The sequence below is a fragment of the Hoplias malabaricus genome, chromosome 18, assembly GCF_029633855.1.
Source record: "Hoplias malabaricus isolate fHopMal1 chromosome 18, fHopMal1.hap1, whole genome shotgun sequence".
Taxonomy (NCBI): domain Eukaryota; kingdom Metazoa; phylum Chordata; class Actinopteri; order Characiformes; family Erythrinidae; genus Hoplias; species Hoplias malabaricus.
This window is the reverse complement of record NC_089817.1, coordinates 14,469,540-14,739,277: the sequence shown is the minus strand read 5'-3', so window position 1 is coordinate 14,739,277 and position 269,738 is coordinate 14,469,540. Positions and strand designations below refer to the sequence as shown.

Genomic DNA, 269,738 nt, shown 5'->3' with positions numbered 1-269,738 from the left:
TTTAATCGTTTTTCTTACTTTGCCAATTACTTTTTTTCTTTGAAATGTCTTTACTGACTCATTTCAGGCTTGTGTTGTTAACATTGGGACACATGTCAATGTTTTGCTCCAGTTTCTCAGCTGCTGCCTAATTACCCTGTTCCCACCCAGTGTGTAATGTACTAAGAATATATTGCTGCAGTGTGAAAAGGAAAAAGAGGCTCCAAGAGTGTTTTAAAACAGTGTTTCTCAATCCAGTCCTCAGGGATCTCCAGATGGTCCATGTTTTTTTCAGGGATAGAGAGAAATGTGGATTATCTGGTGTTCCCTAAGGGCTGGATTGGAAAAACTCTACTTGAAAAGGTTGGATTTAGAAGTGTGAATTATTTTATCTGATATGTTCCTGTTTCAGAGATGGATTAATAAATTCTGGCCCTTGGGGCATGAATCTCTGAAACCCCTCAATTTTAACACTCCACCCAACAAACACAACAAACTCCAAACCTCACACCCAAGCACACATTCACCATATGACTAGCAATGGTGTTACATTTTGTTCAGTTATTTTATTAGCAGCTGATTACATTTTCACTGTCCCAGATATTCATTACTTCCAGCTAAAGAATTGTATTTTTTTGTAATCATACAAATCCTCTGACTTCTTTTTCCTTGTCCTTTATTGCTTTCATTCACCACACCTGAATAGTAGCAATGCTTTTGGTATTAAGTTGAATTCCACTGATATTTCTATATTTATGTATCATTCATTTGTTAAAATACTAATAGATTTCAGAGATATTTAAATATAAAGAAGATTCTAGACATTTTATGGAAATATATATAGCCGGATTTGTTGTAGTGGTGAATACAAATCAGTGGTGAACACCTATAAAGCATATCTCATAGAAATTATTATGAATTCACTCATGACACCTGAGTCATTGTTACAGTTACATTGGTAAAGTTCTTCTTTATCTAATACATTTCTTGGCAATGAGGAACAAGGACGGAAAAATAGCAGCCAAAGGAAATCCTGTTAACAACTGTGCAATTGAAGAACTGCATTTTTGGTGCCGTAGAGAATCATTTTAAAATATTCTTTTTATATCATAAAAAGTCCTTTTTCTCTTTTATTTTTACACAGTTGATAGTCACAATACTACAAGGCAGAGAATATGAGGTTTAGCATATGCTTCCTGAAAGACAGGTGAAACCGACCATGCTTTTTTTCAGACAGCTGAACACACTTGAAGAAGAAAGCTAAATTCAATATGTTACTGTAGCTAATAAATGGTCATGTTGGCTAGCATTGTGGAGAGTGATAGGGACACACAGAGTGTGAAAAATATAATCTCTTATTCACATTTATCAAAAACAATATTTGAGTGTTCACATTTATATAATCAATTTATAAACCTCAGAAAGAAATCTTAAAGCGGTAGCTGCCAAACCTTTTCTACCATGCTGCCAACAGCCAACCCCCACTCCACCTCTGACATACTCATAGAAATCCTTTCCTTTCAGACTTAAGTGGAATTTATTTTAAACTTTGCCATTCATACGAAATGGTAACTACTTATTGAACAAAACAATATAAAGTGGCAAATAACCTTTGCAGTGGAATTGTTATCAATGGCAAGCATTTTGTTACTCATTTTTTTTGCCTTGCTGTGACCCCCCTGCAGTGGGACCCCCCACTTTGGGAACCAATGTTTAAAGTCTGTATCATGCACCATTTTACATTATAACTCTTGGAATTGCATTATGTATATCACAAAAGGTAATGTATGAAGACATTTTGAAAAACGGATGCAATTACCCTTAAAAATGAGTGCACTGGATTGAGCCAATGGATTGAGCCAATGGATCATCATTTGTTGGTTACAAATGAACTGTATGAATTGCACAGGTATATAAATCAAGCTGTTATTATTCTGTGTTGTTTGAGGGTCTTGTGTGTGGATGAGTCTTCTCTTTACATGGATTTTTAATGCAACGAATATGATCTCTTCAAAAGCTGGAGCCATTTACGGCTCATTAGCAGGCCTCTATGGTATACTGCAGGTTCCAGTGGGGAAGGATAATATAAATATCCCTTTTTAAGGATCAATAGAGTGTAACCATAACCAAACCCACTGCTCTTCTTTCACTTCCTCATTCTCTACTGCTTACCTCTAACAGCCTGCTGCTCATTTGCTTTAATCATCATTTACACAGTAAAGGCCAGGCCCTTATAGAGCTCACTTTCATCAGTTTAGCTTTGTACACCCACATTCAATGGTTAAAGACTGATGAGTGTCCTGTATACAATAACATAATGCTTCCTACAGGGAGATGGGAGCTGTTAGGACAGCATGGATTATTTCGTTAATGCCAGAGCTTGTGGTCATTTTCCCTAAGGATAAGCATTTACACTTCATCAGTATGGATTGGCGCTCAGTAAAACTCCAGTGTGATGGACTGGGGTCTAGTGGTTTTACTGCAGGAGCACAGCAGAGTGCTAAAAGCACTTCAAGTGCCAAGGCAGAATGGTTTACATATGGGTACAAGGGCCCTTGTTAGGGTCACCTTAAAACAACGCACATGTTAAACATCTCACCAGATCACCAGATGACTGGAGTCTGTTACAGTAGCTGGAGGAAACCAGCTTGAGGTGGGTAGGGGGCTGTTCCGATTTCAAAACACACAGCTAAAAGACTAGAGGTATATTTACATTTTGGGGGCAGTGATCTTGTCCTTCATGCTTTCTACCATATCCTCGGTTCTTAGCTTATTGTGCCACTCTCTAAGTAGCCCCTGTGGCAGAGTGCCATCCCACACTTCATATCATTAAACTGCTTTTGTTTAGATGCCAACTCAAGGAGAGAGGCAGTCTGAATCCTAAATGCTCTCCTTTTTGTTGACATATGAAGTCTGGTTCACTAAGCGTTTTGGCTCACGCTGGGGTGAAATGAATATTGCCTATAAATCACTGTAAAATGGCCCTGGCCAGTGACTGACTATGACCATGGGTGACTATTCTCCAGAGACTGACTGTAATACTGAAACTGCATGTACAAATACATTATGTTCTATATAAACAAGGCCAATAGAACAAGTGACTTTTATACGGTTGAACAAGAAGCTATTCTTTATTAGTGTGTATTTAACCTCAAGGTAAGATATTTCATGTAGCTGTCAAAAAAAAAACAAAAAAACACTGCAATATTCATAGACGAGAATGCAAAGAAATACGGCCTACTTGCAGTCCAGCTGGGGGCCACACATCTCTGGAATTTGCTGTGCCTTAGATGCAAATCAGAACAAGGAGACTGCACCCCTGAGTTAAAGTTGTTGAGTTAGTGCAGAATTCAGGGAAAAGGAATTTAAGTAACGTACATATTACAGCTGCAACAATTAGACACTGGATTTATATAGTCGTCAACGTCATTTGATTATGGAAAAGAGTTAATGCATCATCATGATGTTTACTTGGAAACAACAGTTCACTATAATAAGGCTCATAATGTTCATATAATACATATCTAAACAAACGAGCCACTCATTACGACCAATCACAGTCAGGAGGTCTCAAAACAAATGAGGTCATGATTAGAAGTTTTGTTTAGCAGCTGGCACCATGTTGTTCTAGCCAAATAAAGCTCCATTTTGCTTCAGATGTTGTTTCTGTATGAGGTATACACTCTTTTTATGCACACACTTGCCAGCCAATCAGCAGTAATTATCAAATATAATATAAGACATATAGAGGCATAAAGGTAGTGTGCAAACATAGCTGTAGCATGCTTCATATATTGCACAATTGTTACAAGTCACAGTGGGGTTTCTTTGACCTGTATTTTGCTTTCCAAGTTCCTAAGAAATGTACATGTACTTGGCTAAGAAATGTACAGGTTATTTTTTAAAAAGAATAACCTTTTTTCAAAGCATCATTACAAAGGACTCAGACAGCTGGGAATGTATTTGTAAACATTTCTGTAAGGAATGCTTTTAAGGCGTTAAATGCTAAAGACACATGGTACTAGATGTTTTTTTTTCCCTAGAATATCATGTTTTATATTAGACACGTTTTGACCAGTTTCAGCTCCTGTTCCGTTGAATGATAATGAACCTTACGCCAAACACAAGGTTTATGCCAAACACAAGGTGCACATAAGTGAGGTGCAAGGAGGTCCACAAATCACTCAGCTGACTGGAGACACAATGACAGATGGTTTGATTGATTCATTCATTCATTTGTAACTGCTTATCCAGTTCAGGGTTACGGTGGGTACGGATCACCGGGCCAGGACTCTAACCCACAACCTCCAGGTCCCTGGAGCTGTGTGACTGCGACACTACCTGTAGCACCACCATGCTGCCCATGCTTTGATTAATAGTTGCCAATAAAATAATAAATGGTAAAAACCTAATGAAAAATGTATAATTCTGTAAGGAAATATATACAGCAAAGTTGGGAAGTTTATGAACCCTTTAGACTTTCCTATATTTCTTTCTTTTTATGACCTAAAACATCATCAGAAATTCATAGAGGTACTAAAAGTAGATAAAGAGAACCCAATTAAACTAAAAAGAAAAAAAAATCACACATGTTATATAGTTATTGAGGAAAATAATCCCGCATAAATTTAAGTGAGGTGAAAATGTGTGGGAGCCTTTGCTTTCATTATCTGGTGTGAGCCTCTAGTGCATCAATAATTGCAGCTAAAAGTTTCTGGTAACTGCTGATCAGTTCTTTACTGCACCACCGCTTGAAGGAATTATAGTTTATTCCTCTATAGAGAACAGCTTCAACTCTTGGATGATGGTGGATTTCTTGTCCACAAAATTTCTGTTGGATTATGGTCAGGACATTGACTTGGTCATTCCATGCATTAAATTATTCTTTTTTAATTATTCTCTGGTAAAAACTTGCATGCTTAGGGTTTGGTCCTACTACATGACATATGTATTCCTGAGTTCACAAACAGATATCCTGACATTTTCTTTCAGAATTTGTTCATGCAATTCAGAATGAAATATTCCATCCATGACTGTCAGCAGTTCTGGCCCAGAAAAAAAGGACCAAACCATGATAGCAATGCCACGTGTTGGCACTGTTTTCCTTTCTCCAGACATAATGCTTCTCGTATAAACCAAATCTTGGTCTCATCTGTCCACAATATGTTTTTTTTTTTCTTCTTCTGTAGCATTCTGACTCCAGAAATGTTCTTTTTGGAGACTGGTGGCTTTCTCCTTGCTGCCTTGCTATACACACCACTGTTGTCCAGTGTTAGTCAATGTGAAAGATGTCTAGAAAGCACCATGGAAGACTAGAAGACTAGAAGACACCATTTGTGTCTTCATGGATTTTATATGCCTTGCTCTGGGAGCGCTCTTTGTTGAGGGTAACCATGGTCTTGAATTTCCACCATTTGTACACAGCTAATACAAATGTGGATTGGTGAGTCCATATTATTCAGATATGTTTAGCATAAACAATTTTTTTTCTGAGGTCCCCAGAAATCTCATTTGTTCAAAAAATATTACACTTCCACACACATGTGCTGTGAAAGTCAGACATTGATACAACCCTATCCTTTAAATACAACATGGTTAATCACAAACAATCACACGTGATAGATAGCCCATTGACTGAAAACCTCTGATTCTAATTTCACCTTCAGATATACCATTCATATATACACTCCTTTATCATGTTTACACAGGTGCGACATGCTTTGGTTAAAGCACCACAAAGATCAAACCACACAGCACAACCAGTTTCAGCTCCTGTTCCGTTGAATGAGAATGAACCTCTGTTTACACCAAACACAAGGTGCACAGAAGTGAGGTGCAAGGAGCAGAAATACCCTTTTCACAAACTTTTCAGCACTGCTGTACATAATTCCTTACTGAGTTGCAATTCAGATTGCAACTTAGACTTATTTTATTGCCAGTTATAAATTAACTAATTACCATAACCTTTACCAAAACCTGTGATTCTAATTTCACCTTCAGATATACATTCAATCTAGAGGTTCAGATACTTTCACCACTTACAGATATATATTATTGGTGCATTTTCTACTTGAGTTCACAAAGGCTCAAGCATCGTTGTGCAGTCCCATAAGGCAAAACTGTTCCAGTAAAAACAGCTTGTTCAGTTTATAGGAACTGAATTCTCTGACTTATTAGAACCTATAAAGACAGCTTGCCTCATTCAGCCATGTGTGTTACACTTGGTGTATCTGTGAGTTACACAAGCAAATGAAGCAGGGAAAAGTCAAAAGAGTTTAGTCAATCATTTTCCATCAACCATCGGGTAAGTTCAACAGCTCAGGCTTTTTTGAAGTGGTTTTGGGAGGCGTTCCTCTCCATCAGGGCAACGTTTGTCATTTCACAGAGCTCCTAGTAACTCTCAGTTCTCCGTATTCCATTAAAGCCCACAGACTGAGCTGCTGCCAGGATTGCTCACGGCTGGAACGGCCCAAAATTTCTCCCATTCCCCCCTTTCCCACTATTTCTTCTTAATCATCAGTGGCCCGGCCAAAATATTGCAGTCACTAAGCAGTCCAGGTTCAATGTTTGTTTAGTGTGTGCTGCTGGTGCACTGAGTGAAGACGTGATTAAAGGGGCTGTGTAGTTCTGAGCTCAGAGAGGCGAGATTTGGCTGCTCTTGGAAAGTTTGGCGCACAACATGTGTGGCTGAGTGTAGGTGGAGAGTGAGAGAGAGAGAGAAAGACTTAAGGTGACATGACAGGCGTGGAGAAAGAGCTCTTCTCTGGAAACCAAATAACACACACACATGCACATCCTACTGATTCTCTGCACTTGCAGAAGCACTACAGATAAGAAAACACATCTAATATATACCCTTCTAATCTACTCCGTGTTCTGCTTACCTAATAGGCTTATTGAATTAATCCCTGCAGGCTTGAAGGTTAAGACATATAAAGAATAATCTGTCAATTCTGTGCACATTTGAAGTCTACACTGTCCTAAAAGTCTATTCTGCCCTAACACTGGGGTGGCCAGACGTCCATGTTTATGTCCCAGTCCTCTGTCCAGCACAACGTCTGGATGGACGCATAATGGTCCTCCATTTTGGAAGGAACTATTTAAACATTTTCTTTTGGATGGCTCATGTATATATCAGACAGATCATTACATATTTAAAGGCAGCATCAATGATTGTGGGGAAACACTGTTCTTCGTTCAGAAGTTCCATGTCTTTTAAGGTGGAGCAGTATGATTGAGGGAAAAATATGACTGTTGTTCCTACGTGGCCGAAAATTAATTTGTCTGAAAGTTATTCAGAACTCATTTGTCACTCAAGGAACACTTTCAGTCTGTTTTAGTGCTTCCTGAGTTTAGAATCAGTTCGGTCTACAGCAACAAAGAAGTCAATATTACCCACCTATGGAACCGGTATAATGCAATATCCTCATCACTTTTCATGCTTTTCCACATTTGGAGGTCTATGCATTGTCTAACAAAACTGTGTTTCTGATGTGAAGAGCGAGAGAAACCAAGCCTACCAAACTGAGACACTTTGGTTTTGACCCATGTACAGACACCGGGGCTTCTTAAACACATTAGACCAGTTTTGAGTATGCAAACAGATTGAAGAGCAGAATTGTAAGAAAACATTCTCAGAATTTTATGACAAGTGTTTTTTGATTAAAATTATAAATGTCACCTTCAATTTAACAGGGTTATATGACTCTGTATCTCATCTACCGACTACTGCAGAAGCTCTGCCTTTGTTGTGTGTTTTCACTCAGAAGCACAGCATGGAAATATGAGAAAGTTTCTCATGTGTCTTAGAAGAGATCTCTTATATTGTTACATTTACACATTTACAGGTGTAGTAGGTTTAATCTGGCTGGAAATGACATATACAAGTACAATAAGAAAATAAGATATAGGGCAAGCGATGTTAATGATACATTTGTTCAAGTTATCCATAACCATTCTCAGTAATCAGTAACAAAGCCTTCATTTGGCATACAACAGTTGAGCAATAAAACATTTCTTAAAATTGCTAACAAGATTTCTGCATAGCTCCACTCTTCTTTTGTCACAAACCTCATGTTTTTGAGGCTTGAAACCTTCCATGCCATCACTGCGGTCTGTAGTTCCCACCACAGAGTTTGAGCCACCCCCAAATTTACATTTTGGTTCAGTCAAATCTTGACTACTTTAGTTGTATGTTTCTAATGTTTTCCTCTTTATCTTATTGTACACCCACAGTGATGCTGTTTATTATAAACATGTTTCTTGGCCGATTGGCTGAAAAAACATCCCAACGCATTACATTCCCACCAACATATTTAACAGTGGGGATAGTGGTCTTGGGGTTGAAAGTGTCTCCTTTCATTCCCAAAATGAACGCCACAGTCCTGTGTCCAAACAACTCCATTATGTCTCATGTGACTACAGAACTGATGGTTAAAATGGCTTTTATGGTGTGTGGACAGATGAGATGAAAGTGACTTTGTTTGGACACAATGATGCAATTTTTGTTTGGCAAAAGGAAGGAGAAGAATCCATCTCAGGCGGCACGGTGGAGCAGCAGGTAGTGTCGCAGTCACACAGCTCCAGGAACCTGGAGGTTGTGGGTTCAAGTCCTGCTCCGGGGTTTAGGGTTAGGTGCATGCTCCAGTATCCTCCCACAGTCCAAAAACAAATGTTGGTATGTGGACTGGCGACTCAAATGTGTCAGTGGGTGTGAGTGAATGTGTGTGTGAGTGTGTGTCGCCCTGCAGGACTGCTGCCTCCTCCAATGATTCCAGGTAGGCTCCAGACCCACCACAACCCTGAACTGGATAAGCAGTTAGAGACAATGAATGAACAAAAATCCAACTCAAAATGGTCATCCTCACAGTTAGCATGGTGGTGAGAACATTATGCTTTGAGAATATCTTTCGGCTAATGGGCAAAGCAACATTGTCAGAGTAAACAGCATCACGAGAAAAGAGGACTGTACAGAAAGATTCTGGAAAATATCAGAAAGATTCAAGCAAGGGGCTGGGGTCAAGAAATTGTTTACAGAAAACATCAAAATCTTCAGTGAGTCCAGTTATGTCCAGACCTGAAACCCACTGAGAAACCTTTGAGAGATCAAAAGCCAAAGCAATGGCAAGGAAGCAAAAGTGGAGTAAGCAGTTAAAAGAACAGTTTGATTGCAGTTTGATCCACTGATTACTGGGAAATTATATGAATCATTTTGGATGTGGCCATGCTCCCAGTTATTCCAGGTAGGTTCCGGACCCACTGTGACCCTGAAATGGATAAGCGGTTATAGACAATGAATGAATGAATGAATTCTGGATGTGGCCTTTTTTGTAGAAACTTAAAAATTAACATAAACTGCCAGAAAGGGTCACTGTGGTGGGATGCTCAATGATACATTTCTGTATATTTAGTGACCAATAATGTACAGCTACAATACCTTTTTTTAAATTATAGAAATAGTGTCCTTCCATCTTTTGTCACTTGTTCCATGCCAGAAGTAACATTTTGTTTAAGGAAAAAAAATCATTATAAAACAGTATATTGTTGCTGTTAAAAATACTTTCAAATGGGTAACTATTGCAGAAGGCAAGAGATTTTATTTAATTTATATTTGGAGCACTTCTACTGGTCCATAACCCAATCAAGTTTACACACACTGCATGAGCAAATGATGTAGAAAAAAAAGGAAAAAAGAATGCTGAAAACATGAAAATACATGGTTCTCTGTGGAGACTGATACTATTCTTTGTTCCAACTCTTGATTTGGTTTCAACGCTGAAACCGACTTTGTCCAAACTTTTCCAAGCCACAGCCCGCCCCCTTCGTCTGACCCTCTTCCTTTCAGACCTGCGGAACAATGCGTCATTCACATGGACCCTGGTCTGGACAGGCTGAACCATTCTGCTGCCTTTGCTGAAAAGTCTGAAAATAGCATATGCTGCTGTGTGAATTATATTTAGGTTGGAGGTTTTTGGAGTGCTTTTTTCCTGTGGTTCCGACATGGCAGCTCCAACACAGAAAGGGCATTAGTCTGCACCTGACACTGTGCTGGACAATGCAGACCTGGCAGCTGTTTCCATGAAGGCTGTGTCTAGAAATAGTGGTTTAAACCCATTTAATTGTAATGCTTATAGAAATGCACTTACCAATAGCCCTGGACCAACCACACAAACCTAACATTACCATGTCCAAATGCCAAACATTAGTTAGTGGGGTATAAAACCCACCAGCAATGGACTGTGGTGTCATGGAAGAGCATTCTCTGAAGTGATGGAGCACATTAAAATCTTTTGGAATAAAAATGTGATTCAGAACTAATCATAAGTATCAACATGATTTCGTGTTCTTATAAATGTTTATGTGGCTAAGTGCCATTAAATCCTCACAGACATCCTCCAACATCTAGTCTAAAGACTTATCAGAAAAGAAAAGAAGAACAGTTTATCACAAAGTCTGACATATATATATATATATATATATATATATAATTTTTACAATACAATACAATTTCTTTCATTCCCCATGTTCTCCACTTTTTTTTTTCAATAAATTATTTTTTTGTATTTATTGAAATTCTTTTGAATTCTGTTTTTCCTTTTCTTTTACTTCATCATGTATATTTTAATGTATTATATTTTATTTTAATGTATTATTTATGTGTTGCCTCATGTTCCTGGAGGAACCTTTATTTGTATAGCTGAAATGACATTAAAGTCTCTTGAACTCTTGAACTTGATCTGTCCACAGATGAAAGGGCTGATATAAAATACGACTGATGTAAAATAAAGATGACATAGTGTCACTGCAGGTAGTGTCACTGCCACACAGCTCCAGGGTTTTTGGGGTGTGAGTGACTGGGTGAGTGTGTAAGCCAGTGCTCTATCCAGGCCATGTTCCTGCCTTGTGCCTGTTGAATCCAGGGAGGCAAACACCACAACACTGATCAGGATGAAGTGGTTACAGAAGATGAATGAATGGATGGAAAATGTTCAACAGAAATAAAACACAGCACGCAATATTGTGACATTTATGTAAAATAAATTAGAAATGTTCATTATTAACACATAATCCTTGGTACAGTGTATAAAATGACTAGAAATCACCTCACCTTGCCACCCATGTCCTCACCCTCAAAATAATATAACACAAGCCATGTTTATTATTGCATGTTGTCTCTATATTACATGTCTCTCCATTGCTGGGATGTTGTGCATGATGTTAAGTATTCTGCATGTCTGCGCCCTCAAAGCTCAAATGCTTCTCCATGGGACCATGGAGCCTGCACAAATTCACACCATTAATAGTAAAAAAAAAAAAAAAAATATATATATATATATATATATATAATTAATTAAGATTAATAAGACAAAATAAATGAATTAATTCTTTGTCTGTATGTGGAGCATACCTGGAGTCACTAAGTAAGGCAGGAACACACACTGAAGAGGGCACCAGTCCTTCACAGGGCAACACACACTCACACTGTGGGAGGAAACCGGAGCACCCGGAAGAAACCCAGGGAGAACACACCAAACTCCTCACAGACAGTCACCCGGAGCGGGACTCGAACCCACAACCTCCAGGACCCTGGAGCTGTGTGACTGCGACACTACCTGCTGCACCACCGTGCCACCCCTAATTAAATGAATATGATTAGTAAACAAAATAAAACACGTTTTATTAAAGGTTTACAGAGAAATTGTGATTTAATCTTATAGAGTGTTAAAAAATTTAAATGCAAGTATTTGAAAGGTAGTGTCGCAGTCACACAGCTCCAGAGACCTGGAGGTTGTAGGTTCAAGTCCCGCTCCGGGTGACTGTCTGTGAGGAGTTTGGACTGTTCTCCCAGTGCCCGCATGGGTTTCCTCCCACAGTCCAAAAACACACGTTGGTAGGTGGATTGATGACTAAAATAAATGTATCCGTAGGTGTGAGTATGTGAGTGAATGTGTGAAGGACTGTGTTCCTGCCTTGCACCCAGTGATTCAGGGTAGGCTCCGGACCTACCGTGACCCTTAACTGGAGAAGTGGTTACAGACAATGAAAGAATAAATGAATATCTGAAAGGTTGAAGCCTTGGTAGTCAGCGTAAAATGTAAGAAGCTGGTGTCAGGTTTGATGGAGTGTTTTCATATTTGCTCTCACTGTGTATCTGATTATCTCTAAGAGTACAGAGCCCAGAGAGAGAGAGAGAGAGAGAGAGAGAGAGAGAGCAGATGATGTTTTATATCTATATAATATCCATGAGATGCTTTCTGGCTTAGTTTGTCCTGGCTTTCTGAACCCTCTTTCAACACCATCATAGACACACTTCCTCTGGTCTGATACCCAAATGCATTCAGTTAGAGCTCCAGCCAGTGCCACTTTGAAGAAAATAAAGAGACCCCCTAAGCTAATTGAGAACACACAATCAGTGGTATGTTCAAACAGACCCATGTTCTTATGTTCAAAGGCAAAAGGGGGTACAGAATTCTCATTTTATAAGTTTAATAACCTTTAGTTCTTCTCTCATCCTGTACACAGCTTTTTTTAATCAGTTCCTTGCCATAAAGGATGGGTTATGTTTGCAGGGCTGATGTGGGACTTTAATGCATAGATGTCCAGACTGTCTTGAATTCAAAGCTTGTTCTAGGGGCTCCTTGGTCTAGGAACCTCTCAGTAATGAAAGCCAGGGCCACCCTTTCAGTCTCACTCAGCCAGATCTGAGCATGACTGAAAGACTCACAGCCTTGTTTACCCTATTTTTGAACCTTTTTGTATGTATATGACCACCTCCTAGTTTCTACACTCATGGTCCATTCGCTCAGATCCACTGACCAGACAGGAGCACTTTGTAATTCAACAATTAAAGACCATCTGTAGACCTCCTATTGCTCTGCATAAATTGTTAGCCTCTTACCACCCTGTTTTTCAATGGTCAGGACTACCACAGAGCGGGTATGATTTGGTAGTGGAGTATTCTTGTGTTAGTTTGTGTTGCACTGAAATGAGTGGATGAGATGCAGAAGGGCTGCTTGAGGTTTTAAACCCTTCAGTGCCACTGCTGGACTGAGAATAGTCCAACCAAAAATATCCAGCCAACAGAGTTGTGTGGGCAGCATCCTGTGTCCAGTGATGAAGAACCAGAGGATAACCAACACAAACCGTACAGCAACAGATGAGCTACTGTCTCTGACAAAGCAGGTAGGTGTGTCTATCAGAGTGGACACAGTGTTTATAAACTCCAGCAGCACTGCTGTGTCTGATCCACTCATACCAGCAGAACACACACTAACACACCACCACCACGTCATTGTCACTGGATTCATTTATTCATTCATTTTTTCTTGAGTAAGTTCATCTTGAAAATGGATTTGGTGGGTCCAGAGCGGACCCAGAATTATTGGGCACAAGGCAGGAACGAGACCTTTGTCCCACTTCAAGCCGTTTTGGACGTGGCTCGGATATGGCTACTTTATGAAACCATAAACTAAATAATTTCAGAGCTACACTATCTACCTATACAGTTTCAATACAGTCTGCATGTGTGCATGTTGGTGCTAGAAGGTAAGAGAATATGTTGCCTTCAGGATCCATGCATGACTTATATATATACAGTACTGTGCAGAAGTCTTAGGCACCTAAGATAATTATACATATTTAAACTAATGCCTTCTCAGTAAGGGTGGTGCTTGTATAAAGCTATATATAATCAGAGTAAAGTGAGTGTAGGTGTGAGTGAGTTTGAACAACAATGTTTTGTTCAGATTCTTCTTGATTGCATGAATTTGTTAAATCAACAGCACACATTATTTAAAAACATTATTTATTCACCAGTAAAACTAGGTATTGGATGATAACATCAAATAATACGGACTCCACGAGAAGAAAAAAATGTGTTTTATATATATATCCAATTAAACACTGTCTAATTAAAAACATGTAAATCCTAAAACTTCAAAGTCAATGTAAAAAGATTTTTTTTTGAATTCATTCATTCATTCATTCATTCATTCATTCATTCATTTATTCTTTGTAACTGCTGTTCAAGTTCAGGGTTGCACTGGGTCCAGAGCCTACCCGGAACACACCAACTCCTCACAGACAGTCGCCCAGACTGGGACTTGAACCCACAACCTCCAGGTCCCTGGAGCTGTGTGACTGCGACACTCTCAAAAAGACACCACCTCTAAAAAAGATATATTTCCAAGTAATTTTGGAGCATTTCTGTTGATCCACTCATCATGAAATTTTCACAAAATTTAAAGGACATCTGTACTGTGTTCAAATGGTGTGTTAAACTAAATATCCACAAATATATGTCTTCATTCCTAGCACAGGAAAAAATGGTGTACATATATTCACTACCTGGGCAGCTAAACTGGTCAACACTGGATTATGTACTGTTTATGAATAAATAATATTTCAGTCCTGGGTGACACTTTAATATACTTCTTTATGCAAGTGACCTTGTTGTTTTTCAGCACTTGCTTGATATTCACAATGAGGCTGTGTGTCCTGTGTGTATGAAGGGAAATGCTGCCGATAGTATGGTAGGAGTAATGGTCTGAATAAGGGTGGGAAAAAAAAAGCTCTGTGTTTGGGAATGTTGGAAGTAAGGCCCTGCTTCCTTTTAAGGCGGACAGAGAGTGCAGCAGGCCTGCTCCTCCTTCTCCTTCTCTTACAGACGTAGTTTCCTGAGTGTTCACATTCCTCTGGCTCAGAGCAGCAGGAATGAAAAGGGGCTGGGTGATGTAAGAGGCTACAGCCTACATTTCCTCACAACGTCAGACTCAGGCCCATTTCCTCTTTGACGGGAGAAGGACTAGTTTCTGAAGCCAAAGCACCAGGCGGTTTTCCCACATGGAGCTGGGATTCCAGCTGATCACAGCTCTGACGATTCTGGCTGTCTGTCAAAGAGTCTGTCCTTCATTTCAGCTATATCTTCACATATCTGGGTTTTACTTTAAATGGAAATCCTATTCACTACACACAAACATCAGGCTAAACAGTCATTCGGAGTGGTTAGGTGTGAAATATTCCCATTCAGAGAAAGTCACACGTTCAAAAGTAATCACAGTAGTGGTAACAGGAATGACTCATCTGAAAATGTTTTATGCCCTCAAAACAATGAGGCTATTACATGAATTATTATTTGTGACATTGTTTAATGAATGATGAAACATTATAGAAGTAACATATAAAGGCTCACAAGACAAGTGTGAGTTCATCTGTTTGAATGGATATATTTCCATTGCAGATAATGAGACTCTTGGTGACAATTGCCACCACTGTTAATACAATCATTTTAGGGTTAGGTTCTCCCCATTTTTAAAATATATATTTTACATTTTAGGCCATAGCTGAAAAACCCCCCCACAAATAATCACCTCCAAACCATTACATTAAAGCAAGGCTCACTGTCTAAAAAATAAAATCCATTGAACTTTAATTACAGCTGAACATCATGCAAACTAGGTCTATGTTTGAAAAAAACAGCTTTACATTAAGGGGGAGGTGGGGGGTGTTGGCAGGGTTATTAGGCAGCATCTGTCACCGCAGCTTCCTCCTGAAAACAGAAGTCAGCAAGATGTTAAGATAAAATAACGCAAATCAGTGTTATTAGTCCTGATATCTGACTCTTCACTTGAAAATAATAAAAGCAGATAATACTCATTAATACCCATTTATACATCATATATTATATATTGTAATTGTTTCACTTTACACTTTACAAGGTTTGTAAACACAATATAAACACAATAGAAATTATAACAAATGAGCTTTATTTAATGTCTTTTAGATGAGTCGGAGAGGTGTTTGGAATCTAAAATGAATCATTCAAAGTCAGTTCCTGTGTTTGTCAATACTCTCATTACTGACTGCCATCGATTTCTCAGAGAAATGTTTGAGAAAGTGGGAGCAAATCTGGGTGAAGAAAGCAAAAATGCTTCTTTTAATTTTATTTCAAAAGCTATGATACCTCTGAATAATAATAATAATAATAATAATAATAACAACAACAATAATAATAATAATAAATTATTATTATAATAATTACAACAACAACAACAATATTAATAATACTAACAACAACAACAACAACAACAATAATAAATTATTATTATAATAATTATAACAATCATTATTATTATTATTATTATTGTTGTTGTTGTTGTTGTTGTTATTAATATTAATATTGTTGTTGTTGTAATTATTATAATAATAATTTATTATCATTATTATCATTATTATTATTGTTGTTGTTGTTGTTGTTGTTGTTATTATTGTTGTTGTTGTTGTTGTTGTTGTTGTTGTTGATGATGTTGTTGTTGTTGAGACTTATATAGAACCTTTATTGTAGCCTTTCATCGAGTTCTTTTCATATTTTTAGAGGAAAAAAATCAAATCAAAAGTAGTGGTAGTAGGTGAATGGAAATATTCTGAAAAAAAGATTTGCTTTGAAGGAAGAAAGAGATGTACAGTAGTGAAGAGAAGAAGGTAAAGATTTCCAGAGAGACCCGCTACACTGAATGACCTGCCACCCACTGTGGTCAAGCCTGCACCTGGGGAGAGCTGAATGACCAGATTCAGAGGACCTTAATATGTGAGATGGCACATACATATGGAGTAGTATGGTCAGATAAGCAGACACAGAACCATTCAGAGCTTTGAAGGTTAATAGCAGAATTTTATACTGAATGTGTTTTGTTAGCTGTAGCCAGTGTAGCTGGTGAAGGATGGGGGTGATGTGTGCAGAATTCCTGGTGGATACTAACACTCTGACTACAGAATTAAAGATGAGCTGAAGAGGGCTATGCAATTTTGAAGGACAGACCTTAAAAGAGGAATTTGCAGTAGGCTAACAGAGATGTGCTGAAGGCATATGTAACAGGACCTCAGCATCTTTAGGAGTCAGCACAGGGTGAAGTCAAGTCAAAATCACACAGATAGAAATATGCTGAATTACTCAATATTTGTGAGGATTTTTACTTTTAATTGTTACACCTCTACCCAGCCAAGGAAAGAAAAACTACCTATGAACACCATTGATTTGAGAAGAAACTGTAGTTCACAACCTTTTGCCAATAGAGTGTAGGCCTTCTGCTTTTGTCCTCATGTTGATAAATGTACTTTTCCTGTTCTTGTATATAAGGAAGAGCTGAAACGGCTAAATGTATATAAAAAGAAATAATAGAAAAAGGAAGGAAATTAGAATGTGGGCATCTTTTAAAGACTGAGGTTAGAGGCTGAAACTTCAACACGAATAAAATCCAAAAATGGGAAGCAGTTGAACTGTGACATCTTTAATATGTGCTGCATCGTCAGAACTTCACATCAACATTTAACATGACTTTTAATGTCAGATCACTCTCTGAGATCTATGTTAGCTTTATGTGGTGTGAGTTTTATACTATATGGCCGCCTCTGCTTTTGACAGAATACTGATTCACTGCAAATATTTTCTCTGTAACTTACACATAATTGCTTTAAAGACACTGAGTGAAGATGATGATGGTTGGAGTTAAGCCCTGGAACATAATCTTGCAAAGAAGTGATAGCACTTGGTTTATAATATGTGTGTGTGTGTGTGTGTGTGCGTGTGTGTGTGTGTGTGTGTGTGTGGGAGCGTGTATGTAAACTTGCCCCTAAAACCAGCTGCAGCACAGATTAAATGTTGTGGAGTTTTCTGCTTGACCGGATTGTTTCTCGTCTTCTGCAGTTTCCTCTCTGACAACTCTGAGGCCTTATCAGAGCAGCACATGCTTTCATAACTCTTTATATAGCCCCGTTGCCATGGCCGTCACTCTGGTTACGCGATGGAGGGAGGCAGGGTGAGCAAGGGCCATGCAACAGAGAGAGAGAGGGAGAGAGAGAGAGAGAGAGAGAGAGAGAGATAAGTGCACAAAGCTGTAATCAAACTCAGGGCCTCTGCATTACACACCATATCCATTACCATGCAGGCGACTAAATGAAGTGTATTAATAAGTAGTTTTTCCCCATGTGCTGAAGTATCTATATTTAATATTAGAACATAGCTAATAGCTTATTTGACTGCAGCAACAAAAACATTTCTGAGGTCAGCTACTGATGTTAAACTTAGCCCAGAATATTGGCTAGAACTCTGTAAGTATGCAGCCCAAACCTTAAGATTGGCCTTAATCATGGTGACCTTAACATGGGCATTGAATTGGAGTTCCAACCATCCTTTGGGATTATAATGTTTGTGATCCAGAACTAATCATCTGATATCAGTACTTGACATCACTAATCAAATCGTCACAGAAATGTTCTGACATATAGTGTAAAGTCTTCTCAGGGTGTAAAGACAGTTACTGCAGCAAAGGTAAAATAATAAAAGGCAAAATATCAATGCTGTACCTTTAAGGAGAAATATTGGATGACATGGTCTCCTAAAAACATTTGACCATTTGTATAATTTCATGGTGAACTTACTCTAAGACAAAAGTTGCAGGCCAAAATTCTCCAGTGTCTCAGATTTGTTCCTGAGGCCAGGGTTTGGACCCTTCTTTTAAGGGGAAGTAATTTTTACCCTGAATGCAGACTGTAGCCTCAGGAAACTCTATTGTCATTTCAGATAGAGCAGGGTAATGGCCGGCTCCCTCTCAGGCCTGTAGGCTGTATGGCCGGATATTTGTGTTTGTTTGCTGGGCCTGTGTTTATTCTACTGTACCCGCACATGGATGCCTGCCATAGCGTGGGAGCTTCTGGGACTAGAGTAAAGTCTGAGATGAACAGGCAGAAAGAACTGATTCCATTTACACTCTCATTTAAAATTTTACAGGCCATTTTCAGGTCAAAGTTTTTGAAGTTTATAATTCTGATTGGTGAGGCATTGCTTCTAGATTTCAAGGTGGGCAGGTATAAGTCCAAAAATTTAAGGTGCACACATTGTGGACAAGTTGTGCATGCATTGCTTTTATAACATCCCCAGTAATACATGAAAAGCTACCACACTCACTATTAAACATCAAAACCAATCCTTTTGGAATAAGTTGAAATGATGGGTCATCAGTGCCCTTGTAGCTGAAAGCAGTCAAAATCTCACAGAAGAGTTCCACTTATATATAGTCTAAAGTCTTTCTGGAAGAGCAAAGCCTGTTTCTGCACCAAAGTGGGATAAATTCTGCATTTCAGAAGACTGGTGAATCTGCAAGTTCTGGCCATATGGGCTACTGAATAAAATGTATGTACCAAGTTTCAGACCACACATTTGGCTGCATTTCTTAATAATATATGCAGACTAGGTCTAAGGTGTCCAATATTTCCAAATGCATATTACTAGAAGTGCTGGTACAATCTCATCATCATCATCATTTTCTTTTCTGCTTCTCCATTTCAGGGTCGCGGTCTGGTACAATCTGCCTTCTTATTAATGTAGGTCCAGTTTAGTAAGTTTAATGATTAAAAAACTTCTACAATTTATGCAAAGATGTGGTGTTTTCATGAACTATATTAGTTTTGCAGTAGTTCCTACAGGAAATAGGTTTAAGCTCTCAAGCTACATCAGAGGTGGATCCTTGGGAGCTAACTGCTTCTGTTAGAAGCTATCTGCTAGTTTAAGTAGCTCCATTTTTCCTCTAGCTTTTCCACGATTTACTGAATTTATATCAACTGCAGCATGGTGAACGTAGACCCCTGGAGACACAAGTTTAAAAAGAAAAAAAAAGTACTGAGGCTCATGAACACTTCAGTTTATAGTCACTAATATTCAGATTGTAAAAAAAAAAGTCAGAAAACCGGCAACATTTCTTTGGGGTTTTCATCAGATTTTGACCACTTAATTTCAGTACATCTAAATGGTTTCTTGTACAAATTTGAAGGGTTTTCTGTAACAATAAATGATGAAACTGCCTCTGGTTTATTCACTGCCTGAACAGGAAGCCTCCAGATTTGGGTATGACATTTCAGGAGGAAAATGGAAAAAAGGCCTGGATTGTTTAGACTGGCTGTCTTTATCATTGTAAATTAGTAATCTCATGTCATGTTTGATGTATATATTGTCTCTGACAGAACATCCATCTATTCATTATCTGTAACCGCTTATCCAATTCAGGGTCATGGTGGGTCCAGGGCCTACACAGAATCACTGGGCGCAAGGCAGGAACACGCCCTGTAGAGGGTGCCAGTCCTTCACAGTGCGACAAACACTCACACATTCACACCTACGGACACATTTGTGTAGCCAATCCACCTACCAACGTGTGTTTTTGGACCGGGGAAGGAAACCGGTGCACCCTGAGGAAACCCACGCAGACACAGGGAGAACACTCTGACAGAACATTGTATCTCCCAAACAGTAACTTTCCAGGAGAAGGAAAAATGATTAAAAGCATGGATAAGTTTTGAATTATTTCAACAGGTCTCTTCATTATTACGTTTTTACTCAATGTAAAGGCCAGCTGGTATTTGTGCATTCTGTATATTATTTAATATATTATCCCTTGACACCCTCCCCCATAAGCAAACTGTTCTTTAAGATTTGAAATCGCTCTTACATAAGCATGTTCAATATGAAGTAGTGTATAAGGAAACTGCTGACCTGCTGCTGGTATGTTTCTCTGTATTACCAGAAAGCACACATTTCTTGAATCATCACAAACATTGAGCTTGGTAACCAGAAAACCCACACGGCAGTTTTGATGACAACAACTTGAGTTTAGTTCATGTAGTCAGGGTTTCAACAGCTGTGAACTTCAGAAGAGCTGCTGTTTGCTCTGGAGGAACTCTCTCTTCATTATTTGCGTACTCTGTGATTGGAGTGTCTCCCAAATACAGCCAAATAACCACAAATGCTTTAAAAGCTCCATTCTCTGTGTTAAACACCCAGGATTAGTCACTGCTGCTACACATGACTCATAGCCATGCCAGTGAAACTGATCATCACAGTTCAGTAGGGAGTCAAGGCCTCTACTCCACTATGCAAAGCAGAGACGGGAAAGACAGTTTATAATTTGTTACATTGCAGCGCGTCACTCTCCACTGATCTCAGATGGTTTTGAATACTGTGGCTCTGTGTAGTCTATGCTTGTTTGTGTAAGAACTGTGAAACGATGTGGTTTGCTCTTTCAGCACCAGCAGCTGCTTCACAAATTTACCGTAATTCAGTAGGTATTAGGTTCTGTGTACAATTGACATTAAAGGAGCAATAATTTATATTTTCCACCAAATATGAATTGATCCTTTCATTCATTTTTTGTAACTACTCCATCCTATTCAGCATCATGGTGGGTCCAGAACCTACCTGGAATCAATGGGTGTACCATGCACAAGATGCCAGTCTACCAAATGGTGTCATTCACCTACAGACACTTCTGAAAAGCCAATCCATCCACCAACATGTGTTTTTGATTTTGTGAGGAAACCAGAACAGACTCCAATAAACCAGAAAACACACCAAGCACCTCATAGACTGTGACCTTAGATGGGGATTGGACTCACAGCCCAAGAACCCTGGAGCTGTTCTGCACCAGTGCTACCGCAAACAAAATGTAGCAGACAATAATGGCAGTCATTATTTATTTCTAAATGTATTTTAAAGTGTATCAAATTGCTTGGTAATCACTGAATGACCTAGTTTGTGCTCCATGGAGTGGGTTGTACACATGGGGTTAGCAATGTTTAAAACATGTTTTAATACAGAATATCCAGGCCACTAGGTTTCAAGAACAATAGTGGACAACGAGATTGGAACACCAGGCTGTGAATGTGAATAAGCTACAGTATACAATATGTACATGCATCAAAGGGTGGTCAAAAGGTTTTTACATGCACAAACACATACCCAGCTCTGATCAGAACGTGTATGTACCCTGATATAACCACAATGTACTCAACTCCACCAATGTCAGGAGTTAGATCAGAATATAATTTGATCACTAATGCAGTTACACTTGTCCATTGAATACATATACATAACAGAGCCTCAACAGTCTCTCCTGGAAAAGCCTAGTGAAAAGCACGGCCAGTGGACTCTCTCTGCTTCTTGTTTTGACATTTATCTCTCAGAGTCTCTCTTGCTGAATCATTACAACAAGTTTAACCCCTAGGGTCAAGAAAAAGGAAGGGAAGTCACATGCTGAAGAAGATATATAGTCTGCTGATTATCTGGGGTTCCATAAAGCAACTCAGCAATTTTGCATGGACCTCGATCAACTCTATCTGACTTCTGTCTTCTGATTCTTTTTGGCCTTTAAGATTTACTTTCATGATGTAGGCCTTACACTACAGGGTGAGTCAAAAGTTGCAGAACCCCCTTTTATGTCTTTGAAATTCTACATGACCACCTTCCCATTGGAAAAAGTGCCATTGATCCTATCGGTTGTTGACAGGTGACGTCACATGAATGTGAATTTTTTTGTAGCCGCCATTTTGGCCAACTGTAGTCAAGGCAGTACTAAAACTATGAAAATCGGGGCCTTTTCTGTTCACTTATTTCCTTTTTAACAGTGAAAAATACGATCGCTTTGTGTGCAAGATTGCAGTTTTTGAAAATTATGACGAAAAGATAAAAGGCATTACCACTCGGGAAGATTCTAAATCTTTTAAAATCCTTTGTTTTCTGCTTCATAATTAAGACTGTATAGAGCTAACAGATTAAATTATACCATAAACAATCTGGAATATTTTCTGGTTTGCTTCACTCTGTCAAATGTTGAGTTGTTTCATTGACGGAACAACATTGTTTTTACATATATATTTAGGTGAACGGTGGCTCTAGTTAAGACTATGTCAGGCTCTAATAATATACAGTATAACATGATTTCACCGTTGTCATTACCACAGCCTAAATTGGTAGTGTATTCATAAGGTTTTGCTTTGATGCAGATGCAAATTTATCCACAGAGGGACAGTGCGAATGCACAAGAACAACAGTGAAGAGTAAGCAGTATAGTACCACAATATCAAGTTAATACTCTTTTATGAAATGAACACCAACAACTCTCATTCAAGGGAAGTCATTTATTTTCAGGTTTTCCCTTAAATAGACAGTTGTGTATGGATTACCCTTGCCCACACTCAACACAGTGGATTAATCAGATAAACAGAGAAGGCCATGCTCAGCTGCATGATCACACATAGAGATGGAGGGTGTGAGTCACTGGCTAAGAAGTCTTCTGCAAAACCATGTAAACATATGGTCAAATACAGCAGGGTTAAATAGTGTGAGAACCCTTATCTTATTACACAGGAAGTAACAACATCTAATCTATATGCTAATAAAACACTTGCACATATGATCTGTTTGTCACACATCTTAGAACTTACCATACCAAAATAATTTTTTGAAGGGTGTGCACAGATATCGCAATATGTGAGAAAACAATTGAATACAAATTAATTTAACATCTTAAAGTTTTCAAATGAAGACAAACAATTTTTACATTTCATCGTAATTTTATGTATCAAGATTTACTTTTAAATCGCTTGGAATGTTTTTATTGGTCCATTCATCATATCACATCAGTGTTGACACAGTGTAGGTGGCACCTGAACATAGATTTAGACCAGCTCTGGGAAACCACTGCATTTCAGAAAAATGTTCTTTTCAAAATGTGAACTAATGCAAAAATCTCTCTGTAGTTTCTGTTCTATACTCCATCAGCTCTGACAGTAATGTGTGATTTCAATATAGATACTCATGTCAGAGTATATCCCATCCCCCAAATGAGTAAGTTCATGAAAATATCCAAAACACAGACTTTTTCTAAATATTGCTTTAAAGCAGTATGGAATTAAATTAATTCCTGTAGTTCCATAGGTTGTGGTGATATTAAAGAATATAGTTGTTTAAAAAATATGAAGGAAGAAATCTGATATTGCGAAAAGTTTGAAGGCAGCATATCCCAGAAAAATACAAAACATATATGCACACATGACACCTTAGGAAGCACTTACGCACTCCATGAATATATTGTACCACTCCGTACAAACATTCATTCATTATCTGTTAGCGCTTATCAGGGTCGCGGTGGGTCCAGAGCCTACCTGGAATCATTGGGCGCAAGGCGGGAATACACCCTGGAGGGGGCGCCAGTTCTTCACACACACACACACTTTTGAGTCGCCAATCCACCTGCATCGTGTGTTTTTGGACTGTGGGAGGAAACCGGAGCACCCGGAGGCAACCCACTCGGACACGGGGAGAACACACCAGCTCCTCACAGACAGTCACCCGGAGTGGGAATTGAACCCACAACCTACAGGCCCCTGGAGCTGTGTGACACTACCTGCTGCGCCACCGTGCCGCCCTCTCGTACAAACAAAGGGACCCTATTAAATTATAAAGTAAAGCAAGAATGGTATAAATTGTTAGTGTACCACAAAACAAATTAAGCATTTCTATAGGTTTATTAATCAAATCTCAATGTTAATGACAGCTGGCATTTTTCAAGTTATCTACAAACAAGACCTGCTTTGTTCTAACACAGAAAATATACTGACAATATATACATTGTATCTACATTCATTGTCCATTTTTTCAGCTCCACTGATCATACTTTGCAGTTCCACATTACATACAGTGGTTCACCTGTTTCCTTGAAAATTTTCATATCCCCTTTTCACCCTGCTCTTCAAAGGTCAGGACCCCCCCACAGGGTGTAGATGCAAGGTAGGAGTTCCTAATCCGGTTATCTTTCAGTGTGTCATTTAGAGAAAGTACACTGGAATGTACAATTTATTTTTTCTTGTGGTTAGGATTTCATTTCCTTTTCTCTTTTCCTTGTTGCTAAGGCAAAGAAATTTTGTTGCTTGTTGACTAGAGGAAGATCCAAAATGGCATCAGTTCCACTGTGCAAGAGGAAAGAAGTGACTCATCCAAATCAGAGCTGTCTTAAGGACAGTCGTCACTTGTTTGGATCAAAACAAAATAAGTCAGTGGCACATCTGCTTAATTTCCAGCCTTTGTGTTTTTTTCTCAAATTCGATGGGGATTGACTGTGAGATTTTGAGGCCTGAGGACATTGGACGTTGACTGAAAGTTTATTTAGTTCTGATCTCAGCTGATCTCTGCAGTCCCAGAGGAAAGTTCCTTAAAAGTTGCTCAATGATAGCTCAGAAAAACGTAATGACAATTCTTCATAATGTCTCTGAAATTTCTCCTATTTCTCTTTGGAGCTCAACATTCGTCTCCTTTAGAGTTATAACATTCATTTAAAAAAGAGACATGACATCCTTTAGGCTCAGATAAAAATAGTGATAGATAATAGCTCACAGCATCAGAATGGAGCAGGCTTTTCCATCTAGAATGAGAAATGACAGATTTCCTGTCTTTAGCTCTGCTGCAGATAAACATGAGTGTTATTACCTCAGCAAATCTGAGCACATATAGAAGATAAAACTATTGAGATATTAAACAGATCACTTTCTTGTTTCTTCTTTCCTATGGGTTGACTTCAGAGTCAGAGGAGATATTTGAAATGTGAGCTTGGCCTGTGTATTCTCGCTGTAACCGGCATGATGCTAGCAGTGGGAACACAGCCCCGCAGGACATGAACGGCAGGTCATCCGATATGGCGTCTCTCTTATTAAAGCGACTCGCCGTCCTCACACTCGCCAGCGCCAACAGATCCCTGCGCTCCAGGGCCTCGTGTGCATGTCTATTATCAAAGTAAGAATAGAGGGAGAGAGAGAGAATGAAAGAGGGAGAGGGTGTGAGCCATGGCTTATTTCGGCTGCATTGTTATGGACAAGGTCTACATATTGAGCTGCATTGACATACATGCTCTTGTAAGAAATACTAGGCAAGGGAGAAAAATGTACAATCTTATGTAAACTACATTTACAAATGCTTATACACACCCCTTTTAATTCATGAAATATGCAACAGCAAAGCATATACACAGTCCAGTTTTAATGTTATGACCACCTCGTTGTTTCTGCACTCATTGCCCATTGTCTCAGCTCCACTGACCACACAGGAGCACTTTATAGTTCTACAATTACAGACTGTAGTCCATCTGTTACCCTGCATACTTTCTTATCCCCAATTCCAACATCTTTGCTGTGTTTGATCCATTCGTACCAGCACTGCAAACCAACACACCACTGCGGCGTCAGTGTCACTGCAGTGTTCAGAATGATCCACCACCCAAATCATACCTGCTATTTGGGGGTCCTGCGGGGGTCCTGAACACTGACAATCAGGGTGAAAGGCAGCTTAGAATGTTTTCAGAGCAACAGATGGACTACGGGCTGTAATTGTAAAAGTACAAAATGCTCCTGTATGATCAGTGGAGCTGGGAGAATGAACAATGTTTGTAGACACAAGGAGGTGGTCATAATATTATGGACTGTGTATACTCCCTATAGAAAAGCATGACATATATTACAATGGTCTAGAATGGCTGCACCAGATGTCACCATGCCCAATGCAAAGCACATGCTAAAGCCCCTCAATACTGGGCTCTGGAGTAGTGGAACTACATTAAATGGTATTTGTGATCCGAAACAATTTGCCAAACATAAGAAACTCACTTAGGTTCTCAGGAATGTTTCACTGTCTACAGGGTGAGTCAAATGATGCAAGACACCCTTTTATCTATAATACCCCAGCAACTAATGGGTGAGGAGGCCTATATTTTAGGCTATGTCCAGAACATGGCCGCCATCTTGAAAGCCGCCATATCAGTTTTTGACATGTGATTTTCACCCGCGACTTCACCAATGCTCCATTATGGCAGTACAGTCACAATGAAAACAGTGAAGAACATACATTATTTTTATACTGGGGCAGCAGTGACAGCACTAAAACAATGAGCAAAGTGAGAGGATTCCACACCAAGACAAACTCAACAGTGAGACCAGGGGCTGTTACTTGGATAAAAACTGCTGAACTTGCATTGCTGCCTTCAACCTCATACTTGGATATTACCCACCTTTTTTTTAGGGTATAAGTGTGTTTACCTGCTAAAAGTTCCCAAACTATGAATCCCACTGGTGAATGCCACTGGCCAACTTCAAATTTTAATAGGAATGGGCTCCCCCTCATTAAAAGAGAGGCACTGCAAATCAGTACAAAATTATTCTGACTTTTACGTCTATCCAAATGAAACATCTCTATCCTAATATTAGAGGGCTGTTCCAGGATGACAAAGCATCTGTGCCCAAATTAATAGTACTCAGTGAATGGTTTGATGAGTCTGAAAAATATAAACAGTTACCAGATCTCAACCCATTTGAAAAGTGTGGCTAAGCAATCTTCCCCACCATCATCAACCACAAACAGGGGAGAAATTCATTTATTAATCATTGTAAGTTTAGAAGTATGTTAATGTATTCCTTTTAACCAAAAGCTCTGTGGTTCAAGCCCATCCAGTGTCGTAATTTTGGGAAAGCTGTGGCCCAAAGATTAAAGGAGCAGGCTGGAAGCTGTAAGGTCTCTGTCCAGTCCCTTGGATTGGCAAGTCAAAATAGGGGCAGAGAAGAAGCACATTCTCCTCCCTCAAAATGCATTGCTGAAGTACTCTTGAGGAGCACCTAATCCAAACCTGCTCCCTGGGTGCTTTTTTCTGGCTGTAATATGTGTGCTCAGTTCCCTGTAGTATGTGTGAATAACATAACATATTCAACAAAACTGCTCAGCAGTGTGTGTGTGTGTGTGTGTGTGTGTGTGAGAGAGAGAGAATAATAATAATTAGTTCAACTTATATAGCGCCTTTCACAAACCCAAGGATGCTTTACAATCATAGGTGGAAATGAATGTGTTAGAGGCAGGGTGTTTTTTCCCCCAGGGATATTAATACAATATCACTTCTTCAAATTTATTTATGTAATTATTTAATCTTTTTAACATTATTTTTAAATTATTGTATTCAAATGAGTATGTTTATGTGAATACGTAACAAAGCACCCATTTATTACTATTTATTTCTAGGTTGAAAATATAAACTGTCATAACCATATATATATTTGATAAATCCACTAAACACAATTTAATGATAATTAAATGTGCAAATATGTTACTTGTAGAGGATGTTTATTAATTTTTGCCAAAAGTTTTAGCATTGCTGTTCAAGAATTACATACATATTTACAGAGAATTTATTTAACATGATTAACATATTTCTTTAATAAATGATCCTTTAAACAATACGTGTAAACAAGAAAATAACATTGTGTATTTTATATATATATAATATATATATATATATATATATATATTTTTTTTTTTAAATGTGAACAAGATGTATAATAATTTTAATGGCTGCCTAAGACATGAGGACAGAGCTCCAGCAGTAGCCTCAGCATTTCCACTGACTGGAATTTTAAATGATGAAAAGGAAATTAAACACAACGTAAACACAACGCATTGTGATGAAATAAGCGTGATGATTAGTTTCACTCTTTTTATGTGTGTGACTCGGGTGGTCTTCTATTCACCCACGAGGCTCTAAGTCATTAGTTTCCATTGGACATGGAAGATTTGTCATAATTTGATCAAGGTGTTTTGCATATGTTAATAAGGGGCGGGCGCCAAATCGCGTCGCACAATTCCATTCGAGACTCTCCGAGTATTAGGTATGCAAAACAGTGCTCAGTTGTGATTGGTGAAGAGGAGACCCTGTATTTGCATAGTCCCGCCTCTGTCGCGACTTGCCAGTCTTTTAGGCTCCGCCTCTCGGTGACGCCGGAGCGGGACGCAGCCCGAGCGAATCCGCTGTGTTTAAAAGAAACTGATTTAGAAACGAGCTGCGCCCGACAATACAACATCACGCACAAAACCGGGATTTAATTCTCTTTTTAAAACGATTTGGGAAACGATACCCGAGGAATGTACTCCATAGACAGGTCGGCGTGAGTAGATATGTAGTGGAGGTGGTAGTTTCGCCTGTATTTGCGCTGTTTTTCTTCGCTTTTGTTGCGTTTTGATTCTATTGGTGGGAACCTCCTTGCTGCAACTTGGGAACTCTCCGCGGACATTCCCCTCTCTTTGGCAGCTCCTCTGTTTTGCCGCAGTAAGTGTGGAAATACAGAAATATACAGAAAATTGTACACGGACTGAACCGTTGAGAGCTTTAATCGTCAGACGAGTGTGTCTGCTGAGTCTTCACAGCTGTTGAAAGCTGCGTTGTTGTTTTGGTTTGTGCTCGCTGAGACTGCTTTTCCAAATGTTTTCTAAAATGCAGCCCGCACTGAAACTGCTTCTCATTAAATTAAGTTTTTCCCAGAACGCATTACAGATCACTTCCAAGAATTTCCTTATTTTTCCATGCTTTACATAGTTGGAAGTGGGCATTACAATGTTTATATACTACACTCTATACTATATTCATTTATTAAAAGAATGAAAAACGTGCCATGTGCTATATTTCCAACTGCTCTTCATATCCAAAAGTTATGCAGCGCTTTTGCTGATGTTGTTGCTATAGACTAACTCCAAAAGAACGAAATGTCCACTAGAGTCATTTTGGTTCATAAGACAGACCAGCTGCTGTTAAAAGTCACAGACTCCTTTTAAATACTTTAGCGAGAGTTTGTGAAGTTAGTAAAGTTATGCACCACTGGTGTAAAGTAGTCAACTAAAGTGTTTATATAATGTTTCTCAGAAGTGTCCCTATGTAGTGTACCCGTGTTTACTTAGACACGAGCACGCCAAAGACGGAGCTTTACTGTGTTGTCCACAGTGCGGAGGAAATGGCCACCGCTCTCAGTGGCCGCAGTGTGGGTGGACGGGCGCCGAACCCGCGGAAAGGCCGCATCCTCGGTCTCATAGACGCCATTCAGGACGTGGTGGGCCCGCCGAAACAAGCCGCTGCGGACCGCAGGACGGTGGAGAAAACATGGAAACTCATGGACAAAGTGGTAAGAGAGAGACGCACTCACGCCTTGTGTTTACACTTCAGATGGTTCAGTTGGATTCGGTACAGCGAACCGACTCTGTCGGACCATCAGTTCGAATGATTCACAAGTCCAGTCAACTGCTTAAAGACCCCGAGTGAAAATTGTACCTTGTTAACATGTCTGTGGTTTTTCTACTAGAAGAGTCGAGTGAAATAAGCTTGGACTCTGAGCTGCTTTGAAACTGCAGCGTTCCAAAAACATCTCACACAGGCAAATTCAATCAGTTAGGGTCTCCTGCGTCATAAATCTAAGGAACAAAACCTGTTTGAGATGCAGAGAGGTGTGTGGAGATAGAGGTGGACTTATGTTTTCATGGATACGTGTCTACTTTTTGAAGATGATGGTGTAGAGGTATATCTATATGACTTCTAATTTGAAATAATGTCTAAATATATCATTTAGATGAAGATAGATGAGTTTTTTTATGTGTGCTGATAGACAGATACAGTTCATCAAGGTAATTAGAAGCAAATATAACCAATATTTATTTAACCCTTAAGTAAACTGTATGTTGATGCCAGATGCTGGAACAGTTATGGTATATAGAAATGAGTAACTTTTCCACCAGGGAAATACAACATATTTGCCAAAACCACACATTGACTTTTCAAAGTAAAAATAAAAGAAGGATTATCTTAGGAAAATACAGTGACCCTCTGAACATAAGTTTGATAATACCATTCTTCTTATACTGATACTAGCTGGAAGGTGCAATCTCAGGCAGCATAATAGACCTGTGAAAACAGATCTGGGTGAAATTGCAGTATGAGCTTACACAAGAATGTTTGCCAACCTATGACCCATTGTTAGCTCTACAAAAAGCATGAAGCAGTTATTTTAAAATCAAAACACTTTGTCCTTTAAAACCTGCATTTCTCCACCTCTTAGTGCAAGGACATCCTCTGAATGCAGAATATGCACTGTCATGGTCTGTACCAAATGCTTAAAGTCATTGTGTTGTTTTATAGGTAAGGCTATGTCAGAACCCCCGGTTACAGCTGAAAAACAGTCCTCCCTACATTCTGGACATCCTGCCGGACACCTACCAACATCTGAGGATGATCCTGTGCAAATATGAGGAGAACCAGAAACTTGTGCAACTCAGCGAGAATGATTACTTTAAGGTCTACATCGACAGCCTGATGAAAAAATCGAAAAGGGCTATCCGACTTTTTAAAGAAGGCAAGGAGAGGATGTATGAGGAGCAGTCACAGGACAGGTAGGGGGCTCCATTTGTCTGCTGTGCAAACAAGACGTAAAGAATGTGGTTTGCTTTAGTCGGCTTTTTGTCAACACTCACATACAGAGCTGTTTGGTGAAGTTTTTCGATGTTGTGAAAGTGGCTTTCTTTTGTGGAGAATGTGGTGTGTTTTTGTGGCATCTGGTTACTTTGGACACAGTGTTTTTATTCCTTTTTTAGATTTGTTGGTCACATGCTTGTTTTGTGTAAGGTCCTGTAAAAGATGTGCCCATTTTCTCAAATTACAGTTGAAATTCAATCTTTGCATCTAATGTTAACTCTTAATGTTAATATGATTTTCATTTTTATTTTCATGGCTGAACCCAGTATGACCCGTTCTTTAAACAGTGGTCATGGGCAGGGGGCTTTACACATAGAGTCAGGTTTTGTGACTTGTGCTCATTTTGTGGGTTTTTTTGCCTTCTGTTTCATCATAAGCAGTTGTTAATTGACGGGTGTCTGAACCTTACTGGACCAAGGGTCTTACATGTCAAACCTGTGAGACAAACCAGGTTTCTGCTTCATGGTCAGTGTTACAGATGTGTGTGGAACTCTCAGATCAACACGTTTTACTCTGAGATTATTTGCTTGACACTTTTGGATCAATGGCTGTATGTGAACCTCTCTCTGTGTCTTCTGGAAGGCAGCACAGTCGGCAGATCTCAGCTCTGTTCCCCTTGGTCCCTGTATTCAGTAATTTAAGAAGGAAAATCTTAGTCTTCTGGTTTCCTCACAGCCAAATGTAACATTTCCAGAATCAGTTTTAAACTACAGCCTCAAATTTGCAGCCATGCCTGGAACTTGGCCCCTGACGATTTAGGTAAACACTGTGCATTTCGAAAAGGTTTTGTGGCATGCTTTTGCCATTACCAGGAAATAACAGTGTTTTTGGTTATTGGTTTATGTCCCAGTATTTCTCCCTATGGCGTGTGGTGCTGATTATGGATGCGCTCTTGGCAGTGGAGTTTAATTTGAGGGAACTGACAGCACTCCCTCACACTGACCTCAGACTCCCCAGTCTCCGCAGGAGAGAAATAATGGAGAAACCAGGCTTGCAGATGAGGATTCGCCTGTGTCTGTGTGCATTTGTGTATATTTTCAGGATGAAATGCTTGATAAAATGAGAGAAAAAGGAGACAAATGTACCATGTTAAGACTAAAAATGATTTGGGACTAGGGCTGCCCAATGTATAAATGTGAATGTGATTGATGTGCAACATGCAATTCCACATGAATCAATTGAATGAAAAGCGTCATTCTACAACTTCGTTTGCTGTTTGGTGCATGTGATAAACTCTCAAATTTCATATTCCATGACTAATCTAAAAGTGAAGTCTGTCCCTTTTGATTTACCCCAACTTAACCGTTCTTGGGTACGCAATGTATGTTGCGAGTGATGTGCCAAACTAAATCATTCTTGTGTCACAAAATACATTGCAGAAAAATTGCAATGCCAGTTCCTAACAGGATCCTGCACCTGTTCTTGGGACTGCAAAATATTTTGCCATTTTTATTCACGTTGTTCATAGCACACATTTTTCAGTGTTTAGTAGGTCAACTTGCTGCCTTTAAAAAGAGATTCCATTCTGGGACTTTTTTTTAAATAGGAGGAAAAAAAAGAAAAACTTGCAGTGATGGAAAGTTCCTTCTTAAAGGTTGGCTGCAATTTGTGCTTCTCATAATCCAGTTAACTTGACAGGCTCAATGTGCTTAAAAGCTGTCTTGACTGTATACATGCTTGGACTCTGGCTTTGCAGAGGTCTTTCTTGTACATTTGTATGGCCTCGTGTTGTGATGTGGTATAAATCAAACCTGTGTGTTAGTTTGGAGTGATGGAGATGTGAAAACAGTGAGTGAGGGTGCTGAGGGTGTATGGTTGAGTGGGTTTGGGTTTAGAGAGAGGTAGAGGAGAAGGAGTTAGCCTGGGGACTTGGACTGACACGCAGCCATGAAGCCGGAGCCTGTGACACTCCGTGCTTAGAGCAGAGGTTTTGGCTGATGGCTGCCATGTCTTTGTGTCTTAAATCTCGGGGGAGAAGTTCACTGCCCTCCAGGTCTCATTGCACGAGCCACCAAACAAAGGGATCGTTCTCTTTACAGACAAAATGAATGGAGAGTAGGGCATGAGCAATTTATTGATTGGCCATTAATATTATATGATGTTTAGGTACTATGAATTTATCAGCATCACTGAAAACAGAAAGCACTCGTGATTTAGTGGCTTGTTTTATATTTTAGTGAACCTCTGATTTGAAGAAGAGCATTCTGATTTGAAGATATTATTTTTTTTCCCCTCTGTGTAAATGGGTGATGCAGCTAAAAAGAGCCTGTCACAATTCAGTATACACATTGCCCACAATATTCCAGTCTAATTATGCTGCTGAAGTGTTTTTAAATATAAAATAATTCATAGAAATTAACATTTTATATATGTGATGCTGTTAGCCCTTTAATGTTGGCTACAATATGTTTTTATCAGCCTATTTATATATATATATATATATATATATATATATAATTTTTTTTTTAAATATGGTTTAAAAAAAATCCAGTACATTTTAAAAACTGACAGAAGAAAAGGCAGACTTACTGGAGTGTACAACAGCATGCTGAAATGGCTCTCAGTTTGTAGTCTGGTCTCAGCACACTGCACGTGTGCTTTAGTAATTACACTTCACCTCCTGATCCCAGCCATGGGACTCTCTCTGTCTGCTGTAAATATCATCCCTACTGCCAGCTGCCAGGCTCCAGCTTTCTGCTGGCTGGGGATGGGGAAAAACATGCAAGGAAACAAGGAAAGCAGTATAAAACTAAATATTTCTAAGTACTTAAAATCATTAAATCATTGGGCATTAATCATTCATAAACATGAAATCATTAATCATCATAAAATAAATATTTTTAGCATAGATATAGACAGTATTTTTGTCAGGTTTTATGTTTATTTTATAAAAATATATATATTATTACTGACTGTCTTTTCTTGGAAGACCCCATTTATATTTACTTTGTACATGATAATTTTAATAATTAGCTTTTATGTGTGGGTTTTTTTTTAAATTTTTTTATTTGATGCTATTGTTACAATGGTTAGCACAGCCAGAATAAAAGCTGCTCTCTGGTGCTAATTTGCACACACTAAAAAGTCCTTTTGCTGCAAAGGGTGCCTTAATTAATCATACCTACAGCTAATTAAGTTAAAAGAGAAGGTCCTTAGTCCAGGCTAATGCAATTAGCTCTGGATTTGAAATACTCTGATGATAAAAATAATTGCCCCTGTTTATTTATTCATGAAAAACAATTCTGCAACTTTATTGAACTATAACACACAGCAGCAGTCTTTTTGAAATGTGCTGATGGTATCCGTTGTGGTGAAAAAGGAGAGGGTTTTGTTATAGTGGAGGCGTTTCATGTTATATGGCAGTAAGCTGACATTGTCAGTTGGGCTGCATTGAACACTACTGGCTGATTGCTGGCTTTCTCTCCTTGCCTAAGATGGTCTAAATGCATTAGCATCAATTAACCGTGACATTAAGGACTGATCTACCAGCACTCTGCAATATAGATGAATGGAGGAAACGAGTGTATATTGAATGCAGATGCAGGCAAGAAATTCTGAAGAAGTGAAGTAGTACTTTTACCTCTTGTCTCAGTTTATAGTGCATTTTCTGTAGTTCTCCTGGTCCACTCTGAGATCAAGGGTGCGACCAAAGACTCCACAGGAGTCTAGATTCATAATTACTTGCTCATTTTATATTTTATATATTTTAATTCAACATGGATAGACTTACTGAGCACTTACTCTAATCCCATGTCTCCTGCATGCGTCATGTCTTTATTTTTTTGTGATTTATATCTAATCTCATCCTTAAGGTGTAAACATTCAAAAACCTATATTTATGAATGAAACAATTCCAAGTTACTTCCACACAAACCAAGTCACAGTGAAAAATAGCAAACAAATGTAATCAAGAGTAGTCTCTTTTGAGGAGTAACTAGAGCTTACTGCTGAGAAAGGTTGCTGTGGCTTGAGGTGAACTCGGTTGTGAGCTCGTTCAGAAAGACAGAAGGGGGTTATTTTATCATTTGAGCTTACACTGCCAAATAACTGAGGTTTGGCCTTTAAGTAGGCTGGAGATTGCAGAGATGGTCTTTTCAGTCGTCTTGGCGTTCTTGCTTTTCGCTCGCTCTCAGCAGGCCGAGTCTAACCTGTGAAATTGAGCTCTGCATTTACTCTCTCTGCAGATAATGGAAGGACGCGGTGTGTGCTGCGTTCATTCCTCTCTGGCTTCTGTCAGCTTTGTAAGTGGTGTGGGAGGGAGGATTATGCACCCTCAGAGATGGTTTTCTCAGAGCTAATGTACTCTGCCGGCTGTGTGGTGGCAGCCATCGGTTCTCACCCACTTTGCTACAAATTCAGCCACCTTCACTATAAACCATTTTAACTGTGTGGTTTATGAAAGTGTAGTGGTTTCTTGAATGCTTTTGGAGAAGACGCAGGTGCTGTAGAAGCCTCACTTAGATTTTAATACCAATTTGTGAAGCGAACAAGGACAGCAATATTAATTTATATGGAATACAGAATCAGAAAATCCATGGCTCTTAAATGGTTCCTCTCTTCAATGTGTGTTAGAAGGAAAACTTTACGTAATGTATAGTCCTTCAAACTTTTAAAAATCCTCCATTTCACAGTAACCAGAAAAATGTTTTGAGGTCTCGCATTGAACTTTGCAATATTTTATCCTGCGGTTATTTATGGAATATATTTGTATGAGAGTAATAAGTATTATTTATTAAAACCTGAATGTGAGCTGGAGTAAGTCTCTAAAAGATTTTTTATGAATAATTTCCACAGCTGTGCGTTCCCCTGTTGCTCACAAGCAGCTTTGAATATAGTCACAGGGGAAAATATTTTACCATTTATTTCATTACAAAAAAAAGAAGTAGAAATTGACTGCTGCAGCACACTCTCTCAAAAGCTGGGATAGAGGCATGTTTACAAATGAGTACAACACTTTTTCTTTTAATTTTGAATCATTTGGGAACTGAAGATACTAACTGCAGTTTGCAAGTGGACGTTTGCACTTCTTTGCTGTGTACAAGCCTCAAGCTGCCCAACAGTCTGTGGTCACCTTGTTTGATTCTCCTCTTCATAATGCACCATACATTTTCAACAAGAGACAGATGTGGACTGAGGGAGGTCAGTCAAGCACACACTGTATACAAAGCCACCATGTTGTAAGTCATTCAGAATGAGGGCTGGCATTGCAGCCCTTTTCCTGGGAGAAGTATGTTTCTCCAAAATACTAATACATGGCACTTTCGTGTGTGAGTGTGTGAGTTCTTTAGGGAACAATAACAATAGTTACACAGACAAAAAAAAAAAAAAAAAAAAAAAGGACACTTGGAGTGCAAGTGAGTTCAAGTAGATGTTTCTTTTTAGTTTTTGACGATGACTGAGCAATAATTGCCACTTCTGTTGCTTTCTATCTTAACAACCTTCAGGTAATTAACTCACAGCCTGGAGTTGATGGATCACTCAGTTTCCATGTATTCTGTGTGAGTAGGCGTCTGTTCAGTTAAGTGCTCAGCATGCCTGGCCGTGTCATGCCTCTGTGTGTGTCGTGCTCCAGCCCTCTCCACACGGATAAACACATCTCAGTTGTTGTTTGGACCTGCCCACCTTTTCAGCCCTCCACCATCTGCTGTGAGTAAACATCGAAGGTTCAACACGTTGCAAGGCTCTCACCACAACATTGCGCTTGATCATCATCATCTTTCTCTCAGCTTTCAGGAGCACAAACTCATTAGTCACCCACAAAAGATTGCGCTGAGGCCTTATGGTGCTACTAGACGAGATCTCATGCACACTTACAAGAAATAAAATTTATTTATATATGTTTATGAATTCAGAACAGCATAAAAGCACTTTCTTATCTATAAAGGTCAGTGATACCCATAGTAAGCCTCTGTCCTTTATGTAATGTGGTTTTGTAGATTCTAACTAGAATCTATATGTGGATTGCATATAGACCTGACAAAAAATACTTAACCTTAATTCATATTTGTGTAATGTTTGTATTTTATGTTTTCATATTTCTGCTGATATGCACAACAACTTAAATTAATGTGAATAAATAAAATTAATAATTTAATTAAATGCTTATTCTAAAACATCATGGTTCTTAAAATAGGAAAATGAAATGATTAAATCATCTGTGCACAAACTGGACTTGGGCATCCAGAATGCAATGGTGAGGAGTTTTATTTATTTATTTATTTATTTATTTATTTATTTATTTATTTATTTATTTATTCCTCATGTAATTCTCATATAAATTAATAATCTGTAAGTGTTGCTCTCCTAAAACTTGTGTTATAAATGTATTTGTGAGTCAGACACTCCAGCTCTGGTGTTCAGTAGCAAAAATAAATGAATCAAAACATAGCTACGATCACCCACATTCATAATTAATGATTTGTTTGGGTAAAATAAATTCAATAAAACTGTTAACATACACACAGCATGTTTTTCGTATCGTCCTCCTGTCCTGTAGATTGGATGATGCTGTTCTGCGGTGGGTCATGAGAACTGATTTTGTTTGTTTTTGTTCTTTTCCCCCCTCTCCTTTCCTCTTTCTTTCTGAAAAACTTTACAAAGATCTGTCATATGTTAAAATGCTTTCAAATGAAAATGGCCAGGTCCTAAGAAAAATACTGTAATATAAATGATATAGAATTAGCTTTGTTGTCTAACTAAATCACTTGATGCCGTCATGAGCTAGTATCTGAAATCTTGGGGAACCCTTCCTTTTTTCCCTGCTGTGTGTTTGCCTAAGCAATAGTCTTTTTATGTCTTTTTTGGGTTGTTTCTGTACTGTACTTGTTTGTCTACCTCTCTCAAAGGTTCTGACTCAGAGAGCTAAAGATGAAATGAAAGTGCAGATGGAACTGGAAAAAGACAGCGGTGGATGTGAAACTGTGCTAGTCAGTCACTCTGAGACACCAGCTAGGCCTTTTTCCCCCACTCTGATTTCAAGTGACAGCCAGCCAGAAGGGATAACCAGAAGTTAAAGACCTCTGTCCTCAAGTATGAGTTCAGAATGTGCTGGTCTGACCTCTTGTGTACTGGTTATTAGATCCCTTGCTTGTTTAATATCCTCTTAAAGGAATACTCCAGAACTGTAAAGTCTAATCTTTAACTGCTGCAGATTAAGTAAAGATCTGAATGGAAAAAAATTGAAGCCTAAGCTCAACACAGCATGACCCAGAATCTCAACTCATGGTGATTGAATTTGGAAGAGAAACCCAGCCTGAATCCACATGCTTGGCTTAATCAGTAAAAGGTCATGATTAGATGAACAGTATTTATCATCTATATATTTGTGTGAAATTGCTATTTATACCTGACAAAGACCACGTTCATGTGGGTCCAGAGCCTACCTGGAATCATTGGGCGCAAGGCAGGAATACACCTGGGGGGGGGGGTGCCAGTCCTTCACAGGGCAACACACACTCACACCTACGTTTCTGGGTTTTCTGCGAATATGATGATGGAGACCAAGTTCTTTGTGAGACGTTGGTTCACATTATGATTTTTAAACATTTGTGTAACAGTTTAGGACATTTTCAACGCTTTTATTCTTTTAGGGAGCAGCCTTTGCAACATAAACTGCTCTGATTGTTGTTAATTTGGAGTTATTTACAAGCTGAGGCCCTTAAGGCCTTCAAAGTTAATGACCCCAGGAGGGATGAAAGGGGAGTTTGTCCTCCTTCATCTAAGGACCGTCTTCCCAAATAGGCCCCCACACTCTGCACCCCACTGCCTCAGCCCCCGCTACAGCTGTATCCAACATGCACGCACGCACACACACACACACACTCACACCCCAACAAAGTGAAGTTCAAACAACACTGGAGCTGGGGCCCGGTGGCCAGATGTTCCAGCATATAAGATCTGCCCCCTCTTTCATAGACTATTGATTTTGTTTTTTTGTTTTCTTTCTCTTTCATTCTGTTCTTCCCCCTGTATCTACACACTGCATGTTCCTACATGCTGAAGTCTGGATTTGATTATTCTTTCAGTGGTGTCATTTGCTGTGCATAATGAGTGTGGGGTCTGGTTGAATAATATAATACTCCACACCCAGCTGCACACTAGGAAATCCTATCTTTAATTATTGTCTTCTTCTTAAGTGTTACTGATCCTACAGTTATGTATTAGGTTTTGGTTGAATGCTGCAGGGGTTAATTCAGCTCTGGTAAATTAACCATTCAAGCTCTTCTTTCCTCTGAAGTTTCAGCTCCTCTGTTAATGAAGAAAAGGTGGGCCTGGTTCATCAGAGCGCAGCCTCTTTGTAAAAGGTCTTTCAATGCTGAGGGGTTTGGAAATGTAAACTGATTTTATAGAATAAAGAAAAAAAACGTTGTTCAGAAACATCCCAGAGTCACGTTTACTATCATGCAGCACACTTTTCACGTTATGCTCACATCAGATTTTGGGAAATGGGTTTTGTAGTTGAAAGCTGCTGTAGGTCTGAGGCTCATTTCAGTAGAAGGACTTCACCCCTCTCTCTCTGCCGGAGGTCAAGTGTTCTGGGAGTGAATCGAATAAATGCAGTGAGGGGGGGAAAACCCAGTTACATCCTGTTCATATGTTTCCTTTCTGCTTTTACCCTCTTATTATCATCACAGACACACACACACACACACACACACGTGCGGGTCATCACCCTTACATACCTCCTCAGACTTCTCATCACCTCCACTTTTCTGAAATTAAAAAAGAAACACACACGCACTATTTCTTACAAATCCCTCACACAAATTCTGTCACCTCTTTTGGCCTTTTTTCCTGAGTAGTGGGAAGATGCTGTGGGGCTGGGCTTTGGCTGAGGTCATCTGGAAATGTTGACCTCACAGACACACAGAGACAGAGAGCACAGGGCTCCACTAATTACTGAGTGTCTCTCTGCTAAATGTCACAACATCTGTTTTCTCATCTCTGCCTGCTTTCTCTGAAGATTCAACATTCAAAGCTGTACATGACTGAAATGAGCACGGTCTTACCATATTACCACCTTACAGCTGTAACAACAACGACAATATTACAATGACGACATGATCATTTTAAAAATTAATGAAAATAGTAGCGCTCTCTCTCTCTCTCTCTCTCTCTCTCTCTCTCTCTCTCTCTCTATATATATATATATATAATAAATATTTTTATATAATAAAATAAATGGAAGAGAACAATAGAACATAAGACGGAAAATAAAAACACGGAGATTAAAGCAAAACAAGGAAGTGTGTATAAACAAGAGGCACACAGACAAGATAGATAAGAATATGTAAATAGCATCTAATTGAGTTAAAGGCAGATTAGCAATTATATGCATATTTGAAAAGTTTTGAGAAGAGATTTAAAAGAGTTACGGCTGTCTGCTGCTCGTATGTTTTGAGGGAGATGATTCCACATGCGTGGAAGACAGCAGCAGACAAGGAACCTCAATCACCTAGAGTCCTGTGACAGGGCTTTGGTACTACAAGTAACAATGTGACAATGTGGGGTTAAAAGTTCAGAACTGTATATAGAATAAGCACTACTATAAGTGACTCTGTGTGACACAGGCAAGCAGTGTAGGTTTTTGAGTATGGGTGAGATATGTCGGTGTAAGTGGCTGGGAAGCTGTGTTTTGCAGGAGCTGTAGTTTGTAAGGAGAGCATTGCTATAGTCAAGACGCAAAGTGATGAATGTATGTATTAAGGGCTTAGCATCAGTGTAGGGCAGGTATGAACGAATACTAGCTATATATATATAATTACACGTGGTGAGGTAAGTGTTACCCAGTGTCTCTCAGGCAGTGACATGTGAAGCAACACGGGGGGCTGTTTGCCCCTCTCCCATAATCATCTGTACTTTTTCCAGTTTTATAAGTGTTTGATAAAGTGGGATCAGGAATTTAAACAGTCTGAAAAATGTTCTTGTATTATTTTGAATTATTGACAGCGAAGGAGAAAGTGCATGCTTGTCTTCACTTCTAAACCTGCTCTTTTCTACCGTTACTCGGTGGACACTGAGCTGGTACTTAGTCAAGATCTGGCTCCATTATGGATCTCTGATGGTAATGAGATATGGTTTCAGTTTGTAATCTTTTCATAGCATTCAAGTTTAATTCGAGCCTGAGTTCCAGAGATCTGTTCTTACTCTCTGTGATGAGCTGGTTGGTCGGTCTCTCTCTCTCCCCTCTCCCCCTCTCTCATTTTCTCAGAGGTCATGGGTGGTCTGTTATGTGTTGGTGTTCTTCAGTGGTGTGAATAAATGTGTCTGAAAGAGGTGCTCTTCCTGTCTCTCAGTGTGCCTGGGAGTCTAGCCCTAAAGTGTCTCTACATGTCACAATGTGTCTGCTAGCATTGGCTCAATTTTGGTGATCAAGCCACAGAGCAGGTGGGACATCAGGGCTGATTCAGCCCAGCCTGCAGGGGGGGTGCTGGATCAATAACCGTCCTGACAGCTGAACCTCAAAGCATAAAACAGGAAAGATTATCAAAGAGAGAAAGATGGGAGAGGAGAGGAAGAGAAGGGGCCTTTTTTGTGTATGTAAGGAGTCCACTGTGTCATGTCTGTACTTGTGCTGTAGGTTTGGCTGGATTCCTGTTGGCAGATGTGCAATGAGTGTGTGATTCTTTGTCAGGGTTTAGGGTGACGGTAGTTCAGTGTGTGTGTGTGTGTGTGTGTGTGTGTGTGTGTGCGCACTGCTAGAGAAGGTGGGGGCAGTGTGCAATGTTTGGTGACTGTCTCGGCTGTCCATATGAGATGCGTCTTTTTTGACACTGGTCCTCTGGGAGTCTGGCTGACATGTTTGATTTATTGTGATGCCTTCTATACTGCCTCATGTGTGCCCCCAATAACCACATGAAGTGGAGACACACACACACACACATACACACCCACACCCACACACTAGCCCTTAGAGTCTGAACTTCCCACACAGACCAGAAGACCCTCTGAGCTCGGCCTAATCAACAGTGTGGAGATAGAGATCGGCAGAGACAAGCTGCAAACAAACAGCTCTGAGCTGGGGTTTAAAGAGGTAGTTTTAAGAAAACACATTTTGACAAACATGAGCTGAAGCACGGACGTAAATAAGGCTTTAAGAATGCTGATGCGCTTCTGTCCACTTTTGCAGACCACGTACAGTACTCTGTATGATGCGTGTTGTCCTTGTGCTGTCCACGCAACACTGCATTTGTGAAAAAAATGTGACATCATGCTTTATGGTCATTGTACAAGAGAACATCGGAATTTGACCTCTACCCTACATCGTGATTAAGAGCAGTGAAAACACACACCTGGAGCAGCTGGCAGTAACACTCAGTGCCCAGGGAGCACTTTGTGGGTTAGATGCCTTGCTCAAGGGCACCTCAACCATGGATGTTCCAGCAGGTTGTGGGGATTGAGTCTGTGACCTTATGATCCCAGGGCTGCTCCTCTAAACTTTAAGCAAAGGTTGCACCCAGATTCTTTCTAAGAACTCTACAATACTTCCCAATGGTTTGTATTATTAAGAACATTTTGCAGTCAAAAGGCAATTTTTTTTGTTTTAAATATTGTCATCCTATGTGTGAGTGTGTGTAAGAATCTGAGAAATTTGAAAAGAAAGAACACAAGCGAGCAGTTTTTCTGCTTTGAAATTAGTACATTTCTGCTTGGCTTGTGATCGCTGGCTGATGATGCGATATGTGATGTGCTATGGAAACTTTAGGGGGCTCTTTGTTATCATGGTGTGGTCAGACCCAAAGTTAAATGAGTGTGAACCAGGCCTGTAAGTATGTTGTACTCAGCTTTTTTATGTGATCAGATCAGGTTAGCGTTTTCTCTCGCTCTCTCTCTCTCTCGCTCTCTCTCTCTCTCACTCAAAGTGAAAGATGTGTCACCTAGCATGGGGTGTGACGATGTCCCCACAGTGTCAAACCGTGCTACAGACTAACAGGCTCATAAACAGACACACATTTATGCTGTCCACTCCCACGACTTCAGGACTGTTTAACGGCACTTACTAAAATTTATTACATTATTAAAATAAATGCATACTTTCGGGTGTTGTTACAGTGAATGTGGTCTTGCAACAAAAACAAATAAGCATACTCTAGAGATTTGGACTTTGCAATCTGTCCTATTCATTTTTTTAATTCAACTGTTGTATTAAAAGCTTATGAGAGGCCTCCATTCACCTCTGATAACTTTGTCTCTAATGAGGTTAATTAGACTGCTGTGTTTCACAGATGTTTTTAATGAAGTTACATTGCGGAAGTGCTTTGACCTGCACTCTCCCTCCCCTTCCTGTCCTAGTATATTTTGCTGTGTCTCTAGAGTTTCGTGACCGAGAAAACCTCCAGCCGTCACTCAAAGAATGAAAGAAAATGTGTGTGAGTGAGAGTGAGAGAGAAAGAGAGAGGGGATAAGGTGGAGGAGATCTTCGAACAGCTCTGCTCCACTGGAGCTCATATTGATCAGCTGTGGGCGGTGGGGAGCGGCAGCCCATAAACAGCTTCATTACCGGAATGGAGAGAGAGATGCAGACAGAGAAGAGGGATCTTCTCTCTCTCTCTCTCTCTCTCTCTCTCTCTCTCTCTCGTGTGAGAGATTGAGTCGCTTTTGCAACTCTTCAAACAACGGGATCTTCTCAACCTGCCATTGTTATCTGGTCTCACACCACAGGCCAAGCACATCCTTGACATCAGTTCTACAATAAGAATTAGACCTGATATCTGTTCTGGAATCAGAATTGGTTTTCATGTCCATTCTGGTATCAGAACTAGTTCTGCTATCTGTTATAGAATCGGAATTGGTTTTGTTATCCATTGCAGAATCAGAACTGGAGTTCAACAGAAGTTCTTCTAAGGTTTAGATCACGAATTCTGGATTAAGTTGTAATTTCTTAATTATCCAGGTTTGTTTATTAACGTATACATTTTCTGGTTGATTGTGTAAAGTATGTGTGCTTAAGGGTTTCTTCTACTTATAAACATTTAAAATGATTGTATCCATATTCTAAAATACTTAGTTCAGTATATTAATTTGTGAGCTATAGTGACAGTCCTGCTGGAGTGTGCGAGTGTGTGTGTGGGTGTGTGTCGGGGGGATTGGCTGCAGGCATCTCCTTGTCTTAAGGTCCATAAATGAGAATGAGAAAAGCTGCTGCCTCTAACTTACTGCCATTAAACTGCCACCCTGACCCTCATGGCCACTGCCACTTCCTGAAGCGATCACAGCACAATCGGCCCACTTTAATAGCATTGTGCCAGGAAACAGGATGTAGCTGTAACAAAGTTAGCGCTCCTTTTGTTTACTGGCATTAGGAGACTACACTGTAAACAAACAGCAGGACTCAGCTTCGTATGTACACCGTTTGCTTTGTGTACATGCTCTAATTTGTGTGTATGAATGAGACATAGATCTCCATCAAAGATATGCACCACAGAACAGTGTAATTTCAGATTACTGAGAACAGTACTACATTGACACATCCTGTCTTATTTTTTATGACTGTTACCCTGTATATACTGGCTTTATTTTTGTCTGAGTGTGATGATTTATATATCTGACATATTATATCTTCAACAACAGGGTGATTATAAGTGGGAAGTGTTATCATAATTTGCTTTTTGGGGGTCCAGACAAGACATTTTTTGGGGCATTTGTGTGATAATCAGATTACTAATGTGGCTTAATGTAATTTGTGCAGGTGCAGGTATTCCACTAACGTTACCTGTTGTTGGGCTAGCATGCACAGAAATACGTCAGTTATGTAGCTAGCTATTTTGAGAACTGTCAGATTTAACACATTAGTGACATTAGCACTGTTGTTTTTTCCAAAAACAACATATGTGTATATATATATATATAATTTGCAAGACATTGCAAATTATAAGTATTGATTAAATTAATTATTATTAATTATTTTTAGTCATTCTAGAGCACTGGAAATCTGTGTTGCCAGATTAAGACAAATTTTGAAAACCTTGTAAACAGCAGCCACCAGTGACTTCATGCTACATTTTAAAACATAGCTAACTGCTATATATAAGCCCTATTAACCATGATAGAACTGTAATAAATCATATTTACAAATTTATCAAAAACTTTAAGATCACTGACAAATATTGTGTATTGTAAAGATGCAAATAAAATTAAGTATTGCAATGCTTTTATTGCTCTTCACCCACTCTTTATCAAAAATGTCAATTCAGCTCATTGTTAGTCAGACACCTTAATTTTTTTGAAGGACATTCTGTAGTCCTTCTGAGCCTTTAAGTGTACAGTCTGAACTGTGGCATCACACTGACACTCTATTATTCTGCATCCTAAGCAGAAAGTAGCTTCCTCCCAGAGTGATCAGCAGAGAGATCTTATCGTCGTGGATACAGACACTCGCACAGGAAGTAACGATGTCGCAGTGTCCTTCACACGACCGTGATGTCACTGTTTCCTGAGCTTTCCTGGCAGTAGTGCATGTCTGAGCTCTGTCTGAATCCGGGATACAGGGCCAGAGTCTGCTTTTTATATGTTTAGAATAAGAAAGCATGTTAATTCACATGAAATATGCACTGCCATGAGCTTTAAAATCGTACACACCGAACAGGAAGGACAGCATTCTGAAAGTGAGGACACTATCCTAGAAAGAATGGGAGTGGTGGGGGAAACCCCTTGGTCTGGACCCTTTCCAGCACATGCTCACACATGCACACAAACAGGCAGTGGTGGCTCATAGAGGTTACAGAGTCCACATAGGAAGTTTGTTTGGAGGGAGTAGAGGGTGTTTTTGTTAAAGTGGACAGTGACCATTAATAATGCTCAGATGCTACAGGGAAAAAATTCTAAGGCAGTCGATACTGTCTACTGGTAACCCTTTTTAATTCTCTTAATGAAGAATAATTAAATAAAAATCAGATGATATCTAAACATTGGCATGTTCAGAATCCTTTTAAACTAAATGCTGGAAAACTGCTTTGAGAATTTGATTTCATTTCTTTACTACCACAGTTTATTAATTAACTGCTGTAAAGCTAAGATTAATTGTAGTGGTGGTTAATATGACAAGAGATGTAAAATATTGTAATGAATGCAAAGCAGTCTGGAGGCAAATAATATTTTTTGAAATTTCTATAATTTTGAACATAATACGTTAAACTCAATACGTGAAACCACAATGAATGTGGCTGTCTTCAATATGGGTCTTTTTATGTACATTACATGCAATGATACAGAACCTGTTGTGCCCCAAATTATTAAATCAACTGTGTTATTTAGACCCCCAGACCAACCTTAAGTAGTTGGAGTGTGTGGTCTGGTTATGGGCTCTTGCAGTTAGTTAGGCTGAAGAATATCCTTTCTGCATGCTCACAGAGTGCTTATCTTTTATATTTTCCTAAGGGCTGAAGACACACAATCTCTGCTGACTCTGTCCAGAACATTATAATCAGCTAAAACAGCCAGGCACACTTTCCCCTGCCTTGTCTTGGGCAAAATTAATCTTTCTATTTTGAAAATCCTCTTTATTTTAGGACTAGGCTTAATCTGTGGCCAGAGGACCAGCTCAAAGACTCAGAGCAGATTTTTCCTTAAGCTGGCTAATAATAAAGAAAAATGCCTGGAAAGAAGAGATACAGACACTGTGATTCAGTGACTATTAAAGGGGCCATTGCTTACATTTTTTTAGAATTCTGTTTCCTCAGTTCATGTTTTTCCACCTTCATCTACAGTTCTACTATAATTCATGTCTGTATTCCAATCTCTGTGGCCAGGCCTTGCCTTGTAGGGCCATAGTCCAGTGTTTGAGCCACATAAATAAAACAGCACACTGATTATTAAGGTTTAAAATATGCCTTTTATTATGCTAAAATAATTACTACAATTAAATAGAAAAATACATTTTACACACACACACACACACACACACACACGCACACACACAGATGAGCCATAATATTGAAGTATCACTGTTTCTGTGATTACAGACTGTGGTCCTTCTGTTGCTGTGCATACTTTGCATACTTTGCAGCCCACCACAAAGCAGATGTTTTTTGTGTAGTGCTTCATTCTCAGTTTTTAAACACAGTGCCCACTCAGACACACATACCTTGTTGATCTTCAGCTCATTTGCTGCTACACAATTTGTGTTGGTCGGCCTCTAGTCCTTTACTTGTAGTCGCAGGACGCTGTTGGCTGTGCATTTTTGATTGGTGGGCTTTTCTTAGGTCTTTTGCAAAAAAAAAAAATACACAACAACAATAAACAAGTACAGTAGTCTGAGTGTAAGCTGACACGTGGAGTGCTTTGTTAACCCTAATGTGTTGGTATTTGCACACACTAGGCTGGGTTCACAAATACACATGATAAAAAAATGTGTCTGTTACATAGTGGTAAATGAGGGAGCGTGTCTGCTTCACTAGACTTTCTAAGAACTTCGGTGGTCTCTGGCACCCATGAAAATGTTCACATGAAAAGTGTCAGTAACCCAAGACATCTGCTGAGAAAATGGGCAGAGGAGTGTGAGTGAGAGGGGGGTCTTTTTACTCATGCTTGGTGAGTAAGGTTGTAAGGAGGAAATGACAGAGGTCGGGCAGGAGAACAAATGAGACAAGATCAAGGAATGAAGGCGTGAGTGCATCCCAGAAGCCTGAGAAAGTTCTCAACTGTACATGCTTACTCAGAACTGAACCATTCTTCTGCTATGACAAAGCTAAGGGTCTCCCAGGAAGCCCCTGATTATACACACACACACACACACCCACACACACACTCCACAGGGCTGTATGGAATCTATGACAAATAAAAGGTTCTCCCCTCAACCCCCAACCCCACTTACATGCTATTGTTTTCTTATGATCCCTCAGGTTATGCACACACACACTTTAGAAATAACTTACACCAGCAATAATACGTTCGATAATCATTATATTTGTCAGAATTGTTAAAATTTCAAAAACATATAGCAAAATTTAACATTATAGGAACTTGAAGCATCAAGCACCTCATGGAACTGGGTTTTCACTCACATTTTCACTTACTATCAGAATGTTTCACAGGTGATGCTACACTCTGCTTTGCATCAGTGACACCACATACAGGCTATTTGTTAAGCAAATTTAACGTGATTCTCTTATCAGTGTACCTCCTTAGCAATTATGCTCTCATAATATCAGTGTGTCTGCTCCATGTTAATCATATACCTATTTCTTTGACAGCTTTCTAATTACAGTAAGTCCTTTTACATATTAACCTTCAGCTTGTGAACTTTCATAAAACGTGAACGTCTGTGCTCATTTGTTTAGAGCTGTTCACAAGGCAATGCATTGTTACCATCTCGTCTATGACGAAAAGTAGAGAGGCACTGTCAGACACCGCTAGATTGGTTCTTTGAGAGGGTGGATAAACAAACAAAAAAAAGTCTCGCCATGGACTTGAACCAGTGCCATCAACATTAGATGTTACATCTTGCCCTCCGTCTCCTGTGGTTGATGATCCACTTCCACCCACTGCCTCCACCTCCTCCAGTCAGTAACTCATTTCACCTTGCCACTCAAAGCCAGTCAAGTGTATATCAGAGTGCTATATGCCATAGGCTAAAAACAACGCTACATATCTTGGACTTGAAATTAATCGTTTATTCCTTTTCTGCAACAAGTCTTCTGTTACTTTACTAATCATTGGTTTCAGGCTTTGGAACACTGATTCCAAGCGTATAAACTTTAGTGCATGTCAAGCACTTCACGGACATGTGTCAAATTATTAAAGGCTTTTTGGATACAGTTTTGTCACAGGGCCATAAAGGAAGTCCCTCTCAGCAGAATTACACTGTTTCCTGTACCGTGTAAGCCTCTAACACACCAGGACAAAACAATGAAAGTGATTCACCTCTCCACGCTCTGTTCTGGCCACTCTTAAGGGTTCGGGAAGAGCCGAGCTCGGAGTCTGGAGTCCATCTGCTGGGCCGTGAAGGGGTGGAAGCATGCATTGTTGTTGAGACAGCAGTTCTAGCAATAAAGTATCCATTGTACGTTCCAGGCAGTGCCAGAGAGACCTTCTGCAGAGTGTGGGCGGAGGGGTGGGCGGATGTGTGTCATCCAGGCCGTTCTGTTCGAGATTTTGCCCGGCCTGGGAAGGAAATGGACACACACACACACACACACACACACACACACACACACAATCTTTTAAACAGAGTGTGCTTCATTTGTGTTATCATCAGCTTTTGCGTTTATGTAAAGTGAAATTAGGTGTCCTTTAGGTGCTCTCTCTCTCTCTCTCTCTCTTTGCCCCACGCTTGTGTTCTTTGAATCTTTCCCTCCATCTCACTGTATTGACTTTGTTTCTTTTTTGACATAAGCACTATGTGTAATATTCTGAGGTTGCCATCTTCTAGACTGTTCTGAACATGTACCAATTAATATAAACACATTGTTTGTTTGTTTCTTTTTTCTTCTTTCTACTTTGCAGTTGCTCTTTTTCTCATAAAGATATATTTTATATCTCCGTTTATCTTTCTGGCCAAACCATAGAAAGGTAATGACGTCCAGCTACAGCTGCTCCTGAGATGTGATTGTCCGGTTTGAGCGTATTGTTCATGTGGAGGGTGGGCGGGGGTGTGTGTGTGTGGGGGTGATGCAGTCTCAGAGAGAAGAACGAGAGCTGACAGAAGGCTGTGAATATCATTTCCAGTTAATTTCCTGCAGCGCTTCCTGCCTCTGTGGGAGGGTGAAGAGTGACTCTTTCGTTTCCCAGAGAATTAGGGATTATACCTGCGCTCTCTGTCTCTCTCTCTCTCTCTCTCTCTCTCTGTCTCTTCCCTTCCTCCCTCCCTCTCTCCCCCCTTCCTCTTTCCCCAGAGAGTTGTGTAGCAGCCTGCTGCTACATTATCCTAGTTTGCCCAGCTGGAAAAAGGTGTAGGTTTGACAGGAGGCCAAATGCCCCCTAAAAATCTTCACCAAATATCATAATAAGCTGAGCACTGTAATAAATCAGTGAGTTGTATCTTTCTGGGAAAGAGTGAAGCACTTGTGGGGTTTGTGTGTGTGTGTGTGTGTGAGATGGAGTGAGAAAGTGTACGTTTACGTGTGGCTTTGTGGCTGGGTGACTGCGGGGTACTGAAATGAATACTTCTAGCGAATTGACAGTTTATTATTTGATCATGCCACACTAATGCACACAGACACAGTAATACTCTCATCTGTAAGTTACAGCATGTGCACGAGCGTGTGTGCATTCATGCCATTGCATGTGCGTGTGTTTTGAAACAGACGGTCCCTCCCCAGACAGATAAGTGGTGTTGGCTCAGAGAGAAGCAGATTGCTTCTACCTGCTGTTGGATCCTTCATGGCATGGCATGCTTCTACTGTCCCACCACCACTGCTCAGAACGGCCAGATCAGGTAGCCCTGAGCCACTCATGCAGAGAGAACAACAGCAAAACAAGCTAACAGACAACTGCAATAACCTGAATGTCTAACAGCTGTTCTGGGTTGGTCAGTGGCTCACATGCTGCAGCACAAATAGGATATTAGTTACAATGTTAATATCAGATGTGTTGCAGGTCGGTGCCTATTGATATTGGTATCATGTCTCACAGAGGCTACTTCTGTTAGATGTGGGATAATAAACACTGTAGTATCTGTGTATTAATAATGTGTACTAATCTGACTTCTGCAAGATGTTAGCAGACTTGTACATAAAGCATTAATCTACCATTATGAATTTGAATTGATGTTGCAATTAAAATGTATATAATTTCAAATTACAATTTCTGGATTAATTTTTTTTTTTTTATCATGGACCTGTTACTATTTTTGTGTTCTTTTTGTTGCATGTCTTTTAGATGTTCCAGTAGTGAGGTGTTTTTGCTTGCTAGATTTTATTTAACTTTAAAATTAATTAATTAATTAATTATTTTTAGCTTTTTAACCACTCAATACAACAACAGTCAGGTTTTCTAGCTTGTTCATTTGAGAGCAGCCTGTCTGTATCTGATTTAGCCTGTGCTGCATTGTGAATGTTCATTGTTACATGCATATTTTATTTTGTGAGGAATCTTGACTTTGGAACTTTATATATAACACAACCCAAACCCAGATTTGGATTTAGTCTACAGTAGGAACATAAGTCTATTTAGATAATTTCTCAATGCATTCCACTCTGAATAAATCTCCACCTCAATACTGTCTTTCCATATTTTGAGTACCTTCTGTTTTGATGCTGTTTTGATGTATTTTTTTTTAATATTACCTTGAACTTACCAGTAACATGAGGAATTTTGAAGGAGCTCAGATTGAAATTGGCAGACTGCTCGAGTCATGATACATGAAAGATATTTACTTGATTTTGAATGATGCTTGGCATTTTTTTTAATACACTTGATGCACACTGATCTTTCCTTAGATGTGAAGCTGCTTCAAAGCTTGACAGAGGTTTCTGGAATGTTTGGAATCCATGTCAATAAGTTTGTCAGGTATAATATTCACGACTGTACTAGTTATTCGTTTTATAGCCCCTGGATAATAAGGCAGTAGAAGTTCAGTAATATCAAGACCTTCTGATTTCAAATTGAGTAGACATACACACACACACACACACACACACACTGAGAGCACAGTGTGAAGAATGTTTGATTAACTAATTAGCCAAGGCATTTCAGTCTGCAGCTAAGCGCTATTACAGCATAGCGCACAGGCATTTATTATTCATTCAAAATGGCAGCCGCTCCCTTACGAATAAATATTTATTTAGTCTTTCTGGCGACAAGGCCAGATAAACCGCCTGCCAGGCTGATTAGCATCCATCAGATGATAGTCAGAGCAGAAGGAGATTTTTAATCAATAAATCCATTCAATGCGAACGAAGACATTGATTTTGTACAGCTTGACTCTACTGCATCTCTCTCTCTCTCATTCTCTTTTATTGTATCTGTTTGTTTGAATGCTTCCCTGCTTCAACTGATACGCTGCAAGACATGATAACCATGGGACTAACAAGTATATGTTACCAAAATGACTCCATGTATTTGCTACTGATTACTAACCCAAGTTAAAATGAACAAACAGTGTCCAATTCAGCTTCTTTAAAGCTGCACATGTTGTTTGTATCAAACAGAGGTCTATAAAGCCCCCAGAATTGGACTGTGAATCAATGGAAATGTTTTCTTTAGTTTGTGTGATGAAGGGGCTAGATTTAACTGTGTGTCTCAGTTTGTATTTAAATAGTTTTTCTTTTAAATTAACTGCTTTTTCTATTACTTGTGGTAACTGACTAAAAAGGTTTCTTCACTGAAGAGTTAGAGCAGGTGTGTGGGAGGTGGAAAAAAGACGGACCTCAATAATGCAGAATGGAAAACCACTCTAGTAGCTAAAATTAAACCATTTAAGGGGGTTGGTTGTATGTATATTGGGGCCAGTGGTGTGTGAACAATTAGGTAATGAGGCGGGGCGGTGAGCCTGGAGCGGGTGCAGGGCCCAGACTGAGGTTGAAGGAGAGGTGAAACATTGGTGCGCTGTGGGATTGATGCACTTGGATGGAGTTTGCGGGTCCCATGTGTTTGATGCCTCCTTCCCAATGACTTCCCTTCCCCCACGTCTCCTTTGGGACGGGTCTTAACAGGACGGGGGCAGAAGCGACAGAAGCGTGCAGTCTGTTTGAAATTGGCCGAGCCAACTTTTTTTATACAAACACGCCAAATGGTTGTGTTCATAATATTTATACTGGATAATTGCAGCTATATGGTACAGAGTACGTTAGAATCATTAATTGGATGTACAGTAGAATGCATCATATGCCATTGAATTGCTTTCTGAAGCATTGCCGACTGATGCTCACACAGAATAGACAGTCTTTCATATAGGTAGCCCTCCATCTTCAAAGGGAATACAGCCTCTTGGATGTGTTTGCTGAGGTGTGATGTGTGAGGTTTTTATTCGCTTCACACTGGGAGGGCAGCTTGTTGACAATGAAAGTATGGAGTGAAGCAGCCAGCATGAAGCTCTGTGTTTGGGGTTCCACAAGGCTACAGTATAAGGCCTTTCTTCTTTCAGGTCTCTAAGCCACTAAGCTGGACTCTTAATCACTCTCGCATCACTGCACATTTGTTTGGGTGTGTGTGTGTGTGTATGTGTGTGTAAACGAGTGTACGAGCAGTGTTGCCCTCCCTCTGGTATTTTCATCTTAATGGATCTGATTGTTGTGCAACTCGTACTTGCACGTTGCACGTTTGAAATGCCGCGACGAAGTCTGAGCTGCCTCTGCAGACCCATTAATGTCGGATAATGAGCCTGAGATTTTCAGTCTTGTTCTACAACTCTGTGTTTATGAGATTGTCGGTAATTACCGGCATAATGTTATTGTTATCTCTGCCATTCAGCTGCCCTCTGCCTGCGTACGAGGAGCATTTACAGCTTCATACGTGGAATCAATCATTTTTACACAAAGTAGGAGGACTTGATAATGAGCAAATGAAATATTCGGCCCGTGCGAGGCTGCCGAGGGGATTTGCATCTTAAACGCTCTGCCCTAGGTGAAGAAACATGTTAGGATTTAATTATTTGAATACATTTCTGGTCCATTGCATAAGCCATAAATTTGTTTATTTTTGAGTTTGTTGGTAAAACATGTATGGCCTAATGAAATCAAATGAGCGAGGCTCGGTGGCTCTTTTGTAAACGCCCTGCATATTTAATCAAAGCCTTATTGTATCAAAGAACCTCTCTGCCGCAGACACACTTAGGCAATACTAGCGCAGATAGAAATGCAAACGGGAGAGAGCTCTGAGATGAGGTTTAAGACGTCTTGTAACTTCTGAGGGATTGTCTCTTTTCGAAGCCCCCGAGTGATCTCTGAAGTTCACTCCTCCAGCTTGTTTTTTGTTCTCATTGCAAGTCCCTTTTCAGAACGTAGAGTCTCAGCTGTTTTATGTAATCTCTCTGAAGTATGTCAGCCTGTTGTGGCAAGGATGGGAAAGGCTCTTCGAAATATTTGATTGGCAGCGTTTGTGTTTTTCCCAAATCTCAAGCCTTTTCCACAGTGGACACAACTCTGAAATGTACAGTATGTACAAGATTAGTAGCCTTCATGTAATATCAGTGAACAATGAAGTGTTTGCTCATTGTGGACTTAGACGATCAATGGTGCACACACAGCTTTTATCATTTCTAGACGAAAAAATGAGCATAAAGTCTCCATGCTCAATGGCATTTTTTCGAGTATGACTGTCGCAATAACTGCAGTAGGGTGATACCGCACTATTGACCAGCAAACCCCAAGGAATGGATTTTATTTATATTTATTTTCCCTTTCACTGCATGGTTTTTCTTGTTTTACACTTTTGTGTGTGAATGTTACATAAATTCATTAAAATCCTAAAACAAGGTTAGGAGTGTAATTTATTCCCAACTGTTGGCATCTGAAGTGCTGCAGCTGAACGGCTGAGTGTCAGTCTTCGTTTTTATAAAATGGACACAATGGCAGCAAACCTAGTCACAACTTCGACAGTTTGGGAGCATTTCAGCTTTCTACCAAATGAAAAGGGAGCGCCAGACAATTCAGACGAGGCAATATGCAAAATCCGTGCCAGAAAAGTCGCTGTTAAACAAAGAAATGCGAATTTGAGCCACATCTAGCCACGTGTCTGTCGAAGCCCAACTGCCTCCTAAAGGTTAGAGGACCGGGCTTGGTACCGGAAGGTTGCCGGTTCGTTCCCCAGTACCGGCGGGATCATCCATGGCTGAAGTGCCCTTGAGCAAGGCACTGAACCCCCAAAATGCTCCCCGTGCGCCAGGGATGGCTGCCCACCGCTCTGGGTGTGTGTTCACAGCCCCTGGTGCACTAGTGTGTGTGTTCACAGCCACAGATGGGTTAAATGCAGGAGACGCATATTGTTGTACATTGTACAATGACAAATAATTGCACATTTCAGAGTCATGGAGCAGTCTCAAAAGGAACAGTTCAGGACGGTTCTTGGTGACAATGAGGAGTGTAGCAATAGAATCGGGATGAGTTAAGTAATTTGGGATGGTAATATCGCTGTGTTGAGCCCGGACTAAAACAGCATGGGAAATCTTCACCGCCACAGCCCTATTCTCGAGTGACGGAGCACCTCCCGATTCCTCTGAAAGGCTTTAAAGTGATTTTTGTTATCCAAAATGAATCATGTAACATCAGTATCTGAGCTTACTAATGTTCTTCTGACTGAATGCCATCACATCTTCACAGCCATGTTCTTAAATCTGATGTGAAGCCCTCTCAGAATCGCAGCCTGTACGTGGTATAGAAAAGGGGGACAAACGTCTTAGAACCTGGTATTTCAGAAGAAATATTTGGATGAAGAATTTGTGTATAAACATTGTCTACCACTAGGACTGGGATAGTTTAAAATATACACATTTATTTTGGGCTATAATGAGCAGCTTTTTGGGTGTGGAAAAAGCAAAATTGTTAGGTAAAATAGCCCACGCACCAGACATCATGTTTGAACTTGTCAGCAACTTTCCCTGCAGTGTGCCGGCGGAGACTCTTTATTTAGCTCAGCAGTTAATAATTGCTGCTTTTGAACATAAAACTATAACAAAATCCTAGACAGGACAAGGGTTAGTTTGTGATCGTTTTCGTACTGAAAGAGAAGTGCTTTTGCTGTGTTGTGTGTTGTGTCTCTTGGAAATGGATTAACTGTTTTCCTTTTTTTTAAATGCAGCGTTATTACAGCCTGCTCTCTTTATTAGGGTTCTGTTCATTCATCAAATGAATTTAATGTGTAAAGAGCAGGCCAGTGCTTATTCATTAGGGTGGACAATTACACATTCAGGTCTGACAGCATGATGCATTTGACATTGTGTTGATCATAATTAGGCAGGACGCTGATTTGGCTAGGAAATAATTGCCTTTCCCAAGTCTGGCCTATTAATGTACAAACTGTGTGTGTGGAAAAGGAATCAACATTTCTCCCTTATTGAGAAGAGGAGAGGGATAGAGAAAGAGGAAAGGGGATGGTGGGGGAATATTAAAAAGTAAATAGAGAAGAAATGAATAAGGGGGGAGGGCAGAGGGATACGGAGAGATAAGAGTGTAAGTAATAGGATAGAGAGAACAGGGAGGAAAAAGAAAGGAGAGTGACAAAAAGAAAGAGAGAACACTAATGGAAAGATTTAATGAGAGAGGGAGAGAGAGAGAGAATGAGAGAATATATATGAAGCAGATTGACAGCCTGCAGGGGTTGAGGGGAGGGGGCACTGATATATATCTCATCTGTGCCCCCATCCTGACGTGTCCTGCTGCCATCTCTCTCTCTCCTGTCTTGCTGTGAAGCAGTCTTTTAGACAGACACACACACACACACACTGAAGCCGTCGAGCTCTGTGCCAGGTGTTATATTGATGAGTCACACCTCTGTCCTGGTGGGCCAGGTCCTCCTGAGAGCATGCTGATGAAGAGAGGAAAAGTGGAGAGGGAAGTGAGCAGGGTGAAGACAGATAACTAAGGATAGTGCTGGGCCATGTGGCTATATTTCTTATCATAATAATCATGTTTCTTTTTCTGAGCTCTTCATGGATAGTGTCAGTGTTTGCAGAAAACCGACCAATGAACGTTTCATTATAAATTTTAATATAATGAGATTTGTTTGGTTTTAGTTCTTTCTGTCTTTTCCCCCCTCTCCAATTATACGATGCTACCAAGCTGAGAAGGTAAATGGTAGTGTGTGCTTCATTGCAGACACAGGAAACAAGTCTCTACATCTTTTTGATCTGCGAGAGAAGTGGAGCTAAAGAGGGTGGGGGGCTATCCTCTCCATCCAGAGAGAGTGATGTCAGTTATGCTGTTTTTGACAGCTGTGTGTTGTCATGTTTTTCCACAACTTAAAACTGCAGAATAGAGGGTTACTGTGGGTATTGTGGATAAACTATCTATTAATACTCTTGTTTATAGAAGAAATGGGCAAATCATGAATATTTAATAACGACCTTTCTTTCAAAAATAGTGTGAATATTTAATCATGAGTCTAGTATCATGAATTCTCTCATGTTTTTGAGATACGTGTGTCTAAGGCTGGACGATATGTCCAAAATTTATATCATGATCTATTTCTTAATTTCAGTCAATACGATATAAATCCGATATCGATAAGAACAATAAAAAAGCCACCGAATAAAATGCCAAGAACACATGAGAAATATTACTTTCAGACATAAACCTGTCAATATTAATATTTTAAAACTAACTATAAAATTGAGGCCTGTGAACTAGGAATCACCCTGTAATGAACATCAGTCAGTGACAGATGCTTGTAAATATATTCAAATATTAAAAATGTGTTTAAAAATCATATAATTGTTAGTGAAACCTTTTATATTGTGATATATATATGGATATTGAATTGTTGTCCAGCCCTAAGTGTATCCAGACAAGTCCTTTGCTAACCTCTGTGCCTTTTTTAAGTTACAGGAAGTTAGTATTTTACTCAGTTTACATGTGATATCTTTTTCTGTCATACTGAACCTTCACCTGTTGTAGCAGCCCTGCTTGCATGGGTGAGAACACTCCTCTGTTTTCTCAATTAGTTTTGTCAAATAGTTTCTAATAATTAAATTAGTAAAAAGGCAGTTTAGTAGATTTTTAGATTCCAAAGTGCTTTAAAGTGACATACAGTGTGTTTGTCCAGACGTAGCGCTTCCTGTTCAATAGCAGTACTGCATTATTTGGCTCTGTGTAATAAAGTTTTTATGGTTGTGTGTGTAAACCTGGTGGTGTGTATATGTGCGTTTAGGTGCATGTAGGTCATTGTGTGAGTGCAAGAGAACAAAGGGTGATAATACAGAGAGTTGAGCAGTACAGATGTCAGGAAACCTTGTGAATGTCACACAGGCCGTTAGCCTCACTACACAGGTGCCTCTCTCTCAAACACAGACACTAAACCGCCTGACCACACCTCTCTTTTCTTTGATACCTCTTCCAGTGTTGTTGTTTAATTGCTTGCGTGCGCGTGGTGTTTTTTTTTTTTTTTTGTGGGGTTTAGTGGCAGAGGTGAGTGGAGGCACCTGACTACACACTGTGTTTAAAAAAAAAAACAACAAAAAGAAGCTACTCCTCAAGACGAGCCTTGAAAACAAGTGCATGCTGTTCATACTTTGCATACTTTTACATCAGCAGTTAAAACCTAAAAATAACAAAACCAGCTTTCCCATGAGATTTCAGAATTTGATTAGAAATGCCTGCAATGATGCATGTTATCACTTCTGTATAGAATAAGTATTTATTTTTAATTTGCTGAAAGCGTCATGCTCAATCTGGCAACCCGAGCGGGTTTTGAAAAACAGAGGAAACTTTATTTTTTAAAAATAAACTGTTATCTATGGACACCTTGCTTGTTTGATTGGTGTAATATGCAGTTATATGTATTTGAGAACAAGATAAGTAGAGCTACCTAAGCAGAAGGAAGTTTATTTGGACTTCACTTGAAGTTGATATTTGAACTGATATGGCCTCTGCTATTTGCAAGAGTCTTTACAAGCTGAAATAATAAATCCCAATCTCCAGTGAGTTTCTAAACAATGGTTCAAAACAATTCAAGCTAAATGCTAGTGTGTGTGTGTGTGTGTGTGTGTGTGTGTGTGTGTGTTCGTTCATAAGCAGCAAACCTGCAGTTAGTCTAATGACTTTTCCAGATTTTAAATGCTCAAAAACGCCAAATGTATTTATAACCCTGAATGTTTGTTGCAGCCCTCCATTTTCCCTGCTCTTGTAAAGTTACTGTTTAGACGATGTAAACTCTACAACAGAGATAATATTCCTAATGAGTATCAGTACAGGGCTGTGATAAAGGATCACTCTTTCTTAGGCTGAGTGCCCAGGCTATTAATCAAATCAGTGTTTGCTCTTTGCTGTCTCTGTTGGGACTGGCAGCATATGCTGCTGAAATACTGAAACCAGAGTGTCAGAGCTAAGCCTGTCAGACAACCACATAGTGTCATGGTCCATTGATTACTGCGCTCTATGAACATACGTCCAGGCTTTATTCTGAAATCAAGAGTAAACAATAACAGCTTCTATGCTACAGAAAAGAAACATTTCTGTGAGAATTTCAGTAAGGTTAGGTACTAATGTTAGATTATTAGTTCTGGATCACAGGCACCACTTCAGCTCACTCCAGTTGTGTTGAACGGTGCTCTATCCCTCCGGATAAAAACACAGTTCCACTTCTCCACAGGCCAGTGCTGGGAAGCTTTACACCCTTCTAGCCGAAAATGAAGAGCATTTGAACTCCTCTGCAGTTGAGTCTGTTCTTATTGAACTGCGCCACTGCATCTTGTTTTGAAAGGAATTGTAACTTCCCTCTTCACTATGACTGCTATTATTACTAATATCAGTAATCCACTGTTGATGTTACTGGTATTATTGATATTGCTGACATTAACGATGTGTTGAATAATATATGGCCTTTTATGGCTTACTGCTGTGTTGTGTTTGTATGGTCACAAAAGGCTTATATGTGTGGGCTAATGAGGAATAGGTTATTTCTGTGGTGGTATATGTGGGACCGTAGTGTTCAGTTATGATAAATCTATGATGGATTAGGATTATAGAGAGTGGGAGTATTTTTATAATTTTTTTTAAAGTATTTATGTATTTATTTTTATTTTATTTTATTTAGTGTGTGTGTAGTGCAGGTTAGTGTTAGTCTGTTGATCTGCTTTTCTGAAGAAGAGAGTGGTTGTAGCTGTGTGTGTGTGTGTGTGTGTTGCAGTGGTAGGGAGAGAGTGATTTTGAGTTCAGGGCATGTGTTATAAAACACACACACACACACAAAGCTAGGTCCATACCGCTATTGCAGCCACGTGGCAGGAACTGCAGCCTAACCACAACCTAGCTCTTTCATGCCACACACCCCCCTTTAACGATGATATATATATATATATATATTTGAAGTATATATATATATATATATATATATATATATATATATATATATGAGAGAGAGAGCGCCCCTGTGTTACAGAGATAGATGAATGTTAGAGGTTGAAACAGGAAAAGCAGACAGATTGCCTGCGCTTAATTGATGGGGGGAAATCCAGGCAGTGCTGTGTAATTTCATGGAGACTCCATTTCCTCTGGAGATGAGAACAGAGGCACCTTAAACCCTGCACTCTGCCGTGGCCCCCCCCATTATCGTAAACCAATCCATGTTCCAATATGACAGCTTCATGCTCCTGTCATTGCTAATAAGTGATGTTTTGTCACAGACGGCTGGTCTGCTGGATAAAAGAAACGCAGTAAGCAGCGAGGCTCTTTAGATGTCTGGCGCCTCCCTGGTGTTTTAGAAGCTTAAAGAACATTTCCATCTGTGGGCAAGAGATGTTTTATCTTCCAGTGGATTTCAGACGTGATGATATGCTAACGAGGAGTAGGAAGTCTCTTACCAATTTATTAAAGATTTTTCTGTATTCGGAATGCTGTCATCTCTTTGCTGCTCTCCTGATGATTGCTTAACAGTAGCAGACATTTAAATGCTGTAATACATTGGTAAAAATCTGTATTTTAAATTAAAATGGTTTTTAGTTGTTGTTGTTTCACTTGTTAAATCAAAATCTAATTAATTTTGCCAGGCCTAATGTACATGTGAAATGTACAAATAGAAAAATTTAATAGTGTTGTCATGATGCAAGAGGAATTATCAGTGTTGGAATGTTCCTGTAATTTTAGCTCTCTCACACACACACACACACACTCTACCTTGACTGTCTCTGTGTTTACCCCTAGCTGTGACTTGAAGGTGTGTAAGCTTTTCACTGTTAAGAATGCATGTGTGACTTTAATACACACCCTCAAACACATACACAGGCATTTTGAGTCACACAGAGAGCAGTGGCCATAAACATATTGTAATGACTCACTAATTCCCTTGTTACTGAATACGTGGTTTTAGATTAACAGAGGTGTGTGCGTGTGTGTGTTTGCATTTAATGGAGGAACATTAATGAATTGATATACCTCCTGAAAATTCGCGATGTAAAATTCGGAGAGCAACACAACTATTACCACTCTTCCTTTAAGTCTGAAACATATCCGGTTTTATGTGTTCCTTCTACTGTTAGAAAACCACTCAGTGCTATCGATCTGAAAAGTTTTGTAATTATTTTCAAGCAGATGATACTAGGGCTGGACAATACGGTTCAAATTTATATCATGATATGTTTCTTAATTTTGGTTAATACGATATAATTCTGATATCGACAAGAACAGTATAAAATCCACTGAAAAACTTCCATGAAGAAACATGACATCACAACATTGTCAACATTAATATATTTCTATTAAACTTTAAATCGATTGCGCTGAGCTGACGGCAGCGCCCTGTAATGAATGCCAGTCAGTGAAAGATGTTGTAAATAATGTATATTGAAATATTGAAAATATGTTTAAAAATCGTATCATTGTTATTGAAACATTTAATATTGCGATTATATATTGATTTTGAATTATTGTCCAGCCATAGATGATAGTGAGAAAAGCCACACGTTTGACCTGTGAAATAGTGAATCAGCTTGTGTTCTAAACTAGATGCCACAGAGTCCACATCTCAGCATCACTGAAGTTTTTAGAATTACTTTGTAATGTGGAAGAAAGTATTTTAAGATATAAGGGACAAAAACTTACTCCCTGAGTTTTATACAGCACTGTTAATGGGATATGTGTCTTACCCCCAAGTTCTGTCAAGTTATAAAACATGTCTTAAAGCCCCTGGGAGACCATTTTGGATTTTTTTTTTTGTGTAATTCAAAACTTGGGTCTTATGTGAAATGTTCAGCAACGTTTAAATACAAAACAGGTAACACAATTATGATCAATCTCTCCTCAAAAATGGCCAAAATATTCTCCTCCAGAGCTCTCTGAGAATGGTGTGGGCGTGGTCTAATACTAATGACCATGCGTGACTTACAGCTCTTTATCACTGGAGAACAGAATGCTGTTTACATTACCATGGCAACACCCAGCCCTGAGAAAGAGCAGTCGCAGGGTTTTCACTATGAACTGCAGTTGATATTTTACACTACATAACATTACACAATTAAATGGCACAGCCGAGTAGAACTGGCATTGTACAGCTGGTCATGTACAAACCTATGAACGTCTTTAGTCTTTTATGTGTCTGTGGTGTGGTTTTGTGTGATTATTTATAATATCATATGTATGTTAACATATTTGTACAAACTGGACACATTTTGGGTGTCTCCAAATTGGTGCTTTCTACCACTGCTACTCACACAAGTACTCTGGTGTACTTTTGACCGTGTGTAGCTTTTATCCCCGCTGCTACTTTGCTGTACACACCGGCCCAATGTGGCAGCTGTCTCCGCTGTACTGCCGGCTGAGTGGGTCTGCCTTCCCCACAGTTACTCTGCTCTGCATGCCGGCAAAGTGCGTCTGCTATCTCCACTGATACGCCGTTAAACAAGCCGACCGAGTGTTGTTGCTATCACTGCTGTACTCTCACTTTCTCACATTCATGCTTGTTCTGTATTTTTTTTAATGATCTATATGCTCTGTTTATGTCTTTATTTCCCTCCCCATAACTTAGTAAATAGCTGGATAGCTAGCTCGTTTACTAATGGCTTCTAAGCTTTAGCTCACCAGGCTCTTTGACTCAGAGAGGAGGCGTGGCTATGGTAGCCTTGTGATTGGTCAGGGTAATAGTGACATAAGCAATACCCACTTTTAGGATTGCCCATTCTACATCGAGAGGGCAGCAGTCCTGGTCACTTTTGAGGAGAGATTTATCATATTTCTGTTTTGTGTTTTCTATTTAAAGTTTGCTGAATGTTTGACATAACACCCAAGTTTAGAATTATATAAAAAACCCCACAAAATAGAAGAAATGGGTTCCCAGGGGCTTTAAACTCTCAGCTATTTGCCTGCTCTTTCAGATCTTGAGATATTTTTTAGCACAAACTGTGTAAAAGTTGAGCTTCACATATTGACATTTGACATTTTTCCTGTAAAGCTGTTGATCAGTTTTATCACTCACTGCATGATGTGAGTCATATACACTCACCCCTCTCCTCCTGATGACCCCCCAACATGAGCATGCATGAACATGTAACGCACCACACACACACTTTCTACCTTGCTCAGGCTTGCAGAGATATGTTAAAGTGTAGGTAGTGTATTATTTCAGACACCAGGCCGTGCTGACCCCAGTTGAAAGGTGCAGCATTTGGAGAAGGGATCAGATGTAATACATGGCAGGGGTGCTTAGTCTTGTCATGTCTTTAAAACATGCATAATCTCCTTATTTCATTTTTTGGTCTTTTTATGACATGTGTTCTCTATATAGAGTATAGAAAGGAATGATGACCTATGTCTCAGAAAGGCATTAGTGAGACACTGGATGAGTGCTGGGTTTGGATTTTTGAAATTTATGGAATATCAGTCCAAAAACATCCCAGACCAGCTTACACAACACTGCTCTGGATGGCTTAGCGATGTGTTTATGTGTAGGCAGGCATAGCACGCAGCACTTCAGGAGCATAGCAGGAATTAGCATATGTGATGTGTTTGTGCCCTGCTATTATGTTTTTTTTTTCCCCCAATTTATCCTCCCTTGGTATAAGTGCTGTGCAGTAGGATTAACTCACACTGTCATGCGCACACACACAAACACACACACACACACACACCCCATCCTCCAAGGTTCCTATGCATGTTATCAGTCTGTTCCACATACAGATTTTACGATTATACTGTAGGTGTGGGTGTTCATCTCTAAAAGAGATGAAATGTGGAAATAGGCTAGACCTTTCTAAACTGATCTTAACAGGCTCAGTATATTTGAGATATATGCACTAGATTTGTGCAACACACAAATTACAAGAAAAGTAATTGGTCGATATGCCATTTTAAAGGCCGTTAAAAATCATTTGTAACACAGTTACCTTTTTTCATCTAATAGTGAAAGTGCCAGAACTTATTTTAAAAAGTCAAGGTAAAGAATAAGCTTTAGAATGAGAGATTTTAGAATGTGAATGTAGTCATTTCTTGTGTTAAGGTGCACCGCGCTAACATCAGTGTCTAAAAAGACATTCTATCCAAGCTTAATTTATTAAACTTGGTTGTAGAAGGGTTAAATGTATTAACAAATATGTGCTGAAGCTGACAGAGGTCATCAGGAGTTCTTCCTTCATCAGTGGACACTACACATTGCCCACAGGACGCTGTTGGCTTGATACTTTGGGGTGGTGCACTATTCTCAGTTCATCACTGACACGGGGGTTTACAAACTACTGTATATTTATTGCTGTATCCATTGTGAACAGATCTTGAAGTATTGTGAGGTTACGGTTTGTTTGCCACATCACCCAGGCCTACATTGGACATAACAAGGTTCCATTGACACTAGTAACACTATCTCATCTTAGAATTGTTGGTTTTGTTGCTAATATTGATTTCCTGATAGCTCATTCTCACACTCAGGCTGGTGATAATCCTCCAGTATGGAGGGGACAGAGGGATTGTGAGTAAGTGAGAGTGTGACTGTGCAGTGATAGTCATGGTGTTCTGTTGTTTGCAGCAAACGATGCCAACGGACACCTGCTTGAATTTCATCCATTTTTGGATGCATAGCTAAGCTTCCTGTTCAGAAAGAGAGAGTCATACAGCGTATGGTCCTGAGCCACATGTCTTTCAGTGGATTTGAGTTTGAGGATACTTCAACAATCAGTGCATCCAGTTCTAGTAGTCTTGATTGGCTGTTCAAACGCTTGAATCAGCTGAACTTGTGTGTGTTCAAATTTTTTGATTGGGGCACCACTGATATGTCAGTTGGATGAATGTTTTGGAATATTTATTTATTCATTCATTCATTCATTATCTGTAACCGCTTATCCAGTTCAGGGTCATGGTGGGTCCAGAGCCTACCTGGAATCATTGGGCGCAAGGCGGGAATACACCCTGGAGGGGGCGCCAGTCCTTCACAGGGCAACACAGACACTCACACATTCACTCACACACTGACACCCACGGACATTTTTGAGTCGCCAATCTACCTACAAACGTGTGTTTTTGGACTGTGGGAGGAAACCGGAGCACCCGGAAGAAACCCACGCGGACACGGGGAGAACACACCAACTCCTCACAGACAGTCACCCGGAGCGGGAATCAAACCCACAACCTCCAGGTCCCTGGAGCTGTGTGACTGCGACACTACCTGCTGCGCCACCGTGCCACATTTATTTATTTATTAGTTTGCTTGCTTTAAATATCTTATTTAAAGGCTTAATCTGGACTGATATTCCAAAGCAATATTTTGTAATCTGAATGGACAAGACATTAAAGTATTGCTGGACTGCAGTGCTAAAATGTGTACTTTTTAATTACTTTTCTGTTTTTGTAACAACAGAAATAAACACTTTATTTTTCTGTAATGCCAACCCTAATTTCCTAATTAATTTAAAATTTATGTAAAATTTCCTAATTTACATTTTACAAAGGTTTGTGTGTCAGATTGAGCACATATAAAACTTAAATATATTAAATATCAGCACTGACCCGCTGGTAAAACATATTAGCCGGACAATATTTGTATTGTTTAGGCCGCTGATGCCACAACCTTGTCGTCAGCTTTTGTGGTGGTTGTAGAAGGCAGCAGAAGTGAGAGGGGTTTTGATCTGTACACCAGCAGTGCAGAGAGCAGGGAAAGCCATCAGTAGTCAATTTAAGGCCAGGAAATGGAGTGCACATTGGCTGACTGTGGGATGGATTGAGAGCTGCTGGAGCATTTAGGGAGTGGTAGAGCCCTGTGTGAGGAGGGAAATGTGCTCTTGTTGGTCCAGCAGAAGCTGGTAATAAGATAAGGAGTACACTCTGATAACTGGAGCTCTGAGCTGTGCTTAAGTTAACGGATAGCCGCACAATGGACAACTGGGGCATGGTGTTATTTCAGTCAATCATTGACAAGCTCAGCAATTGACATACACACTGTACACTGACTGAGCTTAACAGTAAGCTAAAGGTACAAGAGGTCACTTGAGCAGAATTCTAAAGGTAAAAGAGGTATTCTTACCTTACACTTAAAAGTTACACATTACTGACTTATGCACAGACACTGGCAAAACGGGAGTTTAACTGAGTGAGAATGGTAAAGGTGTAAGGAGCATGAACTATTAGCTTAGGAATTTCACTTTACTTCCTTGCTACTTCACACTTGAGTACAGCTGAAAGAATGTCTGGTGTCTTGACGTAATTATTTATTACATTTATTTGTAATGCAATTTAGGACAGAAATATTTGGTAGAAAACGTCTAAAACTGTTATGCTTGTGATTAATGTGTTATTATTTTATATGAATTAATCTCCAGGATCTAAAAAAACAAAACATGACCAACACATCCATGCTTGGGCTTTTCTGATCTGCAAAACTGCGTTATTCTAAATTATTTTCAATAAAAATCTTAATCATTCAGCTTTAGATACATAATAACATGTTAATTATTTTTTTAGTATTTCAAGTGTAACCTGCACTACAGCTTAGAGATTAATAACTTTTATATTTAAAAAGTTTGCAGTTTTCAGAATGAAATCTAATATTTTCAAGTCTTATTATTGCATTGAAAGTGACGTTGTAGCCCAATGACAGCTAACAAAGCTGCACTGCTCGAATGCAATAAATAACACATCAGATATGAAATACTGCTCAAATTGATTGGGCCTGTGCTGTGCTGGCCCAATTTACTGCTGCTATCAAATACCTGTGAATACACAATACAGTATATTAAAAATAATAAATAATCAACACTATTATGCAGATAGTTGAAAGTGCATCTCCCCTATGTATGTTCTTTTTAAACAAGATGTTGTTCTGTTCTCAGAAAGTCCTCTCACACCCACCTCCCCCACAGCCTGTGAAACCAGAAGTGCCAGAGTGTTAATGACCTTTCTAATAACAGTTGTGTTTTTCTCAAGACGTTACTGTGAAGTAACACACTAATTTATGGGCATGTAATTGTGCAGAGGTTTTAAACAAAGGGTGCTGATTAATGCAACCTGCTTTACCTAAATCCACCGCACCACTGAGGGAGATAGACAGAGAGTGTCAGAGTTTGCAAGTTGAGGAGCAATTTGTGAAGAGTCAGGAGAGGGAGAAATTTCTCATGGGATCTTCAGGTGTCCTTCACTTGGACTTTTACAAAGCACTGCTGTGTGTGTGTGTGTGTGTGTGTGTGTGTGTGCATGCGTTCCTATGCGTGCGCCTCTGAGGGCCTAGTTATCTGCTCTTTGCAGCCTAGCTCCTTGAGGGTTTATGCCTCAGGCATAGCCACACGGGCTAATTGAGTGTCACCTGAAAGGCAGTGCAGAGAGAGGAAGAGTTGGAGAAAGAGAGAGAGAGAAAGTGAAAGGGAGGCTGTTGCTGAATTGGGGTCACATTCTCTTGACCTGCCTTTATCATTATGATATAGGTTATGCTTAAAAACCAAAAAAGCACCTATAAAATTACACTGTCTTACACTGTACAAATTGTACTGTCTGGTGTGTCATAAAAACTTCCATGATCAACTGTTATGTTTGTATATTATGTCTGTGTTTATTGCTCAAAGGCATGTGCCTCCATGCGTTTAATGCCTTTTCTAGGCTTTCTAATCCTGGAATCATATGTGCAAAATATTACAGTATAAACACTGACTTAGGATCAGTTTCTATTCTTCGTTCAGGAAATGTGGTTTTATGGCAGGGCTAGACCTGAGTCCAATGTGTCCAGGCCCAGCAAACAATTTTAGATATGTAAATTAGCTGTGCTGTCTCCAATGTAGCTTTGGAACATGGTTTTTGATCAACTTATTAAACGTCTGATGTTGGATTGTGGGGCAGGTAAAGGTATGTCCCTTTAAAACCTGTCTCTACAAGTTTGACATGCTTTGATTTAGTGTGTCTGAGTGTGAGGGGGTAAAATAGCCTGCCCTCACACTGTGACTTAATGTGATGTTTATGGCTTTGTTTTTCCTAGTAATTTCCTAGCTTTCTGTAAGACTAGAGCCTTCACTAGACCACATTTAGCTTAGTTAAATCTTTGTAGTCTTTTAAAAAAGAGAGTGTCGAATCCATGTAAGAATTGGCCAGCACTTAAAGGCACTGTAAACCATTCTGTTCACTGGTGATATAGGAACCCAACAGCAAAACAAACACAACTCTCTCTTCTTTCTTTAGTGGTCCTTCAGAAGCTCCACCCCTCCAAATTAAGATTTTTTTTCCAATGTGCAAAAAGATCGTAGAGCTAGTGCAGCACAATGAAATGATTTTTTTTACAAAAATATATGTTGATTGAAATTATATAGAGTTCCATTAATTTATAAATATTGATAATGGAAAATAATAATAACTGACTGTGCTATCTCTTATTGCATGGCCTATTAGAACCATTTTATGTAATAAGTGATTCCCAATATTTTTATTTTATATTTTAAATAGTTTATAACATGTTCATAGCAAAATTTAAATTATATAATAACACAAAGAAAACCAGAAGACTTTATCCTAGGTATATAGTGCCTCTTTATTTTTTGTTTTTCACTTCTTCTTCTCCATTAATGGTCACAGTAGGGCCAGAGAGCTACTGTTCTTGTGGCTACGTCTGTTTATGGAGGGATTTTCATGTTTATAATGTCACCGCTGATTGTCCTTCACACACAGGTTTGGTTATTAGTGCATTATTCACACTCTGTTTAAAGGACTTGGGTGAGGCACATTAACTTCCAAAGAGGCTCAAGGACATGTTCATATCCCTGAACTGAACAAGGGGATACCAAGGGCTCATTTTGCCTCTTCCATCTGCTTGTGTGTGTGTGTGTGTGTGTGTGTGTGTGTGTGGGGAATACTGATTACAACAGTACTGATCATATGTTTTGTTTTTTTTTGTTTTTTTTCCTCGCTCTCTCTCTCTCTCTCTCTCTCTCTTTCACTCTCTCAGGCGAAACCTCACCAAGCTCTCGCTCATCTTCAGCCACATGTTGGCTGAGATCAAGGCTATCTTCCCGGAAGGCCAGTTTCAGGGAGACACTTTCCGCATCACGAAGGCTGACGCTGCAGAGTTCTGGAGGAGATTTTTCAGTGAAAAGTAAGATCTGATGACTTTATTTTCTATGCTGGATGCTCATGTCATTACCCTCTGTAAAGCATCATATATATATATATATATATATATATATATATATATATATATATATATATATATATATATATATATATATATATATATATATAAAATGTGTGTGTGTGTGGGAGTCTTCTGTCTCTGATATATATACACACTGTACTGCCTGAAATGATCTACTCTTAGGCTTATATTAGTTCAGTAGTGTTAAAAGCCTTGTGGGTTGGTTTTGCAATAATCTTTCTCTTCCTCTGTGTACTGTTTTGTAAAATACAGCTGATGGAGGCATTTTGTTTCCTCACACTCAGCAAAAACAGGCTTGCTTTTGTATTTTTTTTCATTATCGATTGACTCTCAGAGGAAAAAAATGGTCAGTTTTGAACAAAGGCCGATCTGACATAATTCATAATGGCAGTGCCTCATCCTCATAATCATATCACTAATCTGAATTGTCACTGAGCTTGTAGCCAGAGCTCCTTCCAATTATTGATAGCCACTGCATCCTTTGAGATGCAGGAGGAAGTCCTGCTGTTGTGCCTCTCTGCAAGCCTGTGAGTCAGCAAGGTCAATTGACTGGTCAGGCGTACGAGGGTGGAGCTTCTCACTTTGAATACAGCTGTAGATAACATTGGTCTGGATGAGCCTGACTTTATGTGCACATTCTGTGTAAATGTAAATGTGCGTATGCGAGAATGTATCTTAAGCTTGATCTGAAGCATTACTCTGTGGCTTTTTACTATTCAGATTGCAGGAAGTCAATTAGTATGCATGTATGCATATATTTGCATGCAGTATGCAAGATATACTTATGTGCACATACTCATGTATAAATGTGCTCTGTCTCTCCCTGTCATTCACTGTCTGTCTGCCTCTCTGTGTCTCTCTCTGTACCCCTCCCATAACTGCCCCCTCCTTTCTCTCTCTGTCTCTCTGAGTGACTTGTCTCATGAGCTGTAAGAGCTTTAATGCATTTCCTGAGATATTTAATTTAAGCCTCTTCCTAAGTGTGTGTCATTTTCATGTAAGAGCACCTTGCCTGCTCGAGAGGTCACGTATGGGGAAACACATACACACACACACTCATGTATGAGGTTAAACAGCAGACTGACACACACACAAACACACAAAGTGGCTAGCTAATGGTGTAAAGAGAGAGGAGCGCAGAAGGCCTGGGCCTGTGTGTGGGTGTGTTACTTAGCTGGAAATCTATGCCCCACACACATACACCATGTGGAGTCTGAAGCAGAGTGTCTTAATATTTTGTAAAGTTTCCTTCTTCACTTTTGAACGAAACAAAAATAATCTAAAATCTATTATTAAATTTCTTGTATCTATTATTATACATCACATAGAACAATTTACCTTTACCTTGAAATCTGACTGAAATAAGATCATGAAAAATGATCAGTGATTAAAGAAGTTTGTATATTCTTGCATTAAAAACTGTGAAATCTTTCTCAGTCAAGTTTTCCATGCATTGCCACCATAAATGATTCTGAAATTACTTTCTTGCGCCTGTAGCTCTGAGTGATACACCATTTAAAGGTGGAATGGAAAATCTCAATAAGAAGCTTAATGATAAGAAAACAATTATGTTCTTGGTGTGAAATCGAAAAAATGTTTTATATAATATTAGGATTATATCAGTCTGTGATGTAACATATTAATGAATAATGGAATAATAATAGATAAATCTGAGAATGTACATGAAAATGATTCTCTCTTTCTCTCCTCTCTCTTTGCATGGCTTATCATAGCTGATCCTGATTATGTTGTGCTTCTGCTTGCTGTAATCAGAGAGCAGTGTAAATCTGAATTCTTTAGTGACATATGCAAAGTGCTCATTAGTGTGTGTGTGTGTGTGTGTGTAGGTGTGTGTGTGTGTGTGTGTGAAGGGCGACTTAATGAACGGGTTTACCTGAGCTTCAAATAATCGGGGGCCCCGGATTGGTTCTTTTATTATTATTATTATTTTTCATTTTTCTTGAAGATTCAGGCTTACCAACCAGTGATTTTGTAAATCATTTACATGTCATTCATGTTTCTGACTGTTGATTGGCCAGATTAACTCCAAGTAGCTGCTGTAATATAATTGGTGGCTTTATGCTATGTAACGCTATGGCGTTATCAAAATGTCTGAGGCTACAAGGTACTAGAGTGGGGCACATGAAAGGAGAGCCACACTAGCCAAGATGCAGCACTAAGTCGAATGGCAGCTAGCACAGAGAAGCCAAAAAAAGCTGCCGTATGAGACAGAGGATGTAGCTAGCACCTCAGCACCAATGTTCTATGTCCACTACATCTCCTGTTATCTTGGTAGCAGAAGACAGCAGTGCCTTGGTGCCACAAGCAGTTGAGCTTTTGTTTTTCACAACCAGACGTAGCCCCTGAGCCCACAGGCAGGTTAAATGGGGTGTGTGTGTATGTGTGTAGGATGTAGTTACTGGCTGTGGCTACCTCCACCCACTCGGCACCAAACTAAATCCCCACAATCTCCATAATAGTTTACCCACACCCATCATACACGCATGCACATATGAATACACCTCCGAACTGCTGGGTTTAATGACCACTAAAAAGGCAGGTGCACTGTATCTCTCAATCTCTTTTTGTCAGCAACAGAACACACACAATAAAGATTTCCTCTCCTGCTGTAGCTGAGCTGGTATGGCAGGATGTTCATTGTTCTTTCATTAACATGCTGCTCTAATGCAACATGTGATCTTTCCCGTTGAATGCTTTGCATGTGCTTAGCTTTTCTCCTCTCTGCCCTCTGTAGAGTGAACTCCAGACAATGACAGAGCCGTTTCAGGCAGCAAATGGCCACCAGCCAAGCTCTTTGTTTACAGTAGTGTCCTCAGATATACTCCTATTAACACACATGCTCGTGCACACATACATTTTATAACAGATGCCCACGCTGTCTAGCATCCTGCAGAGTGAAGGAGGGAGAGAGTATGCAACACCAGTTCTGCTTTCAGGGACTTCCGGCATTGGATGATAGTCCCATCAAACTCATAGTATAGAGAACAAATGCTTAGTCCATTGGTTCCCAAAGTGAGGGGCAATATTGCAAGTGCAGCAGGGCAACATTTGTGAGCCATTAGTCAGTTGTGCCACTTGCATAACAATTTTTAAAGCTTAACAAAAGAACGTAAATATGGATGGCAAATATGTCCGCACTAATCCACTACAGAGCGTAGATGTAGATGTTCTAGTGTTAATGCACATTGAGCACGCTTGTGTAGCAGTATACCGGCTGTCAGGAGATAATAAAATGATCATGGCTATTTATTAAATTGTGACAGACAGGCTGTAATCTCGCGGGGTCTCTTGTCTGTCTCTCTCTGTCTGTCTCTGCCTTTGTCTTTGTCTCCGTCTGTCTGGACGGCCTCTGCCTGACTGTCCTCCACCTGTTCAGTAATTGTCAGTGACAGCTCTTTGGTGTTTGTGAGTTTTTGTCTTTGTGAAGGCGTTCATGCCCTCTGCTCCTAGACACCTTCATTAAAACGCCCCTTATAATTAAGGGATCAGCTTCTCTAATCGTTTTAATTAAAGATCTCATCTTCTCATCATCTGCCCTTCTCTGAACTGGCCTCTGGAAATAGCCTTTACATTATTTTCTGTACTAATCTGCGATGCATATCTCATTGTGCTCTCCTGTGTACTGCCACTCCGAATACAGTCTCTTTAAATGCAGGGCTGCTGGGTATATGCCAGATGAAGAATGAGGCTCAGTCATATACACTGCCCTTCCATTAGATTCCGTGCTGATTTTTACATGTTGGAAAACATGATAATAAAATATGAAACTGAACCCTGTACACAGCTTGTAGCACTTTTTATATATTTAATTTTTTACCCAATAATATTTGCAGGTCAAGACAAAATTTGCCTAGGAGTAAACAGACATTTGTATACAACAAGAAATCTGGAGATCAAAGGTCAAGTTGATCTACCTAATTTGTATGCTTCTGTATCGTACTATTTTAGCACTGACCAAACAGCATACCTTAATCATGAGACACATACAGAAACTGTGGTGAGCTTTCAATAAAAATAGACTTCAGTGCTCTCTGACTGGGCCTGTCAACTTATTGCATAATAACAGGTCATGATTAATTATGCTGATTGTGATTGTATTTGTTAGCTTGCCAAGCATGTTTATTTTGGGTGTGTACTGGTGCATTAACATGGTAGATTTTGTCTATTTGAGCTTGCGTTGAGAGCTTCAAAATTTCTACCATTCACCATTTTCATATTGTTATGATAAATAAATAAAAGTTGTGTAGATTTTCCAGCACGTTTGATTAAGTATTGTATGTCAACCCATGATCTTGAATTGGATAGGATATGCATATATATATATATATATATATATATATATATATAATCCTATCGAGTTCATCCATAAAATACAAAGCAAAATTTGTTGCCATTTATTTACAGAAATTGTGGGTTTTTTGTAGCTAAAAGATGCCATCCCATCATAAAATTCTGATTATTTTTTTTTTATGAAGAACTCTTGGAAACCACTAAAATGAAATTCTATTTGAGATTCCTCAGGATGTCTTCACACTAAAGATTCGACTGTTTGACACTTCGATGAACTGCATTAGAGATATGGGGACAATTTCATTAACTGGATATTTTCAACAAATATTTCTTTTAAACTTCTGTTTTGATTGGCTATTTCTAGAAGCACTGCTGACTGAGGCCTGTTCTACTTCTGCCACATTAAAAAAACAGGAGACAATTTTTCCTTCTGAGCGTCTTTTGCTGAAAGCAGGCAGTTCAGTGTTGAGAGGTCAGGAGGGAGTAAGCCAGGTGCTTAAGGCAACGACTCCATCTAACAGCTTGCTTCAGGTTAAAAACTTGCAAACACTCTATAAAAGCATCGAGCACTGGTGCCATTGTGAAGTGTGTGTGTGAGAGATAAATGTGTTCAGCGATTTCAGATATTTAATGGCTGCTAATCAGAGTTAATCCTCAAGCTGGCATGGCAGCAAAATATTTGTGACTATGCGTCAAGCCCCTTTTGGTGGGTGATGAAACCAGTGTGTGCCTGCACTGCCCTGCACTAAGACAGATTAGAGAATCAAATACTGCTGCTGCCTCACAGTGAATGGCTCTACCTGACAGTCAGATCATTTTATATCACACACTCTCTCCCACCATTCTCTACCAGACCACGTAGCTGTTAGAATGTTCTAAATAAGGGCCAACACCTCTGAGCTTACAGCAGTTTAATTTAAGGCACATGCTCTGTGCTCCATGTTGTAAATAACGTACGTAGCAGACCTTTAATGTAGCTTTCACACAGTGAGCTCAGTTTCTTAGAACCTCCTTTTAGCTACGTGAAGATAACGCATGAGTTAAACAATATTAGTTCAGACCTAGGTTTAATGAAGTCCATAATTTCTTTAGACCCATACAACTAGTTCAGTTTACTGGCAGCTAATAGTTAGTCAAAGCTAGCCTAAACCTGTTGCCTTCAGCTAAAGTGTGAGGTTTTGTTTCTCTCTCTCTCTCTCTCTCTCTCTCTCTCTCTCTCTCTCTCTTTCTATCTCTCGCTTTCTCTCTCTCTCTCTCTTTCTTTCTTTCTTTTATAGTAAGTTCACACTTTGCTCTAAACCACATACACAACCCTAATAAAGACCTGGGTTTGGTTTGAGCATGTGCAGAATTTTTAGGGCACATCTGTTGAAAATATGCAATACACAAATGTACAAGTAAAATATTGTGGATGTTTAAGTTATTGCTGAAATATTTTTTTATGATTAAGGTATTTAGTTACTACAGCTATGTGTTGTTTGAGATGACCTGAAAATATCCTTATTAGGCCTCTATTGCAGCTCTCACCACTATTAGTAGAATAAATTGATATACTGATAAACTCAATATTAAGCATTTTTGATGGGTAATCTGTTGTCAGTTTTGTTGTTTTGGGGGTTTAGGAGTATTTTAGTTCTTTGTGTGATTGGCCATCTCTCTTTTCAGTAGAGTGAGTTGCCTTGGGCTTTCATTGTTCTCAAGGATGGCTCTGGGCTTCTCCCTGAGCGTTTCATACCCTGTTCTTAACGTCTCTTGACAGTTTTGTTGTGGGTGTGTGTGCTTGAATGTTAGCAAATGTACTGTATTCTGAGACTGTGTTTAGAACAGGAGAGAGTTCAGTGTGTGGGAGAGATGTTTTTGTCTCTGTCGCTCTCTCACTCTGTTTTTTGGCACTCGCTCATTCTGTTGTTTGTCATTTCTTTCTTCCTCGAACCTGCCTTTGAGCAAAACATGCAGAAGGCACTTTATAAAGTATAACACATTTCTTTGTGTGTGTGTTTCAGGACGATTGTGCCCTGGAAAGTGTTCCGTCAGTGCCTTCACGAAGTGCATCCCATTAGTTCAGGCCTGGAGGCCATGGCCCTCAAATCCACCATTGACCTCACCTGCAACGACTACATTTCCGTCTTTGAGTTTGACATTTTCACACGCCTCTTCCAGGTACTCTCTCACCGCTCTCACACAAACACACTCTTCAGCACAATCCCAGTCTCTTTTATTAGAGTGGATAAAAATGCACACAAAAGAGCAGATCATATCTGGATAACATTTAAATGTCAGAGTCTCATCACCAGAGTTGTCAGTCTGAAAGTGAAACTAAGGGATCTCCTCCCTCTCTCTCATTCTCTCTCTGTCGTTTCTGTTTCATCCCCCCCTCACGTGGGTGGATCACTTAACTAAAAGGCATTTCTCCCAGGTGAAAAGCCGATATTTTAGAGTTTACAGACTTTACAACACATACAAGTGCTGAACTCTGAGTCAGAGTGAGAAGATGCGAGACACCTACAGTCACCATAGTCGTCTCCCTCTATGTGGGGTGATGGAAAGTGGAGCTCCAAAAGCAGGGAGCTCCTCTGTTTTTCACTGATTCTGTTATTCTGTCACTCACTCACTGTCTCGCTTGTTCTTTCTGTGCAGTGGGTGGCTTTCCGAGGAATCCCTTTGTAACGGAAACATAAATCAGCTTTACCACAAACCCAAGCGTGCTTATTAACGTCATTTCTGCATGTGCTGACGCTGTGGCAACCATTGTGTTTGTACTCACTGATACCATTAGGCTGAATTTGGTTTAAATACTTTAATTCCGGGACCCAGGCCCGAGGGGTGGGGGGGAGTTCGCTCGGTGGGGTAATGATGTGGTAATGGAAAAGAAACACGCTGTGGTCAGAATTCAGCCGTTTCTACTGAGGTTTACTGTAATTGAAGGCATACAGAGAAGTCACTCTTGGTCTCACACTGTGAGCTGTATCTTGGGAGGTTGTCGAGTTAGTCACGTATTATGTGTAGGGGTGTAATTATGAATACATTCCACATTGCATGATATGATCCATTTTAATACAGAAAATTCTTTTTTTTTATCTCTAAGACAACTGAGAATGTTTACATTCTTTGCTATATGTGCACCATATTGTCAAAACAATGTGGACACTCCTCCTAATGGCTGACTAAAGGTATGCGCTGAATACACATGCTGAAGCTTGTAGTGCAGAAAATATCTCCACTGTTGCAGAAAATTTCCAAACTGATTTTGTGGAAACATCATCACAAGCAGTGTGTCTCAGAAGCTTCATGAAATAGGGCTCCATAGCTGAACAGCTGCACACAAGCCTAAGAACACCATTTTGCAGTGTGTTGGCTAGAGAAGTTAAGTATGCCACCGCATGCTTGGCTAAATGATTGCCAATCTGCTGGATGAGTGTAGCTTTGGCTGACACCAGGGGGGAATGCTATAGTTCCACCAGTATAAAACCTTGTGAAGTAGTGATAATGGTCTGAGTCTGTTTTTCAGGGGCTGTTGTGGCATTCTTAGTTTCTGTTAAGAGCAATATAAATGCTAGTGCATTTGAAGACATTTTTTAAATTAGATGCTTTCCGTTCCAGGGTTACTGTACCCCTGTGCATAAAGCAAGGTGTATTATTTGATGAGGTTTTGTGTCAGGGGATTAGTCCAGTGGCCTGAACAGGGCCCCGACTTGACCTGGAATGAATGGCAGTGTTGACTGTGAGCCAGGACGTCTTGTTCAGTATCAGTGTTTTGACTGAAAAGGCACAAAATCCATAGACTTCTCAAAGGCCTTCTCAAAAGAGCTACAAAGAGGTGCAAATCCATATAATTCCCTTAGATCTGGAATCGGTTCTCCATGTAGGTCAGGTGCTACAATACGTTTGTCCATTTATTGTACGTATGTGCATACGTGTATAGGTTTTCAGTTGCATTACTGTTGAGTTTTATTCCAGTTTGTAGTGTATCCATTATGTTATTACCTTTTAACCAGAAATTGTTTAAAATTTTACATGTTTTATTTACAGCCCATCCCAGTGTTTGAGTGAGAAAGCTGTAGGTGAAAGCGAGATATAAATCTCACGCGATGCCTCTCAGAGATTACTATAATCTCCTACTCTGGTCTTTCCTAGCCATGACAGTTTGTCCTCACATGACCTTGAGCTTTACAGCCAGAGTGAACAAAGCTAAACTTTCAGAATCAACAGCCTTCGCTTCACAGAGCACCGAAGTGTTTAGGAATGTCCAGGAATGTATTGTTTGGGCTTCAGTAGTTCTGCTTCAGTTAGAACATTTGTAAAGGCACAGGAAAGCTTGGAGTTGGGGCTGCACAAAATGGTCAAAGTACTTATTTATTAATTTATTTTTTCTTTAATATGCACTAATGGAGTAATTTGCTGTATTGAGTGTGTAAATGCACATGTCAGAAGTTGGGTATATGTGTGGCGTATACATTTCCTGTTTGATCTTATTATTTATTATTCTATCTATATCTATTTCTATATCTCAAAATGTGAGTCTGTTTTTTTCTGATTTTATATGAGCCATGAGCCACACTGATCATAAATAACAACAAAAAAGGCTTGAAATTTGTCACTTTATATTTAATGAATATAAAGCATTAATTACCTTTTTAAAATTAAATGATGAAACATTTTTTATCATGGTATACATTTTTTTAGATGCAGCTGTATATCTTATTGTTGTAATATGTGTTACATTGTATAAAGAGTACTGTATCCTACACGTTTTCTAAGACTTCTCGCCCAGCCGTTACAAGGACTTTTAAATTTACATCAGCAGAAGATCTGATTCAAGTTAATGAAGTGTTGATTAAGCAGAAATAACTATTTGATGATAACTACAGATCATAGCGGGCTTCCTTGAGGGGAGGTTAAAAAAAATTAAATAGAAAAACTGACAAAGAAAGTCAGTACTCTTCTTTGTTTTAATGTGATTTGTATTTATTTAATTAGTAGTCTCTTCCTAAGTGCAAAAAATAAAAATAAAAAAATAAGAATAATAATAAAAAAACACACTTGCCAGATTTATAACTCTTAAAATCTCAGACATACCCAACTGTTTTGTACAGTTCAGCATACAGTGCCCTCCACAGATTATTGGCAGCCCTGATGAAAATGAGCTGTAAATGCCTGTGAAAAACATTTATTTAACAGCACACTCCAGAAATGGATTTGCATAGACATGAAGATAGTCATGTGTGAAAGAACCTTATTCCCACTGAATAAATCTGGTGGATGTGTGATGATATGTGGACGTTTTTTTTCTAAATGCTCTTGATAACATGGTGTCATGAAGTTCAAATACCAGAGGAGGAGACTCTACAAGCATGGACCTCAGAATGTCAGGATGTGGAGAGATTCAGTATGGATGAATGGTCTCAGATCCCTTACCAAGCATTCTCCGTTCTCATTAGGCTTTATAGAAGACAACTCTGAGACCTTGTCTTGGCAAAGAGAGCCTGCACCAAGTGTTAATCGGAGGAGTGCCAACAACAGTGAATATTGGGGGGGAAAAAAAATAAAATGTGTTTTTGATAAGATGCTTCCAATAAATACTTTTAAAGCATGTCCTGGTAGGATTAGACCAAGCCAGCACCCTGGGTGGAAGCTTTTAAAACGAATGTTGAGGCTTTTAAAATAAATGATGTGATTCTGTGGCTTCTTGGCGATCAGCAAACAGCTGTTACAGGAGGATATTGAATGGCAGAGACACGATGAGTCAGCATTGTCGGAGGTCTGTGGCTGGGGAGAGCACTAATTATGCGAGCTGGTCTGTGGTGCCGACCAGTGATGACTAGTGTTCTTCGTTCAGCTGGTTGAAGTGGGTTTCATCCCTGCACACTGTGAACTGGCATAAACTAGATTGAGTTTAAATAGGTGTAGCTGTTTTTAAACTCATCCAGCTTGCGTGACCTCTCTCTCTCTCTCTCTCTCCCTTTCTCTCTCTCTCTCTCTCTCTCTCTCTCTCTCTCTCTCTCTCTCTCTCTCTCTCTCTCTAGCCATGGGGATCCATTCTGAGGAACTGGAACTTCTTAGCAGTAACCCACCCGGGTTACATGGCTTTCCTGACCTATGATGAGGTTAAGGCACGACTGCAGAAGTACATCAACAAACCTGGCAGGTAAAGGCCATCACAGCAGTTTGATTCTTCATTCACTTTCCCACCAGAATAAAGCAACATTTATTCTTATTTTTTATTTATTTTTTTTCCCTACAAATCACATGTTGCCAAGTTTGACATTACTTCTTATAAAACAGAAACTCTGACACTGTTGACTAGTGTCTGGACGTATCAGAGGTTCCGTCATATACGTATGTTAAAATGGCTTCTCCTTTCTGCGGGGAGCCACAACCTGATTCTTCCATGCACTGCAAAGAAGTTCAGCACTTTGCTGTATGTGAGTTGTAAAATATGTAAAAATTACAAACAAATTTTACATTTATTATTTGCTACTTTTTGGTGGTTAAAAGGATGGAGTTCTTGAAATAAGCTTCTAAAAATGATCAATCCGGTCACAATCTGTGGCACACATTTTCTGGTTGATTACCAGAATTTCAACACGTTTATTTGTATGTAGAAAATAACATAAAATTTATTGACACTTTTTATAATAGAAGGAGACAGGCAGTTGCTTCAGTGTTTATAGCAGTGGAAACCAAAAAAGAGTTTGATCTGTAGGCTTTGAGGACCACAGAGATGGGGAAATTTTGTGTGTGTGTGTGTGTGTGTGTGTGTGTGTGTGTGTGTGTATGGGTTGGAAACTGTAATAGATGTGCCATCTGCTGTGTGGCGCGCTGCTCAGGCAGCTGTTTTTTGATTGGGTCTGGCAGACAGCTACACAGCGAGGGCGGTACTGAGTTGTTAGCTAATTACAGGAGGGCATAAGATGAACAGGAGCGGAGGCTGATCTCTCCTCTTGCCTGAGCTAGTTTGAGGTCAGTGTTGCAGGCAGGCAGTATTAATATTATAAGGAAAAGAGAAGTCAAACTTATGTAATTATACTTAATTACACTTGATTTGCAAAATTAGCAACCTTCTTGATGAATCTCTAGTGATTACTGCAGCGTGCATGATGAGAATGGGAGTTGTCATACTAGCATTATTAGTAAAATAGTTTGGTAGATATATGCATTTAAATGCGATATTATACTTTTAATATAGCTCTTTTTTTAAAAATAGAGCTCAATTTAAAAGTATGTTCAATTATCTATAGTAGTTTGCCAAGTTTAAATATTTATTTATTTATATATGTGTTTATTTTTTTATTTCACTGACTCCATATTAATGGTTTCTTGATAGACATGCATCCTTCTAGACCCATAGCATTGGGTTCTAAGCTCTTTCCACAATTGGGAAAATGTCCTGACATATCTATTGATCTTTTTCAGATTTTTTGCTTTGGAAGCAGACCCTCTTTTTTATAGATGTATAGACAGCCCTAATATAGTGTTTTCATGAGTAGATCAGACACTCATTGGAATGAAATGTGAAGCTAGTGACACTTGTGTGTGTGTGTCTCAGTAGCACCGTGTCATTGCGGAGCCGGGTAATGGCAGTGCAATAAAAAAAGAAGGCTGCGGCTTAATGATGAAGGCTTCTGCTGTCTGATTTGCAGGGAGAGAACTGAGCTGTTCCACAGGCCTGAGACTCTACTGCATGGTGTGTGTGTGTGTGTGTGTGTGCACGAATTCTGATGAGATGTGAAAAACAGAAGGAAATGGAGGACCGTGGGTGGTCGTGCAGAGCTGTCTTTGATTAACTGTATAGAAATACAAATCTACTGAAGAGGGACAGCAGCTGTGTGGTTGTGTCATTGTGTGTGTGTGTGTGTATGAGTGGTGGTCACGGCAGCACCCAAGGGAATGGAGACACACTCAGACAGCATCTCTGCTTGAAACACACACACACACACATATTGTGGAAACAGTGTTGCTGGTTCAAATTGGTCACATTCTTCTAATAGCGAGCATGTGTGCGTGTGTGATTTTTTTGCTTATTATTTATTATATGCATATATATAAAAATTCTGCAGGTTTCATTTTGCCAAAGTTTGCTCTTACAAACTGGTAAAGGCTTCAGAAGCTGAAATGAAGGCACATTAACTACTAAATTATTTAGAAAATGACAGCTGGATATTTTGCTTTCTTATTTCCACTGAACATCGATTGAGACCATGTTTCTGAAAAGAATGCTGCAAAGCCTTGGAAACCCTTTGTATATCATGGACAACATCAATTATTGTAACAGTAACTGCAAAATAGGTATAATAAATAAAATTCATGCCAATATATTTGTTACAAGTAACTGTATACATATATATTTACATTTACATTAAAGCATTTGGCAGATGCTTTTATCCAAAGCGACTTACAAAAGATGAATATATATATATATTTATATATATATATATATATATATATATATAATACTAATTATTAGTTTATATATTATATTGTATACATTCATTATATTTCTAGGTACAATCAAAATCAATAAATTTATTTAATCTCTTCACTTCAAAGAAACTTCTTTTTCCTTTTTATTTTTCACTTTCTATTTTTCATTTTATCTTTCTTTACTGTTTATTTATTAATTTATTCCTGTTTGTCTGTGTCCTTCTGAAGAGTGCTGCTCTAAAATAACTGCATTATGGATTACAGTGAGCGGCAGCACTGTTGCCGTGGAGGCAGGGGCTCATGCAGTGTTCAGCTTCTCCATCGTTGCATCGCTGTCTCACCTTATTAGAATGAAGTTTCATACTGAAATCAAATGCATGTCTTACCCACTCACGCAGCCCACCCTGGCACAGGAACATCGCAACACAATATGCAGATGCATTCAAGTAAAAGTTTCCCCATGAAATCTCTCATTTTTGTGTGGTTTAATCATTTAAACACGACTTTTTAAAATCTCCTTTTCAGTCATTTCAGAAATACAGTAAATAACAGTAATTTTATACATTTATCCGCTACAAGTACTGGTTTTTTAAATTATTTTTTATTTTTTAATTTTATATTTTGATTTAATTTTTTTTTTAAATCTAAAATGGTAAGATTAAGATTTGCCATGCATAAGTTTAGCTTAGTGTACTAATTTACACTTTGGCTTAGGAATGTTTTTATATTATTTTTAGTTATTTAGATCAAAAGCTGCTTCTTAGTCTGCTTTTAAAGCAGAGGTTGTGAAAGCCTGTTTTACTCCACACTGGCCACTTAGACCTTTTAGCAGCACAGTGAGGCATTATGGGATTAATAGCGTTTAACAGAGAACTCCAGTTATCCCTTCAGAAAGTCATTCACAGCTGCCTTTGTATAACCCTAATTTAATAAAGCCAGTTCAGAAACAGTCGTTTACTGTAGGCTACATGCTTTTAACATGACATAGGGTGCAGGGTGTCTGTGTGTTTGTGCACATGTGAGGAATGTGTACACTCTAGTTGAGTCTAGGGGTGTGTTTAGATGTGCGAGAATGCAGTGTATATTTATGTGTTTGTAAATTGAATCTCTGAGAATTTCCTGTCTCTTTTATATCCCTAAGAGTAAACACACAGTCCTGGAAAAAAAAATAAAATAAAAAATTTGTGAATCTTTTGGAAGGTTGTGGGTTTCCGCATGAATGACAGCTGCAGCCTTATTTACAAACAACACACTTTTTACTATTTTTTTACCAAACTTTACAGAGCAAATGGAGTAAAACACATCTCAGGCTCCGGTCCTCATGGGCAGACTTCAACTGATTTAAATCTCAGGCTAAAGAACAAGGCCTTCAAGAATTTTAGTTCAAAGCTTTAGATGAAGGAAAAATGCTAATCTCCAAAGAGCTTAGCTGGAACTCAGCTTGACGTGCTTGGTTTAACCAATCAAGCTCAAAGTTATTAGAGTCCAGGCAATTTAGCTGTTTTTGCTTGACCAAATTACCATATTAATAATTAAACAAAATCTGACAAATCTGTTTTCCAGCTCTGCAAAACAAGCAATTTTAGATGCACATTTACAGGTGCATGTAATTCTGTAAATTGTGATTTGTAAAGACTTTGTAAACTCTGTGTCAGTACAATGCAGTCACGCAGATCATTTACAGCTGGAAGAAGGTCGTGTGTATGATCCGAATCAGATAAGATCAAATTTATTTGCATGATATCTTATCTGGGCTTTTTGCCCCCCACTGCACACTCAGAAACAAGAACTAACCAGAACATGAATCAACATTACTCATCGTTCTAGTTCTTTTTCAGTTTCCATTTGCTTCAGAGTAAACTTGAACAGTCATATCCACTTTAAGAGTCTAGTTTGGCTAATTAGCTTGCTTGTTAGTTATATTAGCTGATATGAAGTGATATACTGCACTGTTCTATGCCCCCACACACAGTGTCTACATTTACACAGTGTTACGTGTTGAGTTAAGCAAATCTTCTTTCCTCAGAATTAGAATTAGAATAAACTGGAAGAATGAATGATCGGTGCTCTCCCAGTTGCTTCTCTTTCCACTGCAAGAGTCTGCTGTGCTATGCTGGACCCCTCATGCTCTTCAGTTTAACAGAATGAAGTCCACTCTAGCAATGTTCCCGGCCCGTGTTTGTTGCTAGGTGATTGCATTCTGAGATTGAGCCTTTAAATAGCTCTGTGCTAAGATGTCCAATGCATTTTCTCTGCATTTGCATCACATACCTCTACAGAGTGACATCTGGACCTCAGTCTTTTAGATGTGGTTCCACTTGTTTTTGCTATGTATATCTTTGTGGCAGGCTTATTTTTTACCAAGCTCCATTCTGAGCTATATTTTGCACACATTAATGAAAATTTGACAAAGAAAAAGGAAAATCCCATAATACTGCATGTATATTCTGTGTATGTTCAGTTGAGGGATGAGATCTTTGAATGAATTCAACACAGAAATGTGGGCATTTAATGAGATGCCTTTCTCTGACATCAGCAACACTGCATGGTTTTTAAGTCCTTTATACCCACTTCCACGATAGTAGTAAGATTTCAGACGGCACTTTTTCCATGAAGAGTTCTGCTCTGCTGTGGGGAGAAAGCATCGAAAAAGCAAAATAATATTTTTGTGCTTTTTATTTTTATGCAAGTTGGTTGGATTTGTGAAGTGGAGCAGGGAAATTGAAATTAAATTTTAGTGAATATCATCTCTGTCCAATAATAAACATGTATCTCCCAAAAGACTTTATAGAAGGGGGAAAACCTTCTAAACTTTCATTGGAAGTCAGTGTAAAAATATTAAGTTTGAAGTAATTTTGTAGCATTTCTATTGGTCCATTCATCATGAAATGTTCACACAATGACAATGGCTCTGATCAAATGATGTAGTGAACAAGAAATAGTCAAAAATGTAGATACATGTTTTTAATTGGCCAGCAATGATAAGTTTCATTGGATAGAGCAGTCTTGCTGTCTGTTGTAGTTCTTGTTCATGTGCCATAATGTAATTGTTGGTGTAGTTATTGTAGTTGTTAGTGTGGTAGTTGTGGTTCATACAGTTTTAGTTTTAATGTTGTCGTTGTTTTTGTAGGAGTTGAGGTGGTTGATGTGTTTGTGTAGTTGTCCTGGTGGGAATGTAAATAATCTAGGCTGCTATCCCTAAAGCATAATGCAACACTAAGCATTTTATCCATTCAAGAGCAACACCCAATTCCCCATGGCAAACTAATAATTGCATCAACTTTGTGTTTAGTTGTGTAAATGTTTGTTGACATTTGATATTGCATATGAAAGAGACATGCTATTACAAACTCCATTTCAAAATGTCCACTCTCAAAACTTGAAATTTTTGTGTTTATTTATTTACAAAATAAAGCAAGCTGTTAAGTGAAATCATTGGACAATAGAAATAGTTTTTGTCCATTTGTCAGTTAAATAAAACTTACAGAGAAGGGGAAAAAAAAAACAGTTTTTTTTATTTTTATTGCATTTTACAACATACCTCACGTATTTTAGTTTGTATTAACTTTTATGTCAGTATACTTCTCAGGCCCCCAACACACACACACACACACACACACACACACACACAAACACCCCTTCCTTAATTTCTGTTCTCTTTATCACTCTCTGTCTTCCCACAGTTATATCTTTCGGTTGAGCTGCACGCGGCTGGGCCAGTGGGCCATCGGCTACGTCACCAGTGATGGAAACATCCTGCAGACCATCCCCCACAACAAACCTCTGTTCCAGGCACTCATCGATGGATGCCGGGAAGGATTGTAAGTGCTGCCTCCATGGGCCAGTGACCAGAACGGGACACAGCCCCAAAACCACTTTAAACAGGAACTCTCTTCCTGCTGTGTGTTGAAACAGTCACACATCAACACTCCCTCTAAAGCCCCCCTCTCATAACACAGCTCTCAGGAACAAACTAAACTCAAGAACCTTAAAAGCTCATTGACAGAGGAACGTGAAAGAGATCAATTATTCGCTGTAACCTTATGAGGATTTTGAATAGATCAGACTGTCTGGAATATCTCACTCAAGTCTTTTTCCGTCTGTCTGTCTTGCTTTCTTTCTTTCTCCTCTGAACTCTTTCATTTATGTTTCCTCACCCTCTCTTTCTCTCAGGCCTGGCTGGCAGGTATATTTTTATTGTGTGTGTGCATGTGAGGTTCAACTCTGGCTGGCTGTCAGAGTGTCAGTAGCAGCAGCTGTCAGTGAGGAGATGAGATGAGGTTTGTGAGCATCTGAGATCTCTCTGTGAGCCTCGATGACCCTGTTCACTCGCTGTCAGGCCCTTGGTCAGATCAGCCCTCAGTCCAGTCAGGCTAGTAACAAGAACCTGTGTAGATTTTTTGAGATTAAAAAGCTACATATTGTTTGTTTATCTCAGCTGTTGCATCACATTTTGTATCTGTTTCACCACGCTTGCATCTGCCTACAAAATGCTAGCACTCCCCCCCTCAAATGACACGAAATGACACCAAGTGGGTGAATAATGACAAGCGCATACTTCCTTCGACACATGTGAAGTGTACTACTTTTTTATTTATTTATTTTTTTATCTGCTGCTAACACAGCACCACTGGAAAGTCCAGCATGCTTAAAATTGCCTACTGTCCAGATTTGTTATGCCAACTAACATATGCCCATGCTGGCTAGCTTTGTGTTTATGTTGAGGGGAGAAGAATGGCTGACTTAACCACACAGATATCAAGGCTAAGGCCGTCTTGAACTCTCAACCTTAGATAACTGACACATCAATTATTAATGTGGATTGAACCTACAATTACTCAATGAGTGGTGCCCTGGCCTTTGGAGAATCCATCAACAGCGCCAAGTCATTTGATTTTAGTTCAAACCGACACTATGGTGTGGAGTTAAGCCTAGACAGTTTTATTTGTCTATTGGACAGACTTTCTAATAGTATAATTAAACTAAATGTAACATAATAATCACACAAAGTCACTAAATACTATAAAAAAAACTAGTAACAGCGACAATACTAATACTATTATTAATAATAATACTAATAATAACATCCATGACAGAACTTTCCCTCTAGTGGTTGTATTCATGAAAAGCAGATGGAAAATATTTGCAAACAACCGTGACTTTGCCAATAATGTCCGCTTGAAGAGACCTAGATGTCTGTAAAACAGACACGTCTCCCTCTTTTCTGGGTCTGATTGTGTGATTTTGGTGCCTGCCCTGGTTGAGTGGCTCTATAACTGCGGCTAATGCAGCGTGACCGCTCCTCTCCCACTCCAGTGGTTTAGGCTGGGCATTGTGATCAGTGAGAGAGACACAGAGAGAAGTGGAAATGTCCCACTTTGTCACAGCAGCTAATGGAACGGGTAGAAAGGCAATTACGCATAAAGATGTTCAAGGTGTTTTTTTTTCCTCTCTATTTGTCTTTACCATAGTGCTAAATGTTTTGTTTTGTAGATAAGACTATTTTGAACACCCCCTCCACTCCAAGATTCTGTGCTAGCTTTACTCACAGTGCTAACAGTTCTTAAACATGCCTCATTCATTTGCACTGGACCACTGGTGCATTGTAATGCAAACTAAGGCTGAACAAGTTGGAGTACATTTCTAATCATTGTACAGAGCATTATTGCAACCTTGATTTACATTGCTATTGTTTCTGTAAGTTATAGTTCAAGTCTCTCTCTCTCTCTCTCTCTCTCTCTCTCTCTCTCGCTCTCTCTCATTCTATAGCTACCTGTACCCTGATGGTCGCAGTTATAACCCTGACCTGACCGGCCTGTGTGAACCCACTCCTCATGACCATATTAAAGTCACACAGGTAAGAGACAGATAGAGTATGTTTGTATTTGCTGTATTTTTATGCAAGAGCCTGCACATGCATTCATGCTTAACCATATGCAAATAAGAGGAATATTTTTAGCCTTTTCTGACTGTACCTACTTTACTTAAAGCAGTAATTCAATCAGCTGAATAAATATATTTCATATACATTGTGTGTGTGGGTGTGTGTGTTACAACATAGTCCCTGAGATAAAGTGTCTGAATTGACCTTGTTTTGCACTAATTTGAGGCTCATTTTGTTAACATATCATGTAAGCTGTTATAACTAGCTGACCTCAACCCATGAGAAATGAGTATCTAATACGTAACAGACTTGCCTATGTGGTTTCTGACACACCAATACCATTATATGTGCCAGTGAATGCTTACTGTCATGTGACTAACAGTTTTACCTACTGTGAAACCTGAATGTTTTCTGTGCTTTTGTCCAAAATACTACCTAAAATGTTTTTTTTTTTCTTTTCTCTCGGTCTGCAGGAACAGTACGAGTTGTACTGCGAGATGGGCTCTACGTTTCAACTGTGCAAAATATGTGCTGAGAACGATAAGGATGTGAAAATTGAGCCCTGTGGTCACCTCATGTGCACCTCCTGTCTCACAGCATGGCAGGTAAGACGATGTATGAACTTAGTCCTTGAGAAACCAGTGTTTTTACCATGCAAGATAATTCTACAGCAAAGCATGACTCCTCTTTTAGGTCTGTGAGCCAGCTGACATGTCTGTGCACTGCCCACAAGGCATTCTCGTGTTTCAGTTGTTGCAACATTGAATAAACTTTACAGTACGTTAACTTTCCAATGCATACTGCAGCATACTTTGTTTAGAGTCAGTATTTCACACTTAGTTTCTTGTTTAAAATGCTTCTCTACAACATTAATGTTATAGATTAATGTTATAGATTACACATCCCCAGCCAATCTATAGTTATTAGTTGTCATGTTTATGTTTAGCTTTCAACCAACAGAACATAGCTTGGTGAATTTTAAATGAAAGAAAATGGGACTCCCAAGTGGCCCAGTGGTCTAAGCACAGGACCCATCATTGAGGGATTTCTGATTGGATCCCTGGTGGTGTCTCAGCCATCAGAGGCCAGGAGTCCTGGTGAGAACTAGGATGAGTTGCTCCCTCCCCATCTAGAGGTCAGCAGTGACATTTTTAAATGTAATTGCGATTTAGTTGGAAGATTTTATGTCTCAGCTGTTTAGGAAGCAGGACAGCTAATACTGCAAGCTCATGCTTGCGGTGTTAATAGAGTGGGTTCTTTTTTCGAGAAGACTCTCGAAAAAAGTTCTATTCTTAAGCTCACTTTTATATAGAAAAAATGTATAGATCCAATATTATATTATAATATTTGAAATTAATAACTGAGTTGTGCACTTCTGTATATATCAAGTTTGAATGAGATATTTGCCAACATTCTGTGAAAATTTCCCATCTTACAATAGTTGTTGCGTAAGCACACATCTGTGGGTGGAGCATGACTAGGTCAGTTGTGTAGGATGTGGAGAGTTCTGGAACTCGATTCTGAATCCAAGTTCTGTTTTCTGGCTGTAGGTGTTTACCTTGATGTACACAGTGAGCTTTATCTGGAGGTCAGTCTGTTTTGTGAAGTCAGGCTCCAATGAACTGCAAAAGTAGAAATGAAAGACGTTTAGGGATGCGTGACGGCAGATAACACGCTCTATTCTACTGCTGCGCTTGGGTAGAGAAGGCAGAGAAGTTATCCCACAGCACTTTGATAAAGTGCCATTTTTCTGTTAAGAGGGACTGGTGGAGAGTGTGTTTTAATCATTGCTGATATGAATATTAAGAGCTGCCTGAAAGAATTTGCAGGCTGTAGCTTGGGAAAGTTAGCTGTAGCAACTGTGGGCTGTTGTTCCCTGAGGGGACACACAAGAGGATCTAAAGGCCTATTCACACTAAGCATGATTTCTATGGACAGAAAAACAAATGTCTGGTCTCCATTCTGCACTGTACAGATGTGTTAGTATAAGGCTTTCCAATCAGAGCTAGGTTGTCATGGTTTCAGATCAAACGAATGTGCATTATGATGGTGGCAGGAGAGCTTATCTTGTTTGTAGCAAAACACAAAAGATTATAAGTGTAGCGACATGCTGACTATAAGAGTGATTGAAAAAAAATACATGGCGGGACATAACTGAAAGGTTAGGGGAGAGTTGAACAAACTTAAAAAAAAGAACCACAAACTATATCTTCCCTCACTGTTGTAGTTGATGATGAGAATAAGACAGATACGAAAGACATCTACTAACGAACACCTATGCTAATGAGTCTCCCAGCACTCCCAGACTTGAGTGTGCTTTTAAGATTAGCAAATTGTAGTTTTAGCAATTTAGCATTAGTGTAAACAGCAGATATCGAAATTCGTGTTAAACCGTATCTACGCTTCGTCTCCCTACATTCACCCGCCTACTCTCCATTATTCCACCCCCACCTCCCGTCATACAGCCAGTGACTGTGTTACTCCTCCAACCAGTCGTCACGTCTTCAAGGTATCGATGTGACCACTTAAAACTTTATTTCTTTTTTATTACTGTTACCACTGTATCTCTTTTTTAGTTTTAGTAATGCCACATGTATTTTTTTACTAATTTGAGAGTGTTGTAAACATATATCAGTGCAAAAAGGGTGACTTTTGGGGTGGGGGCTGGAACGCATTAATTGCATTATTTTAAATATGTTATGGAAAATATTCTCCCCGTGTCCGCGTGGGTTTCCTCCGGGTGCTCCGGTTTCCTCCCACAGTCCAAAAACACACGTTGGTAGGTGGATTGGTGACTCAAAAATGTCCGTACGTGTGAGTGAATGTGTGTGTGTCTGTGTTGCCCTGTGAAGGACTGGCGCCCCCTCCAGGGTGTATTCCTGCCTTGTGCCCAATGATTCCAGGTAGGCTCTGGACCCACCGCGACCCTGAATGGATAAGCGGTTACAGATAATGAATGAATGAATAAATGGGGAAAATTCTCGAGAAACAAACTTTTCCACTTACGAACCGGGTCACGGAACGGATCAAGTTCGTAGGTAGAGGTTCCACTGTACTTCATTTGTGGCCATAGGGAGAGTTATCACTTATCACTTAAATTCTTGCAAAGTTTATAAACATCTGGTTGGAGATAGCCCTAAATTGATGACAGTGAACCAAGGATTAGACTAATCCTTAAACTAAAATATTCTAGAAACACTAAGATTATACTGATACTGAGTTATTAGTCTTAACAGCGTTGCAAATGGGAAAATATTCCCTTGTGGTCTTTCTACTGGCTTCATGATTTCTGTGCTAGATGTATTAAAACACAATCAAAGGAATGTTAAATATTTGCATATTTTAGGGGGGATTTTAGGTGTCGGAATCGCAAACTTAGCTTTCTTTTATCCGTTAGGGTTTGTGTGTGTACAAATGTAATTGTGTTTGTGTGTTTATAATCATTTCCAAAATGACTCATTCGTTGCGGCCAGAGACGGCTGTAACTTTTGGAGAGTCATCATTGTATCTGTGCTGCTTGCAGTGAGCCACTTCTTCTGACAGAGCCACGAGGAGAGCAGATCGGAGTCCAGAGGTAACTGGCTCAGCAGTGAAGCTAGTCTTGAGCATCCCATATGGGCCGCTGTCATGGCTCTTGATGCAGGCAGACTACTGGACTGCAGTAACCTGTGTACGTGGGTGTCATCCGCTTTAAAGCAGATGGGCTCTGGGTTCACAGCACTGTGCATTTGTAAATGTCAGTGCTTCAGAGGAAGTGGCTGCAGTATTGCTGTCTTTAGCTAAACTGACATTACAAGTGTGGGCGATATGACAAAAATACTTGAAGATACGGTTACGATATGCAGACATATGTATACGTTTGAACTCCTTTTATCAAAGTCCATGCTTTGTTGATTTTGTAAGTGAAATTAAAGTTACCACATTTGTAAATATGGCATGCTTCTGCAGATGTTATATGTGCTATAGAAGTTCTGAAGGTGAACGTTGGAGCTAGTAACCGTACCTCGTAATTAACCATTTAAGATCTGATTGCAAAACTGGATTTCATGTGGCTTTTTGCTGTTTAGTCTGTAGAAGAACTTTCTTGAATTGGTTCAATTGGTTATATGCAAAAACATAAAAAAATAAATGGATTCAAGCTGCCTAAACAAAGCTTTTGTGGATAGTGGTTTTCCACTTAACTCCTCGTCCCTGTTTAAATCACTTTTTCATCTGAGTGCAAGCTGAGAGCTGTCTTAGTCCACAGCTGCCAGAGCCATTAATATTCATCGCAACTTTCTGGTGAGTTTGAGGGGAATCACCTGAAGGACCAGCCACCCCCTCAACTTGTGTTTACTGTCCAGACTTTGAGTTTGATTCATCACATGCATGAATAAAGCTCTTGCACAGTGAACTAGTTCTGAGAAGTGGTCTCTGAAGGGGTCCCCCCCTTTCTTCATTTTGAACAGCTTTAATGGGCCTTGGTAATAGAGAGCTTTCGTTCTCCCTGCCTGCAAGTCTAATTAGTATTAGCTTTCAAGCGATGCTTTGATGCTTCTCGCAAGTCCCCGTCCAGATGGCCTCCAAGATCATCTTTTGTTCTTGTAAATATTGACACTCTTTGATTCTGTGAATTTAAGTAGAGGAAATGAAAGATGGATGTTCTCTTTTCCCCTCATGCCATGTGCAATCTGTCATCAGACAAGGAAGCCTGCAAGATGATGGAACTGCTTTACTCTTAAAACGTGTGTGTGTGTGTGTGTGTGTGCATGTCCCCAACACAGGCTGCAAATAGTGGTTTAAAGGAGGAAAGGAGGCTAGTGGTACCAGATCAGTCCACATTTAAGGCATGTGTTTTCCAGCTGGTGCAGATTGCTGCTCTTGCCGCCTCCGATTCAGCAAGTAAAGCACTTCCTCATGCACAGGGACTGTTTACAGCTTTAGACAAATAAGCAGGCCAGAGCTGCCGGTATGGTACTACAGCAGAGGCGCTCGAGTGTGTGCGTTTGCCTGTGATTGTGTCCATGTGTGTGTACATGCTAGTGTTGATTTTTGCTGAAAGTGTTCTTATTTTTATTATTTATTTTTTTTCTGGCTTGCATTGGAATTTTGTGTATGTGCATGTTGTTCTGTGTTAACTGGTAACATTCCTCCCTCTGCTTTCCAGGAGTCAGATGGCCAGGGCTGTCCATTCTGCCGCTGTGAGATTAAAGGCACGGAAAGGATCATCGTGGACCCTTTCGATCCACGTAACGAAGGTGCCAAATGCTTCTTCCTAGATCAGTTCAATTCACCCATGCTGGACCTTGACGACGATGATGACAGAGAAGATTCACTTGTTATGAATGGCCTGGCCAGCATCAGAAAGGTAAAGAGGGCTAGGAACCACACAACTGCTCCTGTGTAACTTTTATCAAGCACGTTTTGAGGCAGTGTAGCCTACTACATTATTCAACCACCACCTCTACTTACAGTTTAAATACTTACATTTAAATAATGTTATAGAAGTAGACAAATACAGCATTGAGGAATTGCTCTCCATAACAGCATTGTCAGTGTTGTAAATATAAAGTTGAACATTGTTTATTCTCGTCTTTGTGCCAAGGTGTATTTATATAGCCCTTTTTGAATGTTGCAGCAGTGTCGACTTGCACTAAAGGATGTCAGTTGAGGATGCTCATTAGAATATTAGGTCACATCCAAGCAGTTTGGAGACAGTAATTCAGCTTATTTTTTTGGAGTGCTTTGTCATTTTTCTGTCTATTTTAGACTTTTCTGACTATTTAAAAAAGACTCAAGGTTGGAATCATAAATATTTTTCATATTTTTATTTCATAAGACAAAAAACTGCCTGCCAGATCGCATCCTAAGAAAGCAACGCAGCATTAGGTGCAAAATAACAGCAATTTTTGTTCAGGATTGTGCTTAGCCTGGACATGCACACAGTTTGGAAACTGAAACTCTAACTTATAAAATCACTACTGTTTTTCCAAACAGACTGTCGTTCACTCGATGTTAGTTGCTTGCTGGATTTCTCGTTTGTTGATACAAGGGCGCACACACTGGATGAGTGTGCTATGGAAGAATACTAAAAATATGAAAACGTATACTGTACAAGACATATTTGTGTTGTTTGCACATGATTCAAATTTACAAAAATGTTTGTAAAAATTGGAAATTGTGAACGTCATTTGCTTTTACAACTGGCGGCAGACTTGATAAAGGGTGTGATAATGATAAATGAGTGCCTCAGATTTCTGACATTGACCTAAAGGGACACTTGCTCAATCAAACGAAAGATGGTGCTGTCTGTCAGTTGCGTCTGAACAAACTCCTGCGGATTAGTTAAGGGTGAGGATTTGTAAAGGAGAGCAAATTGGATGTTAAATCAGATTAAAAAAAGGGCAGTGTAAGCCAAGCTTAAGACGTCATACCATGAGGACTAGGAGATTTCCTGAGTTTTGAAATGGTGTAATGCCTTCACTTCTCAGGATACATTCCATACTTGACATTACAGAGTAATATATTTTATATTTCTACTATTCATCATAGTCCTTTTGGACTTAATGCTGGAAATCGGCAGCGTCTGCTTTATCTATCATGCTTCCTAAAGGTCGAGGCCTCTTTTCTGCTGGCTATATTTTCCCTCCCTGTTTCACTTCAAATAGCTCTATCACTGGCACTCAAGCCTGGTGAGCAGACTCTGAGCTGGATCTGTGGACTACAGCGAGGGCCTTTCAAAGAAGACATTCTGTTCTACACTGCCATAAATGTCAGCCATTTTATCAGTGGAGGGAAAAAACCTTTTCTTAGCTACCTCACCAAGACCTCCTCGTAATAGCGAGCCAGTTTTCTTAGCAGTTTTAAAAGCTTTCTTCGGTTTTCTTTCGCCTCCCCTCTCTCCTCCCTCCCCACACATCACTCAAATATACTCCTGTTTTATTGAGCCTGTTGTGGTAGCATTGGCCAGTGACAAACCGGAAAATAAACAGAAGCTTGTTGCCTTCATTTCTCTGCTTCAGAGTACAGAGCTTCAGAATTCTCCAGTGATGTCTCCCAGCTCTTCACCTGTGAGCCAGCGCAGGAAAGCTGCTGCAGACCATGCGGGCATTCAGCACCTAAGCCTCCCCCCTGTACCTCCTCGCCTTGACCTCATCCAGAAGGGTGTGATCCGCTCACCCGCCGCCAGCCCCACTGGCTCACCAAAGGTGTGTGTTTAAATTTGCCAGTATCTGTATGTTTTTTTAAAAGTCTAAGTATCAGTGGAGTACTGAGTCTAAATTGACGTATGGTTCTAATCTAAGGGCAGGGTCCTGGGTCATTTCTGGCACGGTTTTGACTCCTTTATCCAGTTTACCACCTCTTGCTGTGTTTCTAGTTGGTACAAATACCACCAGGTATACACATCCCAAGTAAATGCATTAAACACAGCATGGTGCATTGTTGTGCATTGTAAACTGAACTACAAGTATAACCACATGCTAATTTGGATTAGTACAGCTAGCGATACAGATACTTGGACCTTTCACACTGCATGGAAACATCTGTTGTTTTTATTCTACAAGAGGTTCTGATTTAAATATTTCTAATTTGTGCCCTTTGCCACTCTTTTCTTCCACAAGTCCTCACCTGGGGTGGCTAGGAAACAGGACAAGCCCCTTCCTGCCCCTCCACCTCCTCAGAGAGATCCCCCTCCTCCCCCTCCTCCTGAACGCCCCCCTCCCATCCCTCCTGAGGGCCGTGCTGCCTGGATAGCCATGCCCTCCTCTGGGCTGCCCAGAGACCCTGTTCAGCCCTCAGAGGGCTGGAGCCCCAAGGACAGCAACCTCATGACAGACAGCAGAGCTGCAGTCGAGCGCTCGCCCAAACTTGCCCACGTCGCCCCCACTCATATCAATGGAAGACCTCTCAGCTGCAACATTGCTGACCTAGGGTTCATCCGGTCAAGCTACAGACAAGATACACATACAGAAAGCAGTAAGGTAAGACGTGCTTATAATCATGTGAAGTATCTGAGCTCACAGCTGTAATTGGAAACACATTGTTTTGGCTAGTGAGAATATTAAATTAGCATTATACATACAACTCACACTGTAATCTATATAGGAATGAAAGATTTGGAGAAAGTGTCTAATTGTGAGCTGGAATTGCTTAATTCAGGACATATTACCCCCTTCTGTAATGGTCAAGAGAATAAAATGTGAACTAAGAACTGTTCACCAAGTCATCACGCATTGTGTTGTGAGTCCATCAAAAATTTTGAGCCATCACAAATGACTTTTTTCTTTTTATTGGTGGATAATAACCAGACCAGGGATATAACAGGCACCCCTACTGCATACAGCAGTTGGGACCATGCACGTGGTGGAGCATACTTAAAGCTCTCAGGAATTTGTCCTTTAGATAAGCCTCTCAGAACATCAGATAAGAACGTGCCTTAAATGACCAATTGACTGGACACTGGAGCCTGAAAAAGAACCGTTTGGGCCTTTTATTTTTAGGTTTCAGTTTTTATTTATATATTTATTTTCTTTCTGCAATTTTATTTGAAGTGGCCGTTATTCATGTATTCTCATAACTGTTACTAAGCAACAGTAACAGTATTCACACTTCTGTGAGTTTTGGCTCTGTGTAGCGGTGTGTTGTTTTATTTATTTATTATTTTTTAATGGATTATTTATTTATTATTAAAAAGAGACTTGCACTGGAACGGAAACTCTCTGAATATGAAAGTGATTAAAACACACATTATCACCCTGGCCTTTATTCACTCTGGCTTCTCCAGTTCAGAAACACCCACACACCCAGCGTAATGCAGTGTACGAGGCCGCTCTTCTTTTATTTCTTTCCAGAAATAATGGCCATAAAGTGTAAGTTTTTATTTTTACAGCATCAGTTGGGAAAGAGCCAAAATCATATATTTAATGAAAGGTTATAGTCTTAATTAAATATGATATTCGATCTGTCATTGTATTGACTCATTACTGGTTTTACACTCTCTCACATATATATATATATATATATATATATATATTGCTTCCTATAATACATGTTTCCTTATTGACAACATTGTTTTCAGTTTCCTTATACTTAGCATGGAAGAATTTTTATTTATTTTGTCTCCTTCTATGAAAATAGGTTCTCTTAATTATATAACCTGCAGAAAAATCTCCTGAAACCTAAATACATTAAAACACGAAACAGGGCTTGTGATTTTTGTGTAATACTGTAGATTTACAGTCGACTACACACACACACATACACGCACACCCATCCATCAATACATACACACACACAAATACATACACATGCATATCAACCCCAGTGGATACATGGATGCTTGATGACAAATTTAGCCTCTGTGCCCCACCATGTGTAATATTTTGTAGGTGTGTACTTCTGCATTAAACAGACTAAAAAGAGAGTACACACATATGTGCGCACACACACACGAATCAGCTCAGTGGGATTTGAGGATTATGTATTAAATAGGGGCTCTGGTGCCCATCTTCCAGAGCAGCTCCTGAGGGAGGGGGAGAGAGAGAGAGAGGGAGAGAGATGTTTGTTTTGAGCAGGAGTATAGCGGGTTCTTTCTGCCAGTGTGACATTTTGAAGGCAGAGCTGCTGTGGGACTCTCATTAAAAATCACTGCAGGACCTCAGGCATCTGATTTCAGCATGTCAGAATCTGTGTATGTGTTAGAGACAGAGAGAGAGTGTGTCAGCACACATGTTTATACGGTTGTGCGAGGTGTGGCCTTACCTACATACAGCCGCAGCTTTTACTTGTTGCAAGGAAATGGCAGATACAGTTTAAATGCTAGATTTAGATCCTGTGTCGCGTACTCCAGTGGGACTGAGCTACATTGCTCTAAGCTGAATGTTTTGGAACAGCAGTCATTGAGCACTTAGAGAAAATTTGTTATTTATTATTATTATTGTTTTTTAATTAAGGCATTAAGCATAGCTTAAATTTGCAGTTCGGCATTGTTTTATGTGAATTAATATATATATATATTTTAAATAAATGTCCTCTCTCTATAATATCCTTAATTCAAATGTGTACATATTGTATTACACCCATGTGCAAATATGTCTGCTTTACTATTAGCTAACCCTGACCCTAGCTTTAGTGTTTCTGCATTTCTGTGTATGACACAGCCTGCCCTCATGGATCCACCTCAAGCTTTCCACCCACCATCAGAAAGGGAATTGCTTAGTATTTAAACTGCAAAAGATCTCTTATAGCTGTTGTGGGACCTCTGCAGGAAGTGTGTAAGCATGTTTACAGCAGATGTAGCAATGGTTACTTTTTTTTTTTTACTTTTGCCAAGTCATAAAACTCCAGAAGAGGGTTTTTCAGATCAACATCAGTAAAGAGGGATCTGCTCCTCTTGAAAATAACTTCTCCAGCTGTTTGTAAACACTTTATATTTATGTGTGCATTTACTTAAGACTCTTAGGGTAATTCTGGATTCATGTCTTTTGTAGCCCCTTTCAAATGGCCTCTTACCCTCAGATGAATATGATGTGCCTCCTCCACGCCATTCCCCTCCCCCGCCTGCCCTCACCAGCAACAGTAACCAGAGGTGAGTGTCCTGTAGGCCACACACAGACACACACACACACACACGTACACGTGCCTTTCAGGGTGTGGACTGACCCTGCAATGACGCTCACTCCACTACTTCCTCTTTCTTATTATAATCTTAACCAATTCCATATTGCTTCCCTCTCCTTCCTCTCCATTTTCACTTTCTCCCTTCTCTGTTTAGTCTCCTGCCTCCTCCCTTTTGAATGAGTAACAAATCATCCGCCTCTCACTTGAATGAAGTTTAAAGGGCCCAAATCGTAGAGTAATATAGGAGTTTGATATCGTATGTAAACATTGTCTGGGTTTAAAAAGATACCATTCATTATATGGTCATTAACCAGTACATTCATGTAGTTTACCTCCAGCCATTCAGTATGAGGTGACTTCCTTTAAGTCTTGTAAAAGATCAGCTAAGCAGGTCCACACAAATGGCATTAATATGTATTATATGGTTCCATTAATACTGCATCACCAGTCTGTTATATGATGATATACTTGCTTCTCCTATATTTTTTTCTATGATTTTATGCATATCAGATGCCTGGAGCATTGCCTCCTTATTCCATTTTTTTATTTATTCTTTTGTCCCATGACAGAATTATTGTTCTGCTGCTGTGAATGCTCAGAGGGCAAACCTACATTTAAATAAGAAGGGAGATCTCCATGCAAATCAGACATATGCAACGGTGTGTGCTGCATTTTTTAAATCTAGAACTTGAGTGTCTTATCTCAGATGGCGGTGTCTCTGGTAAATTACAATTACAAACACACAGATACCAGTCCAATCCAGTGTTAGTAATAATCACAATCATTTATATTTTTCATATTTTTATTGCACTTTATCGTATTGTGGCAGCAGGTAGTGTCTCAGTCACACAGCTCCAGGGACTTGGAGGTTGTGGGTTCGATTCCCGCTCTGGGTGTGTTCTCCCTGTGTCTGCATGGGTTTCCTCCCACTGTCCAAAAACACACGTTGGTAGGTGGATTGGCGACTCAGTGTCCGTAGGTGTGAGTGTGTGAGTGAATGTGTGTGTGTCTGTGTTGCCCTGTGAAGGACTGGTGCCCCCTCCAGTGTGTATTCCCGCCTTGCGCCCAATGATTCCAGGTAGGCTCTGGACCCACCGCGACCCTGAACTGGATCAGTGGTTACAGATAATGAATGAATGAATGAATTTATCGTATTGTTAATATCATGTTAAACATGTCACATTTACCACTCTGTTCATTACTGTTTAAATTAAATCTAACCCAAAATACATATATTTAAAATATTATATGTAATATGTAATATAATGTAATAAATGGAGGAGCGTGTACAGTATTAGGCTGCACTGTTGGAGCCTTGATTTTCAGATTATTGTGGTCAAAGCCTCAGTTTTTTTTTTTTTTTTTTTTTTTTTTTTGCGGTTATATATATAGATGCATATGTGAAAGTTTGAATAAGGCATGTCTATCAGGAATTTTACTAAGGGTTAGAATGTTGCTCATTATGAGATTTTAAGAGCTAAATCTGATTTGTGATTGCTTCTGTAATATTAAAATATTGCTCACAAACTCTTCCTCAGCAATTCCCCACGTTTATAGCGTAGCATACGCAGAAGTGTTTGGACACATGCAGCGGTTATGCAAAGCAACAGGATCCATTTTGGTTTTAATCGCTCATATCGCACATATGCAAACACACACGCACAGCCAACAATGGTAAGCTTCATATTAGAGAAAGGGAAAAAAGAAAAAGCTCTACGGTGAAACTTGAAATGTCACTGACACTTAAACAGAAGTGTCATCAGCAGATATAGAACAATAGTTTTTTCACAAGCAGTCTCAGAAAATTCAGCAGCAGTGTTCATATTGATCCCAAGCCAGTAGTGACAGCGGGTGGTTTCTCAGGTGTTGGACTATTGGACTGTAGTATATGGTACGTACTTTAACCATCTAAACACAGTTGACCTGCTCTGACACCTGGTGTTTATTTAGATTTTGCTGTACAATTGTATGATATTCCCAATCAATCAGTTTCTGTCTTGTATATTTACACTGTACTACAGTTCTGCATGCTAACATACTTACACAGGACGTTTCAACACATCTGTACATCAAAAGTAAATCTGTATATTTGTCCTTTAAAGTGCATTTGTATCTGTGGTATTTTTGCACGGTATGTTAATTGTATGTGGGCTCATGGCACCTACCTCTATATTTATAATGTTTGGTAGGTGCTTCTATCCAGAGCTTACACAGCTTACCATGCTGCAAATAGGAAAACACAGTGTTAGCAGTTTTGCCCAATGAATCTTATTGGTGTAGCATGGCGTTTCTGTCCAAGCTGGGAATTGAGCCCTGCCTTGTTGGGTGGCAGTGGTGTAATTTATACTCTCTATCGCCTGTTGTATTTCATGTTGCTGTTGACACCTGGGATCAGGATCAGTGCTGAGCAGGAGGTGGATGTGTTTTAATGTCATGGCACTGGATGAATAGAGTTGATGAATAGAGTTCAGGCTAAAGGACTACATCTGTAGACAGCAGCAGCATTTTGTGTGGGTGTGTGTGTGTGTGTGTGTGTTTAGAAGCTGGAGGCAAAAGTGCAGCTGTGCACACTGATCTGCTGGCTCAGGGCACACTGGATTCTTTGTAATGAGCAACTCTGACACTCTAGCTCTCTTTCTCTCACTCACACATGCACACACACACATGCCATGCTCAGAACTGTTGATGTAATTTTCCACCTTAACAGAAAAAAAAACACATCTGCAGAGGAACCTGTGTGAGTAGTGTTACACACATTTCTTGTTCTCTCTCACTCTTTCTCTCCAGTTCTATTAACATTACCCCGGCTGAGAATGACGTTGAAGATGTGGAAAATGTAACTCCATAAATGCCTTGGCGTTACTTACTAATGTATGAACAACCCAGCTCACTTTTCTGATTCATAGCTGCTCAAGTGTGGAGGAGGTTAGAAATGCTGTGGTCAGGGTGTCTGCTTTGCCCTCTGCTGGATATTACAGCATGCAGAGGTCATGTGTACCACTCAGCCAGGGCATAGTGCCCTTTGTAGTTCTAACTGATTATAAGAGGTTTAACAAAGTGTGTCCATTACTATAGGCATAAATGCCCTACTCCACCACTGTTTGATTTGGTTACAGTTCTGTAAGAAATGCTCCAGGTCATTGTGACAAAACATTTCAGTGATTGCAAAATATCTTTATTATTATTATATTTTTTTAACTGGCTGTTTTTAATATTGTAACTTTTGAAGGTGGTGCCCAAACAGGGAAGCATATTTGTCTTGAAACTCACAGCAGAAATTAATGTTAACTGCAATAGAAAACAATGTGAGATGGACAGAATGACTAGGCTTAGAATATAGTAGGCTTTTGTGGAGTTTGCTGTGCCATCTGAAATTCTCCTCTATAAAAATATGAATGGCATCTGTTCTGCTTTTCCTGTGTTAGGTTTAATTAAATATAAACAACAAAATAAAAGCACTTCAGGCTGAAACACTCTTTATAACTTCAGTGTGAATGGGTGGGGCTAAACTGCTCAGGGCTGTATAGCCAGGTATATGTAAATGTTTTCATGGAACGTCATATCAACCATCAGCCGAAATCATTTCTATAGGTTCATCCAGGGGTCGTGTTTACTGGAGAGTGAATGGGACATTGTGAAACATTTTGTGAGCCATGGTCATGCCAGTGTGATTAGGAGGTTTTGATCTAAAGCCCATCAGTTAATGCACTACTAAGAGCTTTATTCATCAATGTGAATGAGTTTTCAGCGGACTAGCACTACAGACTTGCCATCGTGGTACCAAACGTTTGGACTGACAAAAACGGACCAAAATCATCTCTCATGAAGTTACCTTTTTGGAGATCACATGGTTTAGGATAGCGACAATATATTAAATAAAGCATCATATCCGTTCTGGACACAAATCTGAATTTGAGGAAAAATAGCTTGCAAAATCTCCATATAAAATAAAATAACTTGGGGCAATTTAGAGGAGGTGCAGATGAGTCTCAAGTGAACATGATCAATGCCAGGTGTTGTGTGTGTGTATACATATAAAGACCCCTAGAAGTTGGGCCATAAAACGGTGAGAGCACTAATATACTACATTTAATATGAGTTGGAGTGGTGTTTGTGGTTCAGTATCCGTACCTGTATTAGTATCTCACTAATGTTCTCCAGAATGAAAGCAATTAAAATCCTCACAGCAATGTAGAAATATCTAGTGTAGTCTTTGTAGAAGTCTAGAGATAGCAAGGGACAAACCACCTTTTGCTTTATTTAAGAAGGAATTTAGTTGATGTTCAGAAGTTTTGGTTATGTGGTGTATTACTGAAAGTTCTGTACATTGTGTGTAAAATGATTTCCATTCTGTGGAGTTTGTAGTCCCTGTGTGTGTGTGTGTTCATGTTCTGTTATGTAGATGGTTTAGACACTTGTGCACTGCGGTGGTATTATCCTCCATGGCCTTGCTAATGAGCCATAGGATGTTGCTTTTTTTCTGCAAACTTCACTTCTCTCATAGTCGGGGGACTCACTTTGAAGTGAAAAGCATGAGGCAGAGATAATTAAGGGTTTACTTTGCACTGTGGGATGACATCGTTTTAAAAATCAAACCTCATGCGCCTCGTATTCTTCCACTCTGTGATGCTAATTAGCTCGTCCTCTCTATAGTGTGCTGCATTTGTAACTGAATAAAATAGGAGGGAATAAGAGTACGCTGAAATGTTTCACGAGGGAGACCTGTGAACTGTGTTGGGTTCTTTGTGTTGAGTGCTGGCGTTAGTCTGTCTGATTTCAGTGCTCTGTTCAGCTGCCAGTTATGTCAATTCAAAACTTGTGCTACTTTTGCTGCCACCCTTCTGTCACCCTTAGTTCGCTTATTAAGCATCTGACTTTTCTGTAACGGTCTTTTGGAATATCCCTCATTATGGTCCACATATAATGAGATGTATGCAGCTGTCCTTTGTACTGTGTACGGTAATGATGACTGATATAAGCAGTGCTGATGTCTTCTGAATTTGGTTGTGTGTTGTGAAGGTTTCCTAACCCCTTCAGCAGTCCATGTTTGGAGCGATCACAGCCACTGACGGAAAGAGTAGAAGATGAGTATCAGATTCCTTCATCACATCCTGTCTGCATCACACAGCCTCCAGTCTGCATCTCTGTCCGTGTTCCAAACAGGTACAAATATGCACATACCTACAGAAACGTACTCTCACACTCAGATCTATTGGTTTATGACTTCAGGACATGCTGGACTTACTTGGAAAGTTTTATTGAAATATAAATCAAAGCCCAAACCTCAATACATTTCTGTATAATAGGGAAAAAGCACTCATAGCAGTAATGGTTTATTACCAGTGCCCACATGGATGTTCCTGTTATTTGTTGCTCATTAAAAACCATATATATATAGCTGAGAGAGTAAATGCTAACTTGTGTGCTTTCTCTAGCGTACATAAAGCTGCATCTTTCCAAACCTTAAAACACATAACATAAACTCAACATGGTAGGAAGAGAATTCTAACTTAAGCCCATTTCTGTTGTGTGATTTCACATTTACAAATACATTGTACAAATTAACAAAAGACACTGATACTGTACCCAAATGTTTTCTAAAGTGCGCTGGATTTAAATGAACGTTTTGTTTCTTTATTCTGTAGGGTTTTAGAGAATGACTTGCCAGATCTTTCTTCAGAGGGGAAGAAACTGAAAGCTCCTGAGCACAGTAAGCTTCACTATGTTTCTGCTGTACTTCGGTTCTCATCTGTCATGTACATCTCCGGCATGACTAAAATGTGGGGGCCGTGTGGATGTCTGCACTAAAAGAGTAAAAAGCCTATTAGAGCTTTGGTAGCTCTGCATAATAATGTCTCAGTACAGTTTAGGTCTGAGAGAGTAGAGTGTGTCACAGTTCAGACGGCTTTTTGTTGTACTAATGCTTTAGTTAATTTTGGTTATAAATTCCATGATGCCTGTATTCATAAGCCTTTATTATATAACCTATTTATTATATATCATATATCATAATAACCCTTTGTAATTTGGTACAAATGCTTTGTAAGCATAGAATATAAACTCCAATAATGCCTCAGAAGGCACTGTTAATGAGCTATAATTGATTTTCTTTTAACTTATAATTATATAGTCCTACAAATGCACTATTCATTATAATGCCTTTTTAAATGGATAAAGACCTGTGCATAGTTAGAAGCACTTTTAATACATATTAAGTGTTTTAAAGACATTATAAATGTTTAAAATACCATCAGTGAGGGCTTCAAGTAATTACTCATTTTTATGTATATTATAGGCCTTTTATAATTATGAACAGGTCATTATCCATTTAAACAAATCATAATCCATTTAGTGACATCAGTGTACAACTTAAAAATATCTTATTATAAGTGTTTTATTAGAGGTTATAAGTGTGCTTACAAATCATTATTAGTAAGTTACAAACCACATTTATAAAAACATAAAAATACATGCTTCATAGAAAGTTTTTGCTTCTGTATAACTGACAGCAGGTGGCACTGACAGCGGATTAAATGATTTTATTACTATCTGGTTCCGTAAGCTGCCTACGTACACATAGGTAGCAGAGCAGCTCACTAGATACTGAGACACACTCCTTCACTGGTACAGCATAACCTTATGCTTTATTCCTCAGGTGCCTTTGACTCTGGCTTGTCGCTTTCAGGTGTGGTTCACACCACGCTGTGCCCCCTCCATAACAACAGGACACCATCAGATTATGACATTCTACTGCCACCGCAAGGTAATCAGTAACACCGCTCTTCTCTCATGAGTCGCTGCTGATGGACTGCCATGTTTTATTAGGTTTTTTACAGTAAAGAATTTCTCAGTGTTATAACCCAGGCCTGATGTTCAAGACTAAATGTGTGATTTACTCCTTGTGTTTTTCACGTTTGTGGTTCCCTTGTTGGTGCATGTTTGAGTTGTTGTACATAATATACCAGTATTTGTATTTGATAAACACATAACTTGGCTCCAGAGTAGTAATACATACAGCACATTACAGACTTTAAAAATGAAAGTAGCTTAATCTCAGTGATAACATCCCTGTCTGTGTTTATCTTTGTCTGATTGTATGTGCCTTCATTAATATTTTGTTAGGCGCTTTAGTGATCAGAGGTAAATTATTGTTCATCCAGCCATCTCCATTCCTCATTAAAATTTGATACTGGGTTCTACATGCTGATTACTGATTGAGATCTGAGTGCAGTGACTCATTCATTAATAAATCACATTGCCAAGTACCTGATTTCTAAAGAAACCATTTAATACGCCATTCCTAATCTTGCAAAGATTTGAAATTAAGGTTTGTCTTAAATGTAAGGTTTTGTGAATGTAAGCTGTGTGATTAGTGTTTAATTACTTTAGCTTTGGTAAAGGGTGTGATACCCATGCTTTGTCCTTTCCGTGTAGTGCATGTGTAATGTGACGTATTGTGGCCATCTAGTGGTGAGAGTGGAGAAGTACAGTTTTTGGTTTTGAAGCTCTTATATTTTTTGCTCTGCTATTTTCCAGCTCCCTCAGCAGAGGATCTGTTTAACACACCCCCTCCTTCACAGCCCCCACCCCCTCCACCTGTCAGACACAGCTTTCCCGAAGCGTCCTCGTCTCCGTCCTGCTCCAGAGCAGCTCGACCCGCATCCGGACATGACCACTTCGTCCTAAGCACAGGTGAGTCTGCTCATTTCCCCTTAACTGGCCATTGAAATAAAGCCATTGAAATATTGTAGTTTAAAATGTAATATTTGTAATGGTAAATCTAACTCATTTTTTTTACATCCTGTAAGCAACTCTAAGCCATTAAAAATGCATTTCTAAAACTATGAAAAATCTGGCATCTTCTGGTTGCCACAGTGTGAGGTAGCTTTTATTCATTAAATACTTCAGACATTTGGTTCCTAGCATCATCAGTGAAAACAGCTGACTTGTTAAGTTTGTCTAGAACAGAGCATTTTACATCAAACAAATCTGAATTTAAATTCTGTCATTTAAATTACAGCCTAAATTTATTGGGTTGATTGGTAATTCTCCAGTGTGTTGCAAATATGAAACAAACATGTTTGTGGGTTCAGTCATCATGTGTTTGCCGTCTGGGAACTGAATTCTCTAACCAGAATAAATGAATCCTTGCTTCTATTTTTTTGGTTATAATGCGGCTGTGGGAGCATCTTTCATGTTTTGTTTGTGTGTTTACTGTGTAGATGCGTTCCTGGATGCAGTGATTAACTCAGCCCCGCTGCCTCCTGTCCGAAGACAAACAGGGGAGAACATGAAAGTGTTCAGAAATTCACAAGAGTATGACCAGCTGCCTCCTACATCAAGTAGGTCATCATCATTCCAGCGTCATAACTGAGCCAATGCAAGGAAGGGCCATAAGTGTGCAATATTTCGTAAAAACCTTGTTAGGCGGAAATAAGTGATTTTATTTAAGCAGTCGTTAAAGCATTTCGTCTGTTAATTAGGAGGTATTTTTCAGTTTAAATATATGCTCATGCTGAAAAACTGTTTATATTCATTGCTGTGTGTGGACAAGTAAGTGGCGCTACTACAAAAATGGAAATGGTTCATTGCAAGGGCTCAGTTATTTCCTTTTTTGTCATTTTACATTTACATATCGTTACATGCAGTGTATTACACATGGAGCCACTAATGTGCTGTTATTGTGCCTGTGAAGTCACTGCTCCATATTGTGCATATTAGTTAAGCCATTAGTGGAGATAAGTGCAGGCTTTATGAATTATTGACAATAAAATGGTAATGCTCTTAGTGCCTCTGTGAATTGGAGATGAATGAGGGCTGATTGGCCTCGTTCATACTTTATGATCTGTTAAATGGGTCGTAATTTGGTTTTCCTGTCTGTCCCAGTGCCCATGGATTGCCTGCAGGCTCCTGCACGGCCACCCAAGCCCTTCCCCAGGAAGACCCCTCCAGAAGTCCAGCACAGAAGGCCCCCCGAGTCCTCCCAAGAGAACGTGGATGCCAAAATCGCCAAGCTGATGGGTGAGGGCTACTCTTTCGATGACGTAAAAAGGGCCCTGATGATTGCCCAGAACAAGGTGGACGTGGCGCGGAACATTTTGCGGGAGTTCGCCCTGGTGGCCCCAAGACTGAACCTGTAGCCCAATGCCCACATCTCTCTCTCTCTCCCTATCATTGTTCGACTGTTTTGACGCTGTCCTGAGAATGTGGGCCACAGACAGGGACCTCGTAGGGTCACTGTGGGCCTCAGTACCTGCCCCTGGGTCACCTCGCCTTCTGGAACACTGAGAGTGCCACACTGGGCAAAGGGCCGAGGAGGAGCGCTCATGTTTCCTGACATGAAACCTGTGAAAAAAATAAGCCTTGTGTTTACAGTGATGTGCCGCGTGGTGGCTTACCGCTACTGCAGCTGCTGCTGTCCGCTGGGTCAGTCCATTCACTTTCAGCTCATTCAATTCACTCTATACAGACCTCTCCACAGCAGTGGGTCCCAAACGTTAATTAGGTCCAGGCTGGTCAAGTTTTGGTTTGGAGGGCCACACAGGCTGTTGCTTTCCAAATCTGCGAATTAGCTAATCCAATTCTTTTATTATTTTACTATTATTATTATTATTATTATTAAATTGTGAAAATATTCAAAATATCTCATGTTTTGAAACATTTTAATTCATAAGATTGTGAAAAAACGTCATTTACAGGGAGATGTGATTCTAGGATCAGAATTGTTCACAGCAGTGGTGATAGGATCCAGATCTAAAGTGTTCAGAGCCTTTAAATACAACGGCATAGAAAATGAATCACAAAATAGCAACATATGCGCTGCCTGATGCTTGTCACATTGCTTCACAATTGTTTTGAAACATGCTTTTGCCTAAAATGTACTGGCTTTGAAAGGCAACATCGTAAAACTGTAGTATATCTTTTTATTCGGGTACTGATACTAACATTAAATCTAAGAGAGGTAGGTTTAGTGGACATTTTTGGTTGTTAATAAAATGGCCGAGATATTAAAATCCCTGGTTCCTATCACCACTCGTTTAAAATGAAGTAGAAAGCCGAACACTCTGGGATGGGAGTCTGACACCCCTGCTGTGGTGCTTTGGCTGCTCTGATGAATCTGATCTTTCTGATCCGCTCAGAAGCCATTTCCAAGTTTAATTGGATGTGATAGAACAGTGCTAACACCAACACGGGCTCCAGGACCTCCACTCTACAGCATGGGTCATCAATTCTATTCCTGGAGAGCCAATGTCAAGCTCAGATGGTGATTTCTCTGTTATATCCTTCCAACTAAGTCTAGCAATTAAGCGATGAAAGGAATTGGGTATGTTTGAGCACAGGGAAATCACCAAACTGTGCAGGACTCCATCCCTCATGGGCTGGAATTAATGACCGCTACTCTGCAAAGTGCTGGGTGCAAGTAGGTCTTAAATTGGCTGAATTGAAACGGAAGTGGAATCAGACCCCTCCCCCACCCACGACTGTTGGTGTTGCCGGTGTGTCGCAGGCTGCTCTTGCCTCTCCTGCCACCTCTGCTGCTGCTGCTGCTGCAAGCCTTACCCTAACCTCCGTATACATACATGCAAAGACTTTTCTAGTTTTACATTTATGTTTGTATTACATGATGATCAGAAGTCTTATTTCGGACCCTGCTGTGTTTTCTTTGCCTTTATCACAACCCCAGGTGAAGTTCTGTGAAAAAGACAAACTCTACCAACTACAAGAGTAGAGTGCTTTCTTATACAGTGTCCTGGTTCACCTCTCATTCTGCAGCTTAAAGGAGAGCAGTCTTTTTCCTGTGCTGTAATCAGGCTCTGTCCACTACATCACAGGGAAAAAAAAAGAGAAGCTCTAATGGATCACATCTTTCACTTGGCTGCCAGACTCTGTAATCACACAATCAACTCAAATTCCCCGCTACAGTTCCCCTCCAGCTTAACAAAGGGGACAGGATTGTACTCAGGCAACGCCTGAGGGAGTGCCTCCAAGACACCCTCCTTTCTCAGCTTATGCCCATATAGAGGCAGCCCCCCACTGAGATCTGCTCTACTTGGGTTACGTTTGATCATAAAGTGTGAAGTATGGTCAAATAGCAGTGTGTTGCACATTGAACTCATATCATATAGGTTTAGTGTTTTCTTCAGAAGTGGCTGTTTCTCGGTTTGCGATTTCTTTTCAAATGTTCCCACCATTGTCTTCATATAATACATTACTTTCTTGTGGCTCATCTTAAATTCAACAGCTTTTGGTCAGCTTGACTGGGATTATTGCATGAGGTCATGAGGCAGTCCAACACAGCTATGGTCAGTCCAGTGCAGTAGAGCTTGGTGTTCACCACTGGGGGTACTACTGCTTTGTAATTTCAAAAACAGGATCACTGATCGGTGCTAAAGACTTACGGTGCTATTCCACTGTATGGTACCTACTCTACTTGCTTGGTTCCTGGTTAGTTTTCCACTATAAATCAACCCCCACATAAAAAAATATAGCCAGTGATGTCGAAAAATAGCTTCTCTAAGGGGAACCACTAGCTTTGCTGTTTTTTGCTCATCATGTATGTGTTGTTTTTATGTTTTAGGACTGAACACAGCTTAGCTGCTCGTTATTTCAGCGTGACCGGTGTAGTTCTTGTTGCACCATCCAGCTCTTGCTGGGGTCCTTGGACAGCCACAGATCCATGGCATAATTTTAACACCTGCCGTTGTGAGTTGGATAAAACCAAATGTGATTTCTGCTGTAGCTTGTTGATTTTAGAAACGGTGAGTTTGTGCTGATTGTCTGCATTATGTTGTGTAGACAAGTCTCACTGACCAAACAGCCCTCCGTAAGGTTTACACGTCATGTTTAGTCCCTACTCAGCTCGCTTGGAACCAGGTCTGAGAAGGGACTAAAAATTGGACCCAGTTCCAGGGACCAGCCAAAAGAGCCTAGTCCAGTAGAGTAGGGACCATGCAGTGGAAAAGCACCATTAGTGATATCAGGGCTAGGAACGTTTGCCAAAACATTCATAAGGTACATCAGGACTGGCTGAATTTTTCTAACATGTCAGGGATACTCCAGCACTGATCACAATAATCTTGACCATATCTACAAGTGGGGTCATTACTCAAAAACAAATCATAAAAAACGAATAATAGGATGGGTACGGTTTCCCCAGCACATCATTCAGCAGGATGCTTGCCAGTGTGGGAACCTGTTAGCTGACAAAAACGTGACAGTTAGAGTTCCCTTCCAAATTATCCAGCGCCATGGGGAGGCAGTGCCAGTGCCAAGAAGTGGTGCTTTGTGTCTTTCCTAACAGATGGGTTTGGAAATGACTAAGTTGGGGAGTTTACATCTGTATTATAAAAGAAACTATATCTGTTCTTTTCTAACTACAGGGAAATGATCTGTGGTGCTGGATCATATACTTAAGGTGTGACACATGGAGATTAAATCTGTGCTGGAGGATTCCTTTAAACATCTTACAGCAGGGCCACTTCAGCGGTCCCTTATTACGACTTTGATTTAATTATGAGCTTTTGTTCTGCACACTCTGTCTCCAACCTGCAGAGAAGGTTTAGCAGATCCTGCCTTTTCTCTCCAGTTGCCAAATGAAAGGTCTCTGAATGAATGTATTCACTCTGGGTGAGCTTGACCGTGTACACAAACGAGTGATCCAGAGGAAGGTGCTTGAATATATTAGTCCAGTCCTCTGGTTTTTTGAGGCTGAGACTATAATGAGGAATGACTGGTAACAAAAGGACTATCAGTGGCCAACAAATGAAGCTAGACCCTTCCTTCAAGAACAGTCATCAATACCAGCCTTACAGAAGGGTCCTAAATGCACTCTTGTCTCATTTTAATTTTCCATCCGTGTGACACATTCCAGCTCACTGTCTTTTCTTTCAAAACCAGGATGTACGTGTTCTTATGCTTGTCGAGGTTGTAGCAGATCAAACAGCTTCTACACTCTGGTCTGTGCTAAAGGCACAAATTGGATACTTGGGGGTTAAAAAAATTATAAAAAATGGAGTCCCCTGCAATAAGCAGTGAATACAAAGTGACCCTGTGCTTCATCTGATGGTTCTGAACTTCATTCAGGGCCACACTAGATATAATTTCAGACAAGAGCTTTGATCCTTGCCCTCATTTTCAGATCCGTCATCAGATTCCCTTTTGGTTCGGCCACTCTCACTCTCCGCTTGTTTGTTTTGCACTGGTCACTCTCCTCCTCCCCGTTTCAGCTCCTGACCCTCCCAACAGAGTGGACACTTGTGTCTGACCCAACGGAAAGAAAAGTGGCCTTTGATAGGTTTGAAGAGGATGGGATTATTTCTGTTTTTTCCTCTCTTCTTCTTCTTTTTTTTCTAAATGAGATTCTGTTCATTTTTAGTGGGAAATGCCTTGTGGATCATGTAATGTGTGCAATTAATTTATACTTTGTTTAAAAAAGAAATCCTGAGATTATTTTCTTTTTCAGTAATGATGGTAACTTGTGATCTGTTCTTGTGAAAATGTTTTATAAAAGCCAGTATTAACAGCGCTGTCTGGTGTGCTTTGGCATGCAGTTCTTTCTTTCCCTTAGGTTCCCAGGCCCAGATTAAGCCTAAGCTGGTAATAATTAGGATTTTATTTTCTAATACTTCGATATTAGCCTCATTTTCATCGTTAGTCATCTCCAGGTCTGCCCTGTGGACTCCTGCTAACACGATGCCACCAGTGTATGATGTCAACCACTGGCTCTTTTTTCACACTGCTGATTAATGCAGCGTCACTGGACTGCCCTGTGTGCCGTAGAGTCCCAGGTCTGTCACATCAGCTCAGAGGCGCCCATGCTGTCTGGCACAATGCTGTGTGTTTAGGGGAGGAATGGGGCTGCTCTCCCAGACTTGGATAACTGGATCAAACAGTCAGTCACCCAATGAAAAGCACAACGCCTAGACCACTGGGCCACTTGAAAGTCCTTAAGAGATTTAATAATGAAACTCGATGAGAGCCCCATTTCTGACCAGATGTATTCCATGTCAGAGAATTGTTCCATGCCCATAATGCCATCAGTTAACTGCTGAAAACTCTATAAGCATGAAACTGGCTTTCAAAACTTCAGAAATATGACAAATACACAATCCAAAATTTGAGGACACTAGCTAATCTCATTTGATTTCTTAAATGAAGGGCATTTATATTTATCTACTCCCCTTTGCCTTAGTAGCAGCTTCTCCACTTTTGGGAGGACTTTTCACCACATTTTGAAACATTACTGAGAGGATTTGACGGTGTTTGGCCACAGAAGTATTATTAATGAAGTCACCTAGACTCAGCCTCATCACAAAGATATGAAAACATGAAAAAAATGAATGAAATGAATGAATAAAACCTATTCCCCTTTAACCCAAACCTGGGGGGGGGGCTGGCACTGAGCATAGTGATCTTAACATGTTGTTTCTCTTTGGAGATTATTGAAGCTCTGCGTTTGCAACAGTGAATGACTGAGACCGGAATGGCTGCATCTGAAAGTTGTTGAATTCACCCATTTATAGAAGGTGGAGGTACAGTGTTTTTTGGAGGTTAAACTCACAAGCAGCAACACTGTTATATTTAAACGCCAGACAGTGAAAGTAAATCTTTTTTTAAAAGTAAGGAACACTGCCACTTAAATCACACTAAACAACACTAATGGCATGTTTACAAAGAGAACCCTTCAAGAAAGAAATGAATAGTCAGTAAAAACAAAACACTGCATTTCTTCAAAATGTACACTTTTTATTCTCAACAAAAGTACAAAACCAAAAGTCTATTTACAAACACTTTTATGGCCTTCTTATCGTTCACCCTCTTTGGTTTCACTGCTGCCCTGATGGTTTGGAATAAACATATGAATGAAAACAAAACAACAATCCAATTACATCTGAAACTTAACTCTTCAGTACCATAACATGGCGTTTAATGATACAGACACATAAACAAACTGGAATTCAATTAAACAGAAAGATGGTTCAAACATTTCCAAACATCTCACCTTAGCCCATCCTGCAGTGGTGGAAGTGGTACATTTTGAAGTAAATACAAATAAAATGGAGAAAGGGGGAGAGGGGGGCAATTGTAATATGTCTAACTAGTGCCCAGGCAGAAGTGTAGCTAACCTCACATTCTCACATAATATAAATAGCCAAACATGAGCTAGACACAAAGACCAGACATATTTACAGCAAACCTCTTCAGAACACAGTGAACGCAACAAAGCCTCGAATACCAGCACAAGCCAAATCTACAGTGTGGACACTAACCGAACCTTCTTACAAACAATAAATATGGAACTGGCACGACTCAGAAGTGCGGATCGTGTATAGTCTTGTGCAAAAGTTTAGGCACACTCCCACCCACCCAATCCTAATAAACGGCTTGTTGATTTTCTATTTGCTCAAAATACTGCTACTTAGAACGCACAGAGTAACTTAAAACTACTGTGGATCCTCTTTATTCAACATCTATGAGCACAGGAACTGCAGTGTGCACAGCTCTGTCCTTGTTTTGGACTCTTCTGACCTAAAATAAAACACTGCAGCTCAAAACCCAGAACTGAAACCCTCATGTAGCTACAGAGTTCAACTGCACACAAAAAGAACTTGTGTCTAATGTGGAACTAATAAAAGTTAGGTTCTAATATTATTCAGCTAAACTTTAAGGTCACTACTACCTACTAGATATGAATTGGGGTAAATTTAGCACATTGGGGAAAAGTTTTACACCAAATAAACAGTCATTCAGTTTTTTTCCACTTAGAAAACACAACAAGCACAAACTTGAGCACAAGACTCTTTCTGTATGATCTGCACACTTGTGAGTGCCAAAGTAAAAGCAGTAGAATGAAGAAACTTTCAGCTTATACGATGAGCCCTGAAGTGAACTACATTTCAACATTTAATCACATATATGTAGAGACTCCTCTCCGGCTTAAAACAACACTAGGTAGTATATTTTTTCTTTGAAATTACAGCTTCAAAATCATTGCGATACTTGACTGACACGTAATAGGGGGAATATAGCCTCTGTCCTTGCTACTATGCATCTTTCAGAGTAGCGTGTAAACCCCCCCCCCCACACACACACACACACACTTACACCTTGATTTCATACACACTGCAACTTTATGGAGAGCCTCAGAGCAAAAATACCAAATCTTACCTAGTGTTCCTTTAAAGCACAAAGAAGGAGCAGAACATCATTTTTCTCTAGCTATATATTCTCTATAATTTCTCTCAAAATATAAAGGGAGGCATCAAGGCTCAGTGTGCAAGGCTGCAGTGTGTTGAGTTATAGTGTTGGAGATACTAATAAAGAACCACTGGATCTCGTAAATAAAACGTTAGTTTGAGTTCTGACCATGCCTCCATTTGTAAAGATTTGTAAGGAGGCAAGAACACTGAGAAACTGAGTTAGATTTCTGTGTGGTTTCTGCTGAGAGCCAGAAGGCCAGACACTCCCCCTCTGGTAGGAGGTAGGAGTGACAGTTAAATCTGAGGAACAGGGTAGAGATGAGGTGCGGAGACTAGCGTGTCTGTGTTTTTATTCATTTGTTTGTTCATTTATTTATTTCTTTATTTTTATTTAAGGCTTTCAGTAACTCGGTGGACACAGAACTAACTCACAATAAGGCCAGTGAAGGGTTCACCAGGACACACTCCTGCATTTTACACTAACTTCACAACAATCTTCAACTGAGACAGAATCTCACCCTAGAACTAAAACTACAGCTACACACTTACTGTGTTTTCAAGCATTCAGAGAAAATCAGCTTCGCTTCTCGGACCACTGTGAATCTGATCGATTTAAGGATGGAGAGCAGAGGGGCGGCAGCAACCTAAAGCTGTAGGTACTGATCAATGAAAACAAACGATCGGAACCGAGGGGAAAAGAGTGTAACAGCAGTGAAGTCTTCATTCCTCCACAATTCAGCAGGCTTCACAGGAGCAGATTAACTCGGCTGAGAGACAGAAAGAGCTCAATCCTGCATCAACTAAACCTGAATTATACAGTAATCTCAGCTTGGAGCAAAGACAGTGTGCTCGCTATGACATATTTACAAAGGCCTGAAAAAAAGTGTACAGTGAATTTTTGTATTTTTCTTTTCCTACTAAAAAGGGAGAGGGGGAGGAGATAGCTTAAACCCACCACACCTGCAACGCGCATGAAACAAGAGCATTCACCAGGAACACAAAGTCAAATAATAATAATCATAATAATAAAATTAATAATTAAAAAGGTCAAACCAAAATAAAAAGACGCAGTTTTCAGTGCAGACTAAATTTACAACACAAGTGGAGATTTTTCTTTTCTTGACTCTGGGAATGAGAGTATGGTCAGTGAAGGGAGGAATTTATTCTGGAAACTGTTCATCTTGGGGTACGAAACATTCTGGAAGTATTTGAACGATTCTGCGATGCACACATATGCAGCCTGAAGCTGAGCAGTCGCACCCAATCAGGCATCAGAGTTCAGATGATAGACATGTAGTACAGCACATTCAGTGTGGCAAGGCCTCTCTTCTGTGTGCGTGAGAGAGAGAGAGAGAGAGAGAAAGAGATGTACAACATTTATATATTATGAATTAATAGTTGAAATTACACATCACAGGAATGACTCTACTCTAGTCAAGACATTGCCATAATATTAAAGTTAGTAAAACAATTCACAACAACACGAGAGAGCATATTGCACTATAAAGTTACAGTGCTATGTTAAGACTGATGGAACCCCATTGTTAAATACCAGAGCCATTATAAAACAGGAAGAAAGAGGTCACTGACTGAAATGGAAAAGCTCCTCACTCAAAATGGCGTCTATTTACAGAAAACTTTTCTTCAGTTAAAATGACTTTGCTGGTAAAACCAGAGCTGGGAAATGCCCTCCATTCCCTGTGGCAATGTTTGTTTGTGGTCCTACATCTGTGTTTTAGTTAACTCTGCCTGAAATACTATTAAACTGAATGAGGGAAAAGAAATTCCCCTCCACACCATTAGCTTGATGCTAACACATCAAAGATATATTAAGGCGCTACCAGAAATTAGCAACACTGGTGCTGTTAATTGGTAACAACGACTTTAGTGTTTCTGCATTAAACACCGATATAATAAATTGTCAGACGCTAATAAATCTACTGCCAAATCCACTACATAGTCTTCCCTCCCTTAATTGCTACCGCCAGTACCCTTCTGAGAAGTCTTTAACAAGATATTGGAGTATTTCTGTGAGTATTTGATGACAATGAGTCAGTTGAACATTTGGGCAGCCTTAAGTTTCTAGAGTCAGTAATTAATAGGGGTGTGAAGGTTACAAATTTTGGATATATATTGTATTTATGCCTGTGCTTAGATTTTTTAAAATGCATTTCACCCCGTAGCACAAAGGTTTTGGCTTATATCGTAGCACAATAATAATTCAGGGTGCAAATGAAAACAATGACAGTTGTGGCAATCTATGAAAACCTCAAAAAATAAACACAAGCGCCTCATATTTTAGGGTTCAATGATGTATATTTGTATGCTGGCGATAACAGATTTGCGAGCTCTTTACATTTTCTTATTTACTAGGGTTAGGGAGTTTTAAATGGCGTGGTGTTCCAGTTGTAAACAATACCAAGGGGTGGGCTAATGTGTTTTTGGAGAAAGAAAGTTGGATTACTTCTGAAAAATCGGTGTTTTTGTTGTTGGTTTCTGAATAACAAGTTGGCAAGGTGGAGTTTATTTATTTTTTACATTTTAAATCTTCTGAAAACATTAAATAACATTCATCTCTCAATATGTAATGAACCTCTAGCAGTAACAACACAGTCCTTGAAGGTTCAACATTACAGGGCTTTATAAGGTGGTGTGATAGATTATTATAGATGGATGTTGACTGGGAGCTCACCATCTCAGTGTGTAGTGGTGGTGTAATCTGCTCTAAGGCTCTGGTCTGTGGCTGTTCTCCTCCAGTTTCTTGCTCTCCTCAGAGGTGCCTGCCTCCTTCTCACCTGTCTTCCAGCTGCCTTGTCTGAAAAACAACACTCTCTTAGTCTTTACAGCTGTTAAAGGAGTCTTCCAGCTCAGAACACAAGGGAAGGTCTTTCTTTCTCTATTTAAATGACAGATGACAGTTCCTACTGACAGTGTTACACTTTCTGTTAAACGAATGATGATATTTCCATTTAGATTCTATAGCTACAGTCTCGCAGAGCAGGATGATTCAACAGCATCAGTTTTGTACAGTTAGAATTGATTATAAGTCATATAATATTTATAATGTTTTGCTCAAATATTATTTTTGATATTGTTTGTTTGGCTGCGGTGTAAATACTTTCTTCACACCACATTTCTGTGTTTACTGTCTTTAAAAAAAGTATTTTAGTAAAATGGAACCAGATTCATCAAAATAAAGCACAAAGTATTAAACAATAATTTGTAAAAGTAACAAAATGGAAAGGATTAAGCCCAAGATTTTATCATGAATTGTTTCCTCACCTGTGACTTGAATCGTGAATAAACTGATTGTAAAAGAATGATTTCACATTCCTGCACCATATTAAAATTGGGACACCTGATGACAGAATGCCACGTACCTTCTCTTCATGTAGAGCCAGTAGATGATGCCCACTACTCCGGCTGCCACAAGCAGGCCCACCACAATGCCCACGATCAGCTTGGCCTTGTCCTCGTCTTCTGGGGAGTCTGTGTGGACAATGAGAGGATTCAGCTGTCAGCAGAAACGCTGAGACAGAGCCAAAAACACTGTGAGCAATGTTTTATTCAAATCACTTAATTCAAGAACAAATGACAGATCAAAGTCAAAAGTAAAACGTTTGTCGTGATGCTGGGGTGCTTGACACCCCTTTTGGCTGGGCTCTTGCTCAGAGAGCGAGAGAACTGCAGCTGAAAGAACTTAACACATAAAACCCTGTCCCAGTAAAACACTAATATAATGAAATCACACATTCTTACCTTGCTTGTCCGATTTATTCTGCTCGTCTATTACTGAAATCAGACGTGAAATCAAATTAACTTTAAGGCATATAGAAACCAAATGGGTCAGCTATTACAAAAACAAATAAAATTTCTATAAAATGCCCACCACCAAACTGTGGTTTAAGAAAACAGCATGATAGAAATAATAGCATAATTAAAATGTACTCTAAGATGCATTTTTGAAAATCTAATTTACCCCCCTTCACACTCAGTGTAGTTCAGTGTTTAATAAAGAGGAAGACCACCAGCATGCAGTGTTGGCCTGAGAGGCAAGGACAGAAGAAAGAATCAAGCACCCCAGCACAGGCAAACAACCAGAAACCCAGATTTAGATCACCAGATTAAAAGGAAAATAAAGAGCTAAATTGGTAGTTAGATAGTGTTTACTAGAGAGATCACTAAATAGACAAAAAGAAAGACAGAAGAGAAGATAAATAGCTAAATAGTGAAAGAGTGGATAGATAGCTACATTGATAGGAAGAGAGATCTAAATTACTGACAGATGGGAAAATACACAGCTAAACATCTAACTAGCTAGCTACCAGAATAGACAGATATATAGATTAGAAAGAATAGTGAACTCATGCTTTGTGTTAAAAAAAAACCTTAGTGAAAGAAGAAGCAAACTGCCTTGAATTAAGTGTCAGATATTGATATAAACACACACACAGTCACGCAAATTTTGATCACACACTTGCACACCAGTATCAGGTTTTAATGAAAAATGAGTCAATTTCCAATGATTCTTCATCATGTAACAGACCTTATACAGACACACAGTGGCTTGGATGTATAAGAGTGTCTGTATGCATCAGAGATTCATATTAATATCATGGTCGCCCCCATGTGGAAGAACCACTCTATGGAGCATAAACTAGTCCATTCAGGATTACAAAGCAATTGAATTCTTGTAATCTATTGAGTTTCACTTAAAAATGAATACTCACTTTTATAAACATTATATATTATTTCTTAGCTACAAAAATGTATTATTGTTTGACTATAAAAAGGAGTTATCGCTCCATTAAGAAGACAATATGTTAAAACCTTGTGTTTATTAGATATTTAACCTTCAAACAGGACTCATAACTGAACATCTTTTTTAGTTTCTCTATGAGTGTATTATTCTTTTATCTCCTGGGACACTTTTATAGTCTGCATTAATATCAGGTTTTTATGTGACTTAAACTTAGTGTCTGCTTTCTACTGATCTTCTCTGAAAAACTCCTCATTAATTTAGTGGTGTGTGTGTATATGTGTGTGTGTGTTTGTGAGAGCAAGTAACTGTTGGTTAGAGGTTAGATAAAACAGAAAGTGGTTAGTAGAAACCCAGGAGCAGATCTTCAGTACTTACGGGATGACACAGTGACGGTCATGCTGTCTGTGCCAAACTTATTGGTTACTCGACAAGTGACAGTGAGGTTTGTAGTGGGCACCACAGTCAGTGTGTAGATTGCCTTCCCGTTGGTATATGTGCTCTCCCCCTGCATGTGAAGACAAATACAATCAGCTCAAAGACCTCTCACACTCCCATCCATCTCCCTGCAGAAAAGAGCTGACAATATTGACATGAGTTTGACTTGATCAAATACATGTTAGAGGAGACCTGTTGAAATATCTTGTACTTATTGGGGGTAAGGACAAATATTTAAGGGTTACAATCAAATAAAACCTGTCCATTATGTTGTGTGAATATTTTATGATGTATGGATTGTGTAGATTATGATTATAATATGTCTTTAGCATTAATAAACAGGTAAGACTTTTTCTCTTGTCTAACGTCACCACAGTCAATTTGGTTTTGATGATTAAGATTAAATACTGCTGATATAATCCATCTGAGAACTGACTGGGCAGGGGTCTAAGATTCTAAACAGAGTTGTTGACCGACATCCTGCTGTCCAACACTCAGCCAGCTACACTGCTCATGCTGAGATAAGCTCAACAGCGAGTGCAGGGTTAATTGAGTGAAAAATCCTGAGAACACAACCAATGCATTCTTCATGGCCCTCAGTTACCCACAGTTCCCTGTGCATGTTCAATGTTAGGAATAAACAAGAAGAAACATAGCAAGAAACAAGGCCTCTGAATCAGTCTGTTTAAAATGGCAAGTTCCTGAAGTGGTCTAGTGACCACTTCCTGTGATATTCACACATCAATGCACTTTTTTTTTCTTTTTTTTGTGCTTTGCACAACCATGAGAAACTTATTAAATACAATTATTAAAGCAACACTAGATATGATTTTGCATTTTTGCTCCAGGGTTCCCCCTAATGTTTCAGAGTCTGAAGTCCAGTTGGAGTGGTAGGAAACGATGGTGTTGGATGGAGTTACAAAGTGCAGTGCTGAGCCCAGAGTAACAAAGACAGAAGCTATATTCTCTGCATTTGATGTCAGTGAAGCAACATGATGATTTTGAGACTGTAATATTATGGTAAAACTACTACTTTTGCTTTAAGACTTTGGGAGATAGTCCTACCATTGACCTGTCCTACCTCTGCTGCAGCCTAGGCTCTGAGCTGTAGTTAATGAATGCAAGACTGTGTGAGCGGAACCCAACAACATCGGCCTTTTTTATGTAAGCATTAACAAAGACGGTTAACATGAAAAGGTGAGAATGCTGGCAAAATACAAAGGACGTAGTTGTGCATTGTGTGTGCTCAAAAAAAACAAGTTTTTATAGGCAGAGAAGGGGCCTCGTGACCAGCACAGCATAGGGTCAGTAGTTAAGCTATCATTTCAATTTTGGCCGCTAGAGGGCCACACCTCACTGCTGTGTTCCTGTAGCCAGCTTATGGTGCACAGTCAGAGCTGACAGAAAGCACACACATACACACACGCATGGAAAGGCACCAGCACAGTGTGACTAAACTTCTTAGAGCCAATAATCAGGCCGCTATTAAACTGCGCACACCACTGTGCTCTCAAATTACCAAACCCCCTCCAGCATTAGTGCCATTACACAGCTCATCCCCTGCACAAACCCCAAAGTACACAGCTCTCATTCCGCTAATGCCATCACTGTGCAGCTTCACACAAATCCAACACACAGCCCACTTCTGCACGTATTACTCTTCCACACAGCAGTGAAATCCATACCTCATAAAGCCTCCTGCCTACTCACTACTGTACAATATAAATGCTAGAACTATTACAACAAACAGCGCTCCGTAATGACTTTAGTGACACATAGCGTACTATATCTCTAACCGCTCCAGAGGATTGGAATGAGAATAAGCTCAGATGAGCTTTATATATAAGCAGTGCAATGGGAAAGAAGTGTGTTTTTAGGGATGCCAGGCCATATTTAAGTGCCTGGGAAGCCATTCAAAAAAGCTATATACAGAAATATACTACATACATTTACTCACTGGCCATTAAATTAGGTACACGTGCCCTGTATCCACAAACACACGTTTTATCAGGGCCTCACAACATTTAAGACTGAGAGGTGGAAAATTATTCCTAATCTTTGTTTTTATTTTATTTTATACTCAGAGCAGTGTCTCGATTGCGCATTTAATTCTCATTGTAACTGGTGCTTGAGAATGTAGTGTAGTTTCAGTTGTCAAAGTTGAGTTGCATGCTTAGAACCAGTCAATTTTTGAGTAGGGTATGTATGGACATTAATGTCTGACAGTCCAATTGGGGAAAAGGAATGGGAGAAGCTTCTGACTTTTGGAAAATTTGGTGCCCTACTCCCTACAAAGTGCACTTCACAGATAATAAAACTAATAATACTGTGCACAGACAGTGCACTAAATGTTAGACAAAGGGATGTGAAATAAATTCATTTATTATGTGACATTCAGTGTACTATTTTAGTGCAGGCAGTAATTTCATGACCTACACTGTGCACTTTGCAGTGTGGATGGAGATATTAGAGTTTTGAAATAATAGTTGAGAGCATTGCTGTTAGTAGGAAATGGTGTAGCATGTTAATCTTTTGTGTAGTAGCCAAGTAGTACACAATTGGGCCAAAAAAGCAAACAGAAAAAGGGTATTCGAAGTTTTCTTTAAACTTTTTGCATGGAGTTCTGTGTACCCTTGTGTTTATTCATACAAACACTATCCTTTCTGTGGGCTGGATATTTTTACTACCAAACTACAAAAATGCAGCTATGGTAAATGTTGAGTAAGGCTGATAAACAGCTGTAGGAATATGTAGGAAAAAACTAGTATGAATATGGTTCATTCTTATAGGAGAGAGATATACCTCAGCTAGCCATAGACATACAATAATAATCACTCATAATCAGAGTTCTTCCTCACAGGATGAAAACACACAACACACACACGCGCAAGAGTGAATGCCTTCTCGTTGACCCAACACTGGGGACACTCATTTGGCATCTCTCAGCTCATTATTCAGCCGTGGTGCAAATACTTAATGAGGCCAAGCCGGAGAAGTGTTGCTTGCTGTAGAAAAGTGTTTGCTCTGGGACACATGCGCACACATGCGTGCACAGAGATCCATGATTCAGAGGGGAAGAGAAGACAGGGGAGTCTAGAGGAATTCAAGGGTGATACCCAGGGAGACACTATATATATACAATCCCCCACACACATGAACAAACATACCCTCTGCTCTTTTTGGTGGAGCTGGAGGACTCCAGCGTTTGTGAGTGTGTATGTACCTGTTTGTCATTCGCAATAGTCTTCCTAGCACTTCACATTGGCCCTGTCCCAATTCCTGTCCCACAGCGCTCATGTCCTCTTTAAACTGGACCCTTTTGTGATTTATTAAGAGGTGAACAACAATGTTCAGTGTTTCGGAAGCTTGGACACACTCAGCTATCATCCCTTTAACTGTATGAGTTTATTATTAAAGCAAGTCAGATTTACATTTCCTCCCAAATTCAGCATTTCCAAAACAAATTACCCTCAAAACCTCTTTTCCTCATGACAGTAAACGAGAGAACTGCATTCTGTTTTTCTCTCTCCTTTTTTCTAGTTGATTTGAGTGAATCGTCACAGGTTCACGCATTCAGTTTTGCACATTTATTTGAGGACTGACAAAACGTGTTTGTGTTGTTTTTTTTGTTTTTTTTGCAAGCTACCTGCACATGCTCATTGCCATCTCGCTATCAACCAGGGAATGTGAGGGCTGACAAATGCTTTCTCTGAGACACGAGAAGCGCCACTGTATTTTCACACACATCCAACACAAAGGAGAACACCTGCATAGTCTCATTACCTGTTTACTTTTAGATTTATCACATTATTATACACATATGGATTTGTGTGTGTGTGTGTGCCTACCCAGGAACGTGTTATATACAATACATACATCATAATGTTCTTTTGAAGGCGTTTGGTTCATATGGTTTTCAAACGTATTTAGAAAAGATTTTATTTTCTATAATATTATGATGAATAAGAATGAGTGTGTGACACTTACGTTAGTTCCGTTGATACTCCACTGAACTTCAGGTTGAGGTGAACCCTCTGCTTCACAGGTCAGAAGTTTGTTTTTGCCATCTGGACTCCTGTCTTTTATCAGTCTTGTAATTTGGGGGCTGCCTGCATGAGTTGGAGAACAAGAGAGAGAGTGAGAAACAGAAGGGGGTGGATTGAGTGTGAGGGAGAGAGAATCAAATAAATCTTCAGAGCTTGGCCCCTGTGAATCACCATCCTACTCAATAAAATACTGACTTTAGGCCGATTAGCTATCAATAAAGTTTATATAAAAGATCAACGTAAGATGGAAGATGCACTTTTTTTTTACTGGAACTAAATGCATTATGAATCACATTGATGGCAGTGTTTGAGGGAGTGTGGCAGGGAGTGTATTACCTTCCACCACCAGAATGAAAGAGGCGCTGCGTTTTATTCCTTCTACAGACATCTCAATCACATAGTGACCCGCTTGGCTGTATGTTAGAGATGTGAAATTCGGCTGTTTCTCCAGCTTGCCGTTGTCCTGCAGGAGGAATAACAGTTTATAGCATTCTCTCTGATGTGTTTTCAGTTCTGTCCAACAGTATCTCTCTTTGCTCCCTTCAGCAATTCTGCTGCTTGAGGAACAAATCTGTCTACAGCGCAGGAAGCGAATGAACTTGCCAATCATGAATGTGTGGAATTCATATAGAGTTTTCGAAACGCTACTTGTAACCCTCGTTTCAAAGAAAGAGGCCTTAAAGAAACATCTCTGACTGACCTAGGTACTTCATGAATTTTGGTCTTCCACTGACACTAATTCACACTGTTTTTCCTAATTTTACTTGTTTACAAATACAAAAAAATATACATTTTATGGCTTAACAATAATTCAATATTTTAATTTTTATACAATTTCCATATATAATTACAGCATCTGTCACTAACTGACAGTCATTACATGCTGCCATCAGTTCACTGCACTCAATTTTATTAAAAGTTATTAAACAAAATTGATATTGACAAAGCCAAGAGGTTGTTTGATGGTGATGTCATGTTGCTTTCAGTTCTTGGCAAATTTTCTGTGTATTTTATTGTTCGTATCAATATCGTATTGACCAAAATTAAGAAATATATTATGATATATATTTTGTCCATCATCCTACTCTATATACACTCTACATAAGCTAAAGAAAGAAGGCTTGTGGGAGCTGCAAACTCCTCTCCTTTACTTTAAGCACTTTAGTTCAAAACAAACTATACAGGGTGAATCAAAAGCCACAGGACACCGTTTTATCTGAATACCCCAGCAAGTAATGGGTGAGGAGACCTATCTATGTCCAGAACATGGCCGCCATCTTGAAAGCTGCCATATTAGATCATGGGCAAGTTTTTCCAGTGGGATGGTGGTCATGTCTCAAGCATATCAAAGAAATAAAGGGGTGTCCTGTGACTTGACTCACCCTGTAGATGTTTGTATACTTCTTGAATACAGACAAGTGAAGTTTTTGCCTGATAGGTCAGTGCTATAAGCACTGCCACCTTTAAGTTGCAATAGCCTTTTTGCACCTTGCTGAAATCAAGATATCACTGCTCACTGTCCCACAATCCCTTGCACTTTTAACTATTTCTGGCTAAAAATGAAAAAAAAAAAATCCCCCAGCACTGGACACATGCAGTTTGATTCCTTAAATATTTCAGCTTACTGTAGTATGTTCCTTATTTTAATTTTGTTGCGCTAAAGTAAATGTTCAGTATTTGCTAATTGTACCATATAGTGTTTCTCTGAACATGGGACTTCAATACATGACTGCAAGCTGCTTAGAAAAAGAGACAATGTTTATCTGAGTGTCAGGCAGCAATTCTAATTCAGAATGAACAAGTTATGATTAAATACACTCGTGACCACATAACTGTAACATAATAATATATCAGAACATTAGCATAGCCACCAAAGCCTATATGTTTTGCTGGACATTAGAACTGGGACAGTGATTTTATAGTAATTTTGGAGATGTATATGTGCACTGGTACACCCACCTTAGTCCAAACTACTTTGGGTTCACTGGAGGAGTTCTTCTCTACTTTCAGCTCCAAAGATTCTCCAGCTTTCTTCAGCAAGGTTCCTGTGGGGCTGACTGACAGGTCAAGGTCTGAGAGGTACAGATAGAAATAAAGTGAGATTTATTAGTATTCTGTTATTAGAGTATATTACAGGTTTCACAAAACCAGATGCAAGAATTTGTAAAAAACTTGGAGATTTTGCAAACAATGAGCACCTATTAACAAACCAGTCCAGTACATTCATGTCATGCGTCTCCAAGCGCTACAGTATCAGAAAATACACATTTCTACCCTAAAGTACAATATAGCCTCTTGTACAAAATGAAATGTATGAGTATTTCCATAATATAAATATTTTTGAAAAGCCTGGACTACTGTGTAATGTGGTACAACTGAGTCCCTCTGACAAAAGATACAACACACCCTTAAGTGATTGGTAAAGTTCCCCGGCTGTGAGAGTATTCAAGAATATGCAAAAACATGGATAGATTTTATTTAACTTTGCTTCAATAAAATTTTGGTAAAAATATTGTTAAAATATCAGAACAGGAACCCAGTATCGTAGACTATATAATATCAATATATTCAATATCAATATATTGATACACCCCTGTTACATTGTGCTGCTGAATCTTCTGAATTTGTTTTACTCCATTTTACTTTAACTGAGCAGAGGCAGAGAGTCATCACTTAAACCATATTAAGAGCAGCCCTTAGATCTAAATATTCAAACGAACACACACATGTTCACCCATGCACACGCACACATACGATCACACCTCAGAGTAATTAAGTGTGGGCAGTGTGTGGAAACGTAGCTATCTGCCATACCCTCGGCTCGACTTGAGCCACAGCCTCTAATTAGTCCAACTGACCAATGTCTCCCACCTCCACTGACCCTAGCTGAGATAAATTTGATTAGCACGTCTCTGGCGCATTAATTTGTGGCATAAAAGAGGCTGTTAAGGAGCAGAAAAGTTCAGACAACTCCACTGCCGGTGTGCTCTCTTGCAAAAACCAATTTGCAGATTGACCTGCACAGCAGTACATTGGAGAACTACAGTGGGGGAAAAAAAGAGGACGAGTTGGGGGACCAGGAGAAGGAGGTGTAGCAAATGAAGTAGCAAGCGCTTACAGGTCACTGTGATTGTTGCTGTGGCTTCCATCTTGTCGTTGTCAGGCAGGGAGCATTTGTATTCTCCCGAGTGAGCGCGGGTCACTCCAGACAGATTGTACACACTAGAGCCGGTCACTGGGACCTTCTGACCCTGCACACAAGAGAAATGAAGTAAACAGTCAGAGGATAAATACAAAGTGGAAGCAAGAGGGATGACGCTAGATTCACAAGTGTGTCTTGAACTGATAACTGGCCAAAAACTGGCACAAATTCTATCTCAGATGTGGTCAGTCTGATATGTCCCAAGAATTAAAGGTGCATCCATTTTGGACAATGATATTCAACTGTGCACCAACAGTTTGATGAATACTAGAAAAGCATGAAAAGAAATGGCATTCTCAGAAGCAGCCACACACAGATATAACGTCCCAATGCTGAATGCCAAGTGCTGGCTAGAGAGTTATAAAGCCCCCAGCACTATGTTTTGAAGCAGTGGAACCATGTTCTCTGGAATAAGAGTGCTGCATCTAGTACCTTTGGGGAAATTAGTGGTGTTTACAATCCAGAACTAATCATCCTCAGTAATACTCTTGAGAATGCAATCAAAGCCTCACAGAAATGGCCAACTTTTAGTCTAAAGCCATCCCAGAGGAAGTGAAGCCATTAAACAAGGAACAAACAACCTGTTGATTCCTATATGATTGGTTTGAGAAAAATGATGAATGGCCATCTCATGGACTTTATAGTGTGTGAGACCACAAGAGCAAGATTAATCTGATTTTATTTTTCACAAATTAATGTGTTTCTATTTTCTTTAGTTTCTTTCATTTCTTTCTCACATTTAGAAAGAATTCGAAGCAGTGCTCAATTTTCGCAAATATATTTTCATCTTAAGATATTCTCACACTTAGAGGCTGGCAGTTGACAGTGTAAGCCTCAAACTGTAACTTCTAATGAGTGTCATGGTTATGTAAGGTTATGCAAAATTCAATATTTGTATGCTGCTGTCTGTAACAGACAAAAAAAATAATAAGTCAGTCTTAAGAGAATACTGGAGAGTTTTTTTTTATTATTATTATTTAAGAGAAGTTTTCAGGCTTGAGAGGCTTTGAGAGCTTTGGTGAAACTGGCCTGGGTTTTCAGTGGGAAAACACATGGACTCACCTTAATGTAGAAGTTGAAGCTGGTGGGAGGAGGGTTCCCATCCGCCTGACATTTCAGAGTCAAATTGTCACCCTCTTTAATAGGCCCTGTAGGCAACACCTGCAAGCTCACCTTCTCTGTGGGGTCTGGAGAGAGAGAGAGAGAGAATAATGCACAGTTAACTTGACACATTCCTCAACTGGGATCTGTCTCCATTACGCTTTCTGTCTGTGTTTCTGTATCAGTCTATGCACTGGTTATTTAGTATCACTGTATTCTCATTAGTGACAAAAGTCATCTAGAATTCACTCATTCAAACATTCTAAAACAGTTTTTACAGTTTCATAGTGCTACACCTGAAGATCACAATGTATAGACCACTAGAAATGGTGTAAAATGGATTGGAGTAAAATATAATTTCATTAATGGGCAATACGATAAAAAACTAAATTCCTCTTCTTCTATGAAGTTATTCATTTTGCAAAAGCTCCATTAAAATTCTGCAATGATCCTTGAGTATGAAAGCTCCAAAAAGCTATGAGGTCAATCCAAGCAAAATGATTTTTCCTAAATGAAGTGGCTGAGGTGAGTAATCACTATAAAACTCCAACAATAGTCATGTTAACTGCCGTGTCTGATAACAGTCCCAATCTGAAACTGTGAGTACATTCCTTGCATGTGTTTTGATGTCACTTTAGATGTTTTAGAAGTTTAACTTGGTGGATTTGAGGAATCAGGCTTCAGAGGAAACAAAGTTTTGCTTAAAACTTTAAAGATGTTGAATATTTAATAAGCTCATCTGATGTATATTTTCCCAATTTCAGAGTGATTAAGAACATGAGTGCTCCTACTGAATGCTGCAGCTCTTCTCACACTTAAGCTGACTCCCAAATGGCTCACTAGTCTCAGTGTGTTATGAAAAAAAATGTCTTCTAGACATAAGTGAATTATATATCTAAAATGAAGCCATTAATATTTAGCCATGAGCTGTACGCCTCCCTGCCTTAAAAGTAACTACACCCAAAGACCTTTTTACATTAACAGCTGAACTGTATAATTCTTCATATAAGTGCATAAATAGATAATATAGATAATATAAATCATGCTATTACGTTTTTGAGTAATTTCTGTTGAAATTGAACTGCTGAAAAAATTTAAAATAAAACAAATAAATAGTTCTGCAGCGCCCCTAAGGTTAAACTCCCCTGAGGGTTCAGGTGATGTACCTCTGTATAAATGTACAATAACACCCTCATACAAATAATAATACCCTATAATAATAATACAAAAAATAATACCCTTTATACAAATCTGTTAGGCAATGGTCCTTAAGATGCTCTCCTTGTGCCACTCTCACGTTGGGCAATATGAGTCTGGCTTGATTTAGGAACAGCTCTGTAGACCATCCTCTTTCAGCCTGCAACTCCTCCTCCTTCTCCTCCCACCCTACTCCCCATGCCCCCCCTCCCCCACTAAAGAATATTCTACAACGTTCAAATAGAGGCATCATTATCTGAAAGTAGGGGGTGTAATTACTCTTTAAAAGCACAGCTTGTATGCAGAAGCCATAGTTTGACGACCTGTACACTGCACTACATAAGGAGCAGGGAGCAAGGAGTGTCCAGGGTATTGTAACTCTGTTTGGTGCTTCTTGTAGTTATGGTAATATTTGTATTAATGTGGCTCCATTCTTTTGGGCAGTTTAGGGTCAGATGCATTTCAGATGCAAATGTGCTGAACCCATGAGTTCATTGAGTAAATATGTGCCTCTAGGAGGTGCTCTATACATATCTGTTCATTTAATCACTCTTCTTGTAAATGAAATTGAAAGTGTTCTCAAGTGTACGAAACGGTCGCTGGCTTTACTCACAGTGGATGCTGAAGGACATGGGTGTGGACACCTGGTCAGCACCGGTCACATGTCTCACAAGGCAAGTGAACTGTGACGTCACATCCTGTTTGCCTGCTGTGTACTGCAAGTTAGATTTACTGCTGGACAAACCAGTCACTGGGTCCTTTGTAACAGTGGAAGTGATAACGATTGCTGCAAATAAACAAACACACACTTAGTTGACCCACATACCAGTCACATATTTGGAACAAACTCTGGCATTAGCAGAGAAAGCAGGACAGCGACTTCCATCAATGATGAATTACTAGAAGTGTCAACTCACTCTTGTTGTCGTTCACTAGGGGCTTGTCATTCTTCTGCCAGATGATTTCTACTGGAGGGTTAGCGTCTGTAGTCACACACTCTGCTAGCTGCAACACACACACACACAAACATTTTTATTCTTGTATAACCTATTTAGACATGTAGAGTGCCATTCAAAGTTTTGGACACACCTCATTCAACAGCTTTTCTTTATTTCTTTTTATTATTTGCTACATCGTAGACTAATATTGAAGAAGTTTAACTAAGAAGGTACACCTGCGTAATTATCTAGTATCATTATTAGCTTAATTACTTCGGAATCGATTTCAGAGTCGTTGTGGCGACAGGCTGGCCTATTAACGCCTTACTGTGCGTACCCACCGAAAGCGACAAAAGCAACGCGGCGACCATAAATCATTAATTTTCAATGAGAGTCAGTGACACTGGGCAAATTCAGCGACATGAAGTTCAGCTCCGCTCAACTCTATGCAAATGAGCAGTGACACGTGGCGGCGACTACCAATCAGAAAGCAGGTCTTCACGTTCCCTCAGAACTGCCCACTCACTTTGGGTCCAACAGACAATTTGTTCCATTCTCAAAATGAAGGAGAAACCTTAATGCGTCCTGACTTAAAAGTTCCCGTATACAATATGTTTTGTTGTTTATTACAATTGAAAGTGTTAATACCATTTGCTTTGAATATTTAATAGAGATACATTTTTGATAAATTACATTATGCCCAAATTACAGTTGACATTTGAGTCAAATATTATGTCCAGTTAGTGTTACATGAACAAAATAAACATAGCCATTGGTTTGCAACTTCAGGGATTTTTTTTTTTTAATAATTATGAGGTTCTGACAAAAGATAAAAAAATAAGTGGAAGCTCTTCACCATGACTCTAAAAAGAATAAGTGGAAAATAATTTAATGATGATGTTTACTAGAAAATTCCATATGTTCCTTCACAGTTTTGATGTCCTCTACAATGGCATTAATCCACAATGCAAAAAAAAAAAAAAAAAAAAAAAAAAAAAAAAAAACACTACCAAATGAGAAGGTTTTTGATTGGTACCGTATATACACACAAATTCACAGGAATGCAAAAAAGTCAGAGAACACCCTTTCATTATTTACTTTCTGGTCAGAACAACCATAGCACTATCCATTGGCATAAGGAAAAAGAGAAGCAGAAAGTGTGACCAATGTCTGAGATCAGCTGTGGTAGTGTGGGAATATATTCCTCTTAAAATCTGAAAGAAGGTCCCCTGAAAAGACAGGAAGCTTTAATAACATAAAAGGATAGGCTCTTAAAATGCTGAAAGAATGTTTAGTTGTTGAGGCTTAGGAGCTATTTTGTGTTAAGTACATGTTTCCTGCTTTTATCTCAGGCTAATGGTCAAATAATATATTAATTTCTAAACAAAAGAAGCCATTAAACAAAATTAGGCGTAGCATCTGACTAATAAGATAAATAAATAAATAATGACCTGTAGTGGTTTGTACAACATCAGCATACTTTTTGTCCTGAATATAAAGAAGAACAAACAAGCAATACACCCACATATGCACAGTGTAATCTTTATCACTGTAACTCAGCTGAACAACAAAGCACAACCCGTCCTTCTCACAGCGGTCGCTTCTTTTGAACGCTTGTTGATCTTTGAACCAGGAAGTGTTATCTGTTTCGGTTCAGCCTCATATTTGTGGTCGACTGAGGCGGAGTCAGGTGACTCAGAAGAATGGTAACACGAGTTTTCAGGAAACACACACTTATGACTGTGCTTTCCAAATAAAGAGTACGATGTTTATAAATGAAGAAGCTGATTAGGTGTGGGTCCTGTGTGAGGGCTTCTGGGGACTTTTCTTTGACTCTCAATGAGGCACTGGGTGCTTTTCGGGGCTTTCAGCTGGGCGTGGCTTTCAGTGTTGTTGCTGCTGTGATATGACATGATGAAGTGTCTGGGGTTGGAAGTGCCTCGGGAAATTGCCCTGGCATGGTGACATCACCTCTGCTCATGTGGCTACAGTATCACCACAGCCTTGTTACTCATAACAGCAAGATTGCTCTGTCTCTCTCTTATCTCTCTCTCTCTCTCTCTCTCTCTCTCTCTCTCTCTCTCTCATTTTTTATATATATATATATATATATATTGGTAAACTTCCACTGCCAATACTGCCATTTCGTAATCTGTGGAAAGGAGGTGTAAAAGCTCCATTTCAAGAGAAGCAGGAGCTGCAAATAATGAGAGCGAGAGAGAGAGAAACTCTCTAAAGGCCAAGCTCATACACACACGTGCACACTTCTCAGAGTCTGCTGCTTTTAACAATGCCCACAGTGCAGTGTACCTTGGATGGTGTACTTCACTTCTTCCTCAAAACTCCCTCCAGTTCTTTTCTTGTCACCACTCATTCTTAAGCCAAGTCTCAGCCTCTGACTCAGCCAGGCTTTTTTTAATAACAGCTGCTTAAAGACACTCAGATGAGGGGCCTTTTTTTTTTCAATGGTGTGTAAACAAAGCATTTGAGCTTTGAACATGACAAGATCTCAACTGGTGGTTATCCAAACACCATCATCGCCCCATCCCTAAAAACAACATTCCTCTGTTCTCCTAGCTCCTTTTGTTACATGCTGCTTATTTTTCCTAAATGTGAACATCAATCTACTACCAAAAACATGGCAGGAATGCCTGGAGGATGCACAGAATGATATCACAATATCTGAGGTAAGACCCTCATCTAATGTCACATTTTTACAAAATTGTGATATGAAGAGAAACTGTGATAGACATACTTTCAGATCTGACAAAACATTCTTTTTGTATCATAACCTCTTTAGAATCTAAACTGAGAGAACTGAACATTGTTAAATGCAGAGAGAAAGCTCATTCTTTATCTGCCACTACTCACAAGGACGGAACACACCCTGGACAGGACACGACTGTGTATGTGTAAGCTTAGCACAAAAAGTAATTAAATTTGGGTTTGGTAGATTATTTCTTTGTTGTAACAATGCTTCTTGGCAAGAAATCTTATACTGTTGGAAAGCCTGTTAATTTCCCTTTTAAATTGTACAACAGTTGTAAGGAACATGCATTTGTGGGATGAGCAGTAGAGCTGAGTTTTTGGGGTGCGCTCCATGAAAATTTAGCCAAATACTCACTATCAATGCCAAACAGCTTATTTTGTGTGATAGTGTGGGGCAGCATCTCCCTCACTGGAAAAACAAGGCTTGTCATCATCGGAGGCAATCTCAATGCAGAGAGATTGAGATGAAACTCTGCAACCAGTGGCAATACCATATCTCCACAGTCTGGGACAGAACTGTATCCTCCAAGATGACAAGGCTCGCCCCCACAGAGCGAGGTTTATCAGAGACTACCTCAAGAATTTAGGAATGGAGGGAATGGAATGGCCTGCCAGCAGTCCTGACCTCAACCACATTGAACACTTGTGGGATCAGCTTGGGCGTGCGCTTCGTGCCAGAGTGACCAACACAACCAAACAGACAAAAGCTAGTTGAAGAATGGGATGCCGTCCCACAGCAGTGAGGAGGAGGTGCCAGGCTGTTGTGGCTGTGTATGGTTCTTCCACACGCTACCGAGGCTCCTGTTTGTTAAATAAATATAGTGTTAAATTGCCAATATATATTGTTTCTTCAAACTTCAATCATCCACTCCACCAAACACCAAGCCATGACAGTCCATGACAGTATAAGCTGTTTGGCATTGGCAGACAGGATTTGGCAAATTTTTAATGGGTGCAACCCACATACTTGGCTCTACTGCTTATCCTATAAATGTATGTTCCTTACAACTGTGGCATCATTTAAAAGGGAAATTAACAGGCTTTCCAACGGTATAAGACTTACTGCCAAAAAGCATTAATACAACAAAGAAATAATCTACCAAACACAAATTTCCTTACTTTTTGTCAAAATTCTAGTTGAGAGGTATAAGAAGCTTGCTGATGGTTATAGGAAGCGATTGTGTACAGTTCTCACTATGCGTTTTATACACATTTACATCAATGTCTTCAAACCTTTGCTGCTACATTCTAAGAGTGGGCCCTATGGAGAAAAAAAACAGCACCTAACAAAACCATATTATTTTCACAGTATTGTGACACAGACAAAATGGTCCAGTAGAGTCATTTTAAAACTGCAGGCTAGAACTATGAGTACTGTGACCTATATTCAGCATTTCACATTTTGCCTGACACTAAATCCATTTCAAAAGGAATAATTCTCAGTGGAAATGACTCACAAATATATGTGGATGTAGTATTCTAAAATATTGCTATATTAGTGCAATTCCTGTCAGGACAGAGAATCAAATCTGGACAGAGCTCTGAAGTCCTCTGTTTCTGGGGTAAGGGAGTTATCCACTATGCAATCCAGCCATGCCTACCAGGATATTTTCTGTCTGACTTCCGTGAATGATCTTGTGGAGCGTAAAATACAATGGCTTTTGGTTTCCTAATAGTCTACCACCCAGCTTAATATGTAATAACAACTTGAACATGGTGACCCTGATACTAGGCTCTCAGTCTGCCACAACAGGAGTTGTGATAAAGCATAGCTGACGTGTGACTTATGTACAACAGCCCTGTGGAATCACATGATTATTTAAAAAAAAGAACAGAAATATTTAGTCAGGGCTTAGAACAGGAATAACTACATCACAAAACCTCCACACTGAGGCCTCCATGCATCAGAAAAACCTGCTCATCCAAAAAACTGCAATATTAAGTTGTGCAGATATTTTTTTCTCACCCCTTCCTAACAGCTTCTCAAAGCAGTCAAAGCAAGGGCGAGAGAGAAAGAGACAGAAAACAACTCCAGCTCCGGTAACAAGTCGGACAACACACGAGGGCTCATGTAAGGTGAACTCATACAGGGCAGACGTGTCTCTAATTAGTCTGCTTTTACAACCCTGATAAAAGTAATGTCACACTTTTCCCTGTCCTCTGGATCAGTGCCTGTCTACAGCATCTCAAAGCTGCTGTTTCTTGTTTCAGCGCAGGCTAAATATCTGTGGGGAGCCATCTCTCGAGCAGAAACGCCTCATTTACACATTTTTTGTTAGTTTCCTGATCTCTAATAGGCTCGTCTCCACTGTTATATGATAGGAGGCTCACAGGTCTTTGGGCTCAAACTCAGGAAAAGGCCCATGGGCATGAAGGATTGTTTGCCCCAGCAACTCTGAAAGTCCTGTACTTTATTATGAGGCATATGATTAGTCTACCGAGAGTAATGAAGGTGTTCCAGTGATGGCTGCATTCCAGGAACCTAAGGAGCATAGTTGAAAAAGGACTCACCGGCGTCAGTTTGTCATTTTCCAGTTGATTTGCTTTGTTCTTAATCAAAGGAGCTGACGGCCTCTCTAAATAGAATAAAAAGTAGTGATCATCAGCATCATAAAAGACACCATTTTGAATTTGCCTGAATAAAAACCTGCTAAAAATTATGTTCATATATTTAATAAAAAGAGAATCAAAGCAACACTAGGTAAGTTTTTGCAATTTTACTCCAGCTTACAGCATTGCCTTGAAATTGCCTTGTAACTTTAAGGTAAAACTGCTACCTAGTGTTCTGATAGCCATGTTAAACCATACCCATGTACTCGGGTAAGAAAAAGGTTCTTCTTTGCTACCTTAAATAAATTCAGCTTTTTTCGCTCTGATTGAAGTTGTAGCTATGAATTTAAATGTAATAAACTTATGCTAATGACTATAATACTTTAATATTACTGAGTATCCAATAATTCCATGCCCTCCAATACCCCAGTAATAATTGCTATAAGCATCAGTTAAGTAATTTGCATGTTTAGTGGCTTGTTCCAAAATATAGGCTGCTGATTGGCTGCCTGTATTTATTCTAATGCATAAGATTAGTATTAGCACTTCTCGAATTTGCATGCATCCTACAGCAGTCCATAAACATACTCACTTTATATTTCTGGTTAAAATGGTTCAAATTATCATTCAGGACAGGGGTGAGCAATATGACAAAAATTAAATATCACAATACTTGAAGGCATTTTGACAACAGACATGTCACAGTTTTGACAGAATTCACCAGCAGTGCCATATAAAATTTGTCAAAACAAAGAACAGAGAGAGTATAATGAATAATTCACAATCATCACTATGATGAATCAAACAAGACTGAGTTTGTTCTCTTTGTGCATAAACATGCAGTTGGTGCTCTTCAAGTATTGGAGATATTCACAGTAACATCAGAAGAAGAGTACATTGGAGCATATGTTAAAACTTTAAGATAAAATATTGTCATTTCGCTTGTCTAGGTTCCAGCAGTCAATATCCAAAATAATCAGAATAGTGGCCGATATTTAACAACAGCCTACGGGCAAGTAATGAAACATCTGTAGTACTGAACACTGGACTATTCCTTTAAAAAATATATTAGGGTTTGTGTAGGAAGTTGTACTCACTCCTCACTTCCACCTCTACAGGGTATTCATTGAGGTTATTAAAGGAGACGACAATGCAGGTGAAGACCCTCTGATCAGCCAGGGTGGCTTTGTTAATCACCAGGCTGGAGTCTTGACTGATGTTAATTCTTTCCTTGTAGCCATCTGTGGCAGAGATCTTGGCTTCATCCTTTTTGTTGGCCTTCACCAGAAGGTCTCCTGAGCTGCCATCATCTTTTGTCTAGAAGCAGCACCACACACACACACACACACACAAAGAGTGTTGTTACGAACACGTCCAATACTGAGCGACTCCAAAGTACCTGTCCTGCACACTATGTCGTTGTGTATGTGACAATAAAATGATATTTTGAGCACCAGTGCTGCTGCAGACATGACAGTTAATGTGACGGCACAGCTGAGGCCTAAAGGTTAGAGAAGCAGCCTTGGGCTTGGGACTGGAAGGTCCTCAGGACCGGCAGAAAAATTGGGGGCAGTGTGAGTAAAGGAACAGAAATGTCCCCATGAAAATGCCCATGGGCAAGGCACCAACTGCTCCTTGAGTGCTAGGAATGGCTCTGTTCTGAGTGCGAGTGCGTGTTCATTGTCACAGATGGGTTAAATGAGAGAAAAATATTTTGTTGTACAAATAAATGCATGTCTATCATACATTTAAAAAAAAAACAATTTGTCATGCAGCCAGAAGTATGACAAAAGGTCCACATGGAGACGGAAACAATAAATGCAACACTCACATATTTCCATTTAGTGAAGATCAGCTCAGGAGGATTGTTGTCGCCGTTGTTGCATGGCACGGTGATGTTTTCTCCATATGTGCTGATGACCTTCTGCATGCCACTCACTGAAACACAAAGAAGGGAAGAAATGTGTTAGGGAGGCTTAGTCTATGTCTAGTTAATGCTAATACCAGTGTTGTTTTTTTTATAGTGCAAGTACCTGGAAAATTACACACAACTAGAAGCCTACATAAAATAAAAGGTCCCCTTATACCTTTATTGTATGGGTAGTAAAAATAGCATAACGGACAATAACCACAAAGCAAATACACCAGCGTTAAATCAGCACTATCTGTAATAAATAAAGTGTTAAATAGTGTTAAATCTCAAGACTGTGTTAATTTAACACTAATACAGCTGATTTAATGCTGGCGAATTTGCACCATTTATAGCACCATAAACCAAATGATATTTCAATAATATTTTGACTTGATCTGTTGACTTGATCTGTTCAAAAAAGTGCATCACATCCACTTGAGCAGATTTTATTATATATTTTACTTTTTTATTTTAAAAATAAATCAGAATGTTTTTGCTCTCTGCTAGCTTAGCCTTGGTGAGCTGTGTAGCTAGCCATGAAAAAATTGCTTTTAATAAATCTGAACATTCAGGACTTCATGAAGTGCTGTGTCTGCCTATGAATTTTAATTTATAACTATCTTTCTTTTTGTTGCTGCTAGCTGTGCAGCATTAAGCTTCCAAACTAGCAGGCTAACAGAGTAAAACAGTGGAGTTGTACCAGCAGTCACATACAATATATGGATCATATTTAATGATTTTCATTAGAAATTGTATTGTTAATGTTTAAAAAAATAATTATAATAATTAAATTGTTGGCTAACCCTTGGCCATCCAAGGGCTGAATTGACCAAATTTACATGCGCTAATACAAATTAACGAAAAGGCATTTTGGATTGGGGGAATAAATAAGTAAATAAAAAAAGTAAAAAAAAAAAAAAAAAAAAAGACATTTGTATACACACATTTGCATGTACGTATGAGCTCTAAACCCCATCACATGTTCACTCCAAGACTGTTCTCACAATTATATGACTGTATTGAAATAAGTAGTGCACATCGACTATGATTAAGAGGAAGTATGGGGATAGGTTTGCGTAGCAGTGTGATAGTTTGCCAGAGGCTTCTATACTTCATTGCCTGAATCCTCCAGTGCCAAAAATGCACACTCTAAATCCATCCAACTGAGTTGAATGAAAAGCCAACACTTCAAATTGAGCTGACAGTGCATCAGGACTCCCCCTGTTCTACTGTCTGCGAGGGGGGCCATGCTTTCAGAGGTTGTCACAGTGATAAGGTTCTGTGTTGAATTTTCTTGGGGGAAGGTTTGAGGAGGGGTTTCGAGGGTGGTCTGGGTTACATGGGTATTGTACTCCAGTCACTTCCATCAACTCTCAAAGCACAAAAAGCACAACCAAACAAAAGTTCACATTCTGCTCCTACCGGACTAGTTTGCTGCAGGCAAAAACACACACCAATCATCTAAAGTATCGCAGCGCTCTTCATTTTGATCCTGATTTTAATGTTACCTGAGTGCCTGTATTAGATGCTAAGTGTGAGGACAAAGAAGAAAAACCAGTCTGATGTGGAGGTAAATGGCAACTACACACACACACACACACACACACAGACTTACTTTACTAGCACAGGAACAAAGCCTTGTAATCACAGATTCAAATCTAAGGGCAATTTACCACCTTGCAGACTACAGTATAAACAACTGAACTTCAATGAGTTTATCATTAGCCAAAGGTCCTGGATTATCACTCGCCATTGTTTGAAGCTGTCACTAATTACTTTAAACAGATATATTAATTATATGGCTCTGTTAGCCATTAAACCTAATTAATGAGGGTTTTCTTTTTTTTTTTTAATCAAACAATAAAAATACACTAGCTAATCATTCATTTTTCACCCAAAAGTACTTTGCTGAGAAAATAAAATAAAAAGTAGGCCGTGTACATAAGGCAGTGTAATCTGATATCAGTAGTGACTGACAAGTAACCTGATGATATTTCAAAGATGATCGTTCTTTAGGTAAAGTGTAGTGAAGACACTTGTTTACTTACATTTGCTATTAACAGTGGATTGCTACAGTTTTGAGAAATTTCAGAAATTTCTTTAGGGTACTGATGGCTGAAGGAGTCTCTTTTGGTGAATGTGTTTCAGTGTTTTTACTATGTATTGAAATGTTTAACATGTTATTTCAATTAAAGTAATTAAATAGACAAAACTGGAGGGACATAATCCTATACCTTTATCTAGAAATATATTAAGCATGGTGTGAAATAAATTTGTTTTGTGTGTTTGCATGTGTGAAATGCCCATTATTATAATAAAAGTTTATTAAAGTAAAGCTGAGTTGATTTTTTTGAAGTCATTGTGCCTCAGAAGAGTCCTTGTTACAATACAGCAAGGAGAGACAGAAAAAAAGCGAAAGGTGACAGTTTATCCACTGTAAATGGAGTCTAAGGGCAGGCCTGCTCAGACAGGCGCAGTGCTAAGTGTGGAGAGGTGTGTGAGAGATTAGAGTGGTGGGTTTAATAATAAAACAGTGCTGTAGGATTGAGACAGGATGGCAGGTGCAGACAGAGCTGTGTACACTGCCGGCCTGCTTGTGTCTACAGAGCTCTGTTTAAACAGCGGGCCATCTCTACAGGTAAACACTTCCCCATGCCGAACTCGCACACTAATACCTGCTACCTGCACAGGTGGGGGATGGGGGGGAGGCGGCGCCATGGCAACCACTCATCAAGCAGAAGGAGAGCTAATCCCTCCTGGGGAAGTGTGGGAGAAGGTGCAGTCTCGTTTTCCGGAATTTACTTTTTTTTTTCCCAAGTGAATCCAAACGCAAACATCCTTCTCAGAGGGGATGTTTAGAAAGAGGTGAGGCGTGAAGAAAAAACATGCCGCTCATCACCCCTTTTCTAACCTGTTCAGCCATTAAGGATGCAGCAGGCAGGAAAGGCCTTCTAATGGCCCCTAGCCTGCGCTTGAGTCATGACCGATCTGTTTCCAAAACACTACTTGGAAACCACCTGCCTTCTTACTCCAGGTCAACTGTGTCTTTTGCTTACTCCAGGGCTTTGTATGTGAATTGCTTGTGTCTGCTTAACAGGTTAGAAGGCCTGGTCCTCTGCTGAGCTGTATGTATTTGTACAAATCCCTGGTAAAGTAATGTAGTTTGTTGATTGGTGGTTTCTTAACTGCTTCATAGAAAACAAATGTGTTTTTAAGTTATCACTGATGATTAATTGAGAAGGTTTTTTATTTGTTTGTTTGTTTTTTGTAAAATGATCTATTTTTAATCACAAATATTTTCAGTTGTGACAGCCCCAATGCTTCTCAAAATGTGTTGCAGCACTGAAACATTCTCACACTGGGAATGCAAATAACACCTGGAACAATCGTCAGACTCTGGTGGTGCATAAACTATTAATCATGCTAAAAGCAAACCAAAATATCAGTTAATATATCACTCCAGAAAATTCTGCCCCAACTCCTGCAGTCCTGCCATTTTAGGTGCTTTTACAAAGCATTTTGCACTCAGCCTGCCAAAAAAAATCCCCACGGTAAAAAGCAACAAGAGGTACAATCATTATCAGATAGGGAATTGGATCTGGAGCTTGTTAGAATGCCGCTGAGATCAGAAAGCCCTTCGCTGGTCCATTGTCCAGCCGTACAGACAGAATTGGTCAATTTGAGAGTGTCATCATCACCATTGCTGAAATTAAAAAAAACATTCACAAATCTTCCAAAGCTGACCTTTACCTGAGGACTATGTACTGTTACATAAAGTCTGAGGAGAAGAAATAATACAACAGACGATTGCACCTGCCAGTGTTGGTATCAGTCACTAAACATTCAGGTCAGCCTTACTAAGCATTTCTACATGGACATTTATCCCCCCCAGAGTGACTTATGGTTTTAATAATGTTTCAGGTGTGGGCCAATGCAATGCTAAGTGTCTTGCTTACCGACTGTGTATGGTATACCTTTGTGTTCCTGCTCAAGCAAGGCGCTAAATGCAGTTTGCTGTTTGTTAGCCACGATAACAAACCAAAGTTCAGAACTCAGTTAAGAAGGAACAATGTGAAAGTATTGTGTTGTATTAGCGCTGATACAGCATGGGGACCTCCCTTAAGGCTACAGAAGTCATTAAACACTGGAAGACTTAATTACAGCTTTAATCTTTTTTGTAGCCATACTGTCGTAACGGAAATATTGGAAACTAGTTCCTCTGACACTGCATTACCAAATTCCAACAGGAAACTGAGAAATTCTCACCAATATCCTGATATCTTGCCATGTTAGGTGTTTTTTTTTTTCCCCACAAAGGAAAACATTTTGTGTTTACCATGCCAAAGAACTGGCTGAAAAAGTTAATAAAGCAGCTGAACCATTATCAGATAAGGGATAGGATATGGAGCTGGTTAATGGAACTGTGTGTTAGAACACTGCTGAGATCTGAGACCCCCTCTTTGCGGAGGGAGAAAGAGTGTGAGAGGAGTGCTTGCTCGCCCACCGCGTGACTGATTGCAATCTCTTTCAATTTGAAAGGAGCCTGTTGATGAGTGCTGGTCTTTTTTTTTTTTTTTTTTTTTTTTGTTTCCTCAGACCACCTCTAGCAAACGCCTTACTATTGCCTTGGGTGTGTGGGTGTGTGTGCGGGTTTGTTTACAGACGGCCAGAAAAAGACCTGGCTTATCACTCCTGTGGCCCACCTGAACACACAGCCCAGTGTGCTCAATGGAACGACTGCGAAAAGTCTTTCTTTCTACAGTTTGTCCACTACATTCTTTCACAGGCTAGAGATTAAACTTCAACATACGAATGCTGGACAGTCTCACTGGGCCACACTGCTTCAAACAGTTCCCCAAAGCCTCCAAACACTGATAACTGAAGAAAAACACGGAGTTAATCTCAACAGACACCTACACACACACACACACACACCCTGTATATATGTTCCGTATTCCACACACTCTTACTGCTAGAATAACGAACCCCAGAGACCATCAAACCACAAGTGTTCCGTTTCATATTTCCACAATAAAGAAAGGAAATAAAGAACTCCAAGCCCTGCAGCTGTTCCTTGTAGCAGCAGGAGGGTTTTAGACCGAGCTATTTGTTCTCGCCACAGTGCCTCTACTTTGAATACATGCTGCCAATAACGTTAATGTTCTCTCAACAGACCATCCACAGAGTCAACCTGCAAATGCTAGATCCAGACAAATATATCAGTTGGTTTAAAATATCAGTCGATATTAAAGTTCTGTGGATTTATCGGTATCGTCAAAAAACTTCTACATTATAGCACCAGCATAACTCTTTAAGTGAAATGGAGGTGCACACAGGTAGTGTCACTGCAACACAGCTCTAGGGTCCTGGGGCTGCCTCGGGTCACTGTATGTTAGGAGTTTGTTGTGTTCTCCCTGTGTCTGCATGAGTTTCCGCCAGATGATCCAGTTTGAACCATAGTCCAAAATCACATAGTTATAGGTGAGTTGCCTATTCAAAAAAGTGCCCTGTCCAGGCTGCGTTCAGAATATGAACAAATGAATTTAATGCTTTGTTTTTTTACTCTGTCAAACAGACTCTCACACTGACAAACAGACTTCTCTAATGAGAAAAACAACTAATCACTGGGGACAATGTGTTTTCACACTTATGTGGGAGCATTTCTAGAAATATACAATGAATGCTAAGCTGTCAATCAACACCTACTCAGCCTCACACTGATTCTTAATTTATTATTCTCAGAACTCCTATTGTGATTGTTCTAATACTTTTTCCTAAGGAAGGTTTCCTAAGCTTTATATATATATATATATATATATATATATATATATATATATATATATATATATATATATTTTTGTGTAAATCAAACTCCTTTTAATTCTTTTAATATCCTCATGTTCAGGAGATATTTTGGATGAGCAAGTGTCAGTTTTACTCAGTGTATCAGTAAATAAAGCACTGTTTGGCCAAAAAAATCTACTTGAATCTGTTAAGCCACTGTTAAAGTGCCACCCAGATTAAAGCATATTCGTTAGTATAATTTCTAGATTCTTAAAATCCCATAGTCTTGCCTTAGCTCTCACCTGCCTAACCCACACAATCCCCAGTAATGGAATCTCTGAAGCTCTGCTTCCTTTCTAAATGGAACACAAACAGAAGGTGCTCTATATGAGAAAGAGTTTGAGATCATGATCGCATTAGTGCTGATACAGCATGGGCACCTCCTCAAGGCTACAGGACTCATTAGAAGAGACTACAAGGCTTTAAAAAAATGGATTTCAAAGAACACCTTTCCTCCCAAAGGCGATGGCTGTTGCCACTGTGGATAATATTACTAGAAACATAGCTAGAGGTACATTAGCTTGGAAAGGCACAGGAATACTGGGGGGTATGATATTATCATACTACTCAATATGCCTCACATATTTATGACGCTATTAAAATTTTATATTTGTTAACAACCCAAAATGGATTCAAAGTACTAAAGCTGCGTTTTGGAAAAAGGTTATGTAAAACTGAGTGCAATTATGGAGAAAGTAGAAGAACTAAAGGAATAAAGCAAGAAAATGGCTTAATGGGCAAATCAGCTACTTGTTACTAAGCCGATTCTGCAGTTATTATTCCCTGAGCTGTTTACACTTTTTCATTGTAATTTGTCCGTATTTGATATGCACCAAAGTGTCCTACATGTATTTACAACACTTGTGGTTATATTTGTGGCTCAACGTCATAATACTCATAACATGCCATCATATTGACCTAAAACCTTCCACAAGCCACCACCAGAGCAGACATGCTGCATTTCCATAGAGTGCAGCAGAGAGAAGGAATACATCAGAGAGGGTGAGAGAGAGAAAACGAAAGAGTGAGAGAGCCAGAGAGCGCAACACGACAGTTGAGCTGGCACTTGGGAAATCTGCCCTGCTCCCGAGCCTGTGACTCATCAAAACGAGGCTGCCATGGCCGTCATCAGCCCCTGACTTATTATCCGCTAAAAATGGCAGCGAGGCAGAGTAGCACCCTGCCTCCCTGCTGTGTGTTTATTTTCACCTCCACTCTTCTAAACTCCAGCATCAGCCTTATTACCAGCAGCCAACTCAGACTGGAGCACAGCGGGACATATGGAACAGACTAGATCTCCTCGCTGCTAATCATAGACCTGACCTGACAATGCCCCGCCTACAGTCAAATTCTTTCCCATTCAACTGGGGCGAGGCTGGGCTAGCACATGGGCAAAAAGTCCCTACAGACTAATCCACCATGGCACTTGGCAGATGCTGTTTTGCAGATGTAACTGTTGTTACCAAGCTGGGTCAATGTTTGGAGTCTTGCCCAAGGAGGACTCTTATTTTGATGCTGTGGTGTAGCTTACTTGTGTAGATGTCGAACTGAACCCCAGTCTGTTATGCTGAAGGTGGAGATGTTATCCACACATTCCCAACAACCAGTTTAATATAGCATCTACCTTCCACTTTAAAAATGCTATTTTTAAATTCAGCTGGACGATATGGCCAAACGTTTGGTCGATATGATATAATCCTGATGTCAATATAAACAATATAAAAATCAGACAAAGGACAAACAAGAAACACGACATCAACCGCAAGCATATACCTCTTTCAACTAAATTTAAAATTGAGTTGAATTGACTACATTTAAAATGCTCTGGCTCACGGTGACCATGAACAGAATGGGAAATGAATGAATGAATACAATGGTGGGGACAGCATTTCTTTTTACCATTATGCATATTCTGTTTCAATATACAAATCAATCTCTTTTCACATCACAAGATTATTCCCTCAACTTCTGTAATCAGTCAAAACAAGGAAAAGAATGGAAATTACCTGGTATCAAAGAAAAAGCCCACACATTTCTTGGTATTTGGGAATAAATAGATAATAAACATGTTTTTTGGAATTTCCAATAATTCTGAAAAGGGATTTATCTAAAGGCTTGTCCTCACACCAGCAGCTACAACTGATACATGGATAGGTTAATAATAAATGCTTCTAGGTTTTTACTATGTCACTGAAGTCTTTAGAATAAACTAGAGGCTAGTTATACTCCTTTCTGAATCTCACTTCACTGATCCAAGACATGATCACAGAGGCTCATCACAACGCACAGCTTTATAAAGTGAGACAAAAATACATTTGTACAGATTAAAACTCTTTCATTTGGAAGCAGTGCTAATCCACTCTTGCACTCTTCTTTAAAAGCACTGCTGTCATTCCAGTTTCTTTTGTGATTCTTTTTTTAACATTATTTCTTTTTTTGTTTTCTTAAGAAAGCGAATGACTTGCCCACGTGCTTGTTTTTGCAATTTTTGGCACTAGTCTCTATCAGTGTTACATAGAGGAAAAGCAGAATATTCCTAAAAAGCTCTGAATTCCAAATAGGTTTCTATTGAAGGAGGTCCATTGTTCATTTGAGTAGTAATTATGTTTTGTATAACAAGGTCCTAGCACATCTCGAAGGAGGCTTTTTTTTCAGCAGGTTCTAATCTATGAGACACCAGCAGAAAGGGCCTTACTGTGGCTCTTTGCTGCCAGTTTGGAACTTTACAGGGATCTTAATAAGATACAGCCTAAATCAATTAGAGGGAATGAGATGCATCCGGACAGGAGGGGGGAATGGAATTAATGAAGCTCACACTAAAGGCAGCACTGAGCTGGAATTTGATTAGTTGACTGTGTCCTCAAAAATGTGGCCTTGTGAGGAGAGGCAAGATGCACGGCAGTTGTCTTTCACTCCAAGGGTGTGTGAAGGAGCGCTCTTGTTCAAATGTATGTATGCATATTATTTAAAATTTACATTAAACATTATTAGAGCTGGACGATACTGCCAAAATGTATATCACAATATATTTTTTAATTTCGGTCAATACAATATAATTCCGATATCGATATGAATGATTAAAAAGCCACCGAAAAACTGCTAATAACTGAAAGCAACATGACATCACCATATATAAATACACCATCATATAAACATAAATATTTTCAAACAAATTTTAAAATGGAGTGCAATTTACTGACAGCAGTATCATGTAATGAACGTTGGTGACAGACGCTGTAAATATTGAAAATCATTGCCATTGAAACATTTTATATTGCGATATATATCAATATTGATTTATTGTCCAGCTCTAAGTGCAAATTTCTCATGAACTGGAGATATTTCTTACGTTAACGTCTATCCTTTCACACAATGCCATGGGTCTGAAAAGATAAAGCTGCTGATATTAATGAAGAAATGGACTGACCATCCCAGAGCAAAAGTAAATGCATTTTTTTTTTACATTATTCTATACATGATACATATATGTATTTCAGCAATCGTTTTCTATTTGGAAATGCTTTGCAGAGTTGATCAGAAAGGGGAGGACACTTTGATTTACCTGGCTGAATCAGCAGCTCCACAAAAATATGCAGATAAAAGTGTAGTGTACATGAATACAATTTAATATTTTCAGAAGAATAAATTCTAAAAAAAAACAAACAAATATGTATCTCTATTAATGTGTGAACAGCATCAGAATTCATATTTTTCAACTCTTGTCTGGCCTTGTCTGAGTGTGTCTCAAAGTCCTAGGTATGGGTTGGGTTCCATTCTAGTTTGTGTGCTTCAAAAATATAGTGTGAAGCAGAACAAACAACAATTAAGCCTCGAGCACTGCGGGGCGGACAGAGAAAGTAAGATAATACAGTATGTGAGAATGTGCTCTCTCTCTCTCTCTCACACACACACACTTCCAAAGAAGTTAAAAAGGATAAAGACACAGTTTGATTTTCCTGAGGTTTGAGGTGTCCCTACAGGAGCCTGTACCTGCACCTTCTTCAGCATAAATCCAAACAGCAGCACCAGCCACAGAATACCAACTTTTATTAAAGCTGTCAAGCATTTAACACTAACTCTTTGACTTGATTATAGCACTTAACTAAAAATAAGTGCAGTAATTTTTACAAACGGTAATTGAATGTGCGATTGGTGTGTGCCTGGCATGTGTGTGTGTCTGTGCAGTGTGCTGTAATATGAATGAGCAGATGGTAATTAGCATCAGCATGATCCTCAGGTTGTAGTAAGTGTGAGTGGAGTTTGAGAGAGAGAGAGAGAGAATGTAAGTTAGTGAGTAAGAGAGAGAAAAAAGGTGTGCATATCAGCAGCTATCAGCAGCAACCATGAGCCTATTCATACCTCATCTGGACCTGAGTCCGGTTTCCTCAGTTCAACATAAGTGGGTGTTATTTCAAAAAATCTGACATTTAATTAAATTAAAGGCCTTCTTCTGATACCCAAGTACATATCTGTGAATGCCGTTACATAAACATTAATAAATGCCAAGAGGGCTATGTTTGACTAGAACAAAATCTGCACATGTCTTAGAATAGCAGATCAACGTTAATGTATAAGGGTTTATAAAGCTGCAACCCAATCAGTTCCTTGCTTATATTCCATTGTTAGACACTCACTTTTCTACTACATTCGAAATAATTGTATGATACACAATCTTCAAAACAGTAACAATAGTCATAGAGTATTACTATAGAGGGTGAGGCAAAAGTCACTGGATACTTTTTATTTCAAAAACAAAATGGAAAATGTCTTGTTACAGGCTTGACCAGACCCTGAATGCTCTGAGGTACCTGAAAATGCTACAGGAAACATCCATTCTGATGGAAGATGGCGCTAAGCATTTAGGTTCTGGTTGATAACCTTTGAACCACAGGAGATATTGCAAATCTGATTATAGCAGTCAATTTCTGAGACAATTCTGGTCTTCTGTGATATGCTACATGACCATTTTCCCATTGGAGGAACTTGCACTTGATACAGTACGCCTGCTTTGAAGATGGCGGCCATGTTCTGGACATAGCCTAAAATATAGGACCCCTCACACATTACTTGCTGGGGTATTCGGCTATGTCATTTTCCCTTTCGTTTCTGAAATATAAGGGTGTCTGTCCTGCGTCTTTTGGCTCACCCTGTACATTAAAGGGTATACCATCAAAGGAAATAGTACAGTGCATATACAGTATTGTTCACTAAAGGGACAAACTGTTTAAATTTACTCTTAAAAAAAAGAGTAGGGTCAGTTGTTCTGAAGTCATTGTGTTAGCTAATGGTACAATCAATTCTCTTCTCTTCCTGACTATTTATAAGCTTTCTTTATAGAACTGCGGGGGAAAGAATATATGTGTGTATATGGTGCAATTATGTTTTTTAACAATATGCATCCTTGTAGTTACCAAGAAGGTTTTTTTCTGTGTGTGTGTGTGTGTGTGTGTGTTCGTATATATAATAAGTCTTAATTTAATTTCTCACAATAATGACACCATGTCATTCCCCAACCCCATGCAACTCCAACATTTTCCACATTCAGCTCCGCAGTGCTTTTAAAAGTAATTGTGTTCGGGATCTATATCTGGAGTCAGTCTTCCCGAGTCCTCCCGGAGGAATGAGGCATTAGGGAAAAGATGGATCAGTGGCTTCTAAAAGGCTGTCAAGGCAGACATAAGTATTACATTGGTTGATATGTGAGCATCATCCGCGGGTAAAATCGAAGCGTTAAAACTCTGCTTTGTGATCTGATCCTTTCAACAGGACCTGTTCCTTTATTTTCACTCTTGAATTTTTAAACAGGGCCTTGGCAGAGTGGTCCACTCCTCTGGGAGGCAAGGTTAAAAGTCCTGCACGTTCTGAACAAAAGTGTCCATTTCTCTCTCTCTCGCCCCACCCCCCACCCAGAGGGAGAAGTATCTGATATGAGCACAAGTGCCATCTGTGACGTCTTGTGACCTCTCTTAAAGCGAGACGCCCCACCAGTTCCCAGCGGAGGAGCTCAGGTCGTCTGGACTGAGCACAGACCACTTAATGGATGTTGTCTCCGGTTAAAATGCCAAAACAATGACTGCATGTGCATCAATATCAGCCATCAGCATGTTTACGCCACCATCTGTACTGACAGTAAGTGGCAGTTTGTAAAGCTTAATTGAAGGTTGTTACTAATGCAGCTGGATGCAGGATCAACAACTTGAGCATCAAAATCAATTGGTCCAACATGCGGCTGTTCATTTCAGTCAAGCAGATGGGAAACGATTGAAGGAAAATGAAATCTCCGCTTTGCCACAGATGAAAACCTTTTATTTTTTTCTCTTTTCGTTATCTCTATTGCGAGACGGTGAGGCTGCCAGATTCTCTGTCTTCAGTGAGCATTAGGGAGCGGCCGGCGGAGCTGTCAGCGCTGCAGTGATGTCTCTGGTCAGGCGCAGGCCGCTCGATTCAAGCGCTTTGTTTGGAAGCATTTACAGCGCTGAAGCCTTGTAATCATCTCAGTGATGACGGGAGAATGCAATTTCACAGTAAAAAGGAAGCGTGTTGCCTCAGGAGCCGTTGCTCAACCCTTCCACAACCCTAATATCTCTCTCTCTCTCTCTATCATATTGGAACCCACTTCACTTGGCTGTCCCTTACTCCCCAGGGGAAGCCCAAAGATAGGAAAGGTCTGATGTGCTTTAATTGAGATTGATCGTGATCGCACAAATATCCAGTCCAGTTAGTCAGCAGAAAAAGAGCATGAGACACTCCACTCAAAAGAGCAGAAGGAGACACTCCAACACCGTTGCCAGGGCTGAAGTAAGCTAGTCAATTTGGGCAAAAGGCTGCGCTGTTCTGCTGAGCTCCAAAGTAATTTCTGACTTTCACTCCCTCACCGATGCTGCCTAGAAATATGAACAAATATTTGCACAATTGGAACTGGACTGGACAATAGTGCTCCCTTTTTGATTTAGCTCCAGAGGACGCGTAGGCTTACGATGACCCACACGGACTGGCAAACAGAGCCACGCGTGTGGTGTTTTCATTAAGACATATGGTGAAACATGCTTCCGCTCTTGGAGACAGCATCAGTAATTGGCCTGTCTCTGTGACTGACAAAGCCCAGGACAGAACAGACTGCCAGTGGGTGCTTGATTAGGGGAGAAACAACTATAGCCACATACTAAAAGAACCTTCGCACTTGCTGACATAGACCATCAGGCTGCAGGTCTTGTCTGTGCTGTAAGCTTGACTAGACTAATAGTGTGATAATGCTCAGATCTCGAAAGCACGAAATAATCATGTGCTGAGTGGGGACAAGCCATTGGATGGTGGCTGGAGACTTCATGAGAGATGGATCTCTACTACTTACATGTTTATTCACCTTAAAAGACTCGCTCCAGTGAATGGATTCAGAGCAGGGACACTCAAAGAACGGCACAAAGGCCTCTATTCCATTGCAGGGCCAAACGGGTCCATATGATTCCGAATAAAGCCGAAAAAAAATGACGAGAATAAAGTCAAAATAATTAGAGAAACACTGTTTGGACAATAAGCTTTAAGTGAATATTAAGATAGACATTAGACTCTCAGACTGGGGGCCACAGAGTGAGTTTTAAAATAAGAAGTCAAGTGAACGGAGTTATTTATTATCCATCCACATGACCTTATGACTGACCCCATCAGAGCAGCCACTGACAGCCATATATACGGCTTTAGTTTATTGTATATTTCTATAAGGTATAACACAATAAAGCCTAATTTTCTGCACTGGAGTGCATTTTCAGCACAGGGTGCCGGAGTTCCACTCTTTCTGGATCGATCTGGATCGTAATTGTATCCTGTGAAACTACTTTATTCACTGAATTATACTGATTTTGTTGACTTTAGTCTTACAATTATGCTGACTTTATTCTTGGAGTATTCTGACTTTATTCTCAGAATATATTTTTCCCTCCCTGAAGCCAAGGCCCTAAAATTCTGTTGTAGATTACATTGCGTAAATACTGAACAAAAGGGGCTTGTGGTCTGTTATAGGTATGTTATAGCTATTAACAATCCATGTAGTACATGTTTTAAAAAAAATAAAGGGAGAAATTGTCCTTTTTAATTAACTGTAAACAACTTGCATTGCATAATAACTTTGTTTAAGCAGCAAAAGTCTTAGAGTCAATCAGTGCATCCCTACATCATTTAAGGCTCCCAAACAGAACTGTTCTATGTCCAAAAGTAAGGTTAGCTCAGCATGGTTTGCAAGTGTTCTGTGCCAAACAGCTTCCCTGTGGAAAAGCTACCAGAACTATTACCCTCCATGCTCAGAACCATTCAGCCCTGCAGTGGAAAAGAGGCCAAAACTTGAAATGTATTTATACATTTATCCTAATTTACCTGTTGGGCTCCTAACTTTAGTCTGAATTGGAAACAGAGGAAAACCATATTGTAGCAGCAGTAGCTGGAATGGGCTCTTCTTTACAATGCAGAAGAACAGGATCAATGCCCTGGCTGTTAAGCCTAGCACTGATAACAAGTAGCAGGTAATAGATTAGGACATCTCTCTCACACACACACACACACACACTACAGGTACACAAGCAATGTCAGAGCCAGTTAAGGGCAGCCTTTTTGTTAGAGGTCTTCATTAAACTTCAGACAGACAGGAAAATCACATATTTTTTGGCGTACTTCCCTCCAGCGCTGCTCTGGTGGAGCATGCAGGCTAATTGACCCGTCCACCCAGCCTGGGCTTTCGGGAGTGGCCCAACATGGGGCCTGGAGTGCTGAAATAATTGACTTGATGAAATGAGGAGCAGCCACTCTCGGTGGACGGCAAGGCCATCCACACTGCCTCTGGCTGCCTGAGCTCAATCTCACATCCTCGTAATGTTTGTCTCTCTACCTCTTAGTCTCTCCCACACTTTCCTACTCCCTTCCATTCTCTTAAGTCTTTCTCAGCCTCCCTCTCACCATCTGCCTGATGGCTTTCATGGAGAGGCAGATTGTTGCCCACTGCCCACTGACCTAAACCCCCAGGCCACTCCCACCCAATAATAGAAAAAATGAATTCAGATTCAATTAAGTTTATATGTTTTTATACATTAAAGCTATAAGCCACTCAAGGCCAAGGTGCTGTGATTTAATCACAGATAAGGAGTGTAAGTCATTATGCGAATCCCCTTAACCATGGTAAAATTAGTGTACTGTACAGCCTTGAGTGGCTTATTGACTTACCGTGATTCTGTATTAGGATAAATGCAAACATGTGGTTATTAATTATGATCAAAATCAAAGCTATTTGCATTTATGAATTAAGCTGATGAGACAAATGGTGTCTTGTTTAATAACAGCTTGTATTTACTGTATCTAATAGTGTGTGTCATGTTCAGCAGTGTTCATGCTTTAAAGGGAACACGGACAATTCTAGGGAAGTACTGTTTGTTTCCCTTCAGAAGCTCCACATCTTTTAAGGTGTAACTGTATGTTCATTTCAGTAAGTAACAGACTATAGCTTGTTTGTGGTTGAAGTTAAACTTGTCTGTAAGTTTATTCAGCACCCTCCAGGGTGTGTTCCTGCCTTACGCCCAGTGATTCCGGGTATGCTTCTGACCCAGCACAGCCATGAACTGGATAAGCGGTTTGTTTATTTTTATGCAGTTAGCAGTCTCCAAAATTTGGAGTCAGTTCCACCTTAAGTCATTTGTAACTGAGCCATTTCGGGCTAAGACCCTTAGTTTTTCCCCTATTTACCAAGCCAGGCATGTGTACAAATACAGGAGCTTTTTCTAACACTCACACAAACCAGAGAGCTAGCAAATGATGAGGAAACCTCCTCTGAATTACATAAAAAGTGTCGTTAAGCTAGCTGTATACATGTAATTCCTTTTCATTAAATCAAGCTATCATTACTCAGTTAATTCATCCTTCCATCTTACTGTGATGTTTTTACACCTGGGCCTTTGTTTAATAGACCATACTTTTAAGAAATATTTCAAAACTGTTTCAGAAAAAGAAACAAACTAAATCACCAGAAACAACCCCATGGCACGAGGAAAAAACCTTGAGACTTAGAAAATCTCAAACTGGGGAATTCATCCACTACTAAGCAGCAGCACATAGCAGAATTAAAATAAACAAAAGGGAACTATGACTCAACAAAATATGAGATGTAGTTCAGTGAAAAAATTATGAATGTTAAAATAACTAATGTGAACTACTGTCGGGGGGAATCCTGTTATTTAAAAAAAATAATACAAATAAATTAAATATATGCATATGTTAGATATGAGAAAAGGTGGTCAGAGCACCAGAGCAGCTTCAGCCACATCTCTAGCCCTGCCAACCAGCTGGCACAAGTGTCCTCCAACTGAGAAAGCTTCTTCAGTTCCAGTCAAGGCAAGTGTAGCTGTCCTGCATCCAGCTCTTTCCCCAAATGCAGCCTGAGAGAGATGCATCTGGAGAGCCATCAGAGTTATTTGGAGTAACCTGAAGCGAGGAACAGTCCTGAAACACTCAAACCCTGAATTATAGTGTTGGGAGAGCTGATAGATTGGCTGCTGAGATCAAGAGCCAAAAGGCAGGCTTCTTTCTTGTATCCTTCCCACTATAGCACCATGTGCACATTCGGATTCACACCACTGAAGACCTAGGCTTAAAAGCCAGTATGATCATAACTGATACTAGTTTAGATGCACCAGATGAAACATTTCAGTCTAAAATGTGTGTGCTTCTACGTTTGACATTATTTCCAAGAAAAACACAATTAGATACAAAGTTGAAAGGTTTTTTAAAATGCCATAATGCCATGTGCTCAGACTTCTGTGAAACTGTTGGAAAAACTGAGAGTTAGAAAAACATCCCAGGTGGCTCCTTATGAAGCTCACTGAGGGAATGCCAAGAGTTTTCAAAGCTTTATATTGTAATGTACGGTTACACTGAATAAAGCTGCAGACACTTTAATTAGATTTTAGTGACAACTGCGTTATTATACATTTGGAAATTAATATATTTCTAAATTGGCCAAATGCATTAGCAGTATCTAATTAATTTACCTTTATTTATTTATTTTTTTGACAGTTTAAAATCAACGATCCTTCATGTCATATTAAAAGGTGGCATGGTGGATCAACAGGTAGTGTCACTGTCACAAAGCTCCAGGGACCTGGGGTTGGGGGTTCGAGCCCTGCTCCAGGTGACTGTTTGTGAGGAGTTTGATGTGTTCTCCCCATGTCCAAAGGGGTTTCCTCCAGGTGCTGTTGTTTCCTCCCACAGTCAAAAAGACCTGTTGGTAGGTAGATTGGCTATTTAAAAGTGTCCATAGGTGTGTCACCTTGTGAAGGACTAGTGCCATTAGCCATTATCACAATAGATAAATAGTAGTTTGAAAATTGTAAAACGTTTACACAAATTTGATGTATATGTTTTAAAAAGACTCTCTTTCACATAGTTTTCTGACAGATTGTATTTATTATTATTATTATTATTATTATTATTATTACTATTATTATTACTACTACTAAAACTCTGAGTTGTCCTTATTGATTCATTGTGGTACTAAGCTTTTAACGTGTTACATTATGATCTCCCTGGTAATGTTATAGTCTGTGCTGAAAATCTAACTAAGGTTGCAGCAGTATCTCAGAAGGTGGCACACCTGCAGATTTGCCAGCAGTCAATTATGCCTTTTGTACCGTTTGATACAGAATTGCATTTTAGGAATGCAGTTCAGTATAGAAAAAGATGAGTGAAGACGGGGGGGAGGAGTGAAAACACCTTGTGCTTACTCTGTCAGGACATGTTTCATTACTATGAGACATTTTAACGGCTGGGGGCTCTGGCATTCTTCACATTCCTGGCATGGATGATCAGACATTAACAAACATGGTGCTACAGGCAGTGACTCGTGACATGACTTTAAGCAGCGCTGAAAGCTAAGATGAGCTCAGAGAGAGAAACGGAGCACGCGAGAGAGACAGCGCATGAGAAATAATGAGAAATATAGAGAGATCTGCCATGTTTTGTTCTGGGACTAAGAACAGCATTACGTTGCCACAGAAAGCAGGCAGTCTGGACTCTGAGGCGGAAAAGGGCACAGATTCATTGTTATTGCTCTAATCTAATTTAAACTCATTCCTCTATAACCCTGCCTGTAATGTGCCCCACAAAATGGCTGCTCTGATGGGAAATGTGCATGTTCTCAGACAACGAGCAATGCCAAGGCAGGTCAGATATTTCCTGTTCAAAGTATTTTCACCGGAATAGAAACTTCTCAGGAAATAATTAAATAAAATAAAGCACACAATAATAAACAATAGTAATATTCAAAAGCAAAGCTGGCAGAGTTAGCATTTAGCTTTGTTGCCCTGTGATTCTTTATTATGACTACTTTAGAAACTTCTGAGGACAAAAATGCATTAAGTTATGCAAAGAAAAAGACTGGAAATAGGAAACAGTGTTGGCTTAATCACCAAGGCACGTGCAGCGTTCAGAATGAAGAGTAAAGCTAGCAGTTTGTTAGCTTTTGCTGCCTGTGATCGCAATCCAGTTGGCATGGAAGCTGCTGCAGTCAGCAGTAGACCCACTGCTGCACTAAGGCGAAGCTAATGCTATGCAAACAGTCTCCAGTCACTTTGATTGCTATCGGAGCTGAACAGATTGGCTAACCCCTCACTTAAGGAAGCCAGCATTACTATGAGCGAGCAATGTCTACTTTAGCAAAGTGGGTCTAATTGTACGGCAGTGTCTAATAGCAAAACGGTGTCCAGCATTGGAGCTGAGCATAATGTATTGACACATGTCTATTAGAGGAAGTAAGGTCAGTTGAGTTGGGTTAAAAAAGGCAGAAAACAGAGAGAAGGAAAAGGAGAGAAAAGAAAAAGGTCAAGCGAGAGCACATATTTCAGCATATATTTTGTATTTCTCTCTCCCTCTCTCTCTCTCAGCCCACTCTCTTCGCTCGTTCTCCCTCTGCAGAGTTACTGGGTAGTTCAGATCAATGCTGGCACTTTCAGCTCTGCGCTATCCTGTCGTGCGTATTGAGAGATTTCTCTCTATCTGAGGTGAGGCTTTGCCCCTGAGCTGAGACATGGCCTTGCATTTCAAACCCTAGCCCCGAGGACCACAAACATACTCTCAAGGGGACTATTCATTCCCCCCACCACTGCCTGTGTGAGCCAAATTCAAACTTTTTTTTCCCCCTTCCTAGTCAGACAAAGTCTTTCAATTTGCACTCGCTGTTGCTCTTCACCAAAGTCAAATACCTCTGGGAGCAGGGAGAATATGAAATATTCTACAGAACGGAACATGCACAGCAATGCTGCATAAACCTTGGCCTCAATAAGACAGAAGTATACATTTCTGACACCTCCTCAATTACATCAGAGCGCTTTAGGACACAGTTCAGTGCATTGTGAAATCTCAAATCCCACACTTAGATCAGAGTTCCCCCAGTAAGATATTAATTGCATCATAAAATCTTGAATTTCATCATAATTTTGTAAGGATATTATTCTTTAGAGTCCTTTAGACAGGCCATTTTGCCATTATGTTAAAAGGCTATAACTCTATAAACTTTCAATTCTGATATTATTATATGATTATTTTAGTACAACTAGAATCATTTTAAAAATACACTGAATACTGCTAGTAATAGTGCTGATGTCACAGACGACGAATGAATGAAGAACATATGAATGAATGAATGAAGTAGACAAATATTGGCAATAAAAGTGATATACCAAGCTCATGTTTTATTAAATATGAATATTTTAGCCAGATAATTAAATTTTATTCATATGATGAGCTCAACCTGAATATTACGATGACAAATTGCATACTATTGTTATTTGAAACATTCACAGTACGGTCATTTTAAACATGGCTTCCTTAGAAACGTTTGAAATGAATATCATCTTGTATTTCAGCCACAAAGCAAATGAATGAGTGAATGAAACTCAGCCATATCGCCCACACCTAAGTGTAATGGCTCTAGAATAATTGCTTTTGGCCAAAGCACATGCACATGGCACATGTACAAACTCAGATTTTCAGCACAAGCTTGAGCAGGAGGATTGTACTGTAAACAGACAGAGTTTTTGGGCCAGGTTTGGAGGCCTAACAGGTGTTTCCCTAAACCAGGCTCTAACAATGCTCCAAGTGCTGGCTGAGAAACCCCCATGTTTTCCAGCTTTAGCTGCTTACCTACTGGCCCCCTTCCCCTCACTCGTACTTTCTCTCTCTTGTTTTCCACTCTGAGTCGGTAAATGCTTAGTTTTCTGGTGACATGCATCGAATTTTTCATTCAAGGTGGGAGAAACAATTTGTCGTAGTGCTCTCATTGCTCCAACAGAAATCCAATTATCGCTGCGTTCGAACACAACGGCACAAAACGCGCTGAAACGTTCCCGCAGAGAAAGGGGAAAAGGAAAAAAAGGATGCAAATTCAATTTAGTGGGGGCGTATGTATCTGTCTGGAACGGCCCATGTGCATCTTTCCCTCCCTCTCTCTCTTTGCTGTATGATCTGTTCTTTGTCATGGCAGGTGGAGCTCATTAGGGCCCCCTCCAGCCTGAAAAACCTGGCTTTCAAATGGCACGGAAAAATTATTTTCCAATAAATCAACATTTGTGATGGCGGCAACGATGCAAAAGACAAACCAAGGCACATGAAAGGGACATAAAAGAGATGAGTTGCATGCTTTTATCTGTTTGCGAGCTCAGGCTCATTTTCCAACAGAGGGGATGGCCACCGCGCCCGCGGGGTTAATATTTGCCGCACAATGGGCCGGAGGACCGTAATCCAGGAGGAAAAAATTCAAAGGCCCTTCAGAAGTCAGAACAGTGCTCTCAACATGAGACAAAATGGCCTTCTTTCCTTTTATCAATCTTCCTTACTCTACCGTATGTAACTCTGAGTGACTGAGCGAGCGAGAGAGGAAGGGATGTGTAGGGAAGGCAAGGAGGATGGGGGGAAAATGAGGAAACTTGAGAGGAAAAAAAGAAACAAAACAAAACAAGAAAAAAAAATGCAGAACAAAGTGAAGAACAGTGGGCCCCATAAAAAACCTCTCCAGACATCAGTCACATTGGGCAGGTAAAGTGCACTTTGCAATCATGGACCCTAATGCGCTGCATTATGAATGCTGAGTGCTAGCTTGATGGTGGCTTGGAAAGGGGAGAGAAAGAGAAATAGAGGGAAATCTCTTCCTGGAAGCCTACACTCGTTGTGTCCACTAAAGTGGCCTTCCTTCATCCACATGCCCTTAATGAACAGCTATTAAACCCACTGCAGCATCATTTAACAACAACAGGAAAAAGGAGGGAAAGGAAGAAAAAAACAGCTTAAAATGCAGATGCAGTCATTCAGCTCCGGACACATTTACTGCAGCAGGTAAGGACAGCGCATTCATTTCCCTGCATCTGCTTCCCCTGTTAAGGAGATTAAAGCTCATCTGTAATCTGATATTAGTGGCTCTACATTTCCATCATCCTCCATCATTAAGCTCAGCACTGTTCATACCCTCCCTCTCTGATCAGCAACTGGAAAATATACGTAATTGCAAAGACAAACACTGCTCTCAAATATAAGTCAGATTTTATTCCTTTTGTTTTGCAGCACTATACAAATAACATATTTGCATAGTAAATTACAGTCGGTTATGCAAAGAATCTAAACTCGATTTACATTCTGTATCAACAGCTTTGAGTTGGCACTCTGATTTATTTATGTTTTTTTTTTTTCGGTTTGTTTTGATGCCACTAAAAGACAGAAGGAGTTTTATTTTTCATGGAGTGTGTACACCATACCAAACTCATCAGGTTTCAATGAGCTATTCGTAAGAACTTTTATTCATTCATTCATTCATTATCCGTAACCGCTTATCCAGTTCAGGGTCGCGGTGGATTTGGAGCCTACCCAGAATCACTGAGAACTAGCATCAACTATAGTGTCCTTTTAAAAAATCAATATTATTTGTTCTTTTTTCTGTCATTATGACTTAAAATGGTTTAGTAATGCTTATTACTGTCTTATTACACTCTTAACAATGAAAGTGCTACAAAGGGTAGCAATGCCACAGAAGAACCACTTTTGGTTTCATAAAATCAATGTTTGTTTAAGAGATTGTGAGTGTGTAGAACCTTTTAAAAGTTATTCCATCACTCAAGCTTATGTCCATTACACATTGAAACATATTTAGCAAAAAAAATGGTTCTTTATGGAACCAAAGAGGTTCTTCTATGGCATCGCTCAATCACCTTTATTTTTTAGAGTGCACACAAAACTGTTTTAAAGATCATTAATTAATATGCCCTTATTTTAAAGTGTTTCCCAAAAGTTTGTGGACACCCCTCTTCTAAATACAGCACAACAGGCTTCACTCTCTCTGAATATATCTAGTATGGCCCTCCCTTAACCCTCATCTACCCCTCAGTGTGATGCTATCCAATGCTAGTGTTGGCTGGGTTTGTGTAAAGTGTCAGCAGTTAGCGCTCCCCTCCAAGTGTCTTAAGTTGTCTGATGATGTTATATTAGTAGGCTACAGAAATCTTAGAGAAACTATTAGCTTAAAAACTGCCCAAACGGTCTGACATGAAGTTGAAGTCAGATTATCTGGTTTGGTATGTCCCTGCCTGCTTGACCCCTGAGCAGTTTTGAGAAAGCACCCTCCAGAACGAGCCCAAGAAATGGGTTTCAGAACGAGTCGTATGTGTTTTTCCATATACGATGATTTGGAGTTCACAGAGAGCTGATGAGGCTTTTGATGTTGCCCTCTATTTCTCATGTGACTGTGAGATGCAGGAATAACAGAGCCAAGCTCAGATGTTTGAGATGTCAGATACGAACGACTGCTGTCCTGCGTGTTCCGGTGGATACGTTTGGAAAAGCACAGCTCAGCTGAAGTCTCACTGAGGGATTATGTGCTTTTATGGAGGTGGCGAGTTGTGTAGCACTCGGAGGCACTGATATGAATGAAAGCATAGCGTTAATCCCAGCGCTGCTCACTGGGGACTGAGCTATTATCAAGCGAATGAGTGCTCTCCCTCAGAGGTCTACCACACACACACACACACACACACTCACACACACACACACACACAATGTAATTTCTCTGTGTTAGGTAAAAAACAAATGCACACATTCCTTTCTTTTGAAGCACTACAGCACATAACTTCACTGGAGGACAGATTAATGGACGGGCACACACACACACACACACACACACACACACTGCTCACTGCTCTGGTACTGAACAGGTTTCCACAGCAAGCTCCAAAATGTATGCAGCAGTGAAAGGGAACTACAATAATAATTTTCCCTCGAGTACAACAGAATCTTCAGTGTGTGTGTGTGTGTGTGTGTGTGTGTGAGAATCTGTTGAATTCCTGATGCTCATGTTTGCTTTCGTGCAGTTCCAAGGTCTCAGCAGTGACTGTATTTCTTCCCTTCTCTCCTTTCTCACACACTGTTACAATAACAGCAGCCGCTCTTAAACAGACAGTCCCCTGCATGACACACACTAACTGTAGAGATATGACCGAAAAAGAGTGATTTTTTTTAAAGCATCACTTTCGTATACAGTAAGGACAAGGGGCTGCATATACAGCACATTCCGTGTATTAACACACTGTCCTAAAACAATCCACAGGTGCTTTGGTCCATACTTTCACTGTGAGAAAGCAACTCAGCACCATGGGTCTGAGGTGGCCATCAGGGGGCACTGTCCCTGTTGTCTGAATAAATCCCAGTGCCTGAGTGCAGTGATGGGGACACTGTACTGTAAGGAAGAGATGTAAAAGAGATGTCCTGACCCTCTGGTGTTATAAACGATCCGTAGGGTTTTACCTGCCAGCGCGGTCAACTCTGGCCTCATTCGCCCTTTCTTCTAATAAACTGGTTTAGTATTTTCCCCTAATTTCCTCTTTGCCAATGCATCATCCGGGTAGCTGTACGCTAGTTTATCTGACAGTGAATATTGGATCATTTTCAAAGCCTAGCACTACACATGCACTCTAAACATAAGACAAAAAAAATAAAAATAAAAAACACAAGAGGGTTTCCGGATCAATCCCCAGAGCCAGCAGGTTATAAGCAAGGCACCTAACCCCCAACTGCTCCTTGGGCACCATGGCTAGAGCTGCCAATCATTCCGGCCATGTGTGCTCACTAGTGTGTGTGTTTGTGTAAATCTGCATGTACTGGGTTAAATGCAGAGAAAACATTACTCTGTGTGCAAGTACAGTGGCCAATAAAGTGATTCTAATTCTAAATAAAAAAAATACTTATTTCTCCCCTGATATATATCTAACAAAAAAGATATACTTACAAAATTTCAGTTTTGAACAAATGAAACATGTAAATTTAGTTATTTCTGTCCATGAAATGTAAGAAACAAGTACCACACACACACACACACACACACACACAGGCATGCTGGGCCAAGCCCATTTCAAAATTGTAGTCTATTTTCCAAGAGCACATAGTCATTTTTCAAACTCCGCTGCATCTGTTCACTCCAGACTTTCAGCTTCTGTCTACATTTAGCCACTCACTGTGACTGAAACAACTCTTAAAAGTCACTAAATATTTAAAAAAGTGGCTCTGTGAAAAGAGGTCTGTTTATCGCTGTATAGCAGTGCTTCCCATGTGGAAGAGCAGATGAGAAAAACCTTAAATTTAAAAAAAAAAAACTCAAATACTGTTCAACAACATGCTGACACACTCACAAACATATACAGACCGTTTAAGTCCCTCCAGTCTGCTCTCTGCCCATACGAGTGAGGAGGGAATAGTGAGCTGAGGGTAAGCAAGGAAGAGTGTGTGTGTGCGCGCGTGTGTGGATGTTCACTGTGCCCATTAGTGCCTGGGGGCCAATTAGGAACATAGCCCCCAGCTGTGTGTGTGACTGAACAATGTGCTCTGTCACACACAAGACCATTTACGACGCTGTCTGTGTGTGTGAGTGCGTATGTGTGAGTGAGTGTGTGCTAACAGTGAGATATGCACCATTAGCACTTGATGCGTATGTCATTGTGGCCTTCTCTGTCACTCACAGCCACAGCACTTTAGTCCACTTGGGATCAGATCACAACTCAACACACACACACACACACACGTAAGAACCATCTGTAACAAACAGACGTACAAACATGCATACACACCTATTAGGAATCTCTTAAAATACTACATTTGCATGAGTTTCATAATTAAAATGAATAATAACTCGCACCATGTGCAGTAGCTCATTAGCTTTGGCTAGATTTGGATATTTAGTGTTTATAGATCCACAGGAGTTTATTAAATTACTGTAATTATCCTATTTTTTGTTCTTTTAAAAGCATTGATCTCTTTTCCAAATATGAGGCATTCTAGATATTATTTTTATGATAACTTCAGTAATACGTGTTATAAACTTTCCACAGCTGGAAATGGCTCTTTTGGTGATTCTGAACACATCTAAAAACTCATTATCACTGATCCACACAGTCTTTGCTGATGTCCCCTATAACTAAGTTAAATCAGTAGCCAGAGAATTTACAGTACACACACATGCACATTTCCATGACGGCTTTAGTGAAATGAGGAACCAATGTTGTGTGATTGGTAACAGAATGGAAAAACCACACCGGCTGCAACTGGATGAAGCTCCATCACTCCAGAGAACAGTTCTAGAGGGCTTTAAACTCCTTTAGTCAATGCTTGGCTTTGGGCACAATGGCTTTAAACTGCTGCAACTGTTTTACAGCATCACAGTTCAGTCCGTGTTTGTCTGTGGAGTGAATACAAGCCGTTTATAATTAGTTCAATATCTGTCCAGTAGCTGCACCCCATGCACTAATTAGAAGAAACATCTACAAACATTTGGATGCAGAGATGTAGAGGGTACCAGGGGGTCTCCGTCTCAGTCTGTTAATGAGTTGAATGAAGTGGGCTTGATGAGACAAAGCCCATAATGTGCATAGTGAGGGGTTTCCACTGAAGTAGGGAGTCCCTGCTGTACAGGATTCTCTACTAATTTTTTGAAACCTATGAAAATGAAGAGTATTTGCATATTAGCATAATTTTATACACATATCTGCGACAAAACTGCCTTTCTACTGCCATAAAACAGCAACTCCACATGAATAAAACAGCAGCTCCATACTTATGAGCTGTAACATAGATGTACTGGCTTGGAAGGGACTTGGGGACGTTAAGCAAACCGCATTCACCTCTGTCTGAAATAAACTGTGGCAAAGTTGCTTTTTTTTTTTTTTATAAACCTGCACATTTTCAGGCACATTTAGCAGCTAAGTACACGAAGCAGAAGCCCTTCGAGAGCGAGCGAGCTTTTTTAACGGAGAGCCACCTGCCAACCAGAGCTCTGAATCCACCCACGAAACAAAAGTCATGCAAATGAAGAGATGTAATCTCATTCTGAGCGCAGAAGAAGCCCTCTCGGAGGCCTAAGGCCAATTAAGTCCGCGCATTCTGCAGGGCTAGACAGATGGTCGTCCTGCCGCCACGGCTCTACCTGGCTACCTCTCCCTCGGAGAGAGCCGTTCACTGCGCCGCTTTAATTACAGCCTCGTACAAATCCCCTACACAAACAACCAGCGCCAACTGGGAGCCCACCGCCGCAGCAAAGAACTCGAACTCATGGAGAGTTGAAGAGTGAGAGAAAGAGAATGAGAGAGAGGGAAGCGGGGGGAAAAAATATCTGGAATTCTAATAAGGGTCTCTGCGAATTACTAATGCATTAGCTGCTCTCCAGAATGTAAGCTTAGTTCAATAGTTGAAACTCCTGCGCTAATTGAGGCCAGGGGATGTGTGAACTGCGGGTCTGGCACAATAACTGACCGCAGGGAGAAAAGTGAGGCGGATTCAGACTGACCTGATGGAGTGGAGGACCTGCTGAGGAGATGGAGGAAAAGTGAGGTGATGAAAAAAAAAAGCCACATTGTGAAAAACACATTGTGGTTACTTCTTATAGATGAATGCAGATGTTTGAGCTGGTCCAATTAGATACAGTGTATGCTTCCACTACACTGTAGAGTCTACAGGGTCTACACCTCTTCTAATGCATATTTACTGCTTATTTACTGGGACCCACACACAAAATAAGATCAATAATTAATAAATATATTAACAAAACATAAACTATGCAAGTTACAAGCTGCATGAAGGTTTTATGACATAAAGCCAGCCCTAAAAGCCCATTTATGTTCTGCATCCCTCAGCAATATTAATACTACAAAACCAATATCGTGATAATGAAGAACAAATGATATGCTCTGCAATATATTGTGCCTTAATCGGACAGCATCAATGTCTTTGGGGATTTTACTTTTAACAGGGCCCAGCACAAACCTCTCTCACACACACACACACAGTCTCACAGTAATCCTGATCAGCCCACACAAACAAAGCTCAAGGAAGCTATTGATCCTCGGATTTGCAAAACCTTGGGAGGTGGACCGGTGAAACCTCCTCTCTGTAGGTGCACGCGTGCATACACACACACACACACTCAATGGCTCCTTGGACACACTCTCCTGGACTCTCCTGCAATTAATCAAAATCTGTGTGTGGCACAGACAAACAAACACAAACACACGCGCACACACTTGAGCGATTAGCACTGTTAATAGAGAGAGAGAGAGAGAGAGAGAGTGTGTGTGTGTGTGTGTGTGTTGTTCTCTGGCATTGATTGACTGAGTATAGTACCATACTGTCTCTCCTACCTGTACCCGCTTGTGTGTGTATGTATATATATATATATACACACACACGTGCACACTCGCACACGCACACAAACTCTACCACCCACCTCCTACTGGAACAAGAACAAAACCCAGATAAGACATGACTGATGAATGCTGGTGGTTAACCTCAGACCGACACAGATTCCTGACTCATAGAGGACAGTCTGCTCAGTGATGGCCTTGACCCCTCAGTGCTAAAGTTAGATGGCAAGTTTTCGTGCCGGTCCTGGTCCTTATGCATGTTTCCAGGATTTGGAATGTGGACTGAACTGAAGAATTTCATCTGAGATAAGGTTCCCTCATTCCACCCAACAGCTGCGGGGACAGAATCCACATTCCACTGCCATTTGGTGGAAAAAAAAGACTTTAGAATGACTTTAGACAGTTGTTACTCTAGAATATTCTGGAATAGATAAAGTTGAATGCCCCCCGCACCCCACACTAGTGGCAAGTCTGTTTGGCCATAAATAGTCATGAACCTTTTGGGGAAAAGAAGAAAATGGGGGAAAATTTTATGTAAGTAAAAAAAATATATGTCAAAATAGAACTGCAAAACAATATAGATTCACATAAATAATTAAATAATGTAAAAGAAGGTCTATTGTTTACAATAAGGAACAATTATTAAAAAAAAAGTTAAAGACTAAAGTAGCAGCCCCTTAAAAAATGTTAAAAATAGAGAGACTGGGCGGTAAATACAGAAACAAGAAGGTGGTCATAATGTTCTGGCTGACCAGTGTATGTATGTGAGTGAGTGAATGAGGGGCAAACCAGTTCCATGAAGTGCTCACCTGTAAAATTAGCTGTTGTTAATTTTAGCTGTGAATAAACAGTGTAAATATGATCCATATGCAACTATCAGAGACTAGACAAGTGGACTGTGTTTAATGCCCATGTTGAGGATGAAAATAAAATAAAACAAAAATAAACAAACAGATTTCCTAAAGTTTGATTTCACCCAGGAAGTTTTATTTTGGTATGTCGTCCGTGGAAACCATCCCATATGTGTTATTAAGCTTGATATCACACTTTTTTTTTTATTATTATTATTTTTTTTAATAGCTTACGTTCAAACAGTGTTTGCTGGTGCATTGTACCAGTCCCCATCAGCCCTAGAGCCACAACAACAACAACAACAACATCAACGTGCATATTGCTTTGAAAGAGGGGAAATGGGTGATTTTACCATCAGTTCCGCTCTTTCATGTTTGCAAGATCAGGGCTTGCTCTTATTCTACAGCCTCTGGCCAAATAAAAGACAATAGGTTTGGAACACATTTGTTGTTTTAGGAAAATTATGTTTGGAAATGTAAGTTTAAAAGCAAACATTTTATTTAAACATTTTAACTTAGTGTCTATTAATGTCAGTTCCATTAGCCCTTTTCACATTAAAGTCCACACAATGTTTATTTTTTTTCCCAAAGTGATAAAAACCTTGGCGAGAAATGCAGACGCAGAAGCAGGACCACTCCTATGAATAAAAGATGTTCTGATTTCCTTTAAACAGGTGGAAGGGGAGAAATTGGGCCCTTTTTTCTGACCCCAACTTGAAACTCTTCCGCTCTGTTTGAGCCTTGCAGGTTGAAGGTCGTAAGGTCAGGTAAACAGCCTCCGAGGCTGGGGTGATGGTCTCAGCCTGTCGGCCCCAGTCCCTCTGGCCCTGACACGGTCACTCTGGCCACTTCAGTGGGCCAGCTGCTTCAGGCATCATCTCTCTGCCTGGACAGCTCTTTTCTTAAAAACTCTCTGTATTAAAGGATTGCTTTCTGCCTGCGCTGCGCCCACACTGCCCCCTGAGCCTGCAGTTTGTGAGCGAGTGTGTGTTTGTATGTGTGTGTGTGTTGAGGAACACAAGCCGACCCTCCGGCCACTCCAGTGGTCAGCTATTTTTATGCTCCTCTCCGACTACAGAAAAGCCTGAGGGTAATACACAACAGGGCTGGATGCATCAGATACTTCACAATAAAAGTGCTGCTCTCAAAATCAGCTCCTTTTTCTTAAGCAGTCTGGTTCATTAGGTTAATCAATGAATATCATACTGCTTTTACATTGCTGCATACTGCAATACTGCTGCAAGTCAAACTCTCCACTAATGTTGGCGTTAATTCAGAAGCTCTGCTTCTTTTAAGGTGGAATGGTATGTTTGAGTAAGAAGTCTAGTGTATGTTAAGTGTGTATCACTTTCAGTCTGAGGTTTCATTCAGTTAGTGGTCTCCTGAATTTGGAGTCAGTTCCATCTTAAGAAATGTGTAGCTTTATAAATTAAGGCACTTCACTTCAAATCCAAAAGTACACAGAGATACATCTTCCACTCTAACTACTGTCACTTACATTATACACTGAACACAAAGTGACTGTGGACACTTGCTCATTCAGTATTCCTTCTCTAATGAAGGAAATAAATAAGGAGATTGTCCCCCAGCTCTGACTCGTCTGGGAAGGCTTTAGAGTAAACGGGAAAAGATATAAGACTTAATGGCATTCAGACGTGTAAACATATGTATGGTAGGTGGATATTGGATGCTGCATGTTGGATGATTAGTTCTGTTTCGCAAACACAACTCCAACTCACTCTAAAAGGTATTGGATTGTTCTCCTTTCCTGCAGAGAATACTGATCCATTGCTCCAGAGTGGTGCAATTTAAACCATTACACAAGCTTAACATTATATGACCTTAAGCTCATGTGCAGCTGCTCCAGGTTTTTTTTTTCACACTTGTTTATACGTATTGATATGGGACAGTTATGTGTTTAATTTCAGGTGCACATTGACTTTAAAACATAAAATCAGTCTGCTCAGAATATTCACATCAAAACTAAAAAAAAAAACATGAGTGCATGTTGCAATAGCAATTATACACAGACCTATAATGCAATAAACATTAACACACAACTTGCACAGCCTTAAGCTGATCTAATATCAGCGCTCGTCCACCGAGAAGGCTGATAACCCTCAGCCAAGCACCTGACAGTGTTTGCTCTGAGCCAACATTATTGCCTTTGTCTGAAGGATAAAATGTGAATTCTATTAAAGGCAATGCTCATTTCACCTCTCCAGAAATAAGGCAAGTCCCCAAAGACCCGAGTAACAGATAATACATAACACATGATACTCTCTAGCAGTCTCGGTCAAAACACAGTTGCCAGAGGTATCGACTTGCTAACAGCGTAATGCTGTTGCTGTATGCAGCCAAAGAACAAAAGGAGCTCCAGCTTCTCATTAGTGGCCAATTGGAGATAATGCTTCCATCCATATCACAACAGCAGCTGCCGCGATAGGACTGACTGCTCCCTTAATCACTCTAATAGTGTTTTTCCCAGAGTGGCTATCTGTGCGTATGAGAGACTTTCATTTTGGGTGCGTTTTTTTTTTTTTTTTTAAGAACTCAGGCGCATGGGAACAAAGTCCACTTCAGCCATTCCCATGTACAAGGGTCATTAGCCTGATTGACATCCGTAAAAAAAGTCTTCATTTCATGCCAAGCTATCACTCACACATAGGGAATCATACACACGCCCAGGCTCAACTCAGGTCTGGGAGAGCCCATTTCACGCCCATGAAAAGGATCAAAGGTCATTCCTCTAACATGGCCTCCATTTCCCTACAGACACAGGGCTACTGCGCTAACTCTTTTAAAACATTTTTACAGCTTTTTTTTTCTCTCCCAGAACAGATGGTTAGTCTCTTGCAGAAAATACACCTGAAAATACAACCCACCCTTACACACACACACACACACACACACACTGGCAAATGTAAACATAAAGCATGAAAAGTTGAGCAGCGGAACCAGCCAGAGCGGTAAAGCTAGCTGACTGAAATATTGAGGCACCGCAGCGTCTGCCGTTTGATTTTTGTTTGTAGTGAAGAAGCCAGAGAACACATAAATCAATGCAGCTTTCCACATCCTCTAATTATGACCCTGAAATATGAGGCCTCTAATTCCTCTGCTGTGTTGGAAACTGCTGCGAGGGGGAGCACTCTTAACGTGAGATAGTCTTCTCTTTCCAGTGCCGAACTCTTTCATTCCCCTTCTCTTCACGGGAGCCGGCGGGCTGAGTGCTCTGTTGCCGTTACGGGCAGAGTGTGAAAGTAATGTTTATCAAAGACAGATGCTTTATTGGCCTTTAGAGCTGAGTCGGCTGTGTTAAGAAGTACGGCTGCATCATACAGATCAAATTTCACAACCTAATGAAGCTGTTCCTGGACTAGCTGGAGTTTTGCATTTCATTGGCTGCATGAAGGTTCGGCTTCCTTATCTCTAGCCGTGTTTCCATAGGCACAATACCCAAGTGTATTGACAGCCCATTTTTTAAACTATATCTAGTTTCCTTTTTCCAAACCATTAACAGATAGTGTGTTATAAAGTGTCAGAAACCATGTGAACACACCTATTGAAGGTCTCAATAGAATAAACACACTTCTCTTTGCTTACCTTTTCATTGGGGCCTCCAACATAATAATACAAATTAAATAATATATATTTTATTTATTATTTAACTCTTAATATTATCTCTGTTCATTATACTTACATATTTAGGTGGTACTTCCAAGGGAAATATGCCCTAATGCCTTCACCTTCAACCAGTAACACAGATCTTAGAATATGCCATTAGTCCCTGCCTCTATTTCCATTTACAACTCTTCTCCTCGCCCTTGTAAAGTGATGGGCTTGGTTCCTCAGGTCCAGGCTCCAGGCTTGGATTTTACAATGGCCGACTGTTACAACACTATACTTGGCCAGTCAGGTGCATTAGAAGTTGCAGCTATAGTGTCATACCAGCCGGCCATTTTTAGACCCCTTGCCTGGAACCTGGATCCAACGTCCGGATATCTCTGTCCTAGCCACATGTTTGGACATGTTAATAAGGATAAAATGTATTATCTGATTTTTTAAAACAGTAGTAAGTATTTGAGCAGATACACAGGGATTTATTTATTTATTAGTTAGTTAGTGATGTATTAGGTTCTATTCAATGTCTTGTTGCCAACATATTACTAAAATCCAAACCAAATGTATCTATACTGATCGTTTACTCTTTGGGTAATGAAAAAGTCGAGCAACACTGATTTTATTTCAAACTGCTGTTTTAAACTTTTAAAAAACAAATTTTCCATGCTTTTCATATTCTAATGAACCTCATCGAACTAAATCGACCTAACTCTCTTACTTACTCTCCAATGGCCAGGGTCATATCGCCTAGGCCTCTGATCTTTCAGTTGTTGACCTCAGAGATTCCGCAGCCATGATGGACATGGAAAAAGCAGTCTGTATGGTCACTGCTTATTATCTACAAAGAGCCAGCTATCTTCCTTTCTCTTCTCACTCACTACTGGGAAAGGCCCACCCACCCACAAACTCCCCCCAGAGGCATGCTCCTAAAAGAAAGGAAGCTCTGGGAAAGAAAGTTTTTTTTTTTTTACTTTGCCATCATTTTTGCCAGAGAGTTTAAGGGCCTTGGCTCTGGAGTGGAGGTAGAAAGCATTTCCTCTGTGATACTGTTGCAGTGTTCATCGCAGCAGCCCTGAATGGGCTTGAATGTGTGTGTGTGAGAGAGAAAGAGAAGAGACAGACAGAGAGAACAGGAGTCTGATTGACCTCAGATCTCTTGTAAGTGAGCCTGAGCCGAGCTCTACAGTTTTAACAGTCCAGACATTTGTCATTAGGAGCGGATTTGCAGGCGTGAGACCCGGTGCTCGAAGTGAAAGCCTCAGAAAGCCTATCTCCCACAGCGTGGGGCCGACTCGAGTCAGATAACAAACCCAGGAGGAAAAGCAGACAGGCAGAAATACTCATCAGTCTTCTCCAACTCAGTGAACAGAGAAGGTCACCCTGTGAATCCCTTCGCTAGAGACAAAACAGATAAACTGGCTCAAGACCTGCGTCCTTTTTTTAGAATCCGCACAATATTTGTCCAATGCTCACTACCCCCGCTGCTAGATTATCATTCATTGCAGGATGTTCACCAATATTTCAGGTGCTGGCATATTTATAAGAGGCAAGACTGTGTTTCCATGGTTTACTATTCAAAGACCTTGAGCATCGGGCCAACGGTAAAGGTCATCCCAACAAACTCCTCATTGTTAAACATGTGAATCGACTCAGTGAGATCACAGCAAGGCTTTAAGTGTAGATTTAATGATCTAAGCCAGGCAGGCAGCACAGAATGCACTATGTGGCGCCCCATACTAGGGCTGATTTGATGGTATATCATTATCACAATAAATTGGGTAGCAGTAAGCTTTCTGATCAAGCTGTGCTCATTTCTGTTACTCCCACCACCTGCATGAGATCATTAAAAGGAGGTTTTGAAGACTTTTGAAGCTTTCATTTTTTCCCCCAGGAACCTGAGTGTTTGAATGCCTTCATGTTAACCGCCAAATACAAAATGATCAAGTATAAGTATCCCCTGACTCTAAAGGTTAAATTGATACACGGTGTCAAGATCTTGAGAATGTTCTTGGTCATAACTGTTGTAAAACATCAGAAAATTTCTTTCTTGTATTGAATAGAATAGATATGGCATTTTCCACTGCATGGTCCCTTGTAACTTTTCCACTAGCAGCCCCCCCAAAATGTAACCAGTGACATTGCAGAAGGGCTTTGGAGACCACAACAACAGCGGCAGTAATGTTAAGCACTGTTTACTCATTGTATATTTGCATGTTGTTGTTGTGTTTTGGGACTGAATAAGGCTCAGCTCAGACAGATCTGTTTAGTTTTTTTTGTTGCCCTCCAATCCAAAGAGCATTTGTACTGCTTCAAAGGACCCCAGCGTAATTTACGAGCTGCCACTGTGATTCATTAAAAACAAATGTGATCACTACAGCAGCTTTGAGATTTTACAAACAGTTTGTGCTGGATGTTTGCATTTTGCTGTGATTGACAAGTCTTGCTCTGCAATGTTTAGTCTCTACTCTGCTCACTTGGAGCCACGGATAGTGTACTGCACATAGTATCTCCCCACCCCCACCCCATGGCAAGACAAATCCACTGCACTACTGGTGAACTTTGCTCCAAGGCACGTCGCTTTGCACAAGGTCGCCTGCCAAAGCGGAGATGGGAAGTGCGTCCACGACACCTCCAATATTCCCCAGGGCAGAAGCTTGGCCGGTGAAGGACGTGTATGAATCCCAGACACAAGCATGACAGAGGAGCCTTTGAGGGCTGTGAAAGCCCCATTGAGAAGAAGCTGAGAGCGTGCTTCGGGAGGGAGGGAGTGGGAGGGCTACAGGCTCCTGAGGGAGAAGCTAACCCCTAGCAGGGTGAGGTCATGCTGATAGCGCCCCTGTAGAAAGACAAGGGGTATAGAGGGGAAAGAGATATGAGGAGTACTGATGGTAATGGAGATGAGAGGAGGAGGGAGAGAAAGGGCCAGGTGTTAGTGACACTGGCCACAGAGGGCCAAGTGTTGGCCGTGCTATCAGGAGAGTGTGCCGGGGGAGTCTGAAACAGGGGAGTGTTGGCGGGGGGCTTTCAGAGGACGAGGTCACTCTTTCTCCCAGGGTTTCAGATAAAGCCCCATGGAGGGGGTCCAGACTGGCAGATGCCTTATCACAGCACAGAGGTGTGCTGGAATCATCGCTCTGCTCACATTAGCCCCTGATAAGCTCAGCAGAACTGTGCTGGCTTGGGATAGGCGCTGAGAGCGGCAAAGATGGGAAGGGGGCCAAGCACTGAGCTCAGCCAGGAAGCTCTGTTCATCAGACAACTGCAACAACATCCCTGCCTCCAGGCACACATCTAAACATTAGCCGCACACATCCAAAAAAACAAATTACTCCTAAAGCCTTCTAAATTGTCCCTGATAGTATTAACAGCTTAGCCAGCAGGTAGTGTTCCGGATTCAGACCTCTCCAAGATTGGGAAAGAGCAGGCACAATGGGAACCTCTTCAGGTAGCCTGACTTCATCAAGGAAAACTTAGTGTCAAGGTGTGTGTACATGCTATAAAAGAGGGTGGTTTATCTTTTACCCTCTGTAGAAATACTCCAGGGCTGCACAGAGACAGCACGGAATATAATTAAAATATGCTAATTCAGTCCTCACATTTGTGTCAAACAAGCCTCAGTCAATTAAAGGAGGGGAATGTTTTCCCTAACAGCCGACCACTCCGATAGCTTAGGAGTTCCTCAGGCCCGGTGAAATAAATGCAACCGGTCCATTCTGCTCCCTGCATGTTTATGCTTTTGCCTTTAAGTGCACTTTATTCAGCTCTCCAGGCTGGGCTCGTGAAAGAAAATGGAGTGAATAAAGTCCCAAGCTGCATTGAGCTTACTGATTATATTTGACCAGAAATTACATTTCCAAACAGTCATTATTAAACTCACATTGTTTTTGTGAGATACTCATCCGCATCCCCTCTCTTTCTTTCTTTCTTTCTTTCTTTCTTTCTTTCTTTCCTTCTTTCTCTGCCTCTTGTACACATAGGCGTGCACGCAGAATCTGGGAATCTGATACAAAGTCTAGGCCGCAGCCATTTGTGCATCGTTATCATCAATCATTCCACAATAAGTAGACAGTTCTAATGGAAGAATGGAACAAACAAACAGAAAACACGAACAAAGCGAAATCCAATATTGCAAATCGCAACAGAATCCTTCTCGTGTCCAACAGCTCGCATAAGCTGCGCATCAGTGATGTATCAAAAAGCTAATGTCTGAGAACACTTGAAAGAGCCTCACTTTCGGGACTTATCTTCAGGCAAAACATGAAGTGGCCGTGAGCCTCCTCACTGCGCCAGTGACTTTTATTGGATCCAACTGATACAGAGCAGAGAGGCGGCAGACTGTCTGATTAGGATTGAGGACGGGATCAGACAGATTTGTGCCTGTGTAAATGCCCCAAGGAACTGCGAGAGCAGCAGCCTGCCATCTTCCTACTCAACTCTCAGTGCTGTATTAGATGACGAATTAATTAGTGAAGACGCTCCTAAATTAGCTTCAATTATTAGGAAGTGTCAACATGAAAACCCACAATGCATAAATTATGACTTTTCATTCAAAGACATAACAACAACAGATTTGGTTCTACCTGTCATATTAGCTTTGACAGTGTTGTTACTACAAAGTCCATAGCATGTCTAGAACACAGGCTAGAAGACTGCTTCAAGAATTAGCTCAATATACTATGCTAATATGCCTAACTAAAAATAGAAGCTACTAAAACACCATTCAAGTGTCATTGGCATTATACTAACTGATGGTTGTTCACTTCCATCCACAAGTACATGATAAATAATCTCTGGTGTCACTATTCAAATACCGCATTAACCATTAACATTTGTCAAGGCTGTACGCACAACAACTGTGCTTATATTTAAGAGTAAAGTGGAAAAAATAATACATGAATGCTAAGTGTGTTGCTAAGGCCATGTTGCTAAGGATGAGAATGACTATAACTAGGCTAGCTCATATAATCTAGTAAAAGCAGTGAAGAACTTTCTTTCAGTTCTCATCATCCCCATGACATACATTTCTGTCACATTGTACACTGAGGGGAAAAATGTTTGTTTAGAATTTATTTTATTCCAACACTAATGGGGCTTGTTAACTCAAGAGCTAGCAGTAGTTTATTAGCTCATTTGAGCAGCCTCTGTTGCTCAAGTGCAGTTAACAAAAAATTTCCCTTAGCTATTTTAAAATGATAAGACAATTTCAAATATATACCCCTGAAACCTGCTTTTGAATCCACAAATATCATAAATAGTCAGAATGCACATCCCTATTAGCAACATTAGTGATTCTGTCAGAAATATTCCTTTAATGTTTTGGCTCTGCTTAAATTTAGCTCATGTTCTAATCAGCCTAAAATCCTCATCTGCTGTCTCTATTTAGTGTCTAATGAAGAGCGCCTCAGTAATGACATAAAAAAAGGTCAAAAGGCATAAAGGATTAGCGTATAGTCATGAAATATTTCTCAGAGCTTGAGCCGATAAAAGACTATGAGTTGTATTTTTACACCCTCTGAAGTATTATTTCACCTGAGAGCCCTCAAAGAATGAACTATGAGGGTGTTTTTAGAATTAGTCTGGGTCTCCGGCTTCATCTGATTAGGATAACCACTCTGGATTAGCTAGAGGATAAATAGGTGCCGGAGTAACAGTGACTTTCTGTGGTTTCTAATGATAAGAAACTTCTTCCTGCTCTTGGATCACTGATGGATGTGGAAGTGATTGGGGCAGGTGGAGGGTGTCAGATTGGGGGGCTTAACACAAGTTGAGGGTGTGCTATTGGGGGTGTAAATGTAAACACTTCAGAAGAGGTGTTGTTACGAGTGTAAAGATACACAAATGTGACAGTACCATATGTGCTGGGGTTTTTGAACAAGGATACATGACTGATACAGAAGTAAAAATAAAAACAGATAAATCAGAATTCTTTTTGGTCAAATCAAACTGCAAATGTATTACCAAAGTAAAATAGTCTCAGGGCACGCTGGAGTCATTCCTTATTTGTATGGCACTTATAGAAATATTATGGAGTTGTTTTGTTTGTTAACTACGTTATACAAGTGGCAGTATACCTAGTATTAAAGGAAGGAAAATTTGGCAAAATGTAACATCATGATATTTTAAGTGCATTTGCACCTTGAGGTTTTGTTTAATGAGGTTTGATAAGTTTGAACCAGACATTGCAGTATACATGCAATTGCTTTCAATATTTCATGCACTGTGCTAAATCCACTTAACCAGCACTGATTGTGCTTTCTTTTTAATGAAACATAAGGTTGCTCAGTGTTCTTTTTGTCTACTTTTTATTGTCTACTGACAATATCCACAACGTGCAGAGAAAAGCATATACACTATTCACAACTCTTTGGCTTTATCGACCCATGCTACATTTCTTCTGAAATTAAGGGTTTTAAAAAGCGTTAACTGCTTTCTAGCTGATAGTTAAAACTGAGCATGTGATCTTACAGCCCACTAATGTGTGGCTTCACCAGTGTCCCATTTTGTTCTTTTTAATAGAAAACATAAACTGCTTTTATGTATTAAACGTGTTTATGCATTTGATGAATTCACTAATTATTTATGGGTTTTCATTTTTTTTGCCTAATTATAGTACTGTATTTTGATGTGATTTATCCAAGTTATAATATTTATATTCACCTTGCCCACTCACACTGATTTCATTAATGTTTTTGTAACATAAAATGCATATATGATCTTAAAACCTAAGAGCAGCACCAGCAGAAATCACACCTGTTGTGTATGTGCCCTACATACAGAAAAACAGAAAAATAATAATAATAAAAAAACTGAACACATTCTCATTATCTATGCTATAATCCTGGAGAAAAAAACCCAAGCTGTGAAGTGTTTCTACCTACTGTTGTGTTTTGAAGACATCTGTAAGGAAAGGTCTGTTATGCTTCTATGTATGTAAACAAACAGCATGAACACACACACACACACACACACACCAATAAATAAAGCTCACAGGACATGATGTATTACCGTTGCTATATCTGAGGATGGGCAAGTTAGCAGAGTCCGTAGAATGGTAAAAAAGCCTGTTGGTTTACTGCTCAGGAATACAAGCCACATAGTTATTGCTGAATAGGGCAGCATGATGAATCATATTTTTCTTTGTTATCCTAATGAGTTTCAAATTGTTAGCGCTGCAGTGATAGACCAGATCAAATTACTTCACATGCACAGCTCCTGAGCAACATAATTACATTTCCAGGAACATAGGGTTAGAAGCTCCAGCCCACAGCATGAACCCTCCTCCTTCACATGAAATGCAAATAATCTAATCATTCTGTTAAACATCTCATTACAAAAACACACGATGACTATTTTATTCTAAAATAGTGAACTGTAATAAAACTTTAAATATAAATATTCTGACTCGTAGAGCTGTGTGTAAGATGTGGGAAGCAGAAATAGCTGTTGTAGAACTTCACTCATGTTTTGGTCTCGAGATTGTAAATCAAGTGCCTCAGTCTCAACATTAATTTGGCTGTTCCTTCAAAGGTTTTTGGGGACACTAAAATTGGCTAACAAAGATAAACAAGTCACTGCTGTTCTCATTCAGTGGCCAATCAATGACCCCGTTTTATTTGGAATAATGTTCATCCAATTTCTTCCTTTTTTTTATATTCTGATAAACTGTTACTTGTTTTGGTCTTGCCTTGGACTCAATGTGTCTAGGTCTTGTCAGGATTGGCCACTTTACGTGACGAAAGGTACCAGACTCTCCCTAGTTGAGAGAGCAAAGTCCAGCGACTGCTTCTGGTGGAACCAAAGGTTTAAAAAGATGTAATACATGGTGTAGAAACATAGCAGGCCAAAAAAAGCTAAACAGGCACTTGTGGTTTAGCACACCATAGCATAGACCATGTTGCGGTGAACTGAGGCTCAAATCACACATATTTAGGGGATAAATCTTCATATCTTTCAGCACAAAGTCAACTTAGGGGCCTTCTTTGTATTTTTTCAGCTTCTTTTCCCTGTCATTTAAGGAGACTTTAGGGAAGAGTGTCTTTTAGGGAGAGACACTATATGGCTGCCAGCAAGTAAATGTATATATAAATTGTGTTTGTATGTTTATACTTGTATAGCTTGTATAGAGAAAAAGAAAAAGCTAATAGTTTATCAGTGTACAATAAACTGTGTTGCAGATGCAATTACCTGTTTTGCTGTTGGCTTTACTTAGATATCTGTTTACACAGCCAAGAAAATCTGTTCTTTGTACCGAGTCAGAAGCACTCTTTTTTTATTTTTTATTTTTAATATATTTGATTGCTTCTCATATTTTTACTGCAACATCTAACATCTTTGCCAAATATCACGTTGTCCGTATTAGGAGGACCTGTTTCCAATTGTCACATCTGCTCCTCTGTCTGTTTATGGATACATTAACCTGAGTTATGGCTTAGAAATGTTTTTAGACAAACAATATCATGTGCTATTACCCAAAACCTATTACAAAAACAAGCACATCACGCACCCTGCAGAGTGAGGAAGTACAAAAGATTTAAAAAAACAAATAAATAATAATAAAACAGGCAGCAGACACACTTTAACGAAGAGTTTTAATCTTCCATAAGCTTCATAGTTAATTAAAGCAGTGACACCAGGAAAAAAAATGATGAGGATTCAATGAATCCAACGTGCAGTTTATTATTGATATTTGTGAGGTTTTCTCGCCTCTGCCTGTGGCAACTGGGGAGCAGAAATCCACATGATTTCGTAATGGCTTTTGGCACATCCATTATTCAATATGAAATGCCCTGCAAGTTTATTTTACTGTATGCTCCCTCTCATATCTCGCTGCCATTTCAGATGCGGCTAAATTTATTCAATACTGTTGTGTGAGGGAGAACTGTTTCTACCAATTTATCACACGGCAGCAGTGGGGCCGGGTAATGGGGAGTTCTGGGACACACACGCACTCACATTCATAGGTGTGTGGGCACAGACACACACACAGAGACACCCAAAAGCACACACACTTGGACGTATGAGTCTGACATGAATTGGCAGGCTGTAAATGCGTTCCCTGATGAGCGGGCCATAGATAAGACAGCCAATGCGGCAGCTAATGGCCAAAGCACGCCAGCTGTGATTGAGAGACCTGCAAGAGGCTCTTCGAAAATTTCAGCAGGTCACATTAGAGACAGCCTTTGGAACTCTGCCAATCAATACACAGCCAGTACACTTCGCATTTGCCTCAAAGTGTGGCCCACCCATTACTGCCCTGGTCCGGAGACACAAAAGATGCCTATAGACACCACGAAACACTACACAGTGCAATTTCAGGGGTGAGACGATGGGTCTAAATGCCCAAATTGCATGAAGGCTGTAGACAATGAAGAAATACGTGGTGCCAAATGTCCAAACGTATTCAACTACAAACAGTGGGAGGTGACTGATGACTGTGACATCTCTTATGTTCGTGGGCGATGATGGAATGTGGACATTCAGGTAAGTCTGAGTCTGTAATGTGTGTCTTTATGGGCGAGAAAATGAGTCACAGAGAGAGCGAGAGAAAAGAGAAGTGCACACAATGCTCCAGACTGAGATAGGAAGAGACCAAATCTCTGCTGCTGAGATCGGTCTGAGGATCGGTCTAGTGGCACCAAAGTGTGACTGTTCTGCAGAACTTCACAATTATTTGACTTCCTTCAGTGTGAGTGTGCCAGAGGCTGAAGTATGATCAGAAGAGGCAGGTGAATGTGTCCCGAACTTCACCAGCTCAGAATGAGCTTCAGACATGTGTGCTTTACGACAAGAGGGATCACAAAACTTAAGCGAAAGGGCTTCACAAACTCTTCAGATTTCAAAGTAGGTAGCAGCCATTTTAAAATCTCTAATGGTACCTTTTCCACTGCATGGTACCTTTTACTTCCTTGTACCTGGTTTATTTCCTACTACCACAGCCAACCCCTGAAATGCAGTGGGTGATGTCACACAAACACAGTTACTAACGGGAACCACAGATTTTGGGGTTTTTGGGACTGAACACGGCTCCGCACATCAGTTCAGAGAGATCAGTACAGATTGTTCTTTGTTGCACCCATCCAAGGAAAGTTTGTGACATTTTAAAAGCTCACAGCATAATTTTACAAGCTGTCCTTGTGAGTTGGATAAAATGTGATTATTGCTGTAGTTTTAAGATTTTACACACAGCTACTTTGTGCTGGATGTGCATATTTCATCATGACTGACAAGTTTCTCTGGACAATCAATGCTCTGCAAGGTTTACACATAAGGGTTTTGACCCTACTTGGCTTGCTTAGAGCCACGAGCAAGCAGGTAGTAGGTGCCAAATTTACCTGATGAAATATAAAAAAAGCTGAGTAGATTTGAGCATAGCAATGTAGGAAACTTACAGTTGCAAAGCACAAAAATGAGTGGAATTTGAATAGGGTTTTGTTGTGTTCACTTTGAGCTTGTTTACTCCTTGCATTACACTTTGTATTAGAATAGACTTCAGCTAGATTCCATTTAACCGTTCACTTAAAAGCACCCCCAGTTTCACCAGATGAATCCGGTCCATTAGCACATACAATTATGATTCACATTACAATTCTTACTCACATTACAATTCTTACTCAGCTGCTACTACCAGTGTAGCACATGCTGCCAAACACTTGAAGAAACTGTATAAAACAAGAAATGAATGATCAGTGCATCAGTGCAGGAGAAGGCTGTTTTTGTAGCTGCTGATATTTGCATATTGGACAAATCTTCCACAGTCCAGTAGAGTTTCTGGACACTAGTTAGCTCTGGTGGGTATGATTTTTTTCAGGAATACCTGTCATTCTTCTGTGTACAATATCAGATAATGTATTTTGTGGAAATCAAAAGACAGAGGCATTTGGTTCAGAGAAACACAACACAGTTGAGTCGAACATAGTGGTTGAAAAAAAGAGGGTCGAGGTGTGAAAAGGGCACTTTTAATCCAGTTTCGGAATAAATTTAACCTAGTTTATCCTCCGTTTCTTTTATAACTGTATAAGCAGTTCATTGCCACAGGTATCAAATGTGGTCAACATGTCTGATCATCTTCAAATGTGGTTTGACTGCACCCTAAGGGTGTTTACATTTTGGCTTCTCATATGGTCAAATGATCTAATCAACAAAAATGTATGTCTTTCTCAGACAGCTGTCTAGTGGAGGTTACACATGTATCTGAAGGGTAATCTGATAATCTTCTAAATAACCAGGAAGTTATTCAAACTTGCCGCAACCAGCATAACTCGCACCACCGCTTATAGAATGCAGTCAAGCAGGCCACATAGTGTGTCCTTAACAGCTGCATTACCTGCAGTTAAAGAACGTGTTCATCATCTTTCTGACCACAACTTCAGGTGAAGCCAGTCTGGGGGAGAGAGAGCACCTCCATAATTCATAGCAGCAGCAGCTCTGCACGTCTGAAGGTGTTAGAATCACAGATCCTCTGGTAATTTCATTTTAATGATCTTACAGGAGTGTGGAATACATGAATGCGCACAACTCCAGCTCCCAGAAGCTCAGGGCGGCACTAGTATGAGAATCTTCTCAACATATCAGTGTTGCTTTATCTCTGTCTCGACACAATGTAAATCTAAAAGTGAGTCAGAATGTTTAACATCATGTTTGTGGATAAACAGGAGCTTTTATGTTTGAAGTAGGGCTGAGTAAACATGCATCGCTTAATCAGAAGTTTGGAGGAAAAGAATTTCATTCTGATAACATCTCGCATCACAGCATGTGAGTCAATGTTCAGGAAGTTCACAGGAAAATGTGGCTTCAAACACGCTCAGCTGAGGTGATGCAGTAAACTGGAATTTGCTGCTTTGGTCTAAAAGGTGTGGTCCAGAGCTGGTGGTTTCGTATTTTGAGGCAGAGTAAATGAGTTTCTATCTTGATCAGCTTCACTGACAGTACAGAAGCACTTGGTATTTCTATTACAGCCTGAGATCTTCCTGTTTCTCTGCATACTTTATTACCCCCATTTCAACCTGCTCTCCAATGGTCAGGATCCCCACAAGTCCACCTCAGAGCAGATATTTAGATGGTAGATCTTTTTCAGCAGTGCAGTGACATTGATATGGTGGTGATGTGTTAGTGTGTGTTGTGCTGGTACGAGTGGATCAGACACAGCAGTGCTGCTGGAGTTTTTAAAGTCCTCAGTGTTACTGCTGGACTAAGAATAGTCTACCAACCAAATAAATCCAGCCGACAGCATCCTGTGTGACTGATGAATCACTAGAGCATGACAGACACAAAGTGTGCAGCAACAGATGAGCTACTGTCTCTGACTTTACACCTACAAGGTGAACCGCTGAGGTAGGTGTGTCTAACAGTGTGGGACACAGTGTTTAAAAACTCAAGCAGCACTGCTGTGTCTGATCCACTCATACCATCACAACACATATTAACACACCACTGCGTCATTGTCAGTGCAGCGCTGAGAATGATGCCCCACCCAAATTATACTTGCTCTGTGGTGGTCCTCTGGGGGTCCTCACTATTAAAGAGTAGAATCGACTACTGTCTAAAATACAATGTGCTCCTGTATAATCAGTGGAGGTGATAAAATGGACAATGAGTGTAGATGCAAGGCAGGTTAGGGCTTTAACATGAGGTTAGGGTCTCACGCAAAGTTTTTTTTTTTTTAAGAAAATTTAATTTTGTTTCTATATTTTGAAAATAATAAACATCTCTGCCTAGAACTAGTATGTACTCCAATTAAGGTTGACTATATTTCATACAGTGATGTTACACACTTAAAAAAAATGCCGTGGGCTTGCACAGTGCACAAACTAAAGTGTGCAGCTAACAAAGTAGCAGTGGCATGATACAAAAACAAGAGGTGGCTGTCCAATGTTATTACTCAGTGCTTCATGTGGATACACAATCTGATTTCTGTTGAAAAAAATTCAAGTTTAAAAAGGCATACAAATTTTGTAGCTTTCCTTAAATTGCCTTGGTTTTGCCACTATGTGTGAGTGTTATGTTTGAGGTCCAAGACACTTAGCTTTAGAATCACTTGGGTATTTTTAATCCTCTCTATTCTAAAGATTAGGGGTCTCTGCACAACAGTGTAATGCAAATAATAATAATAATAATAATAATAATAATAATAATAATAAAAAAATAGGGCTTATAGATTTAAAAGTAGCTTCATCAATCCCCAAATTACAAGACTATTTTATAATATAGGAAAATAACAAACAAAAACTATGCCAAAGCAAGCATTTTCAAAGAATCATAAAAGAATTTTTGAAAATAACACATGTGGTTACATTTTAGTCTCAGAGGAGTCTAGCTGATAGACAGAAAACAAGAAGATTCTCTCTCTTTCTGGGTCCCCATCTCGCTCTACATATTGCTATGAGTGCTTTTTGTGCCACTGGCAAAGAGTTGATGAAGAGCACTCTGTAACATCGAGGAGAGAGACTGATAAACTAAAACCTCTAGGTGTGCGATGCATCTTTCATACTGTGGCAAACAACACTGGAAACAACAGCGAAAAATATCAGCAGTAAATTAAAGAAGGGTCTCTTGGGTTGCAGTCAGCTGGAGCTCGAGGCCATGTTCATGTGTACTGGAAATGCAGCCGTAGGCCCATGCTGCACTTATGATGTTCCTTTATAATACACTTAGACATAAAATGATTCTCCTTCAAAAGGAATTTAAAAGCTGGTCGCTTTGAGCCTGGGCTCAGATTGGGCTCCGGCACAGAGCCTGAATCTTCATAAGCACAGAGCCGCCTTGATTCCACCAAAAGCTTGGATTGCCCAGCAGGCTCCAGCAAAAAGATACTGCTGCTGTGCACTTTTCATCAGGTAAAAACCTCCAGAAGGAAAGCGCAACCTTCACATGATATTGTGCTGCAATACGGTTGTGTGGCAGGGTACTGTGACTATAGAAGGTGTGTGCTTTCTGCTGAACTGGAATGGTATTGCACAACATTGAGGCCATTTGGAGTACTAGTCTTAAAAGAGACTGTATGTAATGTTTTAATCCTTGAAATGACAGCCTCAAAATAATGTGATGTTTTACTGACATGAAATAAGGGCAGTACAACCTTTCACATCGGCTTCCTAGTGAGCTCTCCAGCCCCTCCCACACTCTGTGTCGCCGCAATAACTTACATAATGTAGAAATAATTCAGAATTGAAACACCCTTGTTTCAGATCCAAACAGGACACAGGTCTTTTTGTCCATCCTTCCACTAAAGCCACTTTCACACATGCACACTAACACAGATATGAATGGAGCCACTAATGTTCCGGAGTATTCGCTGTATCTCCTGCATATGCTGCACAGGCGCCAACCCTGTGTAAAAGTACATAGAGGTCAGTAACCCTTTAATGAGACAAGAACATCCCCTAATCAAAAATAAAAGCAGCTGGTGTTCTCAAAACAATGGACTGGAACGCCCCAGAGTCCATATCTCAGCAGCATAGCTGACTATGTGAAAACAACTAATCGACTAAAACTTTGGAGGTGTGAAAAAATACCTGCAGCTTTTTTTTTACTCTTCTGAAAATAATGGAAGCTATAAAAAATAAATCAAAGGATGGACACTAAATACTCGCAATTTTAGTTGAATGTGTTTCCTGACACTGAAAAATGAATCAGTTACACTGGTAGTTAATGAAATGTGGTCACTGACACTGCACTGTGAGAATGAGGAACCACTATATTTAACACTGAAACTCCATTCTCTCTGCCAGACTGGATCTTGCACTGTGTGTGTGTGTGTGTGTGTGTGTGTGTCCATATCCCTGTCTGCCTGGTGCTCTATGATGAGAAAGTCATTTTTTGCCCTTTGTTGACTTTAACAAACCTAAACTTGACCAGTTCCAGTGGGATGCCATGTAGATGTCACAAAACAGTCACATTACTAGCAATGCAGCAACTCTTGAAAACATGAAGGGTTAAGAACACTCCTTCCTTTTCCGTACTGCACTGTGTCTTTTTATAAACTGGAATGTTCTCTCTCTATTAATGTCTTGTAGTCACATACATTTCTTTGGCGAAATCTGCCCATTTCTTTTTTGACAAAATTCAGACTCTCAAAGGTGCTGCTGTGCTACAAATTTAATCTTACATCCAGTACCTAATTACTGATATCAGCGTCACATGTCTGGCAGTGAACTAATTTAGCCCTAATGCGCAAAGGCCTTATGCACTCCCACTAGACTAAATTTACATGGGAGGTGTTTTCATACTCTCCTACAAAAATTACATAGTGCAGTTTCTATAATCATGAGCCCAGAGTAGAAACAAAAGGCTCTGTCCTTCCTTTAAGAGTCAAAATATTATAGTGTTCCTTTAAATGAGACCCTTTGTAAGATTTGATATTTTTGCTAGGAGTTGGTGTGTTCTCCCCGTGTCCGCGTGGGTTTCCTCCGGGTGCTCCTGTTTCCTCCCATTGTCCAAAAACACACGTTGCAGGTGGATTGGCGACTCGAAAAAGTCAGTAGGTGTGAGTGTGTGAGTGAATGTGTGTGTGTTGCCCTGTGAAGGACTGGCGTCCCCTCCAGGGTGTATTCCTGCCTTGCGCCCGATGATTCCAGGTAGGCTCTGGACCCCCCGCGACCCTAAATTGGATAAGCGTTTACAGATAATGGAATGGAATGGAATGGATATTTTTGCTCATGGGCTCCCCCTACAGGCACAGAGTGTAATTTACTGTTACAGCACTCTCCTGAAATGGGGGGCAAAGAAGGGGTGGTTTCCTACTCACTTACCAAAATTTCATAATGCATTTTCTGCTGTGCTGACTGGAGTAGCAACGACAAATGCCCTGTCCTCCCTATGACAGGTCAGTAAATCATCATATACAGGTCAGAAAATATCACAGTTCATACTTGTCTAGGTTAGATATAATAAAGGTCCTACTGTTTTTTACTGTATAAGGTGATAGAAAGGTGTGTGTATATAAGGTGCATGAGGCTTTCAAACATGTGACAAATGAAGAACAAGGCTAAATTCTATTATGTGGAAGTTGCCAACTGCTCAGAATAACTTATCTGCTATTTTTCCCTCAAACACATTAGTACAAATGTTATGCATTCCTTCTGCAGCAAGAAAAGGAAGTGTAACTTGGGACTCTGACTTGACATATTTGACAGAAACAAACATGTCTTTCAGCAACCTGCCATTCACTGAACAATGCTGTGGTCATTCTTCATGAACTCAACATCGCTGCTTTTAACCCATTGGCTCCCAATCCAAAGACTTCACAAGACTTCTGGGCAAGTCGTAAGTCGAGGGGTTGGAAAGAGAAAAATACAAAGGCTTGTGTAAAACACTGCCTTCAGGCAGCACTCTCTGCCTCGCTATCACCCGCCATTTCATAAGCATTTAAAATTTCATTTGGAAAGAGGCGAAACAGAGCCGCGGCATCTCCTGGACCGAATGAGAAGATAAACCCGGCTTTGCTTTGTTGTTTTAATCATGTGAGGCGATGCAGCACAGGAGCTGGTACTACAGAATGAGGAAAAAATTACAGGCAGAGGAAAAGACAGAGAGAGAGATCAGTCAGTTTTTACCCCCTACCTCACTTTGGCTTTACCACACAAAACCCCAGGGCAGTCTGGATATGGTTACAATATAAGCATATGCCAAAATTATTATTATTATTTAATTTTTGTTTTTTTATTTAGTTTTATTGCCCAGGAACTCAAAGTGGACCCACATTTTCAATAAAGAAGAAACACCTGAAGAATATTTGTTCAAAACCAAAACAACATCACATCCAATAAGAGTAATTTCTTTTTGAAGCAGAGCAGAAGCGCATGGTCAATCTCTGATCAAATCAATCGCAGTCGTTTTAAGAATCCAAGCTCTGAAGGTTCCTCCTACTTTACACTTAATACATAGTCAGCATTCGAAGAAGCCATATGCCAATAGGGTTAAGAGCTTAGTTGTTTTTTTTGTTTGTTTATAGTGCCATCCTATCCACCCACCCAGAGAGAGCGAGGCCAACTGTGCTCTCTTAGGTCTCCTGGCCTTCGACGGCTAAGGCACAGTGGCACAGTGGATCGAACCAGCAATCTGCAGATGACGGGGCCAACCCTTAGACCGCTGGACTACTTGAGTGCCCCTGTTCTCTTAAAAATTTACTGCGGAAATTTAACTTTGTGTACCCTGTTTATTGAAGTTAGAATGTGTGACATCACAAGCACAGTTTGTTCAAGCCTGGGTTTACCTTAAAATTACAGTTTTAAAATATTTGTGATGCTTCACTGAACCTAAATGTAATGGAGAACAGAGCCTCTTTTCTTGCTACTCTAGGCTCAGCACTGCAGAAACGGTACTATGTAACTTTTGGAGGAGGGTAGGAAAAGAAAAACTGAAATCTCCCCAGTGCTGTAAAAAAGGAATTATACCAGGGAAGCCACAGGAGCAAATTAACCAAATGTACCTATTGTTCCTTTAATCTCAGGACATAGGTGTAAAAGTAAGTCACTGTAGGGGGGAGCCCAGGAGCATAAATACCAAACCTTACCTAGCATTCCTTTAATCTGACTTACCTGCACTTTAAATAACCATTAGAGTATTGTTCGGAATAATCTCAATTACATTCATTCATTGTCTGTAACGGCTTATGCAATTCAGGGTCATGCCGGGCGCAAGGCAAGAAGATACCCGGGAGGGGGCACCAGTCCTTCACAGGGCAACACACACACACACGTATGGACACTTTTTAGTTGCCAATCCACCTACCAATATGTGGTTTTATTTTTTTGGACCGTGGGAGAAGAGCAACTGGAGGAAACCCATGCAGACACAGGGAAAACACACCAAACTCCTCACAGACAGTCGCCCAGACCGAGAGTTGAACCCACAACCTCCAGGTCCCTGGAGCTGTGTGACTGCGACACTGCCTGCTGCGCCACCGTGTTTCCATCTCAATTACATATTTTCCCCAAATCATTCAGAATAATGAGCATTATTCACAGATGACTGAGTGAGTGACATCCACCATTCTGAAGACCTCTGAGGAGCCGTGTCACCCAGATGGTACACGAGGAGCAGACAGAGCCTTGGGGGTCAGAACTCTTGTTTCAGACGCTGGACTGAAAAAAAAAAAAAAAAACACCCAGAGAAGTGACAATAGAGCTCTGCCTCAAATAACAGCTGTTCTTCATGAGGCTGAAAAAATTAATGGCATGGACAAACTGCACAAACTGTGACAGTGAATGACTGCTGGAGGCCACTCAGGTCAGTCTGAAGAAGCTGAAGATCAAAAGGGCTTCAGAGCTTATGGGAAACGACAGCACTCCCCACCAGCCACCCCCCTCCCCCTTCCTCCTCTTCATTCCATTCCACAGAGGGGCAAGGACAAGGGAAATTAGTAACAATGTCTGGGACAGTCCAAGTGAAGCAGAGGTTAGGTCTGAAAGATCCTGTGCACTCACTTCCAAAACTACCGTGTGCCTCAGCAGGGAAGTACAACGTAGAGAACCTGCAATGCAGTGTGTCACATGGGGCTGAATGTGACTACCGTTGTTTGCTTGAGCCACAAAACACAACTCCTCTAACAGGGCTCATACAGAGCTTCGAAATTCTAGTGTACGACACTCTAAAAACAGGTGTGTCGTCCACCACTGTGGACACAGACGTTCAGTGCACACACAGCTTGTTTAATTTCCACAGAACAGCTTGACATGAAATGAGAAGCTCCTCGTGAGATTATGATCACCATGCTCAGTGCCATGTGTGGCGAGAAGGGTGTAGATCAGAGAAAATATTTTCTTTGCTTATTTGGTGTGATCATCTCGAGTCTAGATCATTTAGACGCTTTGTAGCTGTGTTTAACATCCAATGTAAAGCCAGTACCACTTTATAATATGTCTACACTTATAAAGTTTTCAAATCTGTTTATTAATAGAAAGGGTAACACTGACCTGTTATTTGCCAAATAGTGAACCCAGGTCCATCTACACTGTTAAACCTCAGATCTCACCAAAAACTGATCTTCTCCATCAGTCAACATTCAACCTCTCAGCTTCAGCACATATTTGTTAACCATTTAATCACCACGTTTAATAAATCAATGGCAGATAGAATGTCTTTTTAAACATTAATGATAATGTTGTGTGTACCTCGACATAGGAAATGACTAAATCCACATTCCCAGGTCTGAGATTATTCTTTACCTCAATGTTTTCAATAGGTTCTCTGACACTTTCACTGTTGCCCTTTCTATCTCAATGTTACAAAAATATTATTAATGGTTTTAAGGGGTTTAAAACATAATTAATAACCATGTAATAAACAGAATGTGTAAATCTTTATATTTATAGTAATTTTAAAGTGGTACTGAAAAGCCTTCCCAGAAAATAAGACTCTGCAGTACAAGGTGTTCAAATGCTCAGTTAAAACCCCTCTTCCCACAAGAAATGTTGGAGAAAGTCTATACAATTTTATATAGTGTTTTAATAATTTTTTTTAAGTAGAACTAAAAGTGTTAATGAAAACTGGATTATTTCAAAGTTCAAACCCATGCCCTCAGTTTTTACTTGAGTACATGGCACTCTGTAAATGTCACTTTGTCCCACTCCTCCCAAGGGAGGGGTTAAAGGGCAGAGCATGAGGACGACTGCATGACCTCCGCTGTCAAAGACCTGCACCGTGCCTTGACCACATCTATCAAAAGTTCCGGGTTGACATTTGGACCCAGTGCAAACTCCCTTTGGAACGGAGTTGAGGAGAATCTTAAGTGCGGAAACTCTACCACAAAAAGGAATGACAGAGTTGCTTTTAAATGTGGTCTTCCTTCCCTTTAAGAAATGGACTGATGAGATTTTTGTGCCACATTGAACCCACACTGAAACTATCCACTGCTGTGTTCTCTTTCACTGGCTTCATGTCAGATTTAAAACCTTGATGCTCGCCTACAAAGCCAAGAATGGACCAGCTCCTCCCTACAGGATGGCAACGGTCACCACCCGATCCGTGCCTCGAGCGCTTTGAGCTTCAAGTACGGCTCGGCTGGAACCACCATCCTTCAAGCAGCGTGGGAGACATGCATCAAGGCTGTTCTCTGTCCTGGCTCCCAAATGATGGAAGCAACTTTCACTGGCTGTCAGAACAGCAGACTCCCTCGCTGTCTTCAGTCTCAGACTGAAGTCTAACCTCTTTGTGCAATGTTTAAATGACCACTAATCTTGCACTTCTTAAAACATCAAGAAAGCTCCTGTGTTTCTCTTTCCAGAGCATCAATAACTGTTATGATATGGTGCTGCACTTATGTTTCATTTGTATTAGTTCTACAAATAAGGTTTAAAGTGTTTTTGTGTAACATATAACTGTATTTCAAAGTTCAAACAAAAAAAATCTAAAAACAAAATTATTAATACGCTACATTCATGATCGCAAACTGAAATCACTATCTTTAAATCGTCTAAAGCCATGCCTCATTTAAATACCGTGAATCAGCCTTCATCCCACATGACAATAATTAGTCCACACTCACTGATGATTACTTGGAAGCCCACATGACAGTTGGTCCAACAAAATCAAACGAATGAATGAAAACATGCTTAAGAACACATTCTTATTTCCAGCTGATCAAATTTAGCTGCATATGTCGAAGCAGTGGGGGGGCCACATAGCGCCATATTTGAAAGAGCAAGGTATGCCAAAATACTGTTGTTCAAACCAGGCTGCAGAGCATGACGTGCACTTTAGGTCACACCTCATTTATATAATGTGAATCAGCCTTTTGCCACACGAAAACGTCCAAATATCGGTCCACTCTGACAGACGAGTACTGAAGACTACCTCAGTGTTCTGACGAAACCAAATGAAAGAAGCGAAAGGAAAAATGCCACCATGCCCCCATCCCCCTAAACATTTTTAAAGGTTTAAACCAAAAGTCACACACATTTTAGATACAATATCACCCCAAAAACAGAGTGTATCTATGCGCATGTTTGTGCACTCCTTGATGGAACTCATAACGAATGAAATGACAAATTCTTCTCACTTGTCATTTTCAATCTACTTAAATTTTTGTGATGTTTGTTTAAAAAAAATGACAATTGTCATTTTTCTGGTAAAAGTTGCATAGCATATAAATGACAAAGGAGCAGAAGAATATTAACCCTGTTTTAAACATGAATAGGGGCTCAAATATATGGACCAAATACCACTTTACTGTGTTTTCCTATACCCCGGAGTGAACCTCCGATGTGGGATTAAGATCACACTTTTTTTTGGCTTTTGAGAAAGCATTCATTCATCAAAGCACACACACGCACAAAAAAGCCAATGTCCCACCCACTCTGGTGCATCTGAGGTGAGTCAGAACAAGAACGTTCACAGCAAATACAGAGGACTCATTAACATATGGCATTAACATGACATCTGCTTTATTACCTGCTAATCCAATATTATGATACTGAGAAGGAAACAACATGCTGTGCAGCCCTGACAGAAGCACAAGCATACTCCTTTAAAAACAGCAACTTCCAACAGCAACCAAGTCTGTAATGCTCAGGATTTTATACCTCGTCTTTTTTTAAAGGTCTTCATAAGAGGAACCTTCTGTTCTGACGGTCAGTTTCATTAACTGGAGACCCAACAGTGGTCATAAGACCAGTGTGTGGCCCAAATCAAATACATACTGCTGCTTTTGTCTCCTGTACACTGCACTGACTAAAGATTAACGCAGTGCTCACAGAATAATACACCACCTCGTATCTCTCGGAAACATGCCGAAGGAAATCTTCTGAACATCAAAAAAAAAAAAAAAGTGAGAGAGGGAATGAGAAAGAGAAAGAGAAGGGGCTCTGGAGCTCCCCACCTGTAAATACAGCCTCTAACACACAGGATGCTGTTACACCGCAGGAGCAGGCTTTAAGTTAAATGCCTAAAATATGCGATACAGGGAGCTATTCCACAGCTTCCCAAAGACCTGGTGTTATCTCCAGCTGCTACAAGTAAGCCTACAGGTACTTCCTTTTAAGGATAAAAAAAGAGTAGCAGCTGGAAGAAGTGCTTGGCCCCCTCAGAGGTTAATTTTAGTCTTCTGGGAGTGTGCTATCGCCCAGGCTTTCAGCATGTAGCTAAATGGACAGCAGGAATAAGCTCTCTCATCATACCATGCATCATTCTCCAGCAGAGAAGCCAGACCGAGCAAGATAGAGTAGATACAGTAGCATCATAAATATCTTATGAACACAAGCTAGCTTTTTGCTATTAGACTGTTACTACTAATAGTTATTCCTGCCTTGCTAATAGTTCTCAGGTAGATGCCTTGCGTGTTACCAACTATGGCACATTACACTTCTCTTCTTATCCATATTTCACCCTGATTTTCACTGATCAGGACCCCCACAGCATTGTTGATGAGGTGATGTGTTTTGCTGGTATGAGTGGATCAGACACAGCAGTGCTGCTCAAGTTTTTGTGATGAAGGACTAGAGGACATAAAACACTAACTGTCAGCAACAGTCCGTGACTTTACATCTACAAGGTGGACCAATGAGGTAGGTGTGTCTAACAGAGGTGACTGAGGTGAAAAACTTGAGGAACACTACTGTGTCCACGTGTACAAGCACAACGCATCACTACCACGTTAGTGTTACTGCAGTGCTGAGAATGATGAACCATTCAAATCGTACCTGCTCTGTGATGGTCCTGACCACTGAATAGCAGGGTGAACCGGAGATAAAGTATGCAGAGAAACAGGTGGACTACAGTCTGTAATTGTAGAACTACTAACTGCTCCTGTCTGTGTTAGTGGAGCTGATAAAATAGACAGTGAGTGTAGATACAAAGTCGGTATTCCTAATCCGGTGATAGTTCAGTGCAAACTCAATTATCATCAACTGTGTGAAGGAAAGACTCAACTCAAAACTGCTTGTTTCCACCATTGGGGCTTCTTGGTTGAATGATCAGGCCATAACATTTTTTTAGAAAGGTCCTGCCACACAGCTGGGTCCTGCCTCCATTGTTTGAGGCCTATTCTCCTCCACAAAGACACTGGGTGGAAGAAGGAGGGAGCTATGGTAGCTTTTCCAGTTTGAAGGGGCCAGCTCTGCTGGAGCGCAACATGCCAGAGAGGGTATCAAAAGGGCACAGTCACAAATACCTGACATCCAGCTTTAAAGAAAGAGACAGCATCATTATGAGAGCTTCTGCACACTCCAAGGCCCAAGCCTTTCTTTACAGGTGATGTTCATGATTTTAAATAAAAAAAAAAGAACTTTTTATAATTTCAGAGGATATTTCCTCAGCATTTGCTAGCGCTCCAGTCTGTTTATGTTTACGAAGCCCAACTGTCAGTAAACAGTTTAACAACATACAAACAAACAAAGAAACAAATTGAAATAGCCTCGGTATGACATGCTAAGCTTTCTCTCTCTCTCTCTCTCAGCTCACAGCAGAGAAACAGAATCTGGAGTTGTTTAGATGGCTGAGACCTCCAAATGTTGAAAAGCATGAACTGAGATTAGGAAGTTGCTTTATTGCTGCTCTGTAGTTGGATAATATTGTATTATTTTTGCTGTTTCACATTACTCAAGGTGGAACTGACTCTCAATTTATGAAAGAGTGAACTGCATGAAAGTAAACACAGACTGTAAGTGTTACAAAACTCAACAAATCCACTTACAAATGAATTACTGTGGTAATGCAAACAATGAATAAAAACATACAGAGAAGTTAAACTCCAGCCATGTACAGACAACATTTACCATTCCACCATAAAAGGCACTGAGCTTCTGAACGTAAACAAACAAGAGAACTGCAGTTCCCCAGAATTGTAACTGTTGCCTTTAATAAGAGTTTCAGCTTGTAGAGTTATTCCTCCTGTTTTGATATTCAATGCAGTCATCTCTGTTTTTGCCCCAGTGGAGCTCACTTTGCACATCTGTAACCGTTTAACAGTGAACCGATTGTATTTGACCTCTTCTGGAGGGTAATAAATCAATTTTTGGTTGAGTTTAGAGGCGGCTGTCACTGCAAAAGAAGAAAGGGAGAACGAGGGATGCTGAGAGAGAGAGAGAGAAACGCCCAGTGGCAAGACTGATCTAACAAACAGATCAGACCTAAGCTTCATGTCTGAAGTTAAACCGTAAAGAAAAGCCCCAGGACCTGAGCGAGAACAGCCAGAAAATCCTGCCGCTTCATCCTTCTTCTTAGGTGTTCTCAAAACTCAAAGGAGAAAAGGAACCTTCAAAACAGTTTGAAAGTTTGCAGAGCTGATTTTTGTTTTTCTTCTTAGCCCAAGTGACTTGATGAAAACACTTCCCCCCCTTTTTTCTCTCTTTCTTTTCTTAAAGCTCTGTCCGCAAAAAACTTTGTGTGATGTAAAGTGAGGCAGAGAGAGCATGGGCTGAGCTGCGTGGGGCGGAATTCCGGGGGCTGACGGAAGACGGAAGGAAGCCTGGGGCTATGAGGCTCGCTCAGCTTTAACAAGTAGAGGTGTACAAACACAGAGTCTCTTACTTTCTCCCTCTCCTTCTTCCCTGCTGTGCCGAGTGGATGGGGTCTGCTGTATGCTGGGCTCCACATGCTCCTGTGCTCAAACTTCTCTTCTCTTTATGTCTCTTTAGAACAGTGCAAGCCTCAAACCCCGCTCTGATGCCTGGGCTTGAGCTCCGCCCGCGTATGATGGGGCTGCAACTAATTTATCGCTTGAAAGGATGCGTCTCTCCCTCTGCCTCGCAGGAGCACGAACGGGGCGGCTGGCAGCCATAATCTTTCTCACCGTGAAGACTACGGAATGCATTATTAATGCAAACCAACAATGGCAATCACCAAAAGCAGCAGATAAATTGGGTTTTGGCCAAACCACGGCTTTAACCAAGTTTTCTAAAATAAATAAATAAAATTAAAAAGTGTGTGAGACTTTTTCTATTCCTTTGCCTGGAATCTGTTGTTCTGAAAACCTTAAGAGGAAGGCCTTCACATTCTGTTGAAATATAACTCTTAAACTAAACAGGGGCCTGTCTATGCAGCAGGGTTTTAGAGTATATTTTTATGTGTAAGCTTATTTTATGTGTAGTCTGATATAACCCTGGACCAGGTCTCAAACTTCACATCCATATTAATAGCATGTCCACATTTTACACCAAAATTAGACCTGCACTCATTAGTATAGTATAGGGCTGAACAGTGTGACCAAAATTAACATCATGATATAACATCATAATAATACGAATATGAACAATATAAAAGCCACAAAACTGCTAAGAACAAACAAGAAATATGACATCACCATCAAACTTCTTTGCAAACCTCTTGGATTTGTCTTTTTTAATATTTCTACAATAACTTTAAAATTGAGTTTGGTGTCCGGGTGTCTGTGAGGAGTTTGGTGTGTTCCCTCTGTGTCTGCGTGGGTTTCCTCCCATGGTCAAAAAACACACGTTGGTAGGTGGATTGGCGACTCAAAAGTGTCCGTAGGTGTGAGTGTGTGAGTGAATGTATGAGTGTGTTGATGAACTGGTGATATTATGTAAAATGTTTGCTATTTTTATTTAAAAATGTGGGTGCTCTAACCAGTCTCCCCCTCCAGTCTGACTTTTTAAAAACGTATTACAATAAATTACACAAGCGTTTTTTGGTCTTTATTGCAAAATCGCAGTATTGTGATATCATCATAATTATTGTGGGCAATGTATCATGATAATATCGTATCGTGGCATGCCCTGTGATTAATTACAGGTCAGAATCTCTGTATTACAAGAAAGTGGTGTCAGGTTCCAGGGTTTAGTTATTTACAGTCACTATATTAGACATATTTCAAGCAGTCATGACCATCTTAATATGACAATGAGGCACATAGGGTTTGGGCTGCAATGACATTCTGCAAGATAATCAGCAGAGGCCATGTTGGGCCCTGGTGGGCATGCATTTTAAGCTACTGCCACAGACTACACTGAACACATTTACATATCCACTGTCCATTAGCGTGTAGAAGGAAATAAAACCCCCCAAAAACAGGTTTGGTCTTGTATGTTTATTTTTAAAAGCTAGTGTTGCTTCTATACTTTTGGCCTGCAGTGTGTGTAATCTTTAATTCAAGCCCATTTCTTTTTAATTGGGAGAGCGTGTTAACTACGGAAAGCTTAACGACTCCTTCATGCTTGGTTTTATTAGGCTTCCCGTGGCAAGACTTTAATTAAATCGGGTTACTCCGGAACGTCCTACTGAACCTGACTCTGAACTTGCCCTTTCTCTGTCTCTCTTGCTCTCTCACTCTCCCTGAGAGATAAAGACATCCATCAAAGCTGCTCTCCACGCCCATCTGCCCTATCGCGGGCAACTGCTAAATCATGGTACTGGGTGTATTTATGACCCGGTTTAGGAGAGACAACAGTTCAGCTTCTAAAAGCGTGATTTAGAGAGTGGTAATAAAACTTGGCTTCGAACTTGGGGGTGGATGGGTCTGGGCAGTGAGGGGAATAACGTCTGACCCTCTTTCATTAGCGTTATATACTGCGATAAGCCACGTGGGAGAGATAAATGACCTCGACCTATCCTCCTACGTAGGACAGACACATTTAGATCTCTGCTTCAGACACAGTGCAATCTGCTCTCAGACTACACTTCATCTGTCAAAAAATTTCTCCATTGGTCGCTCCCTTTTTTCAGTAGTACTTCTTCATGTGTCTTAAGAACCTGCCAGAAAGCTTTCGTTTCTCGTGTTCTTATCTCTCTGTGTTTATCGTCGGAGCTCCTGTGGGTCCGCTGAGTTACTGCGCCTTTATTCAATTTCCTTTCAAAGGAAAGTTAAGTGAATTTGAAAAAGAACAAAAAAGGAACACTGTAGTCACATGAGCTTTAAATAATCAGCAGTCTCTGCCACAGAGGACAAGTCAGGCCAATGAACCTTCAGTGTCTAAGCTACGAGAGCACTATTACTGATAGTGACATCAGGACCATGTTCTCATTGGGAATTCATGAAAAGGGCAGTAATGGGCAGAACAAGAGTGTGTCACTGTGCTGACTGGCTGCTCTGTATTTACCACGGGACTTCCATGGCATTCTGTGCTTCGTCTTTTATTTGTAATCCATTAGTAACCAATTTTTAAAAGGTACAACTTCCTGTTTCAAATGAAAAAAGGAAAAAGGGGCTGTTCCTGGATCAGTTCAGGGCCAAGCAGAAAATGCCTCCAGCTATGAATGTGTGCATTGTGAAGGTGTAGAGACAGAGAGAGAGAGAGCAATTAAAACACTAAACATTACCCACATGACCCACTTCTGTTATTCTCTAGTTAGTAGGCAGACCTTGTAAAAGACAACATTCCCATAAAGGTCACAGCTTTGCTCCAGTTCTTTCTCTCTCTCTCTCTTTCTCTCTCTCTCTCTCTCTCTTTCTCTCTCTCTCTCTCACACACACACACACACACACATCTAGGACTGGACACAACTAGGGCTAGACCATGAGCCAATAAACTTTGTCAGTTTTGCATATTTTACTTAATCTGAATATGGCCCATAAAAAGGGGGCATATACTACATTCTCATTTCTTTTAATTATTTTTTATCCCCCCTGTGGTCATTAATTCTCATTTACAGAACCATTTCCAACTCCATAGATCATTTACACTAAACAGGCTTTAGATTCCATTTCTTGAGCAATGGCATATGCAAGTAAGCTTTGCTGTGCTGCACAGAGGCTGAAACACTCCTTATAACTTCAGCATAAATGGGCGGGGCTAAACTGCTGTAGTGCTGGGATGACTTCTTTTATACTTTTTTTTTTGGCAACAAATTTCTTGTACATTTATTTAGAATAATGGATTTAAAAACTTTAACTTAAACTTTAGTCCTTTTTTTCATTACCGTTTAAGCCAGGTCACAAGGGGGTCGCTGATGGGACAGAGATGTAGTGATCTAGATTCTGGCAATTCTAGGACGTCCCATAGCTCACAACTCCCAACCCCCTACCCCTCCTCTCGCCTCACAGGTCCACATACTCCCCTGTTGGACACACATCCGGAACAGATTTACGAGCCTGAGAGGGGGGGTAAGAGGGAGAGAGAGGGCAGGAGTGGAGTAGAGGCGAGGAAACTTTGCCTTTCTCTGTCATGCCCTTTTCGGGTTCAAAGCGTCACTTAAGGAGAGCGAGTGGCAGGCAGGAGCGCCTCCTCACACATGGAGAAACGCAATCTGCACATCACAGGCACCATCAAAGCAGCGGAATCCGAACGGCAGAGCAGTTATCGTACGTCTCCATGGCTGCCAAAAAAGGCTGGCCGACTTTGAATGTCAGACTGAATTGATGCGCTCAAAGCTTCAGATGGATATTTGACAGGATTTGATTTAAAAGGATGGAAGTAGGGGAGTAGGGGTGGGGTGGGTGGTGGTGGTGGTGGGGGAGCTCACCTACTGTGATTCGTGACCTTTTTCTGAAAGCAGATATAAATACCAGGACTAACATTAAACATTAATAGAGAAATGCCTCCCGGACAAATGGAACAAGCCTTGTATTGGAGGCCAAAGCAGCAGTTAACAAATAAATCTATGTAGTTTACATGATCTTGAGTATCTTGAGTGAGAATGCTTAGCCCCTGGTGGCACAGCGTGGAAAAATGATGCCCCCACTAGGCCTCAATTAGCAGTATTATCTCACAAACTGATCAATAAAAAACAAGGCCCAGATGCACGGGTGACTTATAACCCTGTCTTGGGTAAACAAAGGTATAAATAAAAGTTCCACCAGCCAGCTAATAGCTCGCTAAAACGAAACAGGGCCCAGACACACGCTGAAAGCACCACCACACTTCTGAGTTATAGCCGAGGAAGCACCCGCTGAAGAACAGGTTCGTGAGAATAATTGGACGATCAATGCTTATCCCCTGACCTGGCCATCGACTTCCACATCAATACGTTTATATTAGCGACCGGTAAATGGGCGAGAGCAGCCTAGAAGAGCCTAGTTATGCTTCTTTAAACACCTCAAGCCATCAAGCGTGAGGCAAAAATGACACTTCATTAAAGACTGATGGTGGAAGCTTTTGCTGCAGCACCTCCTGACAGGCTCCGTGCTCACTCACCATATACACCTCTGGTTTCAGTTAATTATATCACATAGGTTGAAGTATTTAAATAATTCCTCACTTTTTGAAGCACGCCGAGCTGGCAGCAGCTGACTGGCAGGTGTGAGAGCAATAATCATAACTTTAATATGGAAAAAGATAAATAATAAAAAATTAAAAAAAAAAAATTCCAGAGCTGGAGACCTTTATCCCTCCAGTGGGTTCAAGTGTGGAAGGCTGTGGTCGGTGAAGATTTCTTTTGATAGGTATTGATTTTTCTTAAGTGTGCTTTGACATCCAGCCTGGAGCCCTTTCTGATTTTTTTTTTCTCACAGCTCAACAGAAAACAGATCAGTCTCACAGGAACATGAGCACATTATAGGAGACATCTCAGTATTTTCCCCCCATCTCTATAAGGTTCCCGAATGGATTGCGCTGGAGAGGAAGAACGGCCCTAGTAGAAAGGCAAGTTGCAGTGAAGCTCAATGCAAAGTGCAGTGTTTCCCTGTGTGAGGCATATCAGGAAGCTTATCATCCATAAAAAAAAACCTATATGCTCCATTTCCCAACGCACATGTGTAACCATGCTACCAGGAACAATATGCGGGGTTATACACAGGGGGCTAAAAGGGATGTCCTCTCTGTTCTAGACCACACACAGTCATCCATCAGGCAGCAATCTCGCAGAAACCAATGTGCCTCCTCTGTGGGGGATATGCACGAGGGCCGGGAAATACCCAGACATCAGTCCTAACATCTATGACTAGGCACTTCTTTTCCCTCTCACAAAATAAGCGTGTTGTTGTGTTCTTTTATGTTTGGATTTACACAGGACTGTGTAGAAGTTAGAGATCACCATACATTTATTTCATTTCCAGACAATTCACCCTTTACCTGCCTCTCCACAGCCCAGACCTCTACTTTATTTGATGTGAAAAATAGTGTTTTCTATCTTGTGAAAGTGAACTACAGGAACCATTGAATTGGTCCTATACGTGATCATAATTATTAAATCAACCTACCAAGCTCACAGCTCCAGGGCCCTAGGGTTGTGGGTTCAAAGCTCACCTTGGGTCATCTGGGTTTGGCACATTTCCAGCAACATAAATGAGTTCATGAACCAGAATAGTTTCATTCCCAGCTGGAATTAATGAATAGTAGGTTCTTCAGCACAAACTGTGATGATGTTTGTGGGTGCGTTGAGCTAAAGAAGCTCCAGAAAGGGCACAGAGTCTCAAATAAATCTCACAGTGGAGCTGAACATGGTCATGTACAGCATGTTATATAAATAACCAGGAACATGCTCCATTTATGTGTTTAGGACTATGTTTCGAGTGAAATGAGATGTGTTGGCTTCTCTGTTCTTAAACACAGCAAGACGACTGATCTGTATGATCTGAACCTGCTGTAAACAGTGGATTAACCATGACTGTGTTATGACTCAGTCCATTGATCTCTGGCTTTGGCTCTTGTTCCAATCAAAACAGGTGGAAACATGGGCCAGTTCTATGGAGAGCACCAAGAAGGCTTCAAGAACCCTGGGTATTTTAAAATGTATGTAGCTGTGTGTGAAAATTGTGATTGTGTGACACACTTTGATAGAATGTTGCCCAATACAGGGTGTGCTTCTGCTTTGTGCCAAATGAATTCAGGTGGACTCTGGACCCACCACAGCCCTGAGCAGTATGAATAAAGTACAGAAAATAAACTGACCCCGTAGTTTCAGATTTATCAATGACTTTATTGACCCCACATTATAGGACTATGTTGATTCACTACGAGCTTATTCACTATATATTGACAGATCAATGCTCTGAACTCAGTCCAGACAGGCTTACATCAGTCTGGGCCTACAGACATGATGAAAACAGACCGGTCCTGGAATGGCGACAGGAAAGAGAGTAGGTGGGGGTAGCGGAGCAGATAGAATCTGTTGAGTTTAAATGAATGAACGCTCTAGAGGCCGGTTAGTGCAGCCTGGGCACTGGGACCCCCTCCCCACCACAAGCACCAGGATTCCGATTAATCCATTAGCAGATGAGAAGAGAGCAAACTCAAGGGACAGACAACACCCTTGGTGACATGCTGTGTGGAGTGTGAGTGAGTGGAGTGTATAAGGAGGGGAGGTGAGAGCTCCTAGCAAAAGGCAGATGCCTCATCTGTCATATGGCCAGAGGGAAATTACTGTAAAAGCCGTCTCTGAGGACACAGCAGTAAGTATTCCTAGGCCTGCCTGGTGACACATCAATAAGTAATGCAATAATGGACTCGTCACTTTGACGTAAAAATATGGATGGATGGTTTCAACGCAGACAAACAACGCCACGACCATAAGCATGACAGACTGATGTTCGCATCCATTTCACCGCACAAACTTGCATGATGACTTTGATTTCCATATTAAGTTATTCTAAGCAGAACAAGGCCCTAGAGCAGTGTGCTCCTTCTTCCCGAGCACTCCCACTGACTTGAAAGCAATACTATACTTTTGCTACAAAGGAATGAATATGCAAATACTAATTAGAGAGCTCTTTTAAGCACACACGCACTCCTGTTTGATTTCTCTTTGGAATTGACAGTAATCTGAAGCAACTCATGTGTGCCAATACGCAAAGACAAACGATTCAGAGCCCGAATCAAAATGCAAAAGCAGAGAAACGCGGGGCTTTCTGCTGATAGCTCGCTCCGACAGAGCTGGGCTTTCCCAGCAGATCTGCATCTAAGCGTGGGGAACTTAATGGAATTTAAAATTTCTCACCCAGTGCAAATCTGTCTCTCTCCTGCTCTCTCAATTTTCAGTTCCTATTTACTGTGGTCACTCACCCTTCCAAATGCCACTCAGAATGACATCACTGAAGTGAAACCTCGCATACATAAACAGAAGTGGGTAGGAAACAGGCATCACTCACTGCTTATTCTACATTTGTGCCACATGCTGATGGCATTCTCATTAAAAATAGGCTGAAGTGCAGTTGGGTATATGTGTTTTTTTTTTTTTTTGTTCCCATTTGGCCTTCAACTGTGGACCATAAAGTGGTGCTTGGGTGTGAAAGCAGTGAAAGGTGCCACACAAACACTACCGCCATTCAAAAACACAGATTAGTCATGGTGTTTCCTGTCAAATTAAAGCGTGGACCCAAGAGGTTACAGGCGGAAGCAGACGCCTTTTTTTAATCCAAACAGCACCGAGGAGAGGGGTTTTGCTTCTGCGTGAAAGAAATTAATTGAATGCTCAACCTCTGGGCTTACAAGGGTACTAGCAGTACTCTTAATCCTGCCATCCCTTTTAAAGCAGAGCTCAACACCGGCAAAACTAGCTAAGCCCCAGAGCAGTGCAGAGGAGAGAACAGCTGCAGGCTACACAGCCTGGGACCACGCCCTTTCTTTTGTCAGGTGAGAGCCAACAAGCAAAAAAGCAACTCATTCGGTGACTAGCATCTATAAACTATTTATAGCACTTCCAGCATTCTCATTACCAATGACAAATGACTGCTAAACACTTCTTCTGTCCGCTGAGCCAAATCTTTAAGCAGTTGTTTACAGTTTCATTCCATTACGAGTTAACACGAAGGCTGAGAACACAAATTCTACCCAGGACTCTCACAAGGGGCTCGTTTTCCTGCTGCATGAAGGTCTCAGCTGAAATTTCTCATTTCACATTTACAGTAATTAAACGGTAACAAGTAGGCAAGGTGGAGGAAGTAACAAACACAACTATAGCACAATTAGACCCACACAAGCATAAGCATAAGACAACAGCAAACAAGTAACCACCAGCATCACACCCTTGCTTTACTCAATAGTCTTATAAATGGTGAGTCAGTTTAGGCCCCACATCACATACAGTATATGTCATCACAGATATGACTAATGTGGCTACTTACTTTTTTTTGAAAACTACTCAAAAACCCTTAACTTACAAATGAACAATTACAAGGGACACCCCCCCCCCCCCAAACCCATTTTTCAGTTTGCAGCTGTGAGGGGTTTAAGACACTTGCTCTGTTACTGGAACTTTCTTTTCATCGAGACAAAGGTGAGATCGCAAAGTCAATCTGAATCAAACCCACAGCAATGAAAAAAAACGGTGACAAAACCCACATCAAGGCAAAATCTAGTGCTCTGAATGCTTAAGTGTGGCTTAGATCCACATCAAGGCAACCAGACAATAACTTAAATGTGGCTTACATCCATATTCAGATCCATGTTGTGGCAAAATATCAAGTGTCGGTTAACAGATTAAATAAAATCTTTCTAATCTTTGCTGAGATTTCCTGAGAAATAATCACAGATCATGTGTCAGAATTCTGAACAAAGCAGCAGCCACCTCCAAAATTCCCCCCAAAAGACCAACACGGGGCGGGGTCTGACCACAGCAGCAGGGAAAATATGAGAGAGAGAGAGAGAGAGAGAGAGAGAGAGAGAGAGAGAGAGGTATAGATACAAGTGTGTGTGTGTGATAGAGAGAGAGAGAGAGATAGATACAAGTGTGTGTGTGTGTGATAGAGAGAGAGAGAGAGAGATAGATATAAGTGTGTGTGTGTGTGTGACAGAGAGAGGTATAGATACAAGTGTGTGGGTGTGTGTGTGTGAGAGAAAGAGAGAGAGAGAGAGAGAGAGAGAGAGAGAGAGAGAGAGAGAGAGAGAGGTATAGATACAAGTGTGTGTGTGATAGAGAGAGAGAGAGAGGTATAGATACAAGTGTGTGTGTGATAGAGAGAGAGAGAGAGAGAGAGAGAGAGAGAGAGAGAGAGAGAGAGGTACAGATACAAATGTGTGAGAGAAAGAGATTAATATGGGAGAGATTATGAGAATGTGTGATAAAATACGAGTATGAGTGAGAGGGAGATATAGTATGACACACAGAGAGAGAGAGAGAGAGAGAGAGAGAAAGAGGGAGATTACACACAATAACTTTGCTATGACTCACGTTACGTCATGCGATAAGTGAGACAATAAGCTAATGACTGACATTGTGTGGGTTTCCTTCCCCTGGAACCTGTTTCGAGTTTCAGAAACTAAACTGAAATTAAATTGCAAATGAATTAGCTAAGAATGTCGGTCATATGTTGCGTATTTGTTATTCTGAGGTACGAAAGAGGAACAAGTGTGTGATCTCATAGCGTAACGTCGACCCTCGCGGCAAAATAAAACTAAACTGAAAGATCACAGCCGCTCGTTACAGTCAGTAACAACAACAATAGTGTTTCATTCACGCATCTCCCCATCTGATCGTTCCGGAAGATTCGAACAGTGGAATTAGAAGCCGGCGAATCGGAAGCCAACTTCAGCCTCATGTTTTCTTTCGTTTCGTTCACCTGCGTTTCATCAGGCGGACAGTCCCCTCTTTAATCCCCCTGCGCCTGTCCGCGCGGCAGTCACTGGGTTCCTACGTGGGGCTTTCCATTAGCTTCAATAGCTTTTAGGAACACTGCTTACCTAGAACGTGATGGGGATTTTAACTACATTTCAGTCTTAATGTTTTATAGCCTGTCGTTTATGCCGGTCTAGAAGGCTACGTCTCCTTCGTCTGTGAACACTTGTTGATATTTCCTCATATAATGAATCCCGTAGAACCATAGAACATATTTAAATTCTAAAAATGTTCTGTTTATTTTGAATATACCGTTAAGCAATCCCAATGTTCACTGCATTCCCAGAACGTCTCTGTGAAGTTACGGGAGCGTTCATATGACGCCACACATAAACCGTTCAATAGGAGACTGACCGTGTGAGAACTTTAATAAAGTCCGTGTAATGTTATTATAAAGTCCTGTTAATGTTACTTTGAGAAGTATTATCTCCGAATAAGGTTGTCCAAACTTGTGTGAACGTTCCGTTTTCGCCGGAAAGCCTTTTCGTGTGGTTTGAAGCTGAAGTTTGTTTCAAGCAGCCTACCTTGTGTAAACATCGCCGCGGCGAAGAAGGCACCGAGGAAGGGGACAAACGACTGCATCCTTCAAAGCCGGAGGAGGAGATGGGCTCCCGTTTACAGTCACCTGAGAAGCAGATGGAGTCTGTGTCCGACCGAATATCTCACACAAAACGACTGCGAAGAGAAAGCTCTCAGCTGTTTTCTTGCCGCGCAGATCACAGAGCGAGCAGACAAAGTTGATCCGGCGCTGAATCGCACTGAACTGTACAGCGCTGGAAAAGCAGGTGAAGTGAGAAGCTCATTCGTGCGGGAGGAGCTTTGAGGAGCATAAACGAATAAGCCACACCCACTGGGCGGTTGCTCCGGCACTCTCTCTCCCCCCTTGAGGCGCTTTCTCCTCAGGTGGAATGGCGTCGTTTGAGAGGTTGGAAATTTCAGGTGAAGTTGGGAGGGCTTGTTAACCTTCAAGAGAACGTGGCATTTTTAGGACCCTGAAAGCCAGAAAAAAAAAAAAAAACAAGTACTGCCATACATTACCAGAGCACTTTAACAGCTTGGAGGCTGTTATATTTATATAAATAAATAAGTAAGTCATAATCAATTAAGATTGTTTTGCCAACAAAACCCTACGTTTAAAATACTGTGAAGTGTAATAATGAAATGCGAGTCTGTCAGCATTTTACTGTATACTGAGAGCTTTTATTTACTCTTTAAAAAGGACACAGACTCAAGGTAGTTTTTAATGTTCTCTTCCAGACACAAATTAAACCGCTAAAATTATATATTGAGTTATTTCCAGGAAAAAACAAATCTCCTAATGCCTTAAAATATGCTTAGATACAACTCCAAAACTTCAACCTTTATTCAATATGCAAACTTTGCATATAATCGCTGTCCAAAGAAAAACATAGGCTGAAATTTATTGTGAATAGTAGCCTAAATTAAATCACTAGTTGCACTGTAAGTTAAGAAATTAACAGTAACCACTGAATGGTTATAACGAGTTATGCAGAAAATTTGAAAAACCTGCGGAATTTTCCATTTAAAACCACACTGAAACTTGGTTGTTTCAGTTTGTGAGCAAACTGTTTCCAGAAAATACCAACATGTGATACCCAGTGGTTAGGTCATACCTAAGCGTAAAATGTAAAGGATGATCAATCATCAGTTACTACTGGCAAGGCAGGTAAACACTGTGATTAATAATTTTATCTCAATCTTGAATCCTTCGCCAGTTACAGACCATGAGCTTGCCCAGAATGATGTGCTCAATGATATTTAAGTAGATATTTTAGTAGATACAAATATGTTTCAGAAATAATGGAGAAAAAATGTGGGCCAAGGACTGAATTTGCATGCAAAGAAAACTTGTTGTTCATTATGATTCTGATTGTGATTGTGTTTATGATTATGATTATGGTTTAGTTTGAAATCAGGTTACTCTTGTAGACGGAAATACCTGACCTGCCCCCTTCAGGTATGTGTACATAGTTTCCTTTAAACTTACTGGAAAAGTTGATCTTTGTAGCACTCGGGTCAGTTCTGGAATAAAACAAAAGGAGTAAATTAATTGGAAAATTAGACACACACCATTAGCCTTAATGAGGACACACTAAGTCACAGTGTGTTGATATCAACCCAATAAACCAATCTAATTAAAGAAAGGAAAAATATATTTTATGCTGACCATATTCTAGTGCAACAGTTTTTAATAAGATAAATTATTAAATATGCTTTAAAATTTGTAAATCTTGAGTTCAATGTCCACAGTCACAAAGTCACACAGCTCCAGGGACCTGGAGGTTGTGGGTTCGATTCCCGTTCCAGGTGACTGTCTGTGAGGAGTTTGATGTGTTCTCCCCGTGTCCACGTGGGTTTCCTCCCACAGTCCAAAAACACACATTGGTAGGTGGATTGGTGACTCAAAAGTGTCCGTAGGTGTGAGTGTGTGTGTTGCCCTGTGAAGGACTGGTGCACCCTCCAGGGTGTATTCCCGCTTTGTGCCCAATGATTCCAGGTAGGCACTGGACCCACCACGACCCTGAACTGCATTAGTTACAGATAATGGATGGATCACTGGATTAAACGCCTGCCTTGTATCTGCATTCATTGTTCATTTTATCAGCTCCACTGACAATACAGGAGCACTTTGTAGTTCTACAATTACAGACTGTAGTCCACGTGTTCGTCTGCATACTTTCTTATCCCCATTTCATTCTGCTCTTCAGTGGTCAGGAACCCCACAGGATCCCCACAGAGCAGGTATGATTTGGGTGGTGGGTCACTCTTAGCACTGTAGTGACACTGACATGGTGGTATGTTAGTGTGTGTTGCGCTGATACAAGTGGATCCGACACAAAAGTGCTGCTGGAGTTTTTAAACACTGTGTCCACTCACTGTCCGCTCTGTTAGACACACCTGCCTTGTTGGTCCACCTTGTAGATGTAAAATCAGAGACAGTAGCTCATCTGTCAATGCCCAGTTTATGCTTGTCGTCCTCTAGTCCTTCATAAGTTGACACAGGACACTTGGCTGGATATTTGTGGTTGGTGGACTATTCTCACTTCAGCAGTGACATGAGGACTCAGAAAAGTCTGGAGCAGCACTGCTGTGTCTGATCTATTCATACCAGCCCAACACAGACTAACACATGTTCTGTGTTGGTCCTGGCCATTGAAGAGCATGGTGAAATAGGGAAGAAAATGCAGAGAAGTATGTGAATATTGGCCTGTTTCTGATGGAATTCAAGTTATGGGTTAATTTCCTCTATAACGTGCCACTCTCTAGTTTTTACTATCCAGATTAGCCATGTTGGTATCTTTCTAACATCTCCTTTGAGGAAATTACAGGATGAATTAAATAATGTGTTTAACTGAACCCTGGGGTCTGATGTACTCATTTGAGTACACATTAGTGCTTTTTCCAGGCAGATGTCACTCGTGTTGAAAATGCTCACATGTTTGAATCTTTTTGCATGGTACATTTCCCAGGTTGCTAAGGAAGAACATCTGACCATGATGCACACATCTAGGTTGTCCTGTGGAAATTTCACTGCTGGGCAGATACAAGAGAGTAATGACAGCTGTAAAACATTTATGACAGACCTCACCCCTGATGAACCAATGCTATCCAAAAAGGACGAATTTTAAAGTTTCAATAAGTAACAGTCACCCTGTAGTCTCTATATCCATTACCCTGAAGCTGTAAGGAGTGCTTCAGCTAAAACTGAACCAAGATACGTGGCCAGTCAAAACATCACTTACTTCTAAACATCACCTATTTATATATATGTTTAATCCAGCACACTTTTTTATAAGATTCAGAGGATGTTTCCTCACAATTTGCCTGCTTTTCATTCTGCATGCTGGAAAATGTTCAGTATTGGTACACACCTCTGGCATGGTATGGCCTTTGGATGGACCGCCAAACAGTGAAAAGCATGAAAATAGATGATAATGTTGCTCTATTTCTGCTCCATATGTTGGTAATGTTGACTTTTTTTCTTTTGCTCTTTACTTAATGTGGAATTGACTCCAAATTGGTGGCACAACAGGTAGTGTCAATGCCACACTGCTCCAGGGACCTGTTCCGTACTGAAACATACCATTCCACCTTAAAAGTTGTGGGGTTACTGAATGAACAGAAATGAGAGGGGGTTTATTTTGCTGTGAGAACAGTAGTTCCCCAGAATCTTCTAGGTTGCCTTTAAACACTTTGGCTTGTATCTACCATAAATCACCCCCAAATGTCAGGGTTTCTGAATACCTGGCATCACTGGTGTTTGATTTTTAGTTTCAATAGTTCTTGATCTAGAGAGAACCAGTTATGTACACACGGTCACGCTTTATAAAATGTCTAAGAGCTCAAGATGCCTCTAAGAGACTCGAGCCAAGGCCATCTTCATCCTGTTTATTACTTACATATTTTACTTCAGGAGTGTTGATAGTGAAGTGCAAATATGTGGTGCAAATGTTTTCTGAAAAACAATGACAATGTTTGATGGTTGTGCTTCTAAGGAACTCGATGCACTGCATCAGATTATCAACTGAATGTTTAAGAGTTCATTTAAACCCATTATCCTGGAAAAATGAACTAAAATATATTGTGAAATCAAGAGGGTTGTATCATGTGGTGTCAGAAAATCGTCACTGTGTCGGTGTGTATAATCTGCACATTTAATTAGGGAGCATAGTTGTACCTTATTCTATAACAACTGTAGATTTTAAAGTTCTGTATATTTCATACGCCCCATTTCATCTGCAGGACTTACAGTTTATTATGTTCTTTAATTTTACACAGATTTGTAATGAAATCTCCTGGAGAAGAGAATGTAATGTACCTTTAATGAATACAACTGGACTTCAACACCACTGTTGTAGTTTTAAAAGTACATTGACACTGTTTGTACAATGGACAATAATGTACCTGCACCATACATTTATTCTGAGAGTGTGTGAGTAAATATTATTGATGACAAACTGACCTAGACAAGTACTCACATTTCAAAGGAAGTCCTTGTGTAATTACTTGTTTAGAACACCTCATTCCTCAGATGATACAAAACGAAAGTATGATTTTCTTGTCATCAGATTACCATACGTGGTGAATGAGTGTACTGATAGACATCTGCTTGACAACAATGTTGTACAGTATTAAACGTATTCTGAATTCTTATACCAGGTTCATGCCAAAGTGCAGAGCACTTCCAGCAATCTCTGAGCTTAAAGATGTTTAAATTCTGGGTGTTTACAATCATTCATTCATTCATTCATTGTCTGTAACCGCTTATCCAGTTCAGGGTTACAGTGGGTCCGGAGCCTACCCGGAATCACTGGGTGCAAGGCCAATCCTTGACAGGGCGAACACACACTCACACATTCACTCAAACACTCACACCTACGAACACTTTTGAGTCGCCAATCCACCTACCAACATGTGATTTTGGACCATGGGAGGAAACCAGAGCACCCGGAGGAAACCCACGCGGACACGGGGAGAACACACCAAACCCACAACCTCCAGGATCCTGGAGCTTTGTGACTGCGACACTACCTGCTGCACCACCATGTCGTCCTTAATGAACAATAATTTATATTTTAATCTGTGTTCACTTTCATCTAGAGATAAACAATTTGAATAAATGGACCTCTCTTTTAAAGACCATTTAAAGTTGCAGGTAATTTTCAAATGCCGTCATGGTCTGTATAACTATTTGTGATCAGGGTTTGCATGTTTACAGAGAGAACTGATAGCAGCTGTCAGACTTGGCTGATGCCATATAAAGATACGTCTGTAGTTCCCTGGATGCTTGTGAAGTATTACATCATGTAGCAGTGATGTCTCCTGTAGACAGAGTCTGTCATTCAGCACCAACAGTCAAACTGTCAGTCTAAGACCTAAACTTTCACAGATCATCACTTTGTTTTCAGGATCAGCTTAATGTTTTATTTAATTGCTCCAATAAAGGATTGCGTACTGCCCAAGCCTTTTCTTTTAAAATTTACTGCAGCAATTTTAATATGAATAGCTTTATGAGCCTGTCTGAATGCTCTGAACAGGCGCTTATGAGGCCCTTTGTTTTGAATATTAAAATGAATTATCTGTGTCAAAGGTTCATAAGGCTTGTTTTGCTGTTGTCCGTGTTTCATGGCACTGCTTTATTCATGGCATTATAAAATCAGTGCCCCTGTGACCCCTGACTGAGGCCTCCAGCTAGAGACATTTTGCATTACAATTCACATGCTACAAATTCAAATAGAGTCAGTTTTCAGCCGAGTCTACATAAACAAACAGTAAAGCTTTACAGACAGAAACAAAGATATTTTTCCTGCACAGAATGATTTAATGTTAATACAGTGTTAATGTTGCTTAGTATGAGTACACATGCTGAGACCACCCACATTCCCATCAGTGACGGAGGCGACCGGTTAATTAGTCTTAAATGAAGGCACACAAAGTACAAAATGAGCAGAATTAATTTTTGTTTAGCAACTAGGAACAGGACTTACATGCATAATGAAGTATGAAGTATTCATCCCTGTACAGATACTGTGTAACCTCTTAATTAATGGCCAGATATTATATGGTTGGTGGACTGTTCTCAATACAGCAGTGACCCTGACATGGTGGTTGAATTAGTGATGTCCTGATCCAATCTCAAAGATCGGTATCGAGGCTGATCTTGGCATTTATTTTTCACTGATTGGTAAAAGTTTATTGAACCCGATCCTAAACCAGATCTTCAGTTTCCTCTAGGAGAAGAACATCTTGTTTTTCTTCAGCACCCTTTAATAGTGTGTTATGCGTTTCTAATACAACAAAATTTATATTTATTCTCATGTGGTAAGATGAACTGTAGTGCTATCAGCATATGTACATTGTAGTTTTATGACTTATATAATTCACTGTATATGGATTGAGTTTATTGTGTGAATTGTGTTCTTGGTAAAAGTTGTTTTCATGTGATTCGGCCGACCATTGCCCCCTGTATTATTTGTTTCAAATTAAAAGCACTTTACAGAGTTTTGTAGCAGAGATACAGATATACTTTGTTTCAGGATGAAACCGCTCCAACTGCCATGTGTAATATCTGCAATGCTGCAGTAAGTGGGATTTATACACGCTATTTATAAAGATATCTTTGTTAACTTTGTTATTTGTATACATAAATAAAATTATAATAATAATGAAAGCATTAAGCAACCACTTGGGTGCAGGCAGATGTTTTTAATGTGCTGTAGAAATATTCAGCTGCGAAGTGTATACACTAAATTGATTTTAATATCTGTAACATACTTGTAATGTGCGCTGTGCAGCAGTAATATCTAGAAAAATCCAAGTATCAGAACTCGATATCGACAGATACTCAATATTAAAAACTCGAGTCAAGATCGGGGGTAAAAAACCTGATCAGAATATCCCTAGTTTGAATACTGGCATGATAATTCATGGCACTGTAATGAATGTAAAAAGCACAGCAGTGTTGATGTATCCAGCCAGGACCAAGTCTGTGTTCAAAACTGAGCTCTAAGTGGCTGACGAATAGAGTACAACATGGAAAAGAGTGCTGCCTTAGTTTTCAGTACATGCCTTGTGTATTGATAATGTAAGCTGAGCTTCAGGGGAGTGAATAAACCTTTGCCCTATACTCTTAGGTTTCTATAGCATTTATATTTAATAGTTGATTTCCGATAGCATACCAGATATCATATTATTTTTCATGGAGCAGCAACAGAAATGTTTGTCTCACCAGTGCTACAGCAGATTATGAGAGCTTTCTGTGCAATATTCAAAAGTTAAATTTATCCAACTGTTCGTCAGCTGTGGTGGTGAAATAAATCAGATATTTGGGAGCTATGGATGTCAAGTGTCTCATTTTTTAAGTCATGAATACCCAGCATTAAACAATAGAATATTAATAGTACATCCGGTCCTTTTCCGGTTTCAACAATGTACGCTGCCAAATTCATTTCATCAAGTTATAAAACACATACTGTCATTAGCGTTAGCACAACTCTTCCTTCTATTACTTCATCACCATATATATATAATATTACAACACCAGCAACTAAAACTGTAGGCAGCTGCTGTAAAAGCAATTGAACGACCATGCTTTAAGAAAAAACCCTCACTCATTTGCATTTATTTAGTGAGGCTGAAGTCATTCCAGTGTGCAGCAGTATTAGTATGTATTTCAACTCCTTAATGACCTCATTATCAGTGACATCCTGAGGAAATGTGTGTGTATGGCAAAACATTTGGCTTTGGAACATTTATGTTAACCACAGGGCATGGTAACAACGTTTTTTTCTTAAACAAGGCCATTCATTTTTCTAAGAGTGAATTCTGTTTAGAACCAGAGTTATTAATATGGGCAGCCCGCCAACTACAAGATGATGAGACAACTTATGATGCGCGTTTTCATGCTACACTAGAGCCATGGCAATATTTCAGTTTGGTTTTTAATTGTATGCAGTTGTCAGATACATTCTACTGTCAGACATACAATAATGCTTTTTCTTTCTTACATCAACACATAGATGCAGCATTATTGTACAGACAGAATTTTCAGCATGAAGAGCTGATACTGTGTTAAGATTGTATTATATTGCATTGATTGCATATTATTTGTGCAGAAATATATAACTTTTATTTGTAAAGATTGTGAACTAGCATGATTACAAAAATTGATGTTGAAACCAGTCATAAAACATAATTATATCCAATCAACTATGAGGGATGTTCAATATTCTCATTATAGGTATTTAATTCCCTGCCAACTGCTTCCCACTGAGATCTTTCTTCAAATTTAGGAGGAGGTAAAAATCACACAGGCTATAGGGTGGATGAGTAGTAGGGTAATGCTTATGATGATTTAGTTCTCATAGCGGTTGCAACAATACTGATGAACAGAATGGGATTTTTTTTTCTTTATATACCATCAGAAAGTGTCATTTTCTGAGAACCATTATGAAATTGTCTGCAGGATTTGGAGATTATATCCATGCCAAGAACCTTTATTGGTTCTTCTGTTTTATTTAATCTTATACTTGCCATAGAAGACAAGAAATGAGACTTACCTAATGGATTGCAATGAATTAGAATTATTTTGATATCATATTTTAATCATTAGATCCTTTTATCCCATTTCGCAAATACGTCAAAAAAAGCATGAATGGCTAAGGTTTAATAAACCAATCCACATATAAATGAGGCAATTAGCAATCGTCACATCATTACTGCTTGTTATACGTGGTGTGACAGCTTTGTGAAATTACAATAAAAAACGCAGTTCAGTTGATGGTAAATGTAACAGTGTGGCATGCAATTCCCTGTGGATGTTTTTCTACAGCTACTGTGTTCCACCTCTTGTCATAAGTAAACTTCCACACTGTTATTAGCCTTTCTTTTCACAGCCAGGGAGCTAGCGTGTCTCTTATGTAAAGTAGCTCTTCCCATAATCAAGCTTTGAATAGTAATAGTGATGGAGGTCATTCCATGAATACCTGTAATTTTCTTTACAAACATATGAGAAAAGACACAGAGGATGCTTCTTTTTATAGGCAGTGAAAATATCAATCAAGGGAGGTCCACTTTGAACCACAAAATATGCTCAGACATAAGAGTGATTTTGCATGATCTAGATTCCGCACCACATCCACATTTTTCTTTTTAACTGTCACTCCAATACGATATGCAATCCATTCAGCTGCTTCAGGTCCGTCAGATACTGTGCAAAGTGCTGTTCGCCCAAAATAGTCCACAGCAGTCCCTCCGCTGATGAGGAGAACCATACGTGGCACAGATCTGAAGAGAGCCTCTGCAAAGTATATCAATCACTGGCTGCTCATTCCAATCAATACAAACTCTATGCTTTACAACGGTGTCCCTCATAATAAATCTGGGCCATGTGCATCATTCCTCTGACTAAGACTCCTGCTTTTGCTTTTCGTAGACTAATAAAGATAACTTTACCGTGCCCTCTGGAATTATTGACGTACATGACAAAGCTGTGAGAGGAAAAAATGGAAAGACAAAATGTCTTTGTTGTTTATGAGCACAAGCTCAAAAACCTGCGTCACAGTCATTGGCACTCATTGGCTTTTTATTGTTCTAGGTCTTCCTCTAACATGCACTGATGCCATAGCAATGTAGAGGCATCCATGAGCATTTTGCGAACTGCTGCTAATGCAATGTCTCAAGTCAGCTCAACACACTTGGAGGAGAGCACTAACTGCCAATTACATTCAGCTATGAGGTGCTCACAGTGGCTAGAATCTTGCTGAGTGATAATGAGGGATAAATAAGGAACAGTAGCCTCTGAAAAGCATGTTGTTGACAGATAGAGTCAGAGACACTGAAGATGACTAAAATAGTGTTGAACAACAAAACAACAGCATTACAGCTCTCAGAACTCTTCTGGGACCTGTTTTCTAGACAAGGATTAAGCCCACTCATGGACCATACTTTTCCATTCAACTCAGAATCTCCACTTCACAATCCTGTATAGTCCTGGATTAGGCTTAATCCTTGTCTGGGAAACAGTGGAGTTTGCTTACAGTGTTAAGAAAAAAAAAGTGACGCCTTAGAAAACTGCTGCACAAGGCAATTTCTGATGGTCTACTACACTGTATTTTTACTATTAAAAGTATTTTTACTTTAAAATCACAACTTCTAAATAATTGTGATGTTCAACTGACCTGTAATAGATAGAACAGGACCTCTGTTTTTGCTACTCTGAGCTCAGCATTGCAGAAACTACACTATGTAACTTTTGCAGCAGGGTAGCCAACTACCCCATCCCCATTGATTTTAATACAGTGTAGTAAATAGTGCATAGTGTACCTTTTTTAGAACTGTCCTGAAATTACAGGGGATGGGAGGGAGGAGGAGGTTTCCTTGCCAACACTAAAGATGGCGTAGTGCAGTTTCTTCAGTGCTGAACGTTTATTCAAAGTGTTATAACATCATTTGACAATGCTGTCTCTTCAAACTTGTATTTTATATTTTGCAATCATCTTGTTCACATTGTGCACTTGTGCACAGTATTTTTTGTTGGATCTAGTCTAAGTCTCCTCTTATAGGTCTGGATGAGCTGGAGGGGCACAAGCCAAAACCATTCCACCATAGAAAATCCCTCCAGATCCTTTAGAATCGTCAGTCCATCCTTGTGGTCTGTCCACTCCAACTCACCTTTACCAAGGGACTCTTTCTTCAGCTCATCCTTACTGAGGGAGGCAATAACTCTGGAGGGCTCTCTGCGGGGTGGGCTGATTACTCTTCAGGCGTTTGATTCCTATGCCTGCAAGGCAGTGTGGAATGTTTTTAAAGCAGTGCGTTATGCTTCCTGCAGGGTGCTGTTTTCAGAGAAAAATGATACCAGGTGGTTTTCACTGTATGAAAATTCTCTGTGCACCTCAAAGTATTGAAACTGTTTTTCGCACTCCTTTTTTTTTCTTTTTTTGCAACACCTTATGTTGACTTTGTTTATAAATAAGAACGTCTTTCAGTTGTGTCCTCAAAAGTTAGCTGTAGCATCGTTATCTAGCAAAACATAGAAGCCATAGCTGCCTCTCAAGGTTTTCTTTTTCTTTTTTTTCACTTTAGTCTCTTGAAGCCGTCACTTTAAACTATGAAGCAGAGTTTAATCTTTGCCAACACAAAGGAGCTCCTTATCTGTCCTCTAAGCATAATGAATGTAAGACTAATTTTCTGCCTGGCCTTTAGATACCAAGCCTCATTTTCAAGCAGGGACCGGCCATGGTTTATAATTCACATTCTGCATATTTTATTCCAGGTAGCGTTTGGGCTGTTCTCCGCATGCCTTAGCAGCACTGTCTCCAGCTCTGGAATGCCTGCCGCAAGGACTGAAGGAATATTCCAGCTCACCGAAGTTTCACAGCGTATCATAAATTTAGTACGGATGGTTCAGGCCAAGGTTAGCTTTGAGGGATTAAATCATAAAGTTACACATTACACTTATAATGCTGATTTTCATGGTTTAACACCATTCTCTGTGCTGCAGTGCCTGCCATTCCAAAGGCGCCAGAAAGCTGCCCAGAAAGTTGTTCCTCGAATTTATCTCCTGTTAAGGATTTTCTTATTTTGTCCCTATAAAGTCAGCTTTTCCATCTCCCCTTTTGTGTGACTCACATTCATCTGGAGGTGCACCTGTGGAATAAGGAGTGGGTGTCCCTGCTGCTGCTGTTTTATTTTTGCGTGTCTATGCGTGTGTGTGTTTACTGCCTTCAGGCAAGGACAAACCTCACTCTGGCCTTACAGAAGCGCCGTTTCTCACAGTAAAAGAAAATAGGGGTCCGAGGCCCTGCCTTGCAGCAGATGAGTGGAGCGAACGTGAGCTAAACACAAAACGATTGTGTCTGCAAGTCCAGGGGATCCTGCAAATGTTGCGGGAGGCAAATTGATTGTATTCAAATGGTGTGTGTAATTCACAGCATGTGGTCGTGATAAAGATGGGGGCCATACAAGAGCAGCGGGCTTATGCAGATTAATCTGCACGATTAATCTTCCATGCCTCGGCCTAGTTTAAATGTCAGTTGTACGTGTGCCTGTGTGTGTGTTTGTGTGTTTATACAATGCAGTGCAAAAGATGAAAAAACAAAGCCAACCTTTGGTTAATTTCTAGGCAAAACTGTCATTTTGTAAAAGTAATTCTTTTTAGCATCAGGAAATAAGTACATATATTTAAAAAATGGAATAACTTTTTGGAATAATTTTTTAAAAATATTTTCAGTCCACTAATTTTCTAGGGGGCAGAAAGGCTGGCCTTTGAGCCAAAATTACTGACATGTATGTTGTGTGTGGTGGCAGTTATGGAATTGAATTCCATAAGAAGTTTAATTGTGTCAGGGTTAGCTCACGGAATGGGGTGAGTGTACATTTAGAGCCCCACAGTTGCTTGTGGAGTGGACACAGCGAGATGCCTTACAGCTCCACTCTCACTTAAAGGAATACTAGGTAGTATTTTTGCGATTATATTATATTACGGCTTCAAAATCATTATGGTCCTTCACTGACCTGTAAAAGGGAGAACAGAGTGTCTGCTGTCACTACTTCAGGCATCTCAGCACTGCAGAACTGCACTATGTGACTTTGGGAACAGAGTAGGAAACCACCCCAGATCTCACCTCCTTCCTTCACCTCTACCGTAATTTCAGGACAGTGCTGCAAAGTGAATTACACTCTGCACCTCTAGGGCGAGCCCAAGAGCAAAGAGTCAAATCCTTTAACAAGAGTTTTTCCGGTGGCAGGCTGATTCCCTGTGTTTCTTTGCATACTTTCTTATCCCCATTTCACACCGTTCTTCAAAGTCAGGATCCCCAGAAGACCACCACAGAGCAGGTATGATTTGGGTGGTGGATCATTCTCAGCGCTACAATGACACTGATGAAGTGGTGGCGTGTTAGTTGAATATTCAAACACTGAGTCCCCTCACTGTCTACTCTGTTAGACACACCATCTCATGCAAAGTATGCAAAGAAACATGTGGACTACAGTCTTAATTGCACAACTAAAATGGACAATGAGTGTAGATACAAGGTGGATGTTCCTGATCCAATTATCCTTAAGTGTATAAACTGCAATAAATACATAAATAAATATTCTACACATGTATCTTCTCCCATAAGTCAACAGAGCATGCCCATTGGAAGTGCTAGCTTTTATTATCTAATGAACCCATTAGTCTGTTTACATGAATCATATTTTGTTCCAGCCTTACATACTCGTTGCACTTGGTGCACAAAAGACTACCATTGTAGTGTTAGGACAGTTCTTGTTGTGAAGTGTTTTCATGTTCTTCTTATTAGCCTTCTCATGCAGCCATTTACGCAGGTTATTCCTTTTATAATGCACTGCGTAATGTGGTCTTGTTGCACCCAAGCAAGTGTCTATTTGTTAGCTTGTATAAAGTATGAGTGGCTAGACTAGACCTTTTAAGTATCCTTCAGAAAGCCATTCCCTGGCGATAAACTCATCAGCTTTAATGACAGGGTTTGGTGGAATTAAGACAGCGTCAAATTAAAGCCAGGCCTGAGAATAGTGAAAGCTATCCAGCCTCAGGTCTGTAATAACAGCTTGGACATACTCAGCTCAGAACACAACGATCCAGAGACTCTATTATCATGCACTGAATGTGTGGTGTATGCTATTAGCAATGTAGCTTGTGTGTGATCTTGCTGATCCTGAGGTGATGCATTGTATCTACTCCTGCTAATGACCCTCTCTGACAGTGAAAATCTCATCATCTGGATGCTGTGAGGGCAGGACCGCCGGCTGTCCCCTGCTGCACAATTGTGTAGTGAAGCTGAAGGTTAGCGGTCAAGGCTCAACACTAGAGACTCCCTAACACAAGCTGGCCTATCTTAAAAACACTGCACTTTAGCCGGCCTAGAGTTGTAGTTACATGGCCATGGTCAATCTCATCTCTACAGCAAATGCATTGAATTCCACCTATTCTTGTGAATCCTGGAACTGAATAGACTGATATGTGACTGACTCTGATGACCCTTCTTGCTTGAAAATTGTCAGAAAAATTCCTGTCTGTGAGACTGTCCAAAGCAGTTATGTCCAGAGGAGCCCACCTATTGAGTAATGTCAGTTTAAGGCCTGGATTTTTAAGATAATAAATATAAGTTGGCAATTGAAGTATATCACACTGCAGTGGCAAAATGTAATAATAGACCTTCAAGTTTTCAGAAGGCCATTACAGCAAACACCTACCCTGTATCTACGTTTGTGGTGGTGTGTTAGTGTGTGTATGACCGTGGTATGAGTGGATCAGACACAGCAGTGCTGCTAGAGTTTTTAAAAACTGTGTTCATTCACTGTCCACTCTGTTAGACACACCTTAACATGTTGGTCTGCCTTGTAGATGTAGATGTAGAAGTCAGAGACAGTAGCTAATCGGTTTGTGTTGGTCATCCTCTAGTCCTTCATCAGTGGACACAGGACACTGTTGGTTGGATATTTTTTAGTTAGTGGACTATTCTCAGTCCAGCAGTGGCACTGGAGCAGCACTGCGGTGTCTCATCCACTCGTACCAGCACAACACAGAATAACACGCCACCACCATGTCAGTGTCCCTACAGCGATCAGAATGATCCACCACCCAAGTCATACTTGCCTTGTGGTGGTTCTATCAGTGTCCTGACCATTGAAGAACAGGTGAAATGAGGATAAGAAAATATGCAGAGTATCAGGTGGACTATAGTCTGTAATTGTAGAACTTCTAAGTCCTCCTGTATGGTCAGTGGAGCTGATAATGGACAATGAGTGTAGATACAAGGTAGGTTTTCCAAATCCAGTGAGTGTTCAGTACAATAACAGTGATAGATCACGTTTTCTCATGGGATCTGATGCATTCTGTCTTTAGTCCAGCTTCTGAAGGCCTGGTCAATGCTAGGGATTGATTTGAGGGCTTTTGTTTGTTTGTTATTTAACTGAAGTAGCATTCTTAGCATCTTTAGCATCTTTAGTAGCATCTTTCATTTCATTATTAATGAAACATCTATTTAACATTATGAATTGTATTTTTAACTTTCTTGCATGACTTTAAAACACATTTTCCTGTTACGCTTGGTAGGTATGTCCAGTTACAACTTGTATTTTATATTCATATAAACAATACATATTGTGCTGCTATATATATAAATGAGTCTTAATCGTGTCTGAATAATACAAATTAGAAGTAGTTAGTCTTAGCCTTGAAATATCTGCCGACACAGAGTCTGCCAGAAATGTTCCACAGATAGGAGCTAGCCTTCACAGGAATGATCTCATATATGTAAATATCCTAAGTTATAAAAATGCCATTTCCATTATTTCAATTAAAAGTCATTAAAGGAGTGCAAAGAATTAGGTTTGCTGCAGTGACCAGTGCTCAGCACTTATAGGTGTAAGTAGGTCAACCAGGCTAATTGTTTCTTGTGTTAAATTCTGATTGGATTCTTTTCCCATTGAGTTTCATAAAAAATATAATCCTTTTGTTTCCAAAAAAAAAAAACAAAAAAAGAAAACATGACCCCAGTAAAACATTTGCAGATTTTAAATACAACAAACATGATGACTCTGTTGAATGTAGACAAACTTAAAAACATTATTGTTTAGTTTCCACAAATCATTAGGCCTTCACTGAAGGCCTCAAAGGCCCTCAAGGTTCCAACTTTGCTTGGTTTATTGGAGTGACTTTCTTGAAGGAGATCCAATTCCTTTGTTCACACATATTGATTTTCAAATGTATTTGCATGTTTACTTTGAATGCCTGCCTTGTTTAATTATTAACATGCCTGTTGTGATTCAGTAGTGAAAGTAGAGAAATAGCAAGCTGAAAGGCCAAGTCCACAACAGTCAGAAGTATATATATCCCCATGATATTATATTGTCCGGAATTTGCGACTATGTTTAATGTGAATGATTTATGACTACGTTTAATGTGGATGTGGATGATTTAAATGCTGGAATCTACACTTTGAGAAGACTGTGGCTTGTTAAAGCATGCAGTTTTGATGCAAAGCCACTAAACTGGTTAAAGTATTTGAAGTAAATGTCAAAAGCAAACTATGCTTATACTGTCAGAGTTGCAGATTCACAGTGCTGCCTCAGTCTCTGCTTCTCATGCTGGATGCAATGCAGACATATGTTAAGAACAGAATTCACATTGATAACAGCTTATTTTGAATGTTGGAAACACATATGTCACATATATGTTTTTTTCATTCCAAGGTCTCATTAGCTTTTCTTGGTTCAATTTCATACTTAAATAAATATGTGCCACACTCTATGTTAGGATTTATTACCAGCTGCAGTCAAGCTTTTTTCTTCTTCTTCATCTGCCTTATGGGTAATACTGTAAATATACTGATGGTTTACATAGAAAAACATGCCACTCCATGAAACCAAAATGTTCTCCTTAAAACAAACTGTTATTTGGGTACTATTTTCTCAAAATGACTGTCTGTTTGTGTCATGTAGACAGGAGAAGTATTCGATATGGAAACAAGGGCACTGTGGAAAGCAGCAGAACTGTGATTACAGCACGGCTGTTGAGAGCCTGAATGCCTCCAATTGTCAGCTCCATCTCTCGCATTGAGGGCTGAAGATCACCATGATTACATAATTATATGTACAAAGCGGCTGGAGGAGTGGACAGCAAACTATTGAGTGACTTTCTGTAAAAACGCATTGCAGAGATAAAATACTTCATCTTCTTTAGTTTCTTCTGACAAATTATTGTTTCTCCTCAATCCATTTTCTGTACACATCATGCAGCTCCAACAGTGCAATTATACCTTCAAATTATAGAGAAAATACAACCAGCTGAGATTCTCTCATTATATCTTATGGTTCTCTTTTTTCTGTAATGTGAATTTTCACCTCAAGACTACCTCAGATTTGGAAGTGGATAGCAAAATCAAAGAAGTGACAGACAAGTAAAGCAGCGAAACTAATATACAGTAATAACTCCTAAGAATGCTGTCCATTTTGGGTAATGTAATGCTAAGTGTCATGTTAGCGTGATCCTGATTCTATTTTTGAAATGCTAATTCAAAACATAAAACATAACCTGCTGAGCTTCCTGTAGTTTGTGCTTTTGTTTTGATCTAATGTAGAAATCTTCATCTCAGGACTACCTCTAGATTTTGGTTTGGATTGCAATAAAAAAATAATAAATAAAAAAAAAGTGACAGGCGTGCTTTTTAATGCAGTAATTTTTGTAATGCTAATGCTGGGGTGGGTAGCAATAATGATGTAGTGACAGATAAGGACATGTTTTAAAGGAGCACCTGAGAAAATTGTCCTATTTTTTAATGCTAATGCTAACTGTCATATTTGTGTGATCCTAACTCTTACAGTTTCATTTTTGCAATGCTAATGCTAATCATAAAATATAACCTGCTGAGCCTTGTGTAGCTTGTGCTTCTTTTTTTTCTATCTTCTATCTTCATCTCAGGACTACCTCTAGGTTTTGGTGTGAATCAAAATAACTAAATAGTGAAAGATATATCATTTTAAAATAGAAAAAAAAGAAACTAAAATATAAAAATAGCTTCTACTGTCCAATTTGTATGATGCTAATGCTAACTGTCATAATTGTGTGGCCCTGATATCTGTTCCATTTGTGTCATGCAAATGCAAACCATAAAACATCACAAGTTTCTTGTATCTTGTACTTATACATTGATCCAGTGTAAGAATCACAGAAACACAAGGACAACAAGGACAGAGAAAAACAATAAAATGAAGTTCCAGCTGTCTAATGTTAATTATATATATAAAAAAAGCCTTAACTAGCTGAGCTCATTAATATATCTTACACTTTTTTTTTAATCACATGAGAGTTTTTACCTTAGGTATACTTCAGACAGAGATTGCTGTACAGCAGCAATTGGACTGTCTGTATGTCTCCAGCGTCCTATGTTTATAGAGCAAAATTTATGAAGGAAAACTGTGACCTTGTGCTCTTATGGAAAACCTTATAGCAGTTTAAAAAAAGTTAAATATAAGGACATCTGACTTAAAGCATAGTTTGTGTAATGCAAAAGATTCTAATCTATCACATTAATGTAATAATCACAATATATCTCTTTTTTCTTATTTACTGCAATGGGAAGTCTTTCACAAGTTGATTTTATTAAGGGCTTGGAGTGAATAGCAAAAACAAAACCAAGACATAAAAGAACAGGCTAAATTTAAGTGAGCAATGAAATGAAGAAACAGTAATTGCTCCTAAGTGAACTATTTCATTTGTGCAACTAATGCCAACTCTTCCATTTGTATTCTTCTGATGCTAGTCATAAAAAACACAGCCAACTGAGCTTCTAGCTAATTTGCGCCTCTCTTTTTCTCTAATGTAAAGATCTGTCACAGGTTTACTTCAAAGCTAGAAACAACAAAACAGTGACAGACAAGAACAGAGCTGAGCAATGAAACTAAAGAACAAAAACTGGCTCCTAAATAATTGGTGCCATTTGCGTAATGCTAAGTGGTGGCTTCTAGTTCCTTGTATTTTCCTTGAAATGTCCATCAGAGTTGATATTTCTAGCAAGACGTCTAGAGCAATATCAGTCTTTTCTCATAATTATAATCCATCCGCCTGGAGTGAGTCCAGCACTGGCAGTGTGTTCCCGTTCAAAGGGGAGGAATTTGTGTTTTAATTGCTGCATTACTGCTGTATTCTTACCCTAATCTCATCTGGCCACACATCTGGAGGACCATTCCAAACAGGGCTAACTCACATCCCCTTAATACGGCGCTACCCACTCACTGCTCCTGAATGGAACACACTTCTGTCGTAAGCACATTAGCAGATAACATTTTCTTTTCAAATCAAGTCAAGAGGCTAATTACCGAAATGTCACGAGTCACTTGCTGCGCCGCTCGGAATTATTCCACCCTGGCTTTAAAAACAAAGAGGCCGTAAGAGCTCCTGCTGCTTTTAGAGGCACCTGCAGTCGGCCGGGCTCCAGGTGCACTCTCTGGCCGGGCACACGCCCATAAAACATTAGCATAGCATACACCCGGCCAAACGGCCAAATATGCCAAAGCTCAAAGTACTTCCATTTATTTCTCAAGAGCTGCTGTGAGAGACTGGGGAAAAGTGCAGGAGAATCAAGTCATTTGCAGTTTAATGCATGAGAAGTTAATAACTGGAGTAGGCCGCAAATTCAGGCCCGTGTCAGGATTTAAAGTCAAAAGATTGGACACACTTGATTAGTGTATGTTCATTAGGAACACTAGTTAAGATTCTGCATTTTTACTCCTGGGCTCACATTACAGTTGCACAGTGTAATTAACTTTTACAGCGTTGTCCTGAAATTGAAGATGTGTGTATGTGTGTGTGTATGTGTTGGGGGGGTGGAGGGGGTGATGTGCACAGGAGGTAAGTGAGTGGTTTCCTAATCTTCTCCAAAAGTTACATAGTGCAGTTTCTGCAGTGCTGAGCCTGAAGCAGCAAAGACAGGGGCCTTATTCTCCCTATTACTGAAACATCACACAATACCAGTTTTAAAGGGTGTCACATGTATTTTTTTTTTTTTTTTTAAGACATGAACAAAGTTATTTGGAAAGTTCTGCATTGAAGAGATGGTTTCCAAAATGTATTCATCATTCATTATCTGCAACCGCTTATCCAGTTCAGGGATGCAGTGGGTCCGGAACCCACCAGGAATCACTGGGCGCAACGTGGGTGCTACACACCCCAGAGGTGGTGCCAGTCCTCTGCAGGGCGACACATATACACACACACATTCACTCACACACTCACACCTATGGACACTTTGGCATCACCAATCCACCTACCAATGTGTTTTTTTGGACCGTGGGAGGAAACCGGAGCACCTGGAGGAAACCCACGCAGACACAGGGAGAACACACCAAACTCCTCACAGACAGTCACCCAGAGCGGGACTTGAACCCACAACCTCCAGGTCCCTGGAGCTATGTGACTGCAACACTACCTGCTGTGCCAACAATGTGCAGTTAATTAAATTGTTACATTAAATGGAAGTTTTCTAATTAACTCTGTAAAGTTTGTTAAGGTAATTTTACAGGAAACATTTCTACTGGCCAATTTAGCCTGAAATTTTCACAGTGTAGAAACAGCTGCCAAATAGACTAAATAGTGCATTGTACAAAAACTTTCCAGCTTAAGCATGTTGTTGGTGATAGAAATCAGGAGTCACAACGTCTAAAATGCAAATTTAGCAAATTTGTTTACTATTCAAAACAACCAGTGCAACTCAGAAAAAAAAGGTACAGTATAGGTTCATAATGGTCATTAAGGTACAAACAGTGTAAACGTACCTTTAAAGAATCCAGTTGTGTTTGCTAAAGTTATGCATCCTCTTCTCCAGAGAGGTGAATATTTGTAAGCTTTCATTATAGGGCTGTGTAAAATGAAAAAAAAAAGAAGCATAATATAAGTCCTGAAATTGAAATGGTGTGTATGAAATCAACCCAACTTTTTAAATCTATAATTATTACTGAGTATGGTACAATTATGTTCCCTAACTAAAGGTAATGAATATGGACACTCGAGGGTACCACCACAATGACAATGACAGTGTCCATAGGTGTGTGTGTGATGCCTTGTGATGGACCTGAGTCCTATCCAATATCCCTTTTGATATGTACAAATAATCAAAGAAACAAATAGAATATGTACAAATAAATGTATATTTATATATTTAGGTTGCTTTGAAATGACCCTTAGCAAATCTGTTTTTAGCAGCCAATCTGTGTTGTGCAAGTGTGGATCTTCAGGTCCCAGGTGGCTCATCATGAAACTGTTTGAGAAACCGCCAAGAGTGCACAGTGCTGTTATTAAGGCCAAGAGGGATTACTTTGAAGAATTTAAAATAGAAGATAGAAGGACCACTTCTGATTCCCTAAGAACCATATTTGAAAAGAGATTTTGGCTTTAAACAATGTTTTAAAGGCTTGAAGGACCTTCACATATTAGGTCTTTATCTATTTAAGATTTTTTATGACCTTTTCATTATACGCTTTTTTCAGCCTTAAAAAATTGTTTACCCATTTCTCATTAATAAAAACTGTTCTTTAAACATATACATGTTTTGCAAAGGACCCCAGTGATAACTGAGGAAATGGAGAAGTCAAATGTGTATCTAAACTGGTTTTGATGGATAAAAAAAAAATAATAATAATAATAATAAAATGAAATCTGTGGTTGAAACTTTATAAAAGATATTCTTAAACTGTATGGACCTTAATATAACCAGCAATTAATCAGAACATGTAAAACTGGATCTTAAACACTTTAACCATTATCAACTTCTGTTATCTAGGACCTCTCCCCCATCCCCCCCCAAAATGCTTCTAAACTAGAACTTCCTCTATGTAAAGCCTGCCCTGGTTTCTTTATGAACTGTGGCCTACACAACATCATAACTGGACAACTCAAGATGAACACCAGCACCTGGTAATTTCTGTAAACTAACAGAGACCTAACATGACCATGAACAGTGCCTACATAACAAGATAACAAGGTGTCATAGAACAGTCTTGCAAGGTCAACATTAGCTTTGAAGAATGCTAGCATGAGGTTTTGCTGGTGAGAGAAATAAAATGGGAAAATGTGCTGTTAGCAGGGTTTGATTGTACAGCAATGTCTGTGAAACACGAAAGAAGGGAACTCGCAGTACTAATAAACCCATTACATACAGTGCTTGTTTGAGGGCTGTACTCTTTACATGTTCCACAGCTGGTATCTGCATGCAGTAATGAGCTGTTTCTCTAAGGTGGGTGGTAACGTAATGTATAGATGTGTTGTCATCAGTGTCCTCTCTGACAAACAGGGTCCAGGTTTGAGGAAAGGACACTTCCTCCAGACAGCAAAGATGGCTTTTCTTCTTTCTGCCTTTGCATACAAAGTCTCCAGACACCCGAGAGCTGTCTCTCTCTCTCTTTCTCTCTCTTTCTCTCTCTCTCTCTCTCTTTTACACACACACACACACACACACACATATATATATATATATATATATATATATATATATATATATATATATATATATATATTCCTGAGCACATTTCAGCCCAACTTCCTGTTTTCCCCGTCCTTGTACACAGTGTGTTTGATCTTGTTGGTATTATATGTGGAGGGGTGGCAGGTTGGATGCTGACATCTTTTGAGGCCTATGTAGGCGTAGATTGGCAGTAATAAGGCCCGTTTGTCACCTCTAGGGACTCCTGCTTTCTCCCCAGCAACAAGCAGAAACGGCTCTCTGAAAAAGAAGCAAACAGATCCCCATCTGTGTTGAAAGACATGTAAACGCACTACATTTTGATTTTTTTGTAATATATTTCACCCCCTTCTCCCCCAAAAAAGTGCTTCCTGATGACTCCATTTTTTCCCATATTTTCGAAGAGAAGTGTTCTGTGGCAGCCGATGGTCCACGCAAATGTCAGCGTCATAACTCAGGCTGAAAAATGATTTGTCTCCTCGTCCCATTTTATGGATCCAGGCCATTGCCTGTAGCAGAAGTGTGCGGTCTCCATTTTTCCAGACGTTTCCCAAGCTTTTGTTTGTGTGCTGTTTATGAAGTGCGAGCTGTAAACAGAACGATCTCATTGCCTGCTCAGGTGTTTATGAATTTCACTCGTTTGGAGAACAACTCGGAATTCTCATATGTTCCCTTGTGGTTTGAAGTTATTACTAAACTCTGTCTGCCTTTTCTTCTTTGTGTTACACAATATAATGAGATCCACACACAACCATAACACTTCTGCTTCTGTGTATTTTGAGGCTTTGCTGCATTCCATGTGATAAATGCACCCTGTACTGTACTATATATATATATATATATATATATATATATATATATATATATATATATATTTGTTTTCATTTACCATTTAACTGTAAAGTTACTATTATATGAGAAATACTTGTTTTAATTGGACAGTGTTAATTGCGTACAGGTATATTTAATCAGTATATATATATATATATATATATATATATATATTTATGCTTGTAACAGGGGAACACTGGTCTTCTCGCACTACCACAGATCTAACCCATAGAGTGTAGCAGCACATCCCTTATCTCCAATGTAGTCGCTTTACTTAGGAAAAAGAAAATGTTTTTAATCATTGAATGAAAGTTGATGAAATAAGTTTTTCTTCACCAAGTAATATTACAGCATGTCTCTAGGTCTGTTTTTGATGAATTATTAATGCATTGTAAAAGTCTGTCAAAGAAAAGATATTCAATTTGCATTCAACAAGTCTTAAATCTTTAATCATGAATGGTTTGAAATGATGAAACTCATATTCAGTAAGATGTCACTACTGTATAATGATTAAAATTGGTGCAGTGTTGTGGGTGAAAGAACTCCACATATCATATCAGGTTTCAAGTCTCAGCTTGGGCAGGAAAACCATGGATTCCCAGTGCTGCATTCGCCTTCCTCTAGAACATGATTAAAAAATGTGACATCAGCAAAATGCTGTAAATATCAAAGCAAATAATGCTTGTGTTTGAGTTTACCAAGTAATTTATAGAAAGATTTTAAGATCTTTAATTTTTTAAAGATTTTAAGATTTTATTATTTTAGATCAGTTTCACAAGCTACTTTCCATTCTTCAATTTCATTAAAGTATTATTATTATTATTATTATTATTATTAAGCCTGTCACAATTGATTACATTAGTAATCAAGCAAATAATTATTTTGAAGATTAATCGAGCTGGACTTTTCAAAAAAGGGCAAACAGTAAAAACAATTAGAAAACCAAAACAAAGAAAAAAATATGCCCAAGGATTAAATAATAAAAACGTTGAAAAAACTTAAATAAACACAGATCAGCATCCTCACAAGAAAGCACTTTTTTGTGGTATCACAAATGAAGGCCCAATATTTTCTAGGAAATCTCAATTCCAATACTGGCAAGGGACACTTTAAAACACCACCTGAGGGAGCATGGCAGCCACACCCCTAAGCAAAAGATAATCCTCTCATATCCTGTGGTCCTTGAAAGTTCAAACTCAAGAGACAACTTTAAACTAGCCTGAGGCTGTGTACGAACTGGGTTTCTTCAGCATTGTGAACTGAGTTTGCTCAGTCTACAATTCCAAAAAGTTCATTAAGTCTTGTTAAAGTCTTTTTCCTTGGTCAGCTATGTTTTTCTTTTTCTAATTGTTCAGTTAAATACATTTTTTATTGTTTGGTCTCTTTTGAAAAGGTCAGCTCGATTAATCCTCAAAATAATTTGTGCTTTGCTTGATTACTAATATAATCGATTGTGACAAGCTTAATAATAATGATGATACGAGCTTCATGAAAACGATGAATGGAAAGTAGCTCATGAAACAGATCTAAAACAATACAATCTTAAATTTTACAGGACAGGACATTTTAATTTTAAAATGACATACTTAACTCAACCACAAGCTTTACTGATATTTATATATACATCATTTCCTGGACACTCATCCAGAGCGACTCACAGTTTTTAATGATGTTCCAGAGGTAGGTGAAGGCAGGAATCATACTCAATCACTGATTGAGCTGAGACTTGAAACCTGATCTGATTTGTGGCATTCTGTTACACACTACACCAATTTTAGTCAATTATACAGTCATTACATTTTACCAGATATGATTGTCATAATCTTAAAACCATTTACCTTTAGAGTTCATTTTTATTGTTAAATGTACCCACAGACATGCTGCAGAATTACTTGGTAGGGAAAAATTATTTTATTATCATTTAGAGCTATATTTTTCTCCAATAAAGGGACTATGTTTGCGATATGGAATTTATTGCAAGACCAATGTGAAAGCATTAAAATGTCCTCCCTGTTTATACATGCACTGCCCAGTTAACCGGCTCAACTTCCCATATGCTCTGCATATGTTTTTCGCATAGTTTCACCCTGTTCTTCAATAGACAGGACACTACAGGACCCCCATAGAGCAGGAATGATTTAGGTGGTAGATGATTCTCAGTATTGCCATGACAATGACATGGTGGTGGGATATTAATGTGTACTGTGCTGACAAGAGTGGATAAGACACAGTAGTGCTGCAAGAGTTTTTAAAATCCTCACTGTCACTTCTGCACTGTGAATAGTTCACCAACCCAAAATAACCAGCCAACAGTGTCCGTTGGCCAGAAGGACTAGCGGCGGCCAGCACAAACAGTTCAGCAACAGATGAGCTACTGTCTCTGAGTTTGCAGCTACAAGCTGGATCAACAAAGGTAGATGTGTCTAATATACTGTGAAGGGCCGTAATGTTTAAAAACCAGATCCAACAGTCAAATCACTCAAAACATCATTGTATATATTTTTGGGGTAATGTTGAAAGTTTGTAAAGTGCATTTAGGCAATTTGAGCAATAGATTCTAGATTTGTTTAGCACATTTTTCTCTTTTTCCTGTTCAGAGCAACTTCCAGTTAAATCACATTACAGCCAGCCAGAAGCTGACAAATGTAAAAATAGTGCAACAGCATGGCGTGTTTACATTGGCAGAGAACTGAACCCTGTTGCAACATCTTCTAGATGGTGGTGTCGTTCCTTGCTCTGCTAACCCAAACACATGGGTACAGTTCTATTTCCTTCATTTTGTGTTTAGGCACGTGTGGAATCTCAGCATTATTTTGGTACATTTCAACTCTTGCACCATCAAAGCAGAAGCTTGTGCCATCTGCTAAGCACCGCACCCTGCGCATTGCCTCAAACACTTGAAATGTGCCTAAGCTGGTCTCTGTGAATCATGGCAGTGTTTGAGGCTGTGCTGCTGCTGCAGCGGCCGTTAATGCAGGCTCTCTGTAAACAAAGCTCTAAATGTCTGCTTTGTCCACCTTACTCTGCACTGAAGGCTTCCTGTTGACCTTTGCAAATGGCATATTCATATGCGGAATATGTGGTGAAGTGTGTGTCCATTAGGAATTACTGTTTCTGCCTAAGTTCTGCTCATTACCACAGTGGCCCAGAGACTATGACTCATTGCTGGAAAATAACACATAAATGCATGTATTGATTGTAGTTATTCTCATTTAGCTGCGAAATAAGTAGCTATAAACATTCCATTTCTTTAGAAAAGATATAACATGGCTGGGTCCAGGGTCTAAATAATATGAGAGTTTTACAATTTACAGTAGTGTGCAGAAGTCTTAGGAACCTAAGATAATTATATATATTTAAACTAATGCCTTCTCAGTAAGCAAGGTATATATAGTTATATATAATCAGAGTAAATACAAAAAAAATAATAGTATAAAACAAATAGGAAATATAAGATTTTTAGTAGTAGGTGTCAGTGAGTTTAAAGAAAAATGTTTTGTTCAGATTCTCCTTGATTGCATTAATTTGTTAAATCAACAGTACACATTATTTAAAATCATTATTTATTAACTGGTAAAACTAGGTACTGGATGATAACCTCAAATAATATGGACTCTCTACTGGAATAATGTTATTTGGTTTCTTTCTAATGTTGGGCGTTATTTGTTGTTTGTTTGTTTTGTAGCAAATCAACGCTTACTGCTCTGATGAAAAGATTTTTATTTCATAAACTCTAGTGCCTTAAACTTTTGCACAGTACTGTATATTAATATTGATTACAGGAGCTAAAGATTCTGATTTTAATATATTTTGGGTCTTTTAGCTGGGGCATTAGGGATTAGCAAGTTGATAGACAATTTGCCTCATTGCCACAGATTTAGTACACTTAACCTAAGAAAGCTATAATGTACATTTAATCTTCTAGAGACATTTCAGTCAGTCAAAGCAGTCAAACATGGGTCTAAATGGAGCTTTACTGGTTTGTGGTGAAATATTTGATTGGTTTTAACCAATCACATTCATCCTTGCCTGTTGCCTGCTAACCAATTACAGCCTTACTGCCTTGAAGGCAGCGCTGCCTCTAGAACCATTTTGAGTACAGTAATCCCTCGCTACTTCGCGGTTCATCTTTCGCAGATTCGCTACTTCGCTATGGCCGCTATATCGCCCAAAAATATCATTTTCTTATGGTATGTAAATTAAAAATACAAACCGGATTCCAAAAAGTTGGGACAAACTGTGAATAAATACTGAATGCAATGATGTAGAGATGGGACATGTCAATAGTTTCAAAATATATAGATCAAAAGTTTAATCTGAGTAAATGTAACATTTTAAAGGAAAAATATGTTGATTCAAAATTTCATGGCATCAAGAAATCCCAAAAAAGTTGGAACAAGGCCATTTCTTACCACTGTGTGACATCCCCCCTTCTTCTTACAACACTCAACAGATGTCTGGGGACAGAGGAGACCAGTTTCTCAAGTTTAGAAATAGGAATGTTCTCCCATTCATGTCTAATACAGGCCTCTAACTGTTCAATCGTCTTGGGCCTTCTTTGTCACACCTTCCTCTTTATGATGCTCCAAATGTTCTCTATAGGTGAGAGATCTGGACTGCAGGCTGGCCATTTCAGTCCCCGGATCCTTCTCCTACGTAGCCATGATGTTGTGATTGCTGCAGAATGTGGTCTGGCATTATCTTGTTGAAAAATGCAGGGTTTTCCCTGAAAGAGATGACGTCTAGATGGGAGCATATGTTGTTCTAGAACCTGAACATAGTTCTCTGCATTAATGGTGCCTTTCCAGACGTGCAAGCTGCCCATGCCACAAGCACTCATGCAACCCCATACCATCAGTGATGCAGGCTTCTGAACGGAGCATTGATAACAACTTGGGTTATCCTTGTCCTCTCTGGTCCGGATGACATGGCGTCCCAGTGTTCCATAAAGAACTTCAAATCGTGACTCATCTGACCACAGAAGAGTCTTCCATTTTGCCACATTCCATTTTAAAAGACCCCTGGCCCAGTGCAAACGTCTGAGCTTGTGGAGCTTGCTTAGAAATGGCTTCCTCTTTGCACTGTAAAATTTCAGCTGGCAACGGCGGATGGCACGGTGGATTGTGTTCACTGACAATGCTTTCTGGAAGTAATCCTGAGCCCATTCTGTTATTTCCTTGACAGTGACATTCCTGTTTGAGGTGCAGTGACGTTTAAGGGCCCGGAGATCACGAGCATCGAGTAGAGTTTTACGGCCTTGACCCTTACACACAGCAATTGTTCCAGATTCTCTGAATCTTTTGATTATGCATTATGCGTTATGCAGGGTTGATGATGATAACTTAAAAATCTTTGCTCTTTTACGCTAGGTAACACCATTCTGGTATTGCTGCACTATCTTTCTGTGCAACAATGGTGGAATTGGTGATCCTCTTACCATCTTGGCTTCAGAGAGACACTGACACTCTGAGAAACTCTTTTTGTACCCAATCATGTTGTCAATTGACCTATTTAGTGTTAATTTGTCTTCCAGCTGTTCGTTATATGCCCAATTTCCTTTTTCCAGCCACTTATTGCTAGCATGCAGTCCAGATCTTTCACCTACAGAGAACGTTTGGCGCATCATAAAGAGGAAGGTGCAACAAAGTAGACCCAAGACGATTGAACAGTTAGAGGCCTGTATTAGACATGAATGGGAGAGCATTCCTATTTCTAAACTTGAGAAACTGGTCTCCTCTGTCCCCAGACGTCTGTTGAGTGTTGTAAGAAGAAGGGGGGATGTCACACAGTGGTAAAAAATGGCCTTGTTCCAACTTTTTTGGGATTTGTTGACACCATGAAATTTTGAATCAACATATTTTTCCTTTAAAATGTTACATTTACTCAGAATAAACTTTTGATCTGTCATCTATGTTCTGTTACGAATAAAATATTGACATTTGCCATCTCCACATCATTGCATTCAGTTTTTATTCACAATTTTTTAGTGTCCCAACTTTTTTGGAATCCGGTATATTTTTTATTATTTACATGTATTAGACTAGGCCTGTAAGTGACAAAATATATCATTTACAATTATTTCTTACATACAGTACATGTATTGTTCATGTCCACATCCGAGTGAAATTACTTATGCTAAATCACAGCTTAGGAATTACTCTATTAAAGAAACTGGTAAGATATCACATGTAGGTCCAGCCGAAAACATTCTAGAATGTTAACAGTACAAGGAGGGTTTTAAAAGTCCAAATACTTGGTAAATACATAAAAAAATCTTTCCTCTACTTCGCGGAAAAACGAGGGATCACTGTAGTTATAACTTCAGTGTTGTCACAGAGATCTCAGAAAACATTTAGAGCCATTTGTAGACTGTGGACAGCACAGTGGGCAACCATTTTAGGCAACAGGTGTGTTCAGTTACACAGTAAAGTTTTTTTCATTGTGTAGAATTCACAGAAACTGATACTGTGCCCTAAATCCCATTGGCATGTGTGTAAGTCCTTAATGGCGTCCTGGATGCATTTTGTTTTAGATATCTGTTGGCTGCTGGTATTTGTTAGCAAATTTAACCTCATGACACTAGTGCTGAAGAAACTGAATTTCAACATCAAATGTGTCATGTGTCTACCTCAAAATAAATTGTGTAAATTCGATTTTTTTTGCTTGACCTTTCCTTAAATAATATTATTGCAACACATGGGCAGATCCTTTTAGGTCTTTAATAGTTTTTTTTGTGAATTAACGCTTACATTTCTCATTGTTCATGAAAGATTATAGTGTATTTGACCAGGCTGATGCATTACTTCATGTTGATTAGTAAATTCTGTAATGCAGTTTTAAAAACAAGCAGCTGATTACTGTTAGCATAGTGTTCCTGACAGGCATTCAACCATCTTAATTCTAGCTAATTTTATCATGCAGCTGATATATGTGTTGGGCTATAATTTAGAGCCTGCAGATGACTAGCTGATGTGTATGTGTGTGTGTGTGTGTGTGTGTGTGTGTGTGTGTGTGTGTGTGTACAAGTGTGTTTGTGTGTCTTGAATCAGCTGCCTGCACTGGTCTCTGCTGTCGTGGAGTTAAGCTCCAAAATTTGCCTGTGATGTAAGAGACTGTAAGACAGCTGCTCACAGCTGTGCTGTGAATTTTTTCTTACCTCTCCCCCCACATACACACAGACATACACACATGTGGGTGTGTGTGTCATACTGACTGAAGCGCTTTTAAGTGAGTTTCAAAGAATCTCAAAGAAAACCCTGCACACTCATGTCTAATTCAGAGAGAGAGAGAGAGAAAGAAAGCAGTTTTCAGCAGCTGCTTCTTCGTCATGGAGCATGTTTCAGATGCAGTCTCCATACTTTTCAGGAGTTCACATTTGACTGATGTGACCAAGTGAGTCTCACAGCTGAATTCTCATGGTTGCTTGCAGCATTTATCATAGACCATCAACCACAGCCATAGACAATAGACCTTGTGCTGTTTCCTCATTGAGTGAACCTTTCTATTTTTCAAATACTGAGAATTTCCTGTCATAAAGACATCAAGCCACAACCACAACATGTATACCGTATGCACAATGGGTCTGCAGTGATTTCATTATGAAACCCAATAAAAAATGTAAAATTTGTGATTCGTTACTAATCTGCATCAACAGGGTGATGATTTTTTACCTGACTTTGCTTGGGTTATCAGGGATGATGGTCAATTTATTTTTAAAATCCAGTGTATGTGTTACAGATAAGAGTGTAGATATAGGAATCTGTATTAGATTATAATCATAACATATAATTAAGTGTACAATGTACAAGGTGGGAGTTTAAAGCTTATTGGGTTGCTATAATTTATGTATTTATTTATTTTTACCAACATTGTTGTAGGCTGCTCAGAGACGTATCATTTAACCCCTTTCATGACATTAGGGCAAGTGATGTCTACTTATTTTTTATGCAAACATGTACAAATGTATGTCTACAGCTATAGGCTGATTGCTGTGTATATGAATTTTGTCACAGTAAATAAAAGGAAATGAGAAAATGATAAGAAATGGGAACCCAAGTCTTTGATCTGCTCACACAGAATCCCTTAGACACATCCTACTCACTGTCTTTGGGGCAGAATTGACTAAATGCTCTTTCACAGAATGGGGGCATGTGTAAAGAAAGCCCACACAATTTATGCTTGGGCTGTGGCTTCATAATATTTGCAATTAAAAAGTGTGTACAAGAGCACCTTAAATGACCAAAGTGGGAAGGTATCGAAATAAGTGACATGAAGGTGTAGGTTATTTGTAAATGATCTGTGATACTACTGGATTAAATATATAGTAGACTTTCAAAATAAACAATAATTTCAGTTGTGATGCTTGCAACATGTTTTAAAAAAAGGTGCCACTGTGAAGCCTTTACACATTTGTCATTTTGCCAAAGCTTTTCACAGCAGCTAACAGATGTTTTGGGACTGAAGACTCCCATTACACCAGTGTTTCAAGTGTAATTTTGTCCCATTCTTCCTGCAAACAAGTCTTAAGTTCTGCAATACAACAAGTGCCATGGTTGTGTTTTGCATTTCAAAGTGTGCCATGCTTGGTCAAATGGGGACAGGCTAGGACAACACACAGACCAGTCTAGCACCAGCACCCTCTTGATCCACAGAAACACTTTGGTAATGAGTGAAGAATGTGGTTTTGTATTGTTCTGTTGAAATATGCATGGAGTCCCTGGAAAAAAAATGTTGTCCTGAAAGCAGCATATGTTGTTTTATTTATATATTACCGTTAATGTGGCTGTCACAGGAGTGTCGGTTAAACACGACGCAATCCCACATTATGACAGATCTTGGTTTTTGTGCTTGTTGATGGTAACTATTTGGATGATCTTCTACTCCTTTACCCATGTGCCCATGTCCATGTATTCCGAAAAAAAACTTGTTGATGCATCTGAACACATTCCAGGAGAAGAGAAGTCAACAGAGCTAATAAGAGTTAATAAAAAGGCTTCCTTTTTGCTCAGGAAAGTTTTAACAGGTATCTGTGAATGTAAATATGTATTGAAATGCTTGAATCAGGTTTGCTAAAATAATACTCAGCTCATGTGCTTATACTGATGTCACGCCCTTGCCCTGTCTTGTAATGTTGTATGTCTGTTTCCCCACCATGTGCTCAGTTAGCATATGGCTCTGTTTGTCTTGATCTTGTCTCTGCCCTAGCCCTGCCTTAGACCCACCTCAGTTTCATTAGTGTTTCCAGGCGTTCCTCGTGTGCCCTGTGCATTTACACCTGTTTGTTTCCAGTGCTTCCTTGTCTGGTCTTGTTTGTGGATGTGTCTTTGTTTTTCACTTATATCTACAACAGTTCACGGCTGTTTTCTGTCTGTCCAAGTCCTAGTTTATTTCTGTCTAGTCCTGTTCAGCTTATTGTAGTTTGTTTTCTGTTCAAGTTTACTCATGTCTGTTTTGTTATAGTTTTGTTTTGTTCTTTGCTAAATAAAGATACGTCCTCCTCGTCCTCGTCTTCCCTGCACAGCCATGACAATTGAACTGTGGTACAAGTACCGTCTAAGGGATAAGAAATCATGTTTAAACAGCATAGTCTTAAAATCTTGTCCCTTATTCACTGAAATTTATCCGGAATGTATGCATATTATAATATATAATTAATATAGAAACCTATCATCTGCCCTCCCAGGAAAATATCAGCAGGGGTGTAGTAGAAGGTAAAAATTACTATTGATATCTGTTTTCCTCATTTACTATTCTTCTTTACTCTCATTAAAAAAAAAAAAAACAAAAAAAAAAAACATTATTTCTGAATGGAGGAATATGATCCCAGATTGTTCCACAATCTTTAGTTAAAATGTCCAGATCTGCCCTCCTGCCGCTAGTTACAAACTCTAGGAGTCCACCTTATAATTCTATTTTAAGCCAATATAAGTGAACCAATAAAACCCAAAAAAGTGGCTGTAAAATAGACTAAAAACAATTCAGATTAATATATACAGTAATATCTACAGAAAATAAACATTTAAAGCAAACCATCACCTATTTGGTGTGTTTCTAGTTTCGTAATTTTTATAAACATATCTTAGCACCTAATATTACACAACTAACACAATAATTAACACAAACTGCTAGTTCAGACTAGGCTAAAAGCCTGTATAGCAAATGGGAAGATAATCAGGAAAAAATAATTACAACATGACATAGTGGAGAGTTAACCCATGTAAATGCTGTTGGGGTTCCTTTTTAAATATAGATTTACACAGATCACACAGTTAAGATCCATTTTTTACCATTTCATCACTGCATGTCAAGCATATAAGTGTGTGTGTGTGTGTGAGTGTCTGTTTGTGAGTCTGCTGTGTAGGTGGCATTTGAATGACATGCTGCATATCCTTTGAGCTTCATTTTGTAGATGTTTTTGTGACTCATTCACATAAAGAGGTTTCGACATTGCTTTCATGTTGTGGTGGGCTTAGCTGTGGTCTATTAAAAGAGTAGTTTACTTAAAATGCTAATGCTGCTAAATTCTCAGAGGAATACTTTCCCCAGAAAAATGGTACCATTACTAAAAAGAATTCTTTAAAGTTACTAAGAGGTGTAGATCTAGTGGGAGCCAGTTGGCAATCAGAGACCTACTCTAACTCTTCTTTTACTGCTATTATTTCTTATGTGTAGTCACCAAAATAGAGGACCTGTTATGTATTGTTCCAACCTCATAATGGTTCCATAAAGCACCAAAAGGGTTCTGCTATTGTTGCAATAATAAAACCTTTTTTCCACCAGAGTTTTCATTATTTATCCCCATCTGAAGCTAGCTGCTTCCACTGCATGATGCTATCATCCTAGAAGCTAATGCCTGAAGGAGAACTGCCATTGATGTCAGCTAGCAGGCATCCATGGATGCTAGCATACAGAGTGATTAACCACTAGAGAATAATGTGTTTGTGTGTGTGTGCCTTTGAAAACATTATATATGCTATAATTTACCCTTTGCTGCTTATTTAACACATTATTAACTGTATTAACTAACCCAGGGGGGCTATACAGCACAACACTGAACAAACAATTGAACATGAACTCTTCTTCTTTACTCACAATCACTTTTTGGAATAAAAAAAAAAATACATCAATAAACGTAGATCCAGATGGAGGCATATGGTTCCATATAGTTACACATATAGTTATTTGGTTAATATGAACAGATCCACCCTGAGTCTAGACACAAACTTTAGGGGTCCACATTATAGTTCCATTTTGAGCCAAATCAAGGGAACCCTTAAAATCTGCTTCAAGATTGCCTATAAACAGACTTTTCAGATTATCTCTAAGCCATTAAAGCAAAATCATTGCTTATTTAATGTGTTTTTAGTTCTATTTCGTAAACATAGCTAATACCCTGTACTTTGACACACTGCTGGAGGCAATATACACTGCATATATTTACAGATTTCTTTTTGTAGATTTTGGGTGACACGTTTTCATGAAGAGGTTTTAATATTACTTTCATGTTTCAATGGGCTGGGCTGTGGTCTATTAAAAGAATAGGTTGCTTAAATGCTAATGCTGCTAAAGTCTCAGAGGAATAGAAAAATGCTAGCATTACTAATATTAAAAGGGTCCTCCACTTTCAAGTTGCTAAAAGAGATGTAGATCATGTGGGAGCAGATTAATGTAGAAATGCTGACTCTTAACTTAAAGCTAACTTTTATGACACTAGCATTGTGTGTGCTTTTTCACACATTGACCTACAAACACCTGCTTAATGTGGAATATTTGTCGTATTTATATATATATATATATATATATATATATATATATTTTTTTTTTTTTTTTTCCCTTTTGAGGATTACTACAGTTCCAGGAAAATCTGCAAGACCCAACATCATATCCTATGAACGGGTTTGTGAGTTAATACGCCTGGGACTGGGTGACATTTCAGCTTTGCACTTTGTTACTGGTGCTACAGAGGATGAAGCTAATTGGGGAAAAGTGGCGGAAAAGTTTCAGCCTTACATAAGCATAGATGAATCGCTATTTTGGGCATCACAGGCCGGTGAGGCTGCTTCAAGTCCCTGACGATGTCTGCATAATGAAATGAACTCGTGCGGATTGCCTGAAATGTATTCATTTTGAGCAATCTATTTCCATGTCAGAAGGGTGGCCGCTAGCCGCTAGCCGCTTGCTCTTATGTCAGCTTTTGCACTTCGCACCCGTTTCCTCTGCTCTATGCGCCATATTGATTTCAGCGAGACATCATTTTTCTTTTATTTCATCCATTTCTCCTTCCTCCCCTTCTGCACTCACTAATATTAAAGTGGAGTAATTTATTAGGGTTAGAAAACCAATCTCAGATGCGCCGAAGTGAAGATATTAAATCACCCAGGAAACTCTTGAAAACAGGAGGCATTGCAAATTTCAAGTTCGCTGAGGTAACTCAGTGCAAGGTGAAGAGGAGCTAAAAAAAGTGGATGAAATCTCTAGTAGGTCTTTCAAACAATTTTCTGGTCCTTGTGTAAATCTACATGCATACCCCCGGAGCACATATAAGAGTCTGCTTTAGTGCCACGTGTTGACAGCTCTGTAGTTGGGCCATTTTTGTTGACTAATATACACCACTGTTCAGAATTCTACCTTGGAAATTCCTTTATAGCCAAGAGTATAGTCATGCTGCGTCAGGAAACCAAGCCCTGTGGCCTTGTGCTTAACTGTTATTGCTTCGGTTGTCTCTTTGACAGTGGGCATAGTCTCTGAAGGGTTTATTAGCAGGGAGCATTCTAGACATCCTGCTATTGATGCTGTCCTTGTACTTTGTAATGTAGTATGGTGGCCTGTTAATCCTTTAGCATGAATAGGATTTCTAAAAGACATGATCCAACAACAAAGGCATTCTTTCAGCCCTTTTCTTCCAAACATATTTGTGGACTGACAGCAAGGTCAGTTAAATCATACTAAAGGTAAAGTTCAACTATATTTCTCCAAAAAACATAATATTTCTACATAAATGCACTCATAAATAAAATGGTTCTAGGCCTGGGTGTACAGTTGTAGACAACTCCTGTATTTGTCTGTTCATTTTATGCTATTATTAAAGTGCATGAAGGGGCCTTATTAGATGATTAACTATCTTGCTGGGTGGCTATTGATACTTATGACTTGATACTAAGCCATAGATACACTGTAAAACTGAATAAGTTGCCCTAACATTTTTAAGTCCATAAACTCAAGTGTCTGAAGTATGCATACAAATTTACTTTAAGTTTGTACAACTTTATTTAATGATTAATAAAACTAAAAAAATATGAATTTCTGGTTCTCAATACTACTAAGTACTATTGACTAATCTAATCATAAATTCATTCATTATCTGTAACCAAGGTGCCAGTCCATCTCAGAGCACCACACACTCACACCATATGGACACTCCTGTGCGGCCAGTTCACCCACCAACATGTGTTTTTGCACTGTGGCAAAACTCCTCAGGGCAGTGACCTGATGCGGGTTTCAAACCCAGGACTCTGGAGCTATGTGACAGCGATTCTACCTGTTGTGCTACCACCCCTCGCACTGGAATAAATACATGAACCTGTCCACATTCACTAAAGCAGTGAACCCCATACCATCTGCCATCTCAACAAAAAATTCTTGCACTGGTCCTATATCTGTGACTTATGTCTGTGTCTTGCTGCATAAACTCATAACAGCACTATTTAAGGCAGAGTCTCTGACCATTATTCTCAATGTAAAGTGGGGGGAAAAAAGCACTCAAATGTAATTGTACCATCATTTAAGGTGGCCACAACATGGCTCTGTCATGTATGTTTCCCCTGGGACATAACAAAACCCCACCACATGCTGGACTGGCAAAGCTACATCTAGAAGACTGTCCTAACTTTGGCTGACACAGTAACTTATATGAAGTTTTTCTGAATTTGTGGTAATTAACATTTAAATGGTATCAATAATTGTCAGGAATTTCTTATCGTGGTTTACAGTGAAACTGGTAACCCTTACAGGCCTAGTCATTATACTCTCTGATGGCCTCTAAATGTTTTAAGGCACCGCATAAAAGGTTGGTTGATTTTTTAAAAAAAAAAAGGCATATTATGAAAAAAAGAAATAATAATAAAAATAATAATAATAATAAAAATAAAAATAATAATAAAAAATATTTTGTGCATTAGCACATTAATTTGGACCTGGAGTGCATACCAGGCACCGACTGTGAAATCAAACCAGCTAGTCATTTTTTTGTGGTCTGCATCAGTCTGAAAATAGTCAGAAAATAATGCAATATTTTGCTGCTTCTAATGTAGAGTGCAGAGACTTTTAAGTTGTCCCATATTCTTGTCTGAGCCTCTCCAATCACAGAGCTACACTTGTGTTTATGTGAGTGCACAAATGTTAAATGGCGTAAAACTAAATATGAATACTGATTAAATATGGCACAAATGAAAACAGAGAAGAAAGTTTCAAGCAAAAGTGTCTAAAAACCAATATTTCTGCTCCTCGTTCCTCACTCTTTTGGCACTTGTGTTGAAATCAGCTGTTAAACGTTCTCACCAAGACCAGCCTTTCTGAACAATGCTGTTTAGACAGGATATGAAAGGTGCTATGTTGTTTGATCTTTGTGGTATTTTGACCATGTGACAGACATTTCATTAAGACCCCAGGGGACTGTGTTCATTTGTGAGCAAAAGGAGTATAATAGGTAAGAGGAACCAAGGAATTATTTCAATAAATGAATGAAATTTCTGGTGTCTTTAATATAAATGTAGTCACATTTATTTATTTATTTATTTTTGCTGTGGTGTAAACATATGCCACTCATTGAGCTAATGACTGAGGAACAATACCTAAAGCCAGCTTAATTATTGTGATTTGTTCAGTTAATTGCTGAATCAGGTTATAATATTGTAGTAATGACAGGTCTACGTTCCACCATTACATTTAAATAACCACCCTTTCAAAGATGGCTTTTCTGTAAGAATATTTTCTAGGCATCTTGATGTGTGGCATGTTTCCCTGGACCCATAACTTTACATCAACTACAGAACACTATTTCTGGTAGTTTGCTAACTTTTTCTCCCTCATCAAAGTTTAAATGCCATCCGCATGCTGTATATCATGACCCTGTGTAGTTGAGAGGCAGGAGGTCTCTTTGCAGTTAGCCAATCAATAGTTAATTAAGGCCAGTGGACTGAAGAAGAGGCTGAGAATGTGAGGGAAGTTATAGATGGAACGCCTTCACGCACCTGTGGCCTTTGCTTGCAGATGGTGCACTATTGTGAATTCTATCTGAGCTGTACTACACACTGAGTCTTCTTTGAGTTTGATCAACCGCAAGCTCTGCGTTTTTTACCACAGAAGCTTTGGACAGAGACCTATGATCTTTTTTTACGCCTTTTATATCCGAGAGAGTAAGTCATGCGGGCGTGGAGCAATTGATCCAAGGACATTGCTTGCATTTCTGAGATGCTTTATACATAAGAAGACTGTTAAGGAGAATGGAAAAGCAGGACTCAGTAAGAGTTATGCTTTATAGAGTTTTTGTGCTGACTGTGGTGTATTCTTAGATGTCATAATTGCATGGAAAAATATGAAGACTTTTGTTGTAACACTTTTTATGAACCCTTTATTAATAATGTATTATAAGTGCATTCATAATGCATTATGCGGCATAAGTAATACCTTGTAATGACTGCAGTTAGCTTGTATAATTACTATAAAGATGAATACATACAACTTCATATGGTAGGAGTGTGTGAATTTGTAAAAGCATGTGTTTGCACTATAATATCCATTCATAACAACATTACACATATGGTAGCAGCATGGCCTCCTGTGTTTGTAGTTTTAGCAGTTGTTTTGGAGTTTTTTTTTTTTAGTCAGTGTGGTATTTTATATGGGTGGGGGTTGATTTGTGTGTGTGTGAGTGTGTGTGTGTGTGTGTGTGTGTGTGTGTGTGTGTGTGTGTTCACCTGACACTGGCACAGCATTATCCACCATCTGGGAAACTTGTTTGGCGGTGAATAAGCCTCATCATACACAAAGAGATGAGTATTGAGACGTGGTCATTCTGTGAGTAAATGTCCTATATTGCTCTAATAAGGGAAGAGGGGTCATGGGAACAAAGCTGTATTTGGGCTTGGTGTATGATGATTAGTCAAAGAGCCTCATCCACAAACACACAAGTCTCACTTTGCCTCTGTCAGTTGTCACACACCAGGTACACACACACCAGGTACACACACACCAACAGAATGAATATGGGGAGATCGCAATGCATGGTGGAAGCACCCCTGTGAGACCCCAGCCCTGCCCAAATTTCAGCACTGCTACAGTACATACAATGTTCCAATGAATGAGTATTATTTTGAATTATGTCACCAGCCTTTATGAAGTAAAACACATAACTTATACAGTGTTATGTATGTAAAGGTAGCTTACCTATTTATATAATAGATACATATCTGCAATTACACAGCCTCATAATCTATGTAAATGCATTTATAATGCTATTCACATTACAGGATTCGTTGAAAGTGTCACTGACTTGGTTTTGGCATTATTTTCAAGCCATTGGGCATCTTTCCTTAGCATCCACTATTCTATATTCCGAATGCATTCCACAGGGCAGAAGTCTATTCATCACTCTTATGTACTGTTTTAATAAATGCTGCTTGAACTGTTAGACTGTTGCCTTGGCTTTCACAGTTGAAGCTCATTTAGAGTGAAGTGCTGGTGAAGTGGGTTGGCCAGGGCCTGGATTTTTTGACTCACGCTTAATAACATCCCCCTGACTGCTTTGAACATTTAATGTGTAGATAAACATACTCACAATGCTGCAGTGCTTATATAATTCCTTACTGCTTCAATTCCAGGATACTCCATTGATGCAAACATTAGGTAACCTGCTCAGGGTTCATATATCGAACAATATAATTCTTCCCACTGGTGCTCACTTATTTGTACTGGTCGTTGTGTGCCGTTTAGTTGGTGTGCCTGGGGTAACCACCACTCACAATAGATTTGTTACAGGCACTCTGAAGGCAAATTACTTTGCTGCTTAACCTCTGCAGCTATTTTGCAAAGATTAAAAGCTATAATTATTTATGTAGCAACAGCTTTATTGTGAGAATTGCTCATTTTAAATCAATTGAAGCTGAAAATGGAAGTCAATGTGGAACTTTATACAAAGTGGAATGTCAGTACTCCGTGTACATTTCAAACATGTCTCACTCGTTTATGTCTGTTCAATTCTTTTTATGTTAATGAAATAGGGATAAGAGGTAGACAAATGGTAAGCAATGGTATTGTGTCTTATTTTATCATTCGTTCATGAGTTGGGGTAGGTATTTTTCTATAGGGAAGATAAAAACAGCATTCCGCACTGTCAGAAAAATGTGATTTTTGTAGATACAAAAGATGTAAATGTTTAATGTATTTCAAATATGGTTTCCTCTGGGGCAAAATTCATATTTATTCATATCTCTATATAATATGTTTCACCACCCCACCATCCCAGTGACTTTATGTTGTGTGTGTTTTTATTAATTATTTAATTTATAGTTCACATATATAGTAAACATATATATAGTTCACATATATAGAAACAAGTCTAGATTACAATGAACACTGCACAGAACACCATTTATATGACAATTCAGAAACAATTTCCCCAACCCTAAGGTTCCCTTCTCTTTTTATGCTTTTCCTGCTCAACACCAACCCCTTTAACCTTGCTAATCAGCTAATTAACAAGCTGTTTACGATCTGACGGGGATGTGTTAGAGCATGAAAAAATACTAAAATGAGCAGAACACGGGCTCAGGATTAGGAACCACTGCAGTAGAATTTCAACACTTTCTGACAGTATAGTCCTAATAGTGGGATTTGCTGTAGCTGGTCCCTAGATAGTTCTGTCCCTCCATAAACATAAGCCTAATTTGTTTTGTCTGAACGTACAACATGTCCCAAGAATGCAGGCAGAACTTTGCAGTACATTTCTGTGTTATTCAATATAAGAAGCATGATGAGCAGTACAGGAAAGAACATGGAACGTGTTATTACTACAGAGGGATTCAAACAATAGTGAGCATATTTACAGTATATAGCCAAAGTTTTGAAAGACAGTTAAGGGTATTACTAGTTTGCCCCCTTTGTTGCAGTACAAGCTTCTACAATTCTGGAAGGCTTCACACTAGATGTTGGAACATGAGCACATTAGTGCAGTCTGGTTCTGATGCTGGATACTCAAAGGTATTGATCAGTGCTTCATCACTTCAAAGAATGCAGTTTCACTGTTCCCTAGCACAATGCTGGAGGGCTTTATACCCTGCTAGTGGATGTTTTGCATTAGACAGAGAGACCTTAGGCTGTAGTGCTTCTCCTATTGCATTTGTTGTCTTTGCTGGAGATTATTAAAAATGGAAACCTGTGTACACAATATGTGTATCATAAAATGAAGGAATTTATTCATTATAAGCTGTGCTTGAAAATATTGTATTTGTGTACTTGCCGTTTTGCAACCATTCAAAACAGCATTCTTAGTGTTTGTTGTACACGGCTGTGTAGTTTGATCTCAGACATGTCCCCATGACCCCCTATATTTTTGCACGTCACAAGCTTCAAAAAAATCTGTATACCAGATATTCATTGTGCTTAATTGCTCATTGCGATCTACTCCCTTTAAGAGCTTTATTATAACCATAATTCATGCTCTGAGGGAGGAAAATATATGGGCTAAGGGAGTCTAAGGGAGCCAAAGACTATTTGGAGAACCACATCATTGGAAGATTATGAGTTTGATCCCCTGGTGATATTTCTGCTATGCACAGTTGGCCTCACTTTCTCATTGGCCATCATTCTTCCCACCATCTCTCAGTATGATTCTAACTTTTGTGGGTGTCTATTAGACCAGAGTTTCTCAAACTTTTTCTTTAATCGACCCACATTTTGCCCTTTTTGCTCATTGAATTTTATCATGACCAGGGAACACAGTTCTGAAAGTTGACTACACTATAAAATAAAATATACTTGATTTTGGCCTATTTTTTTATTTTTTTTTTGTATTCCTTTCTGGACACCACTATTAATAATGTTTGGAATTAGGGTGAATCACATTTCTCCATTTTGTCTTAGGGGTAGGGTGTCTCAGTTCTTGTTGGGAAATAAACCTACATATGTCAGTATTTTCTCGTTAAACCTTAATAACCACAACCATTATATTTTAATTTTCATTTAATGTATTATGAACATTTTCTTCAAAAGTGTTCACAGGGGTGTGTCACTCTGTGAACGACTGGCGCCCCCTCCAGTGTGTGTTCCTGCCTTGTGCCCAATGATTCCAGGTAGGCTCTGGACCCACCGCGACCCTGAACTGGATAAGTGGTTACAGGCAATGAATGAATGAATGAAGCTACACAGCTGCGAAAAACATTGCTACAAAAGATGTAAGCAAATCTCCTGAGAAATCTCGATTATGTAACAAATAGCATGTTTACAACAAATCCCACTATGGTTAAATGGTGTCCTTTTAGCATTGCCATTAAATCTTCACACACTTAACCTCATCATGTTGTTATGTAAGGTCACACAGACCGGCATCTGTCCTTGCCGATGTCGTTTGACTGTTTTATTTTTCAAAATGGTCAAACATAAGATGAACATGGTTCTATAAGCAAAGTAGAAGCAATGTTTGAATTGGATTTTCTCCTTTGTTGTCAGTTTTGTGGCCAGTGCCATGCTAACAATCAAAGAAAACCTAACTACCTAGTAAGTCATAGCTAATTGGCTAAATCTGGTGTAAAAGGACACTGGTGCTTATGTTTTTTTTTCTTTTTTTTGTAAGCCAAATGATTGCCTTTAAAGTTCAAATTGGACATGTCTAGTTAAGCACTCTTGGAGAACTGCCCACTGGGCTGAAAAGCTTAATTAGACATTGATAATTACTCCAAATTTGCTTGATATGTTGAAAACCGGGCTGTGGACTAATTATCAAGTGCCTTTCAACTTGAAAGTCCCAATGAAATGGAGTACATAGATTGGGTTCAGTGGGACGAAATGCTTTATGTCTTAGATGAGGCTAATTGCAATGGAGCAGTATGAAAATCCATCAGATATTCATATACAACAGCAGAAACAATGTTACTTTTTCTTTGTTCTGATTCTTTTGTTCAGCAGCAATAAGAGAGGGATATGAGGGAGAAGAGGGTTGGCTTTTAGCATCTGGTAAATATGACCAACACTGAGGGAGGGCTTTCTGACCTTGGATCTGTCCAGCTGAGACGTTTTCCTGCATTCAAGCCCTGCTCCACTGCCCTGTGCTTTGGGCAAGGTGTTAGGGCCAGATTCAGTTCGTGTCAGGGGCAAAGTGCTCTGTCCTTGGGGGAATTTGGAAAAACCACCAGATTAAGGCATCTCTCAGCATAACTGGTTAACAGACATAGTGGAAAATCATAACATGATGGAATAACTCCCACATGTCAGAGATATGGCCAGTGATTTGAAAAGAATGATGAAATTGAATTTGAATTAAATCTCACTCCGAGCTCATTGAAACAAATGGAGACTGGGTTTTGGACTCCAAGTAGTAAAGAAGATGGTTTCTTACAACTTGAATAAGAAGAACTATTATTGTTGAGCCTGGAGTTTAGTCTCTGCCATTGTGTAGACTCTGGTGTCGAGTTTTCATTGACTGCAAATGTTATTCATTGTGTAACTCACTCTCCATGCTCAATTTGAGTGCTAGCGGGTATAATACACCCCAGCATGGGGCTGTGAAGCAGTGGAAGTGCATTCCCTGGAGTGATAGAACACCCTTCAATATGTCTGGAATGAGTTTGAGTGGTGTTTGTGATCCAGAACTAATCATCCAACCTCAGAGGATCAGTGATCCTGTCCTCAGTAGTGGGTGAATGTCATCAAATCTTCACAGAAGTAGTCCAGTCGTGTACAGCTTTCTCAGTAGATTAGCATCTGTTACAGCCAAAAAGAGGCAAAATCTCATAATCAATAACCTTAATATCAGGAGAAATGTTGGATGAGCAGGTGAATAAATGTTGGTCATAAAGCATATGCAGTCAAAGAGCCTTGATATATGGATTTCTCCACCATCCACATGTTCTGGGTTATTATTTTTCTATAAGCCCCTCCCACCTCTTAGCTCAGCAGAAATCATAACACCATGCAACAAGAAACCATTCAATTATGTACAGGCAAAAAGGGCAACTAAAGAGAACTCCTTCAAGGCCACATGTCTGGCAATGAAAGAGGGACTGTTTTCGCAGATAATAACATCTTTTGGAAAAATCACTTCCAGGAACAAAACACAACAAAAACCATCACAACAGCAACAACAAAAAAACATCCAATAACAAATCGAAAAATGGAGTGCTTTATTTTTAGAGGGCCCTCTTTCATTTCAAACTCTTTCTGGCAAATAGAAAAGCAATTTATAAAACATGGCTTGTGATTGTTCAAGAATGCTGACCGGGGGGTCAGATTTTAGAAGAAATTAATTTGGGGTGGTTGTTATAAAGAAAACTATTTTAAATCAATTATTGGTGGGCCGCAAGGCAAGGGAACATAGTGTCTTTTTTTTAAATCAATATTTCATATAATCACAGAAAAGGCATGTACATGATCAATGCACATTTTAGATTACAATAAATCATACAATCTAATATTCTTCATGCATTGTCCATTTTACCAGCTTCAATATTCATAAAGGAGCACTTTGTAGTTCTACAATCACGGACTGTAATCCACATCATATTTTGTATACTTCCTTATCCTCGTTTCACCCTGTTCTTCAATGGTCATGACCCCAAAGGGCCACCACACAGAAGGTATTATCTGGAATATGGATCATTCTTAGCGCTGCATTGACACTATTGTGGTGGTGGTGGTGTTTGCATGTGCTTCCTTAGTAGATCAGTGTAGATAGTTTTTAAACACTGTGTCCACTCTATTAGACACATCTATCTTCTTATGAAAAGTCAGAGATTGTAGCTCATCTGTTGCTGCACAGTGTGTTGGTTGCCCTCTAGTCTTTCATCAGTCAACACACGGTGTTCTTGGCTGGATATTTTTGATTGGTGGCCTGGTCCAGTGTCACTGAGGTTTTTAAAAACTCCAGTAGCACTGTTTTGGCTGGTCCACTTGTACCAACTTAACACATACTACACACCTCCAACAAGTCTTTATATGAGTAAAACAGTTATATATATTATTACAGCAACCTCAGCATGAGTTACTGGACATATGGATTGGATAGAAGACATTTTCACTTACACAAAAGAGCATGTATTACGGTGTACAGCACAGGGCAGAATAGACGTAGCATTTTTTTTACCTATAAAAGAGAGTATAAAGGAAAGAATGAAACATTGTATGGCAGGGGACTTCCACTGTGATGAAATATTGATGCCTCTGCAGAAAGCAGGGAAACATGAACACTCATCTTTTATCATATGATGAGGTTATTGATATAGGGTGAGTTTAACATGTCGATATTACTGATTCTGGCCTTGGACATGAGGGAGAACACATCCCAAATGAAATACACCAACAAAATCACAAGGACACTGTCACTGATGCAAAGCACTCACTGAATGAGTGAATGAATGAGTGAGAGAGTTAGAAATCAGTTCAAAAAATGCTTCACGTTGAAGAAATATATCATCCTGCTCCAGACAGGAGCATTAAGCTACGCAGACAAACAGAAAAATACCTAGGCTACTATCAGCACTCTATCTGAGTATTTTTGTGGAGTACGGTGTTTGTATTTATGCACTGTGGTCGATGAGAGAGCTCCATTTACAAGCTAGACATTTGTTGTTTTGAGCTGACATAAATGATTAAAGGAACTGATATTATTAATTAGACTAATCAGTCACAAGATTAAAACTTCTATCTTTTTACAATTGCGTCTGTCAAGTAGTGGGATATGTAGCATGTGATCAGTCAGTTCTTGAAGCTGATGAATTAGAAGCTGAAAACATGGGCAAGCATTAGGATCTGAGCGATTTTCACAAGGGCCGAACTGTGATGGTCAAAATATTTAGGACATGACATCCGCAAAACAGCTGATGTTTGAGAAAACAAGGGTGGGTAACAAAGCAAACCTGTCTGGTCTGATGCCACTTGCTTGTTTACTTTCTGCCTAATATCTCCCAGACCCTTGATAGGTGTCATGGTAACAAGATAATCAATGTTGTTCACTTTATGACTCTATCGGTGCTTTTAATCTTGTGGCTGTTAAGTTCATATGTTTTGTCTTTCATTAGTAAAGTCTTGTCATAAAATAGCACAAGAGGGGTATAACTGGGAGCAGTGAAACTGTGATAATTAGAATGGAGCAATCGAAGAGCTTTGGGATGAGCTTTAATTCTGTATGCACCATGCGTTTTTCATTTTTAAGCATTATTTCTTGAAATAAAAACAACAACAGTGAAAACAGCAGATGAATTGGTTTTTTTTTTTACTGAAAAATGTGCTTGAGAATGAGATGCATTTTTTGGCAGCATCCAATGTTTCCACACACAACATTATGGCGCAAATAGATTTGAAGGCCAATGATTGGTGTTTATGCTTTTGCAAGTTCAGCAGGGCTTAATCGAAGATGTTAGCAATTTCTGATTTAGCTGGATTCAGCTTATCTTGTGGGTTAGCAAGAAAATATAACTCATAGTCCAGGGTTGAGAAACACTGGCGTAGTCTGGACACTGAGCTGGTCAATGACTGTCTGTCTGTTTGTCATTTCCGGATGAGAGCATACTGGCATCCCTCTGTTTGAATTCCCCTTCACCCCATGTCTTACTCATACTATTGTTTGTCTTTTTATTTGGACATTTAGTTCTATTTGTAGCTGTTTGTGAGGGTACCTGGGTGTGAAGTGAGGGTATCTCTGCTGCTGTCTGCTGTGAGATCTGATTGGGCAGGGTCCTTGTTTCTTTATTGCTGTTTGGTGGTTAACTGCTTGCAATCTTTGATGCTAATGGCTGGGTCTGCTGACCTGTTTATGTCCCTGCTTTTTGGCTGTTGTCTGCCTGCCTTGGCCACTTATCTCAGGGGAACTGTTGACTGGGGCAGCCTGTTGTCGTTGCTGGTGTACTGTTGTCGCTCCTGCTGGCTGTTGCTGATGGTGACTGAGGGAGAAGTTTCTCTTTGCTCTTTGTTGTTGCTTAGATAGGCAGCAATTCAACATCACCGCTAGTTATTGCAGTATAGTTTTCTTATAGCAGCTGGTTGGTTACCTAGTTGCATAGTGTTGTTGCTATCTTTATGCTTAACTGTTCTTATGAGGCTGCTGCCAATTGTGGGAGTCTGTTGTTTGCTTTGCTGTCCTTTACTGCTCATGTCTTGTGCTATATTTAATGCATTATTTAATATGATAGAATATTTAATCTACTCATCTGACTGCTGTTCTTTTTTCAGAGCGGCTGGCTACACGTGGTAGGGCAATGTTTGTGAAGTGTGGTCCTAGTGAGCAGTATACATTTTTGTCTGCCTGTCTGCCTGCACCACTGACTAAGACCCCTGGATTAAAAAAATAATAATAATAATAAATGTTGGACGAGCAGGTGTCCTGACTCTTTGGATAGTACAGAATAGTATCATCCTTCTCCAGACATGTGCACTACCCCACTCTGAAAAATTGTCCAGGGATCCAGAAACACAGCACTCCATCAAGCTTTATATATGAAGAGTGGTGTGTGTGTGTGTGTGTGTGTGTGTGTGTGTGTGTGTGTGTGTGTGTGTGTATGCATGTTTTATTGGATTGTGGTCCATGAAAGTACAAGCTGGGAATATGTTGTTTGGAGCCGACATGAATGAATGAATGAGGGATTTAATGATATACATATGTTTTGGCTTCCATTAGTGAACTCATGCGACAAAATAGCAATCAAGCCATGAGTCAGAGCTCCTAGCTGAGGAACTGGCTGGCATTAAAGCATGATGTCTGCACCATTAAAGGAGTCCCTGGCAGCTCAGCCACTTGTATGATGAATAAATATCATATAAGAATAGCTAAATGCCATGCTGTTATTCATAGATCATATTAACAATGACAATATTGTAAGCTCGGAGTCTGAAGGCCCCTATTTACCAAAGTCTTTGGCACATGCCTAGATGCCACTGTTGCACATGGATTAATCAAGCTCTGGATTGCCCAAGACCTTCATCAAATTACCCACTGTGAGACAGAAATCATAAGCATTAACAATTTGTTGGATTATGTCTAGCCTTGGACTAAACCCCAGTGTCAATAATGAATCATCTTTGGAAATTCAAGTCTTGGCTTAGACTCACAAAAATAAACGTGCCAAAGTGGGGGCCTTAAGAACCTTTCAGTGCATGGTGCGTCAAGTGGTTCTACTTGTAAATGAGACATGCAGGAAGCTTTTAAAAGCTTAAACCCAGCATATCCTACATTTGTCTTGTTTTTATATTATCCCCGAGGCCCACTTATCATATTTGTAGGGTTTTATGAACCAAACAGTTGTCAAAATGTTTACCAACTTCTCTTTATCCCAAAGATTTACAGTGATCTCTGGGATTGTGTGAAGAGCTCTGCAATCTGGGAGGAGCTTGGAGTAGAGCTAGCTGACGTGGTTTGGGCATCTGATAAGGATGCCCACTGGGCTCATCCTGCAGGAGGTATACCCGAGGTAGGGCCAGGCCTCGCAGGAGAGATTACTTCTCCCAGCTGGCCTGGCAATGCCTGGAGATCTTACAAGAGGGACTAGAAGATCTATGGTGGTAAGCAAACAAGCCATGGCATCTCTGTAAAAAAAAAAAAAAAGATGATAACGATTTACAGAGCTGTTCATGTAACTGTGTTTTTAAAAGTGTACAGCAGTGGAATGCAAACTCAAGATTTGCATTTCTCCCCTAGAAGCTCTTGGCATTGAGCTTTTGATTAAATGATACGTTTTCAGAACATGTGAAACATAAAGGTTAATCAGGTTGGCTACAGGGTGAATGAACATAAACTGTTCCTTCCTACTGTCTTTTTAACTTCATCAGTTAAGTCCTCTAAATCAAATTTCCATATTTGGAGCAAGCCAGGTCATCCCCACTGTCACGTACCATTTACTCTTACTAGTGCAGGGTTTTCAACCTGTGGGTGGGCCTAAGAACCCACATAGGGGGAGCATGAGGTTACGAGATTTAAACTTCAAACACTCAGCAGATAAATATAATACATAGATGTCCCTGTCCTTAGCTATTCATTTTTTACCCACTAGACTCTGTCCAATAGCACCCCGGTTACTGCTTTAGTTTGGAACAACTGTCAAGACTATCTTCAAGGACAATATAGCATGCTGTCTAGCGCTACTGTTTTGCCTATGTTTTATTTGAGGCTCTGTGTTCCTTCTGGAGCCTCACAACCTTTGTCACACTTCATGGTGAAGAACACACTATTCTTTGGTTCCAGCTAGTAATGAACTATTCTGGTTCAGTAGCCAGTTTATATTTGTGGAAACGTGCCAGTTGGGTCCAAATTACATTCGCAAACGGAACCGAACTGGTTCCATGCTGGTGGAGAAGGGCTAACAGACTTTGCAATGGGTTAGTGCTGTGTGACAACAGTAACAGTGGCACTGCCTTTGCAGAATGGGCTTATCTGGCCTCACAGGCTTTAATACCCAGAGATTTGTAAATGGAATAGAAACTCGGCTTGACTTTTTAAGAGTGTTTATATTATTGTGTAAACAGGGACGAGGAGTTGGAAACAAAGGAATATATTTCACATTCAATATTTTAAGAACATTATAAATGGGATATGCAAGGTTTGTTTTCATTGGTTTTACTTCAATAAGGACAGAAATCAAAGCAAAACAAAAAATAATTTCATCCATCCATCCATCCATTATCTGTAACCGCTTATCCAATTTAGGGTCGCGGGGGGTCCAGAGCCTACCTGGAATCATTGGGCGCAAGGCGGGAATACACCCTGGAGGGGACGCCAGTCCTTCACAGGGCAACACAGACACACACACATTCACTCACACACTCACACCTACAGACACTTTCGAGTCGCCAATCCACCTGCAACGTGTGTTTTTTTGGACTGTGGGAGGAAACCGGAGCACCCGGAGGAAACCCACGCGGACACGGGGAGAACACACCAACTCCTCACAGACAGTCACCCGGAGCGGGAATCGAATCCACAACCTCCAGGCCCCTGGAGCTGTGTGACTGCGACACTACCTGCTGCGCCACCGTGCCGCCCAAAAAATAATTTATATATGAAATTTATATTTATATATGAAAGACAAAAGACCAGTTGAAAGAGTGCATGGGGGGTTGAGTGCTGGGGCTGAGGGTGATAGGGGCACAGGTTTAAGCAGTGAACTGGCCACACAAGGTAAACTAACAGCTTGACTGGCATAGCTAAAAGAAGCTTTTAATGTGTTAACTGGATTAGCTGTGCCTGTTGAATATTACTTTTACTTGCCAAAAATAATGTTTCATGAACATTGTTATTTATTATATTAATTTACTACAAATTTGTCACAGATCCGGATAGAACCATCCCCCTTTCTAGCTCCAGACTGAGGTCCAGCTTTATAAATAAAGCCACTTCAGAGCCTAGTCTTACAACAGCTGTTGAGTAAGCATTTCTTTTGCAATAAAGTGTATGAATAGGTCAGACAATGTATATTATGAAATAAAGTGGCACAATGTCAATTATAATTATGTTGCTCCACCCTTACCTGGAATGATGCATCTGAGTGAACAAGCATTTAGAAATCCCAAAGGAGTTTACTTAATCCAAGCCTGGAAATCAATCCCTTAAAGTGTTAGATCTCAAGCTCTCATGCTTACTCCACTCTGTTTCTTAGCTACAGACAAATATGTTGACTATGAAAATGTTTTTCCAAATAAAGGAGATTTGACAAGTTCTAATAAACACCGTGTGATATATGAATCTGTGAGACATATTAAATTATGCATGTCTTCACAGAAAAGAGACATTCTATCCACCGACGCTGACAGCAGAAAAGCTATTTCCAGTGAACAAACAGCCATTTGAATATAGATTATAAAATCTCGAAATGCCAACAGCTGAAGAGACGTGTTAAAGGAGTAAAGGCTCAGACAGAGTTACACATAAGTGCTCACGTCCAGCCAGAGGGAGGACGAGTGTGGAAGCTAGAGTGGAAAATGGACTCTGTACTGGACACTCAGACTCCAGACCCCTGAGGAACTCTGGGCTGCAGGTATAGATGACCTCATGACCACTAAACCAGCCTCAGCAATTGGTTCATATTGATTTATGATCAGGATCATTGACTTATGTACTTCCACTGAGCAATAGAGAGCTAATCACACACTTCACAACTCACTGTGGTCTGACCAGTACAGACAGTCCACAGGGCACTGCAGCCACCGTTTCATACCATGCGGTGGTAAAATAATGTCCTTTCCCAGAGAGCGAGAGAGAGAGAGAGAGAGAGAGAGAGAGAGAGAGAGAGAGAGAGAGAGAGAGAGAGAGAGAGAGAGAGAGAGAGAGAGAAAGGAGGGGCATGTGAAAAGGGAAAGAGATAAAGAGGGTCAGGGATGAAGAAAGAACAAAAACAAGTGATAGAGAATGAAAGAAAGAACGAAGGAAAGAAAGATAGATAAAGGAAGGAAGAAATAAGTAAGCAAGGCTGAGATAAGTACGAGAACCAAAGAAAGAGTTTGCAGTGTCGTGTAGGTTTCTTCTCTCTGTATTGAGTTTCCTGGGTGGGATTAGTGTAATGGGGGGCTTAGGGCGAGCATCCACAGACTTTCCAGGATCAAACTTGATTTAATTGCTTTTCTGTGAAAGCTGAGACTGGCAGCTTGTGCGCTTCATCCCTCTAGGAATGAGCCGCTGCAACAGTTCAGCCCAGCGCTTTTGTTTGTTTGACAGGCGTCGTGCTCCCAACTTTTCCCGACGTGCATTTTATTTTCTGGCTTTGGCGTGAATTCCGGATGCTTGTTAGAATTCATTAGAGTGGGAAATGTTAAATATCAATCAAAAACGCTGTAGTTTAACAAAAAATGAGCAGGGGGAAATCATTTCATAAGGCGACACCAGGCGATGCAGCCATGTGGTGGGAAATATGGGCAGATTAAAAATGCATCGAATAGAATGTAGGGACAGTCAATGGATTGTAAAATTATGTTAATAAGGAAAAAACAGCTGCCATTTTAATAATTCAGGGCCTTGGCCCCGCGGAGAATAAGACAGTGACACATGCTCTGAAATGGCCTCTATTCAAAAGCATGGGGCTATGAAAGAAAGAAAATGGAGGCAACAGGATGAAATAAAAAGCATTGTGCCCTTTGTGTGAAAAACTAAAATATCACACTATTGTAAAATGCAAAACATTTTGATGTCACACGTAAACAGTGAATAGTCCATATACACAGAACAATCACTGTAGTAGAAACACCTACTGGGTATCTACACTCCACCGACCACACAGTAGCACTTTGTAGTTCTCCAATTATAGTCAACTCATTGCTCTGCATACATTGTTTCCCCCAATTTCTCCTATGTCCTCTCTCAAAATACTATTTGATGATGAGGTTTGGGTTTTAAAACTGAACATTTAAAATCGGTTGCTGTCTTTAGTAAGGTTTATGTAGCTGCATTTTCAGCAAATTCTCACAGAAATCTTCCACCATCTAGTGCAAAGCCTTCCCAGAAGAATAGAAGCTGTTACAGTAACAATTGGCGACAAACTGTGCACTTATTACCTTCATTCCTTCATTTGTACAGATGTTCAAACAGCGTATTTTTTGTGGATTGCTTTTTAATATATCCGGCCAATCAGAACTGAGGTCAGTTCCATATGTCAGTCTTAAAGACATGGTAATTAATCCGTCTGTTTAAAGATATGACATTAACGAAACCCACACGAACTGACTCAGAAACAAAGAAACATATCATCAGTCTCGAAAGAAAAACATCAATCTCTATTTTGTGGATGTTGAGGTTTCTACATCATTAAAACACAGCCGCTGGCCTTCACATTGTGTTAAAATTTCATGATGAAATAACTAATAGAAATGCTCTGAAATAACTTGGATTAAACCCCTTTACATTAACTTCCTCTGAAAATTAAGTTTATGGAGATATATGTTTTCTTTGGACAGTGATGATATGAAAAATGTAGGCCATTACAGGAATGAAGTATGTTTTGACCATTAGCTTCACCACTGGGCCCCATGTCCCCGGTTATGACATGCTGGAGCTGGATGTTCTTTATCACACTCCATTACCTAGGGGGTCTGCAAGGAGATCCGCACAATAAACATGACCTAGACAGCATCTGCTTTCAGTGAGAAATTGGTGAGCATTCAATTTCCCCCAAGTGTTTTCAACCGCGTCGCTTCCACAAAAGCCGCCGCTCCTCCTTTACTTATTGCTCCATTCCTGGAGCCAGTCCCTCTGAATACATTACACCACGAGGCACACATGTGGGAAAAGTTATGTCTAAGACATTAAGGGCTTCGACATTTTAATTTGCGAATCTCTCTAAAAAAAAAGAGGCTATTAACTCTAAAGTTAACCTGCAGCTATGGATGATTTAAATGATGCTGCTCCACCTCATTTAAGGAGGGGAAATCATGGAGAGAACCACCCTCCTCAAATGCAGGTTATTCAGATATTCAGCAGCTCGGAGAAGAGTACACACACCTGTCATGTCTTAGCCTCGGAAACACACCGAGAACCCGAGTCAAAACAAATCAGAAGTGACACAGCGGCAAGGATGACGTGCTGAGGCCAGCAGATCCTTCATACTGCAGGTAAGGAAAAACAGCCCAAAAGCACTTAGAAGGAAAACGCAATAGTGTTCTAGCAGCAGACATTATTTTAAAGAGCCCATATCCAATAAAAATATATATGTCTTTATTTGACAGAGCCACATGCAAACGTCTGGTTATATGTCCTGTCTTGTTGATTTTCCTAATTAAATTATAAGTGCTTTACAAGAAAAAAAGAAAAAAAATTTCTGTACCACACTGGAAAAGTTTATTGAATTTAACAATCATTCATTCATTCATTGTCTGTAACTGCTTATCCAGTTCAGAGTCACAGGGGACCGGAGCCTACCCGAAATCTCTGGGCACAAGGCAAGAACACACCCTGGAGGGGGCACCAGTCCTTCAGAGGGTGACACACACTCACACACTGGTAGTAACGCACTACATATAGTTCTTTACATTGTACATATAAGAGTTTTAATGCAGCATACTTTTTACTTTTACTTGAGTATATTTGTGAAGAAGCAGCTGTAATTCTTCCTTGTTTTCATCACCACCTCCATGGTGTGTTCCTGCCTTGCGCCCAGTGATTCTGAATAGGCCCCGGACCCACTGCAACCCTGAACTGGAACAGCACTTACAGACAATTAATTTGTCCATTGCTGTTTTACAATTTTATACATTCAGGTGTATTATTTGACTCCTGTTTATTAAACAAAGAGGTCACTCAGCAGTTACTCAGTACTTGAGCAGTTTTTTCACAGTAATTAATTGGGTGACTACTTTTTAATTTTACTTGATATTATTATTCTAAAGTAACAATACTCTTACTTGAGTACAAGTTTTGGCTACTCTACCTCTGCCTATGTATACACAAAAGTCTGGGCATATGTCCTGTATTGTTGAAACACTGTTTATTTTTATTGAATTTAACATGCTGGCAAAAACTTAAATGAAGAATACGTATCATGAAATATCCAGACAACACCATGGCTGAGCCTTTACACTTTGAAACTGCAGTTTTGCAAAGACAGAATGCTGACAGTCAGGGTTTCTTACATCATGAACTATGGTACCAATCCCCTTCAAGCTGCAGCTTTCAAGCTGCAGGTGAGTGGCACAGCATTTAATGGGGATAGGCAGGTACTAATTACATATTTATAGATCCATGCATACCTAATGAAGGCAAAGTTAAAGAATCATATGGGAAATAACTTTTAAATCTGTCATTCACATGAAACAATTTAGGGGTATAAAGTTTTTAACTTTTAGGGGTTTAAAGGTGACGTTCATGATTAAAAGAAAATGTTTGCTAGTGCTCCAGTCTGTTTTTGAGCTCAACTTTTTGTCTGTACATGGTTGAACAAAAATAAAAATAAATAAATAAAAGTTCTCTCTGTCCATGGCCGAGAAACAGCATCTGGAGGTGTTTAGACAACGAACAGACCTACAAACTTCGACGAGCATGAAACCAAATAAGGATGTTGCTCTATTCCTGCTCCATGGGTGGGTAAAATTTATTTATTGTTGCTGTAGTTATTACTTAAGGTGAAACTGACTCTAAATTCATAAGAGTGCTAACTGCATGAAAATAAACACAGTCAGAAAGTGCTACAACTCTCGAGTTACAAATGAGTTTCTGTGGTAATTCTAACATTGAATAAAAACTTACAAACAACTTAAAGTTCAACCACATGCAGACAACAGACATTTTTCCCCCTTTAATCATACGGTTCCAAATTGATAGATACAGGACTTCTGAACTTAAACAAAATTGTATGTGACTGAAGTTTTAACTCACTGCTTGAAATACCACAGAAACTCACTTGTAACTTGAGCTGTTTAGCTTTACTATACTAAGCAGTACTTTCGATATGTGTTTATTTTCATGCAGTTTAGAATTTGGAGTCAGTTCCATCTTAAGTAATCTGTAGGAGCAAAAATAAGTAATTGTTAACCACCTATGGAGAAAAAAAGAGAGCAACAACCTCATCTCTTTGCATTTTCAACATTCAGAGGTCTCTCCTTTGTCCAAATGCCTTCAGATACAATTTCATGGCAATGGCTCAGCTATCAAAGAGAAAAAGTCCAGTGTGCAAACTGACCAGAAGTCTAGGAAAAGGTGAGCAACATTCTCAGAATTTTATAGAAATATATATATATATATATATATATATATATATATATATATATATATATATATATATATATATATAAAGTTTTCCTTTATTGCCATTGATTTCAGCATAAATGTTTCACGAGTAGGCATTCATTATCTTTTGGCCATGCAGTCTATTGCCAGGCCAGATCACTGGGGGAAATAACATAATTCTTGGGCATTCATTTAAAGCATATTTGTTTGTTTTAGGTTTGGGTGATAACACCATTCAACTCGGTCCTAAATGAGCACTTAGTGAAGTCACCCATGTCCTAGGAAACCACCCTCAGCCAGTTTGACCAAACCTGTTTAAGTGTCTTTGATTTCAGCTCGGGTTTCCTCCAGGATATCTACCTGATCTTCAAGTCTGTAGTTAAAAGAAAGAGAACACACTCTTAATCCCGGGACCTAACACACTCAGGGCTTTGTGTTTAAGCTCACTGTGTTATCACAAAACACAAGGTAATGACTGTATTGAGTGAAGGCCAGAAGAGGTGCAAGAAGCAACACTGCAGACAGCAGGGAAGTGCAGAGTGCGACAAGGCAGCCCTGTTTCCATTCTTAAACATAAAAATGCCAGAAAAGTTCCCTGAATCAGTGCCAGAGAACAACCTCTTTCAGTTTGTTAAAGGACTTTTTAATCCTACAATGCTACCAAGCTGGGAGGGTGAAGGCTGGCACATTCTTCTTCCTAGATGTGAGCTCAGCTACTGTTTATATTTTTTTTAACTGTTGTTTTGACAGCTTTTCAGTCTTGGAGGAGAACAATAACTGCCCAATTCTGCTGTTTTCTCTTATACAGGGCTTTTTCTAAAATAAAAAACAAGCAAACAAAAAATTAAATTAACAAAATTTAACAGGCACATGAACACAAAATAAACATGTACACAAACACGTCCTCGTGCAACCTTATGCTAGATAATGGTGCAACACAGACTATTGAGTTAGCCCAGCCTCATGCGCCTTCAGAGGCATTCACTCTAATTCTGATTATTGTTAATAGTGGTGTGGAGAAGCAAATAGGCCAATTTATGTAATGTCTTTTTACAATATAGTAAACATCCAGAGTTTGTGCAGTCTGGCTCACGATATAAATCAGTGGAAATAAGTTTGGGTGTTGCTTGAAAAAAGTTAACCCTGGCATACAGTGTGTGCATTTTTTTATTGTATATACAGTACTGTGCAAAGGTTTTAGGCACCAGAGATTATGAAATTTAAAAAAGTTATTTATCTGAGCAGTAAGTGTTTATTTGCTAAAAACAACAAACAACAAATAATGCTCAACATTAGAATAAAACCAAATAACATTATTGGTTGTGAGTGTGATATTGTGTGTGTGAATGTGTTGGTTTAACTTTTTCCAAAACTCTCCTCGTGGAGTTTGTTTTATTTGAGGTTATCATCCAATACCTAGTTTTACTGGTTAAAAAATAATGATTTTAAATAATGTGTACTGTTGATTTAACAAATTAATGCAATCAAGGAGAATCTGAACAAAACATTGGTCTTCAAACTCATGCCTACTACTTTATAGAAAAATAATTCTTATTTGTTTTATATTATTATATTTTTTTGCTGTGCATATATTTAACTGTATATTTAAGTTGTCTAAGCCTGTACATCTGTGGGTAGGCTAATAATTGTATGATATATGAATTTAATGAATGCTGGGTACTATAGACATATACTGATACAATCTTGATGAACGTATGTAAATTAAATATAAGTGAAAGCTATATAAATCTGTGAGTAGGAATGCACTTATTCATTTAGAATGCACCATAAAGTGTATGGAATGAAGTCTGCTGTCATTTTGTTTTTTTTTTTGTTTGCTTTTTTTCCACAGTGTAGGAGTTCTTGCTATAAAAGTATCCTGGTAATGTCCTGGATATTAAGTGTGAAACATGTTTTGAAAGAGACTGTTGAAGTTAAGGTAAGAGTATGAGATCCATGGAGATCTGGACTTCAAGAAGAATTCAGAGCTGAGGCAGTGCGGCGACCTGACGGAGATGTGTAAACAGACCTTATCAGTCGGGGTGTGTGGGGGGTTGTTTGTGTGTGAGTGAGCTGAGCCGTGGCTCTGATCAGCTCCTCTGATAGCTAATGAGGCGATGGGGAGTGGATGCACTCATCAGCCCCCTGCCCTCCATCCACCAACAGAATGAAAATCAGCTTTGATAATTGATATTGCTCTTTCTCGCTGAGGTGACTGTGGATGGTTATCAGTTGTGAGCAGATAGTTTTACCACTGATTGATTTCTCATTTATCATCCTCTGTTGACACTTTGTTAACAGAGGCCTTCAAGAACCAGGGCTACTCTCATGCTCTCATTCATGGCTAAAATTAAATATGTGAAAAATATGGCTCTACAATTTTTTTGTTTGTTTGTTTTAATAGCAAAAAAATGAGTGACATGTAACCAAAACTTTACCAATGAATCTGTGGTGTTACTGCCAGAAACATACTCTTTTAGCTCTGTAGTATGCTGAGCACAATTAACAGCTCATTTAAAAAGAATACATAATAAATAAAATAATAAAACTATATATATATGTAAAATTCATAACATGGCTTTTAACATTAAATTTAGTTAGCTAGCTGGTTGACTAGCTTGCTATCTTTTCCACAATTACACTATATTTTTTATTTTCACAGATAACAGCATAATCACTCTGTCTAATAAGTCTATTTCATAGCTAACACGATGTGGATGAGGTGAGTATGTGATGTTATAGGAAAGCATTTTTATAGATGCTAAAAATGTGTGTGAATTTCCTTTGTTTGTTAACTAGCAGGCTACAAGTCTAATGCAAACTAAGTAGACTTTCACCAAACTAAAACCCTATTTGGACAAGATTATTTTGCGGGGGCAGCTGGGGTAATGTCATTATACCAAAGGACATCATCAATGTTTATGATGGATTTGCACTGGACAAGAAGACGTTTCCTCACCATTTGCTAGCTCTCCAGTCTGTATAAAGTTTTTACAAAGCAGTGTCTCTAAATGAGAATACTAGGCTGGTATGCTAGGCCTTTTCTCTCTCTCCCTCTCCCTCTCTCTCTCTCTCTCTCTCCTCATGGTAGAGGAATCTGAAGTATTTTAGACAACAGAGAGAACTCCACTTAAGGTGGAAATATCTCCAAATTCAGGAGACAGCTAACTGCATTACAGAAAGTGCTACAAAGTGAAACAACTCGGTTCCTGTAGTAATTTAAACAGTGAATAAAAATGTACTTTCACTTTTTTTCCTTCACCTTCCACCTTAAACCATGCAGAGTTTCTCAGTGTAAACAATCAAAGAGAACTGTATTTCCCCACAGTTGTAGACGTTCATAACACTACAAGCTGCTAAGCTGCTTTGTGCGCAAAACCTGTCTAAGGCTACCAGAAGTTTCTCTCCTTTGAGTGATTCTTTAGGTTGTTTTGTGGATTGAAGTGTGGTGGGTCATTCGGCAGCTGAGCTTGTCCTTGTAATTGAACCATTGACTACATCACTATACACCTCCTCCAGCTGCTCCATTCTCAAGAAAACCCACAAAAACTCATTTTCCACAGAATATCCCCCAAATGACAGTTCACACAGGATTAATATAACCTGGGGCTATTTTTTACTTCTTGATTTACAGTAAATAAAAGGCTCAGGAATCTTTTTTGGAACAGGAGCATGCACTCTGGAAAAATGACTGAAACTTTCTATTCAGACAGGATGAAAAACTACTGAGATACTATGGCAATAATTACTTTTCCCAATGTCCACAGGTAAAATAAATCCCCATCTCAACAGAGCTTTAACCTGGTTATTCAGCTTTATTCGGCTCTGCATCTATGCTATTCTTTCTTCTGTAAAAGACTAGCACTTGTGGCTGATATCTTTCTAAGCAACACAGTGTTGTGGGAGTTTGACCTCATTGATGAATTTAGCAATACGGTTGTTTCTATATATAGTGTCCTCAAACAAACAGCTATATATCAGTCATTGCTCTGCTCATTTGGGTTTATGGCCTTATTTCAGCATTTAGTTTACAAGGCTATACATGACTGATATATTTAAAATGTAAACCTAATAAATACACATATGTGAATGAAAATATTTTTCAGTGCTGGAGATAATGCGGTACAAAGTAACATGTTACAGTAAGGCGATTATGTTTTTTCTTTACTGAAGTAATATAACAAACTGAGGTGAGTAAGAAAATCGCTTTTTTTCTGAGCATAGATTTAGGCAGCTCCATGTTTAAAAAGAGCCTCTTTGAAGGTTTTGTAACTTTTCATTTATGAAGGCTATGCTGTTGGTAATTAATTTTTAATTAACCACTTATTGTTTATTGGACTATTTTATATTTCTTACATACATATAGGCTTTTTCAGATAAAACAGTATCATCAAGTATAGTGAATGTAATTGTATACATGTTTAATGTTGCTGCTACTGCTATATATATAAAAATATGGAAATAAATATTGCTTTTCATTTCTGTACTTTCCAAATTTGTTCATTGACTTTATTCAAATGTGTTTGTATGGGTTTTAGAATGTAATTTAAATGTAAAGTAATGAGGTTTGAAATGACATTTTCCAGGATGTAATTTATTCATTCATTATCTGTAAGCGCTTATCCAGTTCAGGGTCACGGTGGGTCCGGAGCCTACCCAGAATCACTGGGCGCAAGGCAGGAACACAACCTGTAAGGGGGGCACCAGTCCTTCACAGGCCGACACACACTCACACATTCACTCACACTTACTGACATGTTTGAGTCACCAATCCACCTACCAGCGTGTGGTTTTGGAAACCCATGAAGACATGGGGAGATCTCCTCACCAAACACTTCACAGACAGTCACCCGGAGTGGGACCCGGACTTGAACCCACAGCCTTGTGACTGCGACACTACCTGCTGTGCCTCCTTGCCGCCCTTTCAAGATGTAATGAGTAAAGGAATCCGATCAAGATTTATTTAAGTAGTGAGTAATCAGTAATAGATTACTTTCTTAAGTAACTACCACAACACAGATGTTCTTCATAAACAGCTCTTACTGAATCCAATTTAACCTTCAACAAAAAGCTTTTTTCACACTTGTTATTTTGATGGGTAAAAATGACTAAACTGATAAAAACACCTGAAAATACTAACTGTAAAAATAATGCCAGCCTCCTCTGATTATATACACTTGTTGATGTTAGCAATCCTTGGAAATCAGAGCTTTCAGGTGTGCGAACCACTCAGCAAAAGATTTCAGTGTGTGCTTTTAACCAGAGTTTGAAAAAGAAGATAATCCAAAGCAAAACCCTCTTCAGCCCAAAGCAGATATTTGAATGCAGTGTTGAAAAATATACTTGAAATAAAATGAATAAAACCTGTTGGCTTTTTCATTCTTAATAGGGAAGTTAAAACCAAACCAAAACAAACAAAATCAAACTAAAAAAGGCAGCCAATATTTTCAGACTTCTCAGAGAAGCAGGACTGATATAGGATCATAGAGATAACAGGGAGCAGGCCTCACATTTCACCATTGTTATAATCTTTGTAATGCAATATTGTTGGTACGAGTTGTATGCCCATTTAAATCAGTAAGAAGCACATGTGGTTCACTGCTGGACAAACACGATTTGGAGAAAAAAAATATCCAACCATCCTTGAGCACACACTGTGATTTGGGACACATTTACACTTTGCTGTTATTTGTGACTACAGTGTGGTCATAATAACTATCATTCAGTAGTGAAATGTTTATGCTGCCTACAACTGTTACTAGGTCTTTTTAGCACATACCAAAACAGAAGAACAGATAATACTAGTTATAATTGTATAAAGATTTGTAACTATCTATCTATCATGTTATCATTTTTTTAAACCCAAAATTCTCCGTTTATTCACTGCCAGTTCCACTTATATGTCTGTTATCTATTATCAACGAAACCTCAGTGAATAGCTCAACATGCATGGAGGACAACACTTACTGCCCAGTTCTGATATGTCAGCTAAAGCATGCCTGTGCCGGCTAACACTGCTGAGTTACAGATGCAGTGGCAGAACACCCAGGGAAAGCAAAAGCAATTTTCCTTTCTTGGACTCCTACCCTCAAAATGGTTCCATTAGACAGCGAGACCATTCATAAGCTAATATGCATTTTTTAGTGAGATACACACTCTCATCAAATTCTGAGCCTGTCATAGCACCTAAATAACTTTTGATACTCTACAGTGATGATGAAAAACCACTAAACTCACCTGGAGGGGGCCACAAATGGCAAGTGAAGAGAAGTGGAAAACTCCTTATAAGCACTGACCCAAGGTGGGAATCGAGCCCAGGTTTTACTGAAAAGTCTGTGACATCCTTCTGTCATAATTCCACAAGGATCGAACTCCACAGCAGCATTCTTCCATGTTTATATAACCCTATTCAGAATGACAGGTTTCGATGTCTGTCCCTGCAAATGAGAATAAGCCACAGCTCAGTTCAGCGCCAGGGCCCAGGGGAGAGGAGTGACGAGCAGAAACTTTCTTTTCCATTGTCGTTTTCAAATTAAATGTGCATATGCATTGAAAAAAATATATTATATTTTCCGTAATATGTTCCCATTAATGTTTTTTTTAATACAGATAAAATTGCAAGATCTACAATACTTATTTTGTAATACATGACCTTTTCTTCTGTATATGTCCTATATTTGCTTGTCATGATTTGAACAGAAAGCTCATGCCCTTTTAAAAATAACGGTTTCCCTGGTTTCTTCTGTTGAATGTAAGGTTCAACAAAGACAGGTGCCTTTTACTGGTGTAGTTTATAGGTTACACATCTTTACGTTCTATAACAATATTCAAGATTGCTTCAGATTATTATTATCAAGATTGCTTCAGATTATTACATTGTTTACCTGAAGATGTTCTTTGAAGACTAGACTAGTTCTTCTCTAGTGCTGTTCCAAAGAACCTTTTTGGCATGTTTATAAGAACACACAAGGTAAAAACAAATCAATAAGAACACACTCTGACGATCAGTAGTCGTATCATGCTAGCTATGGAGATGTCTGCAGGCACACCGAAGGTTTCCTCTGTCTAATTTTAGCTTATTTGATCAAAACATATTAATCTAGATGAGAGAATTAATTATTGAAGAGAGTGTCCACAGAAATGGTTTAATCTTCAAGGGCAAGTCGACATTTCAACGCCTGACGCAAACCCTCGAAAAAAATCTCTGAAGATGTTCTGTGGTGAAGACTACAGACATAAAAGTCAGACAGAGGGTCCATCACGGCCGTTTTTCATCTGGGAGCTGATGAAGGGGCTTATTGGTTACTAAACGGTTCATTTTATGGAGGAAGCTGTTCTGTCCTCTTTCGCCAGAGCACGCCACCGCATTTTCCACTTCACTGACCACTCCATACAAGCCCTGACTTGATTATTATTTTTTTTTATTCGGTCATCAAAATTCTACAAATTCATTCCTAAGTCTCTCATCGCACCGACTGCTTTTCTCTCGCACCTGAATAATGTCTCAGCACAATTTGTGCAGTGTTCACAAGACAGGAAAAAAGGACCTTTATCTAACCTCTGCCAACCTCCAACACACAATGAATGCATTGTCGTAACACACACACACACACACACACACACACACACACTAGTAGACAAATGTGCTTGGCAGTACAGTGTGCCCAGCATTCTTACAAGTAAAGAGAACACCAAACTGTCCATAGTTTGAATGTTCATAGGCCTGTGTGTGGAGCTGTTTCAGTCAGTTACCATGGTAACAACCCCATTGATGATAAAACCACTACACATAATACGCAAACTATAACAAGACTATAGTTCCCAAACATGAACAGAAATGCAGTTATACAATAAAATATGGGCAAAGAACCACATGCCAAACTCCTCCTTCTGCACATTCCATGCCCTAAAAATGTTAATAGACTTTAAATGAATTTTAAAATCTTGCACTGTGCTGTTACACATCAGGATTTGGCACTATTTTCCTTTTTCATCTTGTTTTTCTGCTTTTCTCTTGTATATATTTCCCTTCGAAATTTGTCTCTATGTGTCTCTTTTATTGTTTACTGTCCCCACATCTCATGTTCGTATCCATCTAGCCACACCCCCACTCCATCCTGGTGACTACTCACAGATGTTTCGTGTTTCATGAAGGTTTATATTCCAGATCTACTGTCTGAGTGTTTGTGGATCATTGTTAGGTTATTCTCAGTCTTCTCTGTTCATGGTTTGTCTTTTATTCTTGTAGTTTGTTCCTTAGGTTCCAGAGTCTGTCCCTTCAGTACTGTTAGTTCTGATCTCTGCCTTTGTTAGTTTGTAATCCTAATTCTAATTCAGTATATGTTTAGCGGTAATGCCTTCCCTTTTCAGGTTTAGTTCCCTTTTGCCTGTTTCTTCATTTAGTCTGTAATCCCTTGTTTAAATAACAGTCATTCGCATACTAGGATGAAGTTGATGAGATAATGACAATAGTGTGAAAAACTATTCCCAAGCTAATGTGAAGATATACATCACAGAAATATTTTGGCTTTTAATGCAGTGGTGTTTGAGGGCTCGAAGGTCACGCATTCAGCTGAGGCTTTCAACTCTGGATTCTCTGAATCTTTTCATGATATTTTACACGGCTGAAGGTGGAATTCCTAACATGCTTGAGATTTGTCTCAAAACTAGTTTCAGTTTTCATAAAAATCATGCCTTAGCTCTCATACAGTTCCTTTGCTTTTTATTATTAATAATAGTAGTAGTATCTCTATAAGTACATCAGCTGATGTTTCTGGATGTTCTTTGAGGTATCAGCAGATGTACTTAGAAAGATATTACTAAGAATACTAGTCTTTTTTTTTCTTCCTGTAACTTTACAGGACTCCTAGCTCTGAAGAGCTCACAGGAGCTGTAGCTTATCATTTTCAACTAGAATATGAAGCAAAAGAAATGATTCTTTGAACAGTACAAGTGTTAATATGTGAGAGACTATAACAGACAGGTTAATATTTGCATTTGGTTTGATAACGTGTCCACTCCACAATCCACCTTCAAATTTCAAATTCCAGTCAGATATTATCATTCATGCTGCAGTGTTATAAAGCAGCATTTTGCATTGGTGAGCTGGCTTGTGCCAGTGGAGCCACATCTAGCGCTATTCTAATATCAAGTTAATCTGAGTACACTGGAATCACAGAAGTACTTGATACTTGAAAACTTTAAGTTTTCAGCAGATTTACATATTAGTCCATAGAGAGAATAATTATTCATTCATTCATTCATTCATTCATCCATTCATTCATTCATTATCTGTAACCACTTATCCAGTTCAGGATTGCCGTAATAATAATATATAATAATAATAATAATAATAATAATAATAATAATTATTATTATTATTATTATTATTTATTTATTTATTTGGTGGTTTCCTCAGCATTAAAATCCAGAAAAACGACGATCTGTGTGGCTTATAGCTTGAAAACAGTAATGACTCTGTATGAACAAGAATTCTTCTGATATACACCAACAAAACACTTCCCTTTCT

General features: G+C 39.6%; 2 protein-coding genes across 3 annotated transcripts; one reads left to right on the top strand and one right to left on the bottom strand.

Annotated features, from left to right (window-relative positions):
* Positions 1–28,661: 28,661 nt before the first annotated feature.
* cblb (Cbl proto-oncogene B, E3 ubiquitin protein ligase) lies at positions 28,662–111,988 on the top strand. The gene is made up of 19 exons (XM_066650509.1): positions 28,662–28,937; positions 29,607–29,784; positions 30,792–31,042; positions 69,051–69,197; positions 75,572–75,728; positions 79,592–79,713; positions 85,673–85,810; positions 87,759–87,846; positions 88,347–88,478; positions 93,020–93,220; positions 94,875–95,060; positions 95,475–95,834; positions 98,343–98,440; positions 103,492–103,635; positions 104,118–104,182; positions 105,128–105,235; positions 106,009–106,164; positions 106,695–106,814; positions 107,359–111,988. The coding sequence occupies exons 2-19, from the start codon at positions 29,617–29,619 to the stop codon at positions 107,610–107,612; spliced, it is 2,895 nt and encodes a 964-aa protein (XP_066506606.1). The 5' UTR covers positions 28,662–28,937; positions 29,607–29,616; the 3' UTR covers positions 107,613–111,988.
* Positions 111,989–113,205: 1,217 nt separating this feature from the next.
* alcama (activated leukocyte cell adhesion molecule a) lies at positions 113,206–204,742 on the bottom strand. Of its 2 annotated transcripts, XM_066651086.1 has the most exons (16): positions 204,496–204,742; positions 137,503–137,609; positions 136,769–136,988; positions 135,633–135,697; positions 130,332–130,419; positions 130,028–130,201; positions 128,179–128,303; positions 127,033–127,165; positions 125,874–125,986; positions 124,251–124,377; positions 123,856–123,977; positions 119,809–119,938; positions 118,431–118,463; positions 118,052–118,160; positions 117,364–117,486; positions 113,206–116,000 (listed from the first exon to the last, which is right to left on the bottom strand). In XM_066651086.1, the coding sequence occupies exons 1-15, from the start codon at positions 204,551–204,553 to the stop codon at positions 117,396–117,398; spliced, it is 1,695 nt and encodes a 564-aa protein (XP_066507183.1). In that variant the 5' UTR covers positions 204,554–204,742; the 3' UTR covers positions 113,206–116,000; positions 117,364–117,395. The 2 variants fall into 2 exon arrangements, with proteins under 2 accessions (XP_066507183.1, XP_066507185.1); XM_066651088.1 differs by lacking the exon at positions 118,431–118,463.
* Positions 204,743–269,738: the final 64,996 nt, after the last annotated feature.

Coding starts and splice junctions, on each gene's coding strand:
- cblb (XM_066650509.1), top strand. CDS start 29,617: ATGGCCACCGCTCTCAGTGGCCGCAGTGTGGGTGGACGGGCGCCGAAC. Junction 85,811..87,758: donor GATGGATGCCGGGAAGGATT/GTAAGTGCTGCC, acceptor CTCATTCTATAG/CTACCTGTACCCTGATGGTC. Junction 93,221..94,874: donor GCCTGGCCAGCATCAGAAAG/GTAAAGAGGGCT, acceptor TCTCTGCTTCAG/AGTACAGAGCTTCAGAATTC.
- alcama (XM_066651086.1), bottom strand. CDS start 204,553: ATGCAGTCGTTTGTCCCCTTCCTCGGTGCCTTCTTCGCCGCGGCGATG. Junction 137,610..204,495: donor CGCGGCGATGTTTACACAAG/GTAGGCTGCTTG, acceptor TTTGTGTTTCAG/TGAGTGGCATGCAGAAGGTC. Junction 136,989..137,502: donor TCTTCACTAAATGGAAATAT/GTGAGTGTTGCA, acceptor TGCTGCTTCTAG/ACAAAAGATGATGGCAGCTC.